This window comes from Alosa alosa, chromosome 20 (assembly GCF_017589495.1).
Source record: "Alosa alosa isolate M-15738 ecotype Scorff River chromosome 20, AALO_Geno_1.1, whole genome shotgun sequence".
In the NCBI taxonomy this organism is placed as follows: Eukaryota; Metazoa; Chordata; class Actinopteri; order Clupeiformes; family Clupeidae; genus Alosa; species Alosa alosa.
In genome coordinates, this window is record NC_063208.1 from 15,399,213 (window position 1) to 15,648,022 (window position 248,810).

The 248,810-nt window shown below is 43.8% G+C and overlaps 14 protein-coding genes and 2 long non-coding RNA genes across 32 annotated transcripts; 8 read left to right on the forward strand and 8 right to left on the reverse strand.

Annotated features, from left to right (window-relative positions):
- Window positions 1-1,002: 1,002 nt before the first annotated feature.
- Window positions 1,003-10,190, forward strand: ccn4a (cellular communication network factor 4a). 2 transcript variants are annotated; one of them, XM_048229295.1, is made up of 5 exons: window positions 1,003-1,227; window positions 3,562-3,844; window positions 5,049-5,303; window positions 7,176-7,369; window positions 9,084-10,190. In XM_048229295.1, the coding sequence occupies exons 1-5, from the start codon at window positions 1,180-1,182 to the stop codon at window positions 9,381-9,383; spliced, it is 1,080 nt and encodes a 359-aa protein (XP_048085252.1). In that variant the 5' UTR covers window positions 1,003-1,179; the 3' UTR covers window positions 9,384-10,190. The 2 variants fall into 2 exon arrangements, with proteins under 2 accessions (XP_048085252.1, XP_048085253.1); XM_048229296.1 differs by lacking the exon at window positions 1,003-1,227 and adding an exon at window positions 3,339-3,404.
- On the reverse strand, window positions 10,122-22,583 carry ndrg1a (N-myc downstream regulated 1a). Of its 3 annotated transcripts, XR_007191978.1 has the most exons (17): window positions 22,442-22,583; window positions 18,556-18,630; window positions 18,384-18,419; window positions 15,748-15,853; window positions 15,253-15,373; window positions 14,891-14,953; window positions 14,713-14,773; window positions 14,255-14,341; window positions 13,918-13,974; window positions 13,706-13,809; window positions 13,554-13,616; window positions 13,416-13,467; window positions 13,137-13,184; window positions 12,676-12,711; window positions 12,233-12,284; window positions 11,330-11,679; window positions 10,122-11,298 (listed from the first exon to the last, which is right to left on the reverse strand). XR_007191978.1 is itself a non-coding variant. In XM_048229293.1 (16 exons), the coding sequence occupies exons 2-16, from the start codon at window positions 18,610-18,612 to the stop codon at window positions 11,420-11,422; spliced, it is 1,203 nt and encodes a 400-aa protein (XP_048085250.1). In that variant the 5' UTR covers window positions 18,613-18,630; window positions 22,442-22,583; the 3' UTR covers window positions 10,122-11,419. The 3 variants fall into 3 exon arrangements, 2 of the variants coding, with proteins under 2 accessions (XP_048085250.1, XP_048085251.1); XM_048229293.1 differs by having other exon boundaries at window positions 10,122-11,679; XM_048229294.1 differs by lacking the exons at window positions 18,384-18,419; window positions 18,556-18,630; window positions 22,442-22,583 and adding an exon at window positions 16,518-16,682 and having other exon boundaries at window positions 10,122-11,679.
- An 11,299-nt stretch (window positions 22,584-33,882) lies between these two features.
- Window positions 33,883-35,507, reverse strand: LOC125285613. 2 transcript variants are annotated; one of them, XR_007192046.1, is made up of 3 exons: window positions 35,317-35,507; window positions 34,535-34,689; window positions 33,883-34,023 (listed from the first exon to the last, which is right to left on the reverse strand). It is a non-coding gene; the product is annotated as an uncharacterized LOC125285613 (long non-coding RNA). The 2 variants fall into 2 exon arrangements; XR_007192047.1 differs by having other exon boundaries at window positions 34,535-34,625; window positions 35,317-35,505.
- Window positions 35,508-36,628: 1,121 nt separating this feature from the next.
- Window positions 36,629-38,047, reverse strand: si:rp71-45k5.2 (uncharacterized protein LOC560783 homolog). Its single transcript, XM_048229502.1, has 3 exons — window positions 37,811-38,047; window positions 37,625-37,720; window positions 36,629-37,508 (listed from the first exon to the last, which is right to left on the reverse strand). The coding sequence occupies exons 1-3, from the start codon at window positions 37,964-37,966 to the stop codon at window positions 36,882-36,884; spliced, it is 879 nt and encodes a 292-aa protein (XP_048085459.1). The 5' UTR covers window positions 37,967-38,047; the 3' UTR covers window positions 36,629-36,881.
- Window positions 38,048-40,460: 2,413 nt separating this feature from the next.
- On the forward strand, window positions 40,461-64,686 carry LOC125285194 (protein tyrosine phosphatase type IVA 3). 2 transcript variants are annotated; one of them, XM_048229504.1, is made up of 6 exons: window positions 40,461-40,562; window positions 54,402-55,014; window positions 56,170-56,262; window positions 60,476-60,606; window positions 62,974-63,048; window positions 63,245-64,686. In XM_048229504.1, exons 2-6 carry the CDS (start codon window positions 54,910-54,912, stop codon window positions 63,360-63,362), a joined length of 522 nt encoding a protein of 173 aa, XP_048085461.1. In that variant the 5' UTR covers window positions 40,461-40,562; window positions 54,402-54,909; the 3' UTR covers window positions 63,363-64,686. The 2 variants fall into 2 exon arrangements, with proteins under 2 accessions (XP_048085461.1, XP_048085460.1); XM_048229503.1 differs by lacking the exon at window positions 40,461-40,562 and adding an exon at window positions 53,181-53,726.
- Window positions 64,687-65,680: 994 nt separating this feature from the next.
- Window positions 65,681-78,029, reverse strand: zgc:86598 (STKc_CK2_alpha domain-containing protein). 3 transcript variants are annotated; one of them, XM_048229841.1, is made up of 13 exons: window positions 77,909-78,029; window positions 73,458-73,580; window positions 72,204-72,315; window positions 71,468-71,569; window positions 71,073-71,123; window positions 70,902-70,961; window positions 69,407-69,490; window positions 68,682-68,792; window positions 68,352-68,453; window positions 68,050-68,150; window positions 67,573-67,721; window positions 66,429-66,506; window positions 65,681-66,119 (listed from the first exon to the last, which is right to left on the reverse strand). In XM_048229841.1, exons 2-13 carry the CDS (start codon window positions 73,556-73,558, stop codon window positions 66,001-66,003), a joined length of 1,170 nt encoding a protein of 389 aa, XP_048085798.1. In that variant the 5' UTR covers window positions 73,559-73,580; window positions 77,909-78,029; the 3' UTR covers window positions 65,681-66,000. The 3 variants fall into 3 exon arrangements, with proteins under 3 accessions (XP_048085798.1, XP_048085797.1, XP_048085799.1); XM_048229840.1 differs by having other exon boundaries at window positions 66,417-66,506; XM_048229842.1 differs by having other exon boundaries at window positions 66,026-66,119; window positions 66,355-66,506.
- A 3,228-nt stretch (window positions 78,030-81,257) lies between these two features.
- si:ch211-133n4.6 (uncharacterized protein LOC797776 homolog) lies at window positions 81,258-85,359 on the forward strand. Its single transcript, XM_048229957.1, has 10 exons — window positions 81,258-81,336; window positions 82,120-82,178; window positions 82,423-82,449; window positions 82,649-82,681; window positions 82,786-82,821; window positions 83,618-83,650; window positions 83,735-83,770; window positions 83,884-83,913; window positions 84,325-84,357; window positions 84,478-85,359. The coding sequence occupies exons 1-10, from the start codon at window positions 81,326-81,328 to the stop codon at window positions 84,621-84,623; spliced, it is 444 nt and encodes a 147-aa protein (XP_048085914.1). The 5' UTR covers window positions 81,258-81,325; the 3' UTR covers window positions 84,624-85,359.
- Window positions 85,360-89,003: 3,644 nt separating this feature from the next.
- Window positions 89,004-112,659, reverse strand: LOC125284979. The gene is made up of 3 exons (XR_007191973.1): window positions 112,574-112,659; window positions 111,691-111,767; window positions 89,004-89,082 (listed from the first exon to the last, which is right to left on the reverse strand). It is a non-coding gene; the product is annotated as an uncharacterized LOC125284979 (long non-coding RNA).
- Window positions 91,063-99,046, forward strand: LOC125284978 (otolith matrix protein OMM-64-like). Its single transcript, XM_048229161.1, has 18 exons — window positions 91,063-91,174; window positions 91,903-91,964; window positions 92,405-92,422; window positions 92,599-92,631; window positions 92,959-92,997; window positions 93,090-93,128; window positions 93,304-93,333; window positions 94,605-94,652; window positions 94,938-95,009; window positions 95,653-95,703; window positions 96,458-96,952; window positions 96,983-97,449; window positions 97,596-97,634; window positions 97,902-97,952; window positions 98,204-98,242; window positions 98,492-98,524; window positions 98,755-98,793; window positions 98,992-99,046. The coding sequence occupies exons 1-15, from the start codon at window positions 91,164-91,166 to the stop codon at window positions 98,231-98,233; spliced, it is 1,485 nt and encodes a 494-aa protein (XP_048085118.1). The 5' UTR covers window positions 91,063-91,163; the 3' UTR covers window positions 98,234-98,242; window positions 98,492-98,524; window positions 98,755-98,793; window positions 98,992-99,046.
- Window positions 105,626-119,908, forward strand: si:ch211-80h18.1 (uncharacterized protein LOC555593 homolog). 3 transcript variants are annotated; one of them, XM_048229150.1, is made up of 42 exons: window positions 105,626-105,699; window positions 106,560-106,624; window positions 106,716-106,784; window positions 107,261-107,296; window positions 107,824-107,865; window positions 108,287-108,331; window positions 108,549-108,593; window positions 108,698-108,733; window positions 108,991-109,041; window positions 109,133-109,180; window positions 109,385-109,423; window positions 110,920-110,949; window positions 111,111-111,167; window positions 111,299-111,340; window positions 111,565-111,603; window positions 111,741-111,785; window positions 111,949-111,996; window positions 112,119-112,163; window positions 112,534-112,575; window positions 112,664-112,708; window positions 112,808-112,966; window positions 113,386-113,445; window positions 113,946-114,104; window positions 114,259-114,309; window positions 114,395-114,454; window positions 114,580-114,624; window positions 114,718-114,756; window positions 114,877-114,915; window positions 115,072-115,116; window positions 115,420-115,458; window positions 115,689-115,742; window positions 115,920-115,952; window positions 116,041-116,100; window positions 116,369-116,410; window positions 116,745-116,783; window positions 116,887-116,919; window positions 117,185-117,229; window positions 117,571-117,621; window positions 117,747-117,782; window positions 118,058-118,093; window positions 118,567-118,611; window positions 119,294-119,908. In XM_048229150.1, exons 1-42 carry the CDS (start codon window positions 105,689-105,691, stop codon window positions 119,326-119,328), a joined length of 2,085 nt encoding a protein of 694 aa, XP_048085107.1. In that variant the 5' UTR covers window positions 105,626-105,688; the 3' UTR covers window positions 119,329-119,908. The 3 variants fall into 3 exon arrangements, with proteins under 3 accessions (XP_048085107.1, XP_048085109.1, XP_048085108.1); XM_048229152.1 differs by having other exon boundaries at window positions 119,300-119,908; XM_048229151.1 differs by having other exon boundaries at window positions 112,808-112,855; window positions 118,553-118,611.
- On the reverse strand, window positions 118,609-140,760 carry hsf1 (heat shock transcription factor 1). Of its 7 annotated transcripts, none has more exons than XM_048229159.1 (15): window positions 140,268-140,759; window positions 139,353-139,461; window positions 139,038-139,174; window positions 138,057-138,181; window positions 134,264-134,339; window positions 133,770-133,831; window positions 133,273-133,360; window positions 131,984-132,114; window positions 130,127-130,447; window positions 127,985-128,062; window positions 127,086-127,191; window positions 124,805-124,858; window positions 124,614-124,677; window positions 123,570-123,604; window positions 118,609-118,629 (listed from the first exon to the last, which is right to left on the reverse strand). In XM_048229159.1, exons 1-15 carry the CDS (start codon window positions 140,391-140,393, stop codon window positions 118,624-118,626), a joined length of 1,518 nt encoding a protein of 505 aa, XP_048085116.1. In that variant the 5' UTR covers window positions 140,394-140,759; the 3' UTR covers window positions 118,609-118,623. The 7 variants fall into 7 exon arrangements, with proteins under 7 accessions (XP_048085116.1, XP_048085110.1, XP_048085111.1 ...); XM_048229157.1 differs by lacking the exon at window positions 118,609-118,629 and adding an exon at window positions 121,675-121,855 and having other exon boundaries at window positions 140,268-140,760; XM_048229158.1 differs by lacking the exon at window positions 118,609-118,629 and adding an exon at window positions 122,789-123,385 and having other exon boundaries at window positions 140,268-140,760.
- A 341-nt stretch (window positions 140,761-141,101) lies between these two features.
- On the forward strand, window positions 141,102-199,836 carry bop1 (BOP1 ribosomal biogenesis factor). Its single transcript, XM_048229922.1, is given in 17 exon segments — window positions 141,102-141,232; window positions 141,735-141,989; window positions 150,365-150,529; window positions 182,958-183,112; window positions 183,255-183,372; window positions 184,392-184,493; window positions 185,147-185,359; window positions 185,883-186,044; window positions 186,568-186,648; window positions 187,272-187,341; window positions 193,170-193,302; window positions 194,645-194,715; window positions 194,718-194,824; window positions 196,301-196,592; window positions 197,496-197,580; window positions 197,752-197,859; window positions 198,768-199,836. Coding segments are annotated over 17 exon segments (2,397 nt in total). The 5' UTR covers window positions 141,102-141,106; the 3' UTR covers window positions 198,922-199,836.
- Window positions 162,427-169,013, reverse strand: scxa (scleraxis bHLH transcription factor a). Its single transcript, XM_048229924.1, has 2 exons — window positions 167,969-169,013; window positions 162,427-163,167 (listed from the first exon to the last, which is right to left on the reverse strand). The coding sequence occupies exons 1-2, from the start codon at window positions 168,557-168,559 to the stop codon at window positions 163,129-163,131; spliced, it is 630 nt and encodes a 209-aa protein (XP_048085881.1). The 5' UTR covers window positions 168,560-169,013; the 3' UTR covers window positions 162,427-163,128.
- A 15,242-nt stretch (window positions 199,837-215,078) lies between the features above and the next one.
- LOC125284815 (testis-specific serine/threonine-protein kinase 5-like) lies at window positions 215,079-219,636 on the forward strand. Its single transcript, XM_048228941.1, has 8 exons — window positions 215,079-215,419; window positions 215,567-215,674; window positions 216,186-216,388; window positions 216,899-216,954; window positions 217,141-217,273; window positions 217,618-217,733; window positions 218,804-218,986; window positions 219,171-219,636. Exons 1-8 carry the CDS (start codon window positions 215,219-215,221, stop codon window positions 219,629-219,631), a joined length of 1,461 nt encoding a protein of 486 aa, XP_048084898.1. The 5' UTR covers window positions 215,079-215,218; the 3' UTR covers window positions 219,632-219,636.
- A 63-nt stretch (window positions 219,637-219,699) lies between these two features.
- On the reverse strand, window positions 219,700-227,010 carry hgh1 (HGH1 homolog (S. cerevisiae)). Its single transcript, XM_048228942.1, has 7 exons — window positions 226,811-227,010; window positions 224,813-225,409; window positions 223,594-223,694; window positions 223,283-223,381; window positions 221,430-221,521; window positions 221,078-221,200; window positions 219,700-220,100 (listed from the first exon to the last, which is right to left on the reverse strand). The coding sequence occupies exons 2-7, from the start codon at window positions 225,352-225,354 to the stop codon at window positions 219,906-219,908; spliced, it is 1,152 nt and encodes a 383-aa protein (XP_048084899.1). The 5' UTR covers window positions 225,355-225,409; window positions 226,811-227,010; the 3' UTR covers window positions 219,700-219,905.
- A 183-nt stretch (window positions 227,011-227,193) lies between these two features.
- On the forward strand, window positions 227,194-241,416 carry recql4 (RecQ helicase-like 4). 2 transcript variants are annotated; one of them, XM_048228881.1, is made up of 24 exons: window positions 227,194-227,540; window positions 227,731-227,764; window positions 227,902-228,002; window positions 228,134-228,280; window positions 228,570-229,843; window positions 230,164-230,263; window positions 230,561-230,729; window positions 231,187-231,312; window positions 232,675-232,836; window positions 233,132-233,224; window positions 233,534-233,670; window positions 234,393-234,476; window positions 234,774-234,962; window positions 235,423-235,605; window positions 236,333-236,528; window positions 236,944-237,221; window positions 237,447-237,584; window positions 238,033-238,393; window positions 238,936-239,065; window positions 239,457-239,617; window positions 239,871-240,060; window positions 240,346-240,514; window positions 240,779-240,887; window positions 241,041-241,416. In XM_048228881.1, the coding sequence occupies exons 1-24, from the start codon at window positions 227,454-227,456 to the stop codon at window positions 241,160-241,162; spliced, it is 4,740 nt and encodes a 1,579-aa protein (XP_048084838.1). In that variant the 5' UTR covers window positions 227,194-227,453; the 3' UTR covers window positions 241,163-241,416. The 2 variants fall into 2 exon arrangements, with proteins under 2 accessions (XP_048084838.1, XP_048084839.1); XM_048228882.1 differs by having other exon boundaries at window positions 227,469-227,540; window positions 227,707-227,764.
- Window positions 241,417-248,810: the final 7,394 nt, after the last annotated feature.

Consider the following 248,810-nt stretch of genomic DNA (forward strand, 5'->3'; position numbering starts at 1 on the left):
TGGAGAGTACTGCTTTACACGCTGCTTTGTTATTCAGGGTTGAGATGGACACTTTGCGGGCACAGCCTGGGAGAGAGGGCTCCATCTGCCCAGGCGCTTGCTGTCCAGAAGCTTGCTGAGGTCCTGGATGTCAGAAGTAATTGTCTTCCGAGCCATGACATTAATTAGTTTTCCTCGGGCTATTTTCCACAAAACAGAAGATCAGAAAGCAAACGTCTGTATCTTTTTGCAGCTTGCGAAGATGTCATTTAACTACTAAACCGCTTAATTCCTTTGAGGTTATAAAAAACCCACAAATGCTTGAAGAAAGGGTGACATCACATTATCCACATTTATGTCTTCCATCTGGTTTTCAGGTGGTGCATAACATGGTGCAATATTAACTGCCACTGCATCCAAATAGACAGATTTTAACTTTGTAATGAGTGTCCCTTAAATCCTCCTAGACAAAGGGATGCCTTAATAGTAGACATCAATTTTAGCATGCTGGCCACAGTTTTATGCTTCTGCACACAGTGACAAACATGTTAAGTATAATGTTATGCCCTCATGCTTAATTGGATCATACAACATTGTTGGCTGTTTCATGAGGCCTGAGGACGTCTTCAGAGGCTTCCTTCATCAAAAACAACATAATAGCTGAACTATTGGGAATAGCGGAACTAACCTTAGGGTATGCCTGAAGAGAAACCATTGCATGCCGCCGGTAACATGGTTTGTAAAGCAGCAAATGCATTCTGGGATTAATGTATTATTCCTTGTGTATGCTAACTAGTAGTCCCTTATCATGATGAACACGTTTCCCTGTCCAGTAGAGTGAACAGTCAAAGCCAAATGTACTTTGTTTTGCCTACATGCTCATCTCACGGAGGGACTTGCTCCCTATAGATACCCAATCCAATTTCACCGTCTCACACGATGTCAAAAGATGTGTGACTGCGCGACCGTCTATGGAGCGGGAGAGCTGAGGAAATATTATCCCTGAGCAGAAAAAAAAAATGCGGGGCTAGTCCTTGCCCCTGACGTCACAAGGACTTTAATAACACAGCCTTTCCCCAAAAGCCGCGCTTTTGGAAAATGCCAGTTTGCACAATGAGAGAGACCTGCGAGGAGAGGGAGCGTTTGTTTTTCAAGGAGATCTAATTCTGGATTCAATGACTTTGATTCTGGGAACCAGTGATGAGTTGGCTCCTGACGTGGATTCTACTTGTAGCGGGAATTCATGAGGTGAGACATAAGCGGCGTTTTATAGCCTAATTGTTTTGCTTCATTTCCTCTGAAATCGATAATGCAAAGAAGTGTAAGTGGTAAGCAGAGCGTAAGATCAACATAGGAACTGTATCCATTCGTAGAGGCGCGCGTGTGGCCCTGCAATGAGTTGGCACAGGAGGTAGCAAACCTGTCAAGTAGCCCTGAAAAAGTTATCATCCAATACTGATGCGCAGGTTTAGATATTCAGAACTTAAGGGAAGTTTAATCATTTAGTGTAGGGTGTTTGCTATGTATACAATAATGTGATAAATGGGTTGTTGTCTGCCAAGTGTCAACATTGGAGAAACGTTGGTCTCCTCACTGGTTTTACTGGTCAGTTACCCAGAAAATGAAAGTTAAGTAAAGGAGGCCAGCCCTCAAGTAGTTTGAGCTGTTTTGTGGAATCCAAACATAGCTATTGTGTATTCTTTCGCCAGTTATTTCTAAAGAACACAAAAGGACTTTAGTTGTAAAACAGTTTAATGTGTAGTAGACTATTACCACGTTGTACGCTACTTCATTCTTTATTAATGCAACTAAAATAAAAAAAGCGTTTATAGTCGCCTACTAGACACTGATAAATTAACTGGCCCCAACGAATCTGCATCACGTCATTCACGGGCCATGTGAGGTCTTGCCGGTGCTATACATGGGTTTACAGTGCCATCGCGTGGTTATGTTTAGCAACCATATTTCCATCGTATAACGGGTTATAATGAGATATGACAGGAAAGCTATCGAAATTACGACATTATCTACTAGCTCTCTCCATTTTTTTCATTAACCCCTCGTTAAATTATGGGGCGTTTTAAAGTCCCTGGAAGACATGCGCTTATGACCCACACAGTAGGCAGGTTAAAGGTCATATCGGCCTGCGGCTATAACCTCTCAGAACTGTTGACATTTCACATGGTGCTCCACGGCTTCTTCACCATACCATCACTGAAATATTACTGGAATGTTAAGGTCACAGGATGCATCAGTCAGGGGCCCATCAGACGTAACTTGTTGCCTACAAGTCCGTTGGCACCAAATGTGCTCTAGATTAGAACCTCATTTTGGGTTGTCTGGCTTCTGCGTCCAATTCAGCCACCGCTATTAAAACGTAACAGTGATCATGGGAACAAAATGTAGCTCTGACCTCTTCTGGGTTACTGTTCGCAACTTCTCAGCCTGCCAACGCGAGTCTACAGCTGCATTTACAGAGCTCTACAGAATCGTTTACGTCAGGTTTATAATTAAATCATGCTGAGTTGGAATATTAGCTGCATTAAAGGCTGACTGCAACTGCGGCTGCGCGTTGGATACCTATATATTACAGAGAGGTTTGATGGCTGCGGACCGAGAAAAGCATCCTCCCTAACGTGTAGGCCTTGGGGTATAGCGCTCCACTGGTCTCATTTGTCTGTGTTAGTCTGTTAGGCCGCGGAGAGGCATTATTAAATACAGGCACTCCATAATTCTGTTATAAACCGTAATTATGGGGATCTGAGTGATAGCCTGCCAAGAACAGGCTCTGGAGGTATACAGTCCACAAGGTGCACAGAGGTGATAAATAGTTGGGTGTTAGGCTACTTAAGAATAAATAATGCTTTGAAATGCAGTGTTCGGGCCAGAATGTAATTATTACATGTGTTTCGTCCTCAACAGCACCTTACACTGGAATACATCTGCTACTGATCTGGGGTCAGCTGTTTCTGTTAGTTATAACATGGGAAATCACAGCATTTTAAGCTTAGTTTACCTTGGGATTATTGTAGAAAATTGGATGATATTGTTTGGTAGGCTATAGTGATCACACGTCAGTTTCATTCAAAGATGTCCAATGTTTTATGAAACCCTCTTCTTACATGACTATAGATATGAAAACAGCACTGAAGTAGAGAACACTGACGTAAGATGGCCTGCTGAGAAACACTAAGGAAGTCAGCTCAAAGCAGAAATGAAGTACAAGTTCCCTCCATCAGCATCCTCATAATTTGGCCAAAAGTAAACTGGCTGTTTTTATATCTGGCGAGCCTCAAGAACTACCGACAGAAGAAAGCCAGCTTCCTCTGAAGAATTTATCGAGCATTGCCTGTCCAAGAGCAGTGTGCATAAATCTGGCCTGTGGTTCCACCACGTTTCAAGACCATCCAAAGAACATTTAATTGGTCGGTGTTTTGGAAGGAGTATGCATTTAAGCGCTAGTGTTTTGTAACAGTGCGCATAAAACTGCCAAGAAATTGGTGCAAAATGTTAAACGACCGTGGCTATATTTTTACCTTATACTCAAGAGATAAAAACAAAAAGTTGTTTCTTTTCATCTAGGCCTTCTCACAAAATTCCTCCGCTACGATGCCCGTCCCTGAGCCCACTGCCCTGGAGCCGTACAACCGCACGCAGTACTGCAAATGGCCATGCGAGTGCCCCGAGATGCCCCCGACATGCTCCCTCGGGGTGAGCCTGCTCATAGACGGCTGTGACTGCTGCAAGACCTGCGCCAAGCAGGTGGGCGAAGTTTGCAACGAGAAAGATCCCTGCGACCACCACAAGGGACTATATTGCGACTACAGCAGAGACAAGCCTAGGTACGAAAAGGGAGTGTGTGCATGTAAGTGTCAAACCAAAATATAGACACATTTGGAGTGGAAGTCAGTACAGTGCATTGTTACAAGGATGTCAATCAAAATATGAGACCATGCTGCTAGTTAGGGGTGGGAATCAGTTAACTCACGATCCAATATCATTATATTTTTCCATCATAAGGCCTGTCTGTATCACAGCACAAGAAGAGCACTGCCAGCCTGAATCTGTAGGCCTCTTCTCACTGCCAGTCATAATGACATACCACCACTCTATCAGGAACTCCTATTTTAAGTTAACCAAAATGATTGGGGGTATCAAATTGTTTTTAACTGCCCTGAGTCTGAAAAACAATGATAGCATGGCAAACAGATTGTGCTACATCCCCTTATCATTTTTGTCCCAGCCCTAGTGCTAATTATAGTGTTCTGTCATCTTTGAGCAAGCCATTAACAGAGATTCTATTGCATACCTGCTCTGGCCTGATTTGATACAAGTTTTCATTTAATTCCTTCATTGCAATAGTTGTAAAAATGATCACTAATTTGGAATGATTAATGTCACAGTATATGTGTTTGTGAACCACCCTAACCTTCTTTTTTAACATCCTAGTATATTTGATTAGTCTGAATACTCTTTATGTTATTCTTCTAATGTAATTTACTCACACAGTAATATTCCATGTAGAAAATTGTATCACGTCTTTCTATTACATAATACATGTGTTGCCAAATAATTTGATAACCCTTAGATACTCTTTTTTTAAACTTAGTAGTAGGCTACTTTGTGTAATTTATGGCCTGTCACTGTAATAACTGTCTGTTCTTTGCCTCTTGGATGATAGGCTTCTGGCTTTGGAAAAAAGCTTGAGAGTATTGTTTAAGATGCAGTCTGCAATTCTGGTGAAAGATTGTTGCTATTTGAGCTCAACAGTTGATTAAATTACCCCCTTTTCCTCTGTGCTCCTAAAGCAACATGTTGATTGGCTGGAATTGTTTCTGTCTCTGTTTCTGTTTATTTCCCATGAACATTTGCCCATTTTGAGTCTGGACTGTTTAGCTGATCAGAGTTTATTTTAGCGCACGCACTGAATTGACAACTAGAGAGAACCATGACAAGCAATTTGCTGGATTTGACAAAAGTGTTGGATTAGAATTGTGCGCTGTGCCATTAATGTACACGTAGATGCTGTTTGTTCCTGCATGAGTAGGCTCTTCTTTGTGTCTGCACAGATCTAGTTGGCACTGGGTGTGAGTATAACAGCGTCATCTACCGCAATGGTCAGAGCTTCCAGCCCAACTGCAAGTACCAGTGCCTGTGTGTGAACGGCGCCATCGGCTGCCTGGGCCTGTGCAATGAGTCGCTGCCGCCTAGGGTGTGGTGCCAGACGCCGCGGCGCGTCAAAATCCCGGGCCAGTGCTGCGAGACGTGGATCTGTGACGAGCCCAGGAGGGGGCGCAAGACGGCACCCAGGCACGCCAAGCAAGGTAAGCTGGACAGCGTCTGACCTCTGACCCTCTGAGTTCAGGTTCTCAGCTTGAAGGGGTTTTTCCATAGACAGATCATGTGGACATATCCTTTCCATTCAAATTGTGTTGATTGCACCTTTAGACTGGTTGTAAGCTGCTGAAAGTCGTGGACAATTGTTGTCTTGGTAACTACGCTGTCTAAGGCATGACCATTGACTTCCTTCCTTATTAGGATGTTCTCTGACTTCAAGTCTTTATCATGACTCATAATTTGGTCCCAAAGGTTGCACCATCAATTTCAGGTTCCGAAAGAGCTCAGATGAAAAATCAAGACTTCCCATTTAATTTCACTTCTGTTTAGGAATGAGGTTTAGAAACGATAACTCTCCTTAGCCTAACTCCAAATTTCCAGTCAACAATTCAATTCATCATCCAAACAATGCCAGCAGCCAAAGCAAGCACATGATCAAAGGGTGAATGCAGTCATGTTGACGTGTCTAAAGATGACAGTGAGGTGGGAAATACTATTTGGAAGCTTGGCATTTAAACAGGCAGGGACACGTCTCTCCATACTCGTCAACCTTAGAATGAATGCATAACCTGGCTCAATACTGCACCTTGAGTGTGTGTGTGTGTGTGTGTGTGTGTGTGTGTGTGGCTGGATGGGGTGTGTGGGGTTATGGGAGTTTGATCTCTCTACCTACGGACCAGCCTATCCCTTTCCTCCCTCTCCCTCCCCCATGTTATTGTTGGGCTGCTTTTCCAGCCCTCGCTCTCTGAAGCGCTTTAGCCGTTTTGCTTAGACTGGGAAATGATTAGAGCGCTGGACTGTTTGTGCGCTGTCGCTTTAAAGCTGCACAGGAATGTCTTTTTTCTACAGAGATTCTTTTTATCAAAGTTTTGGAAACTTGCAGGTGGTACCGCAGCAAGAGGTTGGGGGTCTTGGAGGGCTTCTTTGTTAATCCGAACAGTATGCGATATGCATTGCAATTGCATAGTGTTGTTGGGACTTTTCCAGAAGGTTTTCTGCTGTGGCTTTTGCTCTAGCTATAGCTGTTGATGTAGCAGAGGAGCGGGTGAAGCCAGCACATGTTGAGTAGAAGTGGCTGCTGGGGAGTGGATATCCATGGGTGTAGCTGCTAAACAAACATGAGGAAGAGGCACTGAAAGGCCAATTTCCCTACCTCAGTACACTTGAAATACATGTGTAGGTGATAGATTTGCTCCTGCAAAGCTGAACACTGTAAGCAACAATGGCTTTGTGAAGGAATAATAGCTCCTTCTTTTAAAACTTCCCCTGAGCTGTGTCCGGGGTTGGGCCATCCTGGTGAGCTGTGAAGTAACTGTAGGGGGTAGAATGAGGACAGTGGATTGAATTTCATGTATTTATGTCCACTTCACATAATGTATACATTGAATCTACTCTGTGTGCTGTTAGAGCCTTTAAATGTGCACATTTTGTGGAAAACCACTGGAAAGTTTATCTGGCAACTTAACCCTTAAAGGTGTGGGTTTTTAAACACAGAGATTCCTATCCACAACTATTTAAGGTTCTAAATTCTATGTTGAATTTGGTTGTACCAATTCAGTGACCCCAGATATTCTTTAGAACATTAATTTTCCAACATTCCTGACGGTACACCTTTAAGTCACATTAGTGTATGCAGGCCACATACTGTAGCTTTAAAGCTTTCTTATCATCACAGGTTTTTAGAGAAGGAGAAACTGAAAAAAGCCTCTGCAACAATAAAGCCTGTTAGAATGCCACTGCCACTGAGCACATGTAGGGCAATGATAGACCTGTACAGACCTGATAAGCCTGATAGGCCCCCAGAGGGTTAGGTCAGAGTACATGGTCACTGAACACCATGGATGTGTGTGTATCTGCAGCTCCTTCCTATCGGAACAGCGGCTGGCACAAGAACTGCCTGACCCAGACGACGTCCTGGAGCCCCTGCTCTAAGACCTGTGGCCGAGGCCTGTCCACACGCATCACCAATGCCAACAAGCGCTGCGAGATGGTCAAGGAGAGCCGGCTCTGCAACATCAGGCCCTGTGACGTTGATATCATCAAACACTTCAGAGTAAGTGAGGAGGAACTACAGGGCCATGTCTTTAGAATGGCAGTGTGCTCTTGTGCCTGGTAGTGGGTAGGGATAGTAGCCTTGCCTTCAAGGTAGGGCAATGGTTATATGAGTATGGTTATATTCAATTAAAGTCAGTTATGTTTTATTTTATTTTATTAAGCAATTCCTTTAGCCTGACGAGCCAGACCCACATTAAAATGTAGGGTCTGGGCACTCACCGTTGGCAGTGCTCAGTCCGGGGGGCGGGATAATCGGTTGTCTTTCAAATTCCCTCGCCAACTCTGTTTGCCAACAGCAACATCCATCTTCTTTGTTTTCAAGTAGCAGGGAATTCAAGCCAAACCGTTGCAACTCTGCCATCAATCATTATGTTAAGCCCGCCTAACGTCTCTATACACAATTTAATTGGCCTGATAGAAGTTTAATTTTTCCAGCTCACAGGCCAACGGAGAGTTGCTAGACTAGCCCTGGCAGCAAATGTAATTTGCGCATGTAATTTGCTGCCGCTAGGGTGCGTCTAGATTTCTAGGCTACAATTCCTTGTTTGGTCTACAAAATGTCAGTCAATGTTTCCCAGTCCCATCTCCAAATTTTGACATCTCTTTCTTTGTCCACATGTTTCCTGTCACAGAGCAGTAGAAAAAACTAAAATATTTAAGAAGCTGGAATCAGAAAATGTGAACTTTTTTCCATTTACCAATTACCGGTAGGGCCTACTCAAAAATAGAGTTCTCAACGGGCCTGAAAATTACAACCTGACCCGACCCGGCCCGTGGCTTTTAAAGCCCGGACCCGATGTAACCCGACACATCAACATGAATTATCTGTCGAACCCGCCCAAGGGTCCCGACGTAAAACATACGTTTTCACTGTTAAACCCTGACTTAGGTGAAGATTCAACACATTAGCGTGACAATTTACTTAAATAGGCTACATGTCGTTGGGAAGCTTAGTTTATGGCAGTTAATGTGAGCACAATAACTTAATTTTGTAAATTTTACCAAAGCGACTGGTTTCACCTTGCAGGGTCACATATTTCATCAGCACCTTACATTTTGAGCATTGCACATAACCTGTAGAATTTCCATCAGAATCCAGCACCACTCCAAACACTTTCCAGACCTCTGATTTTCCCACTCCTGTAGTAGCGATGGTGAATTCACCTGCGGCAAGTTTACTTTTCACCAACTCTCATCTTCTTATCCAGGCTAAAGGCTGCACGCAGCGGCACCAGGTCTGCCCCCGTCCCTCTCCATAATGCACGTTGCACGCAGTAACCAGACTTTCTTTACGGTGAACAGCAGCGATGATTAATAAATGTTTTTTTTTTCACTGAGCAGAAAAGATTAAGCCCGAGGTCCGACCCGACCCGAGTCATTTGCTTATATTTTCGACCCGAACCCGGCCCGAACCTGCGGGTCCCGTCGGGTTTGTCGGGCCGACCCGACCCGTTGAGAACTCTACTCAAAAATAGGCAAAATAGCTGATTCATTTGATTAATTGCTGCAGCTTGAGACCTCAAGGTCATGTGTTTAGTTCTGTAATTAGGTGCATTGGTGTTGGCACATAGACCTAACTTGTTGAAACCTGTGCTAAGGGGCCACCTGTCAAGAGACTTGACCGTATTAGCCTCTGTAAGCATCCTTGATCCTTGATCATCTGATACCCCCCACACACACACACACACTCGTGTCCTTTCCTCTCCCCCCAGCCAGGGAAGAAGTGCCTGAACATCTACCGGGAGCCTCGACCAACCAACTTCACCATCTCGGGCTGCACCAGCACCAAACCGTACTGGCCCAAGTACTGTGGCGTCTGCACAGACGACCGTTGCTGCATCCCCTACAAGTCCAAGACGGTGGAGGTGGAGTTCTCGTGCCCCAACGGGGCCAAGCTCACCTGGCAGGTCATGTGGATCAACGCGTGCTTCTGCAACCTCAGCTGCAGGAACCCTAATGACTTCTTTGCTGAGCTGGAACAGTACTTTGAGTATTCAGAGATTATGAACTGACGGGCAAGGAAAAGGCGGTGGCAGGAGAAGGAGGAGGAGGTGTGTGTGTGTGTGTGTGTGTGTGTGTGTGTGTGTGTGTATGTGTGTGTATGCACTAAGCCTTTTTAGATGCCAGCTGTCTGTGGCCACCTCAAGTGCATTCATATCCACGCCTGAGGGACATAGAGCTCTGTTCCCTTTAGGAGGCTTATGAGGGAGACAGAGCCATGTCTTCTTGTAATCATCTTTCATTCACATTGCCAAATTCAGCTTCTCTCCATTACTGAGGCCATTGAAGAAAAAGATACAAAAGAAAATTGTCCACATAGCAATTAAGGCCTTTGCTATATTATCACAGAAGCTTAGCTACAATTTTATTCTCCATACGACAAAGTATACGCTCCCTCCTTTGTACAGCTCATGTAAGTATTGCAGTTGTAAAAATGAAAATGCATAATCTTGACTTGTTTAATATAGTCACTCGAGCTCTAATTTATTTCTGTGTATATTTACATACGATATAGAGATAGAGTGAAATATGTGCAATTGACCTACAGTGCCAGTGTATTGTATGTAACTTTTTATGAGAAGGACGACGCTCTGTCTCCTTAGTCTTCAATTCATGCAGCTCGGTGCTTTTTAAATGTTTATAGTATCAAAGATTAATCTCTATGTATCAACAGGGCTCTTATGCCATAGCGTAAAGGTAATTGAAAGGTATTCTTCCGTATAAATATGACAAACACTGCAGACCACAGGTGTAGTTACATTTTTTTTATTTTTTTAATAAATACAAACTGTTAAATCATTAAAATACATACAATTCTGGATTAGGCTTTTGTATGTCTTAACATGGGTAGGTGTTCTAAAAAGCTTGCAAGTACTGCTGTAGTGCAAGAAAAAGAAGGTACAGAGGTGCATACTTGGTGAGTACTTACTAACTAACCCATTCAACAAGATCTTTTTCGGGTGCATCTTTCCAAACCAACAATAAAATAAAAAGTAGCAAGACCGAGTAAAGGAATCCATGGCACATTCGTTTTGTTCTATTGTGCTTGTTTGCATAGAAGTGATCACAATATAAACAATGCCTGAAGCCATTAAATGGAAATTAATCGTACATACAATCGCAAGCTGTGCAATCTAGTTTCTCAGTTTTGTTTCCATTTGATTCAGTACACAAATGGCAATCAACATTTGTTTTGGGAGCCTAGACAGTTTGATTCCAAAAAAATAGATGACAGTGATGGTAAGGAATGTTTAGTGATCTTTAGGAATGGCTATATACCCCAGTGGAAATAAGCTTAGAATTGATAGAATCCTTTTTTATTAGTTTTCAGATTGAAACACATTTAGTGTGTTTAGTCCCACAGCTTTGAGATGAATGATTGAGAAAACTGCTACTTAAATCCCAAGGCCTGCTCAGCTCTTTTCCTTTCTCTTATAGAGTTTCAATTCTACATATACAGAAAAATTAATCACGTATACAAATTAGCCATTAAGAATGAAATGAACTGTCAGAACAAAAATACAGTCAGTCATTTACAGATCATCGTGAAAGCCGTGATGTCACATGTCAGACACCACACTACCTTCAGCTAAAAACGAGAATCCGAAAGAAAGTACATTGGTAATTAAAGAGGAGGGTAAATGTACAAGCTTGCGCACTCTCACCATGACAACAGCACAACTTTCTCAGGCATTCTCCCATGTCTCTGTACCGCACTGCCGCTAACAACAAAATGGCCGCCTCCAGAGAGGCCCACGAAAGGGAGCTGGTCTGGCCTGGAGGTTCAGCCCTTGACAACAATTACAGTAGTGTTCTCTCTTAGCTTAGCGCTAGAACAGAGAGTGCCCCCATTACAAAACAAAACAAAATAAAAACTCTTTGGCATAGAGACTCTTCCTGCATCTTGAAGTGTTGTGGGAGTCTATGAGGGGTCAAGCTGGACACACAGCATCCAGAGTTCTGGGGGGCTGGTGGTTAGTGGCAGTGCAGCAGAAAAGAAAATCGGGGGCAGAGGAATGAGGGGGTGGTCTCAGAGGGAGGGAGAGGCCTAGCAGGACACTTCGGTGGACTTGTGCACGGCCTGCTCCACAGTGCTGTTGTTGGCGCTATCCATGTTCTCAGTGTGGGAACGTCCACGCTGGTGGTGGTCACCCGTGTGTGAACGGCTGCGGGCCCCCTCGTTGGTGTGCGAGCGGCTCCGGTTACCCTCGTTGGTGTGGGACCGGCTGCGGTTGCCGTCGAAGGAGTGGACACTGGAGCCGGAGGCTGTGCGGGAGCGGACCAGTCTCGTCATGCTGGCGGCAGGCACTGCATGGGGGGAAAACCAATCAAAAAGTTAACAAAATCAAAAAGTTTAAAAAAAGGTTACTTGGACTTTAAACTCTTTGGGTTGGATGGCCTCACTAAAATGGCTCACTAAGTCAAACTGAACAAAGATATCAAGAAAAAAAAGATTTTAATTCCATAGAACAGATGCTGGATTAGCATAAGTATTATAGGATTGCAGATGACATCACGCCGAGATGTGGTAAACATGCTGCACAAGGCATTAATTATACATTGCTTTCACTGGATGCTTAAGACTACATAAAGCATGCGCATGACGTGCCAGGGAATGTATTATGTATTATTGTTGTGTTAGATTAGATTAGATTCAACTTTATTGTCATTGTGCAGAGTACGAGTACAAAGACAACGGAATGCAGTTTGCGTCTAACCAGAAGTGCAAAAGCAGAAAAGTGCAAATGTGATATAGAAAGTATAGACAGGTGGTGCATAGACAGAACAAGAAATATAGTGCAGTGTAACTGTAGATAGTGGTATACAGTTGGTTTACAGAAGGTGGTTTAGAGTAACTTACTGTAGCCCATGCCCTGAATGAAGTACTTGAAAGCCTCTGTCAGTTTGCCTGGCTGTTGAGAGAGAGAAAACAGATTAGCCATTCAACTTCACTTCATCGGACTATCATTGATTTAGAGTACATCCGTTGGCACAAATTCTGGGTCATGTGCTATGTGAATGGACACCCAACCCGTCGCATATTCTTTGAGAGACTAGGAGAGGTAGTGGCAGGTGGCAGGTAACAGGTGTTTAGTCGTGTATTAGACGTAAGTGTGTGTGTGTGCCAGTTTCCGCCACTACAGTTGCTAATGCTCTTAAGCAGCGCTACTCTCCAAGTGATTATCCTTAGCCCAGTTATGTGTGTGTGTGTGCCTGTGCGTACGTGTGTGGAGGTGTGAGTGTCTGTGTGTGCGTGTGTGTGTGTGTGTATCATAAACTCAGTCATAAACTCAGTCAACACACCTGGTCAACCTGGGGTAGGCCTCCACAGTCTGCCATCTGGAAGAAGGGAAGAAAGGTGGGTAGAGGGAGGGAAGAGAGAAAAAAGAAAGACAAAATAAGACACACTCGTTAACTCAATAAGTCAGCAAGAAGAACACTGGTCACCGCTCACTGCCTTCTCAATGGCTGTCAGCTGCCGCTCTTCCGCTACAAAACAGCCTAATAGAACCTGATAGACATGTTGTTTAAGGTGCCATAAACCCAATTCTGGGCACGCACAAAAGGCACTACTCGAATGCAAAGTAGGTTAGCGAGGACACATTCTGACCCTAGGGGCGAGGTATTGTCGCCGCTCTGGTGCAAACATAAGTAAATAAGTCACTAGCTAGGTTGCACTGATCCATTGGAATCTTATCAGCTGGCGCCTTTTTCCACAAGGACTATTAATACATGCCGGTCCACAAAGAAAAGCGGACACTCACCTTGAGAAGAGTAGCCTTGGTTGGGTCCAACTTGGTGTTGCACTCGACCTGAAGAGATATGAAAAAAAAAACACAATAAATCTGGTTAATTTGACGCGGAACATGTGCAAGTTTGCAATTGAAAGTCCTTGGGAATGTTTTACTACGTATAAATGTCAAAATACTCAATTATTACATGCGGTGTTACAATGCATTTAATTAGTAAGCAAATAACAAAGATAGTATTTAGGAAAGTGTTCAATAAGTAACACATAGAGAATAGAGTCCGTTCAAACCTACCACGGCATCAACAGCTGGGGAGTTATCGCCAACCACAAGAAGAGAAGGGCACCTGAGATAGACATTCAGTTTTAGCACCAGTTTTAGTGTTGGTCTCTTTGGAAGCATAAGCAGACACGTTTGACAGAGCTTACTTACCTCAGGGTTCTAGCATTGATCTGTCCACCAGGGATGGGCCTCTCAATTTCCAGATCTCTGCGGCTATAACATTACAAGATGACACAAGTTAAATGAATGTCTGTTTGGCAGAGTAATTGATGAAGGAGAAAAATAGATATTATCAGTGTTACCTGTTGTAGGATTTGACAAAGAGGTGCAGGTTGAACTGGTTCATGTCGTTCAGGATGTGGTGGCGGTAAGTCGCAATCAGGTCATGATTCTGGTGAATTTCCTCCTATTGGCAAAAAGAAGTAACCATACTCGTCAATACAAAAAAAAAACATTTAAGAACTGTATCCAGATATTAGCAGAGAAACCTGCTGGAACTTGAAACTGTGCTCACCTTGCCAAAAAGATGAGTGATAATCATGCCTGGCATGGCTTGAGTCCATCCGGTGATCTGAAACACAATGAACCAAATTACATTTTGTTAGAAAAACCACATTACATTATGTTAGAAGATAACTATAGACCCTTTCAACAATAAAAAAAAACAATGCTTGAACATTCTATTTGGTTCCCAATCTACTTCCTCTGCATTAAGATAACATATGGAATGTTAAAACTTGTGGGGTCAACTATGATCCTGATAATGGAACCCTCTTGAAAGGGTCGGAACATTTAGGTACATCTACAAATGAGGAGAGACGATTCTAGAAGGTCAGTGTGCAGTTGTGTACCTTATGTGCTGCCCAGTCCATCCACCCCTCAGCACATGGATTGATGTTGATGAGAACTAAGCCCTCCACCATACTTGGGTAGTCAACCTAGAGGAGGGAAGAGCAGTGAGTTTAATATAATGAACAAGGAATTGCACTAAATGTCTACAGATGAGCCTTTGCACTGGGACGACTGTGGTCGTGACAGGTCGTGACAGGGTGCCGATAGAACTTAAAAAACAATTTAAGTAGAAACAGACAAAGGTTCCCCGGGGTGAGGACCCTTTGGTGTTTCTCAGATCTAGAACATTCCACAGGCCCAAGCACCGTCCAACAACAATAAGCAGCATCCCGCTGCCAGAATTTGCAGAGAAAAGAAGGTGTCGTAAAAAAAACCCAAGTGGGTCTTTTAATCCCAGTTTGATTAAAAAACTCTAATCGCTCAAGAGCAAATGAGAGGAGAGGACGTCACAACTCACAGCGAATTTTGAGAGGATATATGCGCCGGCTCCAACCCCCATTCCGATAACGCTCTTGAGCCTACAAGGTCACGGTTACACAATCAGTCAAGTACACAATCAAGTAAACAAATCACCTCAGTGGTCTGTTTTGACTACATAAGATGTCTGTATAGTTAGATTTGTTTTTTTTACTTACCCAAAGTTCTTCAGAATCAGGGGAATTGTCTCAGACAGTTGGTCCATTGAAGGGTATTCATACCTTAAGAGCGAGAGTGGTGATAGTTATTTTCAGAAATTAACGACACAAACATCCTGATTATGTTGCTATTATCGTTTATCTTTTCTCTTTGAACTTGACAGTGATCTAATTTAGGTCAACATTAGGTGTTGCGACCCAAAATAATCTTAAACAAAACAACAATAAAACAAAAAAACGGGACAAAGTTCGATTCAGTATCTCTCCACGGTACAAGAGTACAAATGTGTCAATAGACAAATAAGCTGCCGAGGTCAGGCGTTGAAGTCTGTCAGGCAGTCCCAGTTACTGTGCCAACTCACCCGGTGGAGAAGGTGGTGGCACCTTCTTGTTGCCCTGGCATGTTTACATGGCAGACAGCAAAGTGGTGCATAATCTCTTGCATGTCCTCATGGTTAAACAAGGTGTCATAGCAGGTCTTGTCTGCAACAACAGACCAGTATGAATGTCAGAGATTAGTGGTCCACATGCTAATAGAAAATACAAGATTAAAACTCCAATTCATAAAATAAACTAGTCAAGTACAGTTATCACAGTTATTTTATAAATATACTGACATATAGTAAATGTCTGTGTAAAAGTGTCAACACTTTTCAAATATTTAATTATATACATTTATGTGTTGATTACATAAAGTTCAACATTTTACCACTTAGATCGCATAAATAATTCACAGTTATGACCATATATGGAATAGACTCCATACACAGTGAGCACATAGGTTTGATATTTTAGCTGTAGTTTTTATTTTGTTGCATAAAGGAAACTTTTGTGTGGTGAAATAAAAGAAGTCTTACGGTTCAGGCCGATGTCATGGACGGTGAGGATGACCGGCCGGTCTCCCTTGGGCACCCCCTTCATGACGCAGTGGATTCGGCCATGAGGAGTCTCCACATCGTGCTCCTGCACACACAAAACCAAGGCTAATAAGAGACTATCAATGTTCAGTCTTTACAGTCTTTAAAAAACAAGTTTTTTTAGTCCAATAAATATTGGGAGCTTCTCCAGTGTGTGGACATTCATTTTTTCTTTTATTTTTTTCTAAGAAACCATCAAAGAATAATACAGATATTGAATAATTGAGTTCAAATTTATTTATCTAATATGTATCACTCAGGATAGAACATCCATTCAATGCCATCTTGTATCATGTTTCATACACTGACACTAACTGTTGTTGCAAAACATAATTTCCAACATTGTCTGATGCTGTGCACACAGGAAGTACTCATATCCTGCTGTCAGATCCTTAATCATGGGAAATGTTTACAAAGTAAAGAAGTGTGCGGATTTGACTTCAGTCCCAAACATAACATTTTATGACATCAAAAGGGCCTTCCAAAGACATCCTGGTTTTTAAAGCTCTTCTAACGACAGCATACTCTAACAATCCACTCTTGTTCTTGCATAAGACCCCCATTTGGGCATCCAACCCATGGAAAACACTGAACATAACAGCACCTTGCATCCAAACTTATTTCCAGTCCAGCACCTTAATGGATGCACAATGTGCATCTAGCCGACTAGAGAACACACCCAGCAAAGAGCTATGAAGGGCAATACTCACAGCCACCTCTATCTCAAACACAAGATCCATCTCAGAATCCTCAAGAACCATGTTTGCTGTTAGTTTGGATTGCTTAGTGCTTCTTGTTGTATGAAGTAATAAATAAAAGACAGGTAGGAATAAGATCCAGTTACTGGTAAAACCTCAGAGGGCTCTTAGCGGGTATTAGTCTGTGCGCTGCATTTTATACCCCAACTGTTCCCCGCTCTTCATAAGCCCCTAGCTCCCATGATGCTTTGCAACCTGATCAAAACAAGCTAATTCTAGTTGAAGAGATCCGCAAATTGGATCAGCCGTGAATGTCAGACAGTTCAGTCGGTCAGGGACAATGGGAAAATCAGAACGTATAGTATGGACCAGTTTGTCCTGTGATCATGTGAACATGTAAACAACAAACAACAATTTGTGCTGACACAAGAGTTGCATGCTAGAGTCAATCAGTGTGACAAGCGAAAGTTCTGGTTTCCTCTCAACCGACTGGCAATGTCAAAAGGTCAAATTATGACTTCAACTAGGAAAGATAAACACTAATGTTCAAAATGAATCAGGTGTAAAAACAGAGAATAGTCAGTGCAAAAAAAAAAACAATTGCTGAATGCAAAGTCATAATGGTGATTTCTAATGGCTCTGCACATACCAAAAAAGTAAATTTCAGAGAACTTATCTGCAACACCACTGTGTTGTTTTATCCAACAATTTAAAGCAACACACACAAAGACAGTGTGCTAGTCTCAGAGTGACTTGTTGAACACCCTCTGTGCCAAAGCAAAGTGCAACACCCTGTATGGTCTGGGCAATAATCAACAAGGATAACACCCAAACTCAAGCCTCTGCAACCCATTTACCCGCAACCCGAGGTAAACATCTTCAGGTTCTCCTTGACTGCCCAACTATATAAACTCGTAAACACGTCTCATAACCTCCCATCCTCACCTAACCCCCAACGTGACCCTATCTACTCTAATCCATCGTAACGGTGTGGAGCGGTGGCTCTTACAAGGCACCTAAGGAGGCTATGGCAGATGGCTACGTCGTTTCGCCGTAATTCCCACGTCATCATCACCTTAAAGACGCGCCGCCGACAGGACTTGCCCTGGAAACCTCGGGCAGCTATAATCTGCCAAAGGGAGTAAAGAATGGGGGATGCCAGTCTGACTGGCGCGTCTGTAAGGCCTTGTCTACAGCCTCTAGAGTCTTACGGCCCTGCAAGCTCAAAATTACTGACTGTAAAAGAATTAATTACAATGAAATAAAACACAATCCATTACCTAAAAAACTCCCTCCTTCTGTGGCATACTGTTACTTTAACTCAAGTAGCCTACAGTGTCATGGGGGTCTGGTCTGTGGGGTATTGTCCATGGTCCTGAAGTTAGAACTGGTTTTTAATGACAAACTCCTCATCGGGAGACCACAAACTTTCTCCATTCCATATATGGAGTGAGTAACTCTGTTGTGTGTGATGAAACATTTCAAAGTTGTGAGTGAATTAATAAAAAAAAACTGTCATCCTTCTGATAACCAAAAGATTTTCATGGCATTAACAACATAATTGTGTACAACTGCATTTCTAAACAGCACGGACAATGTAATCACTGCTGTTGTGTGTATCTCTGAGTGCTCTCATGAGAAACCCTCCTTAAACTCTCAGGTCAGATAATCAGACATGGTTCACAGGCAGTGCTTGCCATTCCATTGTTGACCAACAGAGGGCACCAGACAAGCAAGGCCAACAAAGCCTTAGGCATATTTTGAAGTAAACATGGTCTATTCTGTGTGGGACCCTTACAGTATGTATGTGCTTTTGGATGTTTTTGCGTTTGTTTTGTTTCTTGGATGGGAAGTTGCCACTGTGTCAGAAGAGCTCACCTTTAGTGTAAGCTGCTGTACAGCTTCTCTCAGGCTCTATAACAACAACAAAAAACAAACATCTATCAGTAAAACAAACAGGTAGACAAAGAATACTACACATGCAGATAGCGAAATGGAAGTGACAGATTAGAGAGGTGTGACAAGCCAAAAGCAGAAATGCCACACATACCTTCAAGTCCTTGTCAACAAGCAGTGGTTTTGATTCAACAAGCTGGATATCATCCATCTTCAGCGCTGTGGTAGCCTGTGGAGAGAGACACAAAGGTGTTCATAGTTAGAACTTATATGAACCCAATTTGCATTTATTATTTCTGGGAGCTGTTCCTACTTGTCTGATGGCTTCCCATAGCGTTCATCCCACACCCCCAGAAAAGCAACAAAGGGAAGTATCAAATTACACACACACAGGAGGATCTTTGCACCTCCTGCTATTGTGTGCTGTTTTCAGTTTGTATGCCTGTGCCAGAAAATATGGCTGCATAAAAAAAAGAAAAAAGAAAAACAAGTTCTCACAACTTCATTTGCTTCCATTAGGGATACACGCTAGCCTATCCTCCCACTAACTCAGGCATTTCCATCAGAGGAAATGTGTCCAAAATGTCAAAATGCTCTTGTAAACAAAGGAAAAGAAACAGCTGTGTTTAATGCTACGTGGTGTGAGTAAGTTCCTTCAAGGACTTATTTCCCAACTGTCAGAAATACAGTTAACATTATGAAGCATGTTTTCAGACAACTTCCTTAAAAAAGTAAGTTGATTTCAAGGAATAAATGTTGTAAATTTAAAAAAATGTATATTCCACAATATGTGTAACCCACATTTCCCAGTAAGAGGGAGTGGCACAGAGTGATGCAAGCATGCAACAGAAGAAAGACACTCCTCTAACAGGTTGCAGCCATGCTGCATTGACACAGAGCAGTTGACTTGAAGTTCAGGTGACATGAAATTACTTAGGGACCTATCCAATGCTCAGGACATGAGAAGAGACACACATTTGTCTCTCTGAGGACATCATGAGGAGCTAAATCCACTCAGTTTTCCTACTTCCTGCGCCATACTGAAAGGTTCATTATACACAGCACACCCCCCCCCTCCACACACACACACACACACACACACACACACACACACACACACACACACACACACACACACACACACACACACACACACAACTACCCCCCATGACGCCACTCGTGCTGCGGGTCAGCAAGGTAATTTTGACCGAGCGGTTGTGAGTGAGCGAAAATGCAATCACCCAGCGGAGATGGGCGCTGAACATCGGCCTTCTGGAGGCCGGAGAGCTGGCCGTAGCTCATGTCAATCGAATTAGGGGGCTTGAACAGGCCCTTTGTTTGGCAGGAGGTTTGGAAAGGTCACGAGTCAGGCTCTTCCTCTGTGGTAGGCTTGGCCCGAGCACACAGGAAGCCAGTGACACGGACGCTTCCATGCTGCTCCTTTTTCAGGCTCTCTCTCTCTCTCTCTCTCTCTCTCTCTCTCTCCCTCTCTCTCTCTCTCTGTTTCTCTTTCTCTCTTTCAATGGCGCAACTCATTTCTCTCGGTGGTCCTCGTGCCGGGAACAGCAAGGAGCGCTTTTGTGTTTTATCTGCCCACAGATTAAAGAATGGGGAGGAGAAAAAAAGAATCTCTCTCTCTTTCACTCTCTATTTTGAAGGGGTTGAAGGGGGATTGGCCTTTTAGGCAACTTCCAAAGACATCTGAGGTCAAGATTAATGGCACTTTTGTCTGAGAAGTTATCGCCCAAACTGAAATAAAATGTCCCAAAGCCAATGGCAGATTTAACATGCTATAACTGGTCTGAACATGGCCCTTTGCTCTCCTACACAAATTCCACAGTGGAACCATGTGAGACTGGTGACAATGTCCACATGAGAGGCTGGAAATATCACTTGGAAAGCCTCACAAAAGCACTACTGACTAAAGCATTCTCTCCTTTATTGCAAAAGTGGCTGTGCACACAGACCCAAAAACAAACTTTTTTTTTAGTGTTTGGGGGTAGCCTTGTAGACAGCGCTGAGGTGGCAGTCTTAAGTCAACTGGGTCATCTGCTGTTTTCAAACCCCGTTCCTTTTATGGCCCGAGCCTGGCTAATCTTTCACCTGGGCACAGGAAAAACAACACTCATGAGCAATTGGCTACGGTTCAGTGGTGTCTAAGTAGAGCACCTGCAAGACAGAGAGCGTGCCCTGGGCATGGGCCACTGATAGTGTCAGATAATCACCTGTGTGAACCTGCCTAATAATACACAGCATAGCCTCGCGCTGGTGCTGATTGGGCCCAGCCCAGGGCCAGTTCTGGGCCAGAAGACCCCTTTGTCTCAGTCAGCTGCTGCGGACATGGAAAAGCATCCAGTCCAGCCCAGAGAAGAACCAGAATCAGAATCAGCATCAGTGACTACAGATACTGCATCCAGTGTGTTCTGGACAACCGTGGTTATTGCTTTGTAATAAAGGTAGTGCAATGTTTGTAATTGACCGACAAAGACATTTGATGTCCATGATGCTATTCTGGACCTGTTCTGGGTGGAGTAAGCCTGAAGAAAACAAGCTACACTACTGTAGGACTGATACTCATCCTCTGTACAAAATGGCTTTTAAGATTGTTTTTAAATGCATATTAAGAATGCAATAAAGCACCTATTATAGGTTTTAGTGAAAACTAGAAAAGGCACACTCAACTCCAAAAATGTAAAATTAAAGAGCAAACTATTTATTAAGAGCAAATGCTTGAGAGTGTGGTTTTCTACTTTATTATTCTGTTATAGGTTTTACTGTAGAGGTTTGGTCATAGTAAAATAAAATAAGCAAAAGATGTCTAAGAAGAAAGATGTTCCTTTATGTTGATAATTAATAAAACTAAGAGACATTAATTATCCTAAAAAATAACATTCACGAACATATTGCTCCCCAGTGGTTTGATTCTGTCTGTTGCCAGTTGCCACTACTGCATACACTGCTGTGAGCCTTATACTATCTGTATTATTTGGAGAATGGAACATAATCTTATCATAACAGTCCAACAGATCCATGACTGCCGTTTGAGAAGAAACCATGTTGCCCGTATCAGTGGAATTTGTTTACACGAGTGAGCCCAAAACATCCCCATCACAAAATCCGAATTAAGGACAGACTTGCACAGCAGTCACTTCCATAGGTTAAATCCAAGCAAGCCAAGCAGCTGCAGGAACAATGATTGCTTCCTTAATCTTGTAGGAGTCTGTTTTAATCTGTCAAATCCTCGATTCTAAAATATCAACAAACAGCTTAGCTAGTTGAGACCTACATTGCAAACAGAGTAGAGCACAAAAAGATGTTGGTATAGCGACTAGACGCATTACAGTAGGCCTACTCTGCAGGGGGCTGTCAGTAGCCTACAACAGGGGAGTGCATTCTCTGAGTAACGACGCGTATAAACAAAGACGTCAAGTCTTCACTGTACATCCATCCATCCCATGTGTTTCCGTGTCATCTGAGATTTAAGTCCAAAATAAAAAATAAAAAACAATGCTACGCTACGCGAGGTGTCATTATTGAACTATTCACATCATATTCAAATGTTGTGAGAAAGTTAGATTAAAGTTATGGGGAGGAGATAGCCTTTGTGTACATTGTCTACGATGAAGTCGATGCCATCGCTGACATTTTGACTGCTGATAGTGTCCCTCTCTCGGATGAAAGTTCGTCATTATGGCCAAGTTTGAGCCACACGCTAGAGCTGCAAGTGCGCACATGTGCCAGCTAAAATTATTCACAAGTCACAATTCCCCATAGATATGACTAGTGTTTCTATGCCATATGCATTTAAGTGAGGACATTAAAGTGAGAGTAAAACCGTCATAATATAAACGTATTTGACTGCAGAGAAATAGACCATAAGGCACCATTGATTATTATGCAAAATAATTGAAATTAGCGAATTAAAGCAAGAAAAACAAGTGAGGCTTCAGATCAAACATGTCATAACATAACATGCATTTTTGTCACATGTCCATAAAGAAACATGATTAAGTTGTTAATGTCACATTTGCTTGACTTACCAGATAGCCTATATGTAAATATCCGCACTGAATGTCCTTAATTTTTCAGCACACGAAAGAAGTCAAAACCGAAATATACTAGCCTACCGTTTGTGAGTCAAAAGATATGTTGTGCTGATTACACTACGTGCAACCACGCGCAACAGAGAATTTTATAAAGAATTGAGCCCAACCCACTAGGAGCCTGTCCCCCTGCTATTGGGCAATTCTACCATATTTTGTAATCGCTGCGTTGCGAGGAGTTGCATTACAAGTGATGACATAGCAACTGTTTCTAGCAATACCTTTGCAACTACGCCTTTTTCATCCGGGATTAAAACACTTCAGGTTTGGCTACGCCAGGCTAGTTGCCAGTTTCATGTTTAGAAAATACGTTTTACTGTATAGCTTACCGTTAATTGACCGATATGGCAGCGAAATGGAAATCAGGCCAGGCGAAGAAAAAAATGTATGCATATTCAGCATGGCAGACGCACTCCCACTTTAAATGTTAGACCTATATATTTTTTAAAACCACTTTTAGTGTGAGTGATAAGACAGATGTGGGGCGTAGGCTACCTGTCATGCTTCATGTGCTGAACTGCTTGTTTCACACTGATTTCACTATCTCTGGTTTGAGTCATGAGCAAGCTCTCTCTCACAACTCATTAATACATCTGTCATCTATTGGATATATTTAGTGTTATTTCTTCCATGGCACCATCAAACCCTTGTATGGGAATGTCCATGAGTAAACCCTCTGTTGTCATACAATGCCGCCTCTGTGGGTTACTAATGTGAGGTGCAGATAAGGAACGCATTCAGAGTGGAGGCGTTTAACAAGCGGGCACACTTAGGAGATGCATCACACACACGCACACATTTATTGCACACATCCACACCCTCTCTTTTATGATTATAGGCTACCGAGATAACTATAAATGTCTTAAACAGACTCAGGAGTAAAATGTCTCTAGATTTTCGTTTCTAGATCTTTCTAGAAGTCAATGATGATGTATTACTGAAGAGGAGTACGTGGCCCTGGCAATTCTTCAAATTTCCCTGTGATGACCCATTAATGTTGACTTGGGGGTCCAACACTAGTATTCAGAGAGGTCATAACACTCATGCATTCAAACCTTGAATTTCCCCTTGAGGATCAATAAAGTATCTATCTATCTATCTATCATACTGTATTTGAACTTTTTGTTTCTACATTTACAGCATATGAGCTATTGGAATGTGGGCCAAAGAGCGAAATTGGCGATAAGGGCAGCGGACTTTCACCTGAACTGATTAGTTGGTTTGTGTGAACAGAAAGGTCCCTCTCATGCAGCCGATGCTTCATCACGTACCTCAGGGTTTCTTTTCTCACATATACTGTAAGATATTCCTAAGCACCTATCTAAGGTATTTCAGAGTTCAAGGTGTTGAGTGCATCATGCTAGTGGTCAGAAAGTCTAAGACAAAGACAGAAAGTGTTGAAGTTTTGTGGAAGAGACATTTGAATTGGCATAATTTCTATCAACACACACATGGTGTTGGAACAGATTTTGGCAAGAGACTACATTCAGAGTACATTCTAGACTACATTCAGAGACTACATTCTCCGTATTGCTAGTCAGTGCATGAAAGTGATTCTGAAGCAACTGAATAGGCCTACATGCATTTAAAATGTCTCAGTGCAAATCAGTATTGCATAGCTGGCATCGAGATAGTCCAGCTTGTGTTGTCCTGCAAGTGCAAACACCACCTTGTTTTATTTTTTGCACCGCAAACACTGGCATCAAAGTTTTATGGTTGCATAGCGGTCACTGAACCCCCCCAAGATAGGAGATAGACCTTTCCACCTCGAAAGTTTTGTGACTGAAATTTCGGGGGGGGTGGTGGTGGTGGTGGTGGGGAGGGGGCTTGGGAGAGAACAATAAGGGCAGAGGACAGTCCTCAGAACCCATAGTGACAACTCACACCTGTTACAAATGGCACAAATCAAGGAAAGATACAGGTGTGATTTAAAAGATTTACGGAGGGTTATAAATACTTTCTGGAAGAACTAACTAACAGTGAGTCCCACTACAATACTTCAAGTTAAAGTTTAAATTCAGTTTCATTGCGTGTTCTATATTGTTGGTCTGGTTTTGACAACTGGATGCCCTTTCCTCCATCTCTGTGTGTCATATTCACCGTTTTGAGTTCGGACGAAGTATGATGTAATTTAGGAGCAACGTTAATGATTCAGACACACATGACTCCAGTAAGACTGGATAAAAGCAGCTAATGGGCGAGCCCATTGTGTGTCACAGGAACTGTAAATTCCTACCTTTTAGCATACATTATTTCACTTGGCTGTCATCAGAATGTTTTGCATGAGAATGTCTTTCCTTCTGTTGGGAGAAACTCATGGAGTGAGTTCATGTGTCTAGCTGAGCTAGTCTGACAGAACATGATTGTATAATTTCCATAAAACGTCAAGTGATGAAGTGTTACCCAAAGAATGACCTTTAACCCTTGTGTTATCCTCAAATCTTACCGACACTCTTTATCTTTGGGGTCAATTTGACCCCAGCTAAATAAACCCTCAGAAAATGATTAGAATTCATATTGTTACCCAGTGTTTTTGTGACAGGTACTTAACAAGAGTGTAATAACCACCATCAAAAGCCCTACAAAACAATCCCACCCCCCCACACACACACCCCTTTATGAACCTTGGAACCCTGGCTGGCAATATTGCCCATCCAGTGTCGGCAGCCCAAAGGCTTGCTGTTGCTTCCCCTTTTGACTTATACAGTCCTGCCAAAATGACTTATATGTAATAAGTACTTGTGCATGTAATAATGATAATAACAATATGTTTTCATACTATTCAAATAATAATATCCATAATGTGTCAAATATTCATGTATCTTATGTTTCATACAGCTGGGGTCAAACTGACCCCAAGGAACATCAATGTACAAAATATTTGTACAGGACATTGAAAACATATTATTGTACAAATTGTGAAAGTGGAACCATATATTTTATGATGTTAACGTTGCATGGGGTCAAATTGACCCCAAGGATAACAGGAGGGTTAATAGGGAACTAAATTATTCATGCCTGTACAACATGCCTGTGTAGCTTTCTAAAGTGTTGGTTCTGAATGTTAGTCATGTTCTAATTGAATTAAGAACCACCAAATGGAACCACTGGGTATAAGAAAATGTGGTTCAGGGGACTATTGTTCAACATGAAGGAGTGCAATAAGATGTTGTTATCTTTGCCAGACAGGATTGTAAATGTTGGCAGATCAAGGGTATTGTGAAATAGCTGAAGGATGGTAAATAATAAACAAGGCAAAAAAAAACACAAGACTGCATCCTTTTCTCCGTCCTCAGGATGTTTAGATAATCTATTAACGCCGTACCAGAAAATGTAGGACAAGCTCTGTGAAAATCTCATTGACCATCTCTTGACACACATTTGCTTGTCAACATAGCTAGTGCCTTGCAATGAGTTATGCTAACATTTTGCAATAGTTCAGAATTGACCCACGCCATGGCCACCGTTCTTGCCATGAGAAGTTTTCTGTGGGGAGCTGAAGTACATCTGCACACTGAACTGTCACATAACTGTTGCATAGATGGTTTCTGGATAAATTCTTCAGTAAAACTTATTTTAGTTCTTCTTCTTAGCAATCAACAAACAATGGCATTTGATATTGTTAAACACTGAGACCTGAGTACCCTGTCTGAGTACTTTTTCTTTTCTGTTATCTACAAATGACTCAAATGGGTAGGCCATAAGTCAGGATATGTATGACCAATGTATAATAATTTTAAGGATGCAACACTAAGTAAAATATGCTCTCTAAGAAGACATGCTACAAGAGTGTTCCAAGATCATACTTTAATCTTGCCAACCAATCTAAAATAACAACTGGCCCTCTTTGTTTGTGTTGATGTAAAAAAGTGCTAAACAGTAATTAATGTCTTCACCCTAGTTACTGAATGACTTGATACACTTGCCAGACAAGTACTGATTGTTTTGTCTATAACAACTTGACCTTGTTTAGTCATACACAAAACCATTTTGAAATAATAAACCATTTTCCCTGAGTAATAAAAATGTTGTATAACAATGTGAAATGGTAGTACGAGTCCTATGTGACCTTAAACTTCAAATGAAAAAATAATTACTGATATTATGACTGATATTACTATTCATTTCTTTCTTTGCCATTACAATTGAATCAGTTTTCAGTCATCAGTTTTCTCTATTTGTTTTTTTTTTTTATTTTAACTTTTCAATAACATGCAATTCTTTCACAATGGTAGTTAATCCATTCCATGAAGGCCAATTGGGCCGGCGCTTATGTCCGGTTTCCATGGTGCTAAGCAGACGAGAGCCGTAAACTCCTTCTGGACAGGACACCAGTCCATCAGAGGTAACTCCCAGCAGAAGCTGGTACCTATTTTACAGCTTGGTGGGCTGAGACAACGCAGATGACGTGCCTTGTCCAAGGGCACAACGTGCAACATCAAGTCATCATCTGGGGCTTGATAACCGGGAGGATATTGATCTGGTATTTCAGACCAGAATGATTTTGTGTGTGTGTGTGTGTGTGTTTAGATACTACTAGGTGACCACTGGTAGAACTGGGCCAAGGTGATTGTACAAGCGTAGTTTGGACATAGGACTCCCAGGAAAAATCAATAGTGACCTCTGAGCAAACTCACTCACACTTTGGGAATCCACATAGTTTTGTGGTTGATGCTTGCGGGTTTCCATTCCCATCCATAACTGTTGCTGCTCATAATTTGAATGTCATGGCTTACCACCATTCATTCAGTCCCAAGGGCTGTGGTTACCCACACTTGGTCTGTAACAGCACTTATGTATAACAAATATGGATCACTCTCTCTCTCCCTCCCTCTCTCTCTCTCTCTCAAAGAATTTAAGGAAGAACTCTGAGCCCTCCCTCACAACCTAACAAACCTGGCCTGGCAGCAAGTAATGAATTCCTGTTACAGGTCATTGCGTTGTCAGATAAGACACTACCACTCACTGAAGTGGAAAATACCCCATTACCTAGATCTGTTATGTTTTTCTAGTGTGATAACCTTTGATTGGAGGTCTACCAGTTTACCAGAATAGCATTTCCTCCCCAGAAAGAGGGCTTGGTCACAACTGTCTGCATCCATAAGTGAAAGCATAACAACAGACATTTTGAAGCTGACAACAATATAAACCGAGATCTTACCTCCACACTAACCAGACACTAACCTCCTCTTCCACACCGGATTAAGATCACTGAGTAGATAGGAGGTAAGCCTCTGAAAATGCTGTAAAAGACAACATCACAATGAGTTAGTTTTTGAATTTGTTATCTAAAGAGCAAATTAAAGTTATTAAAAAGAGTGTCTGGAGCAAGCTTATTTATCTTGCCAGGTATTGGAGTGTTTCGGAAATGGCTCTCGTCTCGAATGCGCTCTTTTAACATGTATGGAGAGTACAACTTCAGAGGCCAGTTGGAGCCTAAATGAGACTTCTGAGTAAATTCTGCAAATGTAAATGCATAAAGCATCCAAGTCCTCATCGTTGTTTGTGTCACGTTATAGAAGAAGTAGGCTAGAATGACAGAGCATGCCGAATGAAGCTTCAATGCTCTCTCCCTGACATGACAACCAAGGACTGAATTCGGAATCAAAAGTTCATCTGAGCAGCAGGCCATCGTGTATCAATTAAAGGGCAGAGCCCTTGTGGAGGGAGTTGAACAAGGCAAAAATAAAAGCACTTCATCCCCACTGAGTCTCAGGTGGAGGTCTGTCGTTGTTGTTACTCACACAGGAAGAGCAGGCCGGAATCTCAAATGAAAACAAGCACATGTGTAAACACACCATGTCTTCTCCAGAACAGCTGGACCAAGAGACATTGCAGATCTCATTGTCCTAGCAGGGGGCATCGGGGGGATTGGACTGTAGAACTGCCGCCAGGAGAAAGGTTATTAGGGGGACAATTATGCAACCGCCAGTGCCCGCCCGGACTGGTCGAATGGTCACTCACCTCCAGCATCAAGGGGATGGGGGTGGGGATGGGGTGGGGGGGTATCAAAAACTATGAAGTTCTCCATAGCCTGCAGTGGATGTGTGGAGAGAGATCTTAAGGTCTGAGACACACGTGGGAGTGGTTCAATTGTTTAATGGGGGCAATGGTAAATGGTCAGGCTATATTTCAACTGAGAATAAGAAATGTCTCACTATGAAACTACTTGTGAAGCATCAGAGTTTCCACTGTCCAGAATATAACATGTCTGTTGCTAATGTTTAGTCCAGCAACTACTGTACCGTATAACAAAACACCAGAAACTTAGAACAGATGCCCCATAAAAGACGGTTAGAGTCTGTTAATCATTCTGTTGATCTTATCCCCGACACTCATGTGATGTTTGGGTGATAACCCCCCCCCCCTATTCCACACTAGAAAACAAAATCATCATCATAATATCACTTGCAACAAGGTTGTAAATCAAAGGTTATTCATTATCAGATGTGAATTATTAGCCTATAGTTAATCTGACCATTAAAAGCTGGTCAAATAATGATTCTTACTTTTATTTTTATGATTATTTATTTGACCTTTATTTAACTTTGGAAAAATGCAGTCATGACAGAATAACAGACACAAGCACATAGCACAAGTATGAAACTCATTAAGGTGACAGAAAAATTAAACTAACAAAATGCCAGTTATCATGACTTTAGAAGGATAAAGCAATTATCATAAGGAAATTCGAAAACGGTTTAGGGAACTATTAAATAATTAAATATTATTAATATAATATATTAATTAAGCTAATTATTTATATAATTATATGTATTTTTTTAAGATATACTGGAGTTGTTTAAGTTCATTGTTGTTGAAGGCTGCAGGTTATTGTAATCCGTCAAAGCTGTTACATCATCAAACTTTCAGGGTCTTGTGAATCAAAAGAGATTTATTGTTGTTCTCCACATTAGATATATTTTACATAAAGAATTTCATGTAGTGCCAACAAGTATCCAATCCAAAGAGGCCATGAATTTAACAGTGCATGAGACTCTACAGGAAAGAAAACCTTGATGATTTCTTGTGGTGTCAAAGCATCATTTGACCAAATCACACAATCACATTCCTCAGTGGCTTGGACATGAATGAACTCAGCTCACTCAGAACACCATGCACTCAAAGACGTGCAAATATGCACAGCAGTCCTTAAGAGGCAGCCATAAACTGAATTCTTGGTGGGAAAAAACGTCCAAATGATGATTAACTTTAATACACTAGGTCTACCCTGGAATAGCCAATACTACAGACCTATGGGCGAAAATCCATACTGATTGATGACAGAGAAGTGGAGGGATGTTTGTGAGTGTGGATATGTAGGCTAAGCCTGCTATTTCCTACTGTAGCCTATAGCCTGTTTGAGATATATATATATATATATATATATATATATAGAGAGAGAGAGAGAGAGAGAGAGAGAGAGAGATGTGTTAGTATGTCTTAGTATAAACCTTTACACATTCTTTGTCAGAATAGACTTATTCAACTCAGATTTCTGTTTGATGCTTCGTTTATTAAGCAGCTCATACAAGTCCATTAAGGCGAGGAAGTTCCTCTGACATTGATCTGAAAAGGGTCAGTGCAAACTACATGAGGATTACAGAGGTTTTCCTGAACTGGTAATCGCCCTACACAAGTTTGTTGTTGTCGTCTCTCTTACACTACGGTCGGTCATGTGCTGAAGGCGTGTCCCGGACATGATTCTCTACATGTCTTGAGGAAGACGTGCACAACGTGACTACTTTGTTGTGGGGCGGGGCACTTTCCCCTCGCCTTAGTTCAGCAGCCATGTGTTCAACATTTTACGATGCGGTCATCGCGTTTGTTTGTGCAAGATTGTCGTACTTCTTCGATAGTGAGGGTTTGGAGTGAAAGTGGATACGTGGAAAACACCTCGTATGCTGTGTGCACTTGGCTAGTGCGAATTTTATGATCACTTTTGAGGTTTTGACAGTTATGTGCCAGTAGTCTAGGCTACAGTAGACTACCTGAATGGTCACAAACAGTGAAATATATGCTGACATTGCAGTGAATGTGTTCTTTATATGGGAACAAACAATAATGGCTATATAAACTAAATGTGGTAGGTAGGCTACATTGGCCAGGAAACTGAACGGAGTCAAGCGAAACTGCTGCATGCGTGCTGACCAGATTCTAGAACAGAGCTCCGCTCTACAATATTTGGTGCTGACTCAGGCTCTGGGCTACACAAGCCAGAGTTACAGTAGCCTAGGCTACGTGTAACAGCGAATAAAGGAAATGACGCAGGCTCATCACCATTTCACACTTTTCCAGTGTCTTGCGTAGGCCTGCACGTTACTTGCTTGGACACAGCCCACCGTGAGCCTGCTTTGTGAAATTGGCTAAAATCAGAAGGGAAAAAAACTGAAAAAGGGGGAGCCTTAGACAAATATGGCCTAGATTAGCCTTTATATCTTAGCTATCTTAGCTATATAAAATGAAAGGTGCATACTGGTAGAGTCAACATTTGACATACAAATGTCAGACCAGACATAATAGACTACTACTATGGACAAACATATTGCTAAATTTAGTCTGTTTCTTTTCCCTTATGGAGGTTTGAAGACTGTTGTTTAAGTATAATCTGCTGATTTATTTGACTGTCAGACGATATCCTGTTTATTCTGGAAGCAGAGAGAAACAGAAGTGTAACATTCTAAATATACAGCACTCACATCAACCATGTGGACTTTAACACTGTGTGGCCCACCCATGTAAAGACAGCAACAGAATCTTGCATAAGTGAAACTGTTACATTACAGCTATGCATATTGCACACAGGCTGCTAGTTGGTGTGGTTCATCTTTGGAAAGGTTTTGTCTAGCTATGCTATGGGACTACAACTAAAGTTGTAGGGGAGTCAGTGCTGTACACGTTCCATGTCTCAGACAGTCCGCCTGGCTGGAGAAGCCCAGATGCAGCTGTGTTGACATTAGCCTGCCATTCCCCTGGGTTAAAGAAAGCATATGCGTGCAAAACTGCAAGATCAGGATATTTAGTGCAGGTTTTCTTACCAGATCCTTTCCCCATGCATGCATTCTGTTTTAAACCATTCATCTCTCCTTATGTATCTGTCCAGTAATAATGATTAATTGTTTACATATGTTAACGTTTTATTTAAGAATTATAGGAGATTAGCCGGTGAACTTGCTGGTTACTCATTCATTAAAAGATTATCCTTTCAGGTGAGATGATGGAGACATTTCTCAGAAAAACTGCAGTCACTCTAGTCACTGCAGTCACTTATGGAATTCATTGTTATGGATTATAAGGATATGAAATAAAAAAAAAAAAACATGGACGTGTTTTCCAGGATTACCCAGCATTTTACGTATGAGTTACATTATTTCATGTAATTCATTTCTCAGGATCTGTAAACATTTGGGACCAAACATAACCCTTGATAGATGCCCCCATCTGGCTACAACACAAATTTCATCAGGAATACCATGCTTTTTTGACTCTGAGCAAAAACATATCATGCTATATTGCATGCCTATGACACAATAGACTGTGCCATCCTTTGTACAAGTAGTGGGGGATAATAAATTAATAATTTATTGGAAAAAGTTTCAGATCAGCAAAAACAATGGAGAATGCAGGAGGAGGAATCCTCATGTGGTCTGTGCTGCCCCCCGTCAAAGAATCACATGGGTCAGTCTAACTGAATGTTTGCCAGGCTCTTTCAGTAATCTCTGCTGATCAGTTAGTGTGTGTGTGTGTGTGTGTGTGTGTGTGTGGGGGGGGGGCTGTCTTAATCTAGGGCAGTCGTCAGTAATCCTGTCCAGTGGAAGAATGCCGTAGGCAGCGAGTGCTGACAACGCCAGCCTCAGCTCCCACACGTGTCTCCTGACAAGCTTTTGTCCTAAGACTGTTGGTGCCCTGCATAGTGGCCTCTTCAGTGCCTGGCCAGCATATCATACAAGTGTCACAACAACGCACACACTGTGATTGTATGTCTTGCACAGGATCTTAAAAATACGAAAAATTGAAGTTTACAGTTTATCAATTTTATGTGGTTTTATTCTGTTGCCAAAGACAAACCCAAATACATTCAGCAAGTGGCATCTCTGTCTTTACAAATCTGAATCTTTGATAGTAGTCGACAAAAGTATCACAAAAGTGCTATCCCTGAGACAATAAAACTTTGCTTGATGTAGAATACCCCATCAAAAATGTGTGGATTTAACATGGGGTTATTTTAAGACAGCATGGAGGATATCCGCATAGGAGAGGGGAAAAGGGAAGCTTTTTTTTTCGAAAGGCTGCAGATAAGCATTTGGGTTAAGGCTAGAAAACAAAAAAAATTAACAGTTGCATATTATGCACACTTGCATATTAATCCATATCCAAGCAAAACCCATACTCATCTCACATACATGATTCTCTGTAAAACTCTCCCAACAGTTGGTATGATGCCACGTGTGATGCATTTTTTGCTCTGTTAATAGAGTCTTCCGCCACCCAGTGTTCACTAGTTGACATTGCCATATCGCAACTTGGAAAAGCTTGGATTTGAGGTGGGCGCCACCTTATGGTTCACTGTTGGAGAACCTCATCGCCGGATGGATATACTCAGTGGCGGTTCTAGGATTTTTCTGAGACAGGGGCCACAAAGGGGCCACATCATACACTGAGGGGCCAAGAACCGGTCAACATCCATGCACAGAAAATCCCTTGTTCAGTAAGTCCGTGGTGTAGTCTATGTGACATGCAAGACTATGCAGTATACCCACTTAAAAAGCATCACCATCTCAGTATACCCACTTAAAATAGGCAAGGAAAGGTATTAACATTTGGGGTTGATCACAGTATACCAACTACAGCTAACTAGACTACACCACAGCAGTAAGGTGCATATATTTCACCAGTCTCACCTTTTGCTAAAAAACTAAAAAGCCAATATAAATCTTTTTCCCATTTATTTATAATGTGCATTGAAAACACAATATATAAAACTAAAATATAATAGACACTTCAGCGGAAATGCATTGATATTTTAAACAGAAATCATACATCATATTTGTACAATCATATTCATTTTTGTTCAATTGGATAAGTTTTACTTCAACTCTTTTCCCTTTTGTTGATAAGAGAAACCACCTTCACTGCCAGTTTGCATACATTTAAACAAACAAACAAACAAACAAACAAACAAACACACACACACACAGCATGTGAGCAACAACTACATCATATTTACACTATTTTTTTTTTCAACAATTATTTTTACAATGGTCTGATTTGGAATGGTCTTTGAATCACCGTCTTGCTTCCAGTTACAAAAGTCTGATTCTGATTTGAAGACAGGCGACGATGGGGGAATTTAGGCGAAAAAAATTATGGAAGGGGTAGCAAAACACTAAATATGGAATACTCCAACCATTTGAAGTCTTTGTATTAGAAGTCATTTAGTGGCCTCTTCCTATTTCCATGCTGTATCTTGCGGAATACCTTTGGTTGCACAGAACCAGCTGCTCTATAATGGGAAATGTCTGGAGAGAAAGAAAATGAAACAAGTTTGAGTAACTTCTTTGTTATTAACTTTCATAACCCACTGTCAACCTTTTTACTTTTTCAACACCTACCTTTAATGTCATGATTACATTATATTAGTGGTGTGTAAGTCTAGGTGCCTTTCACTTTAAGAAGGAGAGTAACTTGTGTCCTTGTCTGTAGTAGGCTATTATTTAGAAATGAGATGTGCATGAGGATGTAAGTCAGGATGTTTGCTGTTTGATTAATTAAAATAAATATTGAAAAAACAAACAACTTGAAGAGAACCTGTCTTGGATCGCAGGAGTGTCATGCAATGTTAATTTCTGGTGAGCACTTGACAAGCAAACATGACGTGAGCTTACTGATGGCTAGAAGCAGGGGTGGCGCCAGCAGTTGAAAACATTCGGGGCTTAGCCCATAGAATCTAAACAGCACTGTCAACATGGCGTTTCTAAAATAAATGACAAAATATGCTCACTGTAGTGGCAACAGGAAATAGCATCGTACCATTAGGAGCAGCTATGCTTGGTGACTCTGGTGGTTCTGAAGACTGTGGGTTAAAGTCACCAGCTCCAATCTGAGCCTACGCCATCCCAGTCTGTAGGTGAAACACAAATGTGTGTCACAAAATCCATACTTGTATTCAGCATGTCGTCTAGCAACTGTAAAACCAGTTAACAATAAAAAAAAAATCATATAAAGCTTGAGTGAATAGGGTAGAACATTTAACCAATTTATCTCAATGAAACACTACTTTGAGACAGAATTCATGCGAAGTCCATGAATCAAATAAACTCAGAATAGTGGTTAATAACTTTGCAATGATAGCTCACATTAACTCCACAAAAACGTAGTGTTAGCTAACATTACCCCTCAATTAAGCTTGCATTCTCATGAGATTTAACGTTAATGTTAGCAGCTGCTAAACCTTTTCCTCAAGCGAAAAATCAAACGCACTGGCGCATGTAATGTTGGACCCCAAACAAACAGGATGTCCATTTCTCTGCAGTGCCATTTCATATAACGCCATTCAAAAATGTCATACATTAATGTTAACCTGACTCTCATTAATGTTATCTTACCATGCATAAAATTTATCAGCATGCCAACAATGAATTCAAACCTGAACTCAGGTAACCTAAAGTTAAGTTAATGTTAACAGTTCACTGACTAAGTTACATTAGCAGCTTGCTGCTACTTCATAATTTAATTGACAAACCTAACAGCAACAAATAAACGTCCTTTTCACATGTTAATGTTAACTCACATAGCCTAGATTTGTGACTCACCAAGAAACTTCTGTGGAGGATGAAACGCTGCCATTGATCGGTTCTTCACGCTAGCTGATACTTTCGTTAGCCAAATGTATCAGTTCTAAACATTAGCCGAGAGTTCTCTGGTTAGCCAAATGCAGAGCCATAGAGAAATTTCTCTCTATGGCTCTGGCCAAATGTATTCTTTCTTTCGTGCAGACCAGCAGTTCTTTGTGTGCTTTAGCTTTCAAGCTTCAAAAGGTGCATTACTGCCACCAGTTGTTTGGGAATGGAATTGCATCTCTGATCATCGTTCTCAACAAGTTTGACATTTATTGATGATTGACGGTACAGGGGCCAATGAAATTTCAGGTGGGGCCAGGGCCCCTGTGGCCCCGCCCCTAAAACCGCCCCTGGATATACTATATATGTTCACTTTCCAATGCTGTCTCAAGTGCAACCCTATTGCCTTAGCAACATCACTTTCAGTACAAAAATATACTCTGAAAAGCAAAGGTATCTGTGCAACTTTCCTGGCCTGCATGTTTATTTGATCTCTGTGTTTAGTGATTAGGGCAAGCACCATACAAAATGTGTACAGCTGTGAGGTGCACAGTACTGAATGAATTTGGACATGAGGAAGGGGACAATCAAAAGGCTATTATTGTAGGCACTGTAGCAAATAATTAGTATCAACTTATTATTTGAAGGACAAAACTGTATTACATGAGTTTTCAAAACCATAATGCACTGAATCTTTCATAGAAATGAATAGGCTACCCCAGCATGTAAAATTAATGTGTGATGTTTAACAAAATAAAAAAGTTTCCATAGAAAAGTGGCTTCCAGCTTCATGTTATGTATGTTTGTAGATTTGATGAATCTGTCCAGTTAATCTCAGTATTACCAAAGGTTTTTCTTAATGTGCACCATTTGTGTGTTTTATTTCTGCTGTTAGGCCTTACAAATGTAGAACCAAACCATTCCTGTAGCTGGATGTGTATCTCTGGGGACATCCATCTTCATCATCACTCCACTCTCACACCCACTCCTACAGACTACAGATAAGAAAGAACACTCAGAAGACATACACACAAGATTACACTGTCACGATTGTTTGGCATTCGTTGAAGAAGTCATAGCCTATGCTTAGGCTATACGAATAAGACTAATCAAACCAATCTTTGAAACACTAACACAAAGTTAACCATGATTTAAATCTAAATCAAACTATTCTCAATTTGACTTGATAGCATTATGCATCTAATTACTATTCGTATTCTGTTGTGCACGACACAGCAACTGATCTCTATCGGTACATGGAAATAGAATTACCACGAGATTTACGCAAATGTGTTTTATTGCAAAAATAAAAACAAAACCCATACACTGCAGACCATTAAAGCTAGGGTTAGTAGGGTTCGTCACATGTCAAAAAATAACATACATATAAAAAAATGACACCTGTAGGGCATTCATTCATGTTAGGCTTTGGGTTAGTCGATAGTAATGAATGCATGCATTGATCAGAAAATAGCAACATAGACATTGAAATAAACCGGCTGAGTGCATCGTTATGACTAAATGCATACTAAGATCAATCAAAAACTCCTCGAATCAAACGTATTCGCGCCGAGAGACCATCTCTTCAGAGCGAGCATATGTTCGTGAAAAAAGGGAGATCCACCTGCCGCGGCATACACTACGTTTGGAGGGGACAGACGCGCTCTTTTGCAGAGCCTTCCGGTGTCCAGTGTGTACCCATTGCGCATCGATTCACGTGGGTCATATGCCAATCCCCCACACTGTGGGTGATTCTGAAGGTCACCCATTGAATAGTCTCTGAATGAAGGCGTAGGTTTGATAGTTTCTCTTCCAAACTTCAGCGAATAGACACAATTCTTACGTAAAAAGTTCACATCTCCAGTGTCATCGGTTGGTAAAGTGCTTGTAGAGCGGATCTCAGGGTCTTTCTTAAGAAGTGATTCAATGGAAAATGAACTGTTGAAATTCGAAGAGCGTTTGTCCTCCAACACAGGTAGTTGTGTTTCTGCCAACTTGAGGCTGGTCTTCATAGCGTTGGACTCTGCTGGAATTCTGGAAGACAACCCTGTTAGAATATCCCGCGTACCGCTGAAATGGCGTCGAAGCATCTTCGGTGTGATCCGACTCTCGTCGACTTTCCAGTAGTTCCGTCTTGCATTCGGGTAGTCAGGGTTCACCGGAACCTACCATCAGATATAATAATTATAAGTCATTAATCAGGTCATATAAATTGAAGCAACTCTAATAAAAAGTAAATGCATTAATTAAATTAAATTACATTAATTAGCAAATAGCTTACCTTAACAAAGCAGTCGTTGGATGACAAACAAACTCGGACGTTATTTTCCAGACCCTTTCTTTCGCCGGAGACAAATTCACTCAAACTCTCCATCAGCTGTTGAGACAAATTACAGCAAATTGTAAATTTGTGCGAGGCAGAGAAACAAACTTCAGTTCTCCAGAGTCTGTGAAGTTGTAAACGTACCTGTCCAAATGTTAGCATCTTGTTTGGAGAGTTTTGAATTACATTCGCAATTAAACCAAGATAGGTGCTATACTTCTTCGAATATCGTTTATATTTCCTCTGTGGTGTCCAGGTGGATTCCTTCTTCAGAACGGGCGGTCTCTGTGTTTGTTCCATGTTGTGGTGGATCAGGCAATCACAGACAGCAGCAGTAAGACAAGTTTGAACTCTGTGGACTGAACTTGTGTGTAACCCAGGGTTTATATTCCTCCATGTAGATCAGACCAATCAAAGGTGTGCATTCCACGTTAAGTGAATGCTTTTCATGCAACGAAAGGTGTGAAACGCCGATGGCCAGGTGGGCATGCCCAGTAGGTAAGATGAATAGTTATATTGTGTTTAAGTGTTCTTTCGGGAATATCTTGGTTAACATTTCCATGTAGAGAGGTAACAGGCTAATTTGAAGTAATTGCAGCTTTAAAATGGAGAAAGCAGTCTGCAAATAGGCCTACTGCAACATGCAAAATGCTAGATAGTCTGTATGATGTATTAGGCCTACCCCTGGATGCGTAAAATAAATTCCATACTGTCTGGTACTTTCACATTTTTCAACAGACATGTATTCGGTTACTTTTGCCATACAATTTGATAAGAATGCAGGGAACAAAACTAAAATGGTTAATGAGCATTGGGCAATCAAAGTCTGTCTGATGTCATCTGTACCCTATAGTGGTTGCGTAAAATTTAATTTTATAGCGCCTGGTACTTTCAATTAACTTAACATAGAATAATTGATTTGATTAAATGCACAGTGAAACATGGTAGAATACAGAAAAACTAAAATGGTTAATGCGCCAGTGGTGTTTTCTGCCGAGGGAAGCCTGGCTTCCCTCACGTCAGACAATCGCTGTTGTAAATACAATCTACAATTGTAAATAAAACATGTAGGCCTGTTTAATCGTTTTTACGGTTTGGTTCATTCTTTATGTGCTGTCATCTCCCGTTTTCAATGTGCACTGAGAAACAAGGTCTGCTATGCCATATGAGTTGCATTAGGTATTAGAACATCTAGCATTCACCAAACTAACATTTAAATTCATCATGCATTGAAAATTGATTGATTGATTCAAAATGTAGTGCTAAAAGTTAAGCAAGTCTATGTGAATTCCCAAAACCCCACAGAAATTCCTTTTTGAATTGCTAATAGTTATTTAGGGTTGAGTTTGATTGTCCACTATTAGGTGATAATGAGGAGTCTAGCATATCGAACTGTAAGGCAGACAGCCTTTGCCTTTTGTGTAAGTTCTTAATAAACATTTTAAAGCAAACATGTTATGTCAGTTGTTCTAAGATAGAGACATTAAAAATTCTGGAGCATGTTGCACTTATGTAGCACTTATGTGTAACCATGACTCTGTTGTCCATTGCTTCTAGAAAATGATACTGCACCAGTGATGGGAATTACTGACCATGGGACATAGCTTGTCCAGATTTGGTCCGATATTTGGGTGAGGGACTATAGGCTGGTGCCCAACCATTGAAACCATGTGGAAGATTTTTCATACAGATGGTAGGAAGATATCTGCAGAATAGCTGGACATATGTTTTTAAAAAGAAGTTTGTGGACAACAAACAATCTGCTAGATTCAGCAGAAAACCCATAGACCAAACAGGCTAATGAAACCTCCCTGCATCTCCCCTCTATCTATATATCTATATTACAGCTAACATTTGATTATGATGAAGTTCATGTTGGGTTGAATTTAGAACCCATTGTATTTGAAAAACACATGCTGTTTTGATTAAATCTTTGGGTCTGTTTGCCTGCTGTGAATTCCTAACATTCCACACTAATTGTCATGAGAGATCCTTTATAGTGAATGCACTGCACAGTCCTGAGGAGGTGAAAATGGGTGCCATTGCAGGTCTGTTTGAATACCCTCAAGAGCTGAAGAGCTATGCATGTATAATCTCATGGGGGTAGGGGGGACAGGCAGGAGCTGGAGCTCACACAACCTCTACTGGTGGTTCCATGTGGCTCTGATGACTGCAATTTGACAAGCCAAAAGCTAGTGATAAAGAAAAATTGATCATTATTCCTGCTTCAGGACAACTTTTGGAGAACATTTTCAGCTCATACATATATCATCAACCATTGATCATCCATGCTTTGGGCTTGTGATACAGGGATCTGTGCACATTTGTGGTCATCTTTTCTAAAAATTCTAGCCTGGCTAACACCAGAGTTAATTTTCTAACAGGTTTGTTATGGGTTCACCCAGGCTACACACATCTTAAAACCATAAGAAGAACCCCTCTGAAATGGAGCTTGTTGACTTCCATCAACTAAGATACACGGGCCTGTCACGATAGAATGCATATTCTAAACTGATATATTTGTTTACACTGTGTATACATCATGGGTTTTAAGTGAATTTTAAGTAAAACAAAAGAAAATATATCTGCACACTGTGTCGAAAGCTCCCAGTTTAATGGTGGGTGATAGACAACGTTTCGACCACTCAGACCATTCACTTTAAGTGAATTTTAACCGAAAATGTTAGAGAAGTCTGCAGCTTCTTGGTCATGTTGAGGTTCAACCAGTGTTCGTGTTCTCTTGATCCCCACAGGGCGGCGCTCCGACGTTGAACAGTCTTTCAGGGGCAGGAACCACATTTGCACCAAGATCAGTCTGCCAGAGCAATGGGCAGAAACTTAGATATTGTGTTTGACAGCCGCCGTTGTTTCAGTTGCCTGAGGAAAGACAACGCCGGTAAGTTATGGCTTTTCAGATGTGTCAGCAAAGTGAATGTCAGTGTCTTGTAGTGCTAGCCTATTCAAAATGTAACATACGCGTTGGATAGACTTGATGCGCGTCGCAAGAGTTTGGCGTCTCGCTGAAACTGGTTTCATAGGCAATTTCATCAAAACTTGAGAAGTTAATCTGAGATGCTTCACCCGTGGTATAGGCGTTATCCCAAGCAGCCAACTAAAACCTACATAGAGGTATTTTAATTCGTCTGGTTAGAAACTAACGTTAGTTTAATGACGAAAGTAGTCGCACTGTTGTCAAAACCAAGAAGTAGTTTATTCTGCTTTCTCTTTTACATTTCCTCTTTGATTATAGACTGCGTCAGGGCTTTTTAACGTGAACTATAGGCTAGTAGCCTAAAATAAACAGGTCAGATGAGAAGGTTGGGAGGCTCAGAATCTGATATTTTGCATTATTGGGTTAGTGTTTTAAACAGGGTTTCCTTTGCTGAATACAAAGGTTATCACAACTTTTCATGAATGGCGAAATAGTAAAATAGTGACAAATCGGAACGTCCGATTCCGGTGTTGCAGCATCATTTCTTGTAGTTTATCATGCTCACTTAACTGTGATGGGGACTTTGTGGGAGTGACGCTTTAATTGACTGTATTAAGGTCGTGGAACCTTTATGGATGATCCAATGACTTAATTATTTAAGTGTTTTGCGATTTTACACATGCAGTGTAAATTATCTGGTACCGTGTCAGAGATAACACTTGATGAAATATTTTTATGAGCTAGTGGTTGGGAACATGTGTAGTGGAGCCTACATTTAACATGTTGAACTAAAATACGGCATGAATGTCCTTTGCTGTCCCTGTTTTTAAAGAAACATTTCAATCAAACAAGAAAAAAATACATACGGGGTCGTACTTAATTTGCCAGGTTTAGGCTTTTAAAAAGTAAATGGGTTTTGCTGCAAATATGACCTCTAACTGCTATGAAAACGGGTGAGAGGAACTGGTAGAGAAACAGGCCTAATCACTGTAATCAAACGACTTTTTAAATAACCAAAGCTGTTCTGCTTTAAAAATATTCCAGCTTCCATGAGTAAGTGAAATGTACAAAGTCTGTAGTGACTGATTGATTAAGCATATTGTTTTTGGTGCATCATACCTGAAAAAGCGTGCTGCATCTTGTGATCATGATGTCAATGCTAATTTTGTCAAGTGGCCTATCTGAAATTACATTGTTTGTTTAGGAAAGTGTTAAGAGTAACTGCCTCTAAAGAGGTTAATTTGGGTGGAAGCTTGCAGTGTTGGAACTTTTTTCCCCTTCTTCAACACACAGCAGTTAATGAGAAGGCTTGCAGGAAAATTATTATATACTTTCACCACAAGAGGGGTCTTGAAGCATTCCTCCTTTTTTTGTGGAGAACTGAAAAAAGGCAGTGCATTCTCAGGGCTGATGTGAATTCAACAGAGCTTCCCTCAAGAGGACCCCCAAATAAATACTTCCACATGACCTCCTGTTCCCGTGCCAGAAAAAGCGCTCTCGCTCTCTGTGCGCAGAGTGACGTTCTGGACTTTGACTAAACTATCGTTAAGGAAAGACTCTCAAAAGCTGAAGCTCAAGATATAGCATGAGAAAATGGTTCAGTTTTGCACATGTTTGGAAGGGATCAATACTGCTCGCTGCTCCTTGCTTGTAGCAACATCCGCAGTTCTGTTCCCCTTAATGACTTGAACTAGCTGAGTAGTGTACTTCTTTTTAAAGTTTTTAAAGCTGTCTGCTGCAGAAAAGAGTTTAGGGTGGGAATATGAATGAAATAATCTCACTGTTAGTTCTACTGTGCTTTTTTGTGCACCCTGTTGAAATGTGGGGAGGAGTATTTCAGACACATACAATCCGTACTTCCCAGTATCATGCGGATGGCATAGCCCATGTTAACAGTGAATTCCTTCATTTCTTTATTACTACACACAGTAGATTAATTGTCAGCACATTTTAATGTGGAATAGAATTATAATTAAATGTGAAATGTCAAATTAGAGTTGATAAGCTGTATAAGAATAAAGAATAAACAATTACCAAATAGGTTACTGTCAACACATACAAATAATAGTCTGTACTATTAGGACTCAGTATATTTTGATATGGTAACCAACCAAAGGCCTTGCATTGAAATGATGATGACAATGATGTGGAGTTTTGGTTGGACGTTTGGTTTGGTTGGAGAGTTGCTTTTCAGGAGTTCGGAAGCCACGAGAGATGTAAAATTGTGTAAACATGACTAATGGCATCCCCACACACACACACACACACACACACACACACACACAATTCTTATGATCCTTATCCACCTCCATGGAGAGAGATTAAATAAACACACTCCCTTCGTTGGCTTTGAAGGCCTTGCCAGAACAGATGAGCATCTCAACAATACTTGACCCAAGACTGGTTTGAGGTCACAAGATGGGATGTTGATAAACAGTTGTTAGCCACACACAGAGAGTGATGGCATTGGTAGCTGTCATGCTAGTGGCGTGACTTTCCCCCCTGAACGTGCTTTGATCAAACTGTTGGTGCAGAGTTGCACGTAGTCCAATGCCCGCTGCGCTTTAATCAGGGATTTTCATGAAATACATTCTTCATGTCTTCCTCTGACTCATGGATGTGTTTATAAATCAATAGTCCTGAAGGACGGGGTTGGAACACAAGTAAATAAACATGAGTAACATACAAGCCCACCAGATCTGTGATTAATGTACAAGCTTGCAATGTGGCTGTTGGAGTCAGAAAGCTAGTGACTAAGGTAACGTTTCAATGTAAATAACATGAAAAGCAAAACAGTGTAAATCTTTGGTGTGAGGGCCCCATTTTATACTTTTATCTGTTGATGTATCCAACGTTCAAAGGCATGGCAACTGTTTTTACTGTAGGACTATGATATATTCTGGTTTTAAATACCCATGAACAGACAATGTTAATTAAACATTAGTTGATGCATATAGTTTGAAATAACTTTCTTGACATATAGTCAGAAAGGCATCCTGATATACAGAATATACTGAATATACAGAAGATTATGGCAAATAAGAGAAAACAACACACACACACACACACAGTTACGGCACTGAAGGGATGATAAATTCACTAGCTTCAATGTCCATCTGGCCAACAGCCATTTATGTTTCCAGAGGATTTTAGACACACAGAATTACAGTGAGGTTTCAGTATGGATATGGAAGGGTTAATACCTCATGTATTTAGAAAGCGATTATTTCTCCTTCCCAGCACTGCTCCAGGCGATCGTCTCAAGGCAGTAGTGTTCATAGTAACCGTGCTGACTCTTGAGGTTTAGCTTTAGACATGTGCCACTGAACTGCTCAGCAGTTGTTGTTTCCAGAGAGGAATCAATGCGAGCGACCCTAATTGACTCAAATCTGACCCATAATAATTCTGGGTAGCATGTCCCTTAATCCTCCCTTCAGGAGAAAAGCCTGTATTTGACTTGAAGAGGTCCAGCATTAGTTGCCATCCGGGAAACAATAGGCATCCTGTTTTACTTACCTGTCCCCAGTCAACTGCCTACTTGCCCTAACTAAACACCATTATCCCTTGTCTACCTTGACTGGCATGGTTGAAAGTGTGCAGACAGATATCTGTGAAATCCCCCCACTGAATTGTCTCTTCAAGTAAAACTTGTATATATACAATAAAACTATGTCTATATATATATATATATATATATATATATATATATATATATATATATATATATATATATGTGTGTGTGTGTGTGTGTGTGTGTGTGTGCTGGAGGCCTTGTTAAGCTCTAAGCCCCACTACTCTCAGATCCTATACTAAGAATTTCCACCAGTGGAGATGTTTAATCTGCACCCCACCTCAGCTGACTGATGGGCTTTGTTGCATCTGAGTGGTCTTTGCCAATCGGCAAAAGGGCAACGGGTGCAAACATCTATACAACTCACCCCACTGCTTCTCCAAGTATGGAAATGACTCCTGAATTGCTTTGTTGTGAAATAAATGCTAAGAAATACCCGGCAATATGTTTGTAACTGGTTTAGCCAGATTGAAATATTTTGAGCTGCAGTTCAGGTAAGTAGGTCAGATTTTTCCCCCCCCTTTTGGTTTCTTAGTAAAGGCAGGAACCTGCAATGTCAGCTCCAGCGCTGAGCTTTTACGGGAGATATTTGATCATGTCTTGGCTGTGTTTGCGACTGTCATAACAGGTTGCGTATGTGAGGGGGGAAGGGATGGCAGCCTACAGGGAACATGCATGGTGTCAAAGTTGGAGAAGTCGTCAGGGTGATGAGACTTGTGGATTAGGTAAGAAGCTGTTCTGTAGAAGAGGTTTCCCTGGAGCATTGAGCATCAACTCCCCCAACTATAGTTAACCCCTCACTTTCATTTCTACCTGCAATGGCATCAATTCAGTTTAGAGGGTTCTGGTTGTGGTCATTCTCTGAAGTGGCCAGACTGTCAAAATTAGAGTGACACACAGATGTGGTTATGGTGACCTGGTTGGGGGTCAACACAAATTGTATGTGCTGAAAAACAAACAATCCAAACCTTAAAAAGGAGGAAATGATGATCTTGCTTTTGTTTTCGGATTTATGGGGAACATGTCAAGAACTTTGGCACCCATAACAGAAAACTGCTCCCTTTGTTGAGTTTTCCAGTTAAAAAAAAGAGTAGGGAAGGCATTTCTCACTATACTCTGGACACTGTTGCTGGGATACTGAAGGATCATAAAAAGTAGTGAACAATAAGCAGCCAGCATGTTATGTTATATCCTGTCGAATCAGACAATGTTTAGACAGGTTTTGATTTGGAGACTGTTTGGAAAACAATCGCTTACTCTAAGACCCTGGGGCTGTTGTGTTTTATGTGGCTGTTTAGTGTTCCCATCTCATGAAGTGTTTATAATAAAAATCCCTCTAATTAATCCATTTGGGGGCCATGGCTGGCTGCCCGATCTTGCTGTGACGCAAGTCTGTGATTAAATCATGTGGAGAATAAGGGGGGAAAAGGGTGGAAGTGTTTGAGGAGGCTGGATCCGTTTAGTGCACCTATCCCCGCTTTGCTTGTTTTCGCCCTCACTTCGGGGCTTGCGTGGGAGGTTTCAGAGCTGTCAGAGTTGGTGACAACTGACTGAAGACAAAAATGCTGGTTCTCGTTGTTGGTTCTGAGGCGGGGACTTGGCAATGCCATGACCATGAGTTCCAGTTCCAGAGTGCTCAAGCACAAATATGTCATAGGCATGAGTGTCTGCTGCCAGCGGTCACAATGCTGTGGTTCTTAATTCGTTTTTGACTCCCAATGTTCAGATGCCCAGCATCAGGCCCTATCAGTGAGCTGTCTTCTGCTGAAGGTTTTTACTTGTTAAAAGAGAGTTTTCCACCATCATCTATGTGCTTGCTCTGGAGCATACAGGCTTCATCTACTATGCAAAGCAAACAAACAAGATTCAAATTTTGTCTCAGTTTCACAAAAGGTTGTTGATATTGTTGATGAGCTAATTGGCCTGAATTGGTGTGTTAGTGTGAATATATAATGATGAGGTTGGTCTTCCTTTTTTTAAGATCTGATTAAGGCCCCAGGCCAAAATGTCATTTTAAATATAAAAAAACATCAATATGGAGCTGGTGTATGCAGTGCTACTCTACCCTCTTTGAATGATTTACCAGTGGCCAGCACCTCGCCAACAGTCCTAGGTGGGTGTTACACTTGGTGCAACTGGCTGGGGTACACCGGCGACCCGGGTTCGATTCCCACCCCGTGGTCGTTTCCGGATCCCACCCCTGACTCTCTCTCCCGCTCGCTTACTGTCATTCTCCACTGTCCTGTCATTAAAAAGGTATAAAAAGGCCAAAAAAAACACTTACTTTAAATAATTGGCCTGGATTGTTCATGGCTCAGTCTGAGCGTCTTTGTATGATTCCCATCCACACAGCCAGGCCAGAAGGGGACTTCACATTACATGCGGCATGCGCTGCGCTCGCCATTAGGTTGCTCTTGGTTGAGGTAATGTCCCAAAGATTTTTGTTGTGGTTGCCGCCGGGCTCAGCGCAAAATACCTATGATTTTTGCAGCGCAGCGTGGTTTAAGTTCAACATGGTTCAACTTTGACCGTGGCACAGGCAAGAGCAGCATATGCCGCTTGCACTGTACTTTGCTCGGCAGACCAGTTCTTGCGCACAAGGCTATGAAAATAATTTTATAGCACAGCGCTGCCGTTTGCGCGTGTAATGTGAAGTCCCCTTAAGGAGAAATTAGCTGAATTTGTCAAAAAGTCTGCTCCATTAAGGATGTATAAAATCTTAATTTTCATTTGCACTACATCTGTGGAGTCTGGCAACATGTCCAATGAGAAAGGTGGTTGGTTGAGCAAATTATGTTTTTGTTTATGGGGGGGGGGGGGGGATCTGTTAAAATGTCATACCACTCTTAAGTCATTTGGCTCTGCAGGGGTTAAACAACAGCAGTGAAGACAACATGCATTGAGCGGAAAAGTTCTGCTACAGCAAAGATGCAAGATTTGAGCTGTGGCCAATTAAACCCCAGCAAGGAGTCCCTGTGGAAGACGTCTTTATTTTTTTTTTCACACTGGCATTCTAGGTCTCTAATTGAACACAGGCATGATTGCGGCAGTGGAGTTCATTGTGGTAGTCCTGCAGAGATGCACAGACCCTCTCACCCCTAAGCTGGGTTCACTGGGGAGAGTAACGGCAGCAGGGAACATGACTGTTTGTGGTGAAGTGACCTACGCACTCAAGGGAGACCATGTGTTGACTGAGGAAAAGGCTTTGTGTGTGTATGTGTGTGTGTCTGTGAGTCTGTGTGAGTGAGACACCGAGTGAGTGTGAGTGTGTGTGTGTGTGTGTATGTTTGTCTGTGAGTGTTTCTCTCAGGAATCAGTATCGAGGTATACCCCCTTCCTCTTATTTTTTCACCAGACCCAAGGTCCAGCTGTGAGTCTTAGACAGGAAAACCTCTGACATCGGAATAACATTTGTGTGGCGTTTGAAACCTCCCAGCTGCAGATCAGGGGAATGTCCCAATAGAAAAAAAAAGCACAACAGGAATGCACTACATACCACCCAGCCCTGGATCACCGTTTAACTATGTGGGATTCTGTTGGGCCTGGAGCTTGATAGGCTTTTATATAAGGCGTTCCCAGCAAGGTTTCAATGTTATGATGAGTCCCTGAAAGCTATGGTTGTGCAAGTTTTATGATTGCCCATTCTGTACTGTAATCAGTGAGCGTATGATCGGTAAGAGTCTGTCCTTTTCACAGTAGGTCAGAGCAAAGGGTCAGTCTCTCATTGCGACAGAATGAGCCAAGCCATAGGATTGATATGGAAGGCCTTGGTTATTTCACAGCAGATGTTGGGCTCTTCCAGCCCGGGGCGAATCCTCAGGGGAAACGGGGCCACTGGCTGTGACAGATGATGTCTCACTGACCCCTTTCTGCTGTCAGGGCCATCCCAGCAGGTTTGAGCACGCTCAGTGAGTGTCAGCGATGGGGCCCTGGAGATCGGATACGGGATTTCCTGTGGCGGAATTCTCCATCGTCCGTCCGCCACATTTCGGCATTCCGGACGTTTTGATTACTGTGGGAATTCGGATTCTGCAAAGTCCGATGATGGATAAACAAAAGGGCAAGCGCGTCAGAGAGAGAGAGTTAGAGATAGAGAGTGATTAATTTGTGTGTAGTTCAGAGCAGCGGGACTAATCAGGATGTGATTTGCCCTTTAAATATGTCTGCGTTTTGATGCACTTCTCTGATGGCCTTTTCGGAGTTAGAGCGCATGAGCAAAGAGTCACTGGTGTCAGCTGAGGAAGCCACTGCAGAGCTTTTTCTGCACCTGTCCAGGACAGTACTCACATCCTCCCGACACACAAAACAGTTCAGTGATCCCAAGGTTAAAAACAAATTCAGCACAAAAACAAGCCTCTTTTTTTTCACGGCTGACTCATGCAGAATTTCATTTTCACTTCTGCTCACTTATCCGAGCGAAGAGAAATAAACAAGCGCCTGGTTCTTAATTGCGATTTAATGAGTGTTATTGTGGGACACTTGCAAAAAAAACCCTTATTTGGGTGACGCGGATTACATCTGTAATCCTGTTCTACGTCACCTGGACGCCTAATTATTGGGTCCCAGACTCTCTTATTTGTGACAGAGATGACCAGTCATCTTCCATCACGGTTTTGGCTGGTCTTCCCCCACTAGCTCTTTTGACATGGGACTCATGCTGTCCTTGATGTCACGTATTAAGATTTGTGTAATGGGAAATCTGCAGAGTTGTACAGTTGTACAGAAGTACAGAGACCAGATGCAAAGTGAGGAGTATGTAAGGGGAGATGGCTTTCCCTTGAACCAGCCAAAAAACATGTTGGAAGTGACCAGTATTTGTAAACAGTCAGATGGGTCTCGATGGGTTTCATATCGGCCTTGACAGTACGGAATGTTTCTGAGGACTTCCAGAAAGGAACTTCTTGAAGACTGTAAAAGAAGTGCACGTTAGACGTGCCCGTTTTTGTGTTTTTTTTAGGGCGGCCCCTGGCCTCAGTCGTGGTGCGCTGTGATTGCATCTGACCTGCTTATTTCAAGCTCCGTCTGGTCTGTGCCGGCAGTTTGTCATGTTGCTGAGATGGAGAAAGCCCAAAGCGCCCCTGCGCAAAACAACCGCTCATTGTGTGCTGCTTTTCCTATCAGGTCACACCCAGGTAAAAATGCCAAGTGCAAAACTTTTTTCCCCCTCAGCCCAGTAATTATGCTGACCAACTGCGAGCTGACTTGAACCTCTGTATTTTCCAACCGGGGCAACACTTGCCGCTCCATGGTAATCATTTAGTGACTTGCGTTTTTGCAGGGCATAATTTGTTTTAATCTGGCCCCGAGGTGTAGACCACATATGACGTCAACAGCTGCATTTCACCGAGCGTACAAACAGAGATACAAGTGGATACATTGAAATCGTGCATTGGCGCCCTACACATGCATACCAAATCTAAAAGTGAGCGGTTTCCTTTAAGGGCACATAAGCCGGGTCAGCGTAGTCCTTTCCTTGGTAAGGGAATAATGGGCATTGTGTGATGGAGGTAAGTGGGAGTTCAAGTTGAGCCCATTGTAGTGGAAAATATAGACCATGGACCTGTACCATACAAGGATGTTTTCGCTTTGAACGAGTGGTTGCTGTGTGAGTGTTGGCAGCTGCAGCTGTTACATCTATCATATGTACAGTATTATTGCGGAGTTACATGTCAAGCAGTTTGACAACAAACGACAGAAGAAAAACACAACCGGAGTTCCTCCCATCGGGTTGTATTGGGGTTGCAACACACACTCCCTCCAAATGAGTTACTTTATCAAAACAGAGCCACATGAAACCCGAGGCCCACAAGGCCTTGTAGGGATCACCTGCGATATCTGAGAGCACACATGCACTGCACACGCGACGCACTGCATACCTTACGAGGCACCGACACAGTCCTATTTTCCACTGGCGGGAACTGAACTTTGGAGGTTATTAAAAGCCAATCTAATGTGCAGCTGTTCAGCAGCCTTCGTATTTTAGGAGTAATGAGATTATGGCTTTTGGTGGCTTGTAAATCAAGTGGACCTCTCTATGACTATCCGAAGACAAGTGTTATCTGAAGACAAGTGTTGAAGGCCACACTGGTTGATAAATTAACAATCCTCTGCCAGACTTAAGGAGTAATTAAGATGCCACAAACTAGATTAATCATGAGATTGGCCTATCCGTACTTGTGTAAAGGATGAGCTGGTAGATTGCTTTTGAATGTGGTAGATGTCCATCCATTTAAGAGGATTCACCTCAGAAGTCAAAGGTTGACTTGCATAACTTGGAACAAAGATTCCTCTGTCTGATTACAAGTTGAGGTAATGAATATAGGTGCAAAGGACCCCCATCCTTCAGAGAGACGTGTCATGCTGCTCGAATGGGATGAGGGGGGGGGGGGGTTGCCTGCTTTCAGCATGTCTGTTGTAAACCTTGACACGCACACCGATGTCGCAGTTATGCTTGCGTTCGAAATTGCTCAGAGGCCATTGTCATCTCTGCAGGTCGGTGTGTATGTTGGGGTCGAAAAGGACGAGGGGTGGGTGGTGGGGTAGGTTGAGCACCTTTTCGTTTCCAAGCTCAGCTGACGCACCACATCAGGAGTTCCTCCCTCGACAGCACACCAGGCCATGACCTTTCACCCCAAATGTTTCACAGTTTGCCACCATTGCAAGGGTTCGCTCTGTTATGCAATGCTGTCTCCATGGGGATTTTCCAACTCCCCAACACACCACAGAAGTGTTCTGTATCAATTCATCCAGCCTAGAAATGTAGCACCCTTTTAATTGGAGCTAAGTGGACTTTCTTCGAATCGTTGTTCCTCAGAGACAAAAGGGAATAACACTGGCTGTTGTTTAATGTTGTATTAATTCAGTTATATTTTTAAGTCCATCAGCATTATCAGTGTTGGGGTAATGGCAAGATTAGCGGCAAGTATCTTATCAGTTTTAACAGCAGCAGGACGTCTCATTTGAGTCTCACTGGGCCGATGTGACTTCAAAACAAGATCCCCCCCCTATGTTATCTCACAAACTGTTTTACGTCTCGGCCTGGCTAAATGCATCAGAGGGCAGCTGCTGGAGCTATTTTTAGAATGCAGGTGCTAGAGAGAGCACCAGGTCCGCCCTCATCACCACCGCAAAGTGTTTGTGAGTGAGAGCCTCGTGTCAAAACAAGACTATCCTGGCCAAGCCATCTTGTGCCCAGAGCCCGAGCAACCTGACACATACGTTAAAGGAACATATTGGCACCAGTGTGCCTCCAGCTAGGTCAATCTGGGTCGCTGCCAATGCTCAGCACTCTGGTGTCCAGTGATAGCACTTCATGTCCCCATATGTCTCTTCCTGAAATGGATTGAGTTCGTAATTTTTTAAGAGACCAAGAGTATCAGTGAAGTCTAGCGTTTAAAGGGCAGTCACAGTTTTTAGCACACTCAAGTCAGTTGACTCAACATGAAAATAGCAACTCGACCTATCGGATCCAAACATGTGCACCAGGGCAGATGCCACAACACAGTTTGAGCGCCAGATCCTGAGATCTTGGGGTCACCTGAAGAGCAGGAATAAAACAACACCTCAGGACCCCCCAGGGTTGGGGGACCCTTGGAGCTGATCCGCGGTTTCGGTTCCCCCAACGTGACCCGTGGGACCCACGTGTGACCAAATGTACACACACACAGGTGACCCATGAGAGGCCGAGTTTGTTTTGCTCGCTCGCTCTTGCACGCTAATTTTGCACTGCAGTTGGCGAAGCTGCGGAGGTTTGGTGTGGTGGAGCAGAGCCAATCCTCAGGGTGCCCAAAAGTACCCCCTTACCTCCCTCCCTCCCTCCCCAGTCTAATCTCTCCAAACTCCCCGCTGTCAATTAAACTGTACTGCTTCACTACTTGCTCTGCTCTTAAGAATTTATCTATTTAGGCTGCATTATTCTAATTTTTTTTTTTCATGCACAGCAGCACAGTAGGTAGCATAGCACTGCTTTTTTGTCATTGTCATTGGAAATGTTCATATCAAGTCTCAAAGGGGTAGAGGCTGCATAATTGATCTTGCCTTTTTGTGCAATCGGCTATGAAGACTCAGCATATGTAGTTGACTACACCTGATGTTGTTTACTGATCCTATGCAACTCCAGTTTATCACCTCAGTATGGCCTCTCCTGCACATTGTCACCCAATTAACAACACCACTGTCGGCATACTTTAACCTACAGAGAGTTGTCCCCCAAAGGATCACACTCTCTGATGATGGTGTCTTTAGGAGACAGGTGTTTGTTTGTTTACCTGGCTGTGTGTAGCCTACTCCTATGCTCATCACGTTGCATAGGCTAGCTCATTACATGTGCTGAGGAGTGTTAGTTTGATCTTATTTTAGGTAGTATATAACTGCTTTTCTAAAGAAGAATGTGGACTAGAATGGGCTGTTCACCTTAGGAGAGAAAAGGAGACGGAACATATGGTCCACTGTTACATCCATTTAACTTCACATGCTGTTACAGGAGGAGAAAACCCAAATGTCCACCAGCCATGGTGCAGTCAGACCCAACAGGTGGCATTGGTATCCTATGGTTGTCTTTAACAAATAAGTGAATGGTATAGCTATTATCTTCAGTAGGCCTCATTAAATAGTCCACTAACGTTTTTGGCTGCCTTAAGTCTTTGAAATGTCATTTTATTGTGCAGACGGTTTGTGCACAGTAAACAGAAGTCCAGTTGTTGAAAGAAACAGGCAGCTTTTCTTTTTGTTCTACCAAAGCATTTGGGTGATAGGGGTTTCAATTCTAATAGCTTATTCCAGACTTTCAGACTAATATGCAGCGACAACTAGGTTAAGAGATTACAATCTACTCCAGATCATAACACCCCTTCCAGGCAGGATTTATCCCATAATCTCGTCATTTCTCAGGCTGGACATAAGTGGAACCTGTGTGTGAACACGTAGCCAATATACTAGCCTACATATTAAAAATGGTCCCATAGCAAGGGCAGGCTACTAAATATTCAATTGCTTCAGTGAGCATTGGGTGCGCGAATGGGTGGTCCTGTGTGGTCCTGTGTGTTCTTACATGGTAACGTGGACACACCATGTATGACACGAGCGGCGGATTCCTGTTAGCTTAGCCCCTTGTGGAGGCAGCCTCGACTGGATCACACAGGATTCATTTGTATTAGGGACTGCTGCTGCTGCTGCTGTTTACTCCGTGTTGTTCCCAATAGACAAGACACGATCCCGAGTGGGAGGCAGCGATACAATTGCCGAATGTAACTTACAGGAGAGGGGATTACCAAAGGACCAAACTCACTGGATATGCAGCAAAAAACCCTGGTTTGGCCACGTCTGCCGTAAAGCCAAGCGTGCCTCCGAGCCGGATGGTGTGTCTCGCCTACAGCTATAGCCTGCGCCGCCACACCGATAAGAGAGTAACCAGCTCGCCAAACGAACAAATTGTCTTAGAACATTGATCTGTGAAGATATTTCCAGGAAGATTTATACGTGTTCGAATGATTAAGCTGAATAAGAATCGGGAGAGCAGTATCACATTTCCTAGCATGTGTTCTGGAAAGTCTAAAGAGGTGAGGGTGTGAGTGGTGTCTGTGTTTCCCACCGGGTGTGCTGTTGCACGGATTTCAAGTTTTATACCAGATGGTCGCCGGACCAGAAAACCAGGAGTTCGTGTGCAAGAAATTGTCTTAGTAGCCTAGACTATCTTAATCTATCAACGGGAATGCTGCACAACGCCACATGTTGTATAAATGGATTTCGACAAAGAAGGGGGGGAAAATCAGCGAAATGGCAACAGTGTAGCCTGTTTAATCCATTGAAAATAGCCCGGGTCTTGCGTAAGAAGACTGCATTGCTTATTTTTTTTGCAAAACCGGTTCAATAAAATGATCGATCCACATTTACACCGTGTTAGCTTGATGTTGATCAAATCAGTCCGTAATTATTTTATTTACTAGTTTTAGCTAGCTGGCTTGAAATTGCGAAGGGTGGTCCAACAGTTGAGGTTTGCAACTCCACACAACGACGTTGTGGGTTCTTTTTAAATCCGACTCTGATTGCTGAAAACAAAATCAAAGCCATGGGCCTACATTTGACAACGTTTGCTGTAGTTTAGAGTGTTCATTAAAATTGTGTTGTGATTTTCTTAACTACATTTTAGAAGTAGGCTATACCCCCTTGTCTAATTCCCCTCCCCCTTTCTCTCTCCCCTTAACTCTTCTCTCTGGTCTCATCCTCTCCGGCAGCCCCATCCTCCTGTCACTCGGTTGTAGATGGCGTTCCTGCAGCAGTCTGGAGACTACTGCCACGCGCAACATCCCCAGGTGTGACTCTGTGGGCTTTGTGACCAGTCTGGCACACCTGTCTGACCTCCACGCAAGTTGTGGATCCAAAAAACGGCGCAAAACACGGAGAACTCTTTTTGACCCCCCACCCTTTCCAGTGCCCCGCGATCAACTCCTCAGATGGGGTCCACTAACCCCGCTGACCAAAGAAGTAAAGAGATAAAGGCCTGTCCAGCTAAAGGGAGGGAGTCGTAAGGATCTGAAGGACTTTAAGATTGTGTTTTATCAGAGGAGGAACAGTACGCGAGAAAGAGATACTTAAGATCAAGAACTGTGGCAAAGACTTTTTTTAAAAGGAAACAAAAAAATCAAGCCAATTGTGGACTTACAGGCCCAAGACAGCGTCATCGGTGTTTTTTGAAAAATTGTACACTCTTGTACAAACATAGGTTTACCAACTGAAACAAGCATGGCTCGGATGAACAGGCCAGCTCCTGTGGAGGTGTGCTATAAGAACATGCGCTTCCTCATCACCCATAACCCCACCAACTCCACCTTAAACAGCTTCATTGAGGTGAGACACTTCTCCTCGCTGCCGCCTGTCCTCCGTCCATTAGCATCTCTTCCTCTGCTCCTTCCTCGCGCTCCTCCTCTTCCTCTTGCTGTCCATCCTCCTGTCAGTCAGTATGGTTTTGTCGTTTGTGTGTGTGTGTGTGTGTGTGTGTGTGTGTGTGTGTGTGTGTGTTTCCCTCCTTCACTTTGGTCTCTTCCATTTTCTTTGCCTTGTCGCAGCGCACTCAATCTTTTTTCTCTGTTTCTGTGGCTCTCTGTTTCTCTCCCTCTCTTAATTTCTCTCTCTCTCTGTCGCTTTTCCTGTCCATCCTGCTGCTTGTGCTTTGGCTTCACACTCCTCCATTTATTTGGCAGTACATCTGCGCTCGCGCTCCCACCATTTTTTTTTTAAGAAATGCGAGCTGCCGCTGTCACCAGGCCCTCCGTGTGACCCTCTGCCGCTCCCCCCTACGCTTATCGCTTGGCGGAGAAACCAGTCTGCCAGCCAGCGAGGGAGTATGAGCTAGCGCGAGCGAGTTAGCACACGTCCACAGAAGGCCCTGGCTCTATAACAAACACGCTGCATCCACAAAGCCCTGGCTGTTGCCATGGAGACCCCTCCCCAGCGCAGCCGCCGTCACATGGCAAAGGCAGGGAGAGGAGCGTGCAGCGGACAATGGGACCCCCACCCCCTCACCACACACACACACACATATCACCCTCCTCTTCTGCACCGACCGGCATAGTTCAGCACAGCACAACTCTGCTCTCCACCGCCAAGCACAGCAGAGGCACAATAGAGTTCAGTGTTGTGTGTTCGGTCCTTTACATGGTCAGGCACATGCCTTCCTCTTTTAAGCAGTTCCCGTAAAGAGCAGCACCTCGTAATAACACCGCTTCCCAGAACCCCTTTGCAAAGTAGCACCAAATGTCCCCTTGTATCAGCACACGGGGCTTGTTTCTTGCCGATATGTCAGTGACATTGTTATCCAGTCAACACTAGTGTGAACTCTCATCTCTCTCTCTCTCTCTCTCTCTCTTCTCCCCTCCCTTCTTCCTTCCCCTCCACTTTGCACTTCTCTCTTTTTTTCTCTCTCTCTCTCCCCCTCCCTTCTTCCTTCCCCTCCACTTTGCACCTCTCTGTCTTTCCCCTCCCTCTCTATCTCTCCCTCTCCAGGACCTAAAGAAGTACGGCGCCACCACAGTAGTTCGAGTGTGTGAGGTGACCTATGACAAGGCCCCGCTGGAGAAGGACGGCATCACAGTGGTGGTGAGTGGCCTTGCCGCTGCATGAAGCTGGACCGGCCATGTGGCTCTCACATGGCGGCGCCTGAGGACGTGCAGCTCAGAGGGGGGGGACGGGCGGGCGGGCGGGCTTGTTCAAAGCAGTCCACACATATCTGAAAAAGTGAGGGAGGGAGAGAGAAAGTAGGAAAGAAAGATACAGAGAGTCTGGGAGTCAGAGAGAGGGAGTGACAAAGAATATGTTTAAATCAGTTCACACACTATGGTACCAGGAGTGAGTGAGCGAGAAAGAGAAAATACATGCAAGAGAAGAAAGAAATGAGGTTTCCATGTACACGCTAACGACAACTAAAACGAAAAGGATGGACAAGTAAAAAAGCATGGCAATGTGCACGGAATCTGAAGAAGGCACCAGGACGTCAAGGACAACACAAACATGGTAGAACACGAGGCCTTGCATAATAAGCCTCGGGAAGCATTAATGCCGTACGCATGCTGAGTACGAGCGCAATGCCAATACAACATTACTGAACTGATGAGCAGAGAGACAAAGGGGAACCTCGAGGTCAGTGGAGTGTGAGCGAGTTTGAAGGGTGTATCAGCAGGAGGAGAGTATGTAACACCTTGCCTTGAGAAACCCCACCACACCCCACCATGTATCCCTAGCCTTCACACTTCTGTCTGCCTGTTGCATTTGTTCAGATTTCCGCAGGGAGAAGTATAATGGAGGAATGTACTGTAGACATATAGCCATGTGTAGTTATTTTGTCTGATTTTGTGGCCATTTGTGTTGTTGCCGTCGTAGCACACAAATGCTGGTGGTGTGTCTTTGATCGACCAAACACGTGTGTGTGTGTGTGTGTGTGTGTGTGTGGTGGTCTTTGCTCTTTGATGAAAACACAGAAATGGAAAGCAGAGATTGCAGCCATTTCTGTGCTGTGTCGGTAAATGTAATGTAAATGTAAATTAGGTTTCTAGGCCAAGTATACTTGCGTATACAAGGAATTTGGTCTCTGCATTTATCCCATCCGTGAATTAGTGAACACACAGAGCACACAGTGAACACACAGTGAGGTGAAGGACATGCTAACCCAGACCAGTGAGCTGCCTTGCTACAGCGGCGCTCGAGGAGCAGTGTGGGGTTAGGTGCCTCGCTCAAGGGCACTTCAGCCTTTCTTACTGGTCGGGGATCGAACCAGCTACCCTTCGGTTACAACCCTGAAGCCCTAACCAGTAGGCCACGACTGCCCCACAGGGCAATGTATGAGTGAAGTTGATTAGACCTGTGGATTTTTGAAGCCAAGAGAAAACAAGCATCAAAGATGACATGTGGAAGGTCTTCTCTGAATTATACTGACTTGTGAGAAGGAGGGCTTGAGAGGGAAGGGGGGAAAGAGACTGATAAAGGAACAGTAGAGAAAGAAAGGCCTTTAAAATTCTTAAGCACATGCAGACACACGTGTGCACAACCCCATTTACGATATACTGTGTGTGTGTGTGTGTGTTCATCACTCCTCGTTTCATCACAGGTTCTTTTGAGTCATCCCTGTTCTCGATGCTCCTGCATCTGAGAGCCTTTTCTGTTCTGTCCCTGTCTCATCTCCTCTACTCCTCTCCTCACCTCTCATTTCTGCCATTTCCCTCTCCTCTTTTCTCCTTTCCTCCCATCTCCTCTTTTCTCCTCTCCTCCTGTCTCCTCTTCCTCTTTTCTCCTCCTCTCCTTCGTTTTCTCTTCACCTCTCGTCTTCTCTCCAGTCAGCCACACGTGTTACTTATTACCCTCTTCGCAACGTTTCAAGGTTGCCATGGTAGCCATGGAGCAGAGCCTGCTCTCTCCGTGTGACCTCCACTTCAATCATTTTTTTTCTTTCTCTCCCTCTCTCTCTCTCTCTCTCTCTCCTCTCTCCCTCCCTCCCTCTCTCTCTCCTTCATCCCTTATCCTTGCTTTTCATCTCGTTCTCTGCTCTGCTGTCTCTCTCTCTCTCTCTCTCTCTCTCTCTCTCTCTCACAGAGAGAGAGAGAGAGAGAGAGAGAGAGAGAGAGAGAGAGAAAAGAAAAAAAAACGAGAATGAGGGGGGAAATCTGCATATAAGCAGCATGGAGGCAGTGCCCCTATGTAGTCTCAGGAAAGTGAGGGAATTGCAAGGTGCACTGGTCAGGCCTTGGGGTGGTGAGGAAGACCTGTGTTCTACACCCGTTCCCCGGGTTACGTTCTACACCCGTTCCCCGGGTTACGCACATATTAAAGAGCAGTGTGGGAAACGTCCAAAGAGAGCTTCATTCCATTAGGACGAGGAAGGAAGTCCAACTAATCAGAATCTCCAAGAATAACCAAAAAAGAAGGGGGGGAAAAATGAAACGGGCAGGACTCTGTCGTCACTCGCCCCCCGTAGCTTAATGGTGGGCGTGTTTTTGTTTGTTTGTGCTTCCAGTATAGCTAACCCAAACAAGAAGGGGGGTATTCTTGGACAAATTGAGAGTGAGGCTCACAAAAACATGTTATGTGACACAAAGAGGGACTCACGCAAAGGGTCCCAGCGTCCGGTGTGAACATGGGGAAAGTCTCGTACACAAGCACGCATTGTGTGAAGGACATGCTCATCAACACGTGCATCTGCATGTTCCACTTTGGGCGTGTGAAGAAAGGTCTGTGTGTGTGCTGGGCCTCAGCTGTAGTTCAGCATCTCCATAGAGTTTGCCCTTCCTATGCTCCAGGGAACTGACACACACACACACACACACACACACACACACACACACACTTTATCGCTCTTTGTGCTCCAACACCTGATTGAGCTCATCATGTGATTACAAAAGCCCTGATAAAGTGAATCAGGTGTGTGCAGCTGATGGCCATTGGGTGGGAGAGAAGGAGAGAGTGTGTGTGTGTCTGTGTGTGTCTTTCTGTGTCTGTGTGTGTGTGTGTGTGAGCTAAGTATGCCATGGATGATGGGCTAGAAGCAAATGGAGAAAAAAGGCTCAGAGGGTAAAGACTCTGGAAAACACTTACACACTGCTTTGTCCAGTGCAAGACTGCAGTTGGTGTGTGTGTCTGTATATCTCTGTGTTTATGTGTATGTGTGTGTGTGTGTGTGTGGCGCATGTGTATGGCCTACCTCTTTCCTCGTGAGCTCCACACTTGCTTTTTAACGGTGTGCAGGATTCACGAGGCCACCAGCTCCGACATGTCCCGCTGCTTTTGGAGGTAAATGTGACCTCCCCTTTAGACCCCCCACACACACACACACACCCACCCCCCCCCCCCCCTCTTAAGTAGGCCACGGCTGTTTTCTTGGCCTGATTTACGTCACAGCAGCAGCAAACTCCCACCCACCCACCCTCTCCAGTACGCCCAGCCAAAGAGCAGAAAGGAGATGAAGGAAATCAGCCTTTTGACTCCTCCTGTCTCTGCACGCAGTATGACTGTCTGTCTCAAGCTCCTTTCCTCCCTCTCTCTCTCTCTTTTTTTCTTCTATCCCTCTCTACCATCAAAGGCCCTTTGTCTGAGACTCCCAACACCTCCAGGAGGTGCGACTGTAGCAATTAAAGCGAGTTTACATTAAATGACCTACACCTGTTTGATGCTTGTGGTTGCTTTGGGCTGTAAAGTGTGTGTGTGTGTGTGTGTTTGTGTGTTGCTATTCAGCTCTCTGCTCTCTGTCAGTTAGCAGCCAGTGGCGATGAGTAATCTGCGTGCACTGTTATCTCTGCTGCCTGTGCTGTGAGTAAGCCCTTTTAATCAGGGACTGGCTTCCATCAGCGTAGGCCTGCGTCACAGCTACAAGTGTGTGTGTGTGTGTGCATATGTTGGTTGTTGTGAGGTTTCAGTGTAAGTGTAAGTGTGTGTCTGTCTGTCTCCCTCCGTGCGTGCCGTGTCCTTTGGCAGCTGCCCCACTTCAAAGGGGTTTGGTGTATGAGCGTGTGTGTGTGTGTGTGTGTGTGTGTGTGTGTGTGTGTGTGTGTGTGGTAGGGTAAGTGGTGTGGAATCCCACCCCCACTTGCCTCATAACAAAACAGTGTGACTCACCCTTCACCTTAGGGTGATATAGTAAGGGTACAATGCAGGAAGAGGAGCATGTGTGTGTGTGAGAGAGAGAGAGAGCAAGAAAGAGGGAGATAGCTTGTCTATATTGTTGCAACACACCGTGCTCACAGATCTTGACACACACACACTCACTTCTAGAAGGATACTCACACACACACACCTCACCTTCCTTCTCCGTCTCCTGTGTCCTCAGGATTGGCCGTTTGATGATGGCGCGCCGCCTCCCTCCAAGGTGGTGGAGGACTGGCTGAGCCTGCTCAGGAGCCGATTCCTGGAGGAGCCCGGCTGCTGCGTCGCCGTGCACTGTGTGGCAGGACTGGGGAGGTCAGTCTCTCTCACACACACACACACACACACACACACACACACACACACACACTCTGTCGTTCACTCACACACTCTGTCGTTCACTCACACACTCTGTCGTTCACTCACACACTCTGTCGGTCACTCACACTCAAGGATGCACAATAGTTCCTAAACACCCATAGTTGACTATATAGCAAACTAGTTAAATTAGCTTGTCCTGTTAGTTTAGTTTGCCACTTCTGTAGCTTGGTAGTGGTTGTGTAGCTTATTGAAATGTAAGCTAAATGTCTGCACACATACATGTGTATCATTTAATTCTGCAGTGTCATGCTTCCTTCACTCCCATTGGTAGTTGCCAGAGGGTCAGGATTTTGTAGTTGGCTTCCGCCAGTTAGCCTCCATCATCTTTAAAATGGTGTCCCTCAAGTTTACACTGGTTACAAATGCTTTTTGTTTGTGTGGATTGGGGGATGAGCTGTCAATTCCCTGCTGAGAGGATCAGCCAATCCACAATGACAACATAATTTGCGGTCACCGGCAATGTGGCACCAAATAGGAGAAAATGAGTACATGTTGGATGCCATTTTTAAAGAGCAGCCCACCGAGTACACTTTTGGCTGAATAAACTAGCCTAGCATCGGCCATTGAATTGAATCGGGCCGGCACTTACCAGTTCTATGGTAGTTGCCATGTTGTACCGTATTTCGTACCATCGGCAGCCATGTTTAGTTAACTCTGCAATGGCCACTTGTCTCTCGTCTCTGTAAAGCACCATCTGTCACCCGAAAGTAAATGGCAGCCTGTTGCTTTGTCTCTCTCCTATGTGGCCCATGCTGGTGTGCAACACTAACATTAACTTCTCTAAAGGAGATGGATTAGATAGATGATGGCTTCCCCGCTGCAAAGCGTCTCCTCATCGTCATCGACAAGCCGCTGTGCCGGTCGTGGTCATGAGGTGCCAGTGCTGTAACCCTGGACCGTGGCGCCCAGCGCCGTGCCAAAGTCAACTGTCCCCCGAGTGCCCTCTGCAGGGGTAGTAATCCCGCTGTATTATTCGCAGGAGCACGGGGTGAAGGCTGAAGACGAAACAGGAAGAGACGTTTTCTTTTCTTAAAAAAAAAAGTGTTTGTTTTTACTTTCCCTCTTCAAAACGGATGGCCTCTCAGTGACCTATTTGCTTGGGTGCAGGGGGCAGTTGGGGGCTGTTGGTAGAAGATTGGAGAGTGAGGGCATGGGGTGCGGGGGCAGTGGAGAGTGATGGGGGACTGGTCCATACTGGCTGGAGCTAATACTCCGACCTTAATTGAATCTGGTGATCCCTACCGATCTGTATTTATAACAGACTCCCACCCCAGTCTCCTGACTGAGAGCAGTTATGTGCTTGGTGTGCGTAACATATGGGGGGAATATGTGAAAGAAGAGATTGGGGATAGGAGGTATTGGCCTGAAAGAACCCCTCTAAAAAAAATCAACAATGAAGAAATCACTCTCACCCAAGAGGGTGAAGACGCAAAAGCGTTTTTTTCCCCCACATTCTCTCGGTGTGGTATTGCATCAGAGCGGCTCTCTCCACATGCCTCCCACTGCTCTCAAAAAACACTCTTTACGATCATTTTGCAACGCAGGGAAAAAGAGAGAGAGAGAGAGGGAAGGGGGGTGCAAGAGATGGAGGGAGAAAGAGAGAGAGGGACTGTGAGAGAGGGAGAGTGACTGCCCAATGCTGTTCTCATCTTTTTGGGGCGGTAAACCTCAGGCTCTGACGCACTTGGGCCCCCTCCTCTGGGATTCAGGCCTTGGTTCTTGAAAGAGTGCCAATGTTTTCTTGGCCCTGCTTGTTTATTTTCATATTATTCAGATGGGAAATGCTCTCTCGTCTCTCCCCGCGTGTTGAGGTGAAGTCCTGTTGTGGGTTTGTGAGATCCACTGAGGAGGGGGCAAAAAAAAAAAAAAAAAAAACCCCACTGCCACCAAAAAAAAAAAAAAGTTTTTTTTAGGGTTCTTAGAATTCTGTTCCTTTTTCCTTTTACGTATTCTCATAATTTGTCCTTATTTCCTGTTCTTTTTTTTTAGTTCTGATTCTTTTTCTTTACCTGCCCAAAAAAGATAGATGATGATGGCTTGATGGCATCTACGTCATCCACCTTGGTAGATCGTGACTAGTGGCACAAAAAAGAGCTAGATTTGCAAACACAAAAAATGCCCCATCTAATCCTCCAGCTCCTTTTCTATTTGTGAGCGTTAGCTGTGTTCAGAGAGAAGAGAAAGAGGGAGCGTGAGTGAGTGAGTGGGTGGGTAAGGGCCAAAACACACACACACACACACACACAGCTGGCACACACACACACATCCCTTTTCTTCATCTTTTCTAAAACTTTTCTCCAGGGCTCCAGTCCTCGTGGCCTTGGCCCTGATTGAGAGTGGAATGAAATACGAAGATGCCATCCAATTCATTCGACAGTGAGTATTCTGCAACCCCCTCTCCTCTCTGGCTCCTTTTGGTAGGAGCAGTCTGGTTGTGATGGGGACTTAAGTTAAGCGCTTTTCAGTTTTTGAATAGTAAATTAAAAGGTCCATAAGGGAGTAATGACATTGACTGCTGCTGCTGCCGCCACTGCCATTGATTTTTAAGTTGCCATTTCTTGTTCTCTTTCAGAAAGCGCAGAGGAGCCATCAACAGCAAGCAGCTCACATACCTGGAGAAATATCGCCCCAAACAGAGACTGCGTTATAAGCACCCACACATTTTCAAGAACAAGTGCTGTATCATGTGACCCAGTGGACTGCAAGAACCCACCCCTCCCCCTTTCCGACAGAAAATACGGATCTCGGATCGACGCGAAAAACAAAACGAATGGACTTGGACAGCCTCCTGAGGCACTGTACTGTTCTAGGATGACAATGCAAACTAGTCTAGGGTTAGGTGGAGTGGCCACGGGGTCTGAACAAACTCCTGGAGAAAGGGGGAAGGGAGTGGGAGCAGTTGCTCCCAGAAATTGGACTGCAGCCAAGACGTTGGAGATGATGGCGCCTCTGCCTTAAGCCATCCTAGTTCTTAGACATGCACCAACAGTTTGACCGACCCCCACCCCACACACACGCCAAAACATTACTATGGTCTTCTGTTATTGGCTGCATTTTGGGTCAACCAATGTCCCTCTTCCTGAAAAACACATCAGAGAAGGAAAAAAAAATGCCTTTGATGAGTGTTGGTAAGAGTGAGAGCTAGCTGTGCAACAACAAAATGTGAATCGTGTGGGGACATATGGGAAATGTATTCTATTGTGCCTGCTCTTTTAAATCTCTCTCTCCCTCTCACTTTGTCTATGAATTGTAAACGGTCAGGAAAGAGGCCCTTTTTGCTCACCTGCAGTGGACATGCTACTATGCTGCTTTGTGCTGGTATACTTCATGATGCTTCAGTGTTTGGTTTGTGAGCTTGTTCAGTGCAGCCGGTTTTAGCACTTGAAGGGGATAAAGCCTGTGTCACTTGACTGCAGCAAGGGGATTCGATGTGAGATTCAGTGCAACAACTTTTTTTTTTTTTTTTTTAATATATGTTGATGAAACCAAATGTCAGGTGAGGAGAATGCATTCTCGGAGTGAGGGGGTGTGTGCGCGTCAGTGGAAGTGTTTGACAGAATGCTGGCAGGTGTACTCATCCTTGTGAGGTTGCTCTGAGATTGTTCTCTCTACTCCAAGCTTGGGTTCATGGGGAACTTTTTTTTCCATTTCTTTTTTGCTTGGTTTATGCCCCTGTTACATTATGGTGTGTGAATCAGGCCAAACTTACAAAGAAACTACAAAGCACCCACAAGGAGGAACCCTGGCCACAGATCTCATACACATGCACACACACCACACAAACACCCTCTCAATGGAGGGCCTTGGCGCCTGTGAGCGAGCTGGTTGGTTTGCTCCTCAACAGCACAGATTTCTCCACTGGAGGGAGGGAGGGAGGGAGACAACTTCGCTCTTGTCTTCCTCTTGCTTCTGACTTGCCTCTTTGTCTGCCTTTATCTTTTGTTGTCTCTGAAGGAACTGCCTTCACTTGTATAGAATTAATGAAAAATAAATAATAAAAGGATGTGCACCTCCCTTTCTCGGCATTCTTTTTACCGTTATATCCATCAGATGACCAGGAGGATGACCACACCGGGAGTGAGCAAGGAGTGATTCATGGGCGGACCGTGAGTGCCAGCTCATCGGTGTCAGATGTTTGAAAGCGTCAGTCCACTCACAGCAACAGACACCGTCGCCCTCTGCTGGGGGAAAGCTAGTATTAAAAAGGTGCCACGCCGCTCCTGTATGAGTGGCCCGAGGACGGGGCGATGTCTCGTTTTCCCCTGACATTCACGTCTTTCCAGGTCAACGCGAATCACCATCCCATCTCCGCTATCTAAGGAATCTAGGTCTAGTAGTAGTGCGTCACCAAGTAAAGGTCCTCCATATCATATGAAGAATCCTTGTAACCCAATCCCTCTCGACCAGATGTGACCACCGACAAGGAATTCCCCCTTGTAGTGGCAGTATGACTTCACTTCTGTCCGGCGCCACTGCATGCCATAAACGTGTGTTTTGTTGTTGATAAAAAAAAACGCGATAAAGGAGTGTCCTCTTCCTTTTGGCCTACCACCAACTTGTGGTGTATCTGAGGAATGCGGACCAGGGGAAGGATGTGATCGCGGAGGTGGTCGTGACCTTCCCACATGGGTGAAAGGACTGACAGAATAAGTCACTTAAACAGAGACATTTAAAAAAGAGCTGGATTGTTTCAAATGGTCCAAAACATTTGTGAAAAGTTTGATCACATATAGTATAGTGAAGTCACTAACAACACTGATTCAGGAAATAGGATACAGAAAAGTTAGGACAGAACTATATTTCAAAAGCTGTAGACAAGACTAGGAGAGATTGAGCCATTAGACGTTTGACATGTGAAGTGATTAATGATCAATTTCTTAATGTCCTCTGAAACGTCTAGACTATGTGTTTCATCAGAAGATGCAACACATTTGTCCACAGTAGAATCTAGTCAGCCCCTCCTGAACACCGATGCACACACTAGTCACAAGCAAATAATGAATAGGACTTTAGGGACATATAAAATAAATTTTATTATCCATTTTTCATTTTCTACATTGTAGTTGCATTTCTAGACACTGTCATCAAAGAACGCAGCTACACTTTTTCAATCCGGACACAAAAGCAACGTCATATCTTCTGCTTTTTTTGCGCCCGAATTTCAATATATAATTATTGTATGGAAAAAAGAAAACAAAAAAAGGAACCTAATTGTGTCTGTTCTCTTCTCTTGGTTCGTTATACTCGACATAAAAATGTGGCCAGGGGAGGGGGGCCGGGTCGTTTGAGGGGGGCGGGGTTTGACGGCAGCAGCACTGAGACAGCGGCTCAGGGCTGCGCCCCTGTTGCCGCGGGAACCTGCGTGGCCAGAGCGCTGGGGGACGAGATGACCGGAGAGCCAGCCATGTTGCCCAACGGCTGCTGGGAGGAGGACATGGACGTGATGCCTGCAACAGACCGAGAACACAGGGATTTGTACTGGGGGTTTTACATCTAAGCAGAACTGTACTATACAGTCTTCCGTATGTCTCTGTTAAAAGCGGTAGACTCATTAGCTTGAGCCGAACGACTAGCTGTTTAAAACCCATAAACAAACATTTGTCTGTCAGCATGAGAGATCAAATACTTTTCCAAATTCAACATTATATTCAAAGAAAGAACTTAAGCTATGGGTGAAATTACCCAAGACAACCAGTCAATTTAACCAGTCAACATGTAGCTGCATGTATCTGTGTGTGTTGTACCAGTCATCATACTGGACGAGCTGACGGGGGTGGAGCCTGTTGACAGTCCTGATGTGGAGCCCATCCTGGCCTGGTCTTTCACTATGGGATCTGATGGGGGACACAGAGCAGAATGCCAGCGTGAGCACACGGGGCTGCAGAAGCTGGATATAAAAACTGTTAAGGTCCGTCCACAATGCTAACAATCCTAAGTAAACAACTATAATAAAACAACTGTAACTGTAAAAGAGTGTCCACTGTGACAAACGCGGAAAACCTCTGAGGAATATTCTTCATGCGATTCCTTAAACTCAGTCGATTCCAATGGGCTATCAGCATTTCTATCGTTCACAAAATCACACTGAGTGCTCTTCATGTCATCATATCATAATGTGTGGTGTGGACGTTATGATCAGCTAGAGCGATCACATTAATACAGCAGTCATTGTCATGGTGACTGTGTGAATGAGCTGTTAAAGCCTCCGCACATAGGCGCTGATTACATTAGATTCCATTGGTTCCAATACAACTCCGCGTACCTGCGGAACCCGTCCGTTGCTGCCTTGTAGATTGCGATTTAGTTCCATTTTTTTTGTCGCCTCCGTTCAATAAACTTTTCACTGAATTTCCTTGACCTACTACATTGAAATTACGTCACTGACCAAAGATTTAAGCACAGTCGCGTAGGGTAGCCAATACGGTTTAATGTCGTAAAGGTTGTAAAGATAAGGCAAAGTAAGAAGTAATGTTAGGAATCCTTGATGAATGTGATTGAAATCATTGGTCCAGCCTAACCAAAGTTAACGCTATGTCTATGCCCGTCACCATTGGAAAAGTTGGTGTTGGAAAAGTATCCCAATAGTGAGTCCCCAAAACTCTATTCACAACGTGTATAAGTCTGGTTTTAACAAGGCTATGAATTTGCACCAAAAGGTATGTAATTCCCTGACTTTCCATGTCTGGAATAGTCTTTATTAAAATGCCTTGATATTTCAGAAAATTCAAGACCCGTGGGAACCCTGTGTTTATCGAATGCTTGTCAGCTGAAAATGTTGGTAAGTGAAAATTTCGGTGCACTTATGTCAGCGGCTATGTGCGGAGGCCTTCAGAATGGGAATTAGGGCGGGTGAGGGATCACAGAGCAGTTGGACATAAGGGAGGGGGGAAGGACACTTACAGAAGTAGGGGTGCTCCATGGCCTCTCGGGCTGTGAGGCGTGCCTGGTGGTCGTAGCGCAGCAGCTTGTCCAGGAAATCCAAGGCCTCTGTGCTCACCAGATGCTGGTTCTCACTGTGCACAAAGCGCTCCCACCTCTTCCGAGAATGTCTGCGGAGGCAGAGAGAAAGGGAGGAGAGTTATCTTTTCCAATAAACGTGTCCGTAAATGCTTCTGTACACAATAAATTCCTCATCACGGATTACAAAGAACACTGCGATAATCTGATCAGAGTTACTACCTTACAGATAAATGTCTAAGTACTGAATACTATTCTGCAGATCCGCAAGGTGGAAATACACTTTATACGTTGGGGACATTTCAAACTGATCTCAGGACAAAAGCAACACACTCCTACTGATATGTTCTAGCAAAACCTGCTATCAAACACTTGCAAAGGATGTTCTCGTATCTGAAAAAAATTGGGAGTTAAACCCACCTGCCCAATATGTCATTAAACCGAGGGTCTAATTCAATGTTGTACTTGTCAATGTAGTCATACAAGTCTTCTGTGCCCAGGACTTTTGCGATTCGTACAAGCTGATGGAGAAAAACAAGGAGGATGAGAGGGAGGAGGTTAAGAGGAAGAGATTGAGGACAATTGCCTCTCAGACACCAGGTGGCAGTAGACACAAATGTGATCATAGATTTTACCTGTACCGCTCAGGGAAAACCACTTGGTGGCTGTATATGTATCGGTTTCTGTGTGTGTGCTTGCCTTTGCATGCACACCAGACATACCTGGTCATAGTTGTCGTGGCCGTGGAAAAAGGGCTCTTTCCTGAAGATCATACTGGCCAGCATGCATCCTAAGCTCCACATGTCTAAACTGTAGTCATACATCTGCAAAACAAACAAACAAAAAAATGAAATTCAAAACACACGTCAACGGTATTTTGTAGCTTTTGTTTCTGAAGCCATCAACAATGAGCATATTCCAGAGGCATCCCAACGACCCCAAAAATGAAAACATCCACAAGACAATGGGGGGTGGCGGGGTTGGTTGGTTGAATTGAACCAAGCTCAATTCAGTTCATTCACACTTGCAAAGAGGGGCTTTCCATTTCTGACCTGGTAGTCTACCAGTAGCTCCGGTCCCTTGAAGTATCGGGAAGCCACTCGCACGTTGTACTCCTGGCTTGGGTGGTAGAACTCTGCAAGACCCCAGTCTATCAGGCGGAGCTGCGCCAACGGAACAGAAATTAGTATTTTCACTGAACCATGCAACATTCAGCTTTCCCCATTCCTGACCTGAATCCATGGGCATGGAACCATCTTCAGGTCCATCCAAAAAACACATTGCACATGAAAAGCCTTTTGGTCAGTGTATTACATTCAAAAGCACATCATGGCCTTCCAATGTTTCTGTCTCCAATAAATGTTTGTTATGTTAAATGTTAATTAAAACTAGTCTGTCAGTGAAAGGTTCAAAAGGCTATAGAGTTGGTGCCTTACTAATTAATGTGTTACTGATAGACTGGGTGGATTAAGGACACACACTCTGTCTCTGAAATATAACTTTCCTTTGAATGAAACACGATTACCCTAACAACTGAACAAAAGGTGATAATTAAACCCTCACGGATGGTGCCAATTTGCTTTGTATTGGTAAACCCAATGTAAATTTCTACTGAAACATATAGACTTCAAGAAAGGCTGGATAACACAAGAAGACATTCAAAGAACCTCATCCTGAACCTTCATATTTAAAGAATGATCACCACTGACAAATCTCTGTTCAGGGTCCACTGTTACACAGATAACAGAACATTTAACCAATCAGGAGGGACTATTACCTTTCTGTGTTCATGGTCAATCATGACGTTGTGTGGCTTAACATCTCTGTGCATGATTCCCATACTGTGGCAATAGTCCAAGGCCTATGGACACAGAAAGGACGTAAAGACGATTTCAGTTGATGGAAAATATTTTAAACATGAAAATGCACCTCTTCGTCCCATTTCATATACAGCTTCTTTGACACACTGCTCTCTGGTAGTTGCACCTGATTGAACCTCCTTAGAAGAAGATCCGTTTGTAACCGAATGCACTGGTGACCCCGTTTCCCTGAGAGTGACCCCAGCTGAGCTGCGCAGAGCGCCACTGAATCTCCTTTGAAGGTGGGGGAGGGGATGGAGGCTGGCCATGTTGTTTCTGTTCTGTGGGATGAAGAAGCGGCAGTGGCAGATGCTCTTTCTGCTTGAGCTGCGCTCGGCTTTCAGTGATCCAGCTTTACACACCTGAGTATGGCAGGAGTTACACCCTCCCCTTCACCTCCAAACCCCCACATGACCAACTAACTAGCCAATCAGTAGAAGAGAGGGCCCAATTTGGCATACATCCCAGCCAATGAGAGGAGAGAAAAAGACCCCTTGGATCAAAGCAGAAGACTACTGCAGAAATGAGAGCAACAAGGGCCTTGTTTCATTATAAGCTTAAATTCTAGAGCGTCACACCAACTGGAGCCCTTGAGACGTGTCACTGGAGGCATACAAGTGTAAATGGATGACCAACAGGCTGCAGTGGGGGGAGAAGTGTGTAGGCGTATGTTTACATGGGTGTTTATGTGTGTGTGTGTGTGTGTGTGTGTGTGTGTGTGTGTGCAGCCGTGGTGTTTAAATATAAAAGATGACCAGTGTTGCTGTTTTTGAGCACTTCAAACAACAAAGAGCAGCTGAGGCTGGAATCTCGAGCACTGGGGCCCAAGTGTGAGAGAGGGAGGGAGGAGAGACAACATTGAGGAGGAGAGGAGGTCTCAGAGCAGGCCCCCCTGTCCACAAATAAGTTGTCATGACTTTAACACATGTCAGTTCCATATGGGGCTAGCCGGCCATTCCGAGGCCCTCACCACTAAGCTGATTCTCTGCAGCAGAGCAAAGGCCAAAGGGGAAGCTGGCGCCTAGCACCACCACAGCATCCACGGCCTCTTAGGGCGTAACTAAAGGGGAGGTATTCATGTAAGTGCACAATGCAATAGCAAAACAAAAGACAATATCAGCAGCTTTTGAGGCTTTTTCTCTACACATAAGACTCATTCGTCGCCTCAAAGCATGCATCAGTCTATATGACTCAGTGTAAGGCTGTGGTTACGTTACGAAGAGGGTTGGAGTGGCTGTGTGGGAGAAAAGGGTAATGCAAGATCAAACATGTCAATCGAGACTGATCATTTTCACTGGAATGGTATCGAGCCTGATCAGACATGCATCTGATAATGTTTTGATGCCCTTATTCAAAAGGGACAACAAGAGCAAACAGAGAAGGGAGTGTGAAACAAAGGGAGAGAGAGCTTACCTTTAATATCTCGTACATGTAAAACCGTATGTCGTAGTCCGATAGCGTTTGATACAATTGCTGGGGGTGAAAAAGGAAAGAAAAAAAAAAGTTAGGTCATTTCACTCACATGTGCTTAGACTTAAGGGCCTGAACAGAGCATGGGAATATGAGAGGGAATGGAGCATTTACCTTGAAGTCTGTGTTGTTAACATGTTCAAAAACCAGAGCTGGCGTCCGAGACTGTAAAGTTCAGACACAGACAGACAGGACAGGACAGACAGAGAGAGATGTAGAGAAGGGTGGTAGATTTAATCAATCATTTCCGAGGCCCGGGCTACACTGGTCTGCAACTGAAGTGTTCCGTTCCCCAAGTGTAAAAATAGTTTTAGAAGACCGCTTTCGTTTTTTCGAACGTACAAGCTGCCATCACGACTGGTGTAGCCAGTTCCATTGATTATAGTGGCAGCTAATTGTAGATGTACCACGAACAGAGAGCTTCAGTTACGTTCCCAGTGTACGCTCCCTGTGAGTGACCTGATAAGTGCTAGTAATGTTTCTTTGGCTGAGATTGCTGGGGCACTCACCACGGGGTCCTTGACGATGTCTAAAAGTGTGATGATGTTGGGACCTCCTCGCAGGTTTTCTAGAATTTTAATTTCTCGCTTGATTTTCTTCTTCTTTACTGGCTGCATGCGGAAAGAAACAAAATAACTCAAAAGGGAATGCCTAGGACTATCCACTTGTCAGGAATAAAACAGGAAATATGTAATAAGTCTTTTTTAATGATGACATTTGCCTTTGGCCACACATTGGGTTAAAAAAACAAAACTGCTTGAATTCATAAAAGCTAAATTCAGACATAAACACGCATCCCACAGCTTTAAGAAAAAGAATAACAACGTCCTCTGGCATTTAGCAAAAGTCACCCACTTGGTCTTTACAATGTCAAAATAAGCATGCACAATGGGGTAGGTTTGGCAGGACTGGGGATAAGGCTTCATTAGGCTGGATCTCATCCAGATGGATTTTCTCTCTGTAGACATTTACCCCTCAGTCTGCATCAGTAACACATCAAAATAAACATTCAGAATAAGAAAGGAAGGAAAAGGAAGGGAAAAAAAAGACACCATTTCCTGTTCATGTTAGAAGGAATAGGACCAAGAACAGGAATAGAATAACATTTTCTGTGTATGTGTGTGTGTGTGTATGTGTGTGTGTGTGTGTGTGTGTGGGGTCAGGAGATGGGAGTTGAAAAGGGAATGAATAGCCTCCCTCCATGGTCAGGCAGTGCAGTGCTTTGTTTTCTCTTTTTCTCTTTACCTTTAGTATTTTGACGACGACTTTCTCATTGTTTGTGATGTTGATTGCCTCAAACACCTCACTGTATTTGCCTCGGCCGAGCTTTCGCACCAGCTGGTAGTCATCCTGATTCCTGAAGACGTGGCGAGGAAAAGAAAAAACAGACAGGGGAGAGAGAGAGAGAGAGAGAGAGAGAGAGAGAGAGAGAGAGAGAGAGAGATCAGACAGACAGACCGACCAACACAGACAGATAGAGAGAATATAGAAAAGAGATGTAGGTAGAGAGAGAGAGGGGAGAGAAAGCATAAATGTCAGTGCATGATCTGCGGCTGCTGAAGCTCGGCTGCCCTGCCTGCTGCAGTGAGGAGGCCAGCGCATTCCTGCGGAGCCCTGGGTTAGAGACGGGCCATAAAACAAGCACATATGGAAGCAAATACCTGCAGCAGTCTCCCTCTCTCCCTCCGTCTCTGTCTCCCGCTCAGTCTCCCCTCTCTCCCTCTTTCTTCCTCTCATTCTCCGTCTCCGTCTCCCTCTCTCTGTCTCTGTCTCAGTGGTAGGGAGGACAGGCCTGCCGGTGGAACACACCGCTTTGCAGCACAGGCCACACCACACCACATCCGGCTTAGACCATCTCTGCCACCATCCCCATCACCTACTGCCTTTGTATCCTCTCAATTCCCAATCCAGTGACAGAAATGAATGGGGGCAAAGGGCAAAATGCCCCCCCCAAAAAAATCTCAGAATACTCTGAAACCTATTTGAGGGTTGTCCCCCAAAATTTTAGCACCATTTTAAGGCAGTGGTGAAAAAAATTGCCCCCCCCCCCCAATGTAAATGTACATCTCCAACATGGAATCACTCCATCTCCAAAACCCCTCTGGTCCCATTCTCTACATGGACATCCCCAAGAAATGTAACATGATTTAAGGACTCTTCGGTGATGGGAGAGGGAAGGGAGTTTGTTGACAGATGGAAAAGAAAAACGTTTCAAATCCACAGCAGAATCCATATTCCCAATCCTGGAGGCTGATGTGTATAATAGGAGGTATGTGCCACAGCCTCTGTATCAACACACACCTGACAAAACACACACTCCAGGCATTTCTAAAACATCTCCCACCCCAAGATACCCTGACATGCATGCCCATCTCAGCCATTTGTACATGCCACCCACTGCTTTCACTACTACTTCTTCCACTCACCATTCAACACCCACCTCCATCCATCCATCCATCCATTCATTCATTCATTCTTCATCTGTGGTGCAACACTCACCCCCACTCCACCACGTGTGACTCATAGTCCCAGTACTCGCGCGGCCTCTGTGTGTTGACGTCGGGGTAGACCCGGGATCGGCTGGTGACCGGACCAGACATGACCAGGAGAATGCTGCGGCGGCTGGAAGAGGAACAGGAAAAGAGGGAGGGAAGGAAAGAAAGAAAGAAAGAAAGAAAGAAAGAAGAAGAGAGGGAAAGAGATCAAAAGACAGTAAGAAGGTGATACAAAATCCAGAAGAAAATACATCAGGCTACACGTGTTTGTTTAGCGTGGTGCCCGGCGATGCACGTCACCGTCCCGTGGAGCTCCGGCTACGTCAACATCGCTGAAGGCATGAAATCCATGACCTAGTTTGCATGCAGCCTCCTCACACTGACAAAAGCGAGCATTGCACAAGTCGTGCACAAACTAAAAATACGGGGCCTTACTTTAAAAGCTTGCAAATAAAAAAAATGAAAGAAAAGGCAAATGAAAGAAAGAACGAAGAAGGGAAAAAAAAAAAAAAAGTTCCATGCCTCAGATTAAACCATTTCCTGTTCTCAATAGTTGTGAGACTGCCGAGTTGGGACCAAAGTGAGCTCTTCTTCTCTTGTTGATGGGGCCGCGAGGCTGCGACTCGTACGGCGTTTGAAAACTTGAACTTTACTCTGCGCCAGATAGGCTAATGGCACAACAAGAGCAGGCTGAACTAAATGGATTCAGATGCACAGTTTTGTGGGCTTAATCACCAAGAATGTGCCTCTGTTTGTTCTCCGCTGCTTTCATTCTCTGGTCTTATGACTTGGAAGTGATGAGCATTCTGAGAAGTAACAACAGCTACTGACCAGCAGGTCCCACAATTTCCTGAAAATCAAAAGGGGGTTTCAAAGGATGCTTTATGCTGGCACTTAAGCTACACCTTGGGCTGTGCTGAGTGTTCCAAAGAATATGTTCTCATACATTCCTTGTGGATTCAGTGCAGTTACGGAAAAAGATGATACTATTCCAAAAGGTCCATATTTAACCTTTTGGCATGGCTATGTACTGATGTATACTGAAGTTTGGACACTACTGCCACAATTTATCCATGTAAATTTGTTCCAACATGTCCCTATGCAGGTAAATAATATACAGACAAATATTACAGTATAAAAATTACACTCAGCCATACTCTAGGCAATTGAGACTAAAACAGATAACAAACTAGTTCCAGGGCTAGTCAAGGGAGCTCTTTAGAAACAGTCTTACTGATCCACTTTCATACAAGGAGGACTCATAAATAAGAGCCACTGCATGCTGGGCTCAGTCACAAGGTCTGCGCCACCTTCAGAGTAGAGCAGCTTTATTTACCTCGAGCTTAGAGTGGGGAGGTGGGGTGGGCACAGTAGGAGAGTAGACTACATCCAATTACTCTACATTCAGGAATCAAAAGGCCAAGTCTCAACATCGGCCTCTGAACCCGAACTGAACAGCAGAAGGTAAGCAGCCAACGGGAAGATGCCGGGAAGAAGAACAGGAAGAAGTCTGTTGTGGTTACCGGTCTCCTCTGCATCTTTCCCCTCCATCAACTCAACTTCCCGACCTCATCAATGACAGATGCTTCCAGTAACAAAATGGAGCTTCCATTTCCCATATCCTGTTATCTTTTGGTTGCTTGCTGGCTCTGAACTTCAACGTGACTGATTTTTAGGTAGCTTAAAGCTAAAGATATGGTAGAAGCAAGGCATACTGGACCCAAACAAAGAGAGAAGAGAATCTGGGGTCAAGTGAAAGTAGAGCACACCCCAATGGCAGGCTGATCGGTGTAACAGTGACACCCATCCTCACTCGAGCAGTCAGCGCTTGCCTTCAGGTGGGAGACAACAGATGAGAGTGAGGTGGGATTAAATACTAAATCATCCTGTTACTAACTCACTCATCAGTATCACAGATACCAAATGTACACATACTTAAATACAGTAATATCACAGGCAATTCACAGACACACGTGTACATAAACAAGCGTCACTGATAGCAGGTAAAAAAAAAAAAAAATATGCCTATAGGCTTTATATTATCTAAAATAAATAAGCCTATAGGCTTTATATTGCCTTTATATATATGGGTAGATTTATCTAGAGACGTTGGAATTTGTAACAATTTTCTGCAGGGTGAAGGTGCTGATTGTTCGCCGAGTTTGACATTTATTTTAATTAATTTAATTTTAAGTAATCAAATTCAATGCTTTAACAAGTGGGATTCAAATGTTGAGGCTGAACTGTGCTGTGTTGAGATTATGGGTGGAACACAGCACAGTTGGGTGAATGAATATAAGCTTGCAAACAAAGCCACACCTGGCCCTGTGACACCATGCACTCCACCTACCATCATACTGTTGAGCAAGTCAAATGTAGGTAATGCAAAGACACTGACGTAAAGTCCAAACTATGGCATGCCCTGTTCCACACACTGACAAAGGTCATAAGGCCGAAACATTTGTTCACTTACCCCTGTTGCTAGTAAAATAAACCAGCGAAAAAAAAAAAAAAATTGGAGTGCGACCAATTTTGGATTTTCTGAAAGTTTCCTGGATCACGCACCCACAAGAAAACAAATGGGAAAGCGCGGTGTTTGCAAAAAAAATGCCCTTTTCTTTCCCATCTTTTGAGGGTTGGCTGGATTAATCAGTACTCCTGATATGCACTCAGGTTCATGGTTGGCATGATCAATACCTGGCCTCGCTACAGGCCTCGATGGAGTGGCAGCACATGAAGCTGAAATGAACTAGTTTGACAACAGGAGACATTGGCAGAGAATCAGGAGTGGGCAGGCCGGTAGTGGTGGAGATTGGCGAGAGCACAGCAGAGGAAAGAGGCGCCATCATAATTATCATTTATGCAGGGCAGAATTGGGTTACGTGATGAATCTGCCATGAATCTGCTAAAAGTCAGAGGGGGGCGCAGGGTGTGTGTTAGTCATCAAAGGATCTGAGAAGCTGAGGAGCAGAAACAAGCTGACAATTTTTTAATGTAGCCATTCAAATTCGATCTGTTCAAGCGATTGTCAATCTATTGTATATCCACAATAGATACCAATGATTGATTGTTCTAGGCCAGGGAGGTAAGCGTATGTAAGAATGGTTTGGCCAGCTTTCTACTTGGTTTACGTATTCTGTAAGCAAACTACCATTTCCTTAATGTAACTAAGTTAGCGATTCTAGCTATACACTAATGATCAGAGTAAAATTCTGCATCAGAAAGGTGGACATGTCAGAATGACATGACTTGCTATGTGCTGGCAGAAATAAAAGGGTACATGGGGTGCATTTGCAATCATTAGATTAGGGCCATAGATGGCAAGTTCATGGCAAGATGGCAACTTCAACCAATGCATGAAAGTAGGAGGGTAAGCATTCGCTAAATCATTCTTCTACTAGTCCGCCCCCCCCCCGGCTTGTTAAATCACTTGAACGTTAGCTACTATTATTGCTGCAAGCCACCATCACCTACCTAACTAGCTAACCAGTACCGCGCCAGCAGATCCACTTTTATTTGTCGTTTCGACGAGTTTAGCGCCAGTTAACAGTGAATCCAGAGGTTCCAGTCGGCTAACGTTGGGATCTGTTTTCCTTGTTACAAGGTTGGCGTTACCTACGCTAGAAAGCTATCTAGATAACTAAACTGCATCAAATCCATCAATGATGAGCGTTCGTTATTAACTCTTGACCAAGACCAACCTCGCATCAAAGCTAGGCGAGCAAGTTAGCTTTCTCAGTAAGGTGACTGACGTTAGCCATCTACCAACCAAGTTAGCTATGGATAACTCACAGCTAGGCTAGCTACTAGATAGCTATCGTTAGCTGGTTAAGGTTAGATTTATGTGGCACACTTGTAGTTACCGACCACCTCTCGACGAACGATACGGCAATATTAGTGACGTTAATAAAACATATATACGCTTAACAATAATTACCCACTGGCTTTTGACAAACTTGTCAGCATTTCAGGCTGACTAAGAGAAAACTACAACGTTATCTTTACTCGTTAAGAATATGATTGACTGGAGGATCTGGCTTTGGGAGATGCAGCCATCTTCAGATGATGAAAATCGGTTAAAGACTAAGAAAATGTGGAGACCGTTTACACGTCATTGCTACACAATCAGCATTTAAAGCATTACTTAGTGAACACAGTGTATTGTTATATCTATCGTTGGTTGTTCAAAAGCTCTCTCGTGGTATCCAGAAGGCAGAGGCACAATCTAGAAATCCCAGGCTACGAGTAAAGCCCCAACGCCTAGCTGGCTAAAAGCGCCACCACGATAGCTCGCTAGTTAGCGCGCTAGCTGGATGCCCACTAATTCTAAACGTTCGAAAAATCGCACGCACTGAGAACTGACAGCAGCAAAGCTTCACACTTCAATAACATCATTCATATAGTGTTAGGCGGGGGGAAACATGTATTATAAGTCCAAAAGACACAGTGAATTACCTCTCGTTTCTTCAGGGATGACAATATGGCGGCTCCCGCAGACCATAGACTAGACTCCGGCAAACAAGTTTTGTAATGAAAGCGATGAATGCACTTGTGAATGAATAGCCTCCCTACCTCATGGTGGCGCAAACACAAAAACATGATAAGTTGTGCTTGGGTGGAACTATTGGTGAAATCAGTCAGAGAATGTGATTATTACCAGAGCCCTAGACATTCTGTTATTACACATAATATTATGTGTATAATTTCTGTTTGTTTTTATGAGCAATACGAAGTGTTGTGGAAGGATGCAGCCACGCATGCAGCCTAATAGGCCTATAATAGCCTACCTTGTGTCATCTTTATACTAAAATGTGAAATATCTGAAGAACAACTCCACATGGAAAATATTAGGCCTATGGCTAGATAACGAGATGTATAGAGACAGATATTTTATTTATCCTGGGGAAAATTTAGGAAATGACATAGGGCAGAAATTAGGCAGAAGTCATATACACCGCTTGATACAAGTCACAGCATCCACACAGCAGGCTATCTCACAGACCTAATAATTTCATAAAAAAACATAATCTATTGCCTATTACCTCAATAGGCTAGTTTAAACTCGGCATGAAATATCATGTGAGTTCAACTAAGTAAAAAAAAAAGAAGAGATCATTGGGCATTGTTTTAGAATCTCGGTTAAATAACTTTTATGTAGTTAAGTGTAGCAGATGCCCTGTAGATTCCAATGGTGTGCAGGCAAAGCAAGCCTCTTATATGACTTGGCAATGCCACACTGCCTCATATGGCTCACCGGAGAGCTCTGCAGGAAGTCTCAGAAACACAGAGTTCATCGACCAGTGAGGCCTGACAGATCAGCAGTCTACCATCAGATCTGACAGCACCTCGAGTGCATGTCCATAGATTATTCCTCCCACACCACTGGACACACAAAGGCATCATGTGTGACAGTTTATATTAAAAAGCCATCCAATACCATCGCTGCTTTAATAAATCCTGTCTGGTATGTGCCGGTTATGGGGTGTAATTTTTCATGATGATGGAAAGTGAGGGAAATTGCCTCTAAATAATTACAGTTAATTTACTAGGTTGGCCTCAATCCTTAAATCAAGTGCCGGCCTTGACAGAATGCCTTCTCCTTCTCAGACCTTGACGGTGTTATGCATTTGTGTCATCACGCTACAGAGTGTGTAACAGAACTCTGAGTCAAATGAGGAATTTGAGCATGGGAGAAATGGTGATAGCAGGCTGTTGCTGTCTGGAAAATATCAGAATATAAAATTAAATTTTAGGACAAATGTGCTGTATATCAGCTTTCTTTCCCCCCTCCTTCCAACAAACATTCTGAAGCTTTCTCAAGATGATAAGAATCTGTACTGTTGTCATTGTAATAAGTTTTTACCCAAACTGTGCTGTTCTGTTTATAGTAAATATAAAAAAATAGACAGGGTCAGCAAGTGCAGTCTGATGTTTACAAACCCTTGAACTTTTCCCAAGTGGTTAAATGTTCTAATGCACAGGCTGGAGTTATATGGCATATCTTTTTTTATCTTATCGACTGTATAAGAATCCTGCCAGTAACGTTGGAATACACTTCCTTTCAAATGTGTTGCTTAGGTTGGAACTTTAGGAGACCAGTCTACTCATGCACATGTAAATCTGACATTACCAGCTTTCAAAGGCTCTCATCTCGACTATTTTGCGTGAAAAGACCGATAAACTGCTTGGTCAGCCACACCACAATGTGACCGAGGGAAGGATCCTCAACGGTTAATTATCCCTTTACACTTACAGAGTGAAATCCTTTTAGTGCGCAGACAGAGGGCTCCTTTGATACGAGGAAAAAGCAAAGCCTAAATACCAGCCGCACTGGACGTGTGAGATGTAACTCTATTACAGAGGACCACTTTCTCCTATTATCACCGCCCTCACCCCTTGCTCTACTCCAGAGAAGACCTCTCCATTTTTCTGCTTTGGGCCTCCTTACAAACCAGGGAAAGGTAAAACCCAGATGGGTAGACTTCCTGTCTTGTCTGAAGACGGCCCATTCATTTTTTCCATTGGCATTTGTTCCGTCTGATAAAGAGCAAAAAGACCCGGCAGATCAGGTGACTGGTGCGGATGAGGTTCTGGAGGAGACTGTACACTACAAGGGCATTAGTCTTAGCTGTGTGAGCCTGTGAAATCGACCATGTCTTGAGCTGGATTTCTCCTGACTTTCTTTTTTTTCCAAATGCGACATTGCAAAGAAGGCCAGCCACCATGGTTCAAAATTAAAGTCACATTCCCCCTACCACTGCCAAGTTTGTTACAGAGTTCCCAAATTGGGTTCAGTGGTTTCAGATGTATATCACATGTGATCACAGTGCACTGCTAAAAAGTATTTCCACAAAACAGACACAAGTATTTCCACAAGACATTTCCACAAAACCTTCCACACAACCTTTTTTTGTCTCAAGGTTGTAGTGTATTGTACATATCCTATGTTCAACACTCAAAATGAGTTAAGGACATATAATACCAACCATTTAGAGGGTAGGAGTTCTGTTTTAAGATGTACAGTATAACCTTATACTCAATTCTTCACAGCTCTTCATAATGTCAAGGACGCATGAAAATTTCCCCTCTTTGAAGTAGCTATCACTTTATATGTAAATGAACTTAGCATTTAGCAACACAATTGTAATGGTGATCTGGAGATTCCCCTTCTCTCTCTCTCTCTCTCTCTCTCTCTCATGAGACTGTCCCACTTTGATGAAGAATGCTGTACACCCAAAGTACACCCAATCCCCAGAGGGTACCATGGGGGCATTCATGTCAGTCCGGCAGGTTCAGACCTCACCTCAAGGTTCAGAGCTCCCCGTCAGCGGCCAATGCCATCAGCTCTGCGCAAAGCTATGACCTTGTTACCTGGCACCGGCTCTTAGCAACGCTTTAGTCACTGTAGCATAAAAGGGTGAACTTTCAAGACTGCCACTTCCACACCCTCCCTTTCCCCCTGCTCTGAAACAAATAGGGTATCATTAAAATATGAGTTATACAAAGGAAGAAAGCAACACAAATATGAGATGAGATATTCCTCAAGTGACAGCCCTTGCCTTTGATATGCCCTTTGGGATGAGAGAAATATATCAGAGAGAAAAAAAGTGTACTAAAGACAGATGAATCCTTACATTAAGGCTGGCAATTAATGAAATCTAAGATGAGGCTGTGTGTGTATGTGTGCGTTTTTTTTGTGTCTTTCCTCCTCTTTCAAGAGCCCACAATGAGAGGGCCTCCCCCTCCCACGTCCCCGATGGCCTTTGGAAAGGTATAAAAGCTACAGGTTCGGCCCATGCCTCACGACCAGCCGAGGTGCAATATTCAACCCCGCACTGTAACCATTCAGGACCCGGACTCTGACCTCCCAACATGCTGTCAAGGTGAGCACAGGAAATCTTCTCTCCTCTTAAACCACAGACATAAGGTAATTTACTGCTAGCGGCGTACAACAATGTCATTGATGTCTACTTTTACATCATATTTCATATTGAGCCTCTTACACTGATAGGAGAAGATAAAACAATTAAATGAAAGGTCTGTTATGTCTGTAAAAGACAGAGGGCTCCACAGTTCTAAAATGTTCACATATAATCAAGAGGTTCAGGGGTACGTCTGAAAAGTCATTGTAGTCACGTGCCAGAATACAGTCTGTTACAGAATCCAAAATAACTTAGCTGAAGGAATGATTCCACCTTTAAAAGAAATGGGTTTGTACGAGTTTTGACATAACAGAAAAGCTCTTGTATACCCAATGAAATCACATATAAGACTCATTGTATGCCATAAGTTCCCATAAGTGTATATAATTAAAAACTTAAGAAAAATAAATATTTGAACGATAATGTAATGATAAAGACCATTATAACAACTTTGAAATGGCTCTTTGCCATGGTATAGAAGCCATTGAAGGCATTTGGCAGAGGGAAAGGCAGAACTGTTAAAGTCTCTTTGGACCTGGGTTCTGACCCTCAACATAAATCACTGTCTTTGGTTACCACATGGGAATATGAACTCGGAGTAAACCCAGGCTATTTATGTGCTTCCTGGTCGGCAGTGATGCCCCCTCATTGACCACTTCAAATTAAATAGGGTCCTTATGGGTTCTGTGCTTTATCACTAACATTCGGTGTCCATCCATGTTTCCTTTCCTCTCTTTGCCCCAGGAATATTCTCATCCTCTGCTCCCTGGGAGTCCTACTGGTGAAGGCCGACCTTGAAGCAGGTACTGCGAGTGCCCTTGAAGGACTAGATATTGATTTAATATGATCTGCCTTCCAAAAATGACCAGACCATGTTCTGAATGGAGAACACAAGCGTTGAAGAATGAACAGGAGGAACTTGTCAAGGGGAGGAGAAAGCTGAGCTAAATGTCAGAAGCCAGCTGGAACGGGCATTTTAAGATCTAATTAAAGCATGTTTTAAGTGTCTTTTAAAACTAATATGCTTGTTTTATGTCCACACTACAGGCACTGATCCTCAAGCCATGTCCACAGGTAAATATAAAGGGCTGAAAATTTGACCAATTTTACAGTTTCTAATTTTCCAAGTATTTTGAAAATAGCGCAGCTTAGTGTAGGCAGCCACTGCATAATCATATATAACAATCAGACATAACACAACCAAGTATAGCCAGCCAGACGGTTTCTTTTGCTGTGACGGTGAATTAAGACTTCGCCTTTTCTCCACCCACAGACCAGGACTCCACCTCAGACGAGGCCCCCACCGGCAAGTACTTTTTTTTTACGGTCACATAGCATCTGCAACATGTCACTGCTTGTGGTACAGTATGTTCATGCCAGTCACAGCCATGTTGTTTCCTCTCTACACAGAGAGCATGAATGCTGTCTTCCCCCATCTGCCCAACGGTGAGTCGTACACCAAGTCGTCATTGTTAAAAAAAAAAACCTTAAGGGCACAAGCTTCTACCTGATTCCTATGGGAACATCAAAGCTTCTTTGTATGTGTGTGTGTGTGCGTGAGTGTGTGTATGCGTGAGTGTGTGTGTCTAGGAGTGGCCCCAAATGAAACTTTTAACCGAATGAATCATCCCCCTCTTCCGTAGAATGACTTGGAGTGGGGGCACTTATTATTGAGGCCATGATCAAGTCCAAACAAGTTTGAAGAAAAAGCAAATGGCGTAAACCTCTTTACCTCCAACATAACTGAGGAGCTGCCTGTTAGTCCTTAAATAAACACCTGCTTGCCTGAGGAACAAAGAGAGATAAAGAAACAATTTCGGGGAAAAGTGAACCTGACTCCTGCTCTGACAACACAAGGTGATGATTTCCATACTACCCGATACCAGACAGCATAGTGATAATTGTAGGGAGAGGGTGAACCATGCCGAGCCCTTGTTCGGCCGCATTCCTGGGCTGAGGATCACGCTGTAGGGTGGCTTGCTGCTGCTGCGTCTTGATTGACAGCCGTGGGCCGTCTCCGCATCCTGCCATGCCATGTGGGCAGGCTGGCAGGCGGAATATTTTTACGGGCTCATAGTGTCACATTCCTCAGGCGGGACGGTGACCCTCAACACCAGGTCCTATGGTGCCATCTGGAGCCCCAAAGAGGAAATGCAAAACAGAAATGGGAGTCTTTTTTTTGTAAGAATGTCTGTGCACTATTGAGAGGTCTGTTATAACCAACCATGTTTCTGTTGTCCAGATGAACCACAGTATTACAATGGAGGAACTACAGGTAAGGATTTAAATCTCCCATTTATATAACCATAAATAATGGTTGTCTTTCAGCATGTTAATGTGTTATTACTGTTACATTTAGATTTGAGCAGCACAAGTGCAGAGGCAGGGGGCAATGGTGAGTCTTGTGTTCTCTGTGGCTGTATATAGTGTGAGTAATGGTATTATGAATCTATGAGGGATTTAGGGAAATTAAACAGATTAATAAATGTTCTGTTTTCTTCACAAAAGGTCAAAAACTCAATGACGTACATGCAGCAGGTGAGCATGAATCCATCTGATCATCTTCAATATAGGAATTTAAAAATGAGTGCCAAATACTTGGGCATTGACATGTATGGGCTATAAACATATTGTGTTGCCAGCAGCTTTTTGATATGTCTAACCTGGAGAAAGATATACAGTAAGCTCAACTGAATAGTATTCCATATGTAAATTGTAGCTATAACATGTTAAATATGATTATGTACACACAAAACAGTACATCACCTTTCATCTGTGTGAAGATGAAACTAGGCCTTGTTCGTCTGCATTCCTGGGCTGTGAATCGTGATTCACGCTTCACTCATTTCAGGCTGTAGGACAGTAGAAGTGACATCTATTTAGTTGGGTGTTTCCTATCTGTTTTTGTGAGCATTTAGCTACTTTAATCACTCTTTGTTGTCACCACAGATTCCACTAAAACCAGCACTGAGGAACAGGATGGTAAAGAGAAATAGAGCCACACACCACACCACACCACAGATGGCTTCCTTAAGTGTAGTGCTTGGCCATGTGTTAAAAAATGACAAAAGAAATTGATCCCCCTCCCTTTTTCCACCACAGAAAACGAGAGTGCAGACTCTGATGAAGCTGTGAAAAACGTCCCCGTTCAACACTCGGCAAAGTCTCAAAAGCCGGCAGCAGCTGTAGGCAAACGACGCAAGCCGGCCACCACAAAGAGAAGATCTCGGCCCCGCCGCCACATATGAGGTGTCCGTGTCCGAGGCAGACGTTGGATCGAATGGCTTTGGCTACGGCAGTCAAATATGGAAGATGATACTGTATACTCTCAGAGGCATTTGTGTCTGAGGAACCTTGAATTAGAGAACCGACGGTGTGATATTTTGTAGCCATCAAGGGAACACTGAAGCATGCACATGCACATGCACACACACACAAACACACACACATTCACACAGTCTGTTCTCATAGTCACTCCTTTTCTACTCAGTCTCATACAATACATCTGTATATCTCATAATGCTCAAAAACATTTCCAAAGATCCATTTTATCTCAGAGTCAAGGCTGTTTTTTTTTTTTATCTGTAGCCTGAATAGATTCCTTCTGAGCAGTAATTGCAATTCAGATTTGAAACCAAGAGATGGCAATATCGAGTTGTGAGCATAAGGCACTTTAACGGCCTGGTGAATTCACTTCATGTTTCCAAAGCTCATACAGTCACTAAGCTCTCACTTTTATACACACTTCCCTCTATAAGCAGCACACTAAACACTAAATTCAGACTTGACTAACTTACATTGGTGCTGGCAACCTGAAGATTCTTATGCTCAGCTTTAATATATATCTATATGTTTAATACACAGACGGTAGATTAAATAATGCTTACACAATGACAGTGTTTCAATGAAAAGTTTGTCTCTCTTTTATTGAAAATCATTTTTATACACCAAGTATTTAACATTTTGAAATAATGTTTTCAAAGAAATCACATGTTAATGTTTTTCTTTCATTGTATTTCTTCACAATAAACCTCTTTAAGCAATTGAATGACCTATATTCAAAAATTTTGACTCATCATTTTACAAAGATCATTTCTGTCATACCTTTAGAGAGGTCCTTTTCATGACCTTTATTAAATTGTCTTAGTTATAAAAATAATAGTTACAGTTGTTGTATGGATAATGCAACCTTCTCAACTTGTCAGCCGTTTGTATGTATATAAGTTTCAATGAAATATCTAACAAAATAACGAACCCTCACACTTTCTGTCTGACTATGAAGCCATGAAGCCATATGGTTCTAAATGGTCCTAGTTGAAGTGCTCCGTTACAAGGTGTTTTCTCTATCTCTAGTAAACTATTTCCACTACTCTGTCCACACCAGCAGCCCAGCAGTAAAGGTCGCATTATACTTTCCTCCTCGATTGGCATTAGTAGCCCTCTAGTTTCGCTGTGACGTCCTGCAGACATATTAAACCCCTGGTACCGGGGGACTCCTGTTGTATGGGAGGGATAAGCTTTTGGGTCTGTTTCTTTGTGGAAAAGGTGTGGTGGTCTCATTACTGTCTCAGCCCCCAGCAATCCAACTCCAGCGAAAGGTTAAAGAGCTAAAATCCACCACAACCTCATGAGGTCTTTTTTGTTTCCTTTTCTTGCCTCTGCCCGTAAACCCTGATGGTCATCTGTTTTCTGGGAGACTTGTGAGGGCAAACTTCTTGTGTGACACCGCAGCCACCACACACACACACACACACACACAACCACACACAGACACAAACACAGACACAAACACAGACACAAACACACACACACACACACACACACACACACACACACACACACACACACATAAAGGCGGGAGAAAACAACACTGAGCCTCGTCTCGATCAACCTTTATATGGTTCAGCAGGCCCCGGTGTCAACTTCCCCTCGGCTCTCCTCTTATCCCACTACAAACGCTCCCCTGTTGGACCCACGCACCACCCAGGAGCCTTTCCCCCAGTCCCGAGCCTCCTTCGGCACCTGAAGCGGTTAAAAACAGGGTTCGGTTTCAAATGCCAGCACTGAAGGCCAGTCTGTGGAAGAAAAGGTTACATGATTCTACAATGTAACCAAAATAATGTTTCAGTGTATTTGGGGACGTTTTTGGAGTTTTTCTGGGCTCCACGGCCTCACCAGTTGTGAAGTTAATGGGATCACAGGTCGTTTCAAGCACATTACACTGACATTCTCCATGTTCAACAGTTTTCAAGAGTGGAGAGACCACACACACCTTTCTCCAAGTCTAACACCACCTCCAGTAATGGACGAGTGGTCATTCAGATCAGTATACATCACTGCCCATATCATATTGCATCCCGCTTGGCGGTAGAACAAAATGTCCCAACTATAAGCCATTTTTTCGATGGAGAAGAGAGAGTGGGCGTCTATGTCTTTAAGAATGGGGTCAGGTACCACACACTCACGTGGGCCTTCTTAGTCACTAAAGGGTGAGTGGACCCCAGCAATCTCATATGTGTATAACACCCCAGTCCATCCTTCAGTCCTAAAACCTTAATCTCCACTTGAGGCATTCATGTGACCCACAAAAAATTCAGCTTAAGCCAGTGGTTGAACTGGTATCAGCTGAGCCCAGCACGCAGACAGAAAATGTGAACTTCTAGCCACTAAAATTGTCGTCTCAGAGTATTTTTAAGTCAGTAACTTGCTCGGGGGGTGCCTCCCGACAGGGAGGACAAAGCATCAGTGTTATGAGGCAAGGCCTCATTCAGCCATCACCAATCCCACACGCCACATGCTGATCCAAGATCAGAAACACTGTAGATTTGGGAATGCTTCTATCAAAAATAATTCTACCCCTATCTGACACACACACGCATTAAAATCAAAATGAATGTCTATTATCCTGATGTCAATAATGATCATGAATGTTAAAAATAAAAACTGGGAAAATACTGTAAACAAACACAGATCAAGATGATTCCATTCATTTGAAAAGTTCAATTGCCCACTACTAAAAAAAGGCATGTGATTAGATGTCAATGCTGCTCCCTACTGTTCAAAAGTGGCATTGCAGAGGGAAAGGCACACAAAACATGTGCTGCAGATGCAAGCCAACAGCTTTGTCCGTAAAATTTCCAAGTTAAATATGTGAATTTGAATACATTACTTATGCCATGAATATAGTGAAATACAAAGGGAGTAAACAGAGTGAAATGACACAGCACACCAACCTTTGTGTATGCAGGCCTGATTCTTTAGTCTAAATCATGTGTGAGTCAGATTTGAAAAGACTTGACATAAAACGAAAGAAAAAAAAATGAGTCTGTCTCTGCGTGACTTTCACACACCAATAGCTACAAACAAATTTTGGGGGGTGCATATGCCGTTAACGTCACAGAAAGAAGGATTTGCTGGAGAACACGAAAACAAAGTTCTTTCTTCTGTGCCCTGAAGCATTCCTACATCTCCAAACACTGTTGCTATTGACACCTCACCAATCACAAAGGCTTTAATTTGGTACCAAGACCCTTCACCAATGTACTTGAATAAAATCAGGAAAGGTCAATCAGGTAAGGTCCTCTACCTACACATTCCACGCAACAATGAGTCGATGATCCGGTTAATACTCAAATTAAAACTGATTTACTGGAAAGCTTACACCATGTTGATTTCATATAAAGTACTAGGATTATACACTAGAGGGCGGTGTCAGGAACCCATCAGTCTGCTTCAGCTTGGTAAGGAAGAACAATGCACTTCAAAGACCAATGGTGGGACTCTGGCAGGGAACCTAAGGCCTTTTTTTGGTAAATGGCCTCCATCTTAAAACGGGACGTCAAGTGGATTTAAATCTCGGTCCCCTTCTTCTGGGAAGTGAACTCTGTTTACCTTCTGTTGCCTTAAATGACCTCACTTTGTGGTCTTCTGTTCTTGTTGTGTTTCTCTCCTTTCGTAAGGGTAACATTGCCTGTACTCTTTCCTACCCTCTTGGAGGATACAAGGCTGCTACAGCTGCTACAGTTTATACTAGATGTGTGAGAAATGTCTCCTGTTTTTGAACTGAAATGTAGCTTTGATACATTGCAGAGGGGAAAAAAACTTGAAATGTTACTTATTAAACTACAGTTTATATCACTGAGCAGAAATAATGAAACAATCAACTACTGACTGTTGGACAGTTAATTCTGCATGAATGCATTTCTGAGATATTGGCATGAAGTGAGCTGTTCTTCACATAAAGGCCATTGAATTCGATGGAACTTTCTGCTGCATGGGCCATATCATAAAAGGATATACACCACAGTCAGTTTTGGTGTCATTTGTACAACCTTTGGTGTCATTTGTACAACCTGTCCTATAGTCACAAAAATGCTTTCAATTTCCTGATGACACAGAAAATGGAAACGACCAGGGACAAAAATGTATTTTTATCTACCCGTCATTTGTGGAAGCACGCACGTTTGGTAATAACTTCAAGAAAACATCAAATCTGCTTTTTGCCAAATTATTTTTTTTTTATAAAGTTACACTATTTGCAAAGACACATTGTTATATGCAGGATTGACATATTTAGTAAATTTGACCAACTGTTGTATACTTTTGAGATCTGGAATAAACATACTCACCTCTAAGATCAAAGTGGTCAGCCTTTAAAATCATTCGGGTCAGTAAGTTCATCTTGTACTCTCACAGGTGGCTCTGCTACTGCCAAAAAGAAACAATACAGCGGATTTCAAATGGGAATTAAACCTGAAGAGGTAACCCTTGGTTTCCTGAGGTTGATTTTGACTGCAACTGACTGGAGGAATTAAAGGTACAACTTCCTCTATGTAGAAGAGTGATTGATTCAATTGGATAATTCAGGGAAATTCTTGAACGTACACACGACACAACAGTCCACTAGAAATGAATAGCTTTTAGTAAATAACAGCTGCATTTTCAACCATGGTCCACTGTTGGTGGTCCACATTGAAATCTCCCTGTCAATGACTTTTCCCTCCTAGGACTCTGTCTTCTGGTCTGCACCACTGCAGTTTATCAGAACGAGCAAAAAAACCCCGTCCAGGTTAAAGAGTTAAACCTTGAAAAATAATTGCCCTGTTGGATAGAAAAAAAAAACATTGTGAAAATGTGCCACAATGAATTGTGTGACAACAGGAGAGCGGACTTATCCCATTCCAGCTTTCACCCATTGACTCGGCCTGGGCCTACCACGCCGCCCGATGCACAATGGGAATTAGTAAGCAAAAGACCCAACTGCCAACTTGCCAGTTTCCTGCCGAGCGGGACAAAACCACTCCATCACCCCCGACTTGGAAACTTTTTAATCTGATTGACTTTAAGAGGAAGACATAAGAAACGGATTACTGTCGAAACCTTCCTGTGGAGTTTTTCATTACTGACAGTAACAAGTCCACGATTATTAAACATGTTTAAACAAAACAACTTAAGTAGGACGAAAACAGTTTTATGACTGAAACAAATACTAGTAGCAGAGTTAATGTTACAAGTTAGGGGGTCAGTTGTTTGGCGAAACTTGCAACTACATGAATGTGATTTAATAGATATTCCCCATGTTATATCCTGTTAGTGAACTTTTTTTGAAAACATTTTTAACAAAAACCCTCCCTCATTTACAACAAAACAACTTTAGCATGACATTTATTTTTTATGATTGAAACATATATTAGTAGCTGAATGGATGTTACAAGTTAGAGGGTGAGTTGTTTGGCGAAACAAATCAACTACGTGATTAAGGTGATGTTATACCCTGTTGGTCAACTTATGAAACGTGTAAATCCTTCCTTCATTTTACACCCCCATACTCCACACCATTCTAATCATCAACAGTCTAAATCTGATTTTCTTGGAACTTATGTTTGACCACAGCATCCTGATGTAAGTTTAGCATTATAAATAACTAAATACGCAGCATGGCTGTGGCCCAGGTAACATCTTCCCAGAAGGAAATTCTGTTTGCATACAATGAATCACAAACCTGCTTTTGAAAAGACTGCCCTGCACAAGTACTACATGAATAAGTATTACACGTGTCATGCAGGCATGTGTGGTTCATATGCACTATACAGTATGTTGGCCTGCTGAATATTCACTGACAATACTGTATGTGCTTCTTTGGGTCGCAGTGCTCACCTGTCACAAAATTAATCATTAAAAGTCAAGTCAACAAACCATCACCTCTTTGTTAAGAAGCATGCGGAAGTTCAGCAAAAAAATGTGCTTTACTATCATTCAGCATGCTTAATACTTCAGAGAATTGGAACATTTCCTGCTGGATGACTTTTTACTTGGCGGAGTGGAGTGACGTACCTTACCAGTCAGCCCCACCCATTACCATCATCAACCAAAACAAAAAAGTACTGTGCACTGCTGTGCACAAAGCAAGGAACATGTCTGTCAAAATAAATAAAAAGACAGCAACGTTGCAGGTGTTTGTGGGAGGGACAGGGTTTTTTGTGTATTTGTAGGATTGTTTTTTGAGGGGGGGGCTGACTGAAGCCAGTACTTACAAGGGCTGTTTGAAAACACAAACAAAGCTTTGCACGGACCCGACTCTTAACCCTGTTTTAATGAGCGTAACCTTAGAAGTGCCTTTGTGACGCCTCTGATTGGCAGGCCTGCCCCCCTCAGCGCCGGGGAAGGTATAAAAGCAATGAGGCTCGTTCCAACAAGGCTTCAGACCTACGGGAGACTACACACACACACGAGACACACCGGTGCTGTTTCTCCCTCAGCTTCGTGGCTTTTTAGAGATTCCTGTCAAAATGTTGTCACGGTAAGTGTAACACTGTGCACTTATTACGAGGTCTGAGTGATGTGGAGGAATGGAATGTGTTTTTTTCTGCTTCCTCGTGTGTCAGCCACCTTAGAAGATAGTAAATGTATTGTGACTGTTTTATATCATTATGTGGACTTCCCTAATCAAACAAGATGAAATGTCTTCTTAAATATATTAATATATTTGACAGTTAATATGGCTGTGTATTTGTGGCCTGCCAAGGATGTTTTTTATCTACTCCATTCCAAATATTCAATTTCATTCAAGCAATATTGTGTTCTTATTACTAAAAAATGCAAGAACAAAAAATGTAAATTACTAACATTTAAAGATTTAGATCTTTTAATGAAGAACATGCCAATTTGAATTTCAATGTCTGTGTACAGTAGAATTGTTTAAAAGGATTTCAGGTCACTCCATCACAATATGATGACATCTGTCTTGTAAGAGACTTGAAAAGGGATGAAATGAATGTGCTGTATAATATATATATATAATGTTGTGCATGCAAAGCAATACTTAAACTCAGGTGCACCAGCCTCACAACTAACAAAATGGCGACAACAGCTCACAAGAGTATTATAAGTTATAGCTGTAACAACTTCAAAAAAACACAGGCCTCAAGTAACTATTTTAACTAATTGAAAATAAAATTGACAACATGGTGAATATGTTTATCGATTAAGATTTTTACAGACATTGTGATTGAATGTTTTCCTACACAGGACACTTGTTGTTTGTTTGGTCTTTGCTGTGGCTGGTGTTGTTTTATCGGCCCCTGTGACAGGTAAGAAATACTGTGTGTACAGTGAACTTGCTCGAACACTGATAACACTGCACGGATAATCCCCCCCCCAACCCACAACCCCCCCACCCAAACACACACCCCACACACACACACACACACACACACACACACACTTTTGAATGGCCACTTTTTTGAGATTCTACACAGTGGTGCTCGTCTGCTAGCTTGCTACACAACAATCCCCCGCTTTCAATCAGCAAATCTGCTCACTGCCTGCCTCCCCTGCACCAAGCCTGTAATCAGAGCCCAGGTCTCCTTGAAAGGCACAAAAGAGTTCTGTTCCCGTCTGGATGTAGGATTAGAGAAATAAGCGAGGCCTCCATAGGAGAAGCTTTTAGGCACCTAAAAAGCTCACCAAACATGACTAACACGTCCTCTGTCTCTCTCTCTCTCTCTCTCTCTATGGCATTATCATACAGATGGACAAGATTCAGATGGTAAGGACAGCTTTGATAAAGATAACATTCTCTTACCATATGCCGATATACTATTTACAAAATCTGTTTACTAAAATGTTACCAACCAAACTATTACTAACAATAACTAATGGGGATATATATTCACGTAGCTGTTGCATGACCATCCCATTGTTTTGTCCCTTTTTTGTTTTTAGACAGAGCAGCTCCAGTAATTGCCTTTCTGAATGGTAAGTAACTTCGTAACCAGTTCTTTGAAATTATCTCATACACTAGATATCAAACTAAGTAGCCATACTGCCCATACAGGCTCCTGTAAAACGGGCCCTGTAAAACGGGTGGAACAAAGTAGAACAATGTGGCTTGATACCTCCCATTCACTGGCCATGTTTATGTAATCCACAAGTTACGCAACATGAGTGATGCCTTCATTTCATGATTACATTAACATGAGAAATATTATATGAAATCATAATTTAGATGTGGGGCCTATTGTCTAAGGCAAAGTGTGTACAGCAAAAAATGCTAAATAATGACATGATAAATTGCCTCCTCAGGAGATGCCAATGGCCAGCCCACTTCAAGGCCTAACCAAGGTAAGTCTCTGTCTTCTACATGAAAACCATGAGATATTCTGCCCCTGTTGTGGTGCCAACAGAGGAGCTAATAATGTCCCATCTTATCATAGGAATCACAGATGGGACAGACTCAGCTGAGAAGATGGAAGGTATGAGCAACGTCTGACTGGTTTTGCACATAAAACTGTGTCGATCCAGGAAGTAGGAAAGGCTGGATACTGGATAGTCTTAAAACACAAGGATGTTAAATTGTCCATGGTGTCACAAGAATGGGGAACAGCTGTCATGAGAATACTTGATGACAATGTGATGTCCCTTTTTTAGGTGCAGACCCAACTGACTCAAACCAGCCAGGTCAGTTTGCCAGATATTTGTTTGACTCTAAAATCAGATATGCCGGTCTCTAATTCTAATCAGGCCTTTAATTTGACAAATATATAACAATATTTGTAAGATATAACATATCTTAGTTAAATGTACACCTGTATCTTATCTTAAATCCACCTTCACATAGCAATCCAATATCCCAGTCATGACCTCAAATATCATAGTAAAACAGTGTAATTAGTTTCTCCTGAAGTCAGAAGTTAAAGCAACACCAAAGAGTTTTTTGCACCTTAAAATAATGTTTCCAAAATCGTTTCAGTGGTTCATCAACTCGTAACATGGTGAACGGCACTTCTGCATTCGCTTCACGGCCCTCTATCGGCTATAACCACACTATGCAAGTTTGCCAGATCGGGTAACAGATCTGTAGTTTGATGGAATGAGACATAAGAAACTACAAATTTGACTTGCATCTGAAGTCGCAATACATCGTACTTTCATAAAATCATGCAACATATTCTACCTTGTCTGTGGACATTGTTATTTGCAAAGCCGGTGCTGGATAAACAAATAGTGCGTTTGACAGAGGAAAAGTTCTTTGGTGTTGCTTTAAAAGTGATACATAGGCCATCCTAAGAATACAAATCACCCTCTAAACTCTTATCTGTTTTTAACACCAAAAATGTTACTCATCCACTGACAAAAAAATATGTACTTTGCAAGAGCAAGTAATTCCTGTCTTATCACTAATGGGTACAGTTGAGCCATGGACAGGTCATGTTTCAGTCAGAACATAACCACATATTTGCTTTGCCTGGGTTATTCATGTGTGGATAGCAGATAGCAAGCCCTTTATCACACGTCCATATTCATTCTTCATTCAACCTTTATTTATTCTCTGAAGTTCATGTAGTCCTAGTGTATATAGTCCTTATTTTCAGTGATGCCGAGATTACAATACCAATAAAAAAACAACAAAAGGAATAGTAGCCAATAGTTGTAGTGATATATACAAATAAATCAAAAGAGGTTCAAATTGATGTAGGAAGGTTCCAGATCTGAATTGACCATGGGAAAGTAGAGAGTTAGAGGAAATAAGGAGGTAGTAGAGGAAATAGGGACATTATAGCAAAAGGCTGACTTTCCCAGATAAGAATGAGTATGAGGAACCTTGAGCAAACATCATTGATCTGGTCTAATATGGACCAAATTCCAAACAATTGAACAATATGTAGCACACTGAAAGGTTTTTGCAATAGTTTAGAAGGAAACACATTCATAATTTCTCTGTTTAATAGATGGGGATGAAAGTGTGGAGGACACTACAACAAGCCCTGATTCCCAAGGTAAGACCACAGAAAGGCCAACGGTTATGGACTACACTACACAGGCAGAAAAATGGTTACATAAGTAATCTTTTCAGTTGAAACTCAAGCTAAAAATGTTCTCTTTATAGCAATAACCTAGCCTGCCATCGTCATACTCAATGGGCGGGGGCTAACATAAATTAAATACAGAAAGCATTATCAAGTGAAGAGACCTCATTAAACTACCAACTGAGTGTTTTGTTCTGTTATGACTGATTGATACATACATTGACAATTACTGTAAAGACTAACTTGAATTTACAGAGCTATCTGAGGCTATAACTGAGAGACAGGACTCTGCTGAGCCAGACACATCCGAAGAGACAGACAACACAGGTAAATGTCTGCAAAGTACAAATAAACAAAAATATAAGACCACAGTTATATTTCTTTCAACATTTCATGTTGGTGCACCAGTTGCTGCTAGGTCAGACTTCAGAGGCCAGTGAGCAAGGCTAATGGAAAATAGTTAGCTTGCCAAACATTAACCAACACCAATTAGAAAGTCAATTCAAGCCAACTCCTTTGAGGCCGAGGAAAGATGTATATTTTAAATGCTAGATGGGGGATTAACACAGGGCAACACATTTCATGTAACCAAATCTGATTTCAGCCTTTGGAAAGTTGGTGACCCCATTACATGATACCTGTCAAAAAGAGCCCCATCTTTTCAGGTTTTGCCAAACTGCTAATGTGACTTAAGATAAGAGCAGCCCTCCCTCCAGTCATGACATTTAGGCAGCCAGTGTTAATGAGGTTCACTGAAGTGGTGATTAAGATGTCTGACAAAAAGTCAGGCCTGTGAGCCTATTCAGATGATAACAATGTAGCCAAATGGTCAACTCCTGTCTAAAACCTTTTGGCCTCTCTTTGCACCTTGTCCATTTACTACAGTTACCATTTCACTGGTCAGTTCGATGTCTACGATTAGGTTCCCTGGTAGAATTAATTTCTTTCTTTCCTTGTCTTTTTTTTGTAGAGACTGCTGAGCCCGACACGACTGAGGAAGCCACGGAGTCAGATATCTCAGGTTAGCATTCCTCAAAACAAATGAACAGGCCGTTGAGACCACATTAAGAGCCATGGCAATCCCAGATAACAGTCTCAGAGCTACTGAGTTCCATTTGTAGGGGTCCCATTGATCCTCTCACCAGTGAGGGAAAAAGTGTTGCGTCTGATTCCACAATTTGTTTTTAGCTTGCAAACCTATGATAAAAATGTTATCAATACAATAACAGCCCTGCAACAAACCATACAGAAGACACAAGTATTTTTTGAAACTATAGAAACAATTTTGTCTTTGACCTGGTCAGAGGACAAGCAATTATCACACAACTATGCTCAGTTCTGTAAAAAGCATCAGAGACAAAATTTTGACAAAATTACACATCATTGCTTTACATATCCATACACATTATCCATCCATCCTTCCAGTTCATCACAACTCTTTAATTTTCCACATTGTATGTTACACTTAACTTACACAATCCACAAGACGCAAGTCTCACTGTATTCTACACTTAACTTAGACAATCCACAAGACGCAAATCTTGTACCTGTACTGTAGCCTGTACTAAAATTACATAGCTATGTTACTTTTGAAAGAGGTTTTGGATATAATGTTTCAATAAAAACAGCTGTAGAGCAATTTACATAAATATTTAAATCCCATAAATTAAAGTATTTTAATTAAATTTAAATCCCATAAATTAAAGTCTTTTTAAATTTTAAAATCAAACGTGATTCTGCTTTGAAATGCACAATCCTATTTAACCTGTAAACAGAGTCTGAACAAAACGATGATGCCACTGCCGATGAGGATGGCATCAGTGAAGAGGCAGGTGCCAGCAAGATGGCAGATGCCAGTGAGCAGCAGGATTCCCCAGACAGCGACAGCGACGAGGCTTCTCCAGACAAGGACGACAGTGAGGAAAACACAATGGAAGTCAGTGAGCAGGAAGCAACTGACAAGGTTGATACTGAAAGTACAGAGGCTGGAGAGGGCAAAGACTCAAAGGAGAAGAACACTGACGAGGACACATCGGATTCAGCAGACGATGAGGAACCAGGAATGGTAGCCAATCAAGAATCTGAAAGCACAGAGGCAGGTGCTGACATCAAAGAAGACAGCACAGAAATGAACAGCATGTTGTCATCAAAGGATGATGACAAAGTGGAGGCTAAAGAGGACAGCTCAAACTCTGAGGATGACGACAATGACGACATGGCTTCCAAAGACTCAACTGAGAAAGAGTCAATGATGGACTCCAGCAGCGAGGAAGACTCTGCCGACAAAGAGGCCGGAGCCAAAGAGGCCAAAGACACAAGCTCCAAATTCGAGGGAGACACTGAGGAGGAAAGTGAGGCCAAAGAGGCAGGAGAAAGCAAGCAGAAGGAGGAGGCTGGGGACGACAGTGACGAGGAGGGATCCAAGAGTCTAGCTGAAAAGGAGGAAGGGGAGAACATCAGCAGCCAGGAGGAGGACGAGGAGGACAAAGGCACCACTATTGAGGAAGGGGACCCCATCAGTGCGGAGGAGGAGGAGGCTGAGATGGAGAAGATGCCAGTCCTGGAGGAAGGCATGCCCATAGGAAGCCAAGAGCCTTCGAGGTGCAGATGCAGGACAGCGCCAGCGACGACTCGGAGTTCGCCACCAGGGAGGAGAGCGACGAGGAGAAGAGCGTGGAGGAGGAGAAAAGTGACGAGTCGTCGGACGACAAAGAGAGTAAAGATGCCAGTGAGAAAGACACCGATAGCATGGAGGACAAATCAGAAGGTGCGTGGGTCAAGCTCATCTCAAAATCACAGAATTGAACCAACTATAAAGAGGAGTATTAAAACCTATAGATATGCAGAATATAGATATGCCTATAGATATGCAGAAATGTCATCATGACTAATCATTGCATGTTCTCTTCATAGCTCCAACCAGTGAGGCAGCAGGAAGCTCAGAGACCATGGGTGTGTAAAATAATCTAATTTTAATCCTCTGTTTGGCCCTGTCTTCAGGTTCCAAAGTGTGACAACAACATGTTAATTGTACTCTGTACATATGCATCAACAATGAATTCACATTTCCCATATAATTATCCATGGTTGCCTATATTGTAGCATCTCTTTGTGTTATGAATGTTACAATGTCTATTTTCTCAGATTTCATGTTTCTAGCCCAACTAACTAGCCTATCTATCTTGCCCAACTAACTAGCTTATCTATCTCTCCTAATAGATTCAGCAGACAAAGATGAACAGGATGATGCATCAGAGTCAACCTCAAAAGGTAGTGAAATGTCATTACATTCATTGATTTCCTTGTGTTTTTGTCCTGTATTGGATGAAGTGTTACTATAAGTCTTAGCATACTTCAAACAAATGAACAAAGTCATTAAAACATTACATTTAAACTGAGCAAATCAAATATTTTAAGTTTAACATCTGAGAATAATTGATTGTGGCAGTGTGAGCGAGTGGTTTGAACTCTATAGATGTTATTGTGGTTCATGTAATAACTGACTCTGTTTGTCACCACAGAGGAGAGCATGGAGAAGAGCACTGAGCTAGATTCCACAGGTAAGGACTAGATGTCTTGAGCGCACACACACACTCTGTGATTCACAATGCCAACACTGTGTGTACACTGCTCTGTCAACAGCAAGCTAGGTCCCAAAGAAATGTTATTGAGCCAAACTGATTACTTAGGCTAGTATTCGGCTAGTATTGATTTGAGTTTTCTACACATATAATTGCCATTGAAATGTTGCCCATAACAAAAAAAGGTACCTAAATGTCATCTGCTTTCTGTGTCTGCTTTCTCTCTAGCTGAAGATGATGATATGGATACCACATCTGAGGGTAAGCCCATTCCTAAACTAACACATGGATAGGTGGGTGGGTAGTGGGTAGTGCTGGTGGGCTGATGAAACACCACAGAGCCCATCATTCTGAGATTTGGCCCGGTCAAAGAAGAAACACTATATTTGTGTGAAATGGACGGCTCACGTGAATGCCTGAGAAGCCACCATTGTTCCCAATCAGGGGATTTTTTTTTTTTTTGCTAAAGAAGTGTTTGCTTGTTTCCACAGAGATAGTACCGTCCTCTGAGTCAGAGGACCTGTCTGCAGGTAAGCAGACACACCCCATCCCATCAATAAAACATTTAGGCCACCGTACCGTAATAATTTGACAAAACTCGATCTAAGATTTAGGTCATCAAAATAGTATTGAATGGCAATTACTGTAACAATTGGGGATGGTAAAAGTCTAGGACAGATTTCCTTTGGTTTCCTAGAAATTTGACCGACTGATTTTCTTCTTATTAGCCGTCACCGTTGAGGCACCGGATCAGCCAGATAAACCAGACGACACAACACCAGGTACCATACCTCTCAGGCCAAGTTGCCATGCATGTACAATGGTTTCAAATATGCATATTGCCAGGTATTAACTTTCTGTTTTGTGTTCCATGGGTTACTTTTCAGGGGTTGCCAATAACACCAATCAGAGTTCCTAGCATTCTGGCTTGTACCAGTAGGTTATGGTGGAGTCTATACAACAGGTATACACAAACCGTCCACAGGTTTTGTGACTTTGTGGTCAAACAGTTTGAAGGAGAGATCTAACTGCATCAAATGATCAAAAGACTACAATGGAATGCTGCCAATCAGTGACGAGAAGGGCACTGTATTCATTTTGTGTTTTTGTTTTCTTCCTGGCAGAATCATCATGAAAAGACACAAAGGAAATCTACTGATGCAGTCACAATAACAAAACAGCATTTTCAGGCTGGACATACTATTTCTTCTTTCCTCTACACTTTCTCACTCCCCCAACATTCTCCCCAAAAGGCAACCTTTTTGTTAATAGGGTGAGCAACAAATTAAATTATTCAATCTTTTGTGCACAGAATTCATAACTGACATAGAATATTTTTCATTTTTCTAACACCTATGCAATGTTGGCTTTAGGAGCCCTCAAATTATGATGTTCATGCAGCTAATAGGCTTAAAATCATTGACATTTTGAAATCTGAGCACACAACTGTTACTTTTGCTGAAAAGAACATTTGTTTGATCTTTTACTGCAATTCTGCTTGATACTGTCTCTAAAAAATTGCAGTGCTTGAATGTTGTGGGGCTGGCATGTTTTCGCAGGTTGTGGGATTTTCTAGTTCTGCTTTTTCAACATGCTACAACACTTTCTGACAGATAACTGCTGCTATGACAAAACAAAAAATTCCTGACTCTCAGAAAAACGTTTTGCTTGTTTTTAAACAACAGACAAATTTCTCACTGTATAACAATACGATTTCCACAACAAATGGAGTGTACAGACATTTTATGAGACAATTTTGTTATGCACATCTCTTCATTTTGAGAATTTATGACTAATATTGTAGTGTGCGTGTAAGAGCAATGTTGAAGAATTATTGTAATGACAAGAGATGTATAGATGTATCAATAATGTCATTTAATATGTACACAGGGAGCAAATTGAATAAAGCCTGAGTGGTCAGAAAAAAAATCACATTTCCTTGGGTGGTGGGATTGGGGTCAGTTTGTGGTCTTGGGTGAACTGCACATGTTAGAGAATGTGGTTCGAGTGTCTTTGGTCTTTGGGGGCAAAGAACTATGGCGCCTTTGTGGACTTCATGTCTCCCCTGATGGAGAGTATGTCCTGAAAGCCAAAAAACAAGAGATGTTTCACCTTCGAACGGTTTCTTGGTTTACTTTAAAAGGTTCTCTGTCTAGCATATAAATGAGGGATCATCAACAGGTGAAAAAGAGTATCTTAAGATGGTCCCTCTGGCTCTGTTGGCTTTGAAAAGGGGCCAGTGTGTGTGACAACAGATGAAATCCATTCAGCAGAGAGCAAAAAACTTTAAAAAAATCTAAAAAAATGTGATCAAAAAAATTAAAAAATCTGGGGGAATTTGGTAGAGGTGTCAACTTATTTACTTGAACAGCCTAAACATTAAGGTAATACAGAGAAATTAGAGAAAAATATATTGGAAATGCTTGAAGAAGAAAATCAAGAAAAAGACGGATGAACAATAGCAAAAGAAAATTACACCACTAAGGTGAATTGGAGGTGTTTTCCTTTAAACAACCGAGGTCTTGTTATATCTATTACTAGGGTAGTTTTGTCACCTAATCCAGACACATTAGGCTTTCAAAAACAAATATTATAACATTATTACTTATTAATTAATAATTTGTATTAACATTACTTATTACTGAAGTAACATAATGAAACATTCAAAGCAGAATAAACAGGAAAGTCCATCCCCAAATGGACTAGTTTGCAAGAAGTGGCCCAACCTGGACTATATGCAAAAATTTTCTTGTGAGAGTTTGTAATAAGTACCTGGCATTGAGACAGACTGAAAGTGTCACTTTATTGTCATAAAGTCATAGACTGGAACATTTGGGGAAGCTGATTATTGAAGAATAAGGAGGAACATGTCTTGAATTAGGCCTCTAAACATTTCCTTCTTCCTTCTGGATAGTTCTTATTAGTTCACAAAACACAGCTTGACAGAACACAACACATGAAACAATAAGAATACGCCCAAAGACACAACAAAGGATACACAATGCTGTAGGAAAACATGCCAGTGACAGCATACTAAAAACTTGTGACACTATTGGTCTGTGAAGCAGAGGGAAGAAACAGAATCATTGTTGGTTCTCTGTGTCCCTCCAGTGGTAGACTCAAGCACTAGCAACCTGGCCAGACACACATTTCTCCTGCCATTTGTTGTGTCTTATCTGGGATTCACAGACTTGCAAGTCGTTTTCTGCACCTACAGAGACCATTTTAAATATCCGCCAATTCAAGGTTCCCCCACATACGGCAGTTAAGGAGGCCAGTTATTGTCAAAATGTTTGTGCACAATGCAGCACAAGATCTAAACAATTTCTTAGCCACTACTTGACCTTAGGGACGTCTTCAAAAAGACGCTGAAGATAAAAGCAGAATGATCGTTATCTTGCAGATTTTCTTTTAAGTCATGCAGCCAATCACTTGACCCTCATCCTTCGCCCCATCCATTGCCCGAAAGAAAGACCTCCTGGAGGGGGTAAAGTTACTGAGCGCGTCCTTACAGAGCCCCTTGGAGCTCAGGGCATATTGCTCATGTTACACATTGGCTACACTTGGTGGTCCGAACCCGTGGCCTTGGAGGTGCGGGAGGTGAAGGAGGAGGGAGAAGGAGGAGAGGAGGAGGTGGAATATCACACAAAAGCCAGCAAACAGCTATGAACAATGGCAGGTGACCTTGCCAGAGGGAGCGTGACTTGCTTCCCTCTGTGCAAATGGCCAACCATGTGTGTGTGTGTGTGTGCGTGAGTGTATGTATGTGCGTATGTGTGTCTGTGTGTGTGTGCGTGTATAGTGTGTGTGTGTATGTGAGAGGGGTCTACACTGGTAAGCTCAGCTCACCTCACACGTTGCATAAGAAAACCTCCACTCCTTTTACCCCAGAAGTTGAGATGGTAAGCCGGGCAACGGGGTGGGGTGAAGTGGCAAGCAAAAGGATGTTTGTGAAATCTTCAGAAATATTATACTTCTTAAAAGTATATAAGAGCCTCTTCAATGTCTTCACCAATGGAGTGACTGATATTGGTGAGAAAGGTATTGCCTTTAACTGGAAAAGGTAAACCCCCTCTGTAGACTGAATGATTCGCTTTAGCTTGCAGTTCATGCTATTGTGCACTTCAGGTAAACTAATCCAGAGGAAATCGCATTGGACTTGCAAGGTCACAGCAGTGTTAAATTGTTTTATATACTGATAATGCTCTCTGTGAGAGATTTACTGTCTATAATCTTCGCATTAGACTTTTTAACAATTCAGCTGCCATTTGCTTTTTGGACAGCTATTATGCTCAGATTCCATTTCAAAAGTGAGTTCTGGATCTGGACAATACATTTTGACAGCTGGCCGAAGTTAAACAAATACTCGAGCCAGCCAATTCACGGTCTGCATATGATTTATATGACACCAGATGTACAAAGATAGGCTGTGGAGCTATTGTACAGAGTGACTGTTTTCTAGTTGTCTGATTAATGACAGACAGTTTAACTGATTGTAGCTTAGGGTGGGCTCCTATAAGTGCAATACACTAGAGCTGAGTTCAGTGCCCCTGCGATTATATAATGACCACCTAAAATGTGTATGCACCTTGTTTCTAGGGCTTACAATGCAGAATGCACTCAGCTCAGTTCTGACTGATTCATTGCACCATGAATTTGGGGGAGCCCAACATCAGCTATCCTGTTATTTCGGGCAGATCATGTTTCCAAACAGAATGGCTCCTTCTGGAAGACCTGAGGTAGATCATGATTCTGAGCACAAAAAGCCTTAACAGGACTCAGGATGGAGCTGAAACTCGAGTCGACTCAGCAATCTGCATGGAGGACCACGTGTGAGGAGACATCTGAGACAAGTTCCTCAACCATGTCGTAAATCTAACACGTCTATTGGTGTCAGCACATTACAAAGTATGGCACTGTATAAATTATTGTCAAGAACAAGCAAAATAACTGCTACCAGCTACCTTGTGATTGAATTATTCAAGACTTAATATTGCTACCACTATACTCAATGCTAATCAATTATTTGGAGTGTAGGAAGCTTTTAAATCAGCTTCTAAAGACATCAGCTTTTAAAGTCTGAATACATTAGATTCCATTGTTTTCAATACAACCAAGCACACCACCGCCAAACCCTTGAATTTGCCCTTGGGGATCAATAAAGTATCTATCTATCTATCTATCTATCTATCTATCTATCTATCGATTCTAGATTACGATTCAATTCTGCTTTTATAGTTCGGCACCGCTCAATAAAAACTATTGGATTTCGGCGCTGGTGTGCATGGGCAAGTCAAAGAAAGTGTCGGCGCACTCATGTCTGCACATACATGCAGTGCGCTTTATGGTAAAATGTCACAGTACCTGCTGCAAAGTTACCTGTGCACCCTAACGTTTTATTCACACTGACGGTCTAAAAACAGTCACCAACCACAGTGGGATGTGATCCCAGGGCTCCCACTGGTTCTGCTGGGGATCACCTGGCTGGGATGAGATGGATCAAACCAGTACTCTGGTCTCTAATCTCGTCACCCAAGGTTAGATCCAAGGCCAGTCTGGTTTCTCCACAACAACAGAGGACCATTGTCCAAGCTCGCAGAGCCATTGGAGTATCGAGGGGAGGTGTTGGACACAGGTCTGACTAAGAGGAATCTTGGCAAATGGTTGCCCAGGGGGGCTCCATATCGCACAATAACATTGCCTTTTTTCTATATGTCCCACTCCCTCCCTTCAACACAGTGAATTTAATGTCACTCTGGAAGAGAAGGTTTCCGCTTTCAAAGGTCATTCCGCATTCGGACTACCGGGGGGCTGGCTGGCCCATTTGTTTGTGTTGAAAAGGTAGATTACTTGAAAATATGAAGTTAAGGAACAGAGGAACATTGCCCTTGGGTCTCATGAATGCATGTGTTGTCCCTTTCTGCAAATAATTAGCTTCAATGGGTTATTGGCCAGCAAGAGAAGCTGCAAACCTTCAAAATTGGCCTGAGGAAGACCCAGCCGGGTCGAAACGTTGCAGCACAAGTTTTTAGCAGAGTGCAGGCATTTCATCCTTTTTTGAGTTCTAGTTCCATTTGCCCTGTACCTCACCGGCGGGGATGTGCACACTACTACAACTACTCTAAACCTTCAAAATACCTTCAAAAACACTGAGTGAATAACTGTTTCTGTGACATGTGAATCTTACCTGAATTACCCATGCATAATACAAAAACAAATCTCGAATGAAAATCTCACTATAACATATTTTCATATTTTCTTTAATGGGGTGGATACACTCCACTCCATCACCATACGACTAATAAGGAGAAAAAAAACGTTTTGAGTTTCACCAGACAATGAGAGCTTGTTTAACATAGAGGCTAATGAGGCTTGTTATGAAAGATATCAATCCCTGCTCATCGGGGGAGCTTTTTTATTAAAGCAATAAGTCCCTGAGCCTGTAGATATTCATTACAGTGTGAAACGGGAGGCTTGCCTTGCCACCGATACCAATTGGCAGCCTTGGCTGGAATGCAATCAGGCCTCACAGGAGCTAAGGATAAGATAACGCCTGCTTCGCTCGGCTGTGCTAACCTGCGACACACAGGGCAGACCACTCAACTTCCAAGTTAATACAGCTGCTGGTTCAGAAAGTAAGTAGGAAAATGAAAAATGGAGTTTCACTGAAGAAGAGAGAAATAGATTTCTGATGATGTGAAGATGTTTAGGTAGCAGATTAAAAGTATAATCTTCACATTATACCAAAAGGAAGAAATATCCTACAAGGACACCAGGCGCCAGCAATTAGAGATGGACAGTAATCACCATCAGCCTGAGGAAGCCCTTCTTCATTAACAGGGACATGGAAATAAGGTCCCAGACCCATCTCAGTCTCTGAGCCTCAGCTTGCCTTCCAGTCTCCTGGTCTCGAGTAAGGCCCCTGTTAGTGTGAGGAGTGTGGTCTATTCAATTTATAAGAGGGCTGGCTATGCCCTCCTCTGGCAGTCTCCCTCCACTGTTGATAACAGCTTGACAGACAAATCTAGAGGTGATGACAGGTGACTGGATTATTTCTTATAGGTGCAGACCAGTGCAAAAATGAAACATACTGTGTCAGTTATGAGTAAAAGTGGTACTAAGTACATTGTAAAAACATCTTTTGTTAGTTTTTGGGCCAAAAATGATAGATGAAATTAGAACTATAAGGGGCTAAACTGCTAAACCTGAATGAAAAAAGTAATGACATTAGGGCAAGGTGAGGGCGGTGTGACTTCAGTGGAAGGGGCAGGGGTTTGAACCGAGGTCCAGCCCCCTGCAAAGATGGGGAGCTGAGAGGGTATATAACATATAGAGGAGCTCAGTCAAGCATAAGGAAGTCAAAGCCCCTGTTATCTACCTGCTCTATGTCTACTTCTGTGTTTCCCACATAGACCTTAACAAAAGATGTTGTCACGGTAAGGAATCAATGTGCCTATATTCTAATTAGTCTATTTTGCTCTTTTTTTAATAAACAAACAAAGAGAAAGACTAAATTATATCTGATTAGAGATATGCCAAGGCCTATTAAGTGGTATTCTGGAAACCAATCTGAGTATTTGTCATTTAAGAGGTCTAATAATATTCTATTAATGTAAAACATTTTGAATGTTGATAATTTTATAATTTTCTTTCCCCTTTTCAAGGGGACACGTGTCATATTTCATAATTAATATGTTTGATACTTTAGTGATATCGAAACTGCATTTAGGAGTTAAGGTTTCAAAAATGTTTGCTACTTTGTCTTAATATTTCCAGTTACTGGTAGATGTTTTGTGCATTATTTTTCAGATAAGAAATTGACTATGTGAACGACGTGTGTTGTGAATGTGCAAAGAATTGTATTTTGATTATAATGTTGGCCTTCAGTATTTAGATGATTTAGATGTTCAATGTTTATACAAATATGTTCAAAATGTAAAGATAACAATGTTTAATTTTAATCAACTTTCTGATCTGGCAGTTGTTAACCTATTGCATATACATAGCTGGGTAATACATATAATTTAAGGCTCTTAAGATTTTCCCGTGTCATATAACAAGAGAAACCCACATCTTTGTGTATTTGTGGATGATTCTTGCAGCCACAGGACTTGATAGCCTGATAGTTATAATGACAGAAAGACAGAAGCAATCCTTCACAATGCGCCACTAATTTACATTCTGTATGCAACAGATTCTGAGGGAGGATGTGTGCCTTCTGTGCTTTAGATGATACATGCATATTGCTATTAAATATTATTTCTAAATAATACTATAATTTGTCATTCTTCTGCAGAAATCTTTTGATTGCATCTGCAGTTGTCTTCTTGGCCACTACAGTTTCAACAGCTCCAGTTGAAGGTATACTGATCTCAAACTTATTGCCAGTTTGTGCTTTACTGTATACACTGAGGAGAAACGGTGTGATGAAACTACACTGTTGTCCCCCCAGAGAAAGAACCTGAGGACACTGAGGTCGAGACAGAGGATGGGGAAGAGGAGGTGTCTGAGGAGGATGCGGGTAGGGAAGGATGGGTCATATCTCACACCACCACACTCAACTGGCATAAATGTGTTAGGATGACCAAAGCACAAAGTGGGGACCATATAAGACAGGAAAACCAGGGGACGCCTGTATTTCAATCTTAAGAGTCCTTCATTTATGCACATTTCACAAGGCAAAAGGGAAAGATTTTGAGGGCTTAAAAAGAAATGGATCCTTTAAAAAAGTTTTAAAATATATATATAACATAACATGACATTCCATATGCATCCATTAAATCATACATTTTAACTGAATAATGTGTGATGGTTCTGCATATAACAAATGATAAACGCTTTCGATGGTAATAATCATCTGGCATAGTTTGCTATACTCAATATAAAAATATATAACATCAAGGTAGAGACCAAACAGACATAAAAAGAGCCATTAAAAACCGCACAAGAGAAGTGTGAGCAGTTTTATGAAATGTTTCAATTTCCCTTTCTTTTCAGATGATGATGATGACTCAAGTCAGGATTTGAATAAGGGTGAGAAGTTAACAACTTACCACCAATGTGCAAAACATTCCCCATTTCGACATTTTACCATAAATATTGAAGCTTGAAGCCAATGAAACACATACTCAACATATTAACTAAGCTCCTGAGTCTTTTCCCAGCCAAACTCCTCATTAAAGGCATACTAAAGTGTATGACGACAATTTAATATAAATACAGCTCAAGCCAATCTAGAATGAAGAAGAGTAGAAATAAACAATTTTAACCCAAACCTCAAGAGGAAGATATATTTAATGGTTGCTATTGCTTTCAACATATTTCGTTAATAAAATCTGTTTTATGTGAGACAAATACAATTTAGGAAGATCTTGAGCTCAATGATCATGGATTCTTAATGGAGCTTCAAAATGTTCTATATGAGGGTCTTTCTGCCTATGCAATGTATTTGTGTGCAAGCATGGACATCTAACCTGGCAGTCATTTTCCAGGGAAGAGTAGTTTGATTGAATGAGTGATAATCATTCTGACTCTCAACAAATTTGCTGTTTTTTCCAAAGGAACTGGAGCACAGCATGCTACTACAGTATCAAAAGACCTGGGTAAGATGATGCTAATCCGCTTTTAGCTAAGGGATAGAAGGATGAAGAAAAATAAGACAAGCTCTCTCGTGGGGAGAGAACTCTAGTGGGTGCAGATTAGGATTTTTGTTTTGTTCATGCAATATGAAGAGGTCTGAAGTCTGATAGCTAGTCTGGATAAGGCACAGTTAGTCTAAGATATTGCAGTGGTCACCACACACAGCAAAAAGTAGATGACACAACTCTATTCCATTTGAGGCCCATTCATAAATGTAGCTGCTTAAAAGAAGCATATATTCCTCAATAAAGTTCTGCTATAATGTTAGTCATGAACAAATGGTTGAAAGGGAATGAGTTGTGCAGTGTATTTAAAAAAAAAAATATTAATGGACTATGAAACTGGTCTAGACTGAAGGAGTAAAGGACTGTTCTTTTCTTCAAGGTGCAACTCCTCACCCTGGAATGTCTGCCGGCGAATCTTCAAACGGTAAGAGAAAAGTCTATTAAAATGTCTGAAAGTGGGGATAGCCTTTACTGGAGTTTTCCCCAATTCTGTGACGCTTTTCATTAATTAGGGTTGAACTGGAGTGATGGTCTTTATAAGCTAAGCGTGACCATGGATCTTTAATATGGATATATTCGGTAACGTGTGTATGTGTAAACTGAAGCTCTAATGACAAACTGTTTTATTTCCCTTCTAACAGGTCAGAAACATACAGCAGACAGTGCTGCCCATTCGGGCCAGGACGGTAAGTCTCAAAAGCCTGAGATTAAACAACCCATGCAACCTTTAAGCTAGTTTACGGTGCAATGATGTAATGGTAATAAAATCATGTCTCTCATCTTGTTGTAGCATCAAGCAGTTCTTCTGCAGCTGGAGGAGTTAACGGTAAAAATCCCACAGTTCTCATTCATTCTTTTAATGCCTGTACCAAGAAGTGAGGGCCAATCTGGCTGTGTGCATGCTCTGACACAAGTCAACCCCTCCAAGAGTATAAGACCTGCTGTCTTAACAATGGCTATATATTACTAGGCTTACTAACATAATTTTTTGAAGTGACGTATAGTACAAAACGGGCATTGACAAGCATGAGTTCATTCTGGGTTGAGCCTAAGCATTTGTCCTTCACTGCATTTGTGAAACAGGGGAATCCGGGAGAGATCCCCACACCATCTCTTCTGATCCAGGTACTCATGGTAAAGCCATAATGTTTTATTTCTCCTAAAACTCCTCACCAACTTTTTTTTTCCTGCCTAAATGTGTTTTATTATTTTTCCTTTCCTTTAGCCTCCACTGTAAATGGAGGAAGTTCCACTTCAGAGGCGGGTGCTGCAGGTAAATAACGTTTTTTAAATTAAAAGTAAGAAGTTTGGCCCAACAAGCCTCTATTTTCCAATCTTGTGAACATAATTGGAATGTACACTATATCTGAATTACAGTTAAATAGTAGACAATAGATACATAATACATATTTCTACACATGGAGGCATTCAATGTAAACATTCCGCATCAGAGTATACAATCCTGTGATGTCATTAGGTGCAGAGGAGCATGGGATTTCAGTGTCACAGGTCCATGGTAAAACCTCTCTCTTCCTCACTTAAGAATAGTATTAACATATACCCAATTACATATTCTTTACAGTGCATGCAAGAGCTGCTTTATGTTTTTGACATCATAATAGCTAAACAAACTGGCTTGCACCTTTGATCAGTCAGGCCCCACATACGTAATACTCAACTTTACATATTTCTTGAGGTGAGCCTATGCCCTTGAGTTGAATAACATGCAAATATGTGCTTTTAATTAGAAATAAGCTAAAAAGCAATATTGTTTGTCACAAGCATCTAGAACATTCCTTTAAACCACTAACTGTATGACAGATCATGCCAACATATTCAGAAACAACAAACCATTGCTTTGAATTTCATACCCAACTGGATATATCAGTCTTTTAAATCAGCCACTTTACTTTGCATAGGAACTTGGGGCAGACTTTTGTGAGCCTGTTTTTTTTAACCTAAAACTGAAGCAATAAAACAACAACAACAGATAAAAAAGAGATTCATAAATTTAAAAGATAAGTAATATAATTATATAACGAGTAAAGTGCTGTAAGAATAGTGCAGGGTTTGGAGCTCAGTCATGGACAAATAAAAAGACAAATGGTTTTAACCTGAATTCTAACATCATAATTAGGGGCATTTTAAAGATCTTCTGGCAGTCTGTTCTAGTTGATGCAGCCTAGTAGCCAAATGTTGCTACACTGTTTAGTTTGGATTATGGACTCTGGTAGCTAACCTGAGGCCATGACCAAAATGGATTTTATGTACAAGCTTATCAGATATTTATTTGGCCTAAGCTATTCAGTGATGTATAGATCAGAAGCAGCATTTTTATTTTTTTGTGTGACTAGCTGAAAGCAAGTGAAAAGACTTGTAGAAATGTGCTTTCTTCACTTGGTCCTAGATAAAACTCTAGCTGCAGCATGCTGTCTTTGAGCTGTCTTTTTGGGACACCTAACCCTTGATTCTAGCTATATGGAAAATGATAGAAACCACTTTGGCGATTGCTTTAACTGCTGAAAGTGACATCTGTGCCTCTCTCTATCTATATGTCTGTTTCTCTCTCACTCATTCACTCTCTCTTCCAAGTCTTTATTTTTTCTTTCTCTTGACCCCTTATCACCACTCACCACTTATCTCTGTCATTATCACTCCGTCATTCTATGACTGTCACTATCATTATCACTGTACAGCCACTTTACTGTCTCTTTATTTTTGTCTTTCCCACAATCTCAATATCTATCTTTCTCTTTCACTCTTTCTCTATTATTCAATCGGCTTCATTTCATTCTCTCTCCCTATACATCTATCTAACTTTACACACACCCTCTCTCCTTTTAGTTATGGAACATCTTTCAGTCTTTTACTTTTTTTTTTAATGTTTTTCTTTGCATGCACTGGTACTGTATTACCTTCAAAAACACAAATCTAGTTCAAGATAATAATACTGTTCTGCGCTCAAGGGTGAGGTTTAACTTCATTGCAATTTGATTTTTGTTTTTTGTACAGCTGATTCTCACACCAGCAGTGTCTCGCATGGTAAGAAAGCACACCATACAACACCTGTCTAAAAATCTCTTTGAGTGAAAGCATTAGCTCATTTAACATATTTTTGCTAATTCTTCACTTTATATTTGAAATGATCATGCCATGAAGACACATACTATATAAGTCACTGATGCAACAATTGTTCTGTCTAGACTCGAGCAGTTCAGTTGCAGTACATTCCCCCGAGCACTCACATCCTGACCCTGCAGGTAAAACAGTGTTGTGGTAAACTAGCATTATGCTACTTAAATTCAACATTTTTCTCTCTTAGTGTGAAAATGGCTTAGTTACTTCCGTGAATTTGTAGAGTAGGTTAATCATTTTTGTCTCTGTACTTTAGAGTCTGATCCACATTTGGGTGAATCTCAGGTCGGAGGACATGGTATGTTCTTATTAAAAGTTGTTGGTCTCAATACAGTGTTTTAATGCTCATGATGATCTTTGTATAAATCCAAAAATGTATAAAACAGAAGAACAGAATATAGCTTCAGCTATATCAGTTTTTTGTCATCAAAATCCATTTAACATTTGTAGACAGAGTAGTAATGACACAGGTGACATTGGTTACCAATGAGGTCTTAAGTGGGTGTGATATGCTCAATTTAGGTGATCCCTTCCGTGACCCCTCTCAAATTGAGGCACCAGGTAAGTCAGCACAAATCGTACTGGTGAAATAGTATTTGCTACTTTACTGTGCAAAATACTGTATTAAGTGCAAAGTATTCCACTCACGTGATGGCCCGAATGTTGTTTCTGTTTTACATCACACCTCATTTCTACAGGGTCTTCATCAGCAGGCGCAGAGGTCCCTGAAACAGAGAATAATGGTGTGTATAGTATATGATCAATACATTTCCATCATGAATACATCTCTTGTTTAGTAACTGCTACCCAATGTCAGTACGTCCATCTCACACATATTTTCCAAATAATTCATTTACTGATGAGATTGCATTGAATGTCCCATCCATCACTGTTTTGTTTTCCCAGGAAATGGTCACAAACATTTAGTCGGGGGACCAGTTGCAGAACAGACAGGTGAGGCAATCTAGTGAACATCATGACAGCCTTTTAATATAAGAATAGTATTCATATATTCAATAGGTAATGTTTGGAATTCAGTAAGCTACAAATTGTGTGTATTTGATTTTCTGTATCAGATGTTGACCACTTTATCGAAGGGACAACACAAATAGACTCTACAGGTAAGCTGTTACAGCAGAAATTTTGGTCCAACTGATTATCAAGTATTTTCACAAGTTAGTACTTAAAACACTATTTATTTATAATAATGATAATTGACACATGATGATGATAATGTATTTATTTTGCATTTCCAAAATAACTATCTATTTTTGCACATTAGCAAACTTGGCCCTGAACAAAAGCCTAACCATTCACACCGTTTTAAATTGTACATTGTACATCTACAGTGAACTACTTAACTAGATAGCATCTATGGACAATTCATGTAAAAAGGGCTTACGATTCTTTCAAAAATGGCAAAATAGCAGGTGTGTGCTCATCTTGATGGCTGATAGATAACAGGTAACACTTGCATTCTGATTTTTGCAGGTGGAGTTGATGCATTTGGAGGTTCTCACGGGGAACTCACAGGTGATGTGGATAGAAAGCACAGAAGAGAAGGAACAAGGTCCCGTTCGGCTCTCCAGCATAGTCATGCCTTTTTTCCCCTCTCTTTCAGGCATAGTAGACCAAGCCAACGCAGATTTCTTCATAGACTTAATGGGTATGCGTCCTTTTCCATCAGATGTATTCAAAAGAAAGCAAAACAAAAGACAAAACAACTAAAAAAACCCACATATTCTACTTTATGATCTTTATGTAGGCGGAATGGTGGATGCTTTTGGCCCAGATGCACACGTGGATACCTTAGGTATGCTTTCAGTCCTCACCGAGTCTCCTTCAGAAACTATTCCCAAATGCCTAATCACTGAAGCTGTCTCAGCAGATCACATGGGCTTCACTTTTCCCTTAGATCCAACAGGTTGGTGCTCATTCTCTCACCCTCTGACTAACTCTTGCATGGATATGAATCTCTTTGCATGGACTATGATGGCAGAGCTATCATACTGCCAATAAGATACTAATTGGGATCACTTGTCACATTATCCTACTTTATGTATCCAATAATACTAATCCTGAACGCTTTATTTGATTTGTGCTGGTGTGAACTCTCTCTCTCTCTACAACAGTTTAAAGATAGTGCTGGGAACACTTGAACTCTCTGTTCCGCTTCTGTCATATCGTGCTAATTATCTGCGCGCGTTGACATAGCGTAAAAAAACAGTCAGGCTGTCGTAGTTGTTTTTCCTCTCGTAATTCACCCAAGGAAAAACTGGTTTAAATCAGGTTTGATTTTTTTTTTTTTTTTTTTGCTGTTTTCTCACTGGCGCGCACTTCCAGCTGTCGGGTTGGATCCAGGACAGCCGTCCAGTAGCAGCCGGGCTCCAGACGCTCCACCAGGTACCGCTGGCACGGTCCACTCCGCCAGGCCTCGTAAATCTCCCCGCACCTCTCTCCCCCGCCGCTCGTCCCGTTTTGGGCTCAGCTTACTCGGCCACGCCTTGCAAAAAAAAAAGACAAAAAGAAGGACGCAGCTCGCAGGCTTGTAATCGTGACAGAGATTTCAGAGCGTCTGCTGGATATTTATGGCCCCGCTTTTTAACACTCCAAGTTATCATTAGGTCCATGTGTGTGTGGGGGGCTTTTTTTAGACTCTTTTTCATTGTTTCTGTGCAGAGGTCTACAGAGTACTGGTTTAATGTGCGACTAAGCCCCATGCGTGTGAACTTGCACCTTGCTTGTGTTAAGTTTCAGAATTGGTTTCACTCTGTTGATTTTCCTAAGAGGCCATGAACAGCTTCCCTCCTTCAGATCTACAGAATATAAGTTACAAAGGCCTGTGTGTCATTAGCTGTTCTCACACTGTCATTACTGATGGGGGGGTTATCTCCTTGTCTTAGCAGGCTCACTCGATCCTTCATCCTTTGATCACCATAGTCCAGATCTTTCTGGTGCGGACCACAGTGCAGTGGACCACACTCGTTTTGACCATGTGAGTGTAGACCATGCAGGTCTAGACTATTGGCCTGATGCCTTGGCCCACACACATGTGGACGCAGGTGAGGAGGTGAACCCTGTTTTTTTTGGGTAAACTCAATGTTCTCACTCACATGCATGCATTCAAGCATCTGTCCCAAACTTAACTGTCATAAATTCATGGATTTGTGATCTGGCAAGTGATCTGGAAAATCATTTCATGACATTTGCATTTAGGCACAGCTGACCATATCCACTCAAATTCGGGCTTTACAGCAGATGCCACAGGTATATTCTAATCACTGATTTACTGAATGTCACTTTAAATCAACCTTTGAAAACAGGCTAACCTGTTTTCAACGATCTTTTTCAGATCCAGCACTCCCATCCGATATTATGTTACATGCAGATCACTCCATTATTGATTACCCAGGTTAATATACAGTACAGTACTTAATGTAGAGTCAACATAGATAGATAATCTGAATTTACCAGCAAGATATCTTTTGGACACAATAGGCTAATTAACATTTTTCTTTTTTATCCAATCCACTGCAGAAGGTGGAGCTGATACAACCAGCACTGACACTGCACATTCAAATGGTGGGCCTAAATCAACAATAAACTACTGAATAATGCTGAGGACATTCAGTCTAATGTCAGTTTTGGTGCTAACCTATTATCATTCTGTCACAGGTAATGGTCGTCACAGACCAGTGACAGAGCCGCTCAGAGGTACAAAATGTTTAAAACTTCACCAACCATAAATTTTCCACTTAGGCTTACATTTTACACACAAATCTACTTCACTTGGCTACACCATGGCCTTTAAATCTGTGCTCTTTATTTATACAGGGGACCATCCTGGTTTTGATATCCATCATGACAGTTCGAGTGAGTCCGTGTTTCAATATGCCAAGTGGTGAAGATGTTCAGTAAAAATTCTGAAACCATTGAGGAAACCATGCTTGCCTCCTCTATAACAAAAACTATTCATCAAACGGTGTTCTCATCGTCCACATGACTGCAGTTGTCTGCTTTTTTCTGCAGGTACAGTGCACCAACCAATTACTGCAGCAGACGCACCAGACACTGGTTAGTATTTATTGTCAGCAGCTCGTCTTCGACTATTGATTTGTTAGTCATAACTCAAAGTTCACATCTTTCCTGTTTGCCAAGATGGGCCTACCTTCAATGAAAAGTCTTGGCGAACTTTGCATGTGGAAAATCCATATAAACGGGGCCAGGCCTCTCTGGCAAGCTCTGGGTTAGAGAAGCGCGTTGAGATGAATATCCACTGTATTGTTATAAAACGTCTTGACAAGGAAAGGAATCCCCTAAAAAAGGATTCCAAGCAGTAAACCATCCATCAAACGGTCATGTTTTGTGTTTGTCCAGGTGAGCGGCATGGCGTTGTTTCACCGCTGGACACGACAGGTTGGTGCTTCTCTTTTAAATGGCACCGCATGGGATCAGGGGAATTTCACGTTCATACTTTATAATGTTGTTACAGCAGATTCCCAGCATGAGGCGTCAGTATGAATTTATAAGTAGGCCTACTTCGCCATTCAACTCAACGAGTCTCTTGTGATCAGAGGAACATTGTGAAGGAAAAACAAGCTTCATACCACATATTCCTTCTCTAACGATGTTCGAATTCCTTTTAGCTGGGACATTTGAGGGGATCGACCACACTCACGGTCCGCAGACAGACATGGCTGGTCAGTGCACGGTTCATGGAGTGGAAAAATATTTTTGGCCTATATTATTTCATAGAGTAGTATATTAAATCTAATTGATACAATAAGACTAACAGGAAACTGTTAAATCTGTTCGGACACTGAAGGAGGTAACCAAAGATATGTTCAATCACCTATTTATTTATTTTGTTTTTAAAGGAGGTCCCTCGGATGCAGGTACTCAAGTGATAGGTAGGCTATTTGATTGACTAATGTCAAAGTGCACTGCTGGGATGTTTGGCAGCGTGCATGGTTAACTCAGGTGTTGCTCTACAATCAGGTGCAGATGCAGCAGGTGGGGAACCTGTGACTAATGTCCATATCCAGGTGGAAGCAACAGGTATGGGTATATTTTTTAACTGTATGTTTTTTAAGAGTACGTTGTTAGCTGTCTCACCGTCTCCTTAGCTATCCTACCCTTTTTCATGTCTTATGTTTGTAGGATGGTTTCTGTACAGACGCAACATGCGTGATAGCTCAAGACCAATTATAGGACAATGATGTGAATGTTGAAAACCTGCTACATCGTAAAACCCATCTGCAGAATTCCCTATGACATTTAACAAAGCAGTGAAATTAATTAGTTAAATCTGTGCTCTGTGCCCTAGCAATGGGTGCCATTTATGGCTCAAGTCCACCGGACACTGTGGGTACGTTGCTTTCTGATGACCAATTTCTTTATTTTTAAATGTGACTTGGAATTGGAACTCAATTGCTAGCCAAGGTCAGACTGACCGTACCGTAATGCTTTACTGCAGCCAGACAAAATGTTGTTCAAAGTAAAAGAGAGAGACTTAGAACGAGTATCTCTTCCAAGTCTAATTTTGATTTAGAGTGAACTGGAGCTGGACTCTTAGCCAAATGGATCACTGTTCAATATTACCTAAGCCAGAACAAAGCCATCTACCAATCAAATGTAGTTATCTACTGACAGTTATACTGTTATTAAAAAATATCCATCAAAACCCTCTGTGTCTGATATAGGCCATGAGGGAGTGACCGATGCTCAAGCCAGATTCACAGGTATCCTAAGTGAAATAAATTGACTTAAAGTTACAATATGCAGCATGTCATTGCATGCAATCCATGTAGGATTAATGTAATAACATTTATTTGTGTACCGCAGATTCTCAGTCTGGTCCCAGGCATAGCTTTACAGGTAAGTTTCTAATGGGACATTGTTGTGGTAAAGACCCATTTTTATCAATACCTGCTCTCTGAACCAGGGTTGTGCACAATTCGAATTGCAATTCTGCTTCCTGTTTGCTACCTCAATTGAAATACAAGTGAAATTCAAGAATTGAATTGGAATTTAAGAGCCAGTTTCAATTCAATTCTGGAATTTTGCACACGCCTGCTCTGAACATAGGAGAAATGTAACTATAAGACATACCTTTAAGCCGACTCCTGTATTTTTGTCTCAGATATGGTGGATTCTCACAGTCTCCTCACTGAGACAGACGCACCAGGTGGGTTGCCATGGACACACAGGCTTTTACACCTTTTCACGCGAGGTTGACAAATCCAGTCCCTCTTGCATATGAGAGAAAATCAAACCTAATCAACATAACATATTAGAAGTCAGATCCTCTGACATACTGTTGAGGGTCTACCCATCTGAGACGTGTCAGTCAAATGACATCTCTGTCAAATGCTTCATTATCTGCAAGAGACCTTCAGTGCTTCAGTGTGCTAATTTACCCTCAGAACTGCCAAGTGTCCATTTGGACAGTGCCGACAGTCCCCTTATGAATGCACAGTAAAAACAAAACAAAAAATATAATAGAAAGTGATGAATGTGACGTTTCAGTTACAGAGCATGCACATGGAGTCTTAGACCACACAGGTGTCATGGACTCAGGTAAGTAGGCCTTTGCAACTTGGCAAGGACCATTAGTTTTGTACTTTTACCCATACTGGGTGTGTGTGTGTGTGTGTGTGCCAGCGCGTCTGATTGTTAATGGCATACATGTCTTCTAATCACAGTAACAGCAGGTCCACAAGGAACTGTGGGAGGTTCAAGTAAGTTCTTTCCTCATCTTGGACTCATATAATCCTGCACATTTATACCTAAACAAATCACATTCACTGATGTGTACCATGACAAAACCCGTTACTGCACTTAGAAACTGTCCTTGCAGTAAATCAGGTGGTTTTCAAAAATATGTGATACTAGCATGTGCAGTAAGTAATGACAACACTAAAGTGCACTCCTGGCATCTTAGACAGGAGCTGATGAAAGCAAGGCTGATGTTAATCCAGTCCCTTTAGTCATGCATGGTCTTTGTTCAAAACAGGTCAGCCAGGAGTTACAGAACAGACACAAGCAGCTGGTAAGCTTCATGGAAGTTTGCACTTTCACTTCGACTTATGATTGGCCTTGTATATTAAATTAAATATGTGATATGTCTTGAGCTAGTCCAGTTTCCTGACAGCAGGGTCAATCAATCAGTCAAAGGACTAAATTATTCCATGGCTAATTTCAGTGTGACACATATTTTGGGATACCTGGAGTATACAAAGAACAAAGCTTTCTCAAAAGCATTATATGACAGCATTTACACACAAATAAACAGATGGGCAAACACACTAATGTTTGTTGAAATTAAGAGGATTGTGGTCTTTGGGAAGGATATCGCTCAAAATCAAGACATTTATACTGCCTTTAACTCGGCTCTTGGTTAACTCTTAAGTCTAGCAACTTTATCATCAAAGTAAATGTGTGATCATCATGTGCAATTACGGTACCTTTGGAGCTGGTGCTCAAGAGCTCTTCTCTTTTCCCTGTTTTGCTTGCGCCTTCCAGTTTCCGCAGGTGAACAGTACAACACATCTGGTCAGGGTCCTGAAGGTGGGTTCACGCTCATATCTGTCTCACACCATATCAGAAACAGGCTATCAAATGAACATTCGTTTTTCATGTCAAAGGTGCTGGGCTGTGTGTAAGCAGAATCAGAAATGCTCAATGTGCAGTAATTGTCTTTTGTTGTCAAAAATACAATTCTCCAGTCCTCCTACCAATATAATTATGAGGGAACAGCATGTTTCCAATGTACAGTATTTGTTTAAATTATCCACGAAAAATGCATATTGATACAATTGCTACAGACGGTCTGAAACAGGGGATTTAGTACAGGATGCACAGTAGAATCTGGAAACGTTGCATCCATCATGCCCTCAAGTACACGGACATTCTACAGGGAATTCTTTTTATATTCTTGACATCTAATACCTCTGTATACATGTACAAATGTGCTATATACTTGTTTCAAGTTGAGGTTAGGGAACTTCCTCCACAGGGTCTGATGACATTAAAAACTGGTAAATTGAAGACGTATGGAAAAAATCTAACAAGCTTCAGTTACATGTATCTGTGCAACTGGAAGCCATCAGGATCCTTGCACATGATTTTTTCTTCTGGTGTAAATATACCTTACTACACATCCCATATGTATGTATATATAGTTGTAGGCATAGTACTTAGACTTAGAATGTGCTGTTGTCCCACCTAACTACACCCATATTTTGTGAAGGTGCAGAAAATGTGGAACTGGAGGATACCTGCTGACTTTCACATCAAGCCCCGTGTCCGCTTCCTACGATACAGATTCCAGTGTACTGACCAGTCAGCCCGACAGAGGACCACTGACCCAGACCACTAGCAATAGTCTCTGTGTGTATGCGTGTGTGTATGTGTGTGTGTGATTTTTTGACTATTTAAACTTTAAGATGACACTGTAACTTAACTTTTTACTGTGCATGTTCATAAGTACCCTGGAATTTTTGATGTATTCATTCATGGGGAAGAGACCATTGTGGGTAATTGTTGGTTCAAAAATGTACAAAAACAACAAAGTTATTTCTTGCAATTGTCTAATTGCACTGTTCCATAGCTCGGATGTGTCAAAAAATATTATTTGAGGTGTCTGAATTGTACATTAATGAATGAGTGTCATGGAAGAGAGTCAATCATACATTAAATTTTACATCTATTTTGAACATCAAAAATGTAGAGCATTTTGGTATAATAGAAAATAGTGAGTCATAAAAGCATTATGACAAGAAATTTTAAAATCTCTCCCATTCAAGTATGAATAATCCTTAACTCGTAAAACACACATACAGAATATTCGCAAAGCTATAATTATTAGAATGTGTAAAAAGATTATTATTAGAATATGTAAAAAGAAATTACTCATATCCCTGTACCATATGTATATCTGATAGCATGTGTATTGCAACTGGTTTTATTTTGAAACATACCAATACACAGTGTTTTCCATTACATGCGTAATAAAATAATTTCTTAAAGTCCCCCCAAAGACGGTGACAAATCAACTACCAAACTTATTATACTAAGTTACAGGCAAGAAGCTTTGCACAAATAATTTAGTTAGCAAAGCCAACATTGAGCAAGCCTTTCCACTGAATATTCACAACTCCTTCTGTAACCTCTTGGTGGCGCTATGATTATGCCCACACACGACACAAGTCATTCTCCACACAAAAAAAAGACAATGCTTTTTTGTCACTCTGTCTCAGACAAGGACATTCCATTAAATATTTTAATTTTTTCCAAGAGAAGTGGGTGATGAGAAGTCAAAGTTTTGCTTATTATAAATAGGAGAGGACTTTACAATTAAAGTCATGTAATTGTCAATCAATATCCATGTACATAAGGATAACCACTGTGGAGATATGATATCAAATAATCTTCATATCCTTACGTTTACATTTATCAATTGAAAAGCAAGCCATTAGAGTATCCATTTTGCTGTTGCGTACATATAGTTTGCTTCAGAGCCCCTTATTTGGCTATGTACACATTGGTATTCTTTCTAGTTCTGAACTGCTTTGAGAAAGGCAGATGGATAATTCAGCTTATAAAAACTCTTTTCTAAAGTAAACCTCTGAGCCATAGTATATTTCAGAACGGGTATACACATAGAAAACAATATTTAATAGTTTCATTATATTACTCAAAATAAATATGACTGAAATATAGATGTGTTAGACAGACCATGGGGAAAAATGTGTCTGTAATTCAACTTGACCGGGAATAACTGTCTATAAAAAGTGCAATCTGGATGGATCATGACCGTGATAAAACTGCATAATCTCTATACATTTAGACATTTTGTCCTCTCCTCCGGCTAAAAATTATGATAAAACACAAAAAGATTATGTAAAACAAAAACAGCATTCCGTACAATCTAAACAGGCTAAAACGGTCAGAAAGTTCAAGCTCAACGTGACTCGAGTTGATGGTGCTACCTATGGTGAATAAAAAGTCAAAAAACAAAACGATAAAACAGCTTTTTTTTTGTATAGCACAACAATCTCTTGCTAAACCGATAGATGAGTAACATGAGTGACCATAATGATTAGGACAGCTCAGATGCATTCTTTGCGAAAGACATGTTAGCCCAGCCTGAGCCTAGATCCAAAAAAAATAAAATTAATAATGACCCGACACTTCCAGACGATTCGTTTCCTCAATATCCGGGTTAAAGTCAGCATGAATGAAGCATTGCTTAAAAAAAAAACACTGTGCTTTCTAAATATCAAAAAGCCTGACCTAATGATTATCTGTAGCTTGAAGTCAGTCTTCACTCTGCCAATTTCCAGGCCATTTTACTTGCTACAGGCAAGATGACAAGATAAAACTGCATTGCCTGGTCACAATACATCCTGCCCGAAATATCTATGGTAATACATTTTTTGGACTAAATTCGTCTTAGAAAGACTAGTAGTGCAGAAAGGTGCTTGGGGTATTTGACAATCAATAAAAACAAAAATAATAAAACCCAAGAATAAAGGGGAAAAGTCAAATAAAGAAGACAAAAACATTGTAGTACACATCCCTTAACAAAATATTGTAAGAGTGTTGTTTTAGGTGAGTTTGGGGTCGTCCGGTGTAACCGCTTGATAGTCGCCAGAGAGAAGGGAGATGGTAGGGTCCTCGGCAGGGTCCTGGCCAAAGTAATTGTCCCTTTCGAGCTCCAGTAACATGGGCAGGTCCTCCCCTGGTACGTCTGTGTTGATCGGGTCGCTCAGGAGAACAGGCTGGGCGGTGTACTGGACAAGCTGCTTCCCTATAACACATTGGAAATGTAAGGATCCTAATTACCAGGCTGATGATAATCTTTTCAGTCATATATTGACTCTTGATCAACTACTAAGTGTGGGCCTATTGTGGGCCTACTGTCACATGTCCACAGGAGCAGTTAACTATAGGGACAGGAAATGTAATCAAATGTATATCATGTCTTGATTGATTCACTCTCACTACAACAATGGTCTCAAGTCTCATCAAAGTACTCTCAAATCAGATGACCTCCAACCATGTGATCCCAAATCAGCTGACCTCCAATCATGTGATCCATATCAATGTAACCAACCACAAACTAGGTAGCCTACCGTATTTGAGTGAGGTTCACAGAGCATTCTAGGAGCCATTCTGTAGTCAGAATCTCCCGCACCACTAAGGTGTGTAGTCATCATCCTCTGAGCTGGCATGTTCATTCTCTGATTGCTTCATATGGTTTCCTAAATGTTCCTTTAACCTGTTTTCGTGACTTTCACATTATTCATTTAGATGTACCTTCTATAATGTATTGGATGAATAGCTTGTGTCTGACAAATAAATTGTTATGCTTTGACCCATAGTTTTCTAGAGTTTCTTTAGATATCCCTCAAGTTGAAGATGGGCCAGGAGGAAGCGGCTAGGATTAGTCTCCAGGGCGTGGGGCTAAATCAGTGAAAGTGTAGGCATGCTACCAGGAGAACTGGCCATCGTATTGTACTGTGGTGGGTCACTGATTTTATTAGTAGTCTGGAATTAGACAGCTAACCTTAGCACACCCTGAACCCTCTGTAGCTTCGGTAAGGTGTTCTGTCCAGATGAGCATAGTGGTCCAGGCCAGCACTATAGCCTCTGACCGACTTTCACACTAGGATCATTACTCAAGTGAAGGCCTCCCAGTGTCGGCCGAGGAGGGGCCTCGCGACACTATTCTTGGGAAGATGCGTCTAATTAAATAGCTAGAAGGCATTCTTGTAACAGCATTGTGGGTAGGCCCACATCGGCCTACTATGGATAGTAATATTACGTTGACCGACACTTCTCCATATCTAGCGGGGTCAGAATCATTAGGTTAACAGGGGTTCTATAATCAATTGTTATTTCCAACAGCGCGCGGACAGCTTCACGATTTCCTTCGACCACTCCCAGTTCCCTCATTGGTCCTGACGAGTGACGTCTTACAGAAAGTGCAACCAACTGAGCCACAAGTTCGACAAGTTAAACTAGAGCAAGGTGTTAACGCCACCATTAAGCAGGGTGGGATACTATTACGGACCAAAATGACTGGATATCCATCACTCCCTCACTGACAACAGCAACACTTTCATTATCTCAAATCTGTAATGAGCTAGCCACGGCTGTGACTGCATGTAACAGTCTAGCAGATAACTTTACCAACCATCATACACCATCCCCTCCATACCACAACCTAATAAGAATAGGCTACACAACAACATAATTGAACATTAATTTCATACTTACCATTAGGAAGTCCATGTTCTGATTTTTCTCAGACATTTCCTAGTTACTGGTGGTGCCACTTGGCATGAAATCAAACGTGAGGTAGAGAAAATTGACCACCAAATACAGGGTGTGGGGTGAAGAGGCCGAGTAGGCCTAGTGCTCACTCCACAGTGGAACTGTGATGATGACTACAGTGGCACTGGTTATATGTAAATTGTTAACTTATTTATTAGTTAATCATTTATTTTAATATTATTCACCTGCTTATTTGAGGACTTGTATCTTGGTCGTGGCACTAACACATAGGAATAATAAACCACCTTTGCAGGAACGTGCAATTGTAGCGGAACTATCATTTAATTGCAATGCTGGACTGAACCAATTGGTTTGTTTTGCACATGCATCCAGGAAAATGTATTATTAACGGCTTATTTATTTTAAAAAAGGGAAAAAGATGGTATTTGCTTGGTATTGGCATTGGCAAATAATCAAGGTTGTGGTGTTGGTACCATATCGGTATGAAAAGGTCATGCCGTCCCGGGGTGTGTTTCCCAAATCCATAGTTTCTAACCTGTTAGCAACTTAGTTTAGCCTAGAAATCTAGACGCGCCCCTAGCGGCAGCAAATTATATTTGCTGCCAGGGCTAGTCTAGCAACTCTCCGTTGGCTTGTGAGCTCTAGAAATCGAAACTTAATCAGGGCATTGAAATCGTGTATAGAGTCGTTTGGTGGGCTTAACATAATGATTGATGGCAGAGTTGCAGCGGTTTGGATTGAATTCCCTGCTACTTGAAAACAAATATCCTGTTGCGTCCTATTGCGTGCAGAGGGAATTTGAAAGGCAACTGATTATCCCGCCCCTCGGACTGAGCACTGCGAACGGTGAGTGCCCAGACCCTACATTTTAATGTGGGTCTGGCTCGCCAGGCTAAACTTAGTTGGTTGGCAATGAGAAATTGCATTGCAACCACAAAGTTGCTAACTTAGTTAGCAACTATGGTTTTGGGAAACGCGCCCCCGACCAGTAAGGTCATGGTTTTGATTTTAAGAGGGTTCACACAGTCTGATAAAGTACATACAAAACTTTTTACTCCAACTGAATCAGGGATATTTAGACAGCACAATGCTGCTAGTTCACCATCAGAGAAGATGCCCAAGACCCAACTGTCAACAGAATGGTATGGTGTGTTGATAAGGCCTCAATAATGCATTCTGACAAAAACCTGTTTCACTAACTCATTGGGATGGGAAGACACAATCTGTTTTTTATCTCTACATTTACTCAAATCACCAAATGCTCAAACCTGCGTTTGTGGAGTTATTGCTTGACGGAGCATCCTTGGGCGAATCGGAGAGGAGCTCCTGGATCTGTGGGGAACATGAAAAGACTGCGGTGAGAACAAAAAACAAACAAACAACAAAAACTCAGGGACAGGAGATGCTCTTTTAAGTGATTAAGTGGCTGATTGAGAGGAAAACAATTCCAAACACTTACAGTGGCCAGGCTGTCCAAGTCAAAGTCTGTGTTTATGGAGGAGGAACTGAAGATCTGTGATGACATTAGACAATTAGTTGGACAGAAACAGAAAAAAACCCATCTGGAATAGTAACTAGTGAAGCTATAGGTACTGTACACTCATAGGTTACTGACATATCAGTAGGCCTTTTCAGACTGCCAAAATCGCCGCGATTTTATGTACCAGAATCGCAGAACAACTATCCCCTTCACATAGACCGAGGCGGAACGGCGGGACAAAGTGTCTCGCGAAATGTACTACCAAGCCCCCTAGACAGTTTTTTCAGAGATTTTTCGTTCCGGCACCAGTGTGAATGGGTCAAGGCGGAAAGGGGAATCTGGGCGGGCATTTCGATGCGTCCAGCCCACCACAGGAGATTGCAAATAAATCTAACTGATCAAAAGCAGCAATAGCAGAGACAGCACATTATGTCAATCTTTAAATTCACAAAGTCTCCAGTCATTTAATGCCTGCTAGAGTTGACTGTAGCTCGGTTGCCATAATAGGCTATCCTAAAATCCAGCGATAAAACAAAGCATGAACTCGTCTGTCTGCCCTATATGTATATCCTCTGATTGTAATGCTTACAGATATCTAGGCGATATTTGTAACAATTATTTTGTATTTGGCCTGTTATAAAATCATGTAGGCCTACTGAACAATTTAAACACATTGTGAACCCCAAAGTTGGAGACATGCATATAGACATTGCTGCAAATTTAAAACCGGATTACTCTGGAATGGCTAACTGTACAGGGGAATGCTTTACACTTTTGTGTTCGGTAAGGTCTACTGTTTATTCTGATATATGGTTTGTCATGTGTTGAGGGAAAGTTCGCAAAGTATTCCACCAAGATGAATGGGTAGGGAGACGGGAACCGTTTACCACAACAACTAACCACTAACATCGTTTAAAAGCTGAGAAAAAGCTCTTTCGTGTGATACATGTGACGTCTGTAATGAATAGGCTACTTCGCAAGTAGTTCAGCAAATTTGGGTGGGACAGAAATACCTTTACATAGCAGGAGCTCTGGCCATATCGGGTCTGGCTCACATGATGTGCTTTAAATGCATTATACAAGTTGTTGGGGCTGCAACTTCTTTTTTAAACTTCACTACTGTTGTCGAACAAGAAAGAAAAGAAAAATGAGCTTATGTCGCGATTTCCGATAGGCCTAGGCCTAGGTCTAGAGAAAAGATAGCTATGGTAACCTAACAATTAGGATTTGCTTTGCCTACACTGCTGTTTGGTTGTCCCAAACTTTGAGACGATCCATACTCGCATTAACTGAATCTTATCGCGAACTGCGATGTTCCAAACAGAGTGACTGTAGGATGCAATGCCTAATAATCTCACTGCCTTCGGCATAACTGCTAACAGTGCGCCTATTGTTAAACACCTGAAAAATAGCCTATTAAGCTGCTGTTTTCTTTTCATGACGAGCACTACGGTTGAATGATTTATGACTGAATGGAACGTTGCGTTTTTAAGCGCCAGAACTGCTCATCACGTAGTGTGAAAGTTTACACCAATCATCATCTTCTAATGTATCCTTATGTTGAGATGTCCATTCTCTTTGCCCTAGGCCATCATTTGTGCGCGAAGCATGTTTCAATTAAGACAGTACACAAGCTATTTTTATTGTTGTAATATTGAATGATTTCATGAATAAAGCATTGAAAAATTGTACGCACAGTGCGGCTGGCGGCGCCACTGACCAAGGCCACAGTAGCCTGTGAACCTCTGATTTACAATGGGAAATTACGGCCAACGCAGGGGGCAACTCTTCTCTTCTATTTCCCTTCCAAATTACTTTTTATTGTCTGAAGACATCGATCGCAAGAATCTAACATTCTAAGCAACAGCAAAGCAACTTCACTTGCATTTGTAGGGTAGGCTACTACAAATGCAAGCTAACCAAACTGCAGTCGGTTCTCCCGCCATGGTTTTGGAAATCACACACCTGCTGCATCTGAAGGCCCATGCATAATAAGGACTATCACTCTACACGCCCCCTGTTGCACGTCACATTTTAATTTGCTAGCTGATCCTGCCTCCTGGCTCCCCAAAAAGCGTAATCTCTGTGTGAAAAGGCCTAGTCTGTACCGTCAGCAGGTTGGGATTTCTACTCAAATTAATCAATGGAAACCTAAAATACACCTTAATCTGCTGTGGTGTTCAAAATCATCTTAGTATTTATGATCTATCAAAAACAGGAGTGCAGTACACAATGCAAGTTTTGAGAAATGGCAACTCACATCAAAGAGAGGCGAGGACTCAAAGTTGATGGACTGGGCATTCAGGATGGACTGTAGGTTCTCCAAGCCGTTATCAATGTTATCCAGGTGGTCATGGAGTTCCGTTCTGGGCCAGAAAATGAAATAAGTGTGATTAGCATGCAAGCTTGCACTGACCTCAACTACGCTTACATGATAGAACACAATAGTGACAAATCAATGAGTTTCATGTGATTACATAAGCAAACAGCAGCCACTGTAACAGCAACAAAAATACACATAGCTGACATTTGCACACACATCATTGAATTGATTTTATTTATTTATTTATTTATTTTTGAGAAGGAGCAAGTCCCCAGAAAGGTTAAGATTGGTGTCGCCTGACGGGAGCTAGCCTAGGCTTGCCAAATTTTTGATTGCTAACACAATTGGCATTTTGGGGCTTGGGGTGGTGGGTCAAAAAAAAAAAAGAATCAGCACCAACTGCAAGCCCAGAAAAAAAAGTCACCTGCACATTACAACATCCAATGCTTTTTGTTTGTTTGTTTATTGTTTTTTTGTAGGGCCACGGCACCACTTACATGTTGCATCAGTCTAATTCACAGATGGAAAAATCATGTGGCCACGTGGGAGTTGGGGAGGGGGGTGGGGGAGGATGGTGCAACACAGAGCAACAGGCAAGCTATTAGCATAAGCACACCACACACACAATAGAAACTAAAATCGAGACGAAGTGGGAGGTAGAGTGGAAGGGGGTGTGTGTGTGTGTGTGTGTGTGTGTGTGTGTATGTATGTATGTGTGTGTGTGTGTGTGTGTGTGGGGGGGTGTTAGTTGTCAGAGGAGGCTAATGGGGACAGTCAGGCACAGTGTTTTAAATGTTCTGGGGACATTGGTCTCGCGGCAGACTGGCAATGCTAACCCTGGGAGAAGTCGGGGGTGAAGAGACGAGGAGGTGGGGCTGGGGAAAAGGTGATAGACTTCAGACATCTGTGGAGAACTGAAAAGATAGAAGCACAACATGGCACCATTGTGAAGGTGTAGGAGATCAGTTATAACACCACCACCACCCTGCTGTGGATACAGGCCTGTCCGGTCCCTCTCACTATACTATGAGGAAAAGATGGGACATTGGCTAGGTGACAATCACAACACACCCAATCTTTAGGGCGCCTTTAAGCATTTGATACAGGTACTGTAATAGTAATCAAGAACTAGATCATTAATAATTAGCTACATTATAACTACACTAATTAGCTACGTCTTGTACACAGGATGAAATGTAAACACAGGTACAGCAACAGACAAAACATCATGAGGGAGAAATTTTACAAAGTCAGATGTTTTGATTCTGTGGCATATAATATATATTGTCCTATAGGTAGATGTTGCAGATGTTATGTAGTCATTATGCACCTATAGAGTAAACACTTACAGAAACTGAATCTCCACCTATGACATATGTGGCTGTGTGGTGTAGTGTAGTGTGCCATGAGGTAGGGGTGGTCTCCTGCATACTTCAGCCAAATGATCACATGCCACAGTTAGCGTAGTTTGTCCAGTGACTGCACAGTGGGCTGGCTTATATATCATACTGCCATTATGCAATGGCACACCAGGAACGAAAGACTAATGGCCAGTACCAAACAGCACGAAAAATGTGGAGGAGCCTATTGCGAGCGGTCCTGAGAAGTGGCTTTGTAGCCATAACCTGAATCCATGTGTTGTACCTCTGCATAATTCACTGCTAAGTTACAGAGCACTGGAGGTGGTTTGTATAGATCAAAACCTTTGTTCTTTGTTCAAATGTTCGGTGTGCAATCAGGGTGTTCTCTGTGTGCCCAGAAAAAGAGCTCAATATGTGTGATGCAGTGGATGGTTGGATGGAGAAAAGCGTAGATTTATAAATAGAGACAGGACTGAGGGAAGGAGGGAAGGAGTAGTGCGTACTGTTAGGCATTTATTAGGCTGATGTTACATGATGACTCACTGAACAAGTTGCAGCTCACACTCTTAAAACAAATGTGTTGAAAACATAACTTGCATTGTTTTTTTTAAGTCCAGATAGGGACAACACATTTGTTTTAAGAGTGCATAGACTGCACGATAGAGCAACACAACTTTTATCATCGTCATTATGCAATGGAAGTCACATGGAACATAATTAGATGTTTTCCACCTAGGTGTCAATATCACTGTAGGCCTGTAAATGTCATTGCAAGCCTGATAATGTGACTGGGTCATTCAGGTGAATGCACTGTGCAAAGAAATCCCCTAATGTGAAGGACAGCAATGGTCCCGATTGCCATGACTTCATGTGGAGTACTTAAAAACACAATTAAAAATAACATGCTTAAGATAATAAGGAGATTAAGAAAAGCAGAATGCCCATTTAAGGAGGGCTACTGCTTTCACTACACAGGTCAATTGCCTAATTAAAGCAAAAGAGCAAGTGTCTGATGAGAGAAGTAATAAATTACACATTTATTTGCATTTTGGAGAAAAGGTTCTCAAAACTGATGTCCAGCCAGAAATCTCTTAAAGACTGTTTGCAACTGTCAGAGACAAAACAGGGTTCATGTAACTTGCAGAGCCCTTCACACTATAAAATGCAAGTCATGCAACTTGGATGCATGCAAGTTTCAACCAACTAGAGCTGGGCTGAAAGTTCCACCACGTAACGCTAGTCTGGAGGGACCAAGTTCCACTGAAGCCAGAGGAACTCAGGGTTCCCACATCTTCTTAAAGGAACATGCCAACCTTTTTGGAAAAAAGCTTAGCCAGTTAGATAAGAGGATACATGCCCTTTTCTTCTCTGTGCTTGCTATAAACCAGTCTGACACCGTTAGCCTAGCTTAGCGGAACTCATTGGAGGTGGGTTTATTTGTATTCACAGTAAAAAGGATATGCATCCTCTTATCGAACTCAGTGGTAGACGGCAAATAAGTTAATTTCCCAAAAAGTTGACGTGTTCCTTTAAACATCAAATTCAGGGATACGCCATAGTCTGAGACAAGTGGGAACCCTGTCAACTGTTAAGACTCAAAAAGCTTTGACGTCTCACCTATCGATGCAGGCGAGGCTGAGGCACCTAGGACTGCCCGGCAGTGCATCGTGGGCTGAAGAGGTGGGGGCGAGGACCGGAGCCGCAGGGGCCAGGGACGTGGTGGCGGTGGCGGTGGCGTTGGCCGTGCCAGTAGCGGTGGTCGGCTCGTTCTCTTGCAGGATGGAGTTGATGAAGGTGGTGGGGGAGAGAGGCGTGTCTGGGGGCATCGTGCCCACCTCCACCTCCACCGGACACACCTCGTCCACCTCCGAGTCGTGGGTGGTGGTGGGGCTGGACGGCTCCTCCTTGATGTGCACCAGCGGGCTTGTCCTTTCACTGCTTAATCACATCAAATACACCCCATCAAATCACCAACCCAGAGCTACACATAACTAACGGAAATACACTGATCAAAAACATAATTGCTTTAAGTCAAGTCTTGGTCCACGAAATAAACAGTTTTTCTCTTTGCTCACAAAAAGCTGTGGACAAATTCATATTTAAGCCACGTGGTGACCCTCGTAAAATTGTTGCTGCGTTCATATATTTTATCAGTATGCATAAATACATATGCATACTCTAAACAAACCAACAACAAGCTCTAGCATTGCTTAAATACTGAATCTACCATACGCTCTTCTTAAAAGCCCTAACACTAGACATGCTAAACCTTTCTTGGATGGATCACTTGTAATTAGGGAAGCACGATATATCGGCGGCCGATATATTATAAGTGAAAAAATGAAAATATTATTATAACAGAATTCTGGCCGATAATTTGCGCCAATATTTTTTAAAGTCCTAATTTAGGCCTACGTAAGGTCCGTCTGGCTACACTGAGCTACTTGAGCTTGGTTGCCAATACTTTTTCCTCAATATAATGTCAGCGGTGTGAATGTATTTCACCACTCTAAAAAAAATCTGTGGATATGCGTTCATTTGGGAATCTGTGCATCTCAAAATCGTCTCGTGAATGATCCGCCATTTAACCTTACCAGAGCGGAGCTCAGCCCTATCTAGAGCCGCCTTGTGCTGGTGTGTTTGCACTTTACCGCTGATCGGGGAAACAAATAAACAAACTTCGTTAGTGGGACGAAGTACATAAGTAGGAGCCCTAGTTCTAAGTTGTGTTTTAGTATTATATTTGCATTCACGTTAGCTTGGGTTTTGTATTACTACCTAGAAATATGCTAACCATTCCTGCTTCAGTTCCAGACAGGTCATAATAATAAGTTATTAAAACCTTCGGGGCTAACCCCTTTCAATTCTGCTGCAGCAGGTTGTGCGCAACAGGGTAGACGGACATAAGATACAGTCTGAGGAGTTGCAGCTTTATTCAGTTGAAACTAAACATAAAACTAAACATCTCACAAAGTCTGATTTGGTCACTATACTGCCGTTTATGAGCATTTAGTCCTAAATTAAAACGATTCATACTCTCTAGCCACTCACTCGCAATTCACTGACGTCAGGTTCACTTAAAGAAGCCACACATACTGTAGGGCTAGGCTACTGTTATGTTATTGACTGCCGTACTATTGAGGACTATTATGAGTTCTATCCATCATTTGGTGGTAGGTAAAATTACTGCAATAAAATTATGCTTATTAAATGCTTTCCCCAAATCACTTTTCACAATTTTTTTAAGAGTAATATTATCGGTTATCATATCGGTATCGGCCACAACAAACCAATAAATATCGGTTATCGTTATTGCCCCTAAAATTCCATATCGGTGCATCTCTACTTGTAATACATCAGGGTAAAATGTCACAGAAGGGCAGTCCCGACAAGCATGCCAGGGCAAGGCCTGTGTGAGTTACAGGTTGCTGGCAGACAGGCTGCCGTGCACTGTGGGAGTTGTAGGCCACTTGCCTGTCCTCGATCCACTCCGAGGTAACCGGACTGGTCTGGGCCAAGTCGGTGATGTCAGAGATGATTGGGCCTGTCTTAAGCAGTCCGTCCGAGGCGAAGAGATTTGCAGCCGAGAAACCAGTAGAGGGAGCCTGGGAGGGAGAGAGAGGGGGAGGGAGAGAAAGAGAGAGAGAGGGAGGGAGAGAGGGAGAGAGAGGGGGAGGGAGAGAGGGAGAGAGAGAGGGGGAGGGAGAGAGAGAGATTCATGTCACTAGTTATTTAATAGTCATGACTGACATCCTTCTGTGAAAGTGTGGGATAGAGCCAACCTAAGGTTTTCAAGTATTTTCTAGTATGTATTGGTACCCAAGGTCTCCTCTGCATTGTAGCTAGAATGCTATTCCTCATTTTCTACAGTGTTTCCTCTACGTTTATTTCAGCATGGCGGCCCGCCACGGTTTAATTAATACCCCCACGGTAATAAGAAGTATCAGGGCAGACGCACAATGTAGTTGCAAATAATCTTGCCGACGTATCCTCCCCTGCTGGCTGCCGCTCACATTGCAATTTAACAATAAGTAGCCTAAAACTAGTATTATGGCCCGTCCAGTTTCACTTCACATATTATTATATTGTATTGATGTAGCCTATTTAAAACATTAGAATTAGGGGAGACGCATAGTATGCATTAGAATTAGGGGAGACGCATGTCCGGAAGCATAGTAGCCTAAGCTAAATGCCCTCCGCTGGCTGCTGAAAATTGCAGTTTAACAAATAAACAGCAATGCTAATCCGAGGTACCGGTCTAGTTTTATTCCGTAAATATATTGTTTGTATAGACGTTAGTAGCATGCGCTATCAAGAGCTTCCATGTGCTACGCATGTTTGTCAACATCGTAAAAACTACAATTTTCGCACAACTTGGTGGAAAGTTGTGTGAGCAGGCTAAGGAAAACCCATTCATTTCTGAAGCTGATCGTATTGAAAGTATTTCCCATATCGTAGCCTATTAGCTCGCTCGCAACAGAAAAAATGGAACTGGAGAGTGGATGTCTCCGTGAAGACACCGCTGTTACATTAGATGCGCACTCAATCGCAAATCAACACAGTAAAAAAGCAACGACTGGTAGCCTAACGAAGGTAAATTGCAAAACTTGGCCAAGTTGGATTCTTTGGATAAAAGAGTGCGAAAGAGTATGTTTGTGAGATGAGAGCGAAAGAGTATGTTTGTGTTGTTAAAACAAATTGTGTTTGCGCCTGGAGTCATGGCGACACGCGTCAGGGCACACCAGGCTTCCACTTGTACGTACCGAGATAGCCGGGGAAGGTTCTAGAGAGTACTGCCGAGAGTACTTGGGCAGCGAGTGAGCGGAGGTGCTGTCATTCAACATCAGGGGCCTGGCAGAGAGAACAGACAAAAAAAAGCACAGAGAGAGAGAGAGAGAGAGAGAACGAGAAGAGAGAGAGAGAGAGAGAGAACGAGAGAGAGAACGAGAGAGAGAACGAGAGAGAGAACGAGAGAGAGAGAGAGAAGAGAGAGAGAGAGAGAGAGAGAGAGAGAGAGAGAACAAGACAGTGTAAGAGAGGCAGAAAAAAAGGAACCGATCACGACAGAGATATGGTGAGAGTGAGAGAGTGAAAAAGATAGCACGAGAGAGCAAGACAGCCAGAGAAAGAGAAAACAAGAGGATGAGAAAGAGGAAGAAGAAGCAGCAAGATAGAGAGAGGGGGGAGAATACACTTAATACAAATCATTCACATATGAACGTGTTTGAAAATGTGTTCAGGGCGGGATGAAGCAACTTGCATTTTTCTTTTCATTCCCATGACTCTGTTGGACTGCACCAGGGTTATGAGGAACTGGATGAGCTGCAGGGACACAGGGAAGGGTTACACACAGAAACATAGCAAACACGTACACGTACAGGTACACACAGCCAAAGATGACCAGACCAGTGGAGTCACGGTTTTTTCATTTTGCCTGGAGCACCACTGCAGTCTTCACTTGTTGTCAGCTTTAAATACTAGCTGAAACACATCGTCTCGGCCGAGTTGGTTAAGGCAGTTGTATCACTGGGTCACTTGCATGGCAGCGCATATTCCAAATGACTTAATATCACTGTACTCGTCTTAACATGCCAATCAACATGACTCATCAACCACTCGGCAGACATCAGCTGTCTGTTTTAAGCCGTTTCAAGCTCATGAAATGGGCACAGGAGCTGAACACGGGACTGGCATTCTTCGGTTGCTTCGCAGTCAGGAAGTGTTTGAAGTGCTGAGGTGTGGGAATGGTGTTACCTTATTGACGACTTTCTGCTGCTGCGCGTGCTTCTGCCTCAGGCTGGCCACCTCCCTCCACAGTGCCTCATTCTCCCTGCAAAACAAAAAAAAAAGAAAAACAGCTAAGCGAAGCTAACGTCAGCGCACGCTCACTCAAACGCAGCAGATGTCACTCACATCAGACAGTGTCGGATTTTGCTCACCCATCCACTATATCCCCTCACCCCCCCACTGTCACACAGGATTAATCCTTTCCCACCACGGAGCCTTTAAAACAAGGGAATGGAGGGCTGAGGCTGTGGGGTGACAGTGCACTTTTTTTTTTTTAACCAAAACTGTAAAAGACTTGAGGAATACTTCAGGACGTTTATTTAGCTAAGTTAATGGCTATTGAAAGATCTTAGCGGCCTCTGTTTGTTCAGCTTTTTAAAGTGCGCCCCATAAAGCCGTCCCCCCCTTCCACCTGGACCTCTTAAAACGGGTTCCCTGTGGGGCTGGTAAAAGTGCTTTGAGTGTGTGCTCATGAGCCCGGTTTTGGGTCCACGGACGCACAGCTCACGATGAAAAAATGCTGCTGCCCTCGACGAGCGCTGAGGTGGACCTCAAAATGGCCCCCCCTGCTACTCCAGCGGATGGAAAGTCTGACCCGTGTTGTGTTTTCATGGCCGATTTGCACTGATAAAACAGACATCAAACATGCCTGGCATCGTGCAAGCAACGACAGACCACAACTCAATATTCAACTCTTGTTTCCACCATAAAAATTAAACTTGTTATAAATACGTCAATAAAACAAACGACAAAATGTCAACCGGGGACCCCAAACTATGGAGGACTTCTACTGATGTAGGAGACTGAATGGAAACAAAATTGAAAATGCTTATCTTCTGGGCGTCTACATTGTCAAACAGAGACGTGCGCTTATCAATGACACCAGGCGTTATGAATTCCAGGCATGACTTGAGACAATGAGGAATGGGGTGCGTGTGCGCTGTGCATGTGTAATGATTTTGCAACTATAGATCATTGAGGTGTGTGAGTGTTCCATGTTGCCTGAAGTGTGTGTGTGTGTGTGTGTGGGTACCATATTGAGTAAGGTGTAGGCCTGGCCTCCCACTGAGGTGTGTGTGCATGTATGCAAGAGCGAGAGTGTGAGTGTGTGTGTGTACACATATGACATTTGAGTGTGTGTGTGTGAGTGTGTGTGTGTGTGTGTGTGTGTGTAGTGTTGTGGTGGCCCCGGTGCTCCCGGGCCGAGTGGATTCTTTATCTGCGTTAGTGGGGGCTTATCTGAGGGGCTCGGCTGCCTTGTAAATCAGCGCAGCCCAGTAAAAAGCCTCCGCTGAGCAGGAAGGGCCCTCTCCAGCCACCCGCTCTCCCTCCCGGGCCTAGGAACCCCCACCCACCCAACCCCCCACCCAACATACCTCCCTCCCTGCCTCTGAGACAGATGGAGCAACTTTATGGGGGCAGGTGTGGATTCCTCCTAGTGGGAAGATGAGTGCCCCCACATCACAACCCCCACCTTCCTCCACAACCACCACCACCTTTCCTACCCCTAATTACAACACTACAGGTCTTAGACAAGGCAGACAAACACCACCACATGGATTAAAAAAGGTCGAGCTAATGCACTTTAGTCAAAGTGACCTACAAGCTCTGAACTCAATGAGGAGACACATGGAAATGAATAAGCACTGGACAAGAGGATGAGGAACCATCTGTTGTATTAACACTTACTCTCTCAGTTCCACCAGATGAGCAGAATGAGTAAAAAACAGAAGAAAGAAACCTCCAATGCACCCAAGACCGTGATATCTTGCACACAGGCAGAGCTTTCACAATGCACTGTCAAAAAAAAAAAAGAAAAAAAAAAGCGATCTGCCCAAGGCCGTGTCAAAAGCACCCGAGCCCATCGCTACATGACACAATATCTCCCGCTGGAAAGAGACGGCTGAGAGCGAGCGGCCACGCTGAGTTGATGGACAGGCTGCGGTGAGCTCATCTGTGATATCCTGTGTGAGGGGTGTGTGTGTGTGTGTGTGCGTGACTGCACGTGTGTTGTGGTGAAAGAGAGCGAGAGTGAGGCTATGCGTGTGAGAGAGGACACGTCATAACACCACGGTGAATTGGCTCATCTTTTTGTGAGCATGTGTGCAGACCAGGGGGCCGAGGCCCACAGTGGCAATGACAATACAGCTGAGAGTGTGTGTGTGTGTGTGTGTGTGTGTGTGTTTGGGGGGGTATACATGTCACAGATGGAGACTAATGGGTGCTAATGGTATGTGAGATACCATTAGTGAGCACCCATTTGGGTCTCCATCTGTGATATGTATACAACAAGAATGTTCACATTCATATGACACGAGTCTAATACAAATGTGGCTGTTTGCCTGTGTTGCCTGGATGAAGGCATGTTTTCATTTCCCGATTACGACCCCCATTCCCACCCCAACCCCACCCCCAGCAGTGAGCCTGCAGCTGGCGAGGCACATCACTCAGGCATGAGCAGGCCTTGGGCTCCTCCGGGAGTGCTGACTAACCCCAACAGAGGTGAGGGCCCACAGCCTGCCACTTCGTCACCCACGGACAGATACTGAGAGCCGGGAGGGATTAGCGCACATTAGCCATGCACCAACCCGAAGTAAGAGTGCATGAACTCTGGGTACGGGGTGGCTTGGAGCCCGTATCGAAGCGTGGGCCAGGAGATAGCTCTCAAGTGTCAAACTGATAAAAACCAGCTCGGCTAGAAGCCATGCAAGGCATTTCAGCCTGCTAATTCAGCCGCTGAGGTTTTCTAAGGTTGTTTCGAGGCTACGTTGAGGAATATTATCTACAGCAAACCCGGTTGCTTGTATTCTCACATGTAGGCTTCCATTTCCTATTCTAGAGGTTCTACTGTATGTCTGTGGCTCTACTGTAGTAGATATATTAAATAAAAGACAACTAACAGCTGGTTGTATGACCTCGCTTCTATTTTCTGTTTAGTTATATTTGTGAGCCTTGCCAGCCATGACTCACCTTTTTATTTCTGAAATATTTCTAAGGTCCAATATATGTGTATGTGAGTGAGTGACAGAGAGAGAGAGAGGGAGAGGGGGAGAGGGGAGAGAGAGAGAGAGAGAGAGAGAGCGAGAGTGTATATATTTCTAGGTCCAATATATGTGTATGTGTGTGTGTGTGTGTGTGTGTGTGAGAGAGAGAGAGAGAGAGAGAGAGAGAGAGAGAGAGAGAGAGAGAGAGAGAGAGTGAGTGAGTGAGTGTTTGTGTGTGAGAGAGTGAGAGACATGGAGTATGTGGGTCTTCCTTGTGTGTGTGTGTGCGCAAGAGGAAGAAAGGGAGAGCAGCTATCTGCATCACCCCTCTGTGTATATTTCAGTCTCTGACTGAGCCCAAGAAATTCTGCATCTAATCACCGGCTTTAAATAAACTGGCTTACACAGCCCTAATGCTACGGGCTAGCTGCTCCCCAGGGCGGCCAGCCACATACCTCTGTTTTCTAATTGAGCCTGGAGGAGCGCTGGGCTAAAATATTAAAATGGCCTGCGAGGGACTCGCAGAGCAAACAGCCCTTCAGCTTCACACATGGAAGCCATTTCTTCACGACAATCCTTGGACAGAGAAATCCTTCACAGCATGTCAGCGAAAAGGGGAAGAAGAAAAGGAGCTTCTTGAATCATCAGCAATCGTGGTTTCTTAGTTGTGACATCGGTCATCACGATTACTGCCGCAGGAGAAGTAGCAGCCACATAGCTGACTGGCTGGCTTTGGAGTTTGCTGATTAGTGAATAATGAACATGGGTGGACTCACTGTTTCATTGCACTGAGCTTGCTGTCCATGCTCTCCTGCCTGCCCCGCATCTGCTGCACGTCGCTGAGCACTTTGCTGATCTCGTCCGTGCTCAGCCGGACATCCTCTTGTTTAATATTTGACACCTGAGGAGAGGGGGAGGGGAAAGGAGGATGAAACCGTTAAGAGGCACAGCCAGTAAAAGTGTGTGGGACGTGCGTGCACATCTGTGCGTGTCTGTGTGTGTGTGTGTGTGTTTGGTAACAACTCGGCCCTGGTCATGAACTCTGGCATCTGACAATGGAAACAGTGTGTGTGCTCAGGGCCTTCAGATTTCAGTGTGAACTGATCACTTGGCCAGAAAAAGAAGACACGGGCCCAGAGGCAGGCAGAGAGAGAGAGAGAGAGAGAGAGAGAGAGAGAGAGAGAGAGAGAGAGAGAGAGAGAGAGAGAGAGAGAGAGAGAGAGACACTATAAATCAGCCCAGTGGAAAAGCTGCCTGTACCGAGTGGTCAGGCAGCGGCAGATTATACGTGCTCTCGGCCTGCACTCTCTAATCCTATCCACCTAGCTCCAGCTGGCAGTCTCCACACTGGGCCTCCAGATTAGCTAGGCTATGTGTCCCCCCCGCCCCACACACACACACAATGCAAAAGAAGAGGTGTCCAGGTGTGATTACTGTATCGGAGCCCACTATTCCGAAGTCTCATAGATGTGCACCATATGGTAGTTTGGCCCAGTGCCCCATAATGGGATTTAATGTGGGGGATGAAATTGTAACCACAGCTCGAAAACGAACTATTGTATAGACAGACACATGGATGAGTAGCCATGACTGATATACTGTATAAGAGGCCTGTATCCAAACCATCTTCCAGTTCAGTCACAACTGGGATGCATGACCCAATCCACAAACAGGACGAGTATGTCCATTCTACAATTTACTTAGACTTCACAGATTTATTTTTAATAGGACAGAGTCCAAACTTCCAAAATACTTACATTTGTAACTTTTCGTTTTATGTTTTCCAATAGGTGCTCCTGTCCACGTATAAAATAGGGATGCTGAAATTCTGTGTCATCTTTCTCTGGTTTCACCAAACCTCCCTGTTCTATATGAACGACTTTACGGAAGCCATCTACAGTAAGTGCAGAAGAGAGAAAAAAAATAAGTAGATGGTTCATTCATTGTACATCATATTATTACATGATTATTTATGATCCCAGTCTAAAAAAGTGTTGGAACTGGAATACAATATAATACCTTGATATGAAATCCCCCCTTCCTTGCAGTACAACCCAGACTGAAACACTTACACATGTTGAGCTGGCGGACGAAGCTAGCCATGTTGTTGTGTTTGAAGTATTTCGGAAGCACCTCTTTGGAGAAGCGGCCTTGGTCAAATACGTGAAAACTGCTTCCACTCTAAAAAGAAAGGGAAAGAGAAAAATAAATCAACTGCACTGAATGACTGTGCAAGAGTGCAAGGCATGCTTTGAAGTCTCAGTCACCATACACTCTATTAACCAGTTATTTTTTTGTAGATTAAATGGTTGATAGGATACATATATATTAAAATATATGTTTGAGATCAAAATGTAAGGTTATAGAAATATAGAGAACCTCAGATCATTTCACGGAGCATATAATATTTCTATAGGACATTAATTATAGTGTTTTAAGCTGAACCTTTTATTGTGAGGATGACTAGTCTATTCTAAGGAATATAACTTGAGTCGTTCCACAGGACAATGACACACTGTTTTCCACCAACCTACCTAGGCTAAAAAAAACAAGAGGTGTGACACCATATATTATTTCCCAGCTAGCTTGTTATCTGCACAGCTAACTAACTGACAAGTCACATGATACAGTTTATTTACTATTCCAACAAAACACACACGTTTCTAACCCTAGGAAATTTTATTTAACCAGCTTGTTAGTCAGCTGTTATTAGCTAAACAGCTTGGCTAATGCTACCTGTTAGCGCCTACATAATCGATACCTACATAAGCGCTAGCAAGCTAACTTGATTGGGTACTGAACTTCAACTACTTTGGGTTTATCATGTCATTAGCATTATGTGAGGGTTAAGTATATTAATGACATCAGACAACAAACTATTCATGTGAAGCAGTTATTTGACTGCCTTCTGATATCCACAATCCCTCTCATTAAAAGTTACCCAACTTCGAAAATGCGACGAGTTACCTAGCTTGCATGCTACTTACTGGGCTCCAGCATATTAGAGGGTCAGTTTCAGGATCCTCAACCAACGTCCAAAGTTTCGTCAGAAAAGCAGGAACATTACTACCACTGACCAAGACCGCACCAGCTCCACCACCATGGTACTCCATGTCAGCCAAGTGAAAACGAACACCTGTCAATACAGTCAGTCTACGTATACCTCAACTACCCTGAGAAATTAAATCCTGAATGATGTTGGCGACAGCAAGCTAGCTCCAACTATCAGGCTATCCGCTAGCTAGTAGTATCTACACCAACAATTCTTGACAGAATCCGCTTTGCTTTCGTTCACACTAGTGCAATGGTTGCTATCTAGAACGCCCCTGTCCTTTGCTTAATTCAAACTTTGATATATGTGTGTACGCAAATACATAATATAGATGAACTGAGAGAGTGGAAATTTCCATTAGAACGACATCTCTACGAACTGCGTAGAAAACAACTGTCGCACATACGCATGGCAGTCGCCATTTTGTGACATCATCGATGAAAAGTTGCTAGAAATATATCAAAATGATAAAAACATAACATGGATGACAAACATTAAACCCTAATTCAGATATATTTCATAATTTACGAAATATAAAAATGAAATAATTGAAAATTATGTTTAAAAGTTACATATGTGAAGACATTATCTTTGAACTTTAACCCTTTGTAAACATTTTTAACATACAATTTAAAATTCTAAACGTATCAACATCAATATACATAATGTTTCTCTAAACACAGATTTGAATAAAATATACATAAAGGAAAAATATACTTAAAGAATAGATCGCGTGTACCTATCAACTTTGAACTTTGACCCCTCCGAACCCACATGGCCAGTGTGGTCCTCGAAGTAAGCATGCCTGCTCCGAAAATTCAGCAGGAACCTAAAGACACAATGAGTAAAGGAAAAAAGGAAACAGCGAAAAGAAAAAATACAGAAGAGGAGGGTGACCAGGTATTATGCATGGATATAAACAGTATTAACACATGAAATGACAAAAGTTGATAAGTAAACAGCCAGCAGCAATCTAGCTAACTGAACATCTGTAGTTGTCATTCCTTGCATGCTACCGTCAGCTCGTGTTAACTTCTTGTTGAGACATTTGTTTTGCAGTGCGTAAGGCGTTATAGATTTGTGATATTTTTCCTGAACTGATGTGTGTGTTTTGTCTATTCATTGCTAGTTACATTGAGCGGTAGTAAATGTACTTAACCTGACGGCTAAAACGAGCCTGCTAGCTAGCTGACAAACTTCTCAAAGGTTAACGTTATCTCATAGGCAAAGCTTGGTTTGATTCAGGCAAACCTGTTAAAATGTATGAACATGCTTGCTATGCTTATTACACCCTATCGTCTATCCCTGAAAAAGGTATTTCAACGTACAGCAGCACCGTGGGTAATTTAAGTTTTCAGTCGGTATCAATAACTTATGTGCCGTTGGTCCTGATGTTGTACAGATGCCTATATTTGATGGCAAGGATGGCACTGCCATTGCGGGAGATGACGGCGACCTTTCAGACAGCGAGGAGAGCGTGTACTCTGGGCTTGAGGACTCTGGGTCTGACAGCGACGATGTAGATGATGAGGAGGACGAAGATGATGATGAGGATGACCTGGAAGACGAGAATGATGAAGATATATCGGTTGAGGGTTTGGAAATTGACACAGACGACAACAAGATCGATGATGGTGAAGCAGTAAACAACTCTGAGGTATTTTGCACAAGTGACATCTAAATTGGACACAATTGTAGAATACTATGTAGCCACACTAGGTAGTATTATTTAAGCTGGTCTTTCAGTTCAATTCAGTGCCTCAATTCTCTTTTCCAGACACTAGGCCTACTCTTCACCCTCTCATGTTTCCTTTTCCATGCCAATTTGTTAATTTGGTTGCTGTTTTTACTTGCAAAGTTTCCTCTTACCTTATAACAGCTGGGCTGCACACTTATTGCAATCGCCAGTCGCATGCAATTATCTAATTGCAAAAGCTACAAATAATTGTGCACAGTTAATTATTCATGTCAGCCTCCTTGACTGTGTTACTTTTTGGTGAATGTGCATGTTGCGTGAGAAGTACAGAACTTCTGATTGGTGAGCTTCACTGTCAATCAGGACCCTATTCTAGAAAGCGGGTTTTGTTAGAAATCTGAGTTTGTTGACCCCGAGTTGAGGGGAAACTCAGGGTTTCTCATTCCAGTAAAAAACTTAACTTAAACTTTGGGTGCGTTACCACAGTAACTGACTCGTTATCCTTTTGAAATTAAAATAGGCCTAGAATTTTATTCAGCCAAGTAGCCTATGTCACCACTTTTTCCACCTAGGCTATAAGCTAATAGCCCATTAAAAGTAATTTAAAATTAATCTAGGCTATTGTATTAAATTCATTGCCAGGTGCAGCAACATAGTAGATTACAAATATTAAAATAGTAGTGTAATCTTAGTAGGCTAAAGTTTTTGTAATTTGTGCTAAGGTTTTTAAGTAATTTTTAAGTCACTGGTCAGCAAATATATAAAACAATTAACAGCACAAACAATTTGAATAACCTAACTATACAATGTTGCACTGCATTTTTATTTTGACGCTGTGCTCATAGGAATAACTTCTTAAATTGAGTGACGTAGGAAGTGAGGTAAGTTTTCTAACTAGTTGCCATGGTGACTCATCAATTCTGAGCTCCATTGATGAAGGCTTTTCAAAGTCATCAGGCACGCGCTGAACTTTTCTTGAAAAAACTCTGTATAGATTGAACTAACCCATGCCCGCTGTATTGGAACTGAAATCTCAGAATTTGCCATCTCAGGGTTGATCAACCCAGAGATCAGGGCTAAATAAAGAGTTATAATACCCCCCTGGAGTGCTGTGCTTCTCATGCAATAGGCATGCTCACCAATCAGAAGTGGCACAACTTTAACAGGCATTTGGAATATTGAACTGAATCACTTCTTTGACATTCAAAAATCAAAGCTCAAAACGCAGTCGCAATTAGATATTTTCCCCAAATGCTGCAGCCCTAATAACAGCATTATTTCAGATACAAAGATTTGTAGGCTCTCAGAATCTTTTGAATCTCAGCAGCACTGGTTCAGGAGGTAAAAGCGAGTCGGCCAGCAACTGGAAGGTTGCCAGTTCGAGCCCAAGTCCTCCTGACCCTGTCAAAGTGAAGACACTCAACTCCAAAAGTGCTCCCGATGTATTGTGTTCCATGAGTACCAGAAATATTTATTTTGTTGACTGCTTATGTCCACTGAAGATGTGACCTACATTTGTATGTCTATGCAACATTCACTTTATGACAGACGTGACCACACGTTCAAATGTATGTTATTGCTCACCTCACAAACGGCCATCTATGTCAAGTAATGTTTCAATTCCACCTCATTTAGAATCCCAGTTGTTATAGTTTGATTGTTACGCATGTAAAGCGCTTTGAGTGCTCAGAGGAGTATAAAAGCACTATAAATGCCGTCCATTTTACCAGTTATCTTTGAAATCAGACTACATGGCTAGAAGTGGTGCACCAGACATCAGCTCGTTTCCATTTTGTGAAATAGCTAACTGTGCTGATGACCATCAGGCAGTTATTCAGCATTGGCCATTCACTTGTGATTCATATCCAGTATTCTATCATTTTTAATTTACATGACAGGGCTGCACAATTTGGGAAAAATATCTACCGGTAATTGCGTTCTGTCTGACAGATGTTGTGATTGCGTTTTGATTTGCGATATAATTTTGAAAAGTCAGGCTTCAGTTCATTATTCCAAATTTTGCTTTAAGTTGGGTCGCTTCTGATTGGAGAGCATGCCAAGTGCATGAGAAGCACAGCACTCCTGTTAGGTGAGCTTTACTGTAGTCACACAAGAAGGATGACATGAATATGAAAATCATAGATGTGACAAGATTAACCATTGGGACAGAGTTGGGAGCTGCACGATTAATGCCTAATGCGTTAGGTCAAATTGCGATTTCAATTAAAAATCGATTAATTGTGCAGCCAGTCATGAAACCTGTCAAACTGTTCTTGTTTAAAGAAAGGAGGAAAGGCACAGCTGGTATATTGTTTGTCAGATTTTGGTCAAACAGGATTAAAGTTATTATCAGTGATTCTGGCGAAAGGTTGTTAATATTTAGGGTCAAGAGCCAATAATACCAACCCCAAAACAAGTTCGTAGTGATTTATTAGTGGCAATAGACCTTTGTATGCTGGAATTATCATGAACTACCATGCAAACTTTTAATGAAAGTTGCTGCCTGTTTTGTTCACGTGTTTAAATAAGTATTCATTCATGTCTCGAGAATTGTCAAACTATCTCATTATCAGGCTAATTAAGTGGGAATAGTCCATGTTCATATGATATTTTTAGGTTTTGGTATAAGTTCATATTCTCTGCCATTTGCGTGTATAGTCGTCTGTTTATTCTAGCCGAAGAGGTGATGCGCCACATCATCAGTAATTGACGTCTCTTAAAAGTGATGCTTGAGTGAGCAGGACATTTCGGGGTCTTCTCATCTGTCTTTTTGTCCATCCTCCCTTCCTCCCTCCGGTCCTAACCCCTCCTAATTAATTTTGTGAAGGAAACGAGGAAGGAACGATAGGAGGATGGAGGAATGAAGGCGAGACCGATATGAGAGATGAGATGTTCTGCTCACTCACGCATCACTTTTAGGAGTCGTCATTTACTGATGATGCGGCGCATCACCTCTTACTTACTTATTATACAAGGTGTGCATTTTGCATGGTAGTTCATGATAATTCCTGCATATAAAGGTCTTTTTTTGGTTGATCTACTAGTTTATCAGTGTTTTACATTGACTTATTTGTGGCGGCCCACCACAATATCAACACTGACCACCACACAATGATTTTCCATGTTGTACTATTTAAATGGGATGGAATTAGTTTATAGTAGAGTTATGTGCACCTTTGCACAGCCTCTCCTTGTTTCTCAACAACCTACATGCGCGTTTAAAGAAAACATTAACGATCCTGCAGTTGTTGGCATAAAAGTCGACTGGCTAAATTGTGCTTAAATCCGCATCATAACCAAGCTGCGCTAATTTGTCAAAAACTGTTGCATTCAAGTTAATTCTACAAACCTACCACCACAAATAGAATTCAATTCTGTGGGAAACACTGTTTATTGACACAAATAAATCCCTACAAACTTGTTTGAAACCGAAAGTTGACAGACGTTGGAGGGAACTTTTTACCTTGGCAGCTTGGACCAATGATCGTACAATTCCGACTGAAAAGACACTCTTGTGTTTCCTCGCGTATCGGGCCTTCCACCTCCCTCCTCTCTCCTCAGTCCTCTGGTTGCAATTAGATGAATGAGATGTCCTCAGGCTTTGAACGATTTCCGGGGCACAGGCTGGAGGACTGAGGAGAAAGGCCGTATGCAAATAGAGGTTTGAGAAGACCCCCTTATTTCTCATATCTGCCTCTCCTTCATTCCTCCATCCTCCTATTGTTCCTTCCTTGTTTCCTTCACAAAATTAATTAGAAGGAGGGGTTAGGACAGGAGGGAGGAAGGGAGGATGAACAAATAGAGAAATGATCTGCTCCCTGTGTCTTGATTGGCTTGAATTGTATAACAGGATATCTCAGTCCAAGCCACTATATTTTATATTTTATTTACAGAGCCATGACTGTGTATGGACATTAGTTTTTTTTTTATTTTGAGGTCAAACAGAGTAGACAGACAACCATGAAGAGCAATTCACTGAATTTGATAAAAGCTCTATTATATATTGAATAGGGCTGTCACGATTTCGTAGTCGAAAATCGATTGAAATTACATCTCGAACTTTGAAATCAAGGGTAGAATCGATGATGTAGCCACATCCCCAATGTCACATCCATCATGTATGCCAAGAGGCAAAAAAAACACACGTGTTGAACTGTGGCGCGTCATCATGATCTCTTCCAAAGCTGCAGCCAGTTAAAAAAACACGTCAACTAAACTCAAAGTCCCTCTTGCTACTCTGAAATCACTGGTATGGAAGTATTTTGTTGTTCATTCACATCAGTTAACTCTAAGTTACTGAACTTTGCTAGTGAAAGTTTGTAGTTGCAGTCCAAAATTACATAAAATACACATTGATAACAATGTTCCATGAACACTAACTTTGTGTCTCTTTGGAGTGTGCTGAAATAATCAAATTATCAATATGTTGTTTCATTTCACTATGTTTAATGTCTGTCTGGAATAGTTTAAAAATAAAAGCCCTCCAAAACAGAACTGGAAATAAGGCAAAAAAGTAAACAACATAAGAAATGCATTAATAGAAATATAATTTAAAAAAACATTGATGAATATCTAATATTGAATAGAGAGATAGTAACATTTATTCCCAATGACTATAGCAGAAAGTACCATATTCCTTAATACCTGATCACTGCAACACATTTTGAGCCTGTAGATTACAATACAGTGAAAATTCAGCTCTGAAATAATTTGTCAGCATTTAGCACCAGGATAACTCTATTCACAGAACTCTCATTTATTGCCGTGTGAGATCAGGGCCAGTTTCCCAGTCTGCTGCCCCCTAGTGGCTGATTGATGACATGATATGGGGTGAAAAAAGGAAGCCTTCATCACTTTTCCTGATTTTTTTTTTTTTTTTTTTTTTTTTCTCTCTGTCTCTCTACCTCACTCCATGACTGACATTCCTCTGCTTTTGCCATCAGGAAATGTAACACAAAGAATTGAGTCAGGGGTTCGGAGCCTTTCTGTTAGTGCTGTTAGTGATTATTAGAGACAGTTCATAGGTTGGGCCAGGTGCTTACCAGGACCGGTTACTATATTTTAACATTTATCAGCCTCCTACAACACTTAGGCCAGTCGCAGGGTGCAGTCATAATTCTCCAGCTGCGAGCAGACAGGGCATGACTTCATTTGATTGCGTCAGCTCACCTCGAGACTAAGAAGATTAGGGCAGAAATGCTCCTCATCGTCCAGTGTTTGTTCCTGTTGGACAGCACATGCGGTATCTACTGCCATCAGAGGAATAGGAGGAAGGTGCTTTTTAAAAGACCAGCAGTGGTTTGCGTATTGGTCATTACACGCAAGCTGCATGTGGTCCTATAAGTGGATCATTGTTATGGAGCATGTTCATGCCTCCTCTCAAGCATATTTTACGCAGTGTAATGGGGTTGAGAGGGTTTAGGAGATGTTTGACTGCCATGTGCTATTGTTATCACAGGACACAAGGGCTTGTTTGAAACCTTAGAGTTTGTGAGGATGTACCCAAGAGGAAAATAGTAGGAAGTATTGTTCCCTGTCTTTTTTGTTAGTTGACCTCATTTGTCTCTCAACCATTTTATCTTTTATTTTTTTAAATTCTTTTCTGTTCTCTGTTACCAAAATCTTTCTTTGTTGTATTCAATTCTTTGCTCATTTCTTTCTTTCATTCATTCTTTTGTCCATTTTCTTGTCCTCGAGTCTCTCTCTTGCTCTCTTTTTCTTTTTCTCTCATGTCTTTCTTTATCTCTTAGATTATTTCTTTTAGTCTCTCTCTTCCTCTTCTCTCTTCCATCTTTCCTTCTCTCAATTCTCTATCATCATTCTGCCTGTTTCTATCTCTCTTTTTTTATTCTTTTTCCCCTCCCTCCATCCAAATGAGTGTTCTGGGGCCTGATGTGGAGCAGGCCGAAGTGGATGTGGCTGCTGGAGGCTTTATGACCCCAGAGGGAGCCCCCCCTCATACACCCCCCCCCCCCCCCACTCCCTCCCCAGAACTGCTGCAGCCACTCTTGGATCCGGCAGCAGCGGCCATCTTGGCGCTCACGCTCGTGGCGTGTGAGTGGGTGGGAGATTGGGGAGGAGGGGGGTTGTGAATGTATGTGTGTGTGTGTGTGTGTGTGTAAAGGGGGGGAACAGCAGCAGCAGCCGAGCTCTCATCTTACCAGGAAAGGCTTCACTCCTCCAGGGCACCCACGCAAAGAGCGTTCCTGCCTCCGCCAACACGTCTGGGCCACTTCCATGTGTGCCGGGACACATGACGTCTTCTGTTCGTTGGGGTCTCAGGGTGAGGTGATGATGGTAGGGTGGATGAAGAGACAGTCAACCATGTCCAACTTCTTAATCCCCAGAGGAGATTGGCAGGGATAAAATGAGTGGTGTAGAATTGCCAGAGGCACGCCAGTGTGAATCTTAACAAGCTCTACCCATCTTCTCTCAATTGTTTCTGTCTTGGGTCACCCTATAATTCAGCCTCACTTCAGAGGAAGCAACAGAATAATGGCTAACAAGGGGCCCTGAGTCCGTCCGCCTCTGCCGAGCGGAACCCAGAACCGCCGGCCAACACACATTAAAAACAAGTTATTGGCTAGCGTGTGTGTGTGTGTGTGTGTCTGTGTGTGTGTGTTCGCCTGTGTGTGTGTGTTCGCGCAAGTGAGAGGAAGGCCCAGTGGGAGGGAGTGTGTTTGTGCGCGCGTCTGCCTTCGAGTCAGGGTGTACGGTACACGTGGGTGTGTGTATCCCCAAAGAGCCTCCGGAGATGGTCTGATTCAAAACGGATGTCCACAAGCGCAAAGAAATCAATTAGGCCACAGTGTATCTGCGATGACAACTGTCTGGAGAAGAGTAGCGGCCTACTCATGGGTAACCCAGGCCAAGTCACTGACTGCTTTTGCTACATGTGAGTGGGGCTGGGAATTGGAGGCGACTTGCTTGGTCGTAGTTCCCCCTTGACCCAGCGTTGTTGCGTTCGTCAGTCTCCCACACTTCATCTGGATTGACGCTTGTGGTCGGTCAGGCGGAAAGCCAGGCCCGGCTGGAAGTCCAGTGGAGCTTGTTTTCTGACTGGATCCACTCCGTCAGCCTCTCGCTGTTGGCTGGCCAGTCACACATCATCTGGACAAGTCATCTGTCATTGCCCCCCACCCCTAACCTCTCTGTCTTTAGCCAATCACTAAACAGCTTTCATCTCTCCCGTTGAGGTTTTTTTTTTTTTTTTTTTACTGTAAACTGATTGACCTGGCCTCACTTCCAGTTTTTTTTGTCCACACAGAACTGCACCATAACACCCCGTAACAAGATGTTTGGCTTTGCCTGGATGAATGGACAGAATTTGGGGTTTTTCCCCTCTCATTTCTACTGGAAAAAAACATGCAGTAGTAAACAAGTGGTCACACATCTCTCTTCCCCTTTCATTTGAGTTTCTCTGAGCTTTCCTTTTTTTGTTGTCAAATTTTGGAAAGTCGTGGGGGAAAGGGGGACAAAAAGGGCGGGGGGGTGGAATCTTGGATTCCCTGAGGAGTGCCTACATGCATTTTTGTATTAAACTGCACAAGTCGTCTTGATGTGGATTTAACTGGGCTTAGGGGAGGAAGTGTTTCACTTAGCTCTCCAGTCCAAAAGAGATAGGGGGGAGCAAAGGAGGCATAAATCAGTGCAGGTTGCTCACCTGCCTCTCTGAGTCACCTGGGAGAAGCTCCAGCCAGCCTCAAAGAGCCTCCTTCTTCCCCACATGTCCCCCCCCACACACACACACCACCCCACCCCACCCCGAGGCTTCCCCCCAGTTAAGAGCACCTCTGACGGCCTGGCCTTCGTGAGTGATGGCCGCGTGCGAATAACAGTCGGTTTGGTGGATCCTTTCATCCGTGCTGTCCCTCCTTCTCCTGCAGGATGTGCAGTTCCCAGTGACTGCTCTCCAGGCTGCTGGGGTGTAAATCACCCCTGAGGAAGTTTGCGCACTAAGCAAAGTGAACGTGAATCCTAAAACATGTGTGCGGTTATCGTTGCACCTCCACCCTCCGCCTCTATCCCAGTGCCAAGAAAGGACACAAATGCTGGCGCTCGGCATTGGCAGGAAATCATGTTGCTTTACAGAGCCAAACTATTAATGACAACCAATTTGTTTTATGGAATGTTTACCCATGTTTACTCTGCATGTGAAGTCATAGGCTGGCCATCACTCAATAGAACAATATATTTGTCACTGGAACCTAAAGACAATGTCAAATATTACTGCATGTGTTTCTTGATAGATTGAATTCTCCTCTTCTAGTTTAGATGGGTGTCCAGCGTTGGAGCCAAGTTTTGAAAAATAATGCTTTTTCTGTTTTTGTTCATAGACTGGAGAGAAGTCTACCAAGACGCTGACGAAGAAAAATAAGAATAAGCGGGAGAAGACCACAAACAACGCTGAAGAAAAAGAGAAGGGTGAGAAGGTCAGCAGAGATGGTGGACTGACTCTCCCTCGATCAAATGAGTATGACGAGGACACATCGGACGAGGAGGTAAGTTCATGCCCTCCGTCAAACTCAGATGTTAATCTGAGCAAAGATGTTAATCCCTATTTCTGTGCCACAATGTCACCTTGAACATGTATTGTATATCAAGTGTGCAAGCATTGGCCATTTAAAGGCATTTGTGTTACAGTCAAAACTGAGGCAGTGTTGTTTTTGGTTAATTTCCATCAAAAGTGCACCTATTTGAATATCAGTTCTTGGCCACCTGTTTGCTTCTTTTAACAAATTAGTGATTTGTGTAAAGCATGGAAATCAGTGTCATTGGGTGCATGTGAAAGACCAGGTAGGTAATGCTTCCTTACTTGCTTTGATTCTGCAAGTATACAACATTCATCCATGTTTGTGTATGCCTATAAACATGGAGCAAAAAAATACAACCAGCATATACAAAAAAATCAGTTTTCTTGTTCTGGCATTTGTACTTAAAAAGCTGTGTTGTGTAATAACCCTAGGCGGGCCCTCTTGATGGGTGATTCTGTCCAAACCTCTTATTGTGTCTTGATAGGTTGTTCAAACAGTGAGTACAGAAGCTGGCACAATCTCCCAGAGCTCTGTAGTTTCTAAAACACTTCAGAGCCACTTCCTCCGGCCTGGCTCTCATTACACGATTTCGTCTGAGTTGTTTGCAAAAAGCTCCGAAAGCACACTCCACAATGTGTGTAACGCAGTCCTCACGCAATGCGGACCAGCAGTTCTACAGGGTTTCAGAATTTGCATGCTCAGTCATTACTGAATTCTTCTCTCTGCTATTTAATTTACAAGGTCCATTGCAAAGCAGTGAACCCTGCTGCAATGTGGTCTGCACCATTTGCCAGGCTATACAACCTTAAACTCGTCCGCCATCCAAAACTGTTCTTGGCATTGGGCGGGAGATGAGGAATTTGTTTCGCAACTCGTGTTGTTCTTGGACAAGGTCTCGGTCTTTAAGAGAGAGTTTATTTTTAAAGCCCTTTGAAACAGCAGAGAAAACAACCGGAATGATAACTGCTGTCTTTATTTAGTTTGTTAAAATACTTCACCTCTTTTGAAGGCTCTAGTTGGTTCTTTTAAGAGAACCGGCTCCCCTTGAAAAAGACGATATAGTCCAGTGAGCTTGACTGCTATTGATGAGCTTGACTCCCACTGACAACCATTGAAGACATCCATGTGCATATGGTCTCTCTGTGACTCCCCGAGTGCCTTAAATGATGGAGCATGACAGAAGATCTATCAAGCTTGCAGTTTTCCCTGGTAGTGTTGAAATGTTCACTCTACTGTTGACCATTGGACATGGAACATATCCAAGTTGTGTAATGAAAATGCAATGAGCTTGCTATTCTAAGGACATGAAGAAGCTTCATTTGTGGTGGGAAGTATCCAAGGCCTGTTTCTCAAGCCCAGCTAATATCTCGGCTCATTTTCATCTCATTGAGATACTAGTCTGGCTATTCTCAATCCACAATTTCCCTCAACCATCAGGATGGCAATAGCAATGAATCAAAAGTGGCAGTGGTAAACATTAGTAGTAATGCGTGCACACATTAAAGCAATGGCAAATATATTGTTTCCTTACTGCCGATGCGGTTTATTATCAGTTTGCCACGGTAGGAGGCAAAGTAAGAAATAACGTTAGGAATCACTGATGAACGCAATTGGCTTGGCTGGAACAATGATTTTAAAAGTAAGGTAACGCATAAGTCTACACCATTATGATGCTAGGATTGGAAACATTTCCCAATGGAGAGTACCCAGACCTTCACAAAGTGAATGGTCTAGTGATGCCAGACTAGTGTTTCTCTGCTTCCTCTGGTTTATTCTCCCAACACTGTTAAAGACAGATGTTTTAGTTCCCACCTACACTCTTGATTGCTGCAGACGAGACGAGACGGGACTCGAGAGAAGTTTACGTTTTTTCTGAAACCATTATCTACCTTTTCCCCTCATTGGAGGCGGTTTATTTTTTCACTTTTTCACAGGAAGGGTTTTTTTAGTGGTTAGTTGTGTAGTGTGTTAGTGTGTAGTTGGACGAAGAGAATGGAGGAAATGGGAGATGGTTTGCGTTCAATCTCGTCTACGCCTGTCCCACAGCCCTATTCCCTCATTAGAGAGAGGCACTGCAGCCGGTGTTTCTCCTGTGTGGTCACACCGTTCCTCGCTCAGCACGGGCCGAGAACCGTGGTGGTCCAGGACCCTTTTGGCGCACATTAAATTAGCCCCCTGCCTGGGGACACCAGATCTGGTTGCCTCGTGGTCCCTAGCAGCCCTCGACACAAGTTGTCTACAAATAAAAGTTCCAGACTTTCAAATACTACTTACTACTACCTCTCCTCCACCTCCCATCTCCCACCTCCTCCTCCTCCTCCTCCTCCTCCTCCCTCCTCCACCTCCTCCTCTCCTTTCCCCTCCTTTGTAATAAAGGGCTGTTTCCTGTTCGCAGAGCGAACGGGGAATATGCGAGACTGCAGTGCCTGTCCGAGGCCTCGCCGGCAGGAAGGGGGTTTTTCCCCCGCAATGGCTTTTCCATGTGCGCTGCGAGATGAATGAAGACACATTGTGGAATAGGGGGGAGAAGAAAAAGGCCCTGGCTCCTGGCTGCAACTGCAGCTTCCTGCCCCGGTGCAGCTACTGCGCGCGTGAGAGAGGACCTTGCCGCCGCCACCGGCGCGCGCTGTGAGCCGGAGAACTCAATTCAGTAGCAGCGCGGACACGGAGCCTGTGTGTGTGTGTGTGCACCCGTCGCTGCGTGTGTGGGTGTTTTCTAGAAAATGAGCGCAGACGTTTGAAACAAGGGAGGTTTGTTTGGGTTAAACAGATGCTCGACTGGGATGTGTGTGTGCGCGTGTGTGTGTCTAGTTGAGTTTGGTTAAGGCAGCTAGAGGACCTTGGCCCTAAGAGGTAGCAGGGTTCAGAGTTGTGCGGCTGGTGCTGGCCTTCTCTCTGGGCTGCAGCAAGGCTCATTGTTTGGGCCGCATGCCAGAGAGGGAGCTCTTGCGGATTAGCCGCTCACCCGTGTCTTTGACGGGCCACAGACGAGCCTAATGCGTCTGGGTCCACAGGCAGAAAGTTGGACTGGCTTCCTGAGGGAAGGCATTGATTTAGGTCATCCAGTCCCCTTTGCCCCACCCCACCCTCCACCACAGAATCTCCCATATCCCCCATGTTGACGGCTTCTGCCAAACTGTGCTCATGATGAAAATTTGAGTTGGGGGTCCAGACTGGTGCGGTTCATTTATACCTGAGACGCTAGACAGTAGACAATCATGAAGTCAGCCCGTATTTTTAGTCCACTGTGCAAATCGGCTGCCATCAGTGGTTTGGGCTCAGAGTTTTGGGGGTTAGAGTGAGAGCTGGTAAAGAGGTCCATTACATCATCACCTGCGTGATGAATTGGCACCTCAGATTGACCCCTTAAAACGCAGGGATTTTCACTCCTTCACTCTCGCACCCCGCAAGCTCTTCCGTCATTCATCCTGTCATCCCTCTTGCTTACTCAACACCTCAGAAACTGGATTCCAGCAGTTGATCATACTTGAGCTCGAGACTTGAGAAGAGGAGCACTTGCTGCGCTGTTCGAGCACTGATGTCCGTAGGCCTGTAGAGGGCGTTGTTCCCACTGTCAGCTCAATTGTCCAGAGGCAAAGTAAATGTTCAAATCGCTGTTTTGTTTAATGCGCATTTTTAAACCGTGAACGGTCTGTCATGTATGTGAGCGATTCCATATGATCCCTTCCAGATTGCATAAGTGAGTATACATCTTCAAGCATTTGGCGACCAAGAAACATCCTTTGTTCTCTCCCAGTAGATTGTACTGCAAAGCCAGAGTGATGTATAGAGGACTTGTTCTGGCAATTGCATTGAGCTGTGTCCTTTGCTGGCTGCAGCTATGTCCAGTTTCAATGACCCATTTTAAGGTTTCACCCAAAGGGAAAGGTTTGTGTTCTTGAACGCCACAGTATAACCTAAAAGCACCGTCAGGTAACCTGCTTCTTTTTTAGGCCCTTTGAACACCGTAGAACAAGGAATGTTGTCTGTGTCCTTGAAACCAGATGCAGGTCTCCTGTAAATCACTGACTGCCCTCACCTCATAACCCCATTAGACGTGTGTGTTTTCTTTACCCTTAACATCCTAATCCTCTCCTCCCTTTTGTGTTGTTTTTAGTCTTAATCTCGGACCCTTGTGTTGTAGTTTTAGGCTGGCTTTAATCACATGATCAGATCTCGGTCAGGAAGGTGGGCAGACCATGCCTCGGCCTCATCCAGGCTGGGAGGCTCCCTCGAGGCGTCAGAGTTTACAGACCAAACGAGGTGGCCTGTTTTCATTTCATTATGAAGCTAAACATACACACACTCATAATGCGATGGGTTAGGTGTCCCATGTAGCAACCAACCAAGAGCCGTCTCTTATAGCCACAGCACCTTTCCTCCCCCTCCTTTGGAAATATGATAAAACCAGATTTGGGAAGAGGGGGAGGGAAAAAAAATAGTGGCCCATATGTCTGGAAGTGAACTTTTTTTTCCTCTCTAAATTTTGGTAATCCCAAAGTTTTAATTTTGTGATTGGGTTGTCTCCAGGTGGTGGGTTCTAATTCATTCCAGATGGATCTCTTGCGATCCCTGTCAAAGTCAAAGTCATGGCAGTAAAAAAAAAACAACAAAAAAAAGTGAGCATGGATTTTCACAGTTCTGCAGACACCCTCTTGCGTGGGCTTCAGCCCCCTTGTCTCTCAAAAGTATAATGAGAGAGAGGGAGAAGGAAAAAGAGTGGGGAGGGAGAGAGACCGCAGCGTCCTGCTCAACTGTTATTAAACCTTTTGATTGACAGCGGGGAGAACTTTCCCTTCCCCGAGTGCTCAAGTCCAGACTCGGTAACCCAGGGCAGCGTGATTTCGGCCCAGTGTCCCAAACGTGGACGGAAAGAGTTGAGAGTTGGTCTCCGTCTCTCACCTCGGTCTCCCTCACCCTTCATCTGTGTCACTTTCTGTCAGATGCGTCCCTCTCTCCTGCCGTCTGCCTCTGTGCTCGACTGCTGGGCTCAGGCTCAAGCTCCTTAGAGGAGGAAGCGCTTTTCATCTGAAGCAATCCCCATTGTTGTTTCTACACCGATTCAAGGCGTGCATTCTGCCCAAAATGGAAACAGAATCCTGCCGCTGTGGATTAAGAATTGCGAGCCGGATATCGACTTGGAGAGCTTGGCCGTCCAGAGAGTGTTTTGAGCGGGAGCTTGTAGGGGCTAAAGAGCCTGTTGGACGACCTGCTTTAACCAAAGCCACCAGCTTCAAGCGCTTTGGATCCCGCGTCTCCTCATTCCTCTGCACTCCCCACACCGCAGGTAGAGATGGGAGGGTAAGAAAGGAAGAGGAGAGGAGAACAGCTCTGGCTCCCCGCTGCACGTGGCACGCTGTTCCAGCAACGAAATCGAGTCAATTTGGGAAACGGGGACCTGGGGGGTCGTTTCCATCCACCCCTGGCAGTTGAACACCCGCAAAGCATGTCTGAACTAACCCTTACACCCACCATCCCCTATTCCCCATCCACTCACCCTTACCATCAAGCTGTGAGAGAAGAAGCAGAAACGCCATACTTGTAATGCACAGCCTGAAGTTTGGATGAATGTGCCAGATGCCCCCCCATAACACACACACACACACACACTCTCTCTCTCTCCCCCTCTTTTTCTCTCCTTCCCTCCCTTCTTTCCTCTCTCTCTCTCTCTCTCTCTCTCTCTCTCTCTCTCTCTCACACACACACACACACACACACACACACACACACACACACACACACACACACACACACACACCTCACTAAGACCTGTCCTACTTAGTCTGTGGCCTCATGTCCTTTTCGGTCCCAGTCCACAGCACAAGTTTCTGACCTCCTGTTCTGTAACTACATTTCATTACCTTCTCCTACTCCGAAAAATATTAAGTGTATGTTTTTTTAAATGTATTTTACAAGCTATGAAGTCTAAGTTACCTCAAAAGAGCTATATTCGTGCACCGCAAGCCAGGTACATCAGTAAAGAAGAACGCGGCCTAGCCTCTGGTCCTGGAATGAAATAACCATTGCCAGCCCACAGCGGCCACTAAAACTTCCTTTATGGAAGTCAATGTAGCCGTTAAGAGTGTAGGAAGTGGAGTTGGTTCTGCTTAACCCAAAGACACCCAGCCTTTCTTCTGCCCAATATCTGCATCTGATTTAAGCTTGACTGCTTTTTCGTTCACGTTTTGGCTTTTCTCCCCCGCCTTCTCATCTATTAGAGCAACCAGGCTTGATGCTGCTGAGAGTTTGCGGGGAGGGGGAGTTGGGGATTGTCCTCCCACCCCAGCAAGCCATTTGGATCGAAAAACCTCTAAGAGAAGGGGAATGATTAATATATACTGTGCTTCGGCAGACACGGGCATGGCTTTTATGAACAGTCGTCTGTGCAGCTTTTAAAAATAAGAAAAAAAACAAAGGGAGGTTTTGTTCCCCCCTGATCCATTGGATGTGACCCATTCTTATGATTTATCAAATTAAAGTGAAAAATGTGAACGTGGGTGGTGTTCTGTTACCAACGCCGAAAGGTGGAGTGAGATTTAAGCTTGCTATTCCAGAAGGAGCTGTAGGTCCCTCAAAGGCACACACCCACACACCAGTGCCTTCCAGAGGGGTGTCATGAAACCAAAGAGATATTTCCCCTCTTGGAAGGTGCTTAACCAAAACACTGTGTTTAGAGGAATCAAAAAAGTGCAGGGAGAAAAAAATAATAGTGAAGGTTTTTTTTTTCCATGATTGTAGTGCATTTTCACTGACATCATAGTCACCTACCGCATTTTGATATGGTGTCATTGCTGTCAGTAGTAGTATATCTTCTGTCTGAATGTAATATTTCAGAAGCTTTGTTTGATTTCAGATTCATGGAATATATTTCCCCCCATCTGGTTACAGTACTTTTGTTATAGTACAGTTGTTGTTATTATTATTATTATTATTATTATTATTATTATTATTATTATTATTATGTATTTATTTATTTATTTATTTATTTATTTATTTATTTATTTTTTCCAAGTAACTTTTCTCAGCATGCTTATCACTAATGAATGCAGATGTTTCAGTAAAATGCCATAGCAACCACAAGCATGAACATAAACGCTCTCTTAAGTTATCAAAAGAGCCATCAGGGGATTGCAGTATTAGTCCACCATTTAATTTCTGAGTGTACAAAAGTGATATTGATCAGCAAGTAAGTGCAGAACTGGGACGCCAGCCAAATACCCTGAGAAGCCTCATAGGACCATGTGTGCCAGTTGAATTTTTGTCCGTTTGATTCACGATAAACTACTTTCCAAACGTGCTCCGTCTCAGGACACAAAGGTTTGCATTCAGGTCTCAGGGTTCTGTTGAAATCAATACGGTGATAAAATTGACAGATCGCTAGTAAATTATGTGGAATCTTGGCCTGTCACTATGCTGTCAGCAGGAAATCTCTTTTTAATAGTCTATTTAAGGAGAAGCAGGGATATGTTTTTCTAAGTCGGGAGGGAATGTTGATACAGAGGACTTGTCTGGGGGTCTGCGGGTGGGGGTGGTCTTGAAGAGGGGCGATTTGGTGAATCGCGTGCCGGTCGGACAGAGCAAACTAGACCCCTGGCCACGCGGCTCTGCTCTGCGTCCGTGCAGGTGCGCGGAGGTGGAGAAAGGGTGGACGCAGGGGAAAGAGGGGATTGGATTGGGGTGCGGGCGGACAGGCGGGTGGGCGGGATGAGATGGGGGGTAGGAGTCTTGAGTGCAGAAGATGGGGGAAGGTTTAAGGTGGAGGAGTGGGGAGGTGGAGGATGGGGGGGGGAGGGGGTATGAGGAAGGGCTGCCAAAGCAGCCACCTGTCGTTCCGTAGTTTTTAGGACTTCCTTTTCATCCGGTCTTCAGCACAGCTCCCTGTTGGCCCAGTGTGTGTCCTGCCAGAAGACCTGATTGAAACCAACTGCCAGCAGAGACTGCCATGTGTTAGAGATGAATGGGGTGGGGTGGTGGGGGGGGGTCTGGTGGGAGGGGGAGTGATTGCAAGGCAAACCCCTGGGAGGTAGGGGGTGTGGGGGGGCGAGGGGACGGGGTGTATTCAGAGGAAGGGGAGCTCAGCCCTTTCACCCTAAGCACAGCTGAGACTAAGAGTGGCTCTGTCTAGACTACTTGCGCTCTCTCTCTCTCTCTCTCTCTCTCTCACACACAGAGTGGGAGGCAAAGTTTGCAGTGAGGGAGGGAGAGAGAGAGAGAGATGAGGGGAAAAGAGAGAAAAAGTTGTTAAGTGTTTACAGCATTATTTTTCCATTGGAATAGGACAAAGGAAAGAGTAGGGAGTGATGACTTGCAAAACAGTCCATCTAAGCTGTGGTCCATTGCAGACTTTATGCTTGGTATGTGTTTTTTTTTTTTTTTTTTTCACTGAGAGCTCTTCACTCCCATCCTCCCAAGTCCTCTCATTCAGTCAAACATGAAAATATGTGTTTTGTCCAATAAAATGAAGGCTTCTCTTCATAGCTTGTAAGGGTAAGGGGATGGGGGTGGTAAGGTTCTGTGAGGAATTGACATCATTGGGATGTTTGGGGTTTATGGTTTGAAGGAAGAGTTGTGTGTTTTTTTTTTTCTTTCTTGAGGGGGTGCATTGCTTGTTCTCGTGTCTTCTGCCCGATGGCTTTCTCCTCTGTCATAATATGGGGCTGTGGCGGAGAAAGCTTCAGGGCATCATTAGACATTTAATTTTCAATAAATAACGACTTTCTCTGAATGATGTACCGGATGCTTCAGGGCCAGGTGGAAAACCCATTTGAAACCTGGAAGGGCCCGAACGCAAACTTTCCACATGCGTCCTCCAAGGTTAAAGCCCCGTGTACGAGGATCTCCAGATTATTTATTTATCAGGATAGCGTGGCGAAGAGCTCCACGCAGTAACCGACAGCTCTCGCCCACCGAAGCCCCTCATTTTTTGCTGGATTTATCCGTGAGTAATGAGCCTTTGACCCCGGAGCGACCTCTTTCCCGAATTGTGGTTTTGCTATTTTAAAAAAATAATGAAGGGATTTATTTTTATGGGCGCCGGTTCCTTCGGCGGTATGAAAACTTGGAAATTAAAAGTGGGAGGAGGCTGGGCTCCCCCTGCCTCCCCAGCTGCAGAGGCAGGTGAGGGGAGGCGCGTCTGGTGTGGTACTGAGAGCGTCTGGCCCTGGCGCCTTGTCGCAGCATCACCACACACATACACACATATGCATGCACGCACACACACACACACACATATATGCACACACACTGTACGCACGCACACACACACATGCACACACACACACACACATGCACATTCGCGCGCGCGCACACAACACACACACACACACACACACACACACACACACACACATGCGCACACATACATACATATGCATGCACGCACACACACACACAGACGCAACACCCCAACCCACCAGCCCCGTTCGTCCTCGTCCCCCTTCCCCATACGCTTACCCTCTATGAGTGGCACCTTCTCAAGGCTATCCGGGCAGAGAGGAGGCTGCTGATGTTGAACAGAGCAGGGCCCAGGCCAGACATGCTTTTGACAGGCTGTCGTCTGCTAACCATCCCCTTACTTACCCAGCCTGTGGTGTGTGTGTGTGTGTGTGTGTGTGTGTGTGGAGGCAGGCGTGGGGAAAAGCCAGACAGGCCAGCCAAGGTTTCTGGAGCTAATCTGTCCGCTAGCATTCACTGGGGGTCTGATAGCGAGACAGAGCGTGTTGCTAATGTCTCCCCCTTTCCTGTTTCGAGGTCCTCATGAGAACGCGGTCCTGTCAGAAAACGGAGATGAGGTGTTTTTAAAATTGGCCGCACAGTGCACTGTGTTATGGACTATATGAACCTATTAAGGCATTCAAATAGTGTTCGCCAGCGCTGTTTGCCAGTCTCGGTCTCACACCACTGACAGAAATGAGCTTCTCATTTTCTTGCCTCTTAGGAGTCCGACCAGCCGTGATCAACAGGCAAATGGTGTCAGTTTGGGATTGCAGCAAGCGTTTTATTCTTTTACTCGTCCAAAAAAACCTTTTCGCTTCCAAAAAACCTTTTGTCTCCAGCAGCTTCCTGCTTGTGAGACGTGTGGGTCTTAAAACCGAGGTTCGGCCAAAGTGTCAGTGATGATATTTCAGGGGTTTTTAAAAATGCAATGCAATCTGTGCAAAAGGTCACTGGGTTCTTGTGAAATGTGGACAGTAATTGGTGTGGAGATGTGGGTCTTTGTTGCCGTGCGTTGAGTGATGTGACGGAGTGACGTGGGGGTGAGAAGACGACGGGAGCCCAGCAGGGTCAGTCTGCGCCACGCGGCAGGAGTTAGGAGGGCATGTGGGGGTCATTGACAGGATCCCCTTCTCCGCTGGTAACCAGAGTCTTGCTTCTCCAGTGGCAAGTCAGTGAAGTAGGGATTTCGAGGGGACTGGTTGGTGTGCATGTGTGTGTATGTATGTGTGTGTGCGCCTGTGTGCGTGTGTGTGTCTGTCTGCGTGTGCGCCTGTGTGTGTGTCTGTGTCTGTGTGTGTGTTTGTGTGCGTGTGTGTGTGTGTGCACATCCATATGCGTGTGCTGGATGGGGCTGGTGAAGAGCTTGAAGATGGGGCTGGGGTGTGTGTGTGTGTGTGTGTGTGGGGGTCGGAGGTAGAGTGAACATGGGACTGTAGAGATGGGAGCGTGGAATTCCAGAGGTGTGCAGGCTTCTTCCAGAGCCAGAAGGTACAGTCTGGGGGCCAGGGAAAGGCAGCCAGGTCCCTACCTGCAGATCCCATTTTCCTCTTCTGCGACGCAGTGCAACGCAAAGGCCCCTCGCTGCGCCACGCCGCACTGCGGCACGTTGCTCTGCTCTGCTCCGCTCCTCACAGCTGGCCCTTTAAGAGCCTCAAGGAGGTCAGCCACCACTCTACCGACTCATCCTTCTATCCCCTCTCATCCTTCCCCTTTTATATATCAAAAAGATGGCCGTGACCTTCAGCTAATTGACTAAATGTAAATGTGACCTAATCAGTCGGGAGTTATAATAGTGGTTTTCGCCTATGACGGAATGATTTGATGGACAGACAAGTTCACTGGTAGTTTTTGTATTTCATCAGTCTTGTTTTTATGCCAACAAACTTGCTGCTTTTTAACCCATGGCCTCATTACACTAGGCTTGTCAGTCCGCTGAATTGCTCTGGACTATGAGTATAGTGTATTATCAAGAGAAAAAGTGAAAGAGGTATGTTGTCGCAAGAGTACAATCTCTGACCCGTCCCTTTTTTTTTTTTTTTCTGAAGAAAATGACCATCTGTGTGAGCAAGTGCGTGTGTACGAGCATGTGCTCAAGCTTTCTGGAAGACTGATGGCTGATGCTTATCGAGCAGCCCTCTGTTGTCATAGCTGTTTATAGGTGTAGCCATGCAAGGAGGGACGAGACTGGACTCTGTGCGAGAGAACGCTCTCTCTGTCTGCTCCGAGGACGGGTTCACAGGCCAAAACAAACCCTAAAGATGATATATAGGATGAGTTTATTTTGATATGATCCACACCTGCCACCACCTGGAGTGCAGCACAACATTGATCCTGGTATCGCCATTATAATGGACTGGTGCTGATTTAACCCTTAAAGGAGTACCGTCACACGGAATGTTGGGAAATGAACGTTCTAAAGAATATCTGGGTTCATTGAATTCAACATAGAATTTTAGAACCTTCAGTTGTTGCAGAACTTAGAATGTTCAAAAACCTACACCTTTAAGGGTTAAAAACGAAATAAACACGTGTTTTTCGTCCTTTTTTTCCCCTTTGCCTGAAAAAGTATTTCTTGCTTGTATAAAACATGTTTTTGCTAAGGACAAATTATTTCATGTGTTTACATGTAAAGAATGAATCTTTCATTATTCATTTATATCTTATATTTTATTAAAACCAAATTCATACAAAATATTATACAGGACATCAAATACTATGTCTGTAGTTTTTTTTTTAGATAGTGTGGGCTTAATCGTTCATATTTTAAGCACAAACACAAATAAGTCAAAGTCAGAGAAATTTACAAGCTTCCTTCCTCTTGTTGCCCTCAGTTTATTAAAGGGGTCCTCCATTTCAGGAAGTTAGTGATCCCACTGTCAGCTGGCCACCTTTTCTTCTTGGTGCTGTAGCATCCTTCATGTTTGTATGAAAGTATTGTCGGTCACTTTTTAAGTCCAAGTCATTATTTTTAAGTTTGTGGTAGTTTGCCTTTTGTAGGTTTTTTTTTTTTTTTAGATAGTGTCCAGGTAGAAGTTTCTCCTGTGGGTGAAGTGATGTGTTCTTCTGTCGTAGTGAAGGATATTTTTTGAGACAAGTGAAGCCAGAATCACTATAGTGCTCTGGCACAAAAGAACTTAACTGAGAATATGTGACTGCTATGAAGGCCACTGCAAAACTGCGGTCCAGCGTTTCTTTACTTTCCTTTTCTGTGTTGTTGCTTCTTCATTTACCTTTTTTATTTTTACATATAATTAAATATGAATTGATATTTGCATATATACACAAAAGGAATGTCAAGTTTGTGTTTAGCCGTGTGTGTGTGGTGTTCTTCACTCCGGCCCAAGACTTCATTAGCTTCTCAGAGCTGTTTTTCTGTCTCTGTCTTTGCTCTGAAACACAAAAGCGGGGGTTATGTATTAGATTCATATTCTATATTTTTATCATACCAGACTATATGCATAGTCTGTTTTTTCCTGCAGGCAAATATATCATTTTCACATCTTAAAGTAAGTGTGTGTGGGTGTGCAAGTGTGTGTATGTGTGTGTCTGTGTGAATCCCCTTTCCTCCCATCCAAGTTGACTAGCATTGACAGTCATCAACCAAACAGGGTTGATATTGCTCTGCCCTTCAGACAGAGTCCAGGACACTAGGGAAAAGAACAACCTGTGTTTTTCTGGGCTCACCTTACAAGTGTGGCAGCAGCAGGCAGACACACTCGCGCACACACACACACACACACACACACACACATATACCTGACTCTCATTTCTCACTCGGTCTCAGTGAGAACAGGAACGAGAAGGAAGGGTAGTAGAGAAAGCAAGCAAGCAAGAAAGAAAGAATGCCACCGTCTCCACATCCACATCAGGCGTAGGAGGAGCCCGTAGTCAAAACACAGGGCTTTAGGGGATGAAGTCAGTCACACGGACTCCAGCCCCCACACCCGCTTTCATTTCATTCACCGCCACTTCTAAAGTCACCAAATGGCCCACTCAAGGGACCACTTATGCCAGGCGAGAAGGACTATGCCTGCATTTGTTTTTCATATCCTGTATAACACATTGTAAAGATGGTCTGCCCCCCTCCCCCCCACACACACAACTCTCTTTCTTCAACTTTAATCCCTAACTTCAAAGCTTTTTGCAAGCTTTTTTTAATAACTAATTTAGCTGAATGGCTCTATTGTAATTATATAATGTGAGAAATTAATTTTCTTATGTTTTTGACTTTGAAAGAGCAGCTAGCATCTTCATTTAGAAAGGCATGTCAACATTCCCTCTCCCTGTCAGTGGCTGGCACCTGAGCCTTCACTTTAAAGACAAATATTTGGTTTCACCCCTGTCTGACAGGTAATGTTGGCAGATCGCTGAAAGATTACAATGTGGAGACTTGTCAGTCTTTCCCCACTGTGTGTGTGTGTGTGTGTGAGAACTTTTTTTAGACGTGAAACTCTAGCCGTTTGCGATGACACGTCTGCTCAGATTTATTAAAAGCAGCCCCCAGTTTGCCTCAGTTCATCTGAAGTCCTGCAAGCATGAATCCCTTTCCACCACATATTTCACCCTAATAACGGAACCCTGTGCAGACTTAATCACATGTAATAACATTTGCATGCTCTATTAGCCAGAAGCCATTACGGAGAATATTGACATTATTTCACCAGCTCCATGTGACCCTATGTGCACCCCTACTTCCTGGAGGCCTGTGCTAGCAAAAAGCAGCAGACTGTTTCATACCCACAGGGGTGAATCTTTACACATGCTGTGGTTTCTGTGTGACGGAAGTGCTAACAGTCTGAAATTTGTTGTTGTTAAGCGGTGTGTGTTTTTGTCAAGCAGTGTTGTCAATGTTGTTTTCCACGCCAGTGCGTTTGAACCGCGCCAGGGCTTATAATTTGTAATGTGTTGCATGTTCGTGCTGATAGGCTCCCGTTGGAGGGAAGGAGTGTTCTAATAACTTCCATCTGGAGGTAATGAGGGAACTCTGGGATAATTACAGAAAATGTGAGCCGCCGCGGCAGAGGCGAGCAAGGGCCGTCCAGCTCAGGGACCTGCTCCTGATCCTCCTCCTCCTCCTCCTCCTCCTCCTCCACCTCCTCCACCTCGCATCCGTCAGTGATCCGCTTGGCGCTGAGGGAACGCCAGAACGCGCGCCCAGGCGCTCCGAGATCGGGCCCGGCGCACGTACCGGCCGTTTCGCATTGCCGACCCGGCTGCCCCCCTGTGTGTGTGCTTATGCAATCCCCCTGCCATCCTTCATAACCCCCTGTCCTCACCTGCTAGAGCCATTACGGGAGGGGGAGAAAGACGAGTGGAATGCTCTCTATTAATGGGCTGTGCATTTTCACTAGTCAGTGGGGGGTGGCGCAGGGTTGTGATGGGTTTGATAGAAAGAGAAATATTTGTTATTTATCATCATTTATTTAGTATTGTAGTAAGTTATGTGGCCTATTCAGTTTGGTTTCCTGTTACTCATTGGCATCTGAAATAAAATGTTGCCTCTGGAGGCAAGGGGGAAATTATGCAGTGTGTGTGTGTGTGTGTGTGTGTGTGTGTGTGTGTGTGTGGAGTTGTATCTCACACGAAAGTGGGGGAAGAACTACACTATGTCCAAGAATTAAGCAAATCTGTGCCAGATGTATCAAATCGCTTGCATGGAGAAAAAAAAGAGTTCTTTTTTTTTCGATAAGATCTTTCACTTCAGGCACCCACATCTATCCATCAGTCATTTTAAGTACCTGACCTAATGTTTCCTTATGCCTGTGAGCAATTAAGTTTGCCAGTCTTTAGTTTGCAGGCAATATTCTAGACAGCTATCTGTTTAATGTCAGAAGGGGGGACTTTAAATCTGGCAATATTCAGAAGATTTGCTTTATTTTTAAAATCCTTATTATTGATTATTTCTGTTGAAATTGTAAAGAAATAGGTCTTGGCAGGGTGAATTTTTTTTTTCATGGCGTAATGAGACCTAAGTAGGGGCAGAGAAAGAGGCGTGTGGTTTGGAGTGAGCCGGTTTGCCTCTTAAACCTTCGCTACAAAGAGAGACCCAATCTGGTTCAAATCTCAGAGTCGCACAGAAAGCCTATAGACAGAGCCTTAATTCTGGATAAAACACTTAAAGCTCCATTATCTCATTTGCTGGTTTGTTCTGCCCACTGCTGAGCAGAGAGCAGGATTGCTTCCAGCCAGACAAATGTTGTCCATTAACTTTTTTTTCATTGTTATTAATTGTGACTTCTTGGTCTCTGTTTCCATTCAAAAGTTTTTCTTTTTTTTCTTCTATTTTTTTTGTGAGGAAAAACAAACTGATTATGTCCCCTCTGAATAGAGTTCACCCAAGTTGAATATATTCTTTCAAATTAATACTGGAAAATGGAGGTGTGTAATTTACCGTTTTCCATGGTCTAATAGTGGACTTCTCGCTGTAGGCCAGCAAGCTGGTCTGTGATGGCCCGATTGTTTTTACTTGTATTTATCTAAGGATGTACCTGTGAAATGGATAAGAAGACATTTTCAAAAAGTCTAACAAGGCCTTACCAGTGTAGTTACTGAATCTCAGCTCTCGCATATAATTCAAAATCCCAAATGATCGTTATCGTTTGTTATCAGTGGTGCAATGAATTTTTCTGCGGCTTGTTTGTACTGTCATGAGGCTTTACGTTCCAACCAATAAAATGCTCACATCCCTCGTCCTGATAATTTACCCGGTTGGCTTGGATTTGAGCAGGCAGTGTGTTTTGGTTGTCAGGGTCATTAATTTGAGTGCTAGGAAGAGCCTTAGAACAACACAGGATGCAAGTGTAAATCGCCCTGGATGGATGGGTTTTGAGCTTCTGGGGAGTTCGACATATGTTCGGTGAATATTCAGAACCCTTCTATCTGGAACACGCAAATTTTGTATTTGCATATTTATGTGTTTCGCTTGGCCCACTTCTGCTTCTGAGTATCCAGATTTTTTTTTTTTTTTTCTGAAATTGAATGGAATTAAATATCTTTATTTACTACCAGGTATTTGATGAGCCATGGAGTAGGCCTACTACGTGTTGTTTTGAAAAGAATCTTTTAAACTTAAGTAGTTCCACTGTTTTGTTTTTATTTCCCCTTTCTCCTTTTCTGTGTGAAGCCAGTGTTGGACAGGCTTCAAGTTACTGGGGAACGGACATTGTGGCAGTGATATACCTAACCAAAAATGTTCCAATGTCATAGTTGACTGTAATTGTCTCGAGCACATGGAATATTTCAAGTTTGAAGGCTCTCCTTGCGATGTCCGCTTAAATTACAGTCTGCGCCCTTTTGCTTTTGCTTTGGTGTTATTGTGCTCCTCATGGTCGGTTGCATGATTTACAGCCTTATTTTTAATGCGCCGTGGTGTTAGCTTTACGAGCTAAGGTCAGCCGTAGTGTACTCCCAAGGAGGGGAGCGGAGGGGAGATGGATGATGTGTTTGTATTCCTCGTGACAGTCTCTTGTTGTGATGCTTTCCACTGGTTCGCATTAAGTCAAATTCGTTACCTCCATGAGGTAATGGGCGGGTTACTGCACCGCATAAAAGAGCACAGACCTAACACATAAAAAGGGACACGAGATCATCCTTGGTGCCCAACTCCAGGGAGTTTTATCTCCATAAAGAAATGCTGTGGTGGCCTAGCCCACTGTTGAGTGTTGGGTCTGGTAAGAGCCAACTGGTCAAGTCCTGTCATCACTCACTCAGTGCTCAGAAATATGCTCTGCCCCCCTGTGACCCCACATGTCACATTTAAGATGTGACCCTTCACATCACCGAATATTTGTGCAGGTTACCCCAGAGACTTATTTTAGCCGCTTTAAAGACCTTAACGACAGGTGAGATGGGCACAGCAACACAAGCATTGTTAAATATGTGGCAGAGTTTGTTTAAATGTGGCTTAACATTGTAGCTATGAGGCGTGATATTGGTTACAGATTTTATCTAACTATCTTACACTGGACTTTTAACACTCTACTTTTTTTATTCACTACAGAAGAGGGAAGTTTTTCTACCTTCAAGGACTCTAGAGAGTAGTGTTTTCCTTCATTCTCATTTTTGGCATTCACTCAGTGCTGAAAGCTTTTGGACACCCTTTTGTGCTGAAAGCTTTTGGACACCCAGTTGCTATAAACAAAAACACAGTCAATGCACACCATGAAATCATCTAGCCACCGTCCTACTCACCATTTTTCTCTGGTTGCTAAGACAGAAGGTGCAGATCTGTTTGGGCTGTGAGTTTTCGGATTCGCGAGCTGGTGAGCCATGGTGGTGGTAGTAGGAGTTAGCCGAGGGCCCTCCACTGTGACAGGGCTGCCCGTCCCCACAGGCCTCCCCGACCAGCAGCACGTTGCCCAGGTGGGAGATATAGCTGGAGGCCAGCCGAAGCGTCTCGATCTTGGACAGCTTGCGGTCGGCTGGCTCGGTGGGGATGAGCGTGCGGAGGGCGGTGAAGGCCGTGTTGACACTGTTGGTGCGGTCCCTCTCGCGGGCGTTCGCCGCGTTCCGCTGACGAACCTCGCCGTGCGGACCCACTATCATTGCGGGTTGCGGCACCACACCGAGTCGCATGCCTCCGTCCGCGCCACCTCCAGCCCCTCCAGCGCCGGGCTTGCGTTTGCGGGTGCCCACCTTGATCTCGTAGCCCGAGGTGTCCAGGCGGAAGGAGCGGTCGTCCGAGCCTGAGCTCTCGCTGCCGTTCTCCTCGTCCTCCGACATCATGGAGATCTCGGAGTACAGGTAGCGGCTGGGCGCTGGACGCACCATAGCAAAAGACATCTTCGACTCTCCCCTGCCCTTGTCTGAGTTTGCTTGTCACTGACTGGTGAAACGTCTGAAGTTTGTTGTGTTACTACTCACGCATGCATAGATAGTGTGGAAGGGAGGAAGAACTCACCGCTCAAACAGAAGTTGAGCCACTGTCCCAGCCTAATCCTTTGCCTCGAGCCAACTCCACTGTGGCATGGCTCTGTCTTCAAAGTCCCATGTGGACTTTATTCTCCTTCTGTGCTGAGTTTAAAAACCATACAGACGACTTCTGGGGGTTGATCCTGCTTTCAGATTTGCGTGATTTTTTTGCCTTCTCTCTCTCTCTCTCCGTTTGTGTTCCAGTCCTCTGTGGTGTGTCCCCTCTCCGACTCACGTCCACGTCCGCCTTCCCTCCTCTCTTTCTCCCTCTCTCTTCCTCTCTCTTTCTCTCTCTCTCTCTCTTTCTCCCTCTCTTTCCCTCCCTCAGAGCACAGATCCACGTGTGGTTTCTGTCTGAGTGTTTCAGTATGGTTGGGTTTTATAGCTTGTGGGAGTGTCCTGGGGCTACCCCCCCTCCCTCCCTCCCTCCCTCCTCTCCTTTTCACTCCGCTTCGCCCTCTCTTCTCATCTCCCTTCTTACACCGTATGCAAATCCCACAGCTGGCTGTGTGTGCGCCAGGCATGGGGCTGTGTTGGTCAGTCCAGCTACTACTGAATCCTGCCCTTAACCCCCCCCCTGGCACTTAACTGAAAGCGACAAAAAGTCTGAGGTAAGAGAAAGTTGTTTGATGAGTCGAGGTGACAAGGGGCTATTTCTGTTGTTTCTCAGGGTACTGATTAGTGACCGGTTTTTTGCCTGAAAGGGACGCACTCACGCCCCCAAGGTGCCCCATAAAAAGACGACCTAAAAGCCCAGCAAAGTTCATGAGGGATTAAATATCAAGGGCTCAAAGTGGGAACTTTTTTTTTCCCCGCCCCACACACACACACACACACACACACACACACACACACACACCCTCCTCTCTGTCGCCCCCAAACCCAGAACCCCCTAACCTGTCTAGAGAGCAGTCGTGAGAAGACAAATGTGTTAAGGGCTTGCAATGCATCATTTGGTCCCAACTACTTTCCCCTAGACCCCCCTCCAACCACCTCTCCCCACCTCAGCTCAATACACGCTCATGGATTTTTAAAGTGTCTTTCTTTTCTCCCACCATGGCACATGCCCGTACAGTAGCGTGATGGACAGCTCTGTGTGAGGAAATGAGTGAGTCGTCTCTCACTTGCGTGTTCCGCTATTAACTCCGACTGGATCAGTTTAGTCATGCTGTTTGAGGCTAAAAGAAACAAAATATTATCCAACGGGACTATAACTCAGGTAGCACACCTGTTGTTCACTGAATCACCCCCGTGCCACAAAAGATGAATTGCCCATGCGCTCAGAAGACAATGGTTTGTTTTATACAAAATAAGATGGATGTACTCCTTATAAGATGTTGAAATAATGTCTGTCTTTTCGTTTTCCACTGGTCTAAAACTGGTTTTACCTCCATTAAAGACAACTGTTAATGTTTGGAAACCTTCCAAAGAAGGTCCCCTACCTTCTGTGATCTGAGAAATATATGCTCATCTCGTCTGAGGGCAAGCCGGCATTAAACGTATTATTCATCCGGCATGAAATTTCTCATTTACTTCTTATGCTTTCGGGTTCAGCTCTGGCTTTGGAGCTCGTAAAACTTTCTTAGGTCATCCTTTTAAAGGTAGAAAAAAAGCCTAAGAAACCTGTACCTACTTGGGTTCAGCTGCACCAAAATAAACCACATTTCCCACGGGTGCTATCTGGACAATCATTATATTCCTGCTGGGAAAAAATGGACACTTCAAAGCAGGGCACAAACATCGTATCAGCTCCTAATGGCTGTCACGGATGTGTCCTCATACTTTTAGAAATACCTATTCCCAACAGGGGAAAAAATAAATCCTAATGTGAATGCTGTGATCTCAAGTCATTTCAATTTTTTTTTTTTTTTTTAAATTCATCTTATTATGCACAAACGATGGCCTGAAATTGAATCAAATGATGATATTTGGGGAGGAAAAAACGTCCAGAAAGCCGAAGTCGCCCTTCTTCAGGGGTTGCAGTAAATCCACGTTAATGCGTGTGCCCCCTCCCTCGCTCCCCCATGGCTTAGAGTAATGAATGATGTGAGGGGTGTGCCGGCCGGGTCAGACCAGGCAGGGTACCTCATTTCCCAGAAGGCACGAGAGATCCCCATTACTGTCCACACTCATCATCTGCACCATGGGAGTTTGAGTTTCTGGCTCCTAGCATGCGGCTCAGTTCCCCCTGCCATTATCATGCAATGGTTTTTCATGCCTTTGTGAAGCAACCCATTTTCATCATTTTATTCATAATATTTTTTGCTTTTCCTATGGTTTTGCTTGCATAAATGCTTTCTCATTTTTAAAAATCAATGGGAAAAGTTGTATCTACTCTGTCTTTCTGCAGGACATTTGAATCCGTTTCTAATTCCAGCATGAATCCTTTTACAGTGCAAGAATTGTGAATCAGTGGTGTCTAGACTTAAAAGAGGCAGCTGTGTTCCGAGGCTTAATTGATTGAAATGCATTTTTATTGCCTACAGCTCTCTGTAGTGCAAGAGAACGAAATTGATATTTCTGTGGGTGGGAGTGCAGTCCTTAATTTAAATTTTAATAATAAGGAATGCTGAGTTAGTTTACTAGCAGCAGTAAATCACCAGTGAAGTTTTAAATACAATAGTAGTAAAATAATGTTTTCCTTATGTCGAAACATACATGATTATCGGGCAGACTTTTTCCTATTTTTTGTGAAGTATTGGAACTATTTTTGACTTTTTATAATATTTTATTTCCTTATGAAACCAAAATTGAAATAAAATTGCTTTACCAGGCAATGGTCTGACTATGTCCCTAAGCACCTCTGAGATATCAGTTGCTGTGATTCTGAAATATTGGTTTTATTTTTGCGAAGATGCACTGCTGTGCATAGCATAGGTCCTATTCTCTTACCTTACTTTGTTTTGATTTTTGTTCCATCTTCCCAAATGTGTGGTTTTCTGCATGGTTTTACCTTAGTCTGTATTTAAGTTCAGCCTCAAACTCTAATACGATCATCACTATGGGCTGTGGTCAAAAGCAACAAAAACAGAAGTAGATTAAATGTATTATTAGAATCGCATCTCCTACTCAATAGTTCTATTAAACTGACACAGTGCCCTATAGCGAAGGATTTATTTTCAGTGACATTTCTGTTTCCCTGCATCCATGCCTCGCAGTCTTTGATGTCCAATTATAGCGTAGGCCTAATGTTGAATATTAATCTACAGGAGGACCTTTTAGGGAAATCATTATTTCTCAATGCACCCAGCAGTGCTTCTGCAGGATATGGAAAAAAAGGATGCAGAAGGATATGACTGTTTACAGTACATATCTCTCAATAACTGCTGCTCTTTTTTGGCAGCAGTCAATTTATCAAATATGGCATTGGCAGGTAATCTGGCCACGTTCATTAGGGGCTCGGAGACGGAACTGTCCTCAGATGGAATGTCTTGCTGCCTCATAAACGCCGATGTCGGGACTAACAGATGACAATGCTTGTTATCTCTCTGTCATAGAGAGGCCCGCCCACCTCTTCCACCCCCCACAACCCTACATCCCCTTCAGACGAGCGCTTCAGTCTGCCATCTGACAGCCATTAACCCCCTTTCAACTTCCTGCACCGTTGTGCGACATCCAATCCAGTCACCCATCTGTGGAAAGCACTTTCTCAACCCCACGCCTCTCCTCTCTAGACGGTCCTACCTCCCTCCTTCACTCTCCTTTTTTATTTTATTATAATCTTTTTTTTTTGGAGTGGGGTTTTGTCACTGGCCAGAGAGTAGTCAGAAGTTGGGGCTCCTCACCCACCCCCCCTGCTTCTCACACACACCTCACACACACCACACACACACAGAGACACACACACACACACACACATACACACACACACACACACTCTTCACCCTAGTGCCTGGCTGCGGCGTGTTGTCTGAGGGGGCTATTCGAGAACTGGCTGGCTGTCCGGTCCGCTCTGCGATGTGTGCGTGGGCTGTGACTGGGGTGGGTGTTGGGGGGGGAGTGGTGTTGCTGTCTGGACAGGCCTGAGGGAAGGCAAGAGCCCTATATCGCTTTCAGCCGTGCGCTCGCTGCCGGTCCCCTAATGCAACACAGACACAACGCAGCTGCACAGCCCCGCCTGGGAGCCTGGAGTGAAGGAGAGCGAGAGGGAGGGAGGGAGGGAGCGAGAGAGAGGGAAAGAAAGAACCTGTTAGGGTCACCACAATGATGACTTCAATTAATCCGCTCAAGAATGGAAGGGGAGATCTAGAGGTTACAGCAGTGGGAGAAAAAAGTTAAAGGAGAAAAAGGGGAGGGGGGGACAATTATGTTTGCCTTTTGTTCTCATTTGAAATTGCTCTTGCTCCAAGTTTTCCGTTGTTAAACGTGTTCTCTTTTACCCGCTTTTTTCCCGTTTTTTATAGTGTGTTTTCTCTTGGGTGCATTTACAGAGCATTAAGCATATAAACAGGCTGGACGCACAAAGAGAGGCAGAGAAATATGGCTTCTCGGTGCGTTTGTTCCATGTCTTAGAAGAGAGAGAAGCGCTCGTTTGTGACCACTCATCTGGCTATGCACTGTCAAGTTGTTAATTGTCCAAGCCTTCATGGACTTTAAAGGGATTGTAAATTAAATTGACATGGTGACTACTTTAACATGCCATGTATACACATTCAAGCATATTTTGAAATAGATGATTTACTGTTGTCCAGTTTTAAGAGCATATGCTCAGTAGCTACATAGTACAGTGAGGTTTTCAACTCCAATACCTCCATGCCCACACCCCCTGCCCTTATAATATGTATTGTTGTAACATTAAGCTTCTGACAAAAATATGGATTTTTACCGCTGAATTGTAGCGCCCATGATGAAGCAGCAAATGTGAAAATCTTTGCACCAGAGTGTTTCTACAGCCCCCCTTATTTTCTTATAATATTCATGCAGGATACTTGGTTTTGGACATTTTACCACAGTAATTTTCCAATTGGATTTTTCCACCAGCCTGTTAGCGGTGGCTGTTAGCGGCATCGCTTATGGGATGCGTGCTGCTGCCACTCACGAAACCCACACGGGCGCGTGCGTTTTGGACACACACACACACACACACACACACACACAGAGTCTCCTAAGGCAGCCACACGTTCGCATGCATTCCTGCAACAGGCGCATCACCCTGCTTGGATCCGGCGAGTGGAAAGTGGGAAGAGGTGGCTGAATTCCACGGAGGGGTAAAGATTACTTGGATTATAAATGATCCCATTAGGGGGAAATGCAAAGCTACACTTGTGGGCGCGGAGGCTCAGGGTCTGCTGTGTCTGCAGATGGCGTGCCATCCCAGTCCGATGCCCAGTTCCGTATGGAATGGGGGCTTAATAAATACCTCCCCACCTCTTTCAACAGACCTCAGAATGGGTGCCCGCTGAGGTAAATGCCCCTCAACACGCCCCTCTCGGCGCAGGGAAGGCAAGCTCCCGCTGCCAAGCTCTGCCATTCTGCCACCACAATTGAACCAGTTTGAAAATTGCAAATGGAAAATAAATAGGCCATGCCAGGAGCGTTCATAAATCATTAGGAATAAGCACTTAATACTTGAGGCTCCTTCATGCACTTAAAGACCACATGCAGTCGTGCGTTGTCCTGTCGCTTATACTGCACATGACCACACTCTGAGCAAAGGCCTCCTTGTAATTGGATGTACGCTTAGAAATGTTGTTTCGTTCACTTCCATCCCTAAGTGGAGTTTATATGGATGTAGTCATACAAGTTTAGCCATATATGGTGTTATAAGATCCATCCATCCAGGCTTGTTACTGGGACACTCTGGATATGTCTAGACGTTGATTAGGGTCCGACACGTTCTAGGATCCTGCTCGGTTCTGTTTGTTATGAGCCAATTGTCATGGTTCAGTGAAACGTCAGCACCCAACAAAAGGAACCGGGTGGCCGGAAGATGATGAAGTCATCCAATCATGTCCCTCTTTTACTGGCCGCTTTTTAAAAAGGGGGACGTTTGTGACAATTTAAACAGCGGCGTAAAAAAAAAGTACTCCTACCAATAAAAAATTTAAAAGTTGTGTTTCAGTCATGGAAAAGAAAATGAGCAGAAATGTGGTGGTTTTCCATTGGCTCGTTTCAAGCCCCAAGCGTTTCATGATGTGCGATCAGGTCCACTGGGGATGCATGCCGACCCGGATGAGTTTACTGTTATCAGCGCTCGGGGGGTCAGGAGGGGAGCTCCCAGGGAGAGCTCGCTCAGCCCCACAGACCAGCTGAGCTTCCCCTCCCCAGCTGTTAACAAAAGAGCCTAACAAGCCCCTCAGTTTTAAGACCTTTACACAACTGGTGCGCTTTTGAAGTCTCGGTCATGTATATCCCTCCCTTGGCCACATTTGAACACCGCTGTCTGGTTCCCTCCCTGTGCCAGATTTATTTTGTATTGCCATCTGTTGACTGGATCTGGTGGTCACTCTGATCCACAGTAACAGTAATGGGCAGGTGAAGGCGGTCCTGTTTCCCGAGGGATCTCCCCAGCCTTCGCTTCTGAGATATGGCCACACAAACAGATGTGCTCCCCCAGTCTGTGTCGTGTACACAGGTGTGGTAATGCTAAACCCTTCGATACTGCCATTACAGCGCCCCTTTTCTTCCTCCTTGTCTTCCCACATCGCGGCGATCTCCAGGGCCAAGCAGACATATCCATAAACGTCTGAAATATCAAACACACTCTGCTAATAGACCCCTGTGCTTGTGCCGGGACCAGGGACTTGGACCACAAAACCTGCAGACAAAATGCCACATCCGCAAGCCCTCATCCCCCCCTCAGCTGTTTAAATTTTATCAAGCCCGCTCCTGATGCTTCTGCTTCTCATAAAGCCCCCTCTTTCCCCTGGCTGCCAGGCGTGTTATCGCTGTGCCAACTTACTTTGACAAAGTGTCATAGGAAAGCTAAGCTCTCAGTGCATCAATCATACTTGTGTGATGTTGGGTGTCCTGTGGCTCCACGCGGCCTGAAATGTGTACCGACTGTCCTCTTAGAGCAAATGACTAATGATTGTTCTGTTAGTAAATGACACAGATGTGTGGTAGGTTTCTCCCCATCGGTATACCATACATATGTAATTTCAACCTGTTGCATCAGAACGGAACAGGATGTTCAGACGTAACGTGTTTATGTCCTCAGTGTGTGTCTTTTGAAGACAGAGCCTCGGTCCGCGGAGGTTTGGCCATGGAGGGTCCGTTATGAGTATACCTGCTGTGGAAAAGCTCTCCTCATAGGAGGAAGTAGGGAAGTGTAAATGAGTGAAGATGTGCCTATTCCGCTTCACACTCCTCACCAAACTCCCTTACTTCCAGCCTCCGTCCAACCTTCCATTCCTTCACTCCCTTTGGGACATCCTGGTCATTACGACAAAGTCTTTGAAGGAACAACAAGTGGTGTCTGTACCACATGCTTGCCCAGTTAACTGTAGGAACTGTTCTTTTTTTTTTTTTTTAGGGAACTGGGCATGCCCCCAGGGTAATTGACTAAATGGGCAATGAGTCGGCTGTACACTGAAGTAAAAGAGGGCCAGGACATGACTATGCCGTCTAAAATTGTCTGCCAGTCTTCTTGTAGCCAGTGCAGCGCTCTGGATGTTTTCAGGAAAACTATTTTCGAGAAGTCTTTGTGTGTGTGTGTCGTTTCCACTTCCAGGATTCAGCCACCGAGCCGGGAATGCTACACTTCCAGGCATGTGGCTTCTGGTCCAAAATCAACTTCCACGGTAGTGCTCCCGAGTGACTGAACATTGGCAGGGGGGCGGTGAAGGAGGGGTGTTTGAAAAGAGGTGAAAAGAGACGAGCGAGAGAAGGAAAGCAGAAGAGAAGAGGAGACGTCCTAGGCCTCTTAATGGTGGTTTGATTGCCTGATCTAAGTCACTGTAGACAAGCATCTCTCGGCAAAGGCTGATTAGTACAGTCAACGACCTCACTGTCCTTGATGTTCTAGTCAGACTGAGTCATTGTCTGAAGGTTGAATCACTGAAGCGCTGCTTCACAATATTGAGCAAGCCCAGCTCCGGGACCCAAAGGAATCGGACAGTGTCATGCCTAAATTACAAACATGTGGCTAAGAAAAAGTCTTAAGAGGTAGAAACCTCATTGACTTGCTCCCTCTTGAAGTCATTGCCACCTAATATGGCACTTCTTCTTTTTTAAAGGAGCATAAACTTACTGGAACACTCTTAATCCGAGGCTGCCCATTAAAAAAAGTACACAGTGGTGTACGTCATTATTCTGTTTACTCTGTGGAAGCTGCGTTCATGTTGGTTTTGTCTCTTCACTGTGGCTTGGACCAGTCCAATGGAAAGCAGGCGTTTGAACCCTAATTTGAACACTTTGATGCATTTGGTAGCAATGAGCCAGTCTACTATTCCCTCCGTCTAGACAGACTCAGGTTATAGTCCGGCATTTAAATAAGTGCTCGTGAGCAATATGGAGATTTTTTTTTCTCTCTCTCTCTCTCTCTTTTGTTGGCTCACTCTCCCTCTCTTGCTCTCATGGGGAATGATGGGTACAATGGTGATGTAACTCTTGTCTGACAGACTAAGGGAAGAAAAGCCTGGGGTCCTGTCAGGAATGCAAAGAAATGGTAGAGACTCCAGTAGTGTTCATCTAAATCACAAATTCATCTCCAAGAATTGTGTTGTACCCCACTGGAAAATGGCAATGCCTCATTAAGTTGTCATGTCAGATACAAACCAAATGTGCTTGTGTTTATCGTCTAGACATCTCTCCCTCCTAATGTGTTTTTCTAGCTTTTCTTGCTGGACTTTTGTGTTTCTTTTTTGAGAGTACTGCATAAATGGTACTATCAATTTTTCAGAAGTAGCCTCTCTTGAATATCACCTCCTTATTATGTATTTACCACATCAGTTGCCATGTATTTCTTGGGATGAAAACAGAAGCAAATGGTGTGCAGATGTCCGTGTGCAATATTTTCTCAAATGGAACACAACACCCGTGGATTTGAGATGGCTCCAGTTAGCCTCACGTCTCCAAACACCTTGGGTTATGGGCTCGCTTGATTAGGAGAAATTCCTCTGTCAGGTTACGTCCGTCACCCCTTAGCCTCTAAGACTGACTGTCTGTCTCCCCCCTCTCTCTGTCTCTCTTTTTCCCCCTCTTCTGTCTGTCCTTCTCTCTCTCTCTCTCTCTCTCTCTCTCTCTCTCTCTCTATCTATCTATCTATCTATCTATCTATCTATCTATCTATCTATCTATCTATCTATCTATCTCTCTATCTCTCTCTCTCTTTGTCTCTGAGCATTGGACATACCAAGTGTCTTCCTGCTGAGCATAGTGCTGGCTTCCATCCCATAATCAAATTCAGCATGGCTAGGGTTGACATCAGCATTTACCACAGTGTCTCCTGAATCCCCTCTTGGCGAATTTCCTCACACTTGCTTCATCATCTGAGGGGCTCACCTGAGGGGTAGATGGTGTGTGTGTGTGTGTGTGTGTGTGTGTGTGTGTGTGTGTGTGTGTGTGTGTGTGTGTGTGTGTGTGTGTGTGTGTGTGTGTGTGTGTGTGTGTGTGTGTGTGCGCGCGTGTGCGCGCGCGCATCTGAGATTTCTTCCCGTGTTTACATACACTTTTTCCTATTTGTCTTTTTTGATATTATTTGTGACCGAAAGGGATGAAGTCACGCTCACTGCAGAAATTCCATGCTGCAATCCTCCCGATATTCCCGGAGCCAAGGAATCCGGGCGCTCCTAGGGAAGAGGGTCAATGATTGCAGAGGAAGCCAGGAAAAAATGTGAATGCGCTCCCGGCCAGCCTTGGCGGAGGCAGGACCTCGCCGAGGGTTTTCCTTTTCGCCCGCCGCTGCTCTTGACAGCAGCACCATCCTTTTTAATCCCTGCCCTCCTCCTCCTCCTCCTCCTCCTCCTCCTCCTCCTCCTGCTGCTGCTTCGCTGTCCAAAATGCTACAGAGCGCCGGGCAGACCGGCATTCACGCTGTGGTTCCTACTGATTTTTTATTTTTTTTTTCCCCCTCTCTCTCTCTCTCTTTTTCTTTCTCTACGTCGCTCCACCGCTCTCTGTGTTTGTTTGGCTTGGGGGTTTTCTGAGGGCTCGGCAGCTGTTTTGATGGATGGACCTGCCATTGTAGTGCCACCGCACCATTGACGTGCCAGCGCCACTCCACGCCAATAATACCCCGGCAAGACCAGACGGGTTCCGCCTCCATGAACTCTGGCCTCGGGCCCTCGAGCCCTCGTTTCCCTCTGGGCTTGGCCGCCTGACACGCTCCCTCAACCTAATTACAATGTGTGTTTTTTTTCCCTCTATTTTTTCTTTAAATTTCAACAGATTTTCTTTTATTCCACATTATTATATGATAACTGCCTGTCCAAACTATTGTCGGGGGCGGGGGGGGTTAATGACTACGGCCTAACAGCAGCTTTTAAATATTCACCGTCTAATCCTCCCCAAGCAAATGTGTCTGTCCTTTCTAATCTATATTTATTGGTTTTGGGAAGCCTGCTGAGGGCTTGGTGACTGATTGGATGTAGTGTCTGCTGTGGGTGGGAGAGGGAAGGAGCTGATGTACCCTGTAATTTGGAGGCCGCTCTCTTGCTCCCCCGGTGGCCCTTTTGCCACCTCCCTGCAGCCCTCGCTGGCCCCTCTTTATTGGGAAGCCCCTGGTGAGAATGTGTGGGGGGTCAGGCTGCGCCGTCCCCAGAGGTCTGTGGGAACAAGGGGGTGCTCGTCCGCAGGCTGCCCTGCTGTTGTTTGATGTCGCCCTGTAAAGGGACTTGTTTTCATGCAGAAAGCATCCCAGTAGAATAGTGGTCGTAAAGCCACACCTCTGGTTGGTCACTCCCCACTCAGTGCCGCTGCCATGACTCCACCACCACCACCACCACCACCCGCAGCCATCCTCCCCTTCTGTCCAGACTACCAACTAGGCTGTTTTCAGTCGGCCTCCTACAGCCCGTGGCTGCTGGCTTTAGTTAGAGCGTCATCTGAGTCACTCCTCAGTTCATCACACCCTATCAGCTCAGACGGCAGACTACAGCCTCAGCAGACACAGCAGGCTGATAACAACTTGTGTGCTGAAGAGCAGACATCATGGGGCATTTCCTTTTGCTCTCACTCTCTCTTTTATTTTCTCCCTCTCTTCTCTCTGTCTCTCTCTCTCGTTCGCTCTCGCTCTCTCTCACTTTCTTCCCCCCCCTCCCCGCTGTCCAGTCCAGCCCTTAATGGCACATTTCTCCCTCCACATCTCTTTGCCCCGGCCTGACTGCAGCTGCCTGACTGACACTTAATAAAGTCTCTGTTTAGCTGCGGAATTGAAAGCAGGTGCACGGATCTGCGTGTGCATGTCTCCCCTGCACCGATCCTCTCTCTCCCTCCCTCCCTCTTTTTCTTTCTTTCTTTCTTTCTTTCTTTCTTTCTTTCTTTCTTTCTTTCTTTCTTTCTTTCTTTCTTTCTTTCTTTCTTTCTTTCTTTCTTTCTTTCTTTCTTTCTTTCTTCCCTCCCTCTTCCTCCTCTTCCTCTTCCCTCCCTCCTTCCACCTCCTTACGTGTCCCCGCTGCTCCCCCCTCCCCAGACAGACTGTCCAGCTGGGACAGTGAGGGACACCACAAGTCACAGACGACACCTCTGGCAAGTCCCCTGTCCACCACCCACACCACTGGCCTCCTTCATGTGTCATGCTCTGGCAGCGGGAAACGTCTCCTTCCCCACTGCCCCCTCTCCCTCCCTCCCCTCCCCTCCTTCAACCGGGAAAGTCCTTCAGGACATTTTCTTTTCCTCCCCAAGCTGACTTTCTTCTCTTGATTCTCTGTATGCTCCATTTAATATGCTTTACAGGCTGCTACTTTTCAGACCCAAATTGAGATTTGTGATATAGACCATCTTTTGTCTGAGCCTCGAGGCTGCACTTTCTCAGCTGTCAAACACCGTCCCGCTCCCGACGAGACGTTCCCTGGCAGAGTCCAGCTAGGCTGTCCTCGTCTGTCTTATGGATTTATGGCCGTTGCCAGGTAATGAAGGCACTGATGGAGCCGAGCCACCGACGCCAGTACGTTCTATGAGCAATTTGAAAGCGGAGACAGGCAAAAAAAGAGAGAGAGAATCATAAACGCTGAAATGTATATACGTCTTGCATATATGGTATCTTTTCTCAAATTTCCCTGTTCGACAAGCGGCATTCAGTCTTCTTAGAAGACTCCCTTTGAGCCGTAGGAGGAGAGGGGGGGGGGTGCACAGGCGCCTTTTCAGAGGTGTAACCCGAGCCCAAGCAAACCGCCGGCAAGACTCCGTGCCCAGAAGTCGGTGTGACTCCTGGAGCTGGTGAAAAGTAACATTTGTCTCTGGTCAGGATGGCGGGGGGGTCTATCCCACACAGACCCGACCCACCCTGGGAGGCAGGCAGGCAGTCTGTCATGTACCGAGGTCTAACGTGCCTCGCTGGGTCACTGGCAGGTGGGTGTCATCATCTGCAGCCTAACTCCCAACTCAGCCTAATACAGCCTAGACTAAATATTGTTTGATGTATGACAGTTACACGCTTGGTATGTACTACCAAGTACTATACTACTGCATTGCGTTGCCTACACAGAAGTGTGTAATGTAGTGTACTATGTATATTATCTTCAGAAGATTAATGATGGTATATGTTAAAGGGGATTTGCCACACTCTTCTCAGAAGATGTTGTTATGGTAACCTTTCAAAAGGTCACCCAAACATCTGTATGTCTGTCTCTTTATCCTTCTTTTCCTCAGTTGTAGAGTGGATTTTGTTTCAGGAAATATCACATTAGGCCCTGTACTTTGGTGTTTTTCCTTTTTAAAAATCTACTTCGAGACGACCAGAGTGGGCTAACCCCTCAGCGGATGCCCTGTGAGCCAAAAAAAAGGTTTTGATTCCCCTTCAGAAGACGTAGCACCCTATTCTGTCGCTCGAGACATTACATCACAGAATTACGCCAAGCAACATGGTGGAGCATTTCGAAAGCCTAATTAAGAAGTGGCCAATCATACGACCTGCTGTGGCTTCTTCGACCAATGGCCTTCCAGACAGCCAAGAAGGAAAACAACAAGGGCCCGAGCCGGTAGCCTATCGCCCGGCACGTTGCAAATGGGGGGAAGGCTTCGAAGACGGGAGCCCAGAGGGAGGGGTTCCTCCAGCTGGCCAGAGCTGTGAGAAAAAGCGTGACTGGGCTGCCCACTCTTTCCTAATTGGATATGGTAGGGGTGTTTTTATTGAAATCACTCACAGGTGCAGGCTCCCACTTTAAAGAGCAACACCACAACCTCTGAGAACTTTCAGCTGTCTTAGTACGTGTGTGTTAGAGTAGGTGTGTGTGTCTTTGTCTGTGCGTGTGTGAGTGTGGGTGGGTGAGTGAGAGAGGGTTTATGTGTGTATGTCTCTGCCTTGTTTCTCAGACAAAGAAATCTCTATTTTCGAGCGCTGTATCCGTTTGTTTTAATAGCTGCTGTGGCTGTACAATGGTATCGCAGCGCAGTGTAGCGACAGACTCTTGAGTGAAATGGCCGCAGGCTAAGGCAGAGTAAAGTTGTTTGCCCACTCCACTCTCCCTCCCTCCCCGTCCTCCTACTTTCCCTTTTTAAGCACCGCTGCGGGTTTCTCACCCAGGGTGCACCTGTGTAGTCGGGGAGGGCTGCGGGCCCCTAATCCATGCAGAGGCACGAGCACAGCGGAGAGGGGAAGGAGGAGAAGTGGAGGATGATGAGTGTGAGAGCACGCTGTGGCTCAGACAAAACATCTCACGGAAATGAGGACCACCGGCCTGTGTGTGTGTGTGTGTGTGTGTGTGTGTGTGTGTGTGTGTGCCTACAATTCCGTTTGTGAGAATGAGAAAAAGTGTGTGTGTGTGTCTATGTGTATGCCACTCTGTATTTTAGTGTGTCTGTGCCTATGCCTAACACATGGAAAGAGTCTAGCATCAAACTACCACTTGAGTTATAAAACACCAAGTCCAAGGATTTAATTTGTAAACAGTACTCTAAAAGATTTACTACATTCTGTTCTTGCATTGTGAAGAATGCATAGGTTTCTATTGGGTTTAATTAGCGCCTTTGTATTCTTCGTTGTACAAATTGCACTCTGATTCTGAATGTGAGAAATCTTAGTCTTGCAAGTGGATATTATCACAGCATTCTCACAAACTACCCAACTACCTTAATTTTCAGTAGACCCCTGCTTCTACAGTAAGTAGAACCTTAAGACTTGAGGCATAAGCCAAGTCCTTAATGTCTCTCATGTCTCCGTACTCTACAGGATATCCGCAATACTGTTGGCAACATCCCCATGGAGTGGTACAAGGACTATCCGCACATTGGCTATGACCTGGATGGCAAGAAGATCTTCAAGCCCATCCGGAACAAGGATGAGCTGGATGAGTTTCTGGACAAGATGGAGAATCCTGATTACTGGTAGGGAGAATGGAATAAGCGTCACTACTCTTACGAGTAATGCTAGTCATGACCGATGAAGACAGTATGTCATACAGAGTTTCTTCAGGCCATTTTTCCCCCACTTTATTTAATCATGTCTCTTGCTTTACATTTTGTACAGGCGTACTGTACATGACAAGACAACGGGCACAGATATTCGTCTCTCAGATGAGCAGGTTGACCTGGTGCATCGTCTTCAGAGGGGACAGTTTGGCGATGTTAACTTCAATGAGTATGAGGTGAGAGACTTCGCAAAACACACAAACAAACACTGCAGCAACAAACAGCAGCAAAACCTCATCACAGATGAGCCAATAGAAGCCAGCGTGACCAAAAGAATGTAATCCTCACTTTGCGGTCTACCTCTAACTACTGTGTAAAAAAAAAAAAAAAAAACACAAAACACTTGTTTTTTTTTTTTACATCAATGATATTATATAAATGAGCTCCTAGATAATGGACCTAGCATAGAGCAGGAGAAAACAAACCTCAGTTGGGTCATTATCCTCTCCACGAGGCACCCGCAGAACCCAAACCCAGTCTGCTCCCACCGCTGACAAATGAGGCGAAGGCACCCGGAGTTAACGTCCCTGCAATTAGCCTTGTGTGACTGGGGGAAAAAACATGGAAGTCCTGCCTGAGAAGCAAGTGCTAGCCAGATTAGCTTTAGAGGTTTCGGTTAATGGCCATACAGTAAGTGCCACAATAGGCCAGCTGGTTTTAGAGCTTTTTGTTGGTAAATAGGGACTGTAGGAAAAGGGAAGGAGCTAGCATAGTGTGGCTAGCGTTTAGCTGAAACAGTCAGTCCAAATTTCTGCAGTGCTGTCATTGCAGTTTGGTGTGTAGACAACTTAGTTCATGATTACCACTGAAGTTCATAAAGACAGAATCATGAGTCAGTTTGCATAGATCTGTATCTGATCATTGTGGTTTGGAATGATAAACATGGTGGATTACAGAATTTAAAAAAAAAAAAAAAGATGGGCGCCACCTGTTTGTAGAGACTCGTGTCCCTAGTGGCATGTTCTTGAGTTTTATGTTGTGTCTGTAATTTTTCAGGATTATTTGCCCAGATGTTCTTATTTGCCATATGGTTTGAGTCTTTCTATAACAATATTAGTAGTGAATGTGTTTTTCTATGCTCCCCTAGAAAGTCTCACTCTCTCTCTCTCTGTCTCTTTCTCTCCCACCATCTCTCTCTCTCTCTCTCTCTCTCTCTCTCTCTCTCTCTCTCTCTCATTCATTTACTCATTCGCAGCCTTCCGTGGACTTTTTTACCAATGAGGTCATGATTCACCCAGTGACCAACAGGCCGATGGACAAGCGCAGTTTCATCCCCTCTCTGCTCGACAAAGAAAAAGTGAGTCCCGTTTTCTTGCTCCTTGACCAGCATTTCTCCCTCTCACTCACCCTCTTTCTTTGGCTTTTCTCTCTCTCTCTCTAAGGAGGCTTTGTCACATATTAGGTTTTACACTGGAAACCTATAGTTTTATTTACTTTAAATATAGCCAGGGTGAAATAAAAATGTTCATGTTTCGAGCCTTTTGGCCAGTAACTACTCCCACATGTGCAGCATTAGGCGTAATGATTCCCACATAGTTTTTAAAGTGGAAGTGGTGTTGAAATTCTGCTGTAATGGGGCTCAGAAAATTGGAAGCTTAAAGAAATTAGACCCCCCAAAACCTCCTTTTGCGCGAATAAAACACGTACAACACCGCAGGCTTGGATTCGGCGGTGTGCACAGAACCCGACGGCAAACGCACCCGTCGAGGTCTGCTTTGCCTCAGTCAGCGTGGTGTTCGTGTGTAATTGATCCATTCTCTGCGGAGCGACGGCATCTTAAAAATTACTCATATGTGCCGGGCGTCCACCTTCGCAATGCTGCCGCATTCTTGCATGTTTCCCCTATAACATGCTCAGCGTAGTCGACCTCCCACCCTCCCTTGAGTTGCAGGTGATTTGATCCAAGTCATTTTTTTTTTTACCATTTACGATGTTCTCCTCCCCAAACAGGTGAGCAAGATGGTCCACGCCATCAAGATGGGCTGGATCAAGCCGCGCAAGCCCAAGGATTCCACACCGCAGTACTATGACCTGTGGGCCAAGGAGGACCCCAATGCCATCCTGGGGCGCCACAAGATGCACGTACCAGCGCCCAAGATGAGGCTGCCTGGGCACGAGGAGTCCTACAACCCTCCGCCCGAGTACCTGCTCTCAGAGGAGGAGGTACTGATTTGTTTCCTCTCCTTTCTTTTTGTGGGATCTGCAGTTAAAGGATCGATGGATGTATGAATCTCAGAGACCTAGTTCTACCTAAAAAAATGAATACAAGGCCCTAATTGAAATGGCAAAGTGCAGACTTGTGCATGAAGTTGTAGGAGCATTGCCCTGACCCACCCATGTTTGTGCTTAGGATCTTGTTCTTGATGTAGGGTCATGTTATTAAATTACAACATTGATTTGATTAAATTAGCGTCAGTTTATTTTTGCGTGGCCCTTCATAAATTAAAATGAGGCCTTCACTGTTTTAGTTGGGGTACCCAAATGGCACTGCCCTCTGGGCACATACCTCAGTTTCCACAGTGTCGACTGTGTGTGTGTGTGTGTGTGTGTGTGTGTGTGAGTGAGTGTGTGTGAGCGTGTGTGTGTGTGTGTGTGTGTGTGTGTGTGTGTGTGTGTGTTTCTCCCTTAATGTACTTGAATTTTTTTGGGGAAGCAATTGCTCATCTACTGTTGTCCCTTTCTCCAGAGGCTGGCATGGGAGCAGCAGGATGCTGAGGACAGGAAGTTGAATTTCCTGCCGCAGAAGTACGAGTGCCTACGTGCTGTGCCCGCCTTCTCCCGCTTCATCCACGAGCGCTTCGAGCGCTGCCTCGACCTCTACCTGTGCCCACGCCAGCGCAAAATGAGGGTAAAGCCATGTCTGTCACCACGTGATTCGTTACAGGGAATTCTTCCCCTGGATTCCTCTGCTGTGTCTCTCTCCATGTTCCCCTTCTGGCTTCCATTAGCTCTCTGTCTGGATGTCCATGTCTGGCCCTTGCTCCTTATGTCACTGGATTTTGCACATGTCCTACTCTGTCTCCTATCACAGACTATGTCTTTCTTTATTTCTGTCATTCTCTCTCTTACTCTCTATCTCTCTGTGTCTCTCTTGCTCAATTCAAATCGATTGGCATGACTACTCTCTCTCTCTCTCTCTCTCTCTCTCTCTCTCTCTCTCTCTCTCTCTCTCTCTCTCTCTCTCTCTTGCTCAATTCAAATCGATTGGCATGACCTCTCTCTCTCTCTCTCTCACTTACTCAATTCAAATTCAGATTTAAAAGAGCTTTATTGGCATGTCTGCTCTCGCTCTCGCTCTCTCTCTCTCTCTCTCTCTCTCTCTCCCCTTTCCTTTGCAAGTTTGTCTCATATACTCCCTTATGTCTCCCCAGGTGAATGTCAACCCAGAAGACCTCATTCCCAAGCTGCCCAAACCCAAAGACCTGCAGCCGTTCCCCACTACACAGTCTCTGGTAAGTGCCAGACAGCACCACTCATCTTTGATCTCTGGACCCCCACTGACTGCTCCCTTCACCCTTCACAGGACAGAACAGAGAGGGGAGAGGGGGGGGGCGGGTGTATGATGAGGGGTTCGTTTAGCAGGACAGAAGAGTCGCCAAACTGCACTTAGCAAGGCCCTCACAGCGAGATGGGTCCAGATTTGGGGGGGTGGGGTAGTGGGGGGGTTGGAGGTTGGAGTGTGCCGTCACAGACCACAGCTCTTCCCGTTAAAGAGGTGGCACGGCGCTAAAGCTAAAGCACGGCTCAAGACGGCAGCGCCGCCACCGCCATCTCACCCGGCTCTCCAGTTTCAGTCTCCATAAAAGCCGTGGCGTTAAACCAGACGCCTGCCTCGTCTGCTCTCCACTGGCCCAGGCAGACGGGGATGCACGGGCGACGACGCATTAACGAGAGAAATCGGAGAAGAGCTGCAAGGTCACCCTCACCATCCCGCCAGCCCTCACTTTTGGACCGGGCCTTAGTCTGGATGGTTGTGTGTGTGAATGGGTTTGCCTGGTGTTTGTGTGTGTGTGTGTGTGCGTGTGTGTGCGTGTTTGTGCATTTTAATTAGTGTCTGTCTGTGTCCTTTCTGCAGGTGTACCGTGGTCACACCAGCCTTGTGCGGTGCATTAGCGTGTCCCCCACTGGACAGTGGCTTGTGTCAGGTCAGTGTTCTGCCTGTTTTTCTCTCTTTTTTTCTCTCTTCTCTCTCTCTCTCTCTCTCTCTCTCTCTCTCTCTCTCTCTCTGTCTGTCTCTCTCACTCAATCTCTCTCTCACACACACATACACTATCTTTTTTTACGGTTGGTCTGTCGGTCTGTCTGTTCTGGTCATGCTTTCATTTTGTGTCTCACTGTTGCTCACATAAATCATTCCATCTTTCCTCTCTCTCTCTCTCTCACTCTCTCTCTCCCGCCCTCTCTGCCTCACTTGCCCACCCTCCCTATAGATCACACTCTATCACTTTTTCTTCTCTTTCTCCATAGTCCTCTCTGTCTCTCCCTCCCACACTCTCTCTCCATAGCCCCTTCTCTCTCTCATTCTTCTTTACCCCCCTCCCCCACCTTTGGCACAACTCGGCCCGTGTTGTCAGAAGCCCTTCTCTCCTGCGTGGCTCATTTTTAGCGCTGGCCTGTTATTACTTGAGCGGTAGCTAACTGGCTGCTGAAATCAGCCCCTCAAACACACGCCATGATGTCATGGCCAAAGGATCTCCCCCTCGCCAAGACGAGATCGCCGGGGCGAGAGAGACAAGGCAGCGCTGTCGCGAGATGTAAGAGATTGGACTCGGATTTGATGCGAGGGCTGAGGAGTGTTTTGAGGGTGGGGGGGGTGGATGACTAAGTGAAGCTGATGGCAGGCTTGGCTAGTGAAGGCTCCTATACAGGCTGGCACCTGGCTTAGGGGATAAATCAATCACAGGAAACTCATGATCTGTTCATCTTTTCTCTCTCTCCCACCACCACCGATCTGCTCTCATCCTCAGTTTTCATTTGTGGGTGGGGGGTGAAGGGGGGTGGGGTGGTTTATGGTTTCTGGCAGTGGGACTCACTCTGGGAGCTGCTCAGGGGAAATCAGATGGAAAGCCTTCGCTCAGGTTGCTTGGGTCAGGGGAGTTCACATCGTCTGTTCTCATTCTCTCTTTCTCTCTTTCATTCTCTTTTTCTCACTCTTTCTCTCACTCTTTTTCTCTTTCTCTCTCTCTCTCTCTCGCTCACTCATACATACTCACACACACTCTCAGTCCCCTAACACACACTCACACAGTGAGTGAGTTTGGCTCCAGAGATGACAAAAACCAGTCAACAGCCAATATGAAGGGATTTCTTGGATTTCTTGGCCTATCTGTTAGGATGGAAAGATGGAAGTGAGATATGTACATCATTAAGCAGAAGTCTTGCAGAAGTTAAGCAGAAGTCTCGTAGAAGCCCCCCCCCCCTTCGAGGCTTCAATCCAACTCGGCATGTGTTCAAATCAACCATCAGCACCATCACTTAACCCCACCTATCGCCTCTAGGTACAGGACAGGAGAGAGCAAGAAGAGGAGGAAGAGGAAAGTAGACTGAAAAACAGTGCGTTATAAAGCATAATGCATACGCGTGATCAATTCTTTAGTTCTTCTGTTCTCAGGTGCATGAGCTTCGTCTGGCTTGTTTGTTTTAACACAGTGTGGGGCGTTTGTGGCAAATGAAAACCACAGGAGCGAAACGATCCCTCAATAGTATGAAAATGTGGTCGGATTTGCCCCCAGGCCATTTGAATGCGGTGTGGTTAAGTGGCGATCAACTCCAGCCATCTGTACACAGAGCACAGGTGTTGCCCAGTGCATTGTGTCCACACAGCTGCATGGAGGGCAACTCCCTAACAAACAACCAAAGAGAGGGGGGGGGGGGGTTTGGGGGTTGGGGGTTGGTTGACGGCCATTTGGTGGCAATATCTGCTAAGCCGTCCATAACAAAGGACTTCATAAAGGCCATATGCAAAACCACTACAGTCAACGCCACTCTTTTGTCTTGCTGTAAAATATATTAAACCAGTCATAAAAGGCTCTTTCCCACAGTAAATGTGCAGTTGACAACCTCCCAGGAATTACGGCCCCGCCCCCTCATCCCCCCCCCCCCCCCCCAACCACCACCACCAAATACGTACACTCCCCTCCCCAAATTTGTTTTTCTATTGTGAGTCCTTTTGTCTTTCTCTTTTCCCTCTCTCCGAAATAATTATTTCCATATCGCTCCTCTTGTGTTTTAATGGGGTGACCGTGGGACCTCGGTGTCCCGGCCTAGAGTGGCGTGATTACAAAGGGACTCTTATTGCGTCTGTCTGGTCGTCTCCCGAGCCAAACCCAGTTATCATTAAAAAATAAAGACAAGCCGAAAGCTAGTTGGAAACTCTCTTATTAGGAAGATACAAGTCCAATAGTAGTTAAAAGAAACACAGACTTGGAAAAAAAAACTGACATTTGAAGCAATTTGTCATTTGTGTTGTACAACTTTCCCTCCCTCCCCATGTCAAGCCAGCCCTCCGCCTTCCTCCCACCCCAAGTCTTTTTTTATGAACTTCTCTGTCGTTTGTCGCGTTCCAAGCCTCTCACGACACGCTCGAAAGGCGTTAGAAGCGCAGAAGCCTGACGCTGTTAAGGAGCTGTGTGTACGTTCACACTCTCTCCAGACACACACACACACACATACACACACAGTCCAGATCTCTCCGCATAAGCATTCCTCTCTAATGATGTGGCCACAGCAGGACCGATGGTGGCCTTTTTCATCCCAGAGCTTCAGGCTTGGCACAGGCACTCAGGCCTCATTGCCACGCTGGTTAGTTAAACAACACCCGGGATTTAGGACTGGCTTCTGTGAGTGTGTGTGTGTGTGTGTGTGTTTGTGTGTTTGTGTCCCTGTGTGTGTGTTGGGCCAATTTATGTGTCAGTTGATGTGTATGTATGTAGGCCTGTGTCTGTGTGTCTGTGTTTATGTGTGTATGTGTGAAGACCTCTGCATGGGTCTGGTCTGTGCGCCTGTTTGTTGGGCGAAGTTGTGTGTGAGTGTGTGTATATGTGTGTGTGTGTGTGTGTTTGTTAATGGCCTGTGCATATGAGTGTACTGGGTCAGGTTGTGTGTAAGCTAGCATCTGCTAATTTGCCTGGAGATTTGACTCGTGGACAGAGCCACTTTCGCATGAATGAACCCTTCCCATCCCTTGAAGGAAGAAGGGAGGGAGCGAGAGATAGTGAAAGAGAGAGGTAGAGAGAGGAAAAAAGAAAGAAATCCCACAGGGTTGCTTAGAGACACAACTACAAATTAGCGGGGTAGTGCGGGGAGAGCAAAGGGGTCAACAGAGGCGAGGCCAGAGGCTGCCCCGCCGCCACCGACAGGAAGAGCTCTGCCCTGCCAGCCTCAGCACGTCAATAAAACACACATACACATACATACACACACACACATGCACACACTCACAACCACACACTCACACACACACAAGTAAACATGTATTTAGGCACAAGAAACCATGTGTGTGTGTGTGTGTGTGTACACACACATACACACACACACGCACCCATAAACACACAAATATGTACTGTCAAGTCAAGTAAACTTGTACACACACATAGTTAAAGATGAACTCGGACAAAGAGATAGAGAAACAGATACAGAAACGAGATGTACATGTACACTTCAACAAACTACATGTACACTCCAAACTCACAAATATGTTGATTGACAAGTACAAGATTGACTACATGTAAACTCCCTGCCTTGATACGTACACACACACACACTTAAGAATTCGCACACACATTGACACCAATTTCAGTTCATACGTACACACACACACACACTCTTGGAAAGAATTTGCGCACACATTGACACCAATTTGAGTTTACTCCGGACATTCATTCACCATGAGCAGTCTCATTATAGTCTCTCATCTTTCAAACGTTTAGTCTCGTCGTTGCGTCGCTTTGTGTCATCACAGGTCGGAGTCATCACTTGGATGAGGCGCCGAGCGGCAGTCAGCGTTTTATACTGTGTCATTTGTAGAGGAGTGATACTAATTGTGGGCAGATCACAAAGACCCCAGTCCAGTCACCAGCAGACTCTCCGATCCTCTCCTCTGACTCACCCCTGGACTTGCACTTATTTAACAGATCATTGGATTTTATATCGCAGCATTTTTTTCCCCTCTTCTGGAGTTTTAGTGTGCCAGACGTCCGTGGGCCTCGTGTCAGATTTATGTCCGACTTGCACTGGCCTCCGTGTCGCAAAACAAGAGGCAGTGGCACGTTTCCAAGGCGACGATCCGCACGGCATGGCCCTGCTTTGGCCGACCACAGCTATGTGTGCCCAGACAAGGACCACACTAAGCCCCCCCCCCCCAAAACACACACACACACACACACACACACACACACACACACACACACACACACACACACACACACACAAACAGACACACAAAACATGGCACAAACATGGACACACACACTCAAAACACACTGGCACACACACCCACACAGATATACACTCTAGGGGCTGTCCTGGCCCTTCTATATCCGTCGCCACATGGCGCTCACTACTTAAAAAGTGATTATGGTCGACGGAGTTATTACACTGGGCAACTCCACCCTCCTGAGTGGCCGTGCCCTGGGTCGTCCTCCACTCTCTTTTGTCCCCTCCTTTTCCATGTTGTTTTTGCGCGTTTACGAACCGTGCAGGTATTAAAAGTAAAAATAAAAATAAAGGCCTTTAACAAGTGGGGGCGACCCTCTCACAATGTAACCCATTCACGCAACGCCAGCATCGGTGATGCAGCAGGCAGGAGAAGTGTTTTCTTGTAGACACACTAAACCTAAGTCAATACCTAATCAATACCTAATACGGTATGTCCTGTGGTGTAATACCAGTAGCTATGGCAACAGTGACTTAATTCTTTCATGCCAATAAAGCATCATTCCACTTGATTTGAGCTGGACAAGGAGAGCCGAAGAGGAAGAGGGGAGAGGTTGAACTGCAGCGAAAAAGGTCAGTGTTTTTGCGAGTAGCCAACACAGGGCTCTGGCTCCCGGAGCTGACTGCAGATCAGCCAGTGCTGACGGAGGCAAGCCAGTGGCGGATGAGTTATGGGGCCGGAGGGGGCCCCCGTCAGCGGAGGCATCTGGAGCCCGCAGAAAGCTGTTATTGTGCCGAGGGCCCCCCGTCACTGCATCATCCTGTCAGGGTGGAGGAGGACGAGGGACGGGGATGGAGGGACAGGGGGGGTCAGAGCGGCGCGGTACACAGAGGCCGGTGCTCTCGTATGCATGCTGACCTTCTCGCCTGGCCGCCAGCCTGCCAACACAAAAACAGGAGCAGAGCCCTGGCTACTGCACAGATGTGCACACACACACACACACACACACACACACACACACACACACACACACACACACACACACACACACACCACACACACACACTGTTGATTTGGAATTATTCTTGGAACAGAGACACAACAAATAACAAATTTCACAATGACAACAAGACAACACAACACACTCTCACATACACACAGCGTTGGGGTCTGTCCATCTTTTCGTGAAAGTACAATTTCACAAAATTGGTTTTCTCATTTGTCATTTCCCCTGCATGTTTCCTTTGGATGTTTTTGCTTCCTCGACCATGTTCACTTTCATCTCTCATTCTTTGGTTCTCTCTCTTTCCCTCTGTCCATCTATCTGTCTCTCTCCATCTATCTTTCTCTCCTCCTGCTATGAGACTTCTCATGACTCGCAGCACAATCCGTCTTGTATGTACATAAATCCCCCCCCTCCCTAACTTCACTGGAACTGGGACAACATCCTAGAACACTCTGTCACCTTGTGTTAAATCGAACTAACTAATGATCGTCCTACTGGGATTCTTGGCGCAAACCTGATTGTTCCTGCTTCTGTGTGTGTGTGTGTGTGTGTGTGTGTGTGTGTGTGTGTGTTTGTGTGTGATGGCTCCCTAGGTTCGGACGATGGTTCGGTGCGCTTCTGGGAGGTCAGCACGGCGCGCTGCATGAAGACCATTGAGGTGTCCGTTGCCGTGAAGAGCGTCGCCTGGAGCCCCAACCCGGCTGTCTGCCTGGTCGCCATAGCATTGTAAGGATCCCCACTCCCCTCCTCCTCCTCCTCCTCCTCCTCTTTTTACCTCTCTCTTGCTTTCTTGTAGAAGGAGGGATAGAGGGAGGGAGGGAAGGAGGGAGGAAGTGTGAGCATTAGAGGGCTTGGCAGGTTGAACTGCTCCTCTTTTCATCTCTTCTCTCCTCTCCCTTCTTCTCTCTCTCTCTCTCTCTCTCTCTCTCTCTCTCTCTCTCTCTCTCTCCCCCCCTTCTCTCTGACATGGCTGTGATAGCGATAACTGTAAAAGCAGCCCTACAGTCGTATTACATTACCTTTAAAGATTTACACAGAAATCCTCCATCACCTTTCCCTTTCTCACCCCTCTCCTCTCTTTTGCATGTGCTCTACCCTCTCACCTTGAGCTTTTCTTTCCTTCTCCTGCTTCCCTTCTTTTCTCATCCCTCTCTTCTTTCCCCCCCCCTCTCCATGAAAAATCCTCCTGCGCTCCGATCAGGCGAGCGCTGACAGCCGAATTACTGTATCGTGTCAGAGGTTAACCACAGCCTAAGTGAAGAGACGGTTCGAGCTGTAACGACTTTTGAATTTTGTGTAAATACACTCAGTGTCTGCTTCTTTTTTTTTTTTTTTGTGCGCGCGCTTCTTGACAGAGTAATTACTTTGATTCGTCCTGACTGTGAAATAAGCAGAAACATTAAGTGGTATTTTAAAAAAGCTGTTTTTGCCGCAGTGGGATAAATCGGTATCAGGCTGTCCCAGATATGATTAGTCTTGCAGCCCTGCACAATGTGAAGTATTCTCTGAAGCCCCATTTTGTCCTTCATTCAGCTTTAATGTTAAGTGGCCTATGAGTATAATATATTGCTTTATAATATAATGATGGATATTGACGTGGATGTGTACATTTCTGTGGTTATTTGACACTTTTGCCATGTTTAGACAGTGGATATGGTTTCATGGCTCTTTGTATTGAACCTTGAAGCCTTTCACACTATTTAGTCTGGAGTTGACAAATACAAATGGTCGACTGCAGTTGTTCCGCTATTCAAGAATAATGTTAATGACATGAACTTCCTTCAGATATAATGGATTTCAGTGAGTATTTTACTTGTGTACCAGGATGGTAGACATAAATTCATAGCAGTTTTACACTGAGTCAGACTCTGGTCTCAACATAATTATCACTACATTGCATTTACATACAACTTAACTTTGGGTAAATTAAAACATTCGTCTCCATCAGAGAAGTGTACTGTAAAGGGAAACTGTTTGAAACTCAACCCACCCTCTCTTAGAACAGTACTGGCAGTCTCCTCACCCTAGCCTCTCTCTCCCTCCCTAACTCCCTCCCCCCCTCTTTCAGTAACGAGACGGTGGTGCTGCTGAATCCAGGCCTGGGTGACCGCCTGATCTCAAGTGCCACTGACCAGATCATCTCGCCCTCGAGGAGCCGGAGGAGGTCCGCGAGCAGCCTGTCCAGTGGGCCGCTGCCGAGGGCAAGGACCAGGAGCTGGGCTACCGCCTGCTCCTCACACACCCGAAGGTATCATACAGCATGTCATATACAAAACACAAGTCACACGTCATACGTTTAAGTGTCGGGTGTTTGGTAGATGCATTTGATGCTACAAAATGTAGGTCCTATTAAAAAAAACAAGATTGGACTTTGCATTGTGCATATGCATGCAGTGGTACTGTCCATCAGTGATGGAACAGCAACTGTTTTTGATTTGATACACATTGTTATTGGTATTTGCATGTCATTTCTTAATGAAGGCGAAAAATTGAAATAGAAATTCACGAAATAACGGCAAGGTCTTAGGTCTGATACTGAACAGTGGAGTTTGTAAATGCCAACACTTCATAGAATGTTGATAGGAGGATTACATCAATAACATTGGATCTACTTCCATCCGAGATAGTCTTTTAAATAACTGCAGTGTAGACCACTAAAACAAGTGAATTAAGTGAAGCTCTGACTGAACAAGTAGCGTTAATAGTAAAAACCCTCTAAAATTAGCACAAGTTCTTCACACCCCTCTAGTTATGGCCCGTCAGTTGTTTGCCTTTGCACAAGGACGTCAACATACTTTATTTTTTCCTTCTGTCTGCTCAGAAAGTCCTCACGTGAGCTGAATCTCGCAAGCTCTTCTCAGCCCCAGACTTTGTGGTTTGTTTTTTTTCCCCCTCAAGTGGAAAGAAATATAAGACCCATCTAGTTTCCAATTAAAACGGCAGGGAAAAATAGAGAGCAGAGGCTGTGACAAACTCACACAAGCCAGTTGGCAACCTGCAAGAGGCAGCAAGGATAGCATTAATAATAATAATAATAAATTCAGCCACAGCCTTTGAATGTGTGTGTGTGTGCGCGCGTTCGTATGTGTGCGCGCATGTGAGTGTGTGTGTGTGCGTACGTATGCTTGTGTGTGGTGGATTTTTTTAACGGTCACAATTGGATTATGTTGCCCATGAAATTACCACAGAATTACATTGACCTCCGACCTTCAGCCGTTTTCAGTGACTCACTCACTCCTCGTTTTTCACTCTGTGGCTATGTCGCCCCAACCTGGTTTGCTTTTTCCTCTCTCTCTCTCTCTCTCTCTCTCTCAATCTCTCTCTCTCTCTCTCTCTTTCTTTCTCTCTCTCTGTGTTCCTTTCGGTCTGTCTTCGTATACCTCTCCTTCCCTTTGCTCTTACCTTTCCTCACTTTTTTCTTCATGTCTTCCTTTTCTACACCTTTATACACTTCTAACTCTTCTCTTTCCACATCTCTTCCGATCCACCTGTACATCCCTGTCTTTTCTTTCTCTCTGTCTCTCTTTCCCCTCCTTACTCTATCCACCTCTCTTTGATCTCCTCATCTCATTCTCTCTCTCTCTCTCTCTCTCCTCCCTCTCCATATATTCCCTCCACTTTTCCCCTCTTATCTCTTTACTCCTTACATCTCTCTCTCCACCTCTCTTTGATCTCATCTAATTTTTCTCTCTCTCTCCCTTCTCCCCCACCTCCACCCTCACAGGCGGTCCGCCAGGTGACCTGGCACGGCAAGGGCGACTACCTGGCCACCGTCATGCCCGACAACAACAGCAGCATGCAGGTGCTGATCCACCAGGTGAGCAAGCGGCGCACGCAGAACCCCTTCAGCCGCAACAAGGGCCAGGTGCAGTGCGTGGCCTTCCACCCGGTGCGGCCCTTCTTCTTCGTGGCCACCCAGCGCTACGTGCGCGTCTACAACCTCATCAAGCAGGAGCTGTCCAAGAAGCTCGCGGCCAACTGCAAGTGGATCTCCAGCATAGCCATCCACCCAGGAGGTGAGTGTCCACAGCAGCAGGCCCAGAACATGGTTCCACTGTCGGGGATCCAAGTAGACTATGAGGATGGCGGTAGCGTAGTGGCTAAGGAGATGGGTTAGCAGTGCAGTAGCCAGAAAGGTTGTGGGTTCAATTCCCGGCTGTGCCCTTAAGCAAGGCACTTAACCCTGAGTTGCTCTTGGGAGACTGGCCCATGTAATAATTGACATATGTAAGTCGCTCTGAATGAAGGCGTCAGCCAAATGAGTAAGTTTAAATATAGACTGGAATCAATATGCGTGAGTTTTATGGGTAAAAGAGCCCTCGACTCAGAGGGATGAGTGAAAGATTGGATTGAGGAGACTAAGTGAAAGAGTTAAATATATGCCCACTATATCCTCTGTGTGGACCTTATTGTTGGCTGTATAGATAAAAAAAAGCATAACAGACCTTCAGAGGGTTAAATGAGAGCCGGGGATACTAAGAGGAAGAGTTGGATGCACTATACGCCCAGTGTACAGAGGAAGAGCACGGAGATATTTCTCAAAGTAGGATTACAAGGTTATCTTGGTAACCACACACAGAGAAACCTCAAATGGCACTTTGGTTTTTGAAGACCATCTTGGATTCATTTTAGATGTCATGTTGGGTTAATGTCAGTGTAGGTACTTGCATCCAGATTTTCTTCTGTTTTTCTGTCTCTTATTTTCAGTTATTGCTCTTAGGAAGAAACCCAGGCTGAGGGTGGAATACTGCATTCAATTTTAAATATTATGTGGCTGTTGTTTTTCTTTGGTTGTTTGTTTACTCTTGTTGGAGTTGGTAATTTCTTTCCACAATGCCGAATGTTTGTGCAATCAGCTGGCATGGCAGGAGCGTCCCCTAATCCCGTCCCGCTGACCTGCCTCTTTTTTTTCCCCACAGGCGACAACGTGATCTGTGGCAGCTACGACTCGCGGCTCACTTGGTTTGATTTGGACTTGTCCACCAAGCCGTACAAAGTGCTCCGGTGAGTCAGCGAAATCCAAAGTGGATTTTCTTCTCCTTTCGTGTCTCTTTTTCTCTTCGTGTTCTTTTTTTTTTTTTTTTTTTTTTCTTACGTGTTTTAGCGTAGCGCTAGCCAGACCCGGAGGGGAAAGTCTTGCTCACGTCTGTCACGTTTGGGTTTGTCGGTCCGCAGGCACCACAAGAAGGCCCTGAGAGGCGTGGCCTATCATAGGAGCTACCCCCTCTTCGCATCAGCCTCGGACGACGGGAGTGTCATCGTCTGCCACGGCATGGTGTACAAGTGAGTACTTCCTCCCTCCCTCTCCACCTTCGGTCACATCTCTCTCTCTCTCTCCTCTCTGTAATGTTGTTCTTTCCTACCGTGTCTTTATCAAGTTTCCTCTGTAATGGTCTTTCTCTCTCTCCCTCTTCCTCTCTCTCTCTTTCTTTCTTTCTTTCTTTCTTTCTTTCTTTCTTTCTTTCTTTCTTCCTCTCTCTCTCTCTATCTCTCTCTCTCTGTATTGTGACTCACTATAGTATTCACTTGTTCTCCCTCTTAATCGCGTTGGGCATGTCTCAGCTCTCATTCTTCGCTCTTCCAAAGTCTGCTTGCTTGCCTTGCTTTCTCTCTCTCTCTCTCTCTCTCTCTCTCTCTCTCTCTCCCCCCCCCCCTCTCTCTCTCTCCCCCCTCTCTCTCCCCCTCGCTCCATTTTCATTCTCTCTCTTTCTCTGTCCAACCCTCCAATTTTCAGTGTGTTTTGGGCAGTCGTCCAGTGCATATCCACAGGACAGACTATCATTCAGGCGGTCTGGTCAGGAATGCTCTTTGAGTATCGGTAATGATCCGTGCTTGGTCAAGAGCAACACAAATCTGGATCGAACCCCCTCATCAGCTGGCCTTAATAGATCTCTTTATATTCAAACCGAGGATGTAATGTTATTTTTCCACTGCTCGCTTTTTTCTTTTCGCCCAACTTTAACTGTTGATACTGCAAACCATATTTCCAACATTCTACGTTTTATTTCATCTATAACCTACGCGAAGCTGCGCAGTAAAAAAAAAAAGGCTAAATAAAGCTGAAACCGCGTTGTTTTCAGGAAGTTGGGGCTTTTATTTTTTCGCTCACCACTCATGTTTTCCCTCTCTCTCTCTCTCTCTCTTCCTCTTTGTCACTCTCTGTGTGTTGTGTCTGTGTTTCTGTGCTGCAGTGATCTGCTGCAGAACCCTCTCATCGTTCCAGTGAAGGTTCTAAAGGGACACGCCATCACTCATGACCTGGGGGTCCTGGACGTGGCCTTTCACCCCACGCAGCCGTGGGTGTTCTCCTCGGGGGCCGATGGCACCGTCCGCCTATTCACCTGAACATCTCCATCGGCTCGAACCCTCACTGACCTGCAGTGACCTCTCGACGCCATCGCCCCCACCCCATTCTGTCATCACACCCTGCAGCCCGTGACCTGATCTCACCCAACGCCAGAAACTTCTCGGCCAATCATGATTCGGGACCAGAAGCGCAGGAGGGAAAATCATCGAGTCAATCACAGACTTGCAGACCCACGCACACAAACACAACACACACACACACACACACACAATATATTTTCCCAAAACATGAGACAGTTCAAGCACACCCGCTCAGTCATGCACACGTTCTCTCTCTCTCTTTCTCTCTCTCTTTCTCTCTCTCTTTCTCTCTTGCTCTCGCTCTCTCGCCCTCACACACTGCAGGCTCCCCTCTGCCGAAACTGACACTGTAAAATAAACAGGTTGGATTTCAAACACCAAGCCAGATTCTGGGAGCGGCGGGAGCAGGGGGAAAAGAGCCTGCTTCCGCCCTGCGCACCTCACAGCTGCCTCGCAGGCCAATCAAGATCCACCACTAATCCTCCGACAGCCAGACAGTTTGTTCAAAAACATCACACACACACACACACACACACACACACACACACACACTCATATTGCCAGACCAGGCCAAAGACAACAACATTTGAGAAGAAAGCGATTGTGAGCTTTACCAGACTGCTGTCCAGCAAAGTAAACCAGACATTTATGTTTCATGTCCCCTCTCGATGTTGAATGACCGCCGCACACACACACACACACACACACAGTCATTCACTCACTCTCTTAATTCTTTGGCGCTACTGGTATTCGTGACAAATCACACCAGGCTGCGACGTTATGTTTTTGTTTGCGTAACCCCGTCAGAATTTGGAACCTCTACGTGCTATCTTTTGATGATGATTTTTTAATTAAATATGGTGTTTCATGAAATATGTCTAGTTTGCTTTTTGCTTTTACACACACACTCACACACACACACACACACACACACTCACACACTCACACATGCCAAATCCTCCCTAATTCACTCCTCTGCACCTCCCCTTGTGTTCTCACTAGGTCACCGAGGGTGATTTCAAAACTCGTGAAATATATGCAGCGGGTGGGGGGGGGTGGCAGTTTGGGAATAGGTTTCCCTTTCCTCCGCCACGGCCGGGGCCCAGACGTGAGCGATCAGAAGCCCGTGTGTGCGATGGGGATCGAGTTTCGCCCAAGGCCGTCCACCTGCGGCTCCCTCCCTCGTGCCTCTCCACCGCTCCGCTACGGCAGCGCCAGACCGACGGGCGGGTGGACGCACGGAAGATCAGGAGCACTGAGGCTCTGAAGCAAAACAAAAGTCTGCATACTGACTGTCCACTGGAAATAACAGTGTGTGACCGTATGTGTATGTGTGTGTGTCTGTCTGTCTGTCTGTGTGTGTGTTTGTCTGTCTCTCTGTGTTAGTCTGTCTCTGTGTGTTAGTCTGTGTGTGTGTGTGTGTGTGAGAGACTGAGTGAGGGAGTTGAGCAGTGGTTTTGATTGCATCACTGGGTTTGTGCATTTGCGTTAAAAGGTGTACTTAAACCTTCACAAACCTTGCCACAGCCAGTAAGCTCTTAATCTCCCATACTCAGCCTTGCCATTTAAATCACTTTCATTTGCGTGTGTAGTTCGCCACAGCGTTTAAACCAAATTTATTAGCTTATCATCGGCTATGGAGTCCAATTTCTCATGGCATGCCCACACTGAACAGTATAGAACTCTCGTAACCAGTGCAATGCAGCGCTGTGCTGTCAGGGCGAAGGGCCATACCTGGAGAATGTGCTGAACAGCAGGCGCAACAGCAGAGTGGGTATACGTGAGATATCTTGCAGATCAGTTATTTACGTCGTCTGATTATTTATATCCTGTGATTGATTGGAATCTGATCAGGAATCCCAGTTGATCCTCAACTGTAAGTAAACTGTGGTAAAAGCATCTCCAAAATGAATAACCGCAAAATCAAGTGCACAAACTGTATCAGGAAGGTTATTTTGATTAAAAAACAAACAAACATTTAAACCAATATAAAAGCCAAAAGTCAATTTTCCAAATTATATGATCTTTTTCTAGTGTTAGTTCAGAGGAAGTTGTATTTCTTTTTCTGAAGCGAACCTCATGCTAACTAATGGACAACTGGAACACTGGCAGCAATAAAAGTTTTCTGAAAGTCGTCGTTTCCCCCCTGAAGATCAAATTTACTTGATGGGGACCAAAACATTAAACGCTACATTGACGGCGTCCTAATAAGTTGGAAGTGCTTTGATATCGCATACATGCACAAGAGCGTTGAAAAAGCCATGGCCCATAAAGTATATAGCACTGTCTCCCTCTCTCCCTCCATGTCTAATCGGTTTCCTCTCTTGACGTTCTCTAAAATGGAAACTTTTTTTGAAAAGAAATAATAAAGAGTTGGTTCGTTTTACCACATTTATCAATTAACACCGGCAGTAGTGAGGGAAACCACTCAATCGATCGCAGCTGTCCAGCTGAGTCTTGATGTCCTGTTGTCCCCCCCCCCCTCCCTAGACTTTCACTTCATGGCTTCTGACCATAGAGGAAATGGGCGTGTGTAAAAATTATTTTAATCAGTGGAAGTAGATAGGTCCCTTCAGATGATGTAAATGGCACCGCACACTTCCACCAAAAAGAACTCGGATTGGCACAGGCGATGAGGCTATTTTTGGCACACCAACAGAGCAGACCGAGGCGTGTGCCCATGTGGCTGGCTGGCGGCTGCGGTGGTGGTGACGGTTGGCAGTGGCCGGTGGCGTGAAACCTGGTAAGAGGCAGACGGAGCGGAGAGAGGGCCCCCAGACGTGCTCGCCACGCTCCTGTTCAAACCCGAAAATGGCACAGCAGAAATTCCGAAAAGACTCCCCGGCCCCGCTCTGGCTTTTCGGGGGGAGATGACATCATGGAGGCTGTGGGAGACTCGCTGACCTCCTAATGACTTCCTCCTTTCGGCTCCTCTGGACGGTGAGCCGCGGCAGCAGGCAGACTTCGCCAGGGGCAGCGTCTGGTGAGGCCTTCACAGATCAGCGACCCTACTGTAGAATAAATACAGCTTTATGCAGCCGGTTAGACATGGAGAGATGAGTATAGAATGTGCCTTTCTTTGTGTGTGTGTGTGTGTGTGTGTGTGTGAGGGAGATTGTCTACCTATGGCCAGTAAAGGGCTTCAGTCTGTGGCAGTGAGAGCCTATAGTTGGCTTTGGATGTCTTTCAAGCTCTCTATGTGTGTGTGTGTGTGTGTGTGTGTGTGTGGAGAGAGAGAGAGAGCGAGTCTGTGTGAGTGAGTTAGTGAGTGAGTGAGAGGCTCAGTGTGTACCTGTGGTTTTCCTGTCAGTGAAACCCAGTAACACTCCCATTGCATCACTCTGAATAGTTTTAGAAGAAATGGATGCAGTCCTGGCAGACATTGAGTATTTCCATTGCTTTTTCTAACCCTTTTTTTTCCTCTCTCTCTCTCTCTCTTTCTTTCTTTCACTCGCACTCTTTCTCTCTTTCTCTTTCTTCCCGCAGGGAGAACGGTCAAAACAAACAGCAAATATGCGGTGCGGAGAAACTGGGCACTGGGACGACCGCATTCCACAATAAGTGGAAAAAATTAGAGCCCCATTTCTCCCCTTGCGCTGCGCTCCAAAAAAGCTCCCTGAGACCTTGCTTCCATAAGCTAATTTGGGACTGCTGCTCCGAGGCAGGGGTTTCATCTGGGCTAATGCTCTTATTGTCAGCAGGTCTGTTGTCGGGATACCCGCCACCCCCGGAGTCGTAAGGCAAGCCTACCCACAAGGCCGAGGGAAGAGAGGGCCACCGCTAAGCATCCCAGCCTATCCTGATTGGCAGCCGCCAGAGTCATTTGTGCGCCTACTCGACAAAGAATACGTTTATTTTTGACCATCTGTGTAATGACGGTCAGGGTCGATCGCTTTTATATTTTTAGAGTCTACGGCATCCAGACATTGCTCAGGGGGATGTACTATGCGACCGGGGAGAATTACGAGCGCCGAGGAGAAAGGGAGACGCTTCGGGTCCAAGGGCTTTTATTGCCAAAAGACGGATGGGATTTTTTTTTTTTTTTCTAACATTGAGTCATTCCAAACAGTAGCAGCCAAACACATTATTGACATTGTGAGGGCACATTAATATTTTCCTTGCAACTCATGTTTGAGCAAGTCTCTTTTTTTTCAAGTTTATCTACTTAATCAAGACCACAGTTTGCAGATGAGGTTTTCTGTTTGGAATCTGAAAGATTGTAATTCCAAGGCCATTATGGTTTCGAATGATTTTAGCTCTGAGGCCGAAATAAAAGCAGGGTTTATTGAGTATTAGACAGTTATGCGTTAAGTGCAAATGTTTAGCAAACCTAACGGCAGTCTCAGTGAAAAAATATTCCCTCGTCACAAGCCACAGGCTGCCTTTGCTTTTTTCGACTCTCAGGATATCCTAGTTTGGACACTACTAAGCGAATCCCTCATCCGTAGGCTTCTGTTGCTGGAAGTTTCAGTGGGAGGCTGTACTGAGGCTGGAAGAGCACTTTGATCACCGTTGACAGTCCAACTCCAGAGTCTCCTGTTTGTCTTCGGCTCTACTCTTCTGCTCCTGTGAACTATCCCATCACACACACACAAGGGCCCTCACACACACACACACACACACACACAGAGAGAGAGAGAGAGAGGACACTGAACACAACAAACTGACTCTGTTACTAGAGTTCTATTGGAGGACGGTAGTCAGTAGAGGGCAGAACACAGCGTAGGCCAGAAGCGCTTTCTCTCACACAGATGCTCAATCTTATTTTGTCTGTCTGTCCTTTCCCCCTGTTGACAATGGAGCCCTTCTTCAGCTTTGAAGACTTTGGCAGATGTAGCGTGAAAAACATTCCTCCACTGTTTTTCCCTCTTTTTTTTTTCTTTCATTTTTTTTTTTTCTCCTGAAGGCGATACCAAAAACTGAGAGGAACTACAGTCTCCTCGCCCACCGGTGAAACAGAGTATCTTTCAGTGGGAGAGAGAGGGCCAGATTTGATACTCCTTGACCCCAATTTGCAACACCTGCAAAATTCTCAAACCTTTTTTCTCTGCCCCCTCTTTCATTTGGTGGAGTAGAGGTTACAGTCTTTTAATTGGAAGGAAAACAGCACTGTGAACCCTTGGCAGCCGCCTTAATTCAGATCTGTTACAAATTACCCCTAAATAGGGGAACCTTTTTTTTAACTCCTCCCTTCTTCTCCCTCTCTAGTCTATTTTCCCCCGCACATGTGCTTACAACCCCGCGATGACATCATCGCCAAGACAATGATGCAGGCGCCCGGTGGTGGAAGCAAACCACAGTGAAATTGAGTTGCCTAGGCTAATTTAGAGAAAAGTAAAAGGCTGCTCTCTGGTTACTTTAAGCACCACATTTGATATGGAAGGGCTGGCTTTTTTTTTTTTTTTTTTTTGAAGGCGAGGCCAGTCGAGGCAAGAGAAAAAGGCCCCCGTCTCCCCTGCCCTCAGCGTGCGAGTAACAAGGCCTGGCGGCACCCGGCAGCAGTCTTTTATTATCTGGACACCGAGGGACCTCTTCCAGGATGTGAGGGGAAAGGATCTGGCAGTGGGTGGAGTGGCTGGAGGTTGGGGTGTGCGTGGTGGTGGGGGGGGGGGGAGAAAACGGGGAAAGCAAAGCAGCTTGAAGATATTCACACCTACACTGGCAATCTGTCCAGTTGGTTTCCTGTGTGTGTAAATACCGGGGTCGGCTTTTGTTTTTATGTGATTTCTTCTGGTAGCGTAATAGTTTTCCGCCGCCGATTTGGCAGGCAGAGTTGCTGCTTACCTGCTGCGGGCGGCCCACGTTCTGTGGCTCTGGCTGCCTCGAGAGTTTCAGCCGACCAAAACGAGCCTGGGATTCATGTCCCTGGGCTAAGCAAACATCCCGCAATATCAGAGCAAAGCATGAATATCAAATACCAAAATGTTTGCTTTTGTTGTTACCATAGATATCTCTGGTCCGAAGCTGGGGCCTGTCACTGTGAATTCAGCATGAACCTCGCCTAAGGCTTTTCCATTAGACCACTCCACACATTTAGCACGGCTCGAAGGGACTGATGTATCCAGGGACTTATCCCCACTTTTGGAAGAAGAACTTGAGGTTACAAATTAAAAACTTTCCTCATTTTTTTTTTTTAGCTTTTCTTTCTTCCTCTTTCAAGCGTACCTTGAATGCACACGGTGGTGGTGGTGGTGGTGGTGCTCCTGCTGTCTGACATGTGGGTTTGTTGAGGATATGCTGGGGCATTAGCCAGCAGGCGATAAAAATGCCTCTGTGCCCGCTACTGGGCACGCGCCCACCGTTTCGTTTCGTTCCACCGCTGCTGCCGCCACCGCCGAGGGCTCGGTGTGAGTTGACATCGGCATCTCTCTGAAAACAGGATGTGGGGAAGGCGCGCAGGCAGGCAGGCAGGGAGATGACCGGGCCTCGCCAACGACCAGGCCTGTTTCCAGTCAAGGCGACCTGCTTTCCGTATTAGACCTCTCTCCTGGTTCTTCTCCACCCGCAAGCAGACTGTGCGCGTGTGCGTGTGTGTGTGGGTGTGGGTGTGTGTGTGCTCGCGGAGGCAGTTAACTGTCCGACACAGCAGACATCACATGCTGTAACTTTGCGTGTGTGTGTTTGTGTTTGAGAGAGACAGAAAGTTAACTCTCCAACACACAACCCTAGTCATAGGCTGTGTGTGGGGGTGTGTGTGTGATGTCCCTCAGGCCCTATGCCACAGTCATAATCTGTGGTCTGAGACACCATGACCTTGACTATTTGAGGACACATTTTGAGACAGTGCAAGAATGATGACCAACCAACTTGATGTCATTTCCCATTCAGCTTCAGTTACGGGCCAAAAGAGATTTGCCATATTTAGAAACACACACAAAGCCCAAAGGCATGGACTGACAAAACATGAGCCCAAGATGGCAAGTCAGGTAGTAAAATTAATTGGAACCTCAAAGTCAAGAGTGACTTTGTAGCTAAATCCAGCTGTGTGAAACAGTTCCTTCTTGTTCTCCTGAACAGATGTGCGCAAATAAACTGATATAGTAGTTTGTGATGTTGACTCATCCCCACGATTTCCTAGACGTCTGATCTCCAGCAAAACTACTGATGTTTCTTCTCTCCTCTCATCACTCTTTGTCCTGTCCTTTCCTTGTGCTATCAGTTCTCTCTCTCTCTTTCTCTCTCTATTCCTTTCCACCATCCCTCTGTTCTCTCTCTCTCTCCCCCTCCCTCCCTCCCTCTTTTTTAGACCCCCTGATTTATTTGCCCCCCAAACCTTCCTGCTCAGGCCCTCTGTTAATCCTCACCCCAGCTGTGGGGTCCCCCCTGGGTCGTAAATCTGAGCCCCTAAATCCTTACCTGGACAGCGTTCAGAAAGTACACTCCCTCCAGGAAGCCGAGGGGGCGAGCAGGGAAAGGGGGTCTGAGGAGGGGGGAGAGGGAGCGGGGGTTAGGTGGAGGTGGGGGAGAGAGAGATGGGAGAACGGGGCAATGTGATACCTAAGCTAGCCTTTAAGTGGATCGCACCAGCAGAAATCCTGGTATTTCTTAAACACACAGAGCATCACTCATCTCCAGACAGCAGGCCAGACTGAGAGGTTACACCTTCCACCTATCTCTCCCTCTCTCTTTCTCTCTCTCTTTCTCTTTCTCCCTGTCTCCCCTTTCACTCTTTCTCTGACCTCTCTGTCTCCCCTGTTTTACTCTCTCTCTCTCTCTCTCTCTCTCCCCCTATCTCCCCTCATTCACTCTCTCTCCCCTCTTTCACGCTTTCTATGACCTCTCTGTCTACTCACTGTCTGACTCACCTCTCTCTTTCTCCCTTTCTCCTCTATTCCACTCTGTCTGTCTATTACCTCTCTCTCTCTCTCTCTCTCTCTCTCGCTCTCGGTCTCTCTGTCAGTCTCTCTCACACACACAGACTCTCTTCCCTCTCTTCTCGCCCTGGCTCTGCTTGTTGTTGTAGGTGATGATGCTAAAAGCCCTGCATTCTGTGGCCAGGCCCCCTGAAGAGTGAGTGAGCTCCCCGAAGCTCGCCGCTCCGTGATTCTCAATGTTCTATGTGGAGGGGCTCCGCTCCGAGGACAGGAAACAGTTTTACGATGCCACTGTTTCTGTTTGTTTGTGTTTCTCTCCCTCTCTCTCTTTTTTTTGCTCCACTCCATCGCTGTGGCGGCTGCTCAACCCCCCGCCCTGACCCCCCACCCCCCACCCCCACCCCCCGGGTTCTGCAGCAGACAACCTGGAGCGGGCGGACCTTGTGTCAATCAAGGGTTATGGCCCCGGGGGCGCACCGCGCGGATCACTGAAAATGAACCATGTGTTTGTTGGACCATGGCTCTCTCGCCGGTAAGAAAACAAGTTAATGGACGCTCTGAGCAGATCGCTCTCCCCGTCTAACCGGCAACCTGTTCCCCCCTTACACCCCCCCCTCCCCTCCCCCAAACACAAGTCCCAAAATACACCCCTCCCCCCAGCCCATCACATCACTCCACCTTGGTGTTGGAAGGTCCGGTCTGGGAAGGGACCGGTCGTGATTCGGCGGGCTCTCCCCCACGGCCCGAGCACGTTCACAGGCCCGACTCCGCTCATCTGTTGTGCATTAGGCCCTCGCCAGAGGCGAGCGAGCATGAGTGCGCAGAGCCGAGCACTGATTTGAGACAGAGCTGTAATTACAGGGCCGACTGAGAACGGGGGACTCGTTTCGCTCCGTCATCGCTGAGGGGTCGCCGTGCCGCGCGCGCCGCACCACACCACGCCGGAAGGCTGAGGACAGGAAGTGGGGTGGCCCGCTATGATGTCACAGTGGGGTCTCCCGCCTCACCTCATTGTCATCGGGCACCACAGTGTTTTAACAGCCTCTGGAAACGGAGGGTAGGTGGGTGGATGACAAATGAGGAAAGAGAGAAAATTAAGGGGGGGGGGGGTGGAAGGAAAGAGAGTGACCCAGACGAGATGGGGACATTCCTCTCCGCGGCGGTCCGCCACATCTGTGCGCTCCTGTCATGACCTCACACAGCCTCCGCAAAGCTCCCATGTTCATCCCCCTCATGACTCGGGAGTTAGCGAGGTAATGACAGGCTCGCCCTGAAGCATCCAATAACCCCTCATTTCTTAATTAGCCTCGCCGGCGCTTTCCAATTATTTCCTCGTCAGTGGTTTCTTAATTAACACAAGCAAGCCCTTTTTCATCCATGGTAATGTTATTACTCACAGTCAGATGCAAAGATCCTAAATACTGATAAGCCTACCAGAGGCATGTAAATAGCTACTCAGGATAATAAGACATAAAATGACAGTGGCTGATGGCTGATGAGTGCTTGTTAACTGATGAATTGTATGTGTAAATAACTAAGCACCAGCCATAAATAATTCCCACCCACCCTGTCTCTTTTGAATGATGCTGCTTTAATGGAGACTGGCTCTCCTAGACTGCATTAGGTTTGCATTTCTTGCAGTGTTTCCTTATGCACTGTGACTAGGTTAATCGCAGGTGAAAAAGTGTCGGTTGCATTGTCCCACGCTCACTGACTTAATAATTTCCCTGCGCAAAAAAAAAGAAAAGAAAAAATGAGAATACCTATAAATCATCCCCGGATCTACTCGAAAACAAAGGCGAAACCTCAACAATTATATAAATTTATGGCAGTCATAAAGGGTTTTTTCTTCTTTTGAGGAGGGGGGAGGGAGAAATCTAACACCCAATGTATGGCTGAACGAAATACAGTTCATATCAAATGCAATCAATCCGGCCACCTTAAGAGAGAAGCGAGACTCTGCTGAAATCGGCCCAGCTTGGGTCTCCTCGGGAGAACACTTAAAGAGAGTATCACACTTGAGGTGGTCCAGTTCAAGGCTATACGCACTAAATGGGAGGCAGATGGTTTTAGAACACAACCCCACTCCCCAAATGCACACATACACACACACACACACACACACACACACACTCAAGCACACACATGGATACACAATGCAAACTCTCCTAGTTCTCAGGCACACACACAGGCACACACACAGTCACACACACCGTTTAAAAGTGTCACTGTCCTTAACGTTGCAGATCCATCAAGGTGTGTTAGCTCACTCCGCCCCCGGGGGGGTAATGGTGAAAGCATGAGTGTGTGTGCTCTCTGTCTGCGTCTGGGGGCACGTGTGGCCTCTCCTCTCCTCTCAGCACCCCCTAAAATCAGGGTCAGGGGATCAGACGTCACCTTGGCCAGACCAAACCAGACGAGACGAGACCGGAGGAGGATCTGCAGGCTCGGTCAGACTTGGTCGCCGATCAAGCCAGTGAGATCAGGGGGCTTGTTTTGTGCTGTCTCAGGAACCTCGGTCTTGTCTGGTCTGGACTGTTTTGATTCCGGGGGGTGAAAAGGGATATGCGGCTGGCCGTCTCTCTCTCTCTCTCTCCCACTCTCTTTCTCTCTCTCGCCCTCCCCTCAACTTAACTCTCCCATTCGACCTACCCCCTCAACCCAATCCCCCGCTAACGGATCGGATGCTGTTTAAAGAGTGGAAGAAGAAAAAGCCGCAGAGTCCAGACCAGCATTCAACGTCACACGCCGGGGACCACGACCGCTCTACGGCCCTTCAGGGCGCAATAACGCAAATTACTCAGTGTTTGCCCTCACCTTGACCTTGACCTTGACCCCTCACTCCGCTTAGCACCTTCTATTCATCTCTATCAACCTCTGAAGCCCTCGTGCACTTGTTGACCTGACAGGGTTAAAAAAGTCACACCACCACCAACACCACCCTCTCCACCAAGCGTAGCCAGGTAGCCTTGCGTGAGCTACATCACTGGTGTTTACACTGAAGCCGATGCCAGTGAGAACAGGCAGTTCCCTTCAAACCAATGTGACACAGGAGTTAGACGTATGCAAATACACATATGGTTTCTATTCCACAGATTCTGCCTGCTCCGACTCCACACCCCCACCCCACACACACACACACACACCACCATCATCTTACTTCTGCAGAGGAGGCCAACCTGCAATATAAATAAATAAACTGCCTGTCTGTCTGACAGGATGCAACCCGCAGTAGCCTCTTGTAAAATATCTGGTGTTTGCCATGAATGTAAAACAATGAAATCGAACTCCATCCCTGTCAGTTCTGTCTCTTTCTTTACTCACGGGTCGAGACAAAGGTTTCCGCAATGCTACATACTTTGGACCTGAAGTAACCAATATTTAAGTCATTGAAAAAAACAACAACCAACAGTTGTCTTTTTCCTTTTCCTAGGAGAGAGAATGACTTAGTGCTTTTGGCTATTAAACTGGCAATTAAGTGCACTGTAATGAAAATATTAGTTCACATTGTCTGAGTGCACAGTCTGTGAGATGAAGGGGTCTGAACCAAACGAAAAGGGGTCAATGCCACTGACTACCAGCTGCCGGAGTCATAGCTTATGACGCAGCATAAAACTTTTTAGGATCAACTCTACTGATTTACAAACTGGCAAGATTCTCACTGACATTACTGCGGAGGAGAGGGTAGCCATTGGAGGGGAGGGTGGATCGAGCTCCTTTTCATTTGTGTTTTTTTTTTTGAATGTTGACTACACTCCAGAGATGTCGAATTGTAGTTAACAGCTGTTAAAACAGGCATATTTCGCTTTGGTCAATAAGAGAAAGCCCAATTAGGCAGTAAAACGGTGCAGTAAAGTGAGGTATCTTAAAAAGTCGAGGCAGTGGTGCACCCAGCCCCGTTTGGCCAGAGGTAGCTAGCCGAGCCATTTGGCAAGGGCTGTTCGCCGACTCAGGGAGAAACAGGAGCTCCCATCTCAAGGCCCAAACACTGGTGTTACCCTGATTTATGGACGCGGGGGTTTATGATATGAAACGTGTCAGATTTAGGTCAGAAACTCATGAGAAGGTGAATGAGAATTCAGAAGTATATCACCCGTTACAGTGCTCAGCGCGCTCCCACCATCAGGGGTGCTCAATTTGGAAATCCATTTTTCCAAGAATAAAAAAGGAGGGTGGAAGGAGAAAGGAAAGGAAAGAAATGGTGCTTGGAGGGTTCATTTAAAATAAACTTGGAGAAACTCAGCAGCCTGGAGAGAATTCTGGACAGTATTATTGTAACCATCATCATCATCATCATCATAGCCCCGGTCTGATAACAACCTTGGGTTTATTTTTGGGTGATAACAAGTGTAAATTCTCATTGGGGACTAAAACAACGTTAATCGGTGTAGTTTTGAGTAAAATTGAATTGAATTGAGTCAGTCAGTGCATTACCTTTCTATTATTTCGGTCACCACCACCTTGTGAGAAGAACGTCTGTGCAAGTCAGTTACCCAAATCTCCTCCTTTTGTATCTACGGTCAGTAGCTTGTAATACATGTGGTAACTTGGTGACTATACGGATTACGAACTATGCCGACTACGGACTTCTCCTTGCAAGATGGCAGCGACCAGAATAATAGTAAGGTAATGACTGCACAAACAGTCCTTTTTATAGCCTTTCTTTACACATAAAGGTACACATATTTCAGCTTGTCTGGAGAGACCCTCTCCATAGTAACATAGATGTGTAGTGATTTTTTGAGACTAGTGGCTTTGTGACTAATGGCTTGAATGAGTGATTTACTTTGGTGTAGCAATGCTGCCCTCAAAGCTATGCAACATCCTGTTTAGTTGTAAATGTATATTCTGGTCTTACTCAAATTGATCCCCAACTAAAGTTTACACTTGTTATCATGCAAAAATAGACCCAGGGTTGTTATAAGACCACAGTTGTCCTGGCCACCTTTTTGACTCTGGGGCAGCTACTGGGTTGCCTGTTTCAGTTTCTATTTATCTTTTCCTAAGTAAATATTTGGAAAGTTGTTCTGGAAGAGCAAATTGGGTCACCACTCTGGGGATTGCCGCCGGTCCCTCCTGTTGTAGGCTGGGCGCAGCCTGCGGAACCACTAACCATGCCAGAGCACCAGTATTTTTAGTTGCCTGTGCGTGTGTGTGTGTGTGTGTGTGTATGGTTGACCTCCCAGTGACTTCTGCACCTCTGAGGTTTGGCTATGTAAAACTTGACCTTTGATGAGTGGTTTTGCGGGAGTTGTTTCCTATCAAATGAAATCAGAGATATCGCAATGATCCCAATAGCACTTTCCTCATTAGTCCAGTGGTTCGAAGACAGCAATTGCTCTATTTGTGTAAGTAAGGTGTAAGTAACGCGACTTCCCTTTTTTCCAGGTAATTTGTTATTCTTCCTCGTTTGCGCTGTCCTGCTGCACGGAGTGCAGGAGATTGTTTGCAGTGGCGTGTGTCCATCTGGTTTCCGACTGCTTCCTGGTTAATACTCTTACCACCTGTTCAGACTTGAGCCTCTCTCTTTCTCTCTCTTGCATGCTCTCTCTCTCAGCTTCGTCCTCCACACCGGAGGCCTTAATGAAAACGGAGGCTCTGCCGTCAAATTTGCCAATGACTCAATGTAGACGTGTCAGAATAATTCATACTGCCCGTGGCAACTGCGAGTAAATTGGTTTGAGCTTAATGGTTGACATTTGGGGGACCTTGTAACATTCTAAAGAATATCTGGGTTCATTGAATTCAACATAGAATTTTAGAACCTTCAATTGTTGCGGAACTTAGAATGTTCAAAAACCTACACCTTTAAGGGTTAATGGTTGACATTTGGGGGACCTTGTAGTCTTCAGATTGAAGCTTCAGCTCTGATGTTTCCTTCCCCAAAAAAATATTTAAATATTTTTAGATACAGCCTTGAATTAAATAAAACTGTTAACAATCTGGCAATACCTTGTCTAACAAGGACATAACATCATATTCATTGTAACTGAATGCCATTTAACACAGTTATATCAATCAGTTTAATTGTATACTCTGTCTCTGTCTACTAGAATAACATTTTTTTTTCTCATAGAAACTAGTGCTTTAAGGATTGTTGGTCCAAATAAGGTAAATATGAAAGGTTCCTTTTACAGCCAACAAATCGTTGAAGGTGGGGTCCATAGGCCTGCCTTTCTCCTAATTCCACGGCAGCCATCAGTTGAAGTACATGGCCTGATGACAACCCAGAATCTCTGGCACAGACTAACTACCCAATTAGTCTGTTAATCAACTGTCTCAGCCAAGATAGTATGATTGCATGTGTCTTGGGAGGGTCTTTGAAACAAGAAACAAAAAAGAGGTGTTTTCTTCTAAGTGCTGAGTTTTAAAGCAAACCTCTGCCAAAATGGCCAATCATTATGAATTCTTGATAGCACCTTTAAAGACCTAGAAGTCCTTCCCTGGGGAGAAGTGGAGGAACACGTTTTAATTCTATGTTACTCTCTCCTTATAGGAATCGGGTATTGTTGACAGGTTATGACTTTGGGAAGAGAGAGAGAGAGAGGGAGCAAGCTCTCACTCCCCTATGATGATAGTCAGATTTGAGCTGCCAAATCTTGCTTTTTAAACCCAAGCCCCATAACTCTCAAGTGAGGAAAAAAATGAAGACTTCAATTCACATCATTAATGTTTTCCCAACTGTTTTCTTTAGATTGCTGGTGTGGCCAGACAGTGGTGCGTGCTGTGCGCCCCGAGTTGTGATCCCAGTGACGCCCTTGTATTCTTCCTCTCATTACCGACAGCCATCAGCCCGTGACCTTGGATGTGCTAGTGGAATTTGCTTTACATGAACGAAAAAAGACGTAACAAATTTCCCCCTTCTTCTCCTGTCTGGACACTACCCTGCCTGGCTGTTGTAGTGATGTCTAGATCATCTGGACTGGAGGAAAGAGCCATGGCCTCTTCAGTCAATTTGCTTTAGTGGTCATTCTCGAGAACTTCAGAATAATGGGGTCTGACGACAGGCCGTCTTTTTGTTAAAATCTCCTCTGTTCTCCTTTTTCACTCTCTACGGGGTGAGATGTTTGGAGCAAGCAAGAGAGAGACTCACTCGACGAATGGCCGTGAAGGGCCAACGAAAGCAGCCCAATCTCTCATCCACAGGAAGGGCTCTAATTGCTTTTGGAGTGAGATGTGGAGACGCACTGACATGGGACTAGAGTGGGAATATACCTCCATAACATGCATTGAGCCTCCGGTGCGCAGAGCCTGATAGCCCTAAGGTAAACTCAGAATTACTTTAAATCATAAAATTCCACAGAGAACCACATGCGACCCTAGAGAACTCAACACCACCCCCTCACCTCCGTCTTCAGCGCAGCTGTTCGATAATTGGCGTTGTACAGTTCCAGACCACTTTTATTCAAATGAAATAATCAAAACAAAATAGTTTCACCAGCCACTGGTTCAACATCTCGACCAGGTAACTGTGGCCATGCTCTGATCGTGGAAAATGTGATCCCCAGGGATCACTGCTTTACTTGAGGGTTTTAAGATTAAGTATACCTGTCAGTTTCCCGTTTAAGTGCTCCAACGTTGACGCTGACCGCCATACACTAACAGAAATGGCCATTTTCGCCCCCGTGTCTAGGCCAAGGAAAATAGGAGGCAGAGAGAGTGATGGCATGCCGCGAACTCCTACCTTTTCACCGCCCACGCTTCCCTTTTGTACTCAGAATTACATCTTGCCGCAAACCACGGCTTGGTGGTTTCTTATCACGCAAAAGTCTGGTCTGAGTGCCACATGATTGTTTTTACTATGATATTCTGTAACCACACACGGAAGCTCTGTCTTATACATCATATAGATTTGAGATCTAATGGGGAAATTTAATCTGTACTTGGACGTTTGCAGATGTAATTAAATCTAATAACCGCAATATATCACAACCGGTCAATTTCCTTTTCTTGCAAACAGCCTGGCTCTAAAAATATGAAATTATGAATTTTTCCAGCCCTCGTCCAGTAGGAGGTGACAAAGTACGAGTAGTATTTCACCGTATTCAATTGGGCCAGTGTCATGGTTAAAATAATTTAGACAGATTATATCGGTAGGCTATACTAAACTTACTGTCATAACCATATTTGATTTTTAAGGCCTAATCGAAAGAAAATTTGCAAGCAAAGTTATTTTCGATGCCGCGTTTTATACTGTTCCATTCTACTCCTTGATCAGGTTCTGATTATGAACGCCCAACAGAACCGTACGTCACGAAATCAAGGGCCTACATTCTAAAATCGCTTGTTGATTCTGTGGAGACCAGCTTTAACATTACATCGTTTAAAAAATTTGATCAATGATTTAGGCTACATTAGATGTAAAGGAAAAGGACATTGACCTTTGGCCTGAGGCCTGCTATGCGTAAATATTAAGCAGTGATGTGCGGAATAATTTAAATATGCGGAGTTCAAAGGTGAGGGAAACAAAACCGTCCTTGCAGGAGAAAGCCTACGAGTGCAGAAAGAATGGTTATCTTCTTTCCTCAAAAAGAATCGGGACGGGTGCCTTCTCCAAAGTTTACTTGGGATATGCAACTCCAAGCAAGATTTGTCAAAACTATAAGCTTTCCAATGACCTCAGAAGCAAAAAACACAACATGGTAAAGCACATGAGACTGGTGTACTACAGTATTATTTTTCATGCTTTCATGATGATATTTATTTGTTTACTCTCAAGGTTAAAAGTAATGCTTATATGTTAGGCCCTATCTGTAAGATGACAAACATTTATTTCATTATTCTTCAAGGTGGCTATCAAGATAATCTCCATAAACCAGTCACTGCCTGAGTACTCCAAAAAGTTTCTTCACAGAGAAATCCATGCATTGAATGCTACATACCAACATCCCAGTGTGGTAAGTCACTGAGTGACACTCATGACTTGGTAGCTGATGATCATGTTGTTTGTGGCTATTCCGTCCACAGTTGTCACATATGAATCACTTTTAAAGATTTAAAGGACTTTGGGGGTTTTCAGTAGCCTACCCATTCCACTTTCCTTTTCTCCCACATGAAAAGTGTCTGTCAGCAAAAACTCAGCTGCGTGCCATGTGTTGTGTCACTGTATGCTGTCCCTCTGTTGTGGGACCAGATAGCTGCTGATTCTTGTCCTGATCTGAGCCAGTTGTTCCATCAGTTTATACAGATGTGTGGGTATGATCACCACTGACTTGGATGTAGTTTCCGCAGGGGGAGAATACGGCTGTTCTCTCATCTGAACTAAAACTTGACAGCGTACACCACAGCATCCAACCCCTGTCATACAGTACACATTGTGGTTTAACAGTAAACACCGTCTGCATCCAGCTGCATTCCATTTCCACACAAGTCTTCTACCCCCCCTCTCCCCCTCCTGTGTCCTTTCAGATCCAGCTGTATGACATGTTCCACACACTGACGCGAGTGTATCTGGTGCTGGAGCTGGCCCTGCGCGGAGACCTTCTGGAGCACATCAACGCCGTGTCCCAGAGCAAGGGCACCCCCGGCCTGTCGGAGGAGGAGGCATGCGGCATCTTCCAGCAGATTGTCAGCGCTGTCAAGCACTGCCACAGTAACCACATTGTGCACAGGTACCGTCCCATGCTTTGGGATGATGACGGCGTCTCTATCCTGACATTATTTGTCCAACAGAAATTAGCCTACTATTGATACTAGAATCTTACTAGTGATGGTGCAACGTCCACAGGAAGTTCAATTTGAATTTGAATTACAGGAAGTGGAATTACATTCATGCCAATTCAAATAAATTCCACAGTCAGACAACAGAAAGAATGTGTTGAATCTCACATACATTCAGTGTTGGGAAGGTTACTTTGGAAATGTACCGTAATTGTTTACTATTACCCATTACCCAAGTTCCCAATATAAATGTGGTTTGGATTACTGTAAAGCTTCATTATTAAACGCTACACTACACATTTAATTTCAATTCTATATCCTTTAATTGTAGTTCTAGATCCTGTTTTTGACCTCAATTCAAATTCAAATTGTAATTTAGGAGTCATTCACAATTCAATTCTGAATTTTGCACAACCCTGATCTTAATAGACACACTTTGAAATCTCTTTCATCCCCTGCAGAGACCTGAAATGTGAAAATATACTTCTGGATGAGGGAGGCTTTGTCAAAGTGACAGGTGGATATACATCTAATTATCTTGTTCTATGCTTTGCATTTGTCAGGAAGAGGTTTGATGCTGAGTGTTGAGAGTCTGGTACAGTAGTATCTCTGTTAATAAATGTTTAATAAACTTAATGACTTAACTACTCTGAGCCAGCAAACACTTACAGATCTTGCATCTGTTTGCCATGTGTCTTGGCAGATTTTGGCTTTGCAAACAGCTACATAGACAAGAAGGCGTTGATGAGCACATTCTGTGGCTCTGTGGCCTACACGGCTCCAGAGATTCTAATGTCCCAAAAGTACAATGGAGAGATGGCTGACCTGTGGAGCTTGTGAGTGGACTCGCTGAATTTCACTCTGGCTCTGAATACAAATTCCTCCATTAACATTTAATGATTCAATCTCAGTTTCTAGATCAACTTCATTAAGAGACCTTCAATGTAATTTGTTAAAAGGGGATTCACAACAATTGTCCATTGTATGATGTAGTCAGTAAGTTGATATGTTGTTATGAGTTAAGAACTCTAACCTACAGCTTGTCATGACATTGTAATTAATTAGTACATTGTATTAATTAGTCATTAATTACATGCATCTGTATATTCTGAAGCACATTGTTTGATCCAGCGTATGGTTTCATCCCATTCTTTTTTGCCCCCAATGTGTTCACCTTCAGAGGGGTGATTCTGTATGCAATGGTAACCGGGAAGCTACCGTACCAAGAGAAGAACCCCAGGAAACTGGTTCAGCTGTTCAGAAAGGAATTGCCTTTCCACACACCTGTCTCCTCAGGTAACCTCACTGATGTGACACCTAACCATTAGTCATCAAACAGACATGTGCAAAGCAAGTGAATGAACTTAAATGAATGAAGTGCTTTTTAGAGTTTGAGGAAGTATTCTACCAAACCATATGCACAGTAGATTATAAGGCTAACATGATATCACATTGCTATGTGATGTTTTATTAACTGATTTGCTGTTGGTGGCTTTGTGCCATAAGAGAAAATAGGGATCGCTACTGTTACTAATATCTACTTCGGCATCAGAGACAGTGGTTGTCTCCCTTCTGTTTGATTAGGTCTTAACGTCTTCCAACCATATTATTACCACATTATGCCTGTTTCTCCTCTTAGTCCTAATTCCTTCTCTGGGTCTTTACTGGGCCATGGTGCGTTGTATCTTTTCCCCAATGCTATATACGGTCTGTAGGATAAGTAATAGGATACTCATCTCTTCCTTGGAGGAGAGCATATAGAGCACTACTCCACTATTGGCAGATACATTGTAGAATGCTGCTGTTATGCTGTGCTGCTGTTATTCATCAAATGTTTGGCTTTAAAATTGAAACGGCAGCTTTTCTTTTTGTAAACCCTGATGCTAGGCCTACTCTTTGAGCCAATACATTCTTTGCTGGCCTCACCCTTGTCAATATTTTCAACTTGTGGCTTCACGGAATTTGCCCAAGATGTTCATATTCAAACTAGAGCATCAAAGTTGGACCCATTTTGAAACCAAAGAAGTAGGAGAGTGTAACTCATCCAACACCTGTCACACGCAGTTGTATGTCGATATGCAACATTACAAGTTTTAAGCGATGTGTATCGCATAACTAACTGCTGTTTGTGGTCGCTCAGCTGACCTTCATGATTGACCTTATTTTTTTCTGTTCACCGCTAACTACAATTGCTTTACCATGACATCTTGCATGAGAAACAAGTTTGTGTTGTGGATTGTGTACATCATTGTCTTTTTTTTTTGTTTTTGAAAATTGAACTCGGCACATCACCATCACATGTACACCTGAGTACATATTGAATATGACAACAAAGGTTTAGATCTTTGACCTCATCCTCTCTGCAGCCTGTCAGGATCTGATCGTGAGACTGCTGCAGTGGCACCCCTCAACCCGGCTGCCTCTTGACCAGATCAGCCGGCACCCGTGGATGTCTCCCCCTTCCACAACTGACCTTCCGTGCAAGCTGCGTGTAACAAAGAGCGACATCACAGACAGGAGCAAGACTCCAGAGAACAAGTTCCGGAATGGTGAGGTCTTAGGGCTTTTTCTCCTCTAGAGCTCAAAAAAATATAGCGTGCTAGGCTGCATTAGACACCTCATATCCCTCTTTCAGACCTGTCACATGTAATGTGAGGCAAGAAACAATACCGTGATGACAAGTGCTTTGCCTGAGTCTGCCAAACTGCATGGAAAATTGCGTTTCTTTCCTAGCGTCTCCCACGGCCAAGACAGGCCGCACTTGTCAGTCGGGACCTGGCACACCGATCCCCGGGACCACACCTTTCACGCGGAGCAACACCACCCTTGCCGAGGGGCCCCCGAGGGTCCCGGGCGGCCGCCGTCTGGGGGCCAGCAGCACAGACAGCCGTCGGACCCTGCCGAAGAGAGAGGACCGGAAAGAGGAGCCGGCGGCCAGCATGGAAAGCCCCTACCGTCTCCTAAAGAGGCCCACAGTGGACCAGGTCAGCAACCCCAATCAGCTCTTCTTCGCCCGGCCTCGGCCGCCCATGATGCCCAAGCCCTTCCACAACCTGCCCAACTTCCGCAAGCCCGGCCACATGCCTCCCCACGAGCTTGGCAATCACAAGCAGCTGTACAAGCCATCAGAGAGGCTGCCCCAGAGCACAAGGCCGCCCCGAACTCCCATGAAAATCCCCACTACGGGATTCTAGGGCCTGCCCTCGAAACAGACATGCCTTTGTGACTGTAGAGTGAGCAGAGACATTGAGAGGACTCCAGATACAAGAGGACAGTTTGTATTTAGAAAATACATTATTTTACTTAACCTCTGGTTTCCGGTCTGCCGTTACATACCATTAAAAGTGTCCATGATGTGTCATCTTTAGACAAACGAATATTCCACAGTTCATCAAAACAACTGTTATCATAGTTTGTCATACTTTGTCATACAACTGATTCTTGATGCAATATGTAGGATAAATTCGATCATCTCTGCGGTCCTTCTGAAGCTTCGCTTTTGGACTTGTTCTTTTCTACCTCTGCTTTAAGTTCCTGTTGCTCTTTTTCAATCTGCTCTTGTTCCTTGGCATCCAGTTCCTCGAATTTCTTCTCCACGTCTTCAGGGATGTCCACCTCCATCAGGTTCTCCATCCCACTCTCTGGTTCATCGCCAATAAGCACCTATTAAATATAAAAATAAGCAAACATTACACTAAGACACACAAAGGTAAAATGCTGGCTGATCCAGATTCAAGGGAAAAAACAATATACAAAATTTAATTGGATGTAATTTAGGATTTGAGACAGAGGATTAACTTACAGTATATTGCTTATAATGAAGCCAGTGTACTTTGATGATATTCCAGTCAATATATAGCAAGCAGAACGGGTGGAACTTTTTCTTTCAAGACGACCAAATTACAAAACTCGGCAACATGGAAAAGTAAGTAAGTATTCCAGTAATATAATGGAGGTTATGGGCTTGTTATTCACAATATTTCAGCATATTAAAGATCCTATTAGTCCTAGATAAATATTAAGATTCAAATTTGAGCTTGCAGATTTACAGTTTTATGGCCCCGATTTAAACGGCTGGGTGAGGTTTGTCGAGTGAGGCTCTGCCGCTGGACCATGGTTCAAAAGGGATCTCCCAGATGTTATGGAGAAGATCGGAGTTTAATGTGGGACACTGTCACATCTTTTCCACTGAGTCGCTCTCCCCCTCCACACACCCCTTGCCCCCCCCCCCCCTTACATGACTGCCACCACACCACAGGGAAAGGACCAGACTTTTTCCACAAATTTAGAGCATCCATTTCTTTTTTGTTTTGCTTTTTTCTTTTCCTTCGTTCTTTCTTTTTTTTAAACCGAGACCGTAAATCTGTGTATGGTGTTTCTGGAATTCATTTGCCTGGTGTCTTACCAAGCACAACAGCTGACATGAAAACTCACATGGCTAGGCGTTTCCCTTGATGCATTGAGGTGGGATAATGATACTGGGAGTGTGCAAAAAAAAAAAAATAGCGGCAAATTGCGTTGAAATGAATAAGGCTGCTCCATCCATAAAACTTTATTTGAATTTTATGTTTTAATGCGAATGGGTGAAATTGACTACCTACAGAGGGGGGCTGTTCATTTAAACATGGATTAATTTGTACCTGGATAAGTTTCTCGATGGCTGCTTCATTTTGAGGTTCCTTCTCCCATGTGTGGTACTCCCTCATGATGGGGTAGACGTTCTTGTTCTTAAGAATCTGCCTCCCTCCCTTTGTTGCAGTCAGCTGGAACCAAAGAAGAAAAAAACAACACAGCATTTTAGTGTGTGACATGCAGACACACCTACAACCTCAGATATTTTTATGAGGTCAGTGGGTTATGTAAGGTGATGCCTTTGGTATTGAACTGACATAAACAGAGGGAGATGTTTTTATGTTGTATGTAATGACAGCAAGTGTGCTGCCAATTGTAGAATTTTAGATTTTTATTATGTATGGCAGTGAGTGGACTCACAAGCATCAGGGTTTCGACGAGCATCTTCCGAATGTCTGGATCCTCTTCTCTCCTCTTGTCCTCTGGCAGGTACTGCAAGTCTATTGGCAACCCTACAGATACACAGACGTCATGGTTTGTGTGAATGATAGGATTTTGGACATTACTGTTTGCTCCCTCTCTTTATATGTGGTGTGTGTGTGTGTGTGTGTGTGTGTGTGTATCAGTCCTCATAATTCGTCATTTCTGGGGGTCTGAACCAGTCCTGCAACAGTTTTGAGTGCGGACTGGTATTAAGGAGGCCCCGTGAGACCTACCATCGCTTTATTAGATTGGTTTCCCTCCAGACACTCAAGCTGCTAATTATAAAGTGTGGTTACTGTAGGCATGTTCCACACGGCCATAAAACCCAACACGAATGAAGAATTTCAAACTAGTTTATAAGACCGCAGCCTTTGAGCACTGTCCCAAGCTGGACATGGCACAAATTCACGACTTCCAGCCTTGATGACGTCCTCGACTCTTTCCATTCAACTGCAAAAATTCTGATATTACTCCCATTTTGAGTCTTGTTTTGTAACACTCAGTGTGGTGAAACACACTCAAAGTCACCTACCACTAGAACTCCAATTTGCCTCCCGTGACAAAAACAAACACTGCCCCCTACTGCACATAAAACGGTATTCCCTGACATTTGTCATCCAACTGTCTGTTGCACACCTACAGTACATATTACTGCCTCATGATTCAAGGTGGAAATAGCAAGACTTTCGTATTAAAAACACGTCTGCCATTGAGAACATTGATTAGCTTATTCAACTGAAATCCGTTGGGATACAATGTCCTAAGACAAATCAGTCAGAAATCGATTCCTTTTACTCTTTTACAGCATATTTAGCTAAAATCGTTACTAGCAGGAAAGGTTTTCTTTTGTGTTCGTCAACATTTGTGCCACCAGTGGATGGTGAAAAACAATAATATTTGCTCCAAAAGCCAAACAACAGATTTATCAAACGGTATACTGTATATGTATATACTGTAGGTATAAAATATAGGTCAGGGGTATTCAATATACTTCAGCGAGGTCCATTTACGGAAAATTTCCTCAAGCAAAGGTCCAGAGCTTCATAATGTTTAACATGTGTGTATAGATAGATAGATAGATAGATAGTTAAGATTGTGGTGGATCAATCATATCATATTGTCCTCATAAATCGTAAATATTCTGTGGTCTCAGTTCACTGTTGAATGGGTAGGTCTAGCCTACCCTATGCTTGCTCAAAATATATGCTTTGTCTAGTAGTGGTGCTTCAAATTGGCGTTTTTAATAAATCACTACTGTCTCAGAATATAAACATGTAATAAGAGTCAGTCCAGCGTTATTAAAAGCTCTGTTCTCGCTTTCTAATTTTCTCCTCTTTAAGCAATCCATGATTTGACTTATCGCTAACTTACATATTCATCTGATTGTTTCTCGTCCCGTCTCCTCTCCTCTTTCGTTTTCCCTGTTAGGCTATCAGTCTCTTCACCTTAGTAGCCCTAGGCCTAACTTCACTCACTGACTCAACTTTATCAGAATGCACAGATTTGATTGGCTGAGTAGCAGCGAGCGAGATGGTGGTATCTGAAGCTACTGAAGTTAATGCTCTTATTGTTATAGCCTACAAAACATTTAACGCAGCTTTGAAATCTTCAGTGAAAATCTCAATAATTATGGTCCGGATAGGATCACGTCAGGGTCCGTACCCGGACCGAGGTCCGCCTATTGAGGACCTCTGATATAAGCTAACATACTGCTACTTGGCATCTGATGCAATCTCTCTCATCAGTGCATTGTCTTCATAGTCCATCATACTCTCATTGTGTTGCTGTACCTTCGTTCTCTTCCTCAGACAGCTCTTCAGGCCCAGCCAACGGCAGCAGCAGAAAGGGCAGTATGTCCACTTCATCGCTGAGTAACCACTCATGGTGTACTGTAGATAACCAACAGAAGGGACTTGAATAATGGTGAACAACATCAACCACAGTCAAAGAACAGACTTGAACACATCCAATTCCAATAAACTACACAATAGTTAACAACTAGGCCTAAACTAAATAAGTAGGCTAATCAACTCTTGTTAGTCACATTAAGCAAAGCTACTTCTAAGAAAAGCACAGTGAGATAAGGAGAAATGTATCTTACTGTAATCAAAGCAACAGTTTCTCAGTGTGCCTACGACTCCACCACGACGAACTGTTGATTCTTCATACTGAGTGTAGGGAAGCAGCCTCTGGACCACACACCTGAGGTCAAACATAGCCGACATTTCCATTAGGCCTTGATATGCTTATTATCTATACTAATAATGTCTTTATCAAATGTGTACTGACATCGACACCTCCAGGGTCACTTGAGCTGAGAACAATTCCACTTTAAATCATCAGAGTAATACAAAACTAGTGCCGCTTGAAAGGTTTGTAAACGTAATGGTCATTATTGTAACCAATATCAAAAGAACCTTATAACATGTACATTTAAAACCTCAATTTGTCATGCAAACATTTCAAATGGACACAAACAAAGAACATAATATGTAAGACGGGTGTCACTTGCGCTTAAGCCTTTTCGGTGCTCACAGTCCAGGACCAAAGGGTCAAACTGGCCGGGCCACTTCAAAGAATATATTTGATAATTCATCAAAAGTGGTTCATTTAAAGCAACATGATGGAAGAATTGATATCTATACCCCTTGGCGGCAATATTCAACACCATTTAACGCCAAGATGGTACCCCTCAAAAACCGACTAAACGGGTCATGATTCCCAATCAACAATGTTACATAGTGCAATATCAAATGTTATGAGTGCGCATTAGCAATGGCAGTGACTTCATTCTCCATATCTTAAGTCAGCGTATCATCAGAATGGGTTATGTTAAGGTAAAAGAACTGCACAGTGTTGCTTTAACAAAAACAAAACTCAACAAATAAGAAAAATACTACAATCAAGCATCCTCTTATAGCAACAAATCACTGTCTCGTAACGGCTTTGGGCCATTTTTGTCCACTCTTCCTTATAGAACCAAATTTAGGTCTGGATTATAACTTTACCAATTTAGTTTTTCCTCTGCCATTCTTTGTCTGCTTGAAATGCTTTAGGTCATGATCATTATGCATGAGCCATTGTCAGCCCAGCTGAGGAAAACTGGAATATCTGAGATGTCTGCCATACAAATTGGTTTAAATACGGATTTACTAAAGTTATTTTGATATTTTTATGAATATAATGATCTTATCTGTAAGGTTCACAAACTTCCAAGCAGCACTGTATTTATCAGAGCTCAGAGGATGTCACACCTCTTCCGATCAACTCCGAATGTAACAAAGAAGGACACCACTTCACCCTGTCCCAGGTCAACATACCTTTCCTTGTCCAGGATGAACTGCCTGGTTTCAGGCAGCTGAGTCAGGTTAGACAGGAGGGGGCCCAGATAATGCAGAGAGGCCGACTTGTTGAACCCCTCTGTGCAGAAGATCTCCACTATTTTGGCCAGGCCAATGTCTTGCTCCTGCAGAAACCGGAACATCTGTTTACACGTCTTCTCGTGTCGGGAGAGGTTGGTGAGGATGGTGCAGATACGGTCTGAGAGCATGTATCCTGGATCAAGCAGGTTTTGGAAAAGCGTGGGTAAAATATCTGCCTCTTTCACCAATGGCTCATGCAGTGTCTCGTCAGCTGAAAGGTTGACAAGAGCATGGTAGCAGTCCTTGGCTATGGCCAATGACTTATCCACTGTTAATGTGAGGAGCGCTTTGAGAAAGACTGGTTTGGTCCTGAGGTAGCGGCAGCCATCCCTGTTTGCTGTGAGACCCAAGATATATTCGGTAGCCTGACTTTTAACATCAGCTCTCATCTCTAATGTCAAAAACCCCAGGAGTTCCTTGGCCTCGCTGTCATCTAGCATCTTGGCCACAATTAGACGAGTTCTCTCAAGGCACAACTTCACACAAGATTCCCTTCTGCAAAGGAAAACAATCACATATAAACACTTTCTGATGAGGCTATGATACAAGAAATATCAGTTTGATGCGACAGGGCCAATTCAACAGTTCAGGTGAGACTGCTGGGACCCAGCAGTAAACATTCTACTCAATGTGTAAACGACGTTTTCTTCTTTTTACAGAATAAAGAATGCTGATGTACACAGAGCATAATACTGTATGACATAAAGTACAATTCCTGTTAACACTGTTGGCAAAAATGGAGTATACCAAAGTGAGACACGAGATCCAGTCACATAGAAGAAGTACAATCAATATACATAGTTTATTTGGGATGTACACACAAAGCACACGGCACTTCAGAATATGCGTCTCTGACTTGACAGTTTCACCCTCCTGTTGTGTTCGTTTTATGTTTACTAGTTTTGTGTTCCCGGTCAAAATTGACTACTACATTATAACTTGTTATAAATCCATAGTAACATATTATCATCTAATGTTGTGATAGACCTTTGTATCAACCTAAGTTCTACTGGATATTACCCGTTTTGAACTTCCATTTGCTATTTATGGCCTGCAGGCCTCACTGACCTGAGCTCATGCAAGTCAGAAAGGGTAAGATACTATTGGGGAAAGGTTCCAGTGGGGGCTGGCATAGAAGCAAAGTGTGTGTGTGTGTGTGTGTGTACACATACAGTTAATCTGATCAATAGCTACGGTATGTGCCTGGACTCAATTTTATACACTGTCCATTTTCTCACCCATTCATTTCTAAAGGCCGGTTATTTTTGACTGGCAGTACACATTGGTTTTTTAAAGTTAAATAAAACACCCAAGTGTTATGAAAATGATTCCAAATTGGGTTTGTGTGTTCATATTCCCTGTGCTAACAAAGTCATGGAGCAACACAACAAGAGGGTTCAGTACACAACAGATCATGGCAAAGGATAGATAATCATACAGTGACAGTGGCAGAGTCAGGAGACATCCAGGCTGATATCAACCCAGGCGCCTTACATTATCCATGTTTTGGAAATTAGTACAGATATCATACAGGGTCATGAAGTAGGTGCATACTTTAGTGTCAAAGTGACCTACTAATGACAAATGTAGAACATTCAACCACATATTGGAATACTGGACATAATGCTCTCCTACTTTCTCTAAACACCAAGTATTATTGAATTTCCCCTGGGGATCAATAAAGTATCTATCTATCTATCTATCTATCTATCTAAGTAAGTTAGCTCCCATCAGCTGAGTAGACTGGGACACGCTGGCTAGATCCTCCTCTATGTCTGAAGCATAATAATGATAATGACAAAAAAGTAATTACAAAAGCTTATATTACTTTACATTCGGTTAAACTCAAAAGATATCCACATAGACTTCAACAAAAAATGAAAACATGCTGCTTACCTTGCTGTCCTCCGATCCACGCTGTGCAGAGCATGCGAAAAGTATCATTACGCAGTTCCGTGTTTTTGGAGTGACATGCGTGTTGACCAATTGAATTACAGTGACTGGAACAATTTCCGCGTTGTCTCTGCTGATTTCAGATTGAAATAAAAAAAAATAGGAGAATGTGTGTGTTTAGCGTATTGCTGCATTCTCCCTGAAATGTTGATTTAGAACAAATCGTTGCGAATATGTACTGAAAAAAGTGTGCACAGAGAGTTCATGCGACCGGGGAACGAAAAGTAAATGGGTGGGTTCCACACCGTGGTAGTTCATTGGACATGGTTTTCATATCTCATCTACGATTGGTTAGTTGTGTAATGACACTTCCTGCGCGCTAAAGTTGTAAGAGATTCTTTTTTACGCCTCACGAAATGACAGCCACCACAAGCTAAAAGAAGACTTTAGCATTTTATGATTGTTGATCTAAAATGAATACCTGCTATCGGGAATCTATCAAATCTGGGTGAAAAGTTCCGAAGGAGGACAGTGGTCTAATATGCAGCATTCAAGCAACCACATCGCAACAAAACACCATTGACTCTGGTAGCAAAGTTCATTTAGGATTTTCTAGTTATTCCGATATCTTAGGTTCGGTTTAAAAATGTCAGACAGATACAATGATGTCAAAATTCTTCTTAAAGACTGGGAGCGCGCATTTTTACAGGAACAAAAGCGAAAACCCAACAAGGTAAGGAAGGCAGGCCTGTGTAATAATACAGTTTAGCCAACCAGCCAGCTAGCCTCATGTTTGTCGCTTGCTGTTACCTTGTAACGTTACTGTTCTTGGCTATGCACATCTTGGCTATGCATCATTAACTCCAGCATTAACGTGTGCGGTCTTTGTTTCCTTTGAGATTGTCTTGAATCTTTTTTTTTAGGATGACATTGACAAAGCCCCTGAGGAGACTAAAAGTAAGTTGTCTTATTATGGGTATGGTTATTTTGTTTATCAGAAAACTTAAAGACAAATCTAACTTGTGTTGTTTATATAGATCATGATTGGTCCACAAGCATGTCATTTAGCTTACCTTATGTCATTTGCCCACTAGAGCTCTACAAAGAATATCGTACCTTGAAAGAAGCTAAAGAGAACAATACTAGTAAACATGAAGTACCAACACAAACCCCAGAGACCAACATCACAGCCAAGGTGAGTTCCACAATATCCGTCTTGTGCTCCCACCACAGGACCTTGTGGTATCTGTTATGTATTATTTTAAGATATCAAGTTTTCTTAATATTGATGTGAAGGAGTTTGGGATTTTTCATGTTTCTGTGCAGGAGCCAGACTGCTGGGGATCCCACCTGAGCCGCAAGAACATGCCTGTTGCTCCTCCGAAGCTCACCCCAAAAGAGAAGGAATCTTTGCAGGCCTCTGCTCAGTACTTTGGCATGAAGCTGAAATTAAATCTCGGGTCTTTGACCAAGGTAAAATACATTGCTTTCAACATTCTGTTTTTAAGTAATATAAATAATGGTCAGTTCCTTCCAGAAACTCTTATTTGAGCATATAGTTTGGCACTGCACCATATCAATATATTCAGGATGTCAATTTTATATGTAGAATTATTATTGAGTATATTATTTTTATTTAAAAATATTAACATAAAGGCCATTTCAAATTAAATGAATCAAGGATATCGTGTAGTAGTATGCAATTCTAAAAATACATGGGGGACTAGGATTCATATACTGCTGTCAATCTGAAATTTTCCAGGACAGACCAGTGACCCTGAAAAAGTCCCTCACTCCCAGGAGAACACCACTGAAAACGTGGAAAGATAGCCAGGAGGAATCGTGTCCCCCAGCATTAACTGCTAATGTTGAACTGCCTCTTCCCAAACCAGCCAACACGTGCCCAGACCCCAGTGCCATGCCTGTGCAAACGGCCAGCACAGGCTTGAACGAGGAGCCATATGAGCCTTTCATGTCTCTACCAGCCTTCACCCCGTCCAAAGCACGGTGCCCTACTACGCCTGGTGCCTCCGCCAGCCTGGCACAGAGAGCCCAGCAGCTGCGCCAGTCGGTGAGCAAGCGTCTGTTGTCTGTGGACCACGGCTGGCTGCAGCGCTGTCAGGTGTTTGACGAAATGGATGACAGGGAGCGGCCGGTCGCAGGCAACGTGGAGAAGAAGAAGGAGGAGGAGAATTCTGGCGAGTCGAGCAGTGGCCACGCTCCATCGCCTCGTGCAGCCGCCGCGGCCGAGTTGACGCCGGCCTGTGCCAGCCCGAATAAACCAGCTCCCGCGGGAGATGGAGCGGCCAGGAACGCCCCAGCCCGTCCGCGGCCTCCAGACGACAGGCCACAGATGGGTGGCGTAACGTCTCCGGTCGGAGCTGCCTGTCTCTGGGCCGAGGGCCACGGCTCCTCATTAGGGCCCAATGATGGAGGAGGAGGAGAAGGAGATGGGGATGGAGAAACCAGACCTGGTCTCGGAGGAGCAGAAGGAGCGGAGCGGGTCAGAGCGGAGCGGGCCAGTGGCACCGGCACCGCCAAGAAGCCCCGTGCGCGAGCCAGGAAAAGACAGGAGGAAGACGAGGAGGAGGAAGAGACTGAGCAGGCAAAGGAGCAAGGTAAGGAACTGAGGTCGAAGAAGGGGCCGCAAAGAAAGGGCCGAAAGAGGCCGAGGGACGACGACGGAGGAGAGGAGGAGGAGGGAAAAGGAGACGGGGAACAGAAACCAGGAGACGAAGGAGATGAAAAGAGGGGCACAGCCAAGAAGAGGAGGAGGACGACCAAAAAGGGAGAGACGACAAGCGCTTCAGACAGCCCCAAAAAAGCCAGGGCTCCACGTGGGCGGAAACAGAAGGCCAGAGGAAACGGAGGAGACGGCAGCGACCCCGAGGAGCAGGAGGAGGAGGAGGAGAAGAAGAAAGCGCTAAAGCAGAAGCCCGCGAAGCCCCCCCAGGAGAACCTGCTGGGGGAGGTGGACGAGGAGGACGCACGGGCCGCCTCCTCCTCCTCCAGGGTGAAGAACACCATGAGGCCAAGGTGTGTTTCTTTTTTTGGGGGGTTGACCGCTCGAGTGTTTCGTCTCACTCAGTAACTGACGCTCCGTGTGATCACAGATCTTGGAACGGCTCCTCAGTGACAGCCAGGTGAAAAATGCTGTGGGAGTGTGATGAGTTTCAGTCACGGATGGCTCAATTTGCCATGCCTGTTAGGCCCTCAGACATATCCAGCACTTAGTCATTTATTTAGTACCCCTTATTCATTCTGAGTGATGACCTCCCCCATTCCTATGAAACACAGTAAGGCCACTTTTCCTATTTATAAACTGTATTTCTTGTGTTCTTTCTCCACACTACCAGAGGCACCAAAAATACAGACGCCAACTTTGTGAAAATCAACTTGAAGAAAAAGTCTCATGTCAAAGGATATGCCTTAAGGGGGGCTGGACTTCGTAAACAGGTGAACAAAAACATTTAGAATGTATGTGTGTGTGTGTGTGTGTATATATATATATATATATATATATATATATATATATATATATATATATATATATATATATATATATATATATATATATATATATATAAACAGTGAATTAAAAAAAAATAATTTATATATATATATCGTAAGTAGTTGTTTCACACCTGTTTCAAGAGTGACACCTCTGTGTATTTTGGTGTCTATGATGTATGACAAGAGTCAAAGGCGAGATGGAGAGAGTGGTGGTTGCTTATGTGAGTGGTGTCATTTCAGATGTACATGCAGAAATTCCAGCTGAAGGGTGAGCGCTTTGGAGGGCCCGGATTTCGAGGTGGAGGTCGAGGCCGAGGCCGGGGAGGCTTTAGCGGTTTCAATCGCCAAGGAGATACGTGCTTTAAGTGTGGAGGCACAGGCCACTGGGCTATGAACTGCATGGGTAGAGGTAAGGACAGGCATTACCATATGACCGCAGGAAATCCATCTCTTATGCCACCTAGTGAAGTAGTCCTGGTTTTTGACAACCCCAATGTTTCCAGATACCATACGGCTTTCACATCAATCACATGACCCATGCTGAGCTTGCAAAAAGCATCTTGGTCTTGAGGCCTAAGTCTTGGATTTAATGCTCAGCAAGTCTATTCACCCATTAAATGTATGCTCTCTCACAGCTAGACATCAATTCGCTTACATGCATGATAGTCGCCAGTGTTTTTAACCAACCAGACTATTCTGTCCGTTCTTGGCCGGAGAATCAATTCCAATGCCTCCCCTAACTAGTGAATTATGCTCTGCGCTCCCATAAGTGTATTGCCATGTTGTACAGCAAGACATGAGGAATGCCTGCTTCTTTGCTGTTAATGCCCTTGACCCCGTTCTCGCCTCTGTGAATCCCCCCCCAGCTCCGGCTCCTGCGGTGGACAGTGGCGCCGCTGACGGTGCGACTCCCGAGGAAGAGGAGCCATTCGAGCTGCCCACCCTGGAGGAGGTTGCCCGGGCGACTGGAACTCTGCGTTCGGAGCCCATAGGTGAGTCAGTGACCGTGACCTCTCGTCACATGCTGCTGCGAGAAAGAGTGTTCTGCACGTCGTCTTCTGGTCGGAGTGTTCTACTGCGGTTGAGCAAGGTCTTGACCCTTTTCCCCACACACACGCACACCCAATCATTTTCTGTCACCATTTTGCTCGGATAATACAATCCCCATCAGGCCTGAGGCCTTTCTTGACGTGCTGACCCTCCTGGTTTTCTGCTGTCGCATAGGGTACTTCTTCCCTTGGCAGCCCGAGCCGTTGATCCATTGGCAGGGGTTTATCGCCGGAAAGTTTATATGTCTGACTTGAAAATAATGGATTTCAATGGTGACTTGTGCCGTAGCATAGCCAAGCCGACTGGAAACGTCAAAGCCCTTCATTCCACAAAAGGAAAGGAAAGAAGAAAAAAAAAGAAAGAAAGAAAGAGAAAGAAAGAAAGTCTGCAAATGACGCGCGAGGACCTGATCAGCGCAAGATCAAACCACATAAGTCCGACCAGCTCTTTAGCCCTCTCTGGATACTTAAGGTCTCGCTCAACCGCAAGTGGCGTCTCGCATGAATTGAAGTACGAGTCGGGGAGGGTGCTGGGGCAGTAAGGGGGTTGAGGGAGGAGGAGCAGCGGCCGCCGGCTGTCGCTCGCTTGCTGCTCCTGGTCCTGCTCCTACCGCCGCATACAGCTGCCCAATTCCCGAGGGCACGCTCTACCGGGCTCATTTTCACAGCGTTTTTGGAAATCTCGCCCCACACGCGGACGATGTCCAGTGCAGAAGTGATTCCGCAGAAGCGGGCCAAAGCCAAGACCGCATTAGGCCTGTGGTCGGGGGACTAGATGAGCTTACCAGCTCCCCGACTGTCTGGCCATGATGTCATGGGCTCGCCCCTCGTGCCAGAAGGTCAAAGTGCTCATGCTATCCCTCCCCCTCTCCATCACCGCACACACTCTGTATGGCCATTGATATTGCACAGAAGGCCCTGATCGAAATAACTTTTCGCGCCGATGTCGCAACATGCAAATACAAATCTGTATAGGATTTCAAGTTAATGCGTGTCCGTACTAGGCATAGCTCATAATGTCTTGGAGGAATACTGTGGTTTGGAATGCAACTTTTATGAACTACGTGGTGCAGAGACAGTGCATATTTCTTCAGCCCAGCCATTTGAAATGCACATTGTAACTCCACAAATGTTGAATAAACAAGATCTTGAAAATAAAATCTTACGCTCATCAACTATTGATATTCTCACACCAAGGAAGGGCAAATGAATGACCAAAGGGCTCAAGTGTTTGAGTAATGAAATCTGTCTGCTCAAGTCTGTTGAAGGCCACGTCTTTACGTTATTTTGGGTCCTCGCATATAGTGGTAGCACCCCCACCACCGAATGTGGGAGATGAGGCAGATGACCAGGAGGACAAGCAGGAAGAGGTCCTGCTGAATGTGATCAGACCGGACTATGAGCGGCCTCCCCCACCGCCTCCAATGGAGCCCCTCTATGGCCTCAATGAGGATGGCAAAGTCAGAGGTATTCCACATGTTTATTAGACACATCCTCATCCAAATCACAATCATAGATCAGTGGTGCCAGCATGATACAGCTATGCAGACACACATTTACACACATTTATTTTGTGTTTTCTTTTTTCTCATTAAATACTGTGCAGCAAAATGAATGATTTCATTACCTTAGAATCAATTCATTCAAACCGACCAATCAATAAACAGGCCAACCCACACACACACCCACAAATGTAGATTTTGTTTGCATCTCCGTGGCATGAGTGTGTATATTGAGGATGTATATATCCACCTCTTCACAGCTGCTCCAGAGGAAGTCTTGGAGGCCCTCAGGGACTTTGGATACAAATCCTTCAGGCCCGGACAGGAGGTGGCCATAATGCGAATCCTATCTGGTAAATATATTAACTCTCTCAGGTTACTTTCTGATCGCTACTCTTTTCCTTTAATAGTGCGGAGAGCTGTTCATAGTGAGTGGACTGTGGAGTCACGCATCAATCATACTGTAATTCCCCAACTATTAGCTGCAGCTTATACATTAATTTTGCTGAATTTCTTTAGCTATGAGGTTAACGCTCTGGGGCAGTTAATATGGTATTAATATGGTTTTGTTTTAACTGGCATTTAACTGTCCTGCGGCTTATACACAATGCGGCTAATACACAGGAAATTACTGTGATGATTCACCTGTGCTAATACTTCAGGCTTGTCTACACTTGTGGTGTTGTCAACTGGGATGGGCAAATCCCTGTGCTACCAGCTCCCAGCGTATCTCTATGCCCAGAGGTCCAACTGCATCACACTTGTGGTCTCTCCTCTGGTCTCCCTCATGGATGATCAGGTATGGATTCAACCTTTATGTCATTTTTTAGAAATTCACTGAGGATGGAAAGCCCTTAGCCTGGCGAGCCAGACCCACATTAAAATGTAGGGTCTGGGCACTCACTGTTCGCAGTGCTCAGTCCGAGGGGCGGGATAATCAGTTGTCTTTCAAATTCCCTCTGCTGCTAATAGGATATTTGTTTTCAAGTAGCAGGGAATTCAAGCCAAACCGTTGCAACTCTGCCATAAATCATTATGTTAAGCCCACCAAACGACTCTATACACGATTTCAATGTCCTGATTAAGTTTCGATTTCTGGAGCTCACAAGCCAACGGAGAGTTGCTAGACTAGCCCTGGCAGCAAATGTAATCTCGTCTAGATTTCTAGGCTAGAAAGCCCTCATTTTCAATGATGATAGTCACAAATAAAACAAATTAGATATTAATAAAATGATTAAAATAGGTAAAAAATATATAATAATAATTAAACCACATGTCTGTGTGTGTGTGTGTGGGGGGGGGGGGGGGTCCATAGGAAAGTCGGAATAGATTTTTAGAGTTTGTTGAAAAGTATTCCAAGAAGGTGGGGTTGGTGGTTTGATTAAGATGAATTCTGAGGCTAAGGTAGGGATCATGCTTTCTCAGAAACCCAGTGCTGCTGTGCTTGAGGATGCTGCAGGGACATATATTTATTCATTTTTAACATATGTTTAAAAATTTTTTTTTCTTGTCTTCTTCAAGCTGTCAGGGTTGCCTCCCAATCTCAAGGCTGCTGCCATTCACTCTAACATGTCAAGGAAACAGAGGGAAACTGCCATAGAAAAGGTAGGTAAACTTTCCTTCTTTACTGATAATAGTAAAAAAAGGAGGTCAGAATTAACCAATGTAACCATTAGTTGTCTGCATTTTATTATATACAATTATTTGTTATATTATTAATGTAGTTATATTAGTTATATTAGAAAGCTTACAGCTGACTGACCTGGACGAAATACAAGTACATATCATGATGTGCAAGCTGTACTGTCCTACCCTAAAAACCTTCCATTGACTTATATTAGATCAAGCAAAAACAGTGCAGTGAACCGTGATATCTAAACCAAGACGTAAACTACCCCACAGGTGAAGGCAGGCCAGGTGCATGTGCTGCTGCTCTCCCCCGAGGCGCTGGTGGGTGGGGGCCACTCAGGCGCAGGCTGCCTGCCCCCAGCTGACCAGCTCCCCCCAGTGGCGTTTGCCTGCATCGACGAGGCCCACTGCGTGTCCGAGTGGTCCCACAACTTCAGGCCCTGCTACCTCCGACTGTGCAAGGTAAAAAGAATAACACTGGACTGAGGTCAGTGTCTGTAAAGCAGTGCCAAAAGACTATTTTACTATAACCCTGTCCGAACAGTTTCACCTCATTTAAAGGCAGATAGAGGTGTTCAATAATGGTGATAAAGGCATTTTAACCAATCAAAGCTTTCCTATTTACAATCACTACCTCCATACTCTCTCTATAGTGTAACTGTGTACATGTTGTAACATTTGTAAATATGAATCGAACATAATAGATGCACAATTAGTCAATAGGCCTCTATATTTAATACATGAATTATTATTTTTATATTTATATTTAATTATTAAGATAATAATAATAATAATTATTATTATTATTATTATTATTATAAATGTTGTTGTTTTTATTATTGGTATTATTATTAATCGTAATAGTATTGGTATTATGATAAATCATTCCCTGCCAACTCTCTTTGATCTTTGTGGTCTGTAGGTGCTGAGGGACCGTCTGGGGGTTCGCTGTCTGCTGGGTCTGACGGCCACGGCCACTCTCTCCACGGCCCTGGACATCGCACAGCATCTGGACATCACAGACCAGGATGGCATCGCCGTGCGCTCTGCTGCCGTGCCACACAACCTGCAGCTGTCTGTCTCCATGGACCGAGATAAGGATCAGGTGCATCCCATAGTACTTTTATAGTCTTATGAGATTTTTATTCATTGAGAGAGAATATTTACAGTAATTTGAAATGTTTGCATTGGTCATATATTTAATCATCAAGGTAGTGTAGTGTGGTGTAGCGAATGGAGTGAATAATTCACTCAGCCGTGGGGCTCAGACGGGGCAGCCGTGGCCTACTGGTTAGCACTTCGGACCTGTAACCGGAGGGTTGCCGGTTCGAACCCCGACCAGTAGGCACGGCTGAAGTGCCCTTGAGCAAGGCGCCTAACCCCCTCACTGCTCCCCGAGCGCTGCTGTTGATGCAGGCAGCTCACTGCGCCGGGATTAGTGTGTGCTTCACCTCACTGTGTGTACACTGTGTGCCGTGTGTGTTTCACTAATTCACGGATTGGGATAAATGCAGAGACCAAATTTCCCTCACGGGATCAAAAGAGTATATATACTATACTATACTATACTAATCACTCCACCCAGCCTTGAACCCGTGTCTCTGGGGGAGAATACAACTGCACTGAACCAGGTGCTCCATTATAGATGGAGTATCAAAGCACTGGATAAGATTTTGCACAGTATGAAATCAACAATGCCTTACAACTGGCCATAGCATTTGGATATATTTTAGGGGTATTTCTATAAATGGATATGCTGGTTTACCTCCCAAGTCTGATCATCACCTGCCTGCATGGCTCACGGCTGTGGCATTCTCTTTCCCTCCCCCCAGGCCCTGGTGACTCTGCTGAAGGGTGAGCGTTTTGGGGCGCTGGAGTCCATCATCGTCTACTGCACCAGGCGGGAGGAGACCACGCGCATCTCGGCACTTCTGCGCACCTGCCTGCAGGGGGTGACAGTCAAGGAGCCCGCCGTCCCCCGTAAAGAGATGGAAGACAATCCTGTGGGCAGGAAGAAGAAAGCTTTGGGTACATGTTGGTCCGCCACATGATATGGATTGTATTATTTATTGTTAATCAAGAAGTGTTTATATTAGTTATTGTTAATCAATAAGTGTAATAAGTAGGATAAGAAAGATAGGTTCAATTTACAGGGACTCCAGATAATACACAAATGATCTAAATCATTTTATCGAACAGTGACAACGAAATTATATGACATATATAACAGTAATGTGAACTAATGTTACTTTTAAAGGAATTTAGAAATTTGAGCTCATCCTCTGCAAATGTATGGATTTATGGATGTGTGGATATATAATATCCATATATTTACAATTATTGCTGTAATGGGTCAGTGTACTGATAACCAAGAGTAGAATGCAAGGAAATTAACTTTCATGCTTCATCTTTGTGTCCCTTTGCTCTCGCTGTGCCTCTACAGCCAGGAAGAAGATCCGCAAGCCGCTGAAGTGGATCGCCGAGTCCTACCACGCAGGAATGTCCGCTTCGGAGAGACGCCGCGTCCAGAACAACTTCATGTGCGGCGAGCTGCGGGTTGTGGTGGCCACCGTGGCCTTCGGCATGGGCCTGGACAAGTCCGACGTACGCGGCATCATCCACTACAACATGCCCAAGAGCTTCGAGAGCTACGTGCAGGAGATTGGGCGCGCCGGACGAGACAGCGAGCCTGCCCACTGTCACCTCTTCCTAGACCCCGAGGTCAGACCTCAGCTGAAGAATTTATAATTGAAGTCTGCACTGAGAATCGCACGTTTCATAGTGCTATGTTTTTAGCATTTTTAGCAGTGTATTGTTAAAATACCAAATGCTCCTTCAACAGTGTGAAACCAAGAAAATGTCATATATTTGATGTGTTAGTCCTTTGCTTCAATATCTTAACTGACCGCTCTGACACTAGATTGTTGACCTCTACTCCCTATTTAGGGTGGGGACCTGCATGAGCTGCGAAGGCACATCTACTCAGACACTGTGGACTACATCACTGTGAAGAAGCTCGTACAGAAGGTGTTTCCACCTTGCAAGTGCAGACAGATTCATCAGAAGCATCAGGAAATGGCTAAGGTCTCCCTGCCCCTTATTGATCTGTGTTCACTTTTTATTCCCTGTTCATTTCATTTTCATGTTCATCAGAATTCACCTTATCTTACCTATCCTCCTTGTGCCTTGTGGTGACAATTGAGTGAATAAGAACAATTAAGAACTCACAATTAATCCTTTGTCACTCCAATTAAATCTGTGGTTTCAAACTAACCACCCAAAGGTAATGAGGTTGCACACAAAAACGAACATGCCAACATTTCGAAATATTGACATGTTTGTTTTTGACTTGGCCAAAAATAAACAGGTGAACTAGAGATGAGTCCAGTTCTATAAAGACCATGTGTGCAACCTCATTACATTTGGGTAGTTAGCTTGGAATCTTAAATCATTTAGGGTTAGAACCTCAAACGAAGACTGGGAAGGCACATCCTTTCAAACAAATAGCTAAATCTGTGTTTTCTTCCGGAAGGCCATGGAAGTGGACGATGACGAGATGCTTGAGATGATGGACGCTTGTGAAGAAACCCAAGATGGGCAAGGGCAGCAGAAAGAGACAGAGGCACCTGAAGATATGCCCATGGAGGAGACGCCTGACCAGAGCACCGGCAGAGAGGAGCAGAGTCTCCCGCCAAGCACAGCAACAACAGCCCAACCCCAGACCATCTCTCACACTGACCACAAGGACATGGCAGAGATGCCTGAAGAGGAGAGCAAGGAGGAGACAACTGAGGGAGAGAAGGAACTGACCGTCACAGAGAGAGTCTGTCACACCCACGAGAGGGCTATCCCAATGCAGGACACGGTAGAGGCCCTGGACATCACCGAAGAAGGTGATTTTGCAGTCACTGCAAGGGGTCACAGTGCTTTGATGACTTTCACATCTAAATATTTTCAAAGATCATTTATCGCCTCTGCTCGATTGGTCCAATGCTGAAACTAACCAGAATCCTAGAGCCAAATTTTAACATACATTAAAGGGGAAGTCCGGCGAGTTTTCACAAAGATCTCCGTTTCTCGAGAGTCAGGCAGCTACAGCCTACTCTCTGTGGGCATGTACATGGGGGCTCACGGATATGCCCACAGAGTGTAGCGTTGTAGCTGTCTGGCTGCATTAGCTGCTGGTTGTAGCAACTCGAGCTAGGTAAAACCGATAGTTTTCATTTTGTTTCGTACTGACAGTACTCTGTGACCTCGAGAAATGGAGATCTTTGTGAAAACTCGGATTTCCCCCTTTAAGGTTGGAGGTACATACACCCGGTGCCCAAATGACCTGATTCTAGGCAGACAAAGTTTCCTCCTTCTGCTTTAGCCTTTCTTGCATCTCTCTGTTTTAAAGTTGTAAGCCCGAGGTCGACCCTATTTGTATTCACAGGTCTGGAGACGCTGCTGTGCTACCTGGAGCTGCACCCCCAGCGCTGGGTGGAGCTGCTCCACCCGACCCTCTCCCACTGTAACCTGCAGTGCTATGGAGGCTCCCAACAGCTGCGCAAACTCACCAAAATGTACAGAACTGCAGTGCTCATTTGTGTGGTTATGTGTGTATGTGTGTGTACAGTATGTGATGTGTATTTCTGTTTGATTACCTTGTGTGTCAGGAATGTTGATGTACAGTCAGTGACCTCTTCTGTCTTACTGTTATCACTCAATTGTTTACTAAAACGTTTATTTTTTTTTTTTCAGTTGAATTAATTGGTAGATCATCACAGCATTAGCAACATTGTGTGTGTGTGTGTGTGTGTGTGTGTGTGTGTGTGTGTGTGTGTGTGTGTGTGTGTGTGTGTGTGTGTGTGTGTGTGTGTGTGTGTGTGTGTGTGTGTGTGTGTTCCTGTGAGCTGGTGTTGTTTGTTTGCCTCCCCCTGTGTAACTCTCTGCCCCGTGCTGTGTTGCTGCTAGCTGTCCCCCCATCGCCGTGGCCCTGGCGCGGATGAGGATGGCAGGGGAGCGCGTGGAGAGCTGCAGCTCGCTGGACTTCGACGTGGTGGAGCTGGCCGACACCATGGGCTGGCAGTTGTACCTGGTCAAGAAAGGACTGCGGCAGCTCCAGTGGGGCTCTGGTCAGTCAATCAGTCAGTCAGTCAGTCAGTCAGTCAGCCAGACCATGTATTACTGTGTGTATGTCCACATGAGATGGAGAAAGCATATCTATTCATGTTTAAGTGAAAGAAAAAAAGTTACTAATTTTCTATCATTGAGTGTGAGCAGTAGTTGTTGATACAATATTAGTTTCATTACATGTTCATACAATATGAGTTTTATTAGTTATTTCTACATAGTATTAGCTTTTAAACGGGTCACTTTCTGCCCCAGGGTCGTTTGGTGGCACAGGGAGGACTGGCATCCATGTCGAGTTCAGCAGCCTGTCCTTCTACTTCCGTTCCTACGGTGACCTAAGCCCGGACGAGATGGACCAGGTGTGTGCGTTCCTGCACGGGCGTGTGGTGGCCCAGGAGAGGACACAACTCTACCAACTCAAAGCCTGTTTCAAAGCCTTTCGCAGGTCAGCTCGCCAATGCTTGAAGGCTCTAAATGGGGAGTGATGCTATACTATTACACTGGTAGTAGTAATACTGTGATTGTATACTGATGGTAGTACTACAGGTTCCTATAATAGCTATATGTTAATGTGCTAGTATGGTTAATGTATTATTACTTTGGAGTTATTCTCTCTAGAAGGCTGTCACAACAATTACATAATTGAGATTGAGATTGAGAAAATGCTGAGTAAAAAACATTTAATTTTTAATTTTTTTTTTTATGTAACACCTTACATTTGTCCTTCTAGTGTTGCATACCGGAACTGCAGCTTCTGCATGGATGAGCTGGACGAGGAGAGGAGCCTGAAACTCAAAGAGCTGCTGAGTGAGTACTTCGACAAGAGGAGAGATCTGGACCTGAGCAAAGAGTTCCAGCAGGATGAGGACGAAGAGGACAACTCGCTTAACAAATTCAAGGTACGCTGTGCGTGCATATGTGTGTGTGTGTGTGTGTGTGTGTGTGTGTGTGTGTGAGTACAGAGACATAAATGTAGCTTAAGCTTGTCATTTTGCCAAGGAGCCTTGAAACTATTAAACTATATTACTATTTAACCGCTAAACTAGTAATGAAATGTTAAAATGACGGTGCCAGAGAAAACATTGTGAACATTATTTGTTGTCTTCTTTAATTTATGTGTTTTAATTTATTTTTGTCCATTTCATTTATCTGTCCTTCATCAGATGAAAGATTGGGAGGGCCAGATTCGTGCCGACATCCGAGGTTTCCTGGCCAATCGCAGCGACGAGAAGTTCTCTGGAAGGGCAGTGGCAAGGATATTCCATGGAATTGGTAAGCTTCGGGAGGAGGGGAAAATGGAAATGTTGATGTATGTCTATTCTCTGTGGTTCCATCCTTGAGTGCCATGTGCCATGTTGCTGGAGACTGAGCGTCTCCATTTTGATGGTATCTAATCTAATTGCTTTTCTATTTTATATGTCTTAGGGAGCCCATGCTATCCTGCCCAGATTTATGGCAGGGACCGTCGGTACTGGAGGAAGTACATTCAGTTTGATTTCAATGAAATCATCCGCTTTGCCACACAAGAAATAATAAGGACAAAATGATGAGAGGATGAACTTGAATGGCTTTTTTGAGTCACCATTTTATAGTGAACTTGATTGTGCTGCTCTCTGTATATATGTATCTGTTAGTGTACATTTTTAGAGTTGTATAATGTGTATGATGTTTTTGTGCTTTGAAGTATTTTCATATGAATAAAATGTGGATTTTTGTTTTGTGTGTTTTTATGTTGATTTATACAGCAGATAAGTAGGTTTTGCTAAATTTCAAAGCATCACAATAAACGATGTAAAAGAAAGAACACATTTTTTTTGTGTTTGTCAGTATCTTGTATTGATGTTATATTTACGTTAAATGAAGTCTGATCCAAACTTATTTTTCTGTGACCAGTCTATGCCACTGAATTTCTCCTTGTCCTCTCAGGTGAGGGTTGATTACGATCTTGTAAGTTCAAGTCAGCCAGATGAACGATCTGCACGGCCATCTCCTGCATAACATCCTCATTGGCTCGTCTCCGGGCGTCGCTGCCAAAGATCTTGAATTTGTTCAGTCTGGAGTTTTCTGTCACATGGATCGTCTAGGCGCAATGGCATGGCATTGAGATCCTTCATTTGCATTTCGCTTGATTCGTTTAAAGTCCTAAATATTTCGAACTTTGGAGTAGGCTACCTTTAATTGAGTGTTAGAATTGGGTTATCTATCAACTTACCAGACGGCGTCTGATTCTGGAGCGACCTCTCTCGCGTTTCGCGCAACTAGGCCCAGTTGTTTCGCCCTTTTATTGGAAAAATACAGTGGAAGAGTTTTATATAGACCTGTCAAAAATATACACAGAGCAGGATACATACATATGTCACTGCGTGACGACTTGCCTCACGTCCCCACCTACAGCTGGATGGGCTCCGCACTCTTCCAAATCGATCACTCATCATGAAACAACTCGTAGTAGGCTATTGTTTTATTTATCGCTATGCAAGATCTCCGAAAACCCTTCTGGAATTCTAAAATAGCGTCATTGTTGCGTAGGCCTATCTGCAATCCACACCTGCCGCCACGATTATTGATTGCTTTTGGTAGTAGATTTACATGAGTATCACACTACTTTATAAAAGTAAGTAGGGTACACAGCAACTACAAACAGGCGGCTTTCTTTTTGGGTCATTAGAAAAGGCCTAGGCATTATGTTCAGACATCTCATGCAATTGCAAGCCGACTACATTTAGCATCGCTTTATTGAAAGATCGCCTACACACACAAATCATAATTGCATATCATGGAGCTATGCCATAAATACTGAGCAGATTATACATAGGCCTATACAAAAATGCATAGGTCTATTATTAACTATATGAACACTCACTGGATGGATCAACTGAGCGACTAAAACCCTTCTCCTAAGACCTGCTCTCGCAAAGCTAAGACGTAGGCTACCCAATAGAGGGAGCACTTCCACCTTTTTAGACGAAAGGGTAGGACGCCTTCTAAAATTGTCACAGCTTGCGTTTTAGTACCATACGGTAGGCCATCTAAACGGTAGGCTGTAACATAGGCCAGACCTTGATTTACAATCAATTATTTTGTAATCAAATTTAAGTTTCATCATCCAAAACATAGGCTAATCCAAAAACAACTTCTTATCAATCTACACACAATACTCCAACACTCCACAAAATAGCAGGTGTTTGGAGTGTTTTGACTGAAATATTCCATTTATTCAGACCCTTTGTGACAATTGCAATTGAGCTCTGGTGCATCAATGGTCCTTAAGATGCTTCTACAACTTGATTGGAGTCCATCTGTGCCTAAATGAATTCACTGGACATTATTAGGAGAGGCACACATCTCTTTATATAAGGTCTCACAGTTGATAGTGTATGTCAGAGTGAAAACCAAGCCACAAGGTCGAGAGAATTGTCCGTAGCCCTGCGAGACAGGGTTGTTTAAAGACACAGATCTGGGCAAGGATACAAGAACATTTCTGCAGCATTGAAAGTACCCAAGAGCATTGTAGCCTCCATCATTCTCAAATGGAAAAGTATAGAACAACCAACAGTCTTCCTAGATCTGGTCGCTCATCAAACTGAGTAATCCGGGACGAAGGACCTTGGTCAGACAGGTAACAAAGGACCCAATGGTCACTACGAATGAGATCCTTTGAGTTCCTTTGAGAAGATGAGAGAAGTGTAAAGGACAAACATCACTGCAGCACTCCACCAATCAGGCCTTTATGGTAGAATGGACAGATTTTTGCTGGGAGTTTCCAAAAAAGCACCTGAACGACTCTCAGACCATGAGAAGTAAAATCATCTGCCCTGATGAAACGAACACTGCACTATTTGGCCACAATTCCAAACGGTGTGTGTGGAAGAAACCAGGTACTGAGCTGCACTGATGTTTACCCTTCTTTACACTTCTCTCATCTTCTCAAAGAAACTTAAGTAATGGATAACTACTGAACCGGTATGTGTTTCACAAGTACACTTTACAAATTTGCAAAATGAGAAGCAAGCAAAAGCATGTATCATAATCTTAAATCAGTGAAATTTCACCGAAAGTGGTAAAAATGGAGCAGTAATCTAAGATGTTTTATTTCACCATATGATGGGTTTTCCCACATCCCATCAAATATGGACGCTGACAGAGGAACACCTTTGAGGCACACTCACATTTCACAGTGAAATCTGATTGGGCAGATCATATAACCATGTGCTGTGTCAGTTAATGTTGAACATGATGTAACAAGTAATGTGTCTGGACTTCAACATGCTGTAAACACTCTGCTGTAAACATGCTTATATTGTGTCAGTACTGGTTTAATATTATTTCACACTTTCTCCATAACAAATCAGAAGCAGAGATTTTCAAGCTGTGAAATGATATGAATCAATGAGAACGAGGCTATGAGAAAAATGCCAAATTTGGCCAAAAAGTGTAAGCTTTGACCTAGACACTGCGTTGTAATGGGAGGCTTATTGGAACTCTGTGTGTGTGCTATTTTTCCATTACATTTCTCTCAACTGCCAAGCCAGTGAACTACTTGTACTTGGCTGCCCGAACTTCAGTTGAAGTCCAGATCAGACCTTGATCATGAGCTTTTGAACTGCTATCTTTGCCATGCTTGCTGAGATGTTAATCTGGATCATCATCCCATTACTCCCAGCTGGGCTGAAATGCTCAATTACAAGTCTTGTTTTCACTTAGTGTCGTCACATTGTATCATTGTATCTTTCAGTCCAATGAGTTGGAACATTAGGTTTAGAAACTAAGGACATTTAAAACTAGGTTAAGAACATTTCTATCGGCACACAGCACATGATTTGTAAGAAGAAGAAAATCATGAACTAGTTAAGCTCTAACAGAAGAATCAATTTTAATTCAAAAGGTTTAAGCAAAGATCCTCCGCTTCAACCCTCTCTGGTTTAAAATCTTATAAAAACACGTGTCAAAGCAAAAGCAGGTTAAATTCCATTTCACCCTCACAAATGTTGTTTTTCGTTCAATCACTGATAATGAAGATTAATAACTAAGCACAATTCATAACTGCCTTAACAAATGTTTATGTTATTAATTACCAAACTCTTATAGGCATATCTGTTATGTTTAGGCCTACAACTTCTGCCACTGTTTAAAAGTTTTCAAACTTCCCTTCCTGTTTTGTTCTTTCCATCAGTCTGTCTTCACTGTCCCTCCATCTCTGCTGTCTCTGCCCTCTTTTTCCGTCTTCGAATTCATAATAGAGTCAACAGCTTGTGAAAGCTATGGTGTGAAACATGGCGTGAGGGCCTGAATGCTAGCTTGGATTAGCCGTGTGATCGTTGCCACGGTTAACTGTGAGGCCATTGTGGAACTAATGGGATCAGAGGGCCCGGCTCGTAGGGTGACGACAGCCTCAGATCACTTAACATAGTCCTTCATGCTCCTAGTCCCTGGCACTGTTTAGGCCATTAAATGGTTCCATTGCGATGGGCACGCTGCCAACACAAACTCGGAGGCAAAAGCCCATTTTCTGCCAGTTCCCAGCCTCTTCAAAACCCAAAACCCCGAGAAAAATCCGTGCCCCAGTGAATCTTTATTTTCTAAATGCTAAGCCTCCCTACTACACACACCCCGTTCACACACAGACACACAGGCCTTCAAAGCGAGTCTGCTACAGTGAGCTCCGATCCTAAATCTTCCTAGAGATTAGTGGCCTATAGAAACTTTTCTCTAAAGATGTGTGGCTGGCATCATGGCAGAAAACATCTAAAAAAATTCCATCCCATGCTTTCAGAAATCAGAAATCTTTTTGGGAGGAAAGTCCAGTCAAAGCTTGGCAAAAACATCGCCCATTCATATTCTAACAAACGCTAAACAATGGCCATGATCAGTTTTGTGAGAAGGGTGCATAGCTATCGCCTAATATCCTACTTACAGTTCACATAATTTTATCACTTATTTATGAACGTTATAATATTATTCACACATGAGAAATGTACTTAGAAAACATGAAGAATGTCTCTACAGAATGTATGTTCATGACATTGTGTAAGTGTTGAACACAGACAGAAAGGACATGGGCTATAGCCTGAGAGAAAGTGGAATAGAACATTATGTCCAATATTCCAATATATGGTTTAATGTTCTGCATTATGTCCAATATTCCAATATGTGGGTTAATGTTCAGCATTTCTCATTAGTGGGTCACTTTGATACTAAAAGTATGATTCTATGTAATGACTGTATGATATCTGTACTGTCCCTGTGTATATCTGTGTGTGACTGTATTTAGAGATAAGCAGGAATATTATGACTTTGCAGTGTTTCACTGTTCTGCATGGCTGCGTCAGTAGCTATCTGCTCCGGATTGCTAGGTTGCCACTAATCAGGGTCTGATTCAGTGTAGTCCACGTGAGATCGGATGACCAACGCCATCTCCCGTCAGCCTGGAAGGATACTTAAACCCTAACTATTTCCTTGTCTAGTTAGAGCAGCTGATGGATCTTTAGGTGAAGTCATGCTGTCTCTCCCTTGATGCGCATCATTGTAAATAAACTCTGTTCCTGATTTTTCATACTATTGGTCTGACTGGGTCTCTATTAAATCTAGAGAGAGAGAGAGAGAGAGAGACTCCACCAAAATGGACCAAGTGATGGGACTGAAGACTGATGCACTTTAAGATGTATGCTGATAAGTAAAAAACCAAGAAAAAACTCAGTCATTCTTGCCTAGAAAACCTTACAGTACCTTACGGTAAACAAGGATTATTATTCACAGTTGTACAGCAAATATAATTTACATACAGTGCCTATAAAAAGTATTCACCCCCCTTGGATATTTCCACTTTTACTGATTTTATAAATGGAATCTTGATCACTTTAATTTGGCCTTTTTACAAAAACTGACAAAAATCCCCTCTTTAATGTCAAAGTGAAAGCAGATTATAAAGTAATGTTAATTAATTAAAAATATATATACTGCAAAATAAGCGATTGCATAAATATTCACCCCCTTCAAGTCAGCATTGAGTAGACCTTTGGCTTGCACATCTGGATACTGCAATTTTACTCAATTTCTCTTTGCAGAACAGTTCAAGCTCTGCCAGGTTGGAAGGAGATCAGGTGAATTTTTAAAGGATTGAGCTCTGGGCTTTGACTCTGCCACTCCAGAACATTGTTGTCTTTAAACCATTTCTGTGTAGTTTTCCCTGTAGGCTTCGGCTCATTGTCACAGTAAATCTTCTCCCAAGCCATAGTTCTCTTGCAGACTGAATCGGATTGTCCTCCAGAATTTCCCTATATTTTGCTGAATTCATTTTACTTTTACCTACAAGCCTTTCAGGGCCTGCTGTCAAGAAGTATCCCCACGGCATGACAAGCATACAGCATAGACAATGACTTGGAAGACAAATGCCAAAACATGTACACCGGTAGAGGTTTCATTAATGCCTTATGAAAGAGTCAAGGTAAAATGGATCACTTCTGTTAAAATATAAAAATGTGTTACTGCAAATGTGCCGAGGAATTTTAGAAGCCCAATGAAAATGAATCAATTTCACCGCTTCTTAATTAAAACGGTTTTGGGTAGTCATAAAGTGGTTGTCATATAGCCTAGTAGACTACAGATCTACTACGCCGCTCAGCCAACATGTGAGCATATGCCCATCACTGTGGTCTCAGCTCATTATACAGCTCTGTATAGAAAATGAATCAGTAACCATAAGTATAACTAAGTATATATACTCTTTTGATCCCGTGAGGGAAATTTGGTCTCTGCATTTATCCCAATCCGTGAATTAGTGAAACACACTCAGCACACAGTGAACACATAGTGAGGTGAAGCACACACTAATCCCGGCGCAGTATGCAGCCTGCAACAACAGCGGCGCTCGGGGAGCAGTGATTAGGTGCCTTGCTCAAGGCTCAGTTCGAAGTCCGAAGCGCTAACCAGTAGGCCACGGCTGCCTCCCTAAAGTCGGTGTGTGCCTTGGCGTTTTCAGTATCAATAATAATTTATACACAGCATTTTAAAAATGATAACACAATGTCCTTTTGGCCTCTTCAACACACAGCGAGGTATCACTCTGTGCCAAACTGATGATGGTCAAGATGAGTGGTAGTAAACTTGAACTTGTGGCATTATTATGTCTTCAGCCTAAACTCGTGTGCCTTGTTTTGTAAATCAGGTTTATAGGCAAGGTATACATGTGTATACAAGGAATTTGGTCTCTGCATTTATCCCATCCGTGAATTAGTGCAACACAGAGAGCACATAGTGAACACACGGTGAGGTGAAGCACACAATGAGCACACAGTGAGGTGAAGCACACAATGAGCACACAGTGAGGTGAAGCCCACACTAACCCGCAGTGAGCTGCCTTGCTGCAGTGGCACTCGGAGAGCAGTAAACGCTGTATAGCTTTTATCATTCAGACACATCATTTTCCCTCAAAGGTGTTTTGTAAGATAAATCTTGGTCCTTTAATTGTGTGAAGAAGGCAACAGAATGTCCCCAATTCCATTTGTCATCTGTTTCTCTTCTTTCATGGCACTTGCACATGCTTTCGAAACACAAATGTGTGACACAAAGCATGAACACACCAGACTAAACTAAAACCAGAATAAAAATATTTGTATTGCCAGAAAAAGACAAATATGTGTATTGGTAAAGGCAGTTGGTCTTCCTCTTTCTGCTATTTACTCTCTTATTCCAACGAATTCCAGAGAGCATTTGCTTTATTTTGTGCACCCTGTAGATCTTGTTTACCAGTTCCCTGACAAAACACCCTATGAAACCTTTCTGACCGTTTGCGTGTGACTTTTCTATGCCCATTGAATGAGCAGCTTGTTGTTTTAGTCCTGTGCTTAACATAAACAGCCTTGTTTTTGTACACAGACCAAATTGGATTTCAGCCATATTGGTTCAAATTTGCCATGCCATTGCAGTCAAGTCTTTTTTAAAGAGGCCTCTGAAACCACAAGCATCCCATTAGGCCTTTGTTGTCCCCTCTGATGTCGCTATGCATATGTTAATGTTTGCTAATTGAGGGAGTTTGATGTGTTAAGAATGGCGTTTGGTTGTGGGAGGTCTATCCATATATTTCTGACCACACAGGATGAAAGCACTTGATCTTGAACATCAAAGCCAGAGGGCAACTTATGAAATGGATTTTGTGTGTGTGGGAGAACATGAAATTATAGGTCCATCAAAAACAAC

Coding starts and splice junctions, on each gene's coding strand:
- ccn4a (XM_048229295.1), top strand. CDS start 1,180: ATGAGTTGGCTCCTGACGTGGATTCTACTTGTAGCGGGAATTCATGAG. Junction 3,845..5,048: donor CGAAAAGGGAGTGTGTGCAT/GTAAGTGTCAAA, acceptor GTGTCTGCACAG/ATCTAGTTGGCACTGGGTGT. Junction 5,304..7,175: donor ACCCAGGCACGCCAAGCAAG/GTAAGCTGGACA, acceptor GTGTATCTGCAG/CTCCTTCCTATCGGAACAGC.
- ndrg1a (XM_048229293.1), bottom strand. CDS start 18,612: ATGGATGATATCCAGCTTGTTGAATCAAAACCACTGCTTGTTGACAAG. Junction 18,420..18,555: donor TTGTTGACAAGGACTTGAAG/GTATGTGTGGCA, acceptor TTGTTGTTATAG/AGCCTGAGAGAAGCTGTACA. Junction 13,975..14,254: donor TGGACTGGGCAGCACATAAG/GTACACAACTGC, acceptor ATTGTGTTTCAG/ATCACCGGATGGACTCAAGC.
- si:rp71-45k5.2 (XM_048229502.1), bottom strand. CDS start 37,966: ATGGAACAAACACAGAGACCGCCCGTTCTGAAGAAGGAATCCACCTGG. Junction 37,721..37,810: donor AGATGCTAACATTTGGACAG/GTACGTTTACAA, acceptor TTGTCTCAACAG/CTGATGGAGAGTTTGAGTGA. Junction 37,509..37,624: donor CCAACGACTGCTTTGTTAAG/GTAAGCTATTTG, acceptor ATCTGATGGTAG/GTTCCGGTGAACCCTGACTA.
- LOC125285194 (XM_048229504.1), top strand. CDS start 54,910: ATGGCTCGGATGAACAGGCCAGCTCCTGTGGAGGTGTGCTATAAGAAC. Junction 60,607..62,973: donor TGTGTGGCAGGACTGGGGAG/GTCAGTCTCTCT, acceptor ACTTTTCTCCAG/GGCTCCAGTCCTCGTGGCCT. Junction 63,049..63,244: donor GCCATCCAATTCATTCGACA/GTGAGTATTCTG, acceptor GTTCTCTTTCAG/AAAGCGCAGAGGAGCCATCA.
- zgc:86598 (XM_048229840.1), bottom strand. CDS start 73,558: ATGTCTGGTCCGGTCACCAGCCGATCCCGGGTCTACCCCGACGTCAAC. Junction 71,570..72,203: donor TCGTCGTCAAAATACTAAAG/GTAAAGAGAAAA, acceptor TTCCGCATGCAG/CCAGTAAAGAAGAAGAAAAT. Junction 70,962..71,072: donor TTAACAACACAGACTTCAAG/GTAAATGCTCCA, acceptor TTTCACCCCCAG/CAATTGTATCAAACGCTATC.
- si:ch211-133n4.6 (XM_048229957.1), top strand. Junction 82,682..82,785: donor CTCAGACGAGGCCCCCACCG/GCAAGTACTTTT, acceptor CTCTCTACACAG/AGAGCATGAATGCTGTCTTC. Junction 83,651..83,734: donor TTACAATGGAGGAACTACAG/GTAAGGATTTAA, acceptor TGTTACATTTAG/ATTTGAGCAGCACAAGTGCA.
- LOC125284978 (XM_048229161.1), top strand. Junction 96,953..96,982: donor GATGGACTCCAGCAGCGAGG/AAGACTCTGCCG, acceptor AGGCCGGAGCCA/AAGAGGCCAAAGACACAAGC. Junction 97,953..98,203: donor ATCAGAGTCAACCTCAAAAG/GTAGTGAAATGT, acceptor TTGTCACCACAG/AGGAGAGCATGGAGAAGAGC.
- si:ch211-80h18.1 (XM_048229150.1), top strand. Junction 108,332..108,548: donor TGCCGGCGAATCTTCAAACG/GTAAGAGAAAAG, acceptor CCCTTCTAACAG/GTCAGAAACATACAGCAGAC. Junction 114,757..114,876: donor AGTGACAGAGCCGCTCAGAG/GTACAAAATGTT, acceptor TTATTTATACAG/GGGACCATCCTGGTTTTGAT.
- hsf1 (XM_048229153.1), bottom strand. CDS start 140,393: ATGGAGTACCATGGTGGTGGAGCTGGTGCGGTCTTGGTCAGTGGTAGT. Junction 134,340..138,056: donor AAGCTCAGTGCAATGAAACA/GTGAGTCCACCC, acceptor TTTGTTTTGCAG/GGAGAATGAGGCACTGTGGA. Junction 133,832..134,263: donor AGCAGAAAGTCGTCAATAAG/GTAACACCATTC, acceptor GTGTCCCTGCAG/CTCATCCAGTTCCTCATAAC.
- scxa (XM_048229924.1), bottom strand. CDS start 168,559: ATGTCTTTTGCTATGGTGCGTCCAGCGCCCAGCCGCTACCTGTACTCC. Junction 163,168..167,968: donor TTAGCAACCAGAGAAAAATG/GTGAGTAGGACG, acceptor TTTGTGTTTCAG/AGCAAAGACAGAGACAGAAA.
- LOC125284815 (XM_048228941.1), top strand. CDS start 215,219: ATGCGGAGTTCAAAGGTGAGGGAAACAAAACCGTCCTTGCAGGAGAAA. Junction 215,675..216,185: donor CATACCAACATCCCAGTGTG/GTAAGTCACTGA, acceptor GTGTCCTTTCAG/ATCCAGCTGTATGACATGTT. Junction 218,987..219,170: donor AGAGAACAAGTTCCGGAATG/GTGAGGTCTTAG, acceptor TTTCTTTCCTAG/CGTCTCCCACGGCCAAGACA.
- hgh1 (XM_048228942.1), bottom strand. CDS start 225,354: ATGCTAGATGACAGCGAGGCCAAGGAACTCCTGGGGTTTTTGACATTA. Junction 221,201..221,429: donor TCGTCGAAACCCTGATGCTT/GTGAGTCCACTC, acceptor CTTTGGTTCCAG/CTGACTGCAACAAAGGGAGG. Junction 220,101..221,077: donor CCATCGAGAAACTTATCCAG/GTACAAATTAAT, acceptor TATATTTAATAG/GTGCTTATTGGCGATGAACC.
- recql4 (XM_048228881.1), top strand. CDS start 227,454: ATGTCAGACAGATACAATGATGTCAAAATTCTTCTTAAAGACTGGGAG. Junction 236,529..236,943: donor CAGGAAGAAGAAAGCTTTGG/GTACATGTTGGT, acceptor GTGCCTCTACAG/CCAGGAAGAAGATCCGCAAG. Junction 240,061..240,345: donor TGTTTCAAAGCCTTTCGCAG/GTCAGCTCGCCA, acceptor TTGTCCTTCTAG/TGTTGCATACCGGAACTGCA.